This window comes from Pelmatolapia mariae, linkage group LG3_W (assembly GCF_036321145.2).
Source record: "Pelmatolapia mariae isolate MD_Pm_ZW linkage group LG3_W, Pm_UMD_F_2, whole genome shotgun sequence".
Taxonomy (NCBI): Eukaryota; Metazoa; Chordata; class Actinopteri; order Cichliformes; family Cichlidae; genus Pelmatolapia; species Pelmatolapia mariae.
In genome coordinates this window covers 30168958-30457315 of record NC_086229.1, presented here as the reverse complement: position 1 = coordinate 30457315, position 288358 = coordinate 30168958, and the positions used below count along the sequence as shown (strand labels likewise).

General features: G+C 42.0%; 2 protein-coding genes and 3 long non-coding RNA genes across 5 annotated transcripts; 2 read left to right on the top strand and 3 right to left on the bottom strand.

Annotated features, from left to right (window-relative positions):
• Window positions 1-30255: 30255 nt before the first annotated feature.
• On the bottom strand, window positions 30256-30844 carry LOC134624380 (uncharacterized). The gene is made up of 3 exons (XR_010093525.1): window positions 30776-30844; window positions 30515-30570; window positions 30256-30408 (listed from the first exon to the last, which is right to left on the bottom strand). It is a non-coding gene; the product is annotated as an uncharacterized LOC134624380 (long non-coding RNA).
• Window positions 30845-31016: 172 nt separating this feature from the next.
• Window positions 31017-31756, bottom strand: LOC134621903 (uncharacterized). The gene is made up of 3 exons (XR_010573590.1): window positions 31672-31756; window positions 31360-31495; window positions 31017-31085 (listed from the first exon to the last, which is right to left on the bottom strand). It is a non-coding gene; the product is annotated as an uncharacterized LOC134621903 (long non-coding RNA).
• A 39230-nt stretch (window positions 31757-70986) lies between these two features.
• LOC134624374 (interferon-induced protein 44-like) lies at window positions 70987-79588 on the top strand. The gene is made up of 8 exons (XM_063469355.1): window positions 70987-71052; window positions 71130-71171; window positions 71269-71302; window positions 71440-71635; window positions 74184-74336; window positions 74476-74647; window positions 79077-79177; window positions 79325-79588. The coding sequence occupies exons 2-8, from the start codon at window positions 71132-71134 to the stop codon at window positions 79499-79501; spliced, it is 873 nt and encodes a 290-aa protein (XP_063325425.1). The 5' UTR covers window positions 70987-71052; window positions 71130-71131; the 3' UTR covers window positions 79502-79588.
• A 3959-nt stretch (window positions 79589-83547) lies between these two features.
• LOC134621872 (NLR family CARD domain-containing protein 3-like) lies at window positions 83548-266435 on the bottom strand. Its single transcript, XM_063467975.2, has 8 exons — window positions 266185-266435; window positions 190949-190964; window positions 179927-179940; window positions 88903-90715; window positions 86586-86759; window positions 85049-85222; window positions 83797-83843; window positions 83548-83621 (listed from the first exon to the last, which is right to left on the bottom strand). The coding sequence occupies exons 1-8, from the start codon at window positions 266396-266398 to the stop codon at window positions 83548-83550; spliced, it is 2526 nt and encodes an 841-aa protein (XP_063324045.2). The 5' UTR covers window positions 266399-266435.
• Window positions 109152-110030, top strand: LOC134624379 (uncharacterized). Its single transcript, XR_010093524.1, has 3 exons — window positions 109152-109208; window positions 109416-109490; window positions 109886-110030. It is a non-coding gene; the product is annotated as an uncharacterized LOC134624379 (long non-coding RNA).
• Window positions 266436-288358: the final 21923 nt, after the last annotated feature.

The following is a 288358-nucleotide window of genomic DNA, read 5'->3' as shown; positions in this document are numbered from 1 at the left end:
GATTTAATGATGAAGACTCTGGGTTCTGTAGTTCACGTTTTACAGTCCTGAATGACTCACTGCACATCCAAATAATTTATTGAAGAGGAGTTTAGAATGCACTTTACATTTAGACTGTTGCTGTTTAATTTTTTACATTGTTACCATGTCATGAATAAGGTTCACCTGCTGGGGGTTTGATGGATCAGCTGGACAATACAGTCAAAGACAGACTTCATTCATCATATGCAAGAATCCTAGTTGGATTTGTTTTCATTCATATTTTTTAACCAAATATTGAAAACAATTCTGACAGACTGGATACCTGGTCAGGGTGTACATTACCTTGAACTCAAGCATCCCAGGACAGAGCCCTGCCCCACCATGAGCCTGGGTGGATACGTGGTTATAATATAAAATGACTGATACTGAATATGAATATTCCATGAAAATCAAATTATAATATGAATTCCTAGGTGTTTGTTATATCCAGCAAGAGATTGATTACATATGTCTGAATTGCTAACCCTAACCCTAGCTCAACAGACCACAATGCCCTGGACTGTCACTAACATTACATGCTGTGAACATAAGTAGCTTTGATCACAGTTTATGTTGTAAAAGAGAAGGAATATTGAAAAAAGATCAACATTGTGATATTATTTCTTCCAAACTGACCAGAAACATGCTTGTCAGACTCTCACAGCACAGGATCAGACTCACTGTGCATGACGGCTCGGGCCAATGATGTTTGTTAGATTGTCAGTTGTTTAGTGCTTCTGTACAGTTAGGGTCACCATCTCTATTTCAGTATAATTAATATGCAGAAAACACTAAAAGTTGATTGTCTTCCAATATTCTAGCATAATTAAAAAAAAACTTTGACTTTGTAAGTACACATTGTTACAGTCCTAATGCCAATATGATTCTTCATAAATCCTGCTTTGAAATACTGAACTTTAAAAATTACCTGATGAAAGATAATTTACAGTGGCAGTCTGTCAGGATAATTCTGACTATAAGATCACTGTATTAATCTGAATCCTTCTGCAATGTGCTGTGAATGAATGCTGATGCAACTCACTGTGGGAAAGCTGTTAATAAAATGAATCTGTGACACATGCAACACATTCACAGAGGAAGAGGACACAAAGGGAGGACACGCAGAGGCTGTGTTAAAGTCAGCAATCCAAATCTTTATTCAAAAACAGGCGGCGGGTACAAGACAAGCAGTCCATTGAACAGTCTACAGGGTCAAACATGCAGAGAATTCAAACAACAGTGAAAAATAACTGGACACTGAAAAACTTAAAGCAATGTGTGACGCAATAAAAGGAAGCAGCGCAGTATATTCACTGAATTATCATCAATCACAAAAGAGAAAAACAACAATTTCTAAGGATTATTTGCTTAATTGCGGGTAGAGTGTGGCTGGTAAAGATGGAAACATACAGAATGTAAACTGTGTGAGTTTGGTGAACTTTGTTAGTAACAAATGAGGTAAAAAAAAAATACAAAAAAACAAAACAGACAAAACACAGAAAGAGGCTCTCAGTATTCATTAATAATTAGAAAGCATCTAAACATTCTGGTCGTGGATTTTTACAGTTTTAGTTCCGCTCGCTGTCATTATTATAATCATCATGATCAATGGCGAGGTCCTGAGGTGGGCGGGGCTGTCTCTGGTGATGTCACCATGAAGGAACAGCATCTGGCACGTGTTGGTGAAACATCCCAGTACACTGGTTTAGTTTCCTCTCCAGCTGTTTGACATTTGACACTTCAACATTAAGGGGAAGAAGAAGAAACAGTGTTAGGTCAGGTGACCACATGGTTTCTAAAATAACTGACAGGAAGTAACCAGGCCGTTAGAAATGGATGGCATGTGTATAGAGTTACTGTAGTTAGGTAACTCTACTTACCAAAAGCAGCAGCACACAGATGACAGATCAGATGCTGAATGTTGCAGGAACATGCTCATGTGTGGTGATCATTCAGTGCTGCTCCTGCAGGTTAGACTGTCCAAGACTGATATCCTGCCCAGCAACACACATGCAAAGATTTAATTTGTATTACAGTCAAAGTTGGATGTTCATTTTTATCCTTTAAAAATGTTTGTGTATTTGAGAGCACTAACATTTAAGGATGACTCAGATCGTCTCTCTCTAAGAGTATCTCCTTTAAAGCGGAGACAAGTGTATCCACTGATCCACGTCACTTTACCTGGATGATGACTCCTCTCTCCCTCACTCAGAATCACTCCTAAAATAACCAAGCAAATAAATAATATTGAAGATTTACTTAAATCATTACAAAAACATCAAAAACTTCTCCCTTTGATTCCATTTCTCCATTCCTGCTGAACATCAGGCAACAAATGTCTCAATAAATCACAGTAAAATGTAAAGCACATATTTTCTCTGCTTTGTCCAACCTCTGCGGAGCCTCTGTCAAGAAAAACATACAGTGGGGCAAAAAAGTATTTAGTCAGCCACCGATTGTGCAAGTTCCCCCACTTAAAATGATGACAGAGGTCAGTAATTTGCACCAGAGGTACACTTCAACTGTGAGAGACAGAATGTGAAAAAAAATCCATCAATACACATGGTAGGATTTGTAAAGAATTTATCTGTAAATCAGACAATCTATTTAAAATTAATGTAAGTTTGCTACAGCTGTATATATGAACATGTGTTTCTGTGCTCACAGTCCACCTCTCAGGAACCTGCAGTTCATTTTAAATCTACTTTAAACAGACCTCACAAAAGGCTGATGTGGCTGGATCAGTAGTCTGATTTAAGTACGATACCTTTGGCCAGGGATTAATCTGGTACATCGCTTCACTGCAGTCTTACATATTTTCCCCACACCTGAATTAAAAAAATACTGACATATACAAATAACAGATTCAGCTGATGCAGCCTGACTCAATCCTAGATGTTCAGCACACACAGAGACACAGAGGGACTGTTTAAAGTTTAGTGTTAACCTGAGTCACTGATCATTTACAGTATTACAGAGTCTGGCAGTCTTTGCATGATGTCCACGTCACTGTAAGCTTCTAGCTGACTCTCAGGTGTGACAGGTGTGCCAGCAGGAAAGAGTAATAAGAACCTGCATCCTGAGGTTTGTCATGCAGGATTAAAGGAGCCAGGCTTTGTTCACACAGCTAGGATTGTATTTTACACTGACCCTGGGTCAGTATAAGTATCATACAGTTTAAACGAAGCACTGAAACTTGCACATATTTATAATAGATGCACTGAAGCTAATCGAGATAATTACTGTCAATCTGTGGCTGCGATTAATCACTTTACTGGAAACTTTATTAACTAGTAACTTCATCAGTCATGACAGAAGCTAATATTTCTGTGCTAACATCGTTTAAACAGTAACAGCTTTACTACAATATAAGCTAACGTTTACACCGTAACTTTAAGCTAGCACCATAAAGACGGTAAAACACGTAATAATATCTACAAATGCATCTTAAAGCTGTTATATTAGCACTCGGTGTATTACTAACATAACCACATTAACATTATTGACACTCGCTGACTTTTAATAGTCCTTCTATAAATGCTGTCCGTTTAAATGGCCTTACCTGTAACACTGCTGTATCCACCGGATTCCAGCCAGAGTGGATTCTGGAGTCTTCCACGCTCCTGTTACTGATCCTCCATCTGGATGGATGATAACAACCTTCTGAACAATCTAGCAGGAGATGGCCCATATCTATGGGACTGATTTCTGCTAATAACGCCCATTGTATGGACTGATAACAGCCGAAGCGGGTGAATAAAGTCACCCAGTCGCTAGCTGTGCCATTACCCAGCATACACCTCTCCCTCCATAAATGCAATAAACGATACAAAAGTAATGGCCTATAATTAATTTATCTGCTGTATCTGCTGTTTATCAGGTAGTTGTTTACATTATATAATATATTGTGTTCAGTACACGTCACTACAATGTGATTTCGGAAATATATAAATATACGGACAACAGGCTCTTCTGCGGCAATCTCTTGTCGTCAATAAACAACGTTTAGGGAGCTCTATAGTATTCAATGAGAGGACCCTGCACATCGATTCTCGACGCGAGGGGGGTACCCTGCGCGTCGATAAGTGAAGCAGAGGGAGCCTGACCATGCGTCACACATTTGACGAGTTGGGAGTGAGAACGTGTTGCTTTACCTGCTGTACTTAATATACTGAACTGTTTCAATCAGCTCTCTGGATACAAAATTAATATGAATAAGACTGAACTGTTTTTGATTAACGAGAGGGCTCGAAATCTGGATTTTGGTAAATGTTCCCTTTAAAATAGTCACAGATCACTTTGATTACCTTGGGATATGTGTCACAAAGCAATTTAACTGTTTAAGAAGAATCTCCTCCCCCCTGCTGGAACAGTGCAAGCACATGCTGTATCCTTATCTTTAGTAGGTGCTACTTCCAAAATTCTTATATGTTTTTCAAAGCCTCCCTGTCCTGACTCCAAAATCCTTTTTTAAATCTCTAGACTCACTAATCACTTCATTTATTTGAAATGGTAAACCTCCCAAATTGAAGAAATCTATTCTTCAAAGGCCCAAGTTGGTTGGAGGTTTGGGCCTCCCTAATTTCCGGTACTATTATTGGGCCGCTAATATCAGGTGTTTGTTGTATTGGAGACACTACCATCTCGTACCGTCACCACCAGTTTGGGTTGCCATGGAGTCATATTTAAGTGGGAAAATTTCTCTACCTGCGACTTTAGGTTCATCACTCCCTTTGGCATCGCCTCTACCCAGTAACAATAGAGTTGTCCAGCAGTCTCTTAGAATCTGGTCTCAGTTTAGGCAGAGTCTGGGTCTCCGGGCCTTCTCACTTCAAAGCCCAGTTGCAGCAAACCACCTATTCATTCCCTCAATGGCAGATAATGCTTTTCATATCTGGCATAGAAAGGGCCTAAAATCCTTTGCAGACTTATATGAAGATGGACAATTTGCAAGTTTCTCTGAAATATCCACCAAATTTGGCATTGCTGCAGCTCAGTTTTTTCATTTCTTACAGGCCAGACACTATGTGCAGAGTGTGACAGCAGAATTCCCCCAGATACCTCCATACAATCCAGTAGATGATTTTTTTAATGGTCAACCCAACCTCAAGGGGCATAATATCAGCCTTGTGCAGTTTAATTTACAATTTACAGGGCTCTTCAGTAGCTGCTATCAAATCTAAATGGGAACAGGACCTTACCTTTCATATTACGGATGAACTGTGGGACTCTATCCTTGGCCAGGTTCAATATATCAATGTGTGCTCGACATACACTTATTCAATTTAAGATAGTTCATCGGGGGCATTGGTCCAGGGACAGGCTGGCACACATATACCCAGGGGTGGACCCAGCCTGTATAAGGTGTGGGGGTGCTCCTGATACATTGTTTCATATGTACTGGTCCTGTCCTTTGTTGTCTGCCTTTTGGAAATCTGTTTTCCATACGCTGTCTGATGTCCTACAATTGAACCAGAGCCACTCTGTGCTATGTTTGGTGCGGTCCAGAATTTGAATCTGTCCAACTCCAGACTCAGAACAATAAACTTTTCATTACTGCTGGCCAGGCGAGCTATACTGCTGAAGTGGACTCTTCTCCCCCCTCACACGCACAATGTTTGTGTTTTGTTTTGGGGTTGTTGGTTTTTTTTTTTTTTTTTGGGGGGGGGGGGGGGTTTAGTTTTTGTTTTAGTTGGGCAGCAGGCTGCCAATTATTTGTTGTTTTAAGGGTCAGGGTGGGTACAAGATTGGAAATTTTGAAAATTCTGAAGCATTTTGTGTTATTGTATACATTGCATTGAAACCTTTGCTTAATAAAAAGACTTTTGAAAGAAAACCATGTTAATAAGATCTTGTTGTTTCCTGTGGATCCGACACAGAGAGTGGACTTCAGACAGAAACCGTGGAAGAGATTTTAGAGGCCGTGTGTGGCAACAGGAAGTTTCTGTATGTTTGCTGATCTTACATGTGGAAAACAACACGTGATGTTTGTGAAGTTCTACAATGATCATTGTTCTGACAGCATTTTGAGTGGGAACAGTTCAAACTGAGAGTAGTGGGAGTTATTTACTGATTGAAACAAGCTGAATGTTTCTGTGCACGATGAAGATCAGCAGCTCAGCTGATCAATGAATTGACATCTATCAGTCATTTCATGAGATGAAGTCATCAGCAGACATTTGTTCTAACTGTGTGATAAATGTCAGAACGTCAGGGCTCTGCTTTAGTCACTTCTTGATGATCATTGGCTCATTGTTGAATCCAGTGGCCCAGTCTGACCTCTGACCCTTTGCTGCAGGTCTTCTGTGTTATCTCCACTTTCATGTCTGATCTTCTGCTGTATCGTCCAAAATAAACATCTGAATCACTTCCAACACTTCAGCAGATCTTTAGTTTGGGCAGCACAGTTCAAAATAACACATATTGTACTATACTGCCCACTTCCTGATCTTATTGGATCTGTGTGTGAGGTTGGTGAAGGAAACACATGTTTACTGAGTGAATCGCTGCCATTAGGAACTAGTTTTTATATCACAACCTAGAAATCACACAGGACCATTTCTGCAAGGGAAAAGTCGTCATTGGAGGAAAATAATTGTATAGTTTGTGCGACTGTTGTTTGTAAATGAAGAATTGTCCCAACTACATGTGCTGCTGACCTTTGACCTTTTCTTTAGGTGCCCAGAGGAGTCTGTGGAAACATCCAGAACTGAGGCAGTGCTACAGATGTCTTCAAATAAAGTGGTGTATTATCCATGTTTTCTATGGATCACATCAATATCCTGATCTAACAAGCCCCCTTTTTGTGGATTTCAGAGCCTCTGACTTTTGCTGCGTCTGCGTCTCATTTCAAGCACAAGAGCAAGAAGTGGATGAAGAAATGGGGCGAGTGGGGTCAGTGTGGTGCATGTCAGCTGTGCTCATGCTTTCACAAAGAACATGTGTATTCATTGGCAGCATTCAGGTGCACTTTAGTCTTCATAATAATAAAGTATTGTGACTTTATTATTGTGAATCCTCACAGTCACTTTGTAGCTCTGCTTTGCTTTAAGAAAATGTTTTACCAGGATGTTACTTTCCTAAACGTGTTCTCCAAATGTTCCCAAAGACTTTGTTCTCAGTAGTTCTACATGATGAAACATTCACACTAAGTTTAATGGACATCCTGTTGGATCTGGAACAGCAGCAGAGCTCGTCATTAGACGAGTTAAACAGTCTGATGAAGGTCTCTACTCGTGTGCTACTGAAGCATTTGGATCGTCTCCTCAGAGCTTTCTGAGGGTCAGAGGTCAGAACAGTGACATCACTTCCTGTTTAAAGACATGATTTGCTGATAATGCATTCATAGCAGGCCTGGTTCCTGTGGTTCTTCTGGTTCTGCTCTTGGTTCTAGTTCGACTTCTTTTCCACTGCAAAAAGCAAAATGAAGCAAATGGTACGACCTCTGTCACATTCACCTGATATCTTTTATTTTTCATCACAACAAGGAGCCCAGCTGCTGCAGTCTGAGGCCAGATGTTTCCATTTTGGTTGATCTCAGCTGCTCCTTTATGAGAACTTTTGGTTTTATAAAGCTTCAGATGTTTCAGTGAGTGAAACAGGTGGACTACAGGCAGGCTAGCTTAGCAACCAGACTTATATCTGAAGTGTGATCACACTGAGGTTTGGCAACATCTGACTGAAATGATGAGATGAGGCTTGAGGTTTTGGGTTTCTGTTGTTTCCTCTGAGGGCTGTCTGCTTTGACCTCAGGGTCAGTTACCTTTGTCTGGAAATGGATTCAAAAACCTTCCCACAATGTTAACAAACTTACCTGTAAAATCACTGTTGTCTTTATTGTTGGTGTTGTGTTAACACACAGCTGAATGCTCCAGACCACCAAACTGCCAAACGTCTGCTTCATTACAGGTGAATCAGTATCAGTCAGTGTGACTTAGTACGAGTCAGTATGTTTGAGGTTCTGTGCTGACTGCAGCTGATTACAGACTTTAAACATCATCTGTTTGTGTTTCCTCTGCTTGTAGTTGTAACATGACCTGAGTGTGTGTGTTTGTATTTTCCAGATACACATCAAGCTGATACACATGTTGTCTACTCTGACGTGAGGATTCTCACTGCAGGTACAAATGAAGAAAATGAATTTTCTTAATTTTATTAGATCAGGTTTTTTTTCATAACAATAAATGTGCAGCACACCCGCGAGAAAAACAGCAGATTAAGGAAGAAGGTAGGAAATATAATATGTAGTCAGATTAATGGGGGCTGAATACAGATTCACACCACACTTGACACACACTCACATGAAGGGGTATAAATACTTTTTCAAGACACTGTACATAGAACACAAACATCTGGATGGGAGTCCAGCAGCTGAGTCAAGACCTGAAGGGGGGGTCGGTATGAGAAAGTGGACTGTTGGCAAGAGGCGATTCTCAGTTTAACAGGTTTAATGTCACAGCATGAGCACCGATGAGCGACTAAAGGATTACAACGACTGGGAGAAAGAAACTGTTCTGATGGAGCTCGTGTCAGGGTGGTGTCACAAACAGTTCACACCTGGGGTGGGAGGGGTTCCAGAGTCTGAGAGGCTGAAGTGGAAGGTGATTTCTGCTCTGGTGTCAGGGTTGCTGTGGGGTAAGACCACAGAGCTCTGAGTCAATCACTTCCTAAGTAACTGATGTGGAAGAACAGAAAGGAGGGTTGATCTGTTTCTGATCATTTACTGGAGGAAACTTCACAGACGTGTGGGACAGGTGGCTGCTCAGAGCAGGTGGAGGAGATGAAAGGACTCCTCTTTGACTTTATATGCAGTGAGTGAGAAGTTGGAGCTTCATGTGTGTGAGCTGCCTCTGGCAGTTTGAACCTACACATGACTGCAGGACACGTATGATGCTTCATACTCCTTTGTTGTTTTTCTGTGTGTGTTACAGAGCAGTCAGCTGATCCAGGTGTTGTTATTCATCACTGAGAGCAGGTAACATTTACACACAAATGTAAAGTTTTCAATTCAATTCAATTTTATTTATACAGCGCCAAAACACAACAATCACCTCAAGGTGCTTCATGCTGTAAGGTAGAGCCTAGAATAATACATACAGAGGAAAACCCAACAATCATATCTACGCTGACACACCTGTGTTTGATAACCTACCTGCTGCTCATTAACCTGACTCCTCCAGCCACTACTTAGAGCATCGGCTCAGTGTTTCTGTTTGTTGGATCATTACTACTTGCGTCCGTTGGCTCTTTTCTACTCTGGTATTCTCTTGGCCTTTGTTGTTACTGATTCTAATCGCCTGTTTCTTTGTATGCAGACTTCCTTGGACCTGTCCCTGATTCTGCTCTGAATCCCTGAGTGTGAGTTTGCAGTGTGGCGTGTACCAAAGAGGAGTGTGGAGGATGTCCCCTTCCCTTGGATTGTTGTAACGGTCTTTTTACTTGTTCCCACCAGTCAGCCTTGGACTGCCTTCAGATTACACAGAGTGCTGATGCATTCTGGTCAAACTCCAGTTTTGGCTTCTCTTCATTGGTTGCCAGTAAATTTTAGATCTCTTCACGGTGAAGCTCCCCAGTACATCTCTGACCTGTTTCAACCTCACGCTTCATCCTGAGCACTTAGGCCTTCAGGTCAGAGGTTACTGTTGGTCCCACATACTCGGTTCAAAACACGAGTGGATTGTGCTTTTCAGGCAGCGGCACCAAGGTCGTCTCCTCCACCGTGTTTACGCTGAATCCACTGAGTGTCTTTAAAAAGCAGCTGAAGGCATTTCTGTACAGACAAGCTGTTAATTAATTAATTGTTTCATATCATTATTTTATTTATACTTCTGGTTTTATTGTGAAGCAGTTTGTGATTTTTATCTTTGAGTGTGTGATCTACTGTAAACACATTTTACTTATTGTACTATAAGGTCATTAAGATCAGATGGGCTGACTGTGAGGAGCTGACATCATGTTTGTCTCTGAACAGGAGGCTGAGGACACCCTGGGCCTGATGGACCTTCATCCTTCCCTCTGCTCCTCTTCTTCATGCTGTCTGTGCTTTAATCTGTTTTAAATACAGCTGTTAGCTCTCACCTGTGCACACAGTAACATCTGCTCAGGAAGCAGGTTCAGTAACTCTGAGTTTCCTGTTGTCACCTGTGCAGGTTTCAGACTTGCACACAGACGCTGTGCTGCACTCTAACACACTCTCACACTGATGGAGGCTGCAGACTGTTTAGCACAGAGGTCCTCTGACTGCCAATCCACAGTCTCTGATTGGTGGGGACCCGCTGTACCCCTGAGCCACAGACAGAAGCAGTAGTGAGAGCTGAGGACACAGGTGTGAATGAGGGTCTGTGACCTCCTCAGAGAGCTGAGTCTGTGTGACAGAGCGTGGATGTGAGCCTGAGTCAGCAGGTTTCTGTAGTCACACAGCAGGAAACACTCACTGTGAGCTCAGCAGCATTAACATGCACTGAGAGCGACACACACAACTACTGTCTGTCCCCTCTGATGTCCACACAGACACACTTAGGCAGCAGCAGGTGCAGCAGGTGAGGTCAAACACAGAAGCACTGAGATGAGCCGACAGCGCCCTCTGCTGGTCTCAGTTTGAGCTGCTGCTGATCGTCCACAGACCATATTTGTTCATTCCTTTTTCCTCCTACATGCTCTCCTTCACACTCTTTACATGTTTGTACTAAACATCAGTTATGGCTTTCTGGATGTGTGCCATCTGTTGCCATGGTAACTGACCCTGTTCAAGTTATCCTTCTTACTGGGACCAAAAGGCTGCAGTTTCCTTCATCTGAGGATTAACAAACTCACTCAAACCTGCTTCCTGTAAGAGAAACTGTGTGTGTGTGTGTGTGTGTGTGTGTGTGTGCGTGTGCGTGTGTAATATTTTTTGCTTTTGTTTTTCAATGAAATTCTTTTTAATGTTTTCTAAATGTTTGATCGGATAAAACAAATAAAACTCTTTGTTTGTTTTGGGGAACTTTTGTGTCATCATTATCAGATCTGTCCTGTGTCAGTGGAAGAATCAGCACACCTGTCTGATTTTTCCCTCTGAGCTCTTTATTGTAAAGCATTTACAGATCTGAGCTCCATCAGTGTACATGTGGGTCCCACCTGCTGGTGTGCTGAGCACAGCCCTGCTGAGGGAACAAGTCCTGGTCCTGAGCCAAAGTCCAGTCTGAGGTCTGAGAGACTCTGTGTTCTCTGAACTGTTCAAATATCTCTGTGTGTAGTCACACTGAGAGTTTTTACAAATGATCATCAGACTGAATAAAATAATAATAAGACTGCAATAAAAACATTTCAGTCTCTAAAATCACACAATAATCATGATCAATACTGAAATCAGTCCTGATTTAAATTCTGATTATAATAATCATGATGATCATTTTACAGTGCTGATGCTGGACTCCTGCCTCACACAACCTCAGTGAGGAGTTAATAATAAACTTTAACTCCTGCAGGAGGAGAACGTGAGGATCATGAGTGGATCAGATGATCATGAAGGAGTCCACAGTTTTATGATTTAGCTGATGTCAGCACTGACAGCAGAACACAACATCATCTCCTTATGAAGTGGATTCAAAGACTGTTTGAATTTACAGATACAGCTTTAAAATACTATAAATATCAGATAATCATCAAACGAGCAAAACTGCAGATGCTGATCATCTAAATCCATCAGAGTTTATCACGACTGAACATCGAAGCTCTGAAGCTTCTAAACACATTTACACATCAGTGTGTTCAGCTCCAACTACACACTGTTTTTCTTTGATTTGAAGCTTCGGATTTATGGAAAAATGTGTGTTGGGATCAGCACGTTAGCCTGTGTGCACTCAGCTCCCTGTTTGTTGGAGAAACACACAGTTTACACAGGCAGAGGGTCAAAGGTCACGGGACAAACTAAGATCATTTAAAATATGAGGATTATTTTTAATGCTAATGAAAATCACATGCAGTCAGTGACTCAGTCTGGAGCTCATGGACTGTGATTCCCCGAAATCTGTGATTCAGTTCTGTCCACTGCTACTCATGCATGAGGGAGACCTGCCTGGAGCCAAGTGTCCTTCCACCCACTTGACCTCCGTCAGACTCTCAGCCAGGTTCCCCATAGCACTCCTTTTATTGTGATTACATGAATATGCATAGGCTCATTAACATATAACGTCTTACATAGGTATACATGTGAACAAAGAATACCTTGTCTGTGTCTGTGTGTGTGTGTGTGTGTGTGTGTGTGTGTGTGTGTGTGTGTGTGTGTGGTCAGAGTGTGACCCCATAAAGACTTCCCTAAACCTGCTGGTCTGGAAGTCCAGAAGTTCATCTAAACAAAAGGCACTTAGCCTAAAACAGACATAGCTACGTTTATCCTACCACAAAACAATAAGAGAAGGTACGACCTCTCCCGTGCTCCCAGGATGTGGGTGTGAATGCCAGAACACTCTGGAATGCACACAAAGCCTTTGCAGACTATTAAGGATCACACATCCTATCACTACACAATCGATTATACACCTCTAAGCATATATGGTTAAATATTTCTAAGCATCAATGACAATCAACATACAAATCTGACAGGTACACTGCTGGTGTTTCAGGGTCAGATGGTAATGTTTGCAGAACAATAAAGTTTTTCCAAAATTATTCACAGCCAACAGAAAAAATGAGTCCAGTGATCCTGTATTTTTGTGATTGATGCTCATTATTGAAGCACAGAGACTCAGATATTAAATCACTAACACTGCAATAATATTAAAACACATAAATAACTAATACTGTAATAACAGTGTGACCTCCAACATGAATGTTTACTGCTTCAGGTCACAGAGGTGGGCCTGATTAATAATGTATACTTTATTGATCCCCGTGGGGAAATTCTTCTCTGCATGTAACCCATTCACTCAGTGAAGCAGTGGGCAGCCACCAGTGCGGCGCCCGGGGAGCAGTGTGTGGGGACGGTACCTCGCTCACGGGTACCTCAGGTTAGCCGTTCAGGGGATTTGAACCCCCGACCTTCCGATCATGGGGCAACGCTTTACCTAATGAGCTATCCCTGCCCCTGATGGTCACTTTCTAAAATGATTTTCCATCTTTATCATTTTTCAGGGCTGAAAACCAGATTTATTAAAAACTGCAGCCAAATCAGTTTTAGTTCATCATGTTAATGCTGATGGTGGACCGATATTAATGTAATACTTACACAATATTAATAAACATAACTCACTCAAATTTGGATATTATATTATAGAGTACTGAATATGATATATAATATATTATAATAATACTGAATATTTCCTGATCAAACAGGAAGTATGTTGCAGGAAAGGAGACCCTGACAAGTACAGCATACTTACATGTAACACGGAGACGTTTACTTTGTTCTACAGTTACCATAAAAACACACACTACTGAAAATTACTGACAGTATCAGTATTTCTCTGTTACCTGTAACACCTGACTGACTCTGCAGCTATGCTACCTGTAAGTGTCTGCAGGTAAATATCACATAATCCTGTTAATTACAGCTGTGAGGTGTATTATAAAGAGTTTCCTGTCTGCAGGTCACAGTGAGGGTCTGATACTGTGACACACATGGAGACTCGCCTAGGGGTCACCATGGCAACGGGTGAATAAAGAGCAGAGCCTCCATTGGATGGTACCAGTGCAGCAAGAATGAAGGTGTAAGTAATGAGCATATTAATGTCGAGAGGCCTGATAAACAAAGTGACCAAAGACAAATAATCCCTGATGTTAATCCAGAATCACAGAGATTATTCTGCTGTTTACCAGCTGCTGTGATGAACACGCCTGTTTCTGATCAGTATGAATGTGAAAACTGTAAAACAGCTTCAACTTCAGGCCTTGGTCAGCTGCAGAGAGGTGATGAGAGGTGAGTCACATCAATGCTATCAGGACATATTCAGGGAAAACCTCATTTAAACATCAGCTTCTTCATCCTGCAGACGTCAGCTGACTAAGTGAGGTCAGAGTGGACTGACCTGCTTCAGTCTGTTTCAGATGTAACAAAGCTGGAAACAGTTTGTTGAAGCCTTTTAAAAGTGACCAGAATCAGCTGATGTACAGGAATAACACCACGATGAGGCTGAAGGTATAACATCCACCCACCAACAGGTGGGTGTTACAACCAGCTGTGAGGACAGCTGTGAGGCTGTGAGGACAGCTGTGAGGACAGCTGGCTGTAACACCCACACAGACACTAGGTGGCAGCAGAGTGTGAGCACAGACATCAGTGATGGAGGTGACGGTGCAGTGACAGGTGGAGCTGTGACTGACTCATGAACACATGATCAGATCTCAGGGACCTGAGTGAGATCGTGTCTGCGTCACAGAATTATAAAGACAGATGAACTTCAAAGCACCATCACAGCCTCCTTTGTTCCTGTGTGCTGGCTCAGTGTGTGACACGTTACCCAGGCAGCACCTACACCTGTTTAAACAGAACCATCATGGCTGATTAACATGTGGTACCTGACAGGTGGGTAGGTCATATTTTTATACTTGATCTCCTTAATTTGAAAGGTTATCAGAGACAGATACTTTATTGATAACACAGGGGAAATGTTTGTGTTACAGCAGCATAAAAAAGTTCAGTCTACATTAACACAGTTAAATAAAAGTGTCACAGACATGACAGAGACACAGAGAGGGAGCTTACATCAACAAGACACCAAGTACTAGAAACACAGATAAACTCAAGAGACACTGGAAAGAACTAAAGTCAAGACTAAACTGAACAAAGCTAAAGCTAAAGTCATCTTATTAATGTAAAGGAAAGATCATGAGTCCACACAAAACACAGATGGAGAAAAGGCTTTTCCACCAACTGTTTCCTGTTTACAATCAGAGCAGCTGATCATGCAGTTACCCACAGGTGAGTTGATCATCCCAGACTGTGGAGCTGAAGGACAGGAAGTAACAGGGGGACACGCTGCTGGCGGGGGCCGCCCGACCATGACACTAACAGGTCCCATGATGTAGAGATAATCAGTGTTAGGTGTCAGTAGTCATAATCTTATGCCTGACTGGTTTATGGTGACTCACTGAAACAGACTCTGACGTCATTCTGCAGCAAAGCCTCAAATATATCAGCAGCATTAAAAAGGAGATTTTACCCAGGCTTCGGTTTTTTGGAGATGTAATTGCCTTCTAAATGTATCCAAAAAGGTTGATTCTGTTCATGTGGACACAGTGGGAGAAACGTTTCATCACTCATCCAAGTGACTTCTTCAGATCTGTTTCAGACAAACATATAAAAACAATAAAGCAGCTAAAATGGTCGTGTGTGAGACCAACTTAAGACTGACTGTAGTGCATGTCTGAAAATGTCTCCTCATCACTAAAACCTGCAGATAGTCAGATTAACAGTATTTCGTCTCTACCTGCCATTCTGCAATTCATCTCATGTAAACAATAACGTGGCGCACAGCGTGACGTGGAAAAAGGCACACACCTTTGACGTTGTGTGATGAACTCTGTATTCCTCGTCCACACGTAAACGCAAAAGAGGAGTTTTAAAAAATCTCAGTTTTCGGTGATTCGAAACGCCGTTTACGTGGACGAAACAGCTGCGTTTTCAAAAATACCCGTGTAGGTGTGGACGTAGCGTAAAAGAGTTAGTAGTTTATTTTATTACTACCTGTCATTTATTGCAGATTACTTGTATTTGCTTAATTGTTTACTAAATGTTTGAGGTGTGAAATAAACCGCAATGGAGCAAAATATGGGCGTGTGTGGTTGGAGGATGTGTGCGTGCGTGTGTGTGCGCGTGCACGCGCGGGGGGAGGGGGGGGCGCGAACATTTTTCTTGTAAAACAAAGGGGGGCCTAGCAAAAAAGTTTGGGAGCCACTGCTCTAACGAAAGGTTTAATGCCTGACCCTTCATAGGTGATAATGTGAATGTGAACCCTGTTAGTGATCTAATGACAAATCCTGTTAAAGTAAAGCAACATATAAAATGAATGAAACATTAAGGAAAGTATCTTCAGACGTGGGAGTAATAAAGTACAACAGTACATCAGCACAGGTCAGGCGACCACAGCCTGTACACTCAGAAACACTACTGGAGCTCACAAATGAAATTATCGTAAGCAGTGATTTATTTTTTTCTGCCCTAAGCTGAGTCACTATAACTGATTTTAGCGTTCCCCACCTGCTGAATCCACTTTGAAGCAAACAAAATACAGCAATTTTTAAAATTCTCCTTCTTTTTCATGTTCTACATGACAGATTTAAGCTGACTACATTCATTACTATCAAATAAAAATGAAATAAAGTGTTTATTCCTTTGTACTATTATTGTATTACATTACTATAGCACAAGGTTCAGTTAGCTTCACACAGAAAAAGCTGCTAGAAACTTCCAAAGAACTACTTTTACTTTCTTACTTCAGTAAAAGTTGAAGTACTGACAACATTTCTTGTACTCAAGTATTTTTTAGCACACATATTTGTACTTCTACTCTACAAGTACAGATATTGTATTGCACTTGTACAGATACAGATACTTGTACTGCATTTTTGCTACCTCTGTTCATATGTGAGTATTTATTTTCGTTGTAGTTAACGATAGCTCTGTCATTAACGCTGTGTGTGGCAGGCAGAGTGAGGACCCAATGTACAGATGCAGAACTGAAGTTAACCACAGCTTTATTGCTGCAAAATAAAGAACTACAGAGTAGTCGACTTGTAGTCAAGACCACCCAAACCAAGACCGAGACCAAGACCAAGACCAAGACGAGACCGAGACCAAGACCGAGACCGAGACCAAGACCAAGACCGAGACCAAGACAAAAACTCTTTAAACTGCAGCCAGATGCTGCTTTGTTTACGGGTCTCAGGCATATTTATGTGTTTTTGCGATGCACTCGCACAGCCCTCCTCACAGCTGTCTACTGTCTCACTCACTTACTGAGAGGACAGACGCATGCTCCACTTGACTGTCATGTCTCTCACCCTCTCTGTTTTTCACATAATGATATTATCCTATATCCTTGCATGTGATTGGCCACAATATGGAGGAGCATAGCTGAGCCACCGTGTGAGAGCTGAGCAGCGAAAGGAAATTCAGTGAGGAGCCGGTGTTCTGACAAAACGTCCTACTTTGGCAAAGCGTCCTACCGTAAGTAGTTTATGCACATTTCTGCTGTCACAGAGTAATTCCAGCACAAATGTAAGTAGGTATGACGGTTTGCCACGTAACTGTGCCCATCAGAGTATGCTTGTAGCTCACATTCATAAAGCCAGGACGGGTTGCCACTTCATTTTACCCGTTAAAGTATGTTTGTAGGTGACATTCACAAAGGTAGTGTGGCAGCACGAGGTGGAAATAAAGTAATTACTCTTCACAGTTTTAAAACGACAACGCCACCCTGGGAATTTCACCCAGAGAATACTGGAGGTAACACTAATCACTACGAAGGCAGTTAGGTTTGTTATACTCAATACAGAGACGAGGTTCAATGATAAAATAAATTGACAATTTATTAATTAAAACAACATTTAAAAGCACAGTGATAAATATCAGTGTAAAAGTATGCAAAAAAAGGTATCCAGAGCCGAGGCTTACCAGTGGAGGGGTAGGGATGCCACACACAAACTCAAAAAAAAGAAAACACACCAAGACACAAGTGCAGCACACTCACACTAATAAATTAAACAAGGTAGGTGTGTACACTCAGAAGATCCCACCACCAAGGCACCCTAGTCTCCTCCACGTCAGCACTCCGCACCTGAATAAAAGAAACAAAGAAAATTTTAATACATTACAACAAAACTAATATACAGCGCTGGGGGGGATAACCCAACTGCAGGACCACACTGGTGATCTACAGCTAGAAAAAGGGCCTCCCACCAGTGGCGTAACAAAAATCCAAACTGCAAATCAAACAACAGTAAAACATACAATCTGGGTAAAACTCTAAAATATGGAGCAAACGGAATCGCCGTAGTGCTCCGACTTGCCGTCTGCACGGCTATAAGTCAATTATCCAGTCATTCAATCCGTATGCGCGCCGGCCGATCCGCGTGGCATGCATATAGCCGATGTCCACGCCGACGTCCACTTTAAAGGCTGGCAGCAGCAGCAGCAAAGAAACTTCGCAGCCGGAACAGACAGTAAAAGTAAAGTAAAACAAAGCAAAGGATCACAGCAAAGCAAGCAAAGCAGCAGCACTTCAGTTCACGTAGCTTGGCGCAAAACTCAGGCCCACACTTCCTGCAAAGCATAATAAATAATTACTATAAAAGAACGACAGGAGACAGAGAGCGTAACAGAAGTTGATTACGTACCAAGTAAGCCGTGTTATAAAACGTAAGCAGAATGGCTCAGAGGAGGCTTCTACAGCTACGACCTACAAACAATAGCTGTTTACCACCAAGCAAGGTAATATACACACTACAATGAGTAAACACCTACCAGCTGCGATGGAGGCTTCAGAAAAGTAACCCGCAACTAAGCTCAGCAACACCAACAGGAAGTCAGGTGACTAAAAAGGAGGTCACAGGTAAGCGATCCAGGGACACTCAAATGGCCACTATTTATACTAGCGCCCCCTAATGCGCCAGGCTGAGAGTGGGTTGGACTGAGGGATAACTTTCATCCTGCCACAATCTACCCCTCCTTTTTGCATCGTCGCCCCGACGATGGATTACAAAGACACCCAGGTTAATCCCAAGGCCTAAACAATGCAGAGACAGTATGTATTCTAAGCTCAGAAATAGAATTTGCAGCCCCTTGTGCCACCTCCCCTGTTGGTCTTGGGAGATGATGGATGTTTGAATGCTGGCCAGCCGTGGACCGGGTTGTTTTTCGCACAACCAGAGTTCTTGTATCAGAGCTCGTAGTGGGAACAGGAAGAGAGCTAGATGGAACTGGTGCTGCACTCGGAGTAGCTGTACAAGTGGCTGGAACGGCAGAAAGCCGGTCTTCGGGCGAGAGCAACAACTCAGAGCTACTTGGAATCACTACTGGGCTGTAAGATGGTGAAACATTTACTTGAGGAGCTCCTATGCTCAGGAATAACAGGTCACTGTCACTTGATGAGTCATGTTCTGGCTCTGCGGATGATATTTCTGGTCCATGTGGGCTACAGCACGGAGCAGACCCTTCTGATGGTGTAGGTGCCATTACCACAGCCTTCAGCAAGGTACGATGAACATGCTTCACACTGCTAGGATCATCTGCAGGTGCAATGGTATATACTGCCCCACCTCCTTTAGGTGCCTTCAGGATTCTATATACCGCTGGTTTCCATCGATCTTGGATTTTACATCTCCCTCTTCCACTCAAATCGCGCAGGAACACCAACTGCCCGTCGTTCAATGGCGCCTCTTTCACATTTTTATCATGGTGCCTCTTTCTGCGGTCGGCAGCCAATTGCAGTCGTTCCTTGGCTCCTTCATGTACAACCTGTAGCCGGGCTTGATGCTCCTGAATCCACTCGTGCACATCTCCACTGATGGGGTCCGGTACTCTGCCCAACAGAAAGTCCACTGGCAACCTGGGTTCTTGCCCAAACATCAATAAGAATGGAGTTTCCCCAGTAGCCTGATGGGGAGTGGTATTATAACAGTAGAGTAATTGGGGCAAACATACATTCCAGTCTCTTTTTCTGGATACTGGCAGGGTCCGCAACAAATTGTGCAAAGTCCTATTAAAACGTTCGCACTGACCATTTCCAGCCGGATGATAAGGAGTAGTATGGGACTTCTCAATACCATAAAACTTGCAGAGCTGCTGGATCAGGGAGCTTTCAAAGTTACGACCCTGATCGGAATGAATACGGGCAGGTACACCAAACTTCGAAAACCACTCAGTTACAAGAACCTGGGCCACTGTAGCAGCACATTGGTCACGAGTGGGGACAGCCAATGTATACTTGCTGAAAACATCAGTCATTACCAAGACGTTCTCCAGCCCATTCCGGGAGGGTTCGAGCAGAGTGTAATCAATGGCCAAGATTTCATTTGGTCGAGAGGCCAACAAATGTCCCATGAAACTTTGAGCTGCTGGTTGGGTGTCTTTTGCAACTTGGCAACGTTCACATCTCTGACACCAGCGAGCTACCTCAGCAGACATACCTGGCCAGTAGCACCGCGAGCGGAGAAGCGCTAGAGTCCTTTCCACACCTTGATGGCCGTGCTCCTGATGAACATGAGTCAGCACCTGCTCAATTAGCGCACTAGGCAGCAAAAGCTGAAGCACCACCTCGGCACCATCAGGGCGATGAACCTGACGATACAGAACTCCATCCCTTTCAATCAGACGATCCCATTGTCGTAGCAGCACCAGAGCAGGTGGGGAAAGCTGCTGTCGCTCCTCAAAGCTGGGTCGCTGCTTCCGTCTCCAGAACACCAGGATCTCCTTTATCACTGGGTCGACCTGTTGGAGGGTATGAAGATCAGGAGTAGTGAGATGGGGCAAAACTGTAATGGCAGCTTGGGATACCTCAGCTGGTCCCAGCCGCAAGGCTTGTTGAAGAGGTTCAGGCAAGGCCGTACCAGGAACCATGGCTTTAATTTCCTGAAGATCGGGTGGATGCTGGCGAGATAAAGCGTCTGCATTCGTATTACTCCTTCCTGACCTGTACTTTAAGTCGAAGTCAAACGAAGCGAGCTGAGCTGCCCAGCGCTGTTCAGTAGCCCCAAGTTTAGCAGAAGACAAGTGACTAAGAGGATTGTTGTCGGTGTAAACAATACACTTGTGGCCCAACAAGTACTCTCTAAACTTCTCAGTCATGGCCCACTTAAGTGCCAAAAACTCCAGCTTCATTGAGCTATAATTTAGCATATTGCGCTCAGTAGGCCTCAAACCCCGACTGGCATAGGCTATTGGCCTCACCTTACCTCCCTGCTCCTGGGAGAGCACTGCCCCTAGGCCGCCATGGCTGGCATCCACTTCTAAAATAAAAGGCAAAGAGAAATCTGCATAAGCAAGCACTGGTGCTGTTGTCAGTTTAGTCCTTAATGCCTCAAAACTTTGAGCACACTCTGCAGTCCAGTTCTCCACTACACCATGCTCTGACCTCTTCTTTGATTTTCTGCCTCCCCACTCTGCCACCAGTCTATGCAGAGGTGCCGCCAACTTAGCAAAACCCTCTACGAAACGGCGATAATAGCTGGCAAACCCAAGAAAGGAGCGTAGTTCCGAAACAGTCTTAGGAGGCTGCCAGTTAGCCACCACTTCCACCTTGCTAGGGTCGGTGGAGACGCCCTGATCGGAGATGACGTGGCCCAAGTAGCGAACCTCCCGCTGGAAAAAGGCACATTTGGCAAGCTTTGCTTTCAAGCCCTCCTGCTGAAGCCGACCTAGCACCACATCCAGCCGCTCAAGATGTTGCTGTACTGTTGATGAGAAGATTACAATGTCATCAAGATAGAGAAGCAGAGACTGGCACTGTTGATCACCGAAAAGGCGTTGCATTAGTCTCTGGAAGGTGCTAGGGGCATTACAGAGCCCAAATGGCATTCGGTTCCACTCAAATAAGCCGAAAGGAGTACAGAAGGCAGTCTTGGGCTTATCCTCTTCCGTAACTGGGACCTGATTGTAGCCACTTGCTAAATCCATGGTGGAAAACCAACGGGCACCAGTCAGCGCATCTAGGGATTCTTCAATGCGCGGCAGGGGGAATGCATCTTTCCTTGTCTTGTTGTTCAATTGCCGATAATCAACACACATGCGGGGGCTGCCATCCTTTTTCTTAACGAGCACGATGGGAGAAGCATAGGGGCTGCTACTCTCTCTAATCACCTTGGCCCCTAGTAACTGATTAATATGCTCTTTCACAACCTCATACTCTGAAGGGGGGATGCGCCTATAACGCTGCCGCACGGGGATATCATCTAAGAGCGGAATGTCATGGGAGATCAAGTTAGTGCAACCCAAATCAGTGTCATGAGCAGAAAAGACCGAGCTATATTTGTTAAGGAGAGACCTCACCTGTCCCTGTTCCTCTGCTGACAGTTTAGACAAATCAATTCCTTCCATCTGATCCTGCACAGTAGGAGTGGCAGTGTGAGATGCCATTGTGGCTATATTAGGGGGTATTTCTGTCACACCAGCAGGCAAACTGACCACATGAACATCTTCCAGGGTCCCTATAACGGTCCTGGGATGAAGCAAGACTGCCGTGGTCCCTACATTAACAACTGGTATGTATGCAGTACCTCTAACCACTCGAACCAATGCAGGGGACGCTAAAAGTCCAGCAGGCAAGTTAACATCATTAGGTTCAAATAACACGGTGGCACCTGAATATTGCTCAGAACAGGTGGCGGCCACTATTTTCATTACACCACCCGGAATGCAACATGCTCGCTTACCTCTCACTCTCACATGGCCAGACAAATCCAGTGGGGCTCTTATACTAACATCATGGCACTTTTGCAGCGCATGCACAAGGGGTTTAGGGGCCTCTGTGACAGAGCCCAAACTAAACAATGCTTCACCATGTTGCCCAAAAAGCTCGTGGTAACACTTCCGAATGACATTCATCCCCAATACACCCGGAACCGTGGAAGGTCCTGCACCTGGAGGATCTTTAACGATCAACACGCCACACTGTGGAAGAAACTTATCACAGAGCTCTACACTTAGCTCGATATAGCCAAGGTAGGGAATGGACAAACCATTAGCCGCTTTAAGCTGCAACCAATGACAAGCTTGGAGACGCTCTTGACCCCAGGACTCAAAATGCTGGCGGAAAAAGCTTTCAGTAATGGTAGAGACCATGGACCCCGTATCAACCAAACAAGGTACCTTTATACCGCCCATGTCCACATCTATATGCGGACAGGATGAAATCAATTTGGAGACTGCCTCTGGACCATTAGAAACAACCCTTGAGCCAATAGACACCCCACCCGAACTGTGGCTCGGCAATACGGAGGGTGCTAGTTTTCCGAAGCCGTATTTAAAGGAGAGTGCCTGCGATTATGCAGAGGAGCCTGCGAAGGAGACCGGGAACGAGGAACACGTTCCCCATCACACTCCCGAGCAAAATGTCCAGGTTGCTGACAACGTCGGCATATAATGGAATCGCTCCGTCCTGAGCGAGACATTCGATGGGGGCCCTGCAATTTAGCAATGCTCTGAGTGAGCTGATTAAGTTGCTCCTGCTGGCGCTTTAACAATTCCTTCATCTCACTCATCTCAGACAAATGGGTGGACTGGGCTATTCCTGAAGGACCGCTATGAACCCCATACTGAATGCCATAGACAGAAGGAAAAGAACTGCTTCTATGTCTAACACCACTAGGCAACCCTTCACGTTCCCACCTAATAGCTTCCCCTCTAATCTCCAGCAATGTCAGTGTTGGCTGCCTCCTTACTAGCTGCTTTAACTCCCGCCGCAAAGTACTGTCTAAGACCTGTTCAACAAATTGATCTCTTAATAAAACATCAGCATTGGGCATGCCATTGGGGGCACTTGATTTAACTTTTTCCATAAGACCCAAAAGAGCGAGAGAAAACTCTTGCAGTGTCTCACCTTCCTGCTGTTTTCTAGAGAAGAAAGCTTCCTGCAATGCTACATAGGAGTCTGAACAGCCATAAAGTTCTTGCAATATAGTGATTATCTTAGCGGGATCAGTCCTCTCTGCACTAGAGCGATATTTGATCTCCTCACGTGCTTCCCTTTCCAGGTGGTCAAACAGGAAAAATGCTTTATCAGCCACAGACAAATGACGTGCCCTAGCACAAGCTTCTATTTCTTCCAACCATTCATTCAACCCTATACCTGATTTTCCTCTAAACATAGGGCATTTTCTGTCACGGGGCACAAAAACTAGTCTCTCTGCTACAGAGACACTAGCAGTTGGGGGGTTAACAGATGATGCGGTTGAAGTAGAAGGTGTAGCACCAGTACCTGACTCAACAGCCCTCTCCTGACGCAGCCTCTCATTGTCTGCTTTCAGCTGCGCGATCACGTCCCTGAGTTCCTGTAACTCTTCCTCCATCTCTGTAACACAGCTGTGGAATCCCACACCAAAGTAGCTGCTGCTTTGCTTTTATCCTGTACAAAATAAAATTTAAAAAACAGTTTACGTTACACCAGATAATAAAAAAAAATTAAAAAGGAACACACGTCTCTGTTTTTAAAGAGTATATCCTGTCGACAAACGCCAAGTTTGTGGCAGCACGAGGTGGAAATAAAGTAATTACTCTTCACAGTTTTAAAACGACAACGCCACCCTGGGAATTTCACCCAGAGAATACTGGAGGTAACACTAATCACTACGAAGGCAGTTAGGTTTGTTATACTCAATACAGAGACGAGGTTCAATGATAAAATAAATTGACAATTTATTAATTAAAACAACATTTAAAAGCACAGTGATAAATATCAGTGTAAAAGTATGCAAAAAAAGGTATCCAGAGCCGAGGCTTACCAGTGGAGGGGCAGGGATGCCACACACAAACTCAAAAAAAAGAAAACACACCAAGACACAAGTGCAGCACACTCACACTAATAAATTAAACAAGGTAGGTGTGTACACTCAGAAGATCCCACCACCAAGGCACCCTAGTCTCCTCCACGTCAGCACTCCGCACCTGAATAAAAGAAACAAAGAAAATTTTAATACATTACAACAAAACTAATATACAGCGCTGGGGGGGATAACCCAACTGCAGGACCACACTGGTGATCTACAGCTAGAAAAAGGGCCTCCCACCAGTGGCGTAACAAAAATCCAAACTGCAAATCAAACAACAGTAAAACATACAATCTGGGTAAAACTCTAAAATATGGAGCAAACGGAATCGCCGTAGTGCTCCGACTTGCCGTCTGCACGGCTATAAGTCAATTATCCAGTCATTCAATCCGTATGCGCGCCGGCCGATCCGCGTGGCATGCATATAGCCGTTGTCCACGCCGACGTCCACTTTAAAGGCTGGCAGCAGCAGCAGCAAAGAAACTTCGCAGCCGGAACAGACAGTAAAAGTAAAGTAAAACAAAGCAAAGGATCACAGCAAAGCAAGCAAAGCAGCAGCACTTCAGTTCACGTAGCTTGGCGCAAAACTCAGGCCCACACTTCCTGCAAAGCATAATAAATAATTACTATAAAAGAACGACAGGAGACAGAGAGCGTAACAGAAGTTGATTACGTACCAAGTAAGCCGTGTTATAAAACGTAAGCAGAATGGCTCAGAGGAGGCTTCTACAGCTACGACCTACAAACAATAGCTGTTTACCACCAAGCAAGGTAATATACACACTACAATGAGTAAACACCTACCAGCTGCGATGGAGGCTTCAGAAAAGTAACCCGCAACTAAGCTCAGCAACACCAACAGGAAGTCAGGTGACTAAAAAGGAGGTCACAGGTAAGCGATCCAGGGACACTCAAATGGCCACTATTTATACTAGCGCCCCCTAATGCGCCAGGCTGAGAGTGGGTTGGACTGAGGGATAACTTTCATCCTGCCACAGTAGCATGGTTTGGCACGTAATTTTACCCGCTAGAGTATGTTTCTAGCTCTTATTAACAAAGGTGAGATGATTTGCCACTTAATTATAGCTGTTAAAGTATGCTTGTACATCACATTTACAAAGGTAGGACGGTTTGGCACTGAATTTCGTGTTGTGCGCATGCGTAGAAACAACGGGTAGGATGGTTTGTCAGGTAGGATGGATTCCCAGAACACCGGCTCTGATCTCAATGCAGACAAAACAAAGCTGTTGTTTTCCAAATCAAAGAAATGGGACCAAACGATTGAGTCAGTAATCACTCTTGAAGCTAATAAAATAGAGTTGGTTCACACGTATAAATATCTGTTTATCTGATGGCTCAAGGCTCACCTTCAAACCGCATGTAGAGGATCTCATGAAAAAACTAAAGTTAACACTGAGTTTTAGTTTCAAAATAAGTCGTGTTTTTCTTTGAATACAAAGAAGCAGCTTGTTGCTGACACAGTTTTACCTGAAAATATTCTATATGAATGATTCTGGTTACTGTCTTTGAACAGTTGATACCATGCTTCTCTGGGGTCCTGGGAGTCGGTCCACTCTGGCCCGCGGGCTCATCACTACAGTCCCCTGTGCTTTCAGTGGCTTCCATGGCTGCTGGGTGACCCCCTGTCATGGCTCCTGACACCCACTATCAGATAGTTACATGGAGAAACCTTTGAATACAAATCTGCTCACGCACACAGGTGTGGATACAGGTGTACACACAGGTGTGGATACAGGTGTACACACAGGTGTGGATACAGGTGTACACACAGGTGTGGATACGGGTGTACACACAGGTGTGGATACGGGTGTACACACAGGTGTGGATACGGGTGTACACACAGGTTGCTGTGGTCTCTCTAATGTGAAAAAAGAACAAAGAAGAAGAAAGAAACCTGTGACTGTTTCCAGCTGTTTCCAGCTGTGTGAAGATAAAAGCTGCACAGCTGTTTTTGCAGCCTCACACATCAACACATCTGGTTCAGCTCCAAGTCAGAAAAACACTGAAAACAGGAGTGAAGAGCTGCTGGTTGCACAACAATTCAATTCAATTCAATTTTATTTATATAGCGCCAAATCACAACAAAAGTCGCCTCAAGGCGCTTCATAGGTACAGAGAAAACCCCAACAATCATATGACCCCCTATGAGCAAGCACTTTGGCGACAGTGGGAAGGAAAAACTCCCTTTTAACAGGAAGAAACCTCCAGCAGAACCAGGCTCAGGGAGGGGTGGGGCCATCTGCTGCGACTGGTTGGGGTGAAAGAAGGAAAACAGGATAAAGACATGCTGTGGAAGAGAGACAGAGGTTAATAACAGATATGATTCGATGCAGAGAGGTCTATTAACACATACTGAGTGAGAAAGGTGAATGGAAAGGAAAAACTCAATGCATCATGGGAATCCCCGGCAGCCTACGTCTATTGCAGCATAACTAAGGGAGGATTCAGGTCACCTGGTCCAGTCCTAACTATATGCTTTAGCAAAAAGGAAAGTTTTAAGCCTAATCTTGAAAGTAGAGATAGTGTCTGTTTCCCGAATCCAAACTGGAAGCTGGTTCCACAGAAGAGGGGCCTGAAAACTGAAGGCTCTCCCTCCCATTCGACTTTTAAATACTCTAGGGACAGCAAGTAGGCCTGCAGAGCGAGAGTGAAGTGCTCTAATAGGGTGATATGGTACTACAAGGTCATTAAGATAAGATGGGGCCTGATTGTTTAAGACCTTGTATGTGAGGAGCAGGATTTAATTAATTAATTAATCAGTGTGAGACTGTTTTACTGATTCAAGCAGAGATTTATATAAATGAGCTTTTATGAGTTATTATATTATCTGATTAAGCTGTTTGCTCCCATTAAAGATAAATGTGCATGAATCTAACGTTGTGGATATTCATGAGTGTAACAGTTTAAACCTGTGTGTGACTTTGTGTCCTTGAACGGCCCTGACAGACTGCTGTAGTCCATAATATTCATTTTTCCTGCTGACTAAAATAAGCAGCTGAGCTCTGTGAGGGCAGAGCTGCTGCTAACAGGTGAGTCTGTTACCTGGACTGGACTGAGTGAGCTGCTGTGTCACAGCTTTATCAGTGACACACTCAGTGTGTGTGTGTGTGTGTGTGTGTGTGTGACATGTCATAGTGCTTGAAACACACAGGAAAATATAATAGATAATATTAAAGGTTGGTTTTATTTTTCTTTTGGTTTGTGGAACAAAAATCAGCAACAAAGAAACGCTGGTACGTGCTGCCTTTAGGTGCACCTGGTAAATTCAGGAATCTCTGCTCCAAACCACAGCAGGTTGTTTTAAAGGCTTTTCTGGGTTAATGTTTGTTTGTTGGCATAAACATGTCTGTGATCGCTGTGTTGTTCTTTTTGATGCAGTATTTCATGTAACTAAAATCACAACAATAAAGTAAGTTTAACAGTTCTAGTGCACATGCAGCATTTTAGATTAACTGAAGGCTTTTCAGGGAGTTTTTAGGACTTCCTGATAATAATGAATTACGGGAGTCCAGCCTGGAAGTAATACATGCATGAACTAGCTCCTCTGGACAGAGATCTCTGATGTGCTGCAAAAACTCAAAATCTTATCCAGTATATTTGTCTTATTTCTAGTCAAAATATCTTATTACACTTAAAATAAGACACAATCAGCTACAGAGCAACATTTTGTAACATATATGAACTTTTTTCAAGACAGTGAATCTTGAAACCAGAGAAAAACTAGAGAATTTTAACTTGTTCCATTGGCAGATTTTCTTCACTTATTTCAAGCTAAAATATTTATTAGAATTCAAATTTAGACTGAAATAAAGTGAATAATATTATTTTATTATTACATTGATGCAGCACATGGTTCAGTTAGCTTTGTATAAACATATGTGTTAGAAATGTTCTTCAATCAGCTCTTTTTACTCTCTTACATTTCACAGCCAGGACTTTTTTTACTTTTACTTGAGTAAAGAAGTTGAATTAGTACTTGGAGTATTTTTAACAGTAGTACTTCTACTTCAGTACAGACTGTGTGTACTTTTACCACCTGTGTCTGAGACCTCCTTCAGGGTCCACCTGAAGCTCTCAGTCTGCTGTGGAAAAAGGAAATCCAGGTGAGTTTCTCCTGATCACCTGAGGCCGTCATTACTGTGTGAACCCACACACCACTCCTCACTCCTCCCACCCGCTGCACACAGTCACTGAGTACAGACCGGCTGTAAAGGGAGAGGCAGCAAAACCAGACAAACAGGTGCAGGAAGAGGCGGAGCAACACCTGAAAAACAACAAGTTCAACGTCATTTTGCAGAAGTGAAAGTGTGAGAGAGCAGCAGCAGAGCTGCAGTCGAGTCCTGTTTGTCTCTAAAAGAAGATTCACTGGAGTCCATCAGGTTTCTCTCAGCAACAGTGGTGAGTGCAGCTGATCACACTTCCTGTTTCTACACAAATCTTCACTCTGTTCACTTCATCAGGGCTCTAGAGCGCCACCTCATTTCTCCATGGAGCGACTTAGGCTGCGTCCACACTACACCGGATAGATTTGAAAACAGCGCTCCGCGTCCACAGTAGCGTTTTCAGTCATTTTCACAGAGTTGTGCGTCCACGTTGTCACGGCCGAAAACGCTTACGTTTCAGTCCTGCGCATGCGTGAAACGCAAGACGATTCGACCTGTCTCATTTCTGTCTGATGTTTATTTACTTTCCGGCTGTTTCCGGCTGTTTGTCACGGCAAAAGGTGGAGGAAAAGCACCGAGTTTTTTAAATGGACTAACAATGAGGTGGAGTTGTTGGTGCGAGTAACACAAAAGTACAAAGTTGCAAAAGTGAGCGAGAATTAAAGAATTTGAAGAAAAGCTATGTGGAGCGTATGGAACGCCAGGACTGCCATAATGAATTACTTAAATACACCATTAAATAATTAATTAAATGTGGCAATAATTAATTAAAATTGGAATTAATTAATTAAATAAATAGTTATGACACATGTAATTAATTAATTATTGACACATTTAATTAATTATTTAATGATATATTTATTTATTTATTTCATTTTGGCAGTCCTACTGTGCGTCACAGTTTATGGAGTTAAAACTTGTTCTTGTTATTTTAAACAGGACGTCTCAGTTTAGACTCCACGTTTGTGTTTTTATAAACTGTTACTGTTTGATACTAATCTCACTTTCTTATGATTATAATTATTTTCTGCAGTAAAGGAAAAACATTAATATTCAGTTAACACAGCTCCACCTGTGGGTGGAGGGTCCCTGTGGGTTCTCCTGGTGTGACCTGAGTCCTAAATGCCTCTCGCTGTCCTGCCCCTCCCCTGTGGTCTCCACCCTCCGTGTGGGAGGTGTGGCGTTGCAGTGAACATGGAGCTGGTCAGCCCTGATTACCCTCAGAGCTACACCACCTGCTGCTTCTTCAGGTCGAGTGGGTGGAGTCAGGGGCACGACCTGAGTCTCGCTGAAACACACGGCTGTAAGGCCCCTCCCTCCTGTTCACGTGAGCCCAGCGTGGGTCCATCACACCTACAGACTTTTAAAGGTGGAAGTGGCCACGCCCCCAAACCAGTTCAGCAGTAAAGTGTGAGCAGACAGAGCTGTTACCAGGATGCAAACAGGATGTGCCCTTTCACAGTTAAAGCCTCAGAAATAAAAACATGACCCGATCTTACATTTTAAAAACACAATAAAGTTTAAAGACGACGATGAGCACGTGATTCACCTGTGACAGGTAAATATATACACCTGACAGGTGGTACTGACCTGGCTCTGCCCACGAGGGAAGACTCTGATGTGACCTCTGACCCTGAGTGCTCTCTGAAGCCCCTCCCACTGAGCGTCAGCCAATCCCAGCAGAGCACGAACCAGAGCAGCTGAGAACCAGACGTGAGCCTCACCTGTCCCGTCATCAATCACCAGCCTGATCGAAGAGCAGAGCGACATAGTTTGATCATGTGACTGTCACCTGACTGATCCAGGTGACTAGCATGTATCAGCAGGTGAGCTCAACAGGAAGCTGCTCTTACTTTGCTTTGGACTGAAACACTGACGAGGTCGAGTGACACTGAGAGCTGCTGCAGCCCTGAGAGAGAGAGAGCAACAGGTAAACACACACACACCTGAAATCGTGAGCAGTTTACTCCAAAACTACACTTTACTTACGTGCACTAACACTAACACACCACCAACACGCTAACAACACATGAAGCACTCTGAGTACTTTCACTGCACCCGAGAAACTACAACTAAACACATCCTGTACACACTGTGTGTATTTTATGCAGTACCTGTGTGTACACGCTGCCACACAGCGAGCGGCTCCACTGCAGTTGCAGGAACAGGAAACACACCACGTGACCTTTGACCTGTCCCACAGTGCACCTCTGCTTGCTGCTCAGAACCCACTCACCCAGGTGCATGATGGGAGCAGGAGGAGGAGGCTGGGCCGAGTTGATAGAAACAAAACAAACAAATAAACAACAGCACGACAAACACGTGAACCAGACTTTACCTGCCCTGTAAACTTACCTGGTGTCTCCCAGGGAGACCACAGTTATCGAGCTGACAGGTAAGTACGTGCAGTACACACTTCCTGTCCTGAAACACACACACAGGTAAACCACACAGGTACGTAACCATCAGCGTAATGGGGGGGCGTCAAGATCTCGGTCTAAATAAATAAATAAATCTGGGTACATTCCCAGATGATTAAACATGCAACTATTTTGCTGGTAATACCTGAAATGAGTAAAGAAAATCAACAGCCTATTTATGCAAGATAATTCATAACTTTATTGGGGGGTTACATTGGTGGGAAATGAGTCCAAATAAAGAGTCCAAACATTTATAAGCCTGTCTATGTGTGTCTCACCTGGACAGCCTCCTCTGGAAACCAGACAACAGCAGAGTGTTACCCGGCAACAGGCCAGGTGGGTAGGGGGTGTGGCTTAAGTCCAGGTACACCTGCAGACTCCTCCCAGCTTGGTCACAAAGAGTGAGACGCACACCTGCACACACACATTTAGCTAACAGTCAGACCTGAGACTCATCCCTGAAGCACTGATGCCTGCAGTTCCTCTGATGTCCAGCAGAGGCAGCAGTGAGTCGCCCCCATAGACCCCCATGTTAAAACTTCACAGCAGAAAGCAAAAGCCTGATACAAAAACCACCTGTGTGTTTGTACCTGAGTGTGTGTGTCCAGAGTGGGCAGTCCTGTTGTTCACACTGATCCTTTCAGACACCACACCCTGAAAACACACCAGCTCTGAACTGAAACACACACACACACACACCAGTAAGACTTTAAAGCAGGCTAAAGAGATCGTTTTTTATAGGATTACGTAGTGGAAGACAAATTGTTGAAGCCATGTTTCCGAAGTAACAAATACCCGACGGATGGCCTGGATTGCAGCCATTGGAAGACCAAATATAACGTTCCAGATCACTCCAGCTCACATGTTAGTCTGCTCCAAGGATTTCCACAAAGGTCAGTCTTCTGTTGTCGTTTTTACGTAATTTATCATAACATAATTGTTGATGTAGGTTACAAATAAGTCTTATATTGATTTGAACTGAATTCGTTGCGCTATGCTGTTTTTTTTCACTGTGGCTTTGCGAGCTAATGTTTGTTGTGTTTTGTAGGAAAACCAGCCTACAAAATGCTGGAATGTGATCCAGACTGGGCACCCTCTATCAACCTGGGTCATACCGAGTTTAAAGCTGCTACCACAGCCAGATTTGATCGGTTATGAGAGAGAGCGATATCAAAACAGCCACAAAAAGTCCCGCATATATGTGCCCAAGGGTTGTATTGAAGCAATCAAGTGATGAATAACTGTTTTCCAGTATGTTGTTTTGAAATGTTTTTTTTGGTTTTTTTGCATTGTTGATTTGTTTTTTACCGAAGCAGCTAATAAAGCATGATGGATTTTTACAATTTTGCCTCTTTCTTGTGAGATTCTATAATAGAATGAAACAATAATGCCAGTTATAAATAAAGACAATAAATTGAATGAATTACGAAACACTCATTTTAATTCTATTAGATCTGAAAATGTTGTGTAATACTACAACCTGAAACGACAAATAGATTGCGTTGGCCTGTACAGGAAATAAAGAAACAATACAACAGCTAAATAAATGGTAAATGTCCTGCATTTGTATAGCGCTTTACACTACATTCAGTCATTCACACACTGGTGATGCTACATTGTAGCCACAGCTGCCCTGGGGCGCACTGACAGATGCGAGGCTGCCGGACACTGGCGCCACCGGGCCCTCGGACCAGTGTTCTCTCTAAGCTGCGCACGTGCGCGATTGCGCACTGCTGGCACGGTCTCTGCGCACAGAAAATCTGCGTTGCGCACAAAAAAAAAACAAAAAAAAACTAACCTGAATTGAAATTAAAATTAAAACTTCAACAATCCTGTTTTGCAGTGTTAGTCAGTAAGTGACTGGCTGCTCCCGTATAGGATTAGAACGATGCCACCTTATCCCACAGTCCAGCCAATGATGCGATTCACATTCGTATATACGCAGCAAATCAACATCGTTGACAGGCTATGACAGCGTCCTTATGCGCCGACACCGGTGTTTTAGCTAGCAAAGCACCGTAGCTGATGTGGAGTGAAGCCACGTTAATGACAACGTGGACAACCATTGGAGATGTGAGCAGGACAGACGGAACAACTGACAGGAAAAGTGTGGACTTTATACCAGTTTTTAAATTGTGTTGATAGGCCACGTAAAACCAGAGTTATGATAAAAATATCTGCAATGTTTGGTTTTCTTCCTGAATACTATCGTTGTTTATTTTTACTGCGGGAAGAAACGGTAAAAACGGCGTTTTATAAGGAAAACGCTGGAAAGCCTGTGAGCAAAACCAAAACCAAAAAAACCCCACCCTTTCCTATTGGTCAAAAAAAGTACCATGTCGACCAATCAAAAAATGATATGGGAATGTGGCATCTAGTTGTTAAGAAACGGGGGGAAGTTTTAGGAGTGACGGCTGTGTTTTGAGATGTGAGAGATTTGAGACGTTTAGCGCAAATCTTGTGTAGTTAGTGTGTAGTTTAGTGTGTAGTGTAGTCAATATGTAGTAAATATGTAGGAGTGATTTCTTCCATTGGTGCACTAGTTTGCTTATTATCTCTTGATAATCTGAACCTTTCAAATCCAGATCGGTCCCAATAGTCAATCCTATATTTATCAGCATAGAAGAGACAAATTAGAGAGTAATATTATAATCAAGCAACGTGATACCACTGTTTGATTATGTGTCTGTATATGTTTCTTACCACAGTCCAGACATATGAATGTGAGGGTATAGCTACTCTAAATTCTCCATAGTCCTTAATGGTTGTATGTCTCTCTCGCGACCTGTCCAGGAAATCCGGCCCTGATGGCTGGGATAGAGTCCAGTCCTGCTGTTTGTATTTGAAAGTCATTTTGACTTAGACGGCTGATGAGAGTTGTTATGTCATCGCTTCTGTAAATCTGTTTCTCCCTTGATTGTTTGTTGAAGAATGAGTAAATGAATGGCTGAATCACCAATGAGCAGAGGTACAGATGAAGTCTTCATGCTGTCTAGAAGAAGATTAGACATCTCAGGTTCAGTTTTATTCATGTAGCACCAAATCCCAACACCAGTCACCCCAAGGTGCTTTATATTGTAAGGTAAAGACCCTACAATAAGTACAAACATGAATATGTTACTGATGTGTTACCAATAAGCAGGAAGTTCTAAGACATAAGTTTACCAGGTTTTTTTTCAGACCTTGATCGATTGCAGCAGTGACTTTACTTCAGTACTGTGATTTTACTGTAAACCCAACCAAGACACCTGCAAACAGGAAAAGAACATTTAGAGTAAAGACAGAAAGTTACAAGTATTCTCAGACAGGACTCACTGACATACTCACAGACCAACACCTCAGCAGCCCCTATTATGTTGACCAAGTTACTTTGAAAAGTTATTAGCTATAGTTACTTATTAGAGATGGACCGATCCGATATTACGTAGCGGTCCGATACTGAGCTAAATTACTGGATCGGATATCGTTGAGAAATGAAAGATGTAATCCGATCCATGAAATATCATGAAAGACCCTCACAAAACCTGCGACACGGTGAAATTCAGCTCATAACCTTAACATGTCGGAGCGTCACGTGATAGAGCGGCTGCGGCGTGTGAGACCTGTCAGCGGTCTGGTTGAGCATTTGGAGCCTCGCTACAAAACTGGAATCCATAAGATGAATAGAAATACTGCTGAAGCTGAATGATTCATTCATATATGTGTGTATGTATATACATATATATATATATATATATATATGTATATATATATATATATATATATATATATATATATATATATATATATATATATATATTTATATATATATGTGTATGTATATATATACATATATATATATATATGTGTATGTATATATATATATATATATGTATATGTATATATGTGTGTATATATATATATATATATATATATATACACACACATATATATATATATGTGTGATTTTTTTTTCTCCAATTCACCAGGTCTGTAAAGTTCAGTATGACTGTGGTACGTGATACAAAAGAATAAATACAGAAGAATAAAAACTTTATGTGAATAACTTTACTCTTCTTAAATATAACTCAGAAAACAAGTAAAAGTACAAATGTGTACAAGTTACAGACTTCCTCAGTAAGTTTACACTCTTTTGGAGGGATTTTAATTGTGTGTTAAAGGAGAAAGAGATTAGGAGGTAAAGTAGAGGATGCAGAGTCGATCATCACTGAGGCCGTCTCTCCTGCATGAAGTCCAGGTGCTGGTTTTTCAGTGTGTGCGTCTGATGGCCCAAAGCTGCCTCAGAGCTGTAACACCATCCATGGCTGCAGTATGGAACAGATGTGGGTGTGTCCTCATCTCCCAGAGGAGTCCAAATCGTCATCAAACAGCCTTACAGACTCAAAAAAATGTGAAAATAAAACAACCAGACTATCAGCAGTGATTTAAGTACTTTAAGACCTCTGTGAAAACCATTTACAGTATATATCACAGAATTTAAGACCTTTATAATCACAGAGCATACAGAGAAAAGTACTAAACTGAATCAATTTCAGCTTTTGTTTCTCATGATGTATATTGTATTAATAATTACATTTCATTATCTGTGTCTTTACCACACATTTGCCACACAGGTGTAGATACTGTAGGTTCAGTGAATGCTTACACTGCACTGATTAGATTATACTGGACATTAGGGCTGGGCGATATGGCCTAAAATTCATATCGCGATATAATTTGAGGCATGTGCGATAACGATATATATCACGATATATTCTTTTCTTCTGTATAACGTATTCTCCACACTATAAGGCACACTTAAAATCCTTTAATTTTCAAAAATCGAGAGTGTGCCTTATGTATGAATTCTGGTTGTGCTTACTGACCTTGAACCGATTTTGGCGTGTAGAAATCTGTTAAAAAATGTTTTAGTACAACTTTGGTAAGCCTGCTGATGGACTGCTTGATGGATTGTCAGAGCATTACGGCTGCCGTAGTGAGGAGTAATCTGGGTCCAAAACTCCGTCCCATTCAGGTCCCAAAGTCAAACGAACACTGAGAGTTAGAAACAGTCTAAATTCTTTCATCTTTAATTAAATAATCAGCGTTGCTGCTTTATCGGGTGTAACAATTAAGTTTAACATCCATGAAAACAGAATTTATTAAATTTAACGGAGTTAGAAGTTAACAGGAAGTTAGCTCGCTAGTTTATACCTAAACATTTCATACCATGTTCTGACTGAGAGATTTTTGAAACTAATTAAAACGTACAGCTCTGCTACCTCTTCCAACATAAATGAAGACAGAAAACTAAACAGCAGTGGCGTTTGCAGGGTTACCGAAGTTGGAATACCTGATATATAATGTTGTGCTACGTGATTGCTAGCGACACAGCTATGTTAGCATTACCACAGTGAAGCTGGAGGATGAACGGCAACTTTTAACGTGAGGGATTCTGGTGGTTAGAGACAAATGCAATCGCATAGCAGGATGCTATACACGGGCCAAACTTCAGTCAGGAGAACATAATTTACTGATGATAATGGTTGTAGCCGCTGTGATACTTTCTACCAAAACAGGCGCCGCTTGATGACATCATCAACATGCGCTATCGCGATAGAGCGATATAGTCAAAATCTCTATCGTTGGCCAAATCTATATCGTTTCTATCGTATATCGTTTATATCGCCCACCCCTACTGGACATTTAAAGCTAAGATTCAGCGCACTGTGTTAGAGGCTGGGATTTGATGAATTCATCATATATACAACCTTTGATCATCATTTATGTCCAGTTGGGAATGAATCTGTGCGCTCACATATTAAATGAACTGAAATCAGTAGTGTGATCTCCAGTCTTGATATAAGGAATGAGAGAACTGACAGCTGTGGTGATCAGCTGGGGTGATCAGCCTGTCTCAGTTGTTTTAACTCTAAGTATCACAAAGTAATGTGGTAACATCTGGACTGACAGTTTACTGCCAGTATTTTAATCGCTAGTTTAAAGGCTGTAGGTTGCAGCCATTGCTCTAACACCGTATAAATGTAACAGGGCTCAGTGCTGGTTCTAATAGTCTCAGCTGCTTCCAGTTTTATTTGTGAAGAGCACAGCAGCTTACAAAACACGTAGCTAGCTCGTACAGCTGCGACGTAAAACTTTCATAAGCTAAGATGAGCTTAAAATAACGGGACTACGTGCGGTGATGCTAGCGTTAGCCATGTTAGCACATTACCTTCACAGGTGGTCAGACTGCATAAACAGGCACTCAGTCAGAGGTTGGGCTCTCCGTTTGGGTTCAATATCGGCACATACACATATGACAAAATAAGCAGTTTCTCTCATTACATTTCAAACAGGACAGTGGTAACAACAGTAGGTTATGGACAATTTTAAATTTTAGATTTTAAATAGGCTATATGAATTTCAATGGGAGCAACAGGACGGTCAAATATCGCTGATTTTACTATAGAGCAGGATGGATTGTAGAGTAGCAAACATAGTCGAGAAACACGTTTTTCAACACAGCAGGTTACCTGGTGTAATGTGTTTTTTTTAGCTAAAAAGAAACATGGCCTGACTGCTACCTAACGATATAAAGAGTAACTGAAGGTTAAATGCAGCTAATATGTCCTGTTTTAAAGCAGGCGCTTCCACCTCCACTCCGCTGCGTCTCAGCCAATATCGCTCTGACAGCAACGGCGCTAGAGCCGGAGTAGGGGAGAGGCGAGCTGGAACAAACCATTTGTTTGGGGGGAGGGGTTATCTATACTTTTGTTGTTAAAATGTTCCATCTCAATTACGCACTGTATGCTTTTTATATTTTTAGTAGTGTGTCCCCAAAACAGAAAATATTGTCAAAAAAGTAAGAAATCTTTGGGGGTGCTTTGATTCATTTTGCAACAGGTGATGCTCTGCTGCAGAATCAGTTTGTTCTATCAAGACAATATTAAATGTTAACAGGTTGAAAACAATAATCATAGAGAAAGTATATACAGTGGTCCCTCATTTATTGCAGCAGGGGTTGTCAGAATAACTAGCCCCTCGCCACGCACTTTATACTCTTTTTTTCCCCACACACATGAACATTAGTCACAGTTCTCAGAAGTTGATACTCAAAGTGCCAACCTTTGTAGATTGCAAAATGTAAAAGTATTATTATGCCGCGTTTTGTCTTCGTCTGCCTGCCACTTTTGTACGCCCTTTTCCCTCGCGGTGCAGGTGTCTATTTACGAATGACGGTCATAGTTATGGGTGTTTTTGTGCTGTTTTTCCTATTGGACGTGATGGTTATCAAAACCAAACATGATCAATTTGACAAGCGCAGTAGACACGACACGGAGGAGATTTGTCAATTAGGCTGCAGAATGCAATGCTGTACTGTGCAATAAAAAAAATCAGCGAAAAAGCGAGGCAGTGACGGATGAGCAGGACCACTGTGTGCTGTTTATTAATAAACAAAATATATTCCTATATGACAACATGCATAAGAGCAGAAAGGTATTTGTGCATCAGTGGGAAAATAGCGGGGCAGTAGGCGGGCTTGCTAGCTTTTGCACGGCTTCAAAAATTTCAAAAGAGAAATGAATGAACTTACCAGGTTGCCAGCTTCACATATCTTCCTCCAAGCTCGGTCCTTTATATTCCTGTCTCGGTACAGAAAGCAGCTGGTGTAGTATAGCTCTGGGTTGTTTGCTACGGCGTTGATTAGCCTTTCCTCCATATTGAATGAAGTATGAAGGGCTTTGGCTGGACCTGCCCATTTGACCTAGGTCAGAGCCACGTCAACAGGCTCCTGATTGGTTGTCGCGGCGTGATTTGACGCTGGATATCAGATTTTTCCAACTTGAGCGGTAGTCGCGATATGCGCGAATGCACAAAATGCAACACCGCATATTTTTATTTGCGCGTTTGACGTGTTTTCGCGTCGTGTCAAACGCTTCTGAATTTTCGTGGGACCCGCAATCGCGCGTCATCATGCTTTTCCATTTACTTTACATGTAAACCTGATGCTCTGGCCGCCTCCATCGCGTTCGGTGTGAACACACTGTATAAATGTAACAGGCCTCAGTGCTGGTTCTAATAGTCTGAGCTGCTTCCAGATTTATTTGTGAAGAGCACAGCAGCTTACAAAACACGTAGCTAGCTCGTACAATTTTCATAAGCTAAGATGACCTTAAAATGACGGGGCTACGTGCGGTGATGCTAGCATTAGCCATGTTAGCACGTTACCTTCAACAGGTGGTCAGACTGAGTAAACAGGCATTCAGTCAGAGGTTGGGCTCTCCGTTTCGCTGCAGGGTCCCTTCATTCTTCACATATCCGTGTCGAGCCCAGTGTAAATCCCGAGGCTGAACGGCCTTTGTACAAGCACACACGCTTCTCAGCAGGGCGAAGCTATGAGCTAGAAAAATCCAGGCAGAAAGCCTGTGTCTGACCAACCAATCAGAGAGCTCCTTACATCCCACGGTGTGCCTAATTTGATTAGCCGCAGGATTTTTCAAATGAAGTTGTTAATCCAACTGCTAAACCAAATGTTAATCCCTAAGAAATGGATTTTGAAATGCAGTTTATTAAAGTGCAATTCGAAAAAGGTTTTTGAAATGCAGTTTATTAAAGTGCAATTTGAAAAAGGTTTTTGAAATGAAGTTTATTAACCCTTTAAGACCTACCATAGAACCAAGTCCACCAGAGCTTATATTATATTTTTACATGTTGTAGTGCCATTTTTGGGAGCATTTCAAGTTGATATACATCAATACATCCATTATAGCCTATATTTTAATAATATGTATGCATTAAGTGCATAGTACTTACATAAATTGCAAAAAAGTGCAATAAACTACACAAAAGTTGAAAATCGTTTTTATTTTTTAACATATATTTCTAGTTAGAGAAATTTAAGAGGCTTATCCCTCAAAACTGTAAAAAATACAAACACCAGTATAGACTCATAAGGCCCCGATGGTAAAAAAAAAACTACATTTCCGCAAAATGACGGCACTTCCGGTTTCGGGCAGGTCATGGCGGACATGAGATAGTTCACGCTGATGGACGTAGGAAGTGTTATGAACAGCTGATCGGATCGGCAAAGCGTGTTTCTGGAATATTATGTTTTTGTTGCTGCAAGCGCTTTTTATGCAGTTTTTGCAAAGCTATATGTGGAAGGAAACTGTGACCAAGCTGATGGCATAAGATGTAAGTACAACTCCTCCGGTTTCATATTGAAAAAAAAATATTGCGCTAGCTTACGTGGTTGCAGTGCTACCGGGATTTAAAAATAGTTACGCAAAATGGAGCGTGCCAGCTCCGACCGGCTTTAAAGGGTTAAAGTGCAATTCGAAAACGGTTTTTGAAATGAAGTTTATTAAAGTGGAATTCGAAAATGTTTTTTGAAATGAAGATTTAAAAAGCATGTTAAAAATCAGTTTATTAAATTGGAATTCAAAGATGAATTTACAAATGCAGATTTTATTCTACAATTCATTATTTAAGCACAGAATTCTTTATTTCGATGCACGTGGCTCTTGTGGTCCATACAATCATGGTTAGAAAGTAAATCAGACGACATGTATTATTTGGAGAAAAAAAAATTGGGGTTTCATGATCCTAGGATTATGTGATCTAATTGGTATTCAAAGTATTAAAACTCTGAATTTGAATGAAATTTTGATTTTCATGAATAGCACTGAGACCAATTTAAAAAATTAAGTCAATGAAAGTGGAATTCTTTTAAAAATATAAATTAATTTTATAGCATTTTGTAAACGTACACAAGGGGGGGCCATTTTTGGCCACGAACAAGCTGAGAGGGAGTTTTTAGCTCTCCCTGCACAAAAATAGCAATGCATTATAATCAATGTTGATGTGAATCAATTACATGCCCCAGACTCTACTATTAATAATATAAGAAATTTTAGTAGCAATGCAATTATATAAAATTGTGAGATTTGAGGTTGTCTTCCAGCTAGTGCAGTGGACAAACAAACTCGTGTGTAAAGGGTTAAAATTAAAAAAAAAAAAATAACTATTTTATATTTATGAAAAGAACTGAAGTTAGTTAAAAGCTTTATGCAGAAGAAATGGCAAAAAAAAAAAATTAAATAATAAAAATTACAGACCTAATCTGGTGGTGGCCACTTTTGGCCACGAAAAAGCTGAAAGGGTCGTGATTTTAACAAACCCAGAGGGTTAAATAATTAAATCTGTAATTATTCAAATTTGCCATTAATTAATGAAAATTGGAAATAAATAATTGATACATTTTAATGAAATTAATGAAACATTTAAATAAAAAAATTATTGGTGTATTTCTTTAATTCATGTTGGCACTCCCAACCCTCCATAATTGTGGCTGCGGCAGCTGCTCCATCATATACATTCCTGGCTATGGGAAAGTGGGAGGAGAAGTCAGTTTACAACAAATATGAACAACTGTGAACTGATGTGGAGCAGTCCAGTGGAAGAGTTTGAAGAAGGAGTTAAAGACCAGTGAAGTCTTTACCAGCAGTGAAAAATCATCATCTGCAGCTTAAACACTAACAGGCTCCGCAGCTCAGAAGGCATGCTCAGTGGTGACATCATCATACTCTCTGTCCAATCCCTGACCTCCTCCATCACGCTGGGTCATCTCCATGGAGACGGCTGGTTTGTTCTTCCTGCTCTGGCAGATGGACAGCAGCAGACCGGTGGAGATGCAGTACGGACAGAAGACCACTAGATGGCAGAAGAGTCTGAGCTCAGAGAGAGGAGGAGCTGAAGGACGAGGAAGCAGAGAGGAGGAGTCAGGAGTATAAAATCTTCTGCTTCTAAACATTGCTTTTGTTTCAGTGCACACACAGCTGGACACAATTTGTCACGTACTTTGAATTGTGTGTCATTGTTGCTGCAGAGTAGTTTGTGTTTAACAGACACTGTAATCACACATGAATTGTTTCATGCTTACACAGTAATAACCTATTATCTATGTGAAGCTCTGACCTTTGACCCTAAGTTTCCAAGTCAGATGATCCAAACTTGTGGATGTGGGGGTTCCACTGTTACTGTGGACCATCAGAGTTTTAGATCAGAGAAAAAAGAAACTCCCATCATGGATCAGGTCTCAGCAGGAGAGGAACCTGAGTGCAGTAGATACTACTGTGACTGCTGCAGATATCAGTGTGTATTGATCAGCTGAAGAGAGCACAGTGGTGCAGTGGTCAGCACTGTCCCCTCACAGCAAGGAGGTTGATTTTAGCCCCAGCTGGGTGATTTCTGTCTGGTATGTTCTAGAGATGGACCGATCCGATATTACGTATCAGTGTTGGTCTGATACTGACCTAAATTACTGGATCGGATATCAGAGAGAAATAAAAAATGTAATCCGATCCATGAAATATCACAAAAGCACCTCAGAAAACTCGCGACATGGCGTAACTCAGCTCATAACCGTAGCACATCGGAGCAGTATGCATCACGTGATAGAGCGGCTGTGGCGTGCGAGACCTGTCGGCGGTCTGGTTGAGAATTTGGAGCTTCGCTACAAACCCAGCATTTCATCTACGAGAAAGTTATCCCAGAGAGAAGTAAAGCAAGTGTGTAAGTTCATCTCTGAATGTTTGTCAAGCATTCCCACCTTAAGCTTAACAACCGATATATGGAGCGACTGCCTCTCTCCCCCTCTCTCTTCTGCTTCAATAATGAAACTGATCAATGGTCAGCTGATCGGCTTTTCTGTCGTGACTCCCGTTTGTCTTGTTTGTTTTTGGAACGAGGAAACCAGCGCCTGAACAACAGCAGCACATTTAAGCTTGATAAGCTGTTGTTAGAATTTATTTAATATTACTTTCTACACCAGGATCCTTTTCTAAGTAGCTGACGGCTGATAACTGTGCAGGGGCGGATCTAGCAAAGTTTAGCCAGGGGGGCCGATAGGGCATGAACAGGGAAAAGGGGGCACAAAGACATACTTTTCTTTCTTATTCTCATTTAAAATGTCTAGCTTTTAATAAATAATTGAATCTGAATCTTACAACCAAAGTTTTAATCTGATGTTAAATGTATAGAAGTCCAGTACTGTATATAGTAACTGTAGGAGCCATATAAGTTGTTCCTTTTTTGATTGAGTGGGTTGGTTTAAATCGATTCACTGTATTGGTGCACGGGTGTGGGGCATGTCTCATGGGTGTGTTAGGTAATAAATGTGGTTGCATTCACCTGTTCACTGCACCTGATGTTGACGAGCAGAAAGGTAGGGTGAGCATGAGGCAAAACCTTCTGTTGACGACAGCTTGAGCGCAGCTTGAATTATTTTGATGCATTTTTGACTGGAACTTGATGGTTTATGTATACTTATGCACTAAGTTATGCCATAGGCCAATGTTGTAATTTGGCATAGTAATTGGTGCAGTTCTTTGTGAGTTGCAGTTATTTGTTTGTGCAGTCTGTGCATTTGTTTAATAGTTAATCCCATGTGCTGATTTGTATATTGGACAGTTGCATGTGGAATAAAAGGAGCAAATGTACAAAAGTGTATTTTATGCATTTATTGTTGTGCGTCATCTGTGTCCTCATGTTTAGCCTGCCGCGGCCGTAGGTTGGAGGAGCCGCAATAACTTGTCATCAGAAGTGTTTGTAGGTTTTATTGGATTATTTATATATAGATGAGTTTTATTGGTGAGAGTTTTATAGTTTGCTGGTGCCTTTGTTCACGCAGCTGATTTGCTTTCTAGTTATTGTGCATCAGGCAGCTGAAGCCATTGGCTTGGGAGTACCGCCGCAGTTCGTGTTTAAGACAGTTTGTCTTCCTCACAGCTGACGGTATGGAGGTACATAAATACCCACCGCTAGTATGTACGGAAGACCAGGTTGAGTTAGTTAGGTTTAATAGGCAGATTATCAGGATTCTTCCTGTTAATTGTGTGTTTCCAAGGTTTTTTGACGTGAATATCATTAAGTTGATGTGTTGGAATGAAGCTGTGTGGCATAGGTGCAGTTCAGTGTCTGGATTTTGTAATGCTTTGAAGAAAAATGGAGACACACCAATTAGTGCAATGTGTTGATGTGGATGGAAAGAAAAGACCGCCGAAACCGACTGCTAAGGCTTTGGAGAATCAGATTGAAAGGTAAATCATCACTCAGTTGTTTCTTCTGCCTTGTCAGCACGCATAACAGCAGAGGCTGACATGGCTGCCCTTGTCCGACAGAGGTTGTTGAAAGAAAAGCATGATTTGGAAGAACAAGAAATACACCTTAAGAAAAGAAAGGAGCTGTTTGACTTAGAAACTGAAATAGCAGCCTCAGCAGCAAAGGTGAATGTTTTAAAAGCTTCTGAAATGTCCCGAGTCTCAAGTGCTGTTAATGGTAAATCCGATGGAATGAATTTGTATTTGGAACGAGAGCAGGGGAATCTAGGCGTTTTAAATCCCAATGCTCCAATGTTCAAACCTGTGTTACCAGAGTGACCCTATCAGGTTGTTGATGCAAGTGATCATCAAGCGCATGTATTGGATGTGAGGCCCAAGCTTTATGAGAGCTTTTGAGCACATGTTGGAGAGTCAAGCTCACAGTGCTAAGGATTGTTTATATTTTCTCGAGCATTACACTAGAGGCCATCCAAGAGAAATGGTCAGAAGCTGTCAGTATATGCCTGCTGAGTATGGATATGCTGAAGCTAAATCTTTGCTCCAGGACAGTGGTTCCCAAACTTTTTTGCTGGGCCCCCCTTTGTTTCACAAGAAAAATGTTGCGCCCCCCCGCGTGCACACGCACACGCGCACGCACACGCACACGCACGCACACATCCTCCAACCACACACACCCATATTTTGCTCCATTGCGGTTTATTTCACACCTCAAACATTTAGTAAACAATTAAGCAAATACAAGTAATCTGCAATAAATTACAGGTAGTAATAAAATAAACTACTAACTCTTTTACGCTTCGTCGGCACCTACACGGGTATTTTTGAAAACGCAGCGGTTTCGTCCACACGCAAACGGCGTTTCGAATCATCGAAAACAGAGATTTTTTTAAAACTCCTTTTTTACGTTTACGTGTGGACGAGGAATACAGAGTTCGTCACACAACGTCAAAGATGTGTGCCTTTTTTCACGTCATGCTGTGCGCCACGTTATTGTTTACATGAGATGAATTGCAGAATGGCAGATAGAGACAAAATACTGTTTCTGTTAATGTGACTATCTTCAGGTTTTACACGCTTACATACACACGCAGTTACTGTCCCTCCTTTTACAAAGGCAGAGGCGTCACGATGTGATTATTTTACGTGTAGTTGTTTTTTTTTTTCCTGTGTAATAATATTCAACATTGCTATCAATACATTTTTCAAAAAATGCCTCTCTGTGCAAAATAGGTTTAAAAACATAAACAGCTGTGGGATACTGTTTGTCCGTGATTTGAACCGAGGGAACAAATCGTGGCAGGATCAGCCTGATGTTATTTGTATCCTCCAAAATGTCAGGAGTAGTTAGTCATTACAAGAAGTGTTTGTGAACTAAAAATCACGAATGTGGGATAATGTTTGTCCGTGATTTAAACAGCCCAGCGCTGCTCCCGATGAAGGGAAAACCAATTCTGCAGGGGAGACCTACCTCGGCACTTGTGCAGGTGAAACCAAAGGGTAGATATGCTTCACCATATTTTGTAGTCTTTGGCTTAGAATTAAGTTGGTTTGGAAAAATATTCAGCGATGCTTCATCTCCTGCTTTGCGTTTCTGTAGGTGCCCGTGCTAGCAGTGTCCAAGCGTTTTGGTTTTTTTCCCCCCTTTTCATTCCGCGCCCCCCCTGCCATGGCTCTGCGCCCCCCCTAGGGGGCGGGCCCCACACTTTGGGAAGGTCTGCTCCAGGAGAACCTTGGCAATTCGCTAAAAATTGCTGCTGAGAGGCCATCCAAGAGAAATGGTCAGAAGAACATTGAAAGGGTCAGTAAATGGCCACCTATAAAATCTGATGATGTGAAGGCTTTGCAGGAATATGGGTTTTTATTAAGGCAATGTTGCAATGCAATGGGTGACGTTGAGTCCTTGCATGAGTTGGATGTCTCTGCTAATATGCAAGCAGTTATAAAAAAGTTGCCTTATAAACTCAGGGATAAATGGAGGAATGTTGTGTGCGATCTGCAGGAGAGGTTTCAACGTAAAGTGGTTTTTAGCGATGTTGTTGAGTTTGTTGAAAGGCAAGTGAAGATCGCAAGTGACCCATTGTTTGGAGACATACAGGATCCTCCAACAGCCATCAGAAAAGAGGCGAGGAATGGTAAGTCTCAGCTTTGCCTTAAGGCTAAGAGGAGTAGTTTTGCTACTACAGTGGCCAAGGTGGAAGGGAAGATTGAGCCAGTGTTGAGGCGAGAGAGTGGTTCAGTTGTGACTAAGGTTTGCTTGTTTTGTGGAGCAGGGCATATGTTGGATTTGTGTCCTTGGTTTGAAAGAAAGTTGCACTGTGAAAGATTAACTTTTTTGAAAGAGAATGGTGTGTGTTTTGGTGGTCTGCGCATTGGGCACAGAAGCAAGGACTGCAGGAAACGTCTCTCGTGTATAGTCTGCAATCAGAAACACCCCACACTCTTACATATCCACTCCAAGCAGAGGGAAAGTGTTTCAGTGCACACTAAAGGAGAGGGAGAATCAGCAGACAAGGTCCTTCATGTGCTGTGCAAAGCAGTGATGTTACTGGGGCGGGTGAGCAAATAGTGCTCTGTCCATAATACCAGTTAGAGTGAAGTCCAATAAAGGTAATCAGTCACTGGTAACCTATGCTTTTCTAGATCCTGGGAGTTCAGCTTCATTTTGTACTGAAGGGCTCATGAATAGGCTGAATCTTTCAGGAAGAAAAACTGGCATTCTGTTGCGGACAATGGGTCAGTAGTTATGTTGTTTCAGATTTGAAAGTAACTGGTTTGGATTTAGATCACCACTTTGACTTGCCTGAATTATTTACACAGAAAAGCATGCCTGTTCATCAATGTAATATTCCCCTACAGGAAGATCTCGACAGATGGCCACATTTGTGCCATATTAAGATACTGGAGATAAATTCTGGGATAGACCTGTTGATCAGGACCAATGTACCCAAAGCCTTAGAGCCATGGGATGTTGTTAGAAGTCAGGATGGAGGTCCCTATGCAGTAAAAACTATGCTGGGGAACATCAAATGAAGGCTGATTTTCCAGAATGTATTCAGGATGAGCAGTTTGCTTTCTCTAGAGAAGATCAGCAGTTTATGAAGTCAGTGATGGACTCGGTTAAGTTGGTTGATGATCATTACACCATTGGTTTACCTTTTAGGTGCAATCAGGTAAAAATGCCAAATAATAAGAAGGCTGTAGAACAGCAAACTATGAGCCTTAAACGGATGTTTATCAGGGATGGTTCATTTCATGTTGGGTAAAGCAAGAGTGGCTCCACTGAAACAAACTTCCATTCCTCGCATGGAGTTGACAGCTGCATTAGTTGCGAGTAGAATGGATAAGATGTGGAGAAAAGAGCTGCAAATGTATTTGCAGGAGTCAGTATTTTGGACTGATAGTACCTCGGTGTTGCAGTATATCAGAAATGAAACCTCAAGGTTTAATGTATTTGTAGAAAACCGGGTGACCGAGATACTTAAAGTGTCCAAACCGTCTCAGTGGAGACATGTTAATACATCATGCAATCCTGCTTCTAGGGGAGTTAAGGTGCAATCCTTTTTGAAGGATGATTCCTGGTTCACAGGGCCAAAGTTTCTCGTTGAACCTGTTGTCAGGCCTGCAGGTATCAGGCTGTTGTTCTCCTCTGGACAGAAATAAATTTTTGGAGTGGTACAAATAATTTGTGTGGCATCAAATTTGATGCAGAACAGCTGATTGTTCTGTAAATAGTTTGAAATGTTTATTTAAAAAAAATGCCTTGGCAGCATGAAATTAACCGGCCAGTGAACCCTGATTTTGGAAAGATCTCTTCAAATGATCCAGAGATTAAAATGGCCATTTTAGTTAATGCTGTTGATGCAAATGAATAAAAGAGTGCATCAATCAGGGACATCAAGAAGGCCTACAGAAAGCTAACTTTGCAGTCCAGTTCTACACCCCGACAGAAACCAAGATGACCCCCAAGCCCAGGACAAGTTTGCAGACTTGGGGGCAGCCTATGAGGTCCTCTCAGATGAGGAGAAAAGGAAACAGTATGACATAATACTGGACCTGGAGGTTACACTGGAAGAAGTGTACTCGGGGAACTTTGTGGGTGGTGAACGTGAGTTGAAAGAGGCAGTGGAAGGATGGAATCAGGCACAGATTCATGAGATGCTGCTGCAAAAAGGCATAAAGTGGATTTTTTAATCCTCGTGCTGGTTCCCATCATGGCGGTGTTTGGGAACGTCTCATGAGGTCTGTCAGGAAGGTGTTAAATTCTGTTTTGAAAGTGCAGAATTTGGACGAAGAAGGCCTTTGTACAGTTCTTTGTGAGGCAGAGGCTATTGTGAACAGTAGACCAATAACCAAAGCCTCTACTGATCCTAATGATTTGGAGACTTTGACTCCTAACCATCTGTTGCTGCTTAAGACCAAACCATTGATGCCACCAGAAGGGGACGTAGTGTTTCAGAGTGTTTCAGATGGGGGACGTATATGGACGACGTCGATGGAGGCAAGTACAGTACATGTCTGACCTGTTCTGGAAGCGCTAGGTTAAGGAGTACCTGCCCCAGCTTCAAGAGCGTCATAAGTGGCAGAGAATCGGACGGAACTTCATTCCTGGGGATGTGGTTATCGTTGTCGATGATGAAACTACTACTACTACTAATAATAATAACCAAAAACTGATACTAAAATGGCCTGTATTTGTATAGCGCTTTACTAGTCCCTAAGGACCCCAAAGCACTTTACATATCCAGTCATCCACCCATTCACACACTGGTGCTACATTGTAGCCACAGCCACCCTGGGGCGCACTGACAGAGGCGAGGCTGCCGGACACAGGCACCACCAGGCCCTCTGACCACCACCAGTAGGCAGTGGGTGAAGTGTCTTGCCCAAGGACACAACGACCGAGACTGTCCAAGCTGGGGCTCGAACCAGCAACCTTCTGATTACAAGGCAAACTCCCAACTCTTGAGCCACGATCACCCCGATGCAATCAGAACAAAGCACTGGGCCAAAACCCAGGATCATGACACCTAGTTCCTTTAGACGGTGTTGTGGAAAAGCCTCCTGATTAAGGAGCAGAGTGTGGTAACATCCAATATTTTTAAGTGCAGAAGTAATGAAGGAGGACTCTGTCTGTGGCTCTTCCTCCAGAGGACTTTTCTCCCTCCTCCTTCAATTATTAGTGTTTGTTCTTCATCCTCTACTCACCTGCAGGAACAGCCAGAGCAGACAGCAGCAGCACACACACACCTGCAACAGGACAGAGGTCACTAAAGGTCACTAAAGGTCAGAGGTCATGATGAGGACAGACAGGTGTAGGAACATCAGCTCACCTGCAGCAGTCAGCAGAAACAGGCCTGAAACTGAAGAACACACTGATCAGAGATCAAATGGTCACATGACCAAAGAGAAGCATTCAGACTGCAGTGATTGGTTACTGTTCCCACACATCAATAACCCACAGCGCCCTCCAGTGGTGGAAACACAGATAATACATGTGGAGAAACATGAAGGAGACTCACAGCAGAGGCAGACGCTCCGTCTCAGACAGCCGTCACCTCCACAGCTCCACAGGTCTGCTCCCCGACCTCCTACATCACACAGAGAAACATCAGCACAGGAGGAGTAATGGTGCACATCAAACTTATGTGATGGTTCGTGCTGACAGCGTGATGGTGTTTGTTAGACAGTAGGAAGTGCTGTGAACTTGTTGTTCCTGCAGACACATGAGTGGAAGGAAACCTGGGACCAGCTGAATGTGTGATGTGTAAACACAACTCCTCTGTGTTCAAACGCACAAATATTATTGTTCCAACTCCTCCTGCAGCAGGTTTTAAAAGAGTTGATGGGAGCGCGGCTGCTCTCGTCAGCTTTAAGCGATAAAGGAACAAGACTTTTACTTCTGTGCAGGTTTATCACCTTTTAGTTTACTGCAGAGGAACAGAACTCCACCCAGAACCAGAACCAGGAGAACCCCAGAGACCAGACCTGCTACAACTGGGACCAGGAGGGAGGGAGGAGGAGGAGGAGCAGCAGGAGGAGAAGAACAGGGAGGACACGTAAGAGCAGTTTTTAAGGGAGGAGCAAAGTTTGAGGAGGTTCTTGGAGGAGGACAGTGAGGATAGATGATTTTGGGAGGATCTGCAGGAGAGATGATGAAGATAGTTTAGTCAGCTTGTTATCAGGTCACAATGTTACATCAGCTTTTAAACAGGGAGTGATGTCAGTGTTCTGACCTCTGACCCTCAGAGAGCTCTGAGGAGACTTTCCACCCTCATCAGTAGAACATGAATCACACAGAGACAGAGACACAGCTGGAACATCTCACCTTTAGTGTCTGATTGGACACTGAAGGAGACTCTGTCACTCTGCTGTCCAGAGGAGTCCTCACACCAGAAAGTTTCACTGGGAGCAGAAAGATACACAACACAGTAGGAACCAAGAAGCCTCCCAAAGCCTGGAGCTGCTCCACAGTCCTCAGTGAGTCCTCCTCTGGTCCTCTTCACTGTCCATCCATCAGCTGTCTGTCCATCATCAACACAACTCAGGTACACATAAGAAGATCCACTGAAGACCTGCTGAAGGTTTGGACTGACAGACAGAGACACTGGAGGACACACACACACACACACACACACACACACACACACACACACACACACAGTAAATGTATTTGTGTTCTTGTTGGAGTCTCACTGATTGTTTTCACTCCCATCAACTCACCTGCAGAAACAGTCGGTGCAGACAGCAGCAGCACACACACACCTGTAACAGGAGGTCAGAGGTCACTAAAGGTCAGAGGTCACAAACAGGCAGACCACAGTCTGGACCCAGACCCTGTCACACATGGATCCAAACCAACAACCAAATCTGATTTTCCAACCTGCAGTCAGCTGATGTGACTAACGTGGACCTGAAGCTTGTAAGAGGTGACCTTCCACCACTGAGACGAGTTTCTCAGCTTTGACTCTGAGCATCGTCACCATGTTTGGCTCCACACACTAAAGCAGTTTTCTCCACAGTCGACATAATCACAGCTAAATATGGTTCCCAGCTCATCAGTGAGCTCCTCCACGTGTGTGTGAGGCTCTGAGTCAGCCAGGGTTAAAATCCTGGCAGCACAAGCTGGAGCTCAGTTTACTCACAGAGCAGAAACGTGCAAAAGCACAACTGTGGTTGAGATGTGTTACCAGTATCACTGAGACACAGTCAGTGTGTGAAACAGAAAAGAGGAAATTCAAGTTCTTTCTCTTTTTATTTATCTCCCTTTGAACATGCATCACATTGTATTATGTTAAAATGGAGCATTATGCATATGAACAGTCTTACATATATGTTTACTTCTATGTTGCATCTACATGTCTGTATCTGTGTGTTTATGTTTGATCCTCTGGACTTTAGCTTCAAGACATTGTCTCTGACACGACCTCTTTAAACTTTAGTTTAATACACCTGATTTACATGATCATTACACACACACACACACACACACACACACACACACACACACACACACACACACACGGTTACCAAGACTACGTGAAGTACCCTCAGAAGATCTACTAGATGATGTGAATGCAGGACCACACCTACTGCAACCAGCTCATCTACACCACAGCAGGAGAGATCAGTGAGATGCTACAAGCAGCAGTGGCCTCCATGGAGAAGGAGACTAGAGGCCAAGGTCAAAGTATCACGGAGGGAGGTTGAAGTGGTCTTGAGCAGCAGTTCTCCAGGGTTTATGATCAGCGTTCAAGTTTTTTCTTTGGACATATTTGGTTGTTTTCTCACTGGTTTCCAGTCGAGTGGAACAAGGAGGAAGTTACATGTAGTTAGTAGGATTAGCATCATATTCAGAACAGGGTGCTCTCTGTGCTGTGCTCTTTAAGGTGGATGGAAGAGTCAGCATTGAAAATCCACCCACGCACAGACCTGTACCTACCCCCATCACTCCCAAGACAGACTGTTTGAAAGGTGAGTGAAAAGAGGCAGCAGCAATACAGAGATGCTATTTCCTGAGGAGTTTGTACTTTTCCACATATTTTTTCACGTATTTACTTTAATAGTCCTATTTTCCCTTAAAGGAAATCACCTCCAGGAAGTCCTGTAGTCTTGTCTGTGAAACAGTGACATTTGTTCTAAAGACCAATCACATACATAACAGTGGCATAGTCAGGCTACCACACTGAATGTAGTCAAAGGGATGTTTTTTTTAATGAAACTAGTTTATGGTTTAATCACCAGGCGTTGTGTTTTACACCTTTTCATGTACACAGTGTCCCAGACCACTGAAATCAGTATTTTAAAATGCTTTTCCTGCTTGTTTAACCATAATTATTAGTGTGTAATCACTCTGGTGTACTGGCAAACTATTACAGTTTTTCTCAAACGCTAAAACACAAAAGCCAATCCTCTAAACCAAATGACCAGTTGTCTAAACACATTTACTAAATCTAGCCATCATTTACCAATATCATAAACACATGTCACATGAAGACACAATTCACAGAACACAATCCTCCGTTGTCATAAATCTAACCACATCTTTCCTTGCTAAAACACAAGTTGCAAAATAACTCTGCTCATATTCTCAAATTAAAGCTCATGTGATGCAACATGCTTGCCACAGTCAGCAATATTTGAACACAATGAACACACCTGGTGTCATTCATTACACACAACGACTCAAAATTGAAGACACTTGTTGCTAATGCTGTGACCACATGTATAAAAGCAAGTTCAGAGCGCACAGTTTGCTGAAGATTCCAAACAAACACAATGGATGAAGGCAGAGTCAGGGGAAGAGGAATTCAATGCAGAGAAGGGAGAAGAGCTGGCCCTGGAAAAAGAGGAGCAGGCTAACGAGGAAGAGGAGTTCAAATGAGAGGAGGAAGAGGAGCAGGTCAACGAGGAAGAGGAGGAGGCCAACATGGGAGAGGAGAAGGTCCAGGAGGGAGAGCAAGACAACCTCGCACCATCATTACAGACGAGATGCGAGCAACAGTCATTGACCATGTCATTGTCCATGGCATGACAATGGCCGAAGCAGCACTAAAAGTCTGTCCAAACCTGAGTAGGTTCATCGTGGCCACCATTATCAGGGCATTCAGACAACACAACAGGTATTGTACTCTATTGCTTTCTTTGTCACAATACAGTTTTACAAACCTGTGAAAGTAGTCTATTGGTTGGTAATGTCAACTTTGAGAGCATTGACGATATCAGCGTGGCCACAATAGACCGAGTTCTCCGGTGCCAAAAGACACGGATGAAACAGGTCTATAGGGTTTCCTTTGAGCACAACTCTGCGCGACACAAAGACCTACGTTACGAGTATGTGCAAGTAAACATCCATGTTCACAGTACAGTAAGTGGACATACTGTGTTGCTCAGTGGCCTACATTACTTCTGGACAATACTGTGCTACCTGATTGACTGTTGTTCTGAACACCTGTGCACTTTCACATTGTCACAGAGGATATTACAGTTGGACACGATGGCCGGACCTCATGAGTACCTCTTCCTGGATGAGGCTGGCTTCAACCTGCAGAAACGAAGGCAAAGAGGCCGTAACATCATTGGCCAAAGAGCCATCACTGAGGTCTCTGGCCAATGGGGGGGTAATATTACTCTTTGTGCGGCCATGGGTTCCGAGGGGCTTGTCCACCGGTATGCTGTCCTTGGGTCTTACAACACCCAACGTCTCCTCACCTTCCTAGAGGAGCTAAAAGACATCCTCCTGGACCGCCAACAACGCCATCCTGGGCCCGCACATCACATTTATGTGAATATTTGGGACAATGTCCGCTTCCACAGAACAAACCAAATCAGAGAGTGGTTCACCGCCAACAGTGACTATGGGCAGAAATCTGTGCCATCAGAAACTGAATTTAAATAAGTTAAATTTGAATTTGAATTGCTCGGATTGAATCTGAATTGTAACTTGAATAAAAGCTTTTGAAAACTGAATTTGAATTAGTCTAATTTGAAATTGAATTTACGGTTTGAAAATGATCATCACTAAATTGAAATTGAATTTTATATTTTGAAAATATAAAATTCTAAAATTTTAAAATTTCCCTGGAACACTCTCTCACAGTCTGTTCTCTAAACCTAAAAGAGGAATTATGGATTGGATCAACTGGTCCCTAAATGCAATTGACACCCTTTTCTCAACGAGACGTTTGGGCTTGGGTGAGCCAGAGTGCTGAAGATATCTACCTATTTGGAACCATGGTAACAGGGTTCTGGCTGATCAGAGCTGGCTTGGCCCTGACTTATCGAAGAATTAAGAAAGCGGAACCGGCTGTTCAAACCTCCACAAGGCTGCCCGCTGGGATTGAAACGATGGGACGAGGCGTGAGTTCTCAGAATGGGCTCATTGAGTGCAGCACGGATAAGATCTTGGAGAACCGCACGGCTGCTGTGAATATTCAGAATAAGATCTCTGAGTGCAGACTGATTACATCTTGGAGGGGCTAGCTCGGAATAACATCTCTGAGCAAATTGGATGACATCTCGGGGAGGCACACTGCTGTGAGTTCTCAGAATCGGGTCCTTGAGCACAAGAATGACAACATCACAGAACGCAAGTATGGCGAAGCTCGCGGCTCTCCAACGGGAGATTGAGAGACCAGTGTCGGACTGTAGAACTGCTTTGAAATTCATATGAGCTGTTCGCAGCTCATATGAAATTACATATGAAAATTTTACTTTCATATGTAAGTAAAAAGCAACATCACTTCATGCGGATACCCTCAGAGTTTAAGGTCGACTATTGTATTATTATATTTTAAAGGCTTTAAAACCAAGTAAATGCTGAAAGTACAAACATCACTAATGTCACATAACTTTGCCGACATGTGGCCAACAGTAATGTTTTAATGTTCCTCATTATTCAACATTTTCACATAAATAAGTGACATCATATTCAGTACTTACGTTTAACAGTTTGCTGCTCCGCTTCTGCCATCTGCGGCAAAATTATCCACAGTGACTGCCGCGCTATGAATTGTGGGATATGTTGGGCCACGAAGTCTACACCGCCACAGCCTTAAAATTCAGGGAAATGAAGGCCGCATTTCAGGGCCGCATTTCGAGCAGCCTTTGAATTGGGACAGCCTTCGGCGCGCCGCTGTGATGTAATCGGCCTTAAAATGCAGCCTTTAAGGCTGCAGACCCTGAATTGGGATACAGCCATGAAGTCAAATCAAACCTGTGTCCAAATTTAGGGGACCCTTCCTACCCGGTCCACTGAGAATGGGTCCTTTGACGGCAGGGTAGGATGGAAGTGAGTGGCTGTAAAATTGGACAGGCTTCTAAGCTCTTACTTACCGCCCTTGCTTCCATGTTTTCCTGGTCGCCAGCGCCACAGTGGAAAAACTTGGAAAATGGACCCAGAAATGTCACTCCATTGTCTCCTACAAAGTTACAAGTATTATACTCAAAGTAATATAGCATCCACCATCCTCCTGCTTGCATATTTCTGAAAACATCTTAATGTAATGGCTCCCCTTTGTCACAAACACATTCTCCAACCACACACCCATATTTCGTTTTCAAACTCCATTGCAGTTTATTTCACACCTCAACCCTTTTTCTAAACAATTAAACAAATAAAAATTAACTGCAATAAATTACAGGTTGCAATAAAATAAACTAATTACTCTTTTAAATAACAGAAAAACAAACCATCTTCATGGTGTAGTTATTTTACGTATAGTTGTCGTAGTGCTGAGAGTTTCCTCCAGAGTGAGACCTCTTTCACAGTTCAGAGGATCTACGGCAGCAGAAACCTTCATGGAGACTAAAAGTCTCAAACACACAACAACAACATCACACTGACTCCACTCTGACATCAATAATCAATAATCAAAGAACACACAGATCAAACTGATTGATCAGCCATCAGAGGAGTCGGATCAATGGAGCTGCTTCTGTTGCTGATGTCCCCTGTTTGATCCTGGACCTGAACTCTCCCTGCAGAGGAGACACAAGACAGTCAGACAGAGACACACACACACTACAAACCTTTGACTTTGAGCTGCACTGTTTTTCCTCTGATCCAGATGTTCTTGGTTTGGACTCCACAGCTGTATCTCGCACTGTCTCTCTCTGTGGGGTTTTTCAGGGTCAGACTGAGGTCTCCAGTTTTCAGCAGGTCTTCATTCATCTTCGTTCGGACACACACACACACACACACACACACACACACACACACACACACACACACACACACACACAATGAGGAGGTTACTTCCCCACGTCACAAACACAAGTGTGGACTCGCAGGACAGAAATCAGAAAAATTTTGTTTATACTGTGTGGTGAATGCTTCAATAATCAGATTTGTTCTGCTGGATTGTCATTAACAAACAGCATCAAGCACACAGGAACAAATAGATAATCTCATTGATTATTCATTCATATATTGATTCTCATCCACAGAGCACAGCACTTTGTTTTGTACATTGGCACTGTGGTTAATGAGGAAATCCTTCATTCCTCATTAGAAGCAGCAGCAAAAATCAGAGTTAACAACCATTTTAACTAGGGCGATCGTGGCTCAAGACTTGGGTGTTCGTCTTGTAATCGGAAGGTTGCCGGTTCGAGCCCCGGCTCGGACAGTCTCGGTCGTTGTGTCCTTGGGCAAGACACTTCACCTACCGCCTACTGGTGTTGGCCAGAGGGGCCGATGGCGCGATATGGCAGCCTCGCCTCTGTCAGTCTGCCCCAGGGCAGCTGTGGCTACAACTGTAGCTTGCCTCCACCAGTGTGTGAATGCGAGAGTGAATGAGTAGTGGTATTGTAAAGCGCTTTGAGGGGTCCCGAAAAGCGCTATATAAATGCAATCCATTATTATAACTAATGGTAGAGGTGCTGCAATCTAGGCTAAGATAAGATGGCCTTTATTAGTCCCACAGGTGGGAAATTTGTTTTGTTACAGCAAAAGTGCAAAGTTATGTAGCATGTAGCAGGCTACATCAGTCTGCTGCCCTGACATTACATTTAGCTGGGATATTTAAAAGACATTCAGTCCATGTCCCAGCAGTGTCTTCAGTCCGCCTGTTGGCAGTAAAAGAAGACTGTAAGTTCACCTCTGAGCCCTCACTCTGAACCACAGTTCTTGTATTAAATAAAGATTAAGAATAAAATGCTTTATTATTAGGAAATAGGGCAAAGCTGTTTTTAGCTCTCTAATAACCAAATCATCAATCACTCTAATCATTTTTAATCATTATCTAATCACTTCTAATCAAAGACCTTTTACCCTCTTAGCTGTAATGTAGAGCAGCGGTCCCCACCCTTTTCTGCATCACGGACCGGTTTATGCCAGACAATATTTTTATGAACTGGCCTTTAAGGTGTCGCGGATAAATACACCAAAATAAAACCAGTACCGAAAAAAAGAAGATTTATTCATAACACACGTGAAAAGACCCAGGAAAACCGAGTTAACGATAAAAATGATAACAAAATAGCGTTATAAACAGATAAAAACCCTGAAAACCATACATTTCACACCCGAGCCTCAACTACATTGTTGGTACTAAAGTTGCCCCTGTGAATGAACTAAAGATATTCAAACACAGTAGCGCCACCTTGTGGATAGAGTTATATCACTGACATATGTTGATCCACCACAGTTTCTTGGATTCTGTCTGCAGGTGGCGCAACAGCACAAATACAGCTTCAAACGTTCACAGCAATGAGAGTTTGAGCAGCATTATGTCTTCAAACACTTGTCTTGTCTTTAACTGTAACACATTCCAGTCAGCTCGTGATGTTGAGCTGAACAGACCAGCTTTTAGTTTCAGTGTCTAACATTAAGACATTTAAAGTACTAAACTCGTAAATGTAATCTTTGATGTCAAACATCAATTATATAAATGTGATCATGTCAGATATGTAGATTTAAAACATTTCTACTTTCAGCTTAACACACAGTACCTTGTAGTTGCCCTTTCAGCTGGTCGGTCTCAGTCTGCAGCTTTGCTTCTTGTTCTGAAAAATTGCAAAATAAAGGAAATCTCACTGACAGCACACAGTGATTCACATGTTTTTATCTGTAAGTAAGAAAGTGACTGTGACTCTCATTCTGTTCATGCTACACTGAGCGGTGGTCTCCTCGACGTCCCCTCATCCTCCACCTCACACACTGCACAGCCACAGAACCACACCTGCTACAGATGCTGTGTGCCCACAGACTGTATGCAAAAGATGGAAGTATCCACACCACTCATATGATAATTTGAGGTGATAAACTGTAGGGACTTGTACTCATATAGCACCTTTCTACTCAGCCCTCAAAGGATGGATGATGGCTGTAACCATGCTGCTGTAGCTCTGTTCATTAATCAGGTGACCCGTATGCCAAATGGCTACAGAGGCTTGGGTTTGATTCATGATTATGTAGCATAGTTCATAAATACATTATAACCCAACAGTTGATTAGAGGTTGTTGTCTTCTGTCTGCATGTGGCGCTACAGCACAAATACAGATTAAAATGATCACAGAAATTAGGCCAAATTTGCTAAAACAGCCTGTGAGTGTAATGGTGAAACAGCACTAATAGGTTTAGTTAGTTCTATGTGTGCTGCTCTGTTTACTGAACACTGTTGCAGTCAGTCCATTACCTCCACAAAGGAGGTTAAAATTTTGGATGTGTTCATGTGCATGTCTTTCTTTCAACAGAGTCAGATGATCATCATAGTTAATTAAGTGGTTGGAAGATTTAAAATTCTCAATTCTGCCAACTGAACATATACGAGATTTTAATGAGGATGAATAATTAGCCGGCATGGAGGAAACGGACCTTTATTTGGTGGAGTGGCAACAAGAAGCCAAAAGGCGGGTGGCCGGTCTATGAAGCCTCCATCATCAAGCTAGCAGGTGCCTTTTCTCATATAATATTACTTTATTCTCGCTTATTTGGCACGGAAGCGTAGAGCTGCCACCCAGGCAAAAGAGAAATATAAGTATATCACGTTATAACGTGAAAGGTTTATTGTTCTAACAATATACTATCATGTTTATACAATATACTTTTCATGTTTGAACATTGTACGAACAATGTACATAATTATCACGTTCGTACAATATTGTGCGAACGTGATAATTATGTATATTGTAATAACGTGATATTATATTATACAAACATGAAAAGCATAATGTTAGAACAATAAACATTTCATGTTATAACGTGATATAGCTCTATTTTTCTTTTGCCTGGGTGGCAGCTCCACGCTTCCATAATTTGGTAATCAAAATATGTAACTTAATTAATTATATTGTGACGTACTTTTGCCTTTTCTTATTATTCTGCCTTCTCAGAAAGGGAAAAAAATACAAATAAAACTGTTTTACACTTGTTATATACAATAACTGTCAAAACCTATTCACATTTAATTTGGCTTTCACAGAAATCCCACCTCTCCGTCTGGCTACAGAGTACTTACCAAAGTTAGAAACAAAGCACAGTTATGCTTTATTAATGTTCGCTAATTACAATGTTCCACATTTCCTTGCTTTTTAAGTCATTTTTAGGCTTTTTAGAGTTTTTGGTTTTTTTAGCAGTAATGTTTCTGCCTATTTATTTCAGCCCATGAAATCGAATGCAGATCTTCCTGATGTGAGATTTACATAAATGTAGGTAATTTTGTTTGTCATTGTCATTAATGTTGTTGCTGTTGTTGTTTTTGTGCAGTTTGCAATCATATAAACCTAGCAAGCATCAGTCAGCACAGTGACTAACCTAAACTGATTCTTGCTTTATTCACATATATTATATGTAATTATATATACCTGCACATTGTACCTAGGGTTGCAGCCACTTGGCCCCACCCCATTGTTGTGACAGCCCTGATTGTACTTATACTGCAGCTGAACAGGGAACATTCTGCCACATTAACATTTGTAATACATGAATTTGTTTCTTACAGATGTCAAAGTCTCAACCTCATGCTGCCCTCCCCCATCCTCCTAAAGTAAGTATTTGTTGTTGTAGTTTTTATACAGTGTCTGTGTCACATGCTAATCATAATTATTGAAATAACTGTTTTCTAACAGATTTTCCAAAACACTAGTTATGTTTGTTGTCATTCAGACTAATACTACTGCTTAGACATTGCTTAGTGGTCATGCATGTTTGACAAGCTTGTTATGATACCAAAACAGTAGGCCTGTCACAATAATCGATATATCGACTTAACACACAATACATGTACATGACCTCAATAATTGTTGATGATGCAATTTATCTGCCATTATATTTACAAAAATAAAATATAATAATAACAACACAATAACATTTCTATTTGTTAGAAAATTTACTATTTATTCAAGTTTTTATGGTATCTAATATTTTGATACCTAATTTCCATGATCTAAATATTTATTTATTTTATTTTATATTTTGTTGGTTTGTCAATTGAAAGTGTGTAGATCTTGCATTATTATGGTGTTATATTATGATTATACATTCAAAGACATAAAATGGTCTTAAAATGACAATGACATAACTTGTCGCAATTGTTTATTGGTCAATATACCGACCAACAAAAAGTTGTTATCGTAACAAGCCTTCAAAACAGACGGTTTTATGATTGATAAATTCAAAAAATGAATACATTTAATTTCTCTGAGATTCTCTGATATTCAGTTACAGTTCACAACACAGCTACCTGTACATGCAGTATTATACTGTAAATATAAATCTCTGCATTTAGCATCCGACTAGAAGAGTCACAGTTACTGCCTCTTTTTTTTTTTTTTTACAAATACCTGTACTATTACTAACACATTTACTGTTTTACTTTTAGCCTGTGGATACAAATGCAGATTTCCTTAATTTAAGTTGTGCATTTTAATTACATCATGTTATTTTTATTATTATTTATTTATTTATTTTATTTTACATTCAAATATGATTGCTAGTAGGTAAAGAATAGTTCAACCTATAATTGATATTCCCAATTAATTTCTCACCTCTGATTGAATGCCTTTGTTTGTTTGCCTTTTTTGACTATAACAAAACATTTTTGCAGGATATGTATGGTGAATTTATATGCATTGATACAGTCGTAGTGCTTGACACATGCACAGAGCAGTAGATGTACTAAAAAGGAAATAATTACAATCATGATGTTGATTGCTAATGTCAGTATATAGTGTAACGTTCTCAAGAACCAGACGTTTTGGTCTCAGTTTGTCCGTTTATTCCGTGACAGGCAACAGGCCGTTAACTCCGGGGAGAGTGCTCTCATACAACACCTCACTTCAGCCCCGCACAGTCACACACAACAACCACAAGGACCCCCCCGCCCCTTCCTGCACATCCAAACATGTAACTTAAAGAAACAACAGCGTGCAGAGAACCAACCTGACTGTAACATAACACTTAACCATCGTTACACTGCCCCCCCAGCAATAAGTTCCTCGTCCCCGAGGGAACAACACAGTCTCTGAGGCGGGGTGGTAGCCTACGTTCCCTCCTTGACCTCCTGAGCCCCTGGGGTGTACACGGAGCTTCGGGGCTTTGAGGAGGAGAGTCCGAGGGAGGGGAACACAGCTCCGGCCGGGGGTCCCTCTGTGCAGGGTCATGGGAGCTCTGTACATGTCCCTCAGGGAAGGAGGGGAGGGACTGCCCTCTATAGGGGGCCATCCGGTCTCTGTGCAGCGCCACTTTCCTCCCTCTAGGAGGCAACTGCACCCTGTAAACAACTTCCCCCACTCGCTCCAGGACGCTGCAGGGCCCCACCCAGCTGCTATCCAGTTTAGGACACCGTCCTTTCTTTCTCTTTGGGCTGTAGACCCACACCAGCTCCCCAGCACGGAAGTGCCTCCCCTTAGTGGTGATGTCATAATTCCTCTTTTGGCGCAGGCCTGCCTTCGCCAGCTGCTCCCGGGCGTAGGAATGTGCAGAATCCAGCCGGTCCTGCAGCCTCCTTGCGTAGTCCCGGCCTGGTGGTGCCTCTGGCGCGTCCGGGGGCTTCCCAAAAGCCAACTCTGCAGGAGTTCTCAGCTCTCTCCCTAACATGAGCAGGGCAGGTGTACATTGGGTGGAGTCTTGCACTGCCGACCTGTAGGCCATGAGGATAAGGGGAAGATGGTAGTCCCAGTCCTGTTGGTGTTCTGAAGTAAGGATGGCTAGCTGCTGGGCCAGCGTCCTGTTAAACCTTTCCACCAGTCCATCGCTTTGGGGGTGAAGTGGGGTGGTGCGGGTCTTCTTAATCCCAAGGCGTTCACACATGGCAGCAAATACCTTGGACTCAAAGTTACGCCCCTGGTCACTGTGGAGGGTCTCTGCTGTTCCAAAGCGGCTGAACATCCCCTCCACTAACACGTCAGCGACAGTCTCAGCCTCCTGATCTGGGATGGCATCTGCTTCCGGCCACTTGGTGAAATAGTCCATGGCCACAAGGACATAGCGGTTTCCTCTGTCTGTACGAGGAAATGGGCCCATGACGTCCACAGCTACTCGCTCCATTGGAGCTCCTGCTGGTTGCTGCTGAAGCTGAGTCCGGGATTGGTCCTGTGGCCCTTTGTGCGAGGAACATGCATCACAGCTGCGGCAAAAGTCTTCCACATCCCTCCGCTGCTGGCCCCAGTAGTAGCCCTGGCGGAGGCGGCGGAGGGTCTTGGAGACCCCAAAGTGGCCGGAGCCAGTGCTCCCATGGCAAGCTTCCAGCACAGCTGACCTCAGCGACCTTGGCACCACAACCTGCCACCTCTCCTCCCCTGTGGCAGGATCCTTCCAGGCACGTTCCAACACCCCCTCCTTCAGCCTGAGAGCTGTAAACTTGGCCCACAGCCCCCTGGTACAGATGGAAAACCCAGTGACCTCATCCCAAAGGGGTCGCTCCTCCTTCTCCAGCCACTGCAGGACTGGCAGCAGGTCAGTGTCTTGTTCCTGCCGTGCCCTCCACTCCACTGCATCCACCACCAGAAGAGCCCTGCAGGTGAGCTGTGCTGCTCCATCCATTGTTGTGAGTTCCCGCTCTGTCTCCTCTCGCTTCTCACAGTAACGGCAGCCAGCTGCAGCACATGGGCGGCGAGAGAGGGCGTCTGCGTTAGAATGGTGCGTCCCTGCTCTGTGCTCCACAGTGAAATTGAAGGCTTGGAGCTCTTCCAGCCAGCGAGCCACCTGTCCCTCTGGCTCCCTGAAAGACATCAGCCACTGGAGGGCGGCATGATCAGTTCTGATAACAAATGATGTGCCACACAGGTAGTACTTAAAGTGTCTCACCACGGCCAGCAGCTCTCGTCGTGTGACACAGTAGCGCCGCTCACTCCTGTTCAGGACCCGGCTGAAGTACGCCACCACCTTCTCACCTTCCGGCCCAACCTGCGACAACACAGCTCCCAGCCCCACATTGCTTGCGTCAGTGTCCAGGACAAAAGGCAGGGTGGGGTCAGGGGGGGCGAGGACTGGGGACTCTGTCAGTGATCTGCGGAGGGTGTTGAATGCCTGCTGACAGTCCTGGGTCCAGATGAAGTCACGGTCCTTCTGCAGCAGGTGGAAGAGTGGTGCAGCTATAGAGGAAAAGCCCTTCACAAACCTCCTGTAATAAGACGCCAGTCCTAGGAAGCTTTTGAGCTGTTTCTGGTCCGCTGGTGTGGGCCACTCAGTAATGGTGTGAATTTTCTCCTCCAAAGTGCCAATGCCCTCCTGACCCAGCTTGTGGCCCAGAAACTCCACCTCCCTCCTCATGAAGTGGCACTTGTCGGGGTGCAGTTTCAGGCCTGCAGCCGCCACCCTCCCCAACACTTGTCTCAGGGCATCCAGGGCAGCATCAAGGGAGCTCCCGTGTACTAGAAGGTCATCCAGGTAGACCAGACACCTTTGCCGTGGGACACCAGCCAGCACACTGTCCATCAGCCTCTCAAAGGTAGCAGGAGCGTTACAAAGACCAAAGCTCAGGACTTTGAACTGCCATAGTCCCCTGTTGGTGCAGAAGGCTGTCTTCGGTCTGGATTCAGGGGACAGTGGCACCTGCCAGTAGCCACTCCGCAGGTCCAGGGTGGAGAACCAGGAGGATCCGGCTACTAAATCGAGAGACTCGTCAATCCTGGGAAGGGGGTAAGAGTCCTTTTTTGTCACTTTGTTGAGTGGTCTGTAGTCCACACAGAAACGCGTCCTTGGGCTGTTTTTCTTAGGCACCATCACCACAGCGGAGGCCCACGGGCTATCAGATGGCTCTATGATGCCCGCCTTCATCATTTCACACAACTCTCTGTCAGCAGCCTCCTGATGAGCCAGGGGCAGGCGGCGGGGGCGCACTTTAATAGGCTGGGCATCCCCGGTCTCAATGACGTGCTCTACCAAGTGTGTCAAGCCAACATCACTTTCTTTCAGGGCAAAAATGTCACTAAACTCTCTCAGTACCTGCCATAGACTCTCTTGCTGCTGTGGAGTCAGCCCCTCGCAGTTCTTTGACCAAATGCTCCTCACTGCTGAGAGCCCCTCCTCCTCCCCCGCTTGCTGTTCTGCTGGCGGGTCCGCGGGGGTCTCCGAGGTGGAGGTGGATGCTGCGGCAGATGCTGGGCAGACCGGGGGAGGAATAAGCTGCACCTTCTTCCCATCAGGGAGTATGAGGAAGCCTTTGCCCAAGTCCAGTACACCACCAATGGCTCGCAAAAAATCCAGCCCAAGGATGCAGGCGTCCTGCACGTTAGCCACCCAGGCAGCATAAGGCACACCGAAGTCCCCCACCTTAAACTGGAACACTCCCCTCCCTCTAATTGGTGCCAGATCCCCGGTCACAGTCTTAAGTCGCACATTAGTCGGTTGCACAGCAGCTCCGGTTGGGACGACATCGGGTCGGACCAGTGTTGCATTGGACCCTGTGTCCAGAAGGGCCGTACAGGGCACCCCCGCAATCATCACTGGAACATGGCAAAAGTCGCCAACCTGGGTCCAGCCCACAGCGATGACCGCACTGGGTGGAAATGGCGGTGGTGTGGGGATGTCGCTCTCCCTGGCCCGTGTACTCCCACCTACACGGGCCCGTGGGCGTTTCCCTGAACCGCTGCAAGCTTGGGGCACTGCCTGATGAGGTGTCCGACTTGTCCACATCCCCAGCAGCTCTGTGGTCGGCGGCGTGGGCCAGCCCGAGGGGAAGGCGACTGCAGAGAAGCCGTCTGAACCAAACTGCACGGGCCCGCCGGCATCTCCATCCGCCCTGCAGGTGCTGACATAGCCCTCACCACATGCGTGTCATCAGCGCCCCCAGAGGATCCTGCAAGCATCTCCCTCTCCAACGCTAGCTCCAGGGCTGCACTGAGCGTGGCCGGTCGAGCAAGCTGAGTCTGCATACGGAGCTCTTTAGGGCTCAGGGCCTGCAGGAACTGGTCCCGAGCTAACTCCGCCTGCACTGATGGTGGCATGCTGTCATACGCCCTCCGGCAGAGACACTCGACTTCATGGGCCAAAATGCGAAGGGGCTCTCCTGGCAATCTGCGTCTGTTGTGGAACTCCGACCTCAGCAGCACCGGTTGGTTATACTGCCCGAAACGTCTCTGAAGTGCCCCAACCAGAGCATTATAATCTCCCCTTTGCTCCTCGGTCAGCAGCAGCAGGCATGCAGCTGCATCCTCACACAGGCACAAAGCCAATTGGAGAGCTTTATGTTCCTCAGACCAGCCAGCTGCAACAGCTAACAGCTCAAACTGTGGAATAAACACTTCCCATGGCATCTTGCCGCTGAACTTAGGCGTCTTTATGTTCGCGGCAGCTTGCTGGGCGCCGCCATGTTTGTTTACATCACGTGACGGCGCGCCAAGCGAGGTCGACTCCCCCCCACCGGAATCGCGGCCACGGTGCGAAAATGTCCCGAGCCTAGTCAAACCTGGAGAAAATCCAGCCTCAGCAGACAGCCGCAGCGCCGTTTCCCTCACTCTATGGGCAGGCGAGCGCGGACGAACCTCCCTCTCCTCCGTCTCCCTCTTAATCTTGTCCGGCAACATCCTCCGGTCTCGTGACGGTCAGCGTCGCCAGCAACAGGTTGCCGGGCGTTTCAGGCGGACGTTCTTCACTTCTGACACCAGTGTAACGTTCTCAAGAACCAGACGTTTTGGTCGCAGTTTGTCCGTTTATTCCGTGACAGGCAACAGGCCGTTAACTCCGGGGAGAGTGCTCTCATACAACACCTCACTTCAGCCCCCGCACAGTCACACACAACAACCACAAGGACCCCCCGCCCCTTCCTGCACATCCAAACATGTAACTTAAAGAAACAACAGCGTGCAGAGAACCAACCTGACTGTAACATAACACTTAACCATCGTTACAATATATTTTAGAGGAATGTTTTGTTTTTCACCCAAAATGAACTATATTGCTTGGGAAGAGATTTATTACCCTACCTGACTCTTATATATTGTTCTGTTTTTTGTTTGTTTGTTTGATTTTGTTATTTTCAGGTTCAATGGTGCGTGTTCTTCTAATGGCTGCCTTCCCACTGGAGGTTTTGATCCACAGCAATTTAAAAGGTAAACAGCTTTGAAAGTCAGTTCAAAAATATATGTGCTAAAATATATTTCAAAATATATAAATATATTTTAAAATGTATTTTAGCACATATATTTTTTGGCCATTTTTTGTATATTTTGAAATATATTTCAAAATGTATTTTAAAATATATTTTTTTACCGTATGGGATTTCATGAGTGAACTTGGCTTTAAGTGACTTACAGGTTTGTTTGAAAAATACGGTCTTATATCCAGGTTCTTCCTTTTTGCTGCCGTCCTCCTCTCCTCCTTGCAGGACCTCGCAGCGCAGGCTTCCTGCTACTAAAACTCACTGCGCTGCTGTGCTGACTAGCTAGCAGGTGTGTTCACTTCCATCTTCAATGAGTCCCTGGCGAAGTCCGTGGTCCCCACATCCACTATCATCCCTGTGCCCAAGAACAGCAAACCCTCATCCCTGAACGATTACGGGCCAGTTGCGCTGACCTCGGTAGTCATGAAGGTGTTTGAGAGGCTGCTGAAGAACATCATCTCTTCCTCCATCCCAGTCACCACAGATCCGCTCCAGTTCGCCTACCGACCCAACAGATCCACTGAGGACGCCATCGCCCACGTCCTGCACACCACCCTCAGCCACGTGGACAAGAAACAGGGTAACTATGTGAGAATGCTGTTTGTTGATTACAGTTCAGCGTTTAACACAATAGTGCCCAGCAGACTGTTCACAAAGCTGAGGGATCTGGGACGCAACAGCCGTCTGTGTGCGTGGGTGTTGGACTTCCTCACTGGCGGAACTCAGGTGGTGAGGGTGGGTAGATGCGTCTCTAACAGCATCACCATCAACACAGGAGCACCACAGGGATGTGTCCTCTCGCCACTGCTCTACTCCCTCTACACTTCAGACTGTGTGGCCACCCACAGCTCCAACACCATTGTGAAGATTGCTGATGACACAGTGGTGTTGGGTGCCATCTCCAACAACGATGAGGCGGCCTACATGGACGAAGTGAAGAATCTGGCATCATGGTGCCAGGACAACCACCTCCAGCTGAACGTCGGCAAGACCAAGGAGCTGGTAGTGGACTTCAGAATGAGTCAGCACAGAGACTACAAGCCCATTATCATCAATGGAGCTCCAGTGGAGAGGGTGCAGTCCTTCAAGTATCTCGGTGTCCACATCTCCTCAGACCTGACATGGTCTGCCCACATTCAGGTCCAGACCAAAAAGACTAGACATTCAATTAGGAACATTGTAACGTGATCAAACAATGAAATTACCTATAAACAAGGTCAATGAATGTGGCAATATGAATCATAATACGTAAATGTCCAGAAATATACAGTTAACAGTTGGTTTAACTAATAATGGATTGCATGCTTTGGGACAGACTGACAGAGGCGAGGCTGCCGTATCGCACCATCGGCCCCTCTGGCCATCGCCAGTAGGTGAAGTGTCTTGACCACGGACACAACGACCGAGAGTGTCCGAGCCAGTGCTCGAACCGGCAACCTTCTGATCACAAGGCGAACGGCCAACTCTTGAGCCACGATCGCCCTAACTAGCAATGATAACAATACTTATGTGATGTAACACAAGCTTATAGGGATCATGTTATATACTTTACCATAGCATTACATTTGAATTCAACAGTTCAATCTTTCAAATAACGGACAGATATTTGTGGAATCATGATACATTTGTGAATGTATTTTAACAATCTAAATATGCATATGTACAGACAGCTACATTTAATAATCATGACAATTATGTTTCATTACATTACAGTGATTTGACGTTAATTTACATTTGAAATGTGAAGTCAAGGTCTATTTACGTAACTTTAATGATATTCTAGAAGAACAGAACAAAAATCTTTTCTACGGTCGCAGCCATACCCGCGACCTTGTTGTTGTTAGTTCACATTCATTGGCCGATGCTTAGCGTCATTTTATTATGTGTCCCAACATCCAATAGCATATCACATTGTTTTCATGGCCACACCCTCACCCCAGGTGCAGAGGCCTATTTCTGTTCAGGAATGTTGTGAATACTTTGAGATTTATAGTAATTGCAATTCCTACCTCTACATTTATTTTATTTTTTTTAAATATAATTAGCACAGCGTGGCCGTGAACTGATTTAGATTGTGGCATGCAAAGGAATCTTAACTAAGAAGCTCAAAGAGAGAGATTGAGCTTGTTATTCAACCCCAAGCTGTTAGGGGAAGCTCTTTATTTAAACACTTTCCAGTGCTTCCATGTGCCTCAAGGTTCAACAACAGTAGAACAGAAGTCACTCATGGTACATGAGTGACATCCCGCTACAAAACAACAACTGTCAGTGACTCTGCACCACGGCACAAACACAACATTCAAGATAACAGTTAAAAGTAACTAACCATAAACAATTAAACAAGAACATCTAAACAGCAGCACATGTCCCAAGGCATGATGGGAGAGAACTAGCTGTTTCTGGATATATTTTTACGATCTAAATATGCTTATGTACAAAAAAATATATTTAAAAAACAAGTAAATTGTGTTTTACTATATTTACAGTGATGTTATGTTGTTTTACCTTTGACATGTAAGATCACAGTCTGCTTATGTAAATTGAATGATATCCTAGGAAGACAGTACAAAACTGTAAAAAATTACAGTAAAATACTTTGACATTACTATTTTTTCACCCGCTTGCTGCTACTACTGCACATTCACCCAATGTATATACTTCATATATAATGTTCTTCTTTCTACCCCCCCCCCCCATTTTTGCACATGTCGAGGAGCGTGTCAGGATACATTTCACTGTGTGTTATACTCGTATAACTATGCATGTGACAAATAAAGAACCTTGAACCTTGAAACTAAACAGAGCTCCCTGACAGGCACAGCCAATCACATTGGCCATATTTGTCACATGACATAGGACTCCAGTAGAGAACGTAATTTAACTCTTTCTGCACCGCTGGGTGGATGAGACGTTGACAGATCGTTTGTTTTTTTTCTATCGGGTTTGTTTTTCTTTACTTGAAGAGATCAAATTATTGGTGGGGACAATTCAGTAATCGCTGGATATTGGTGGGGACATGTCCCTTCCGTCCATGCCAAATCTACGCCCTTGGTGCACACGTCTAATGTCGCTCACAGTGGTCCACGGGATCGCTCAGGGAGTTTGTGTGTTCGCTCTGACACATGAAAAATTAGAGGGAACATTGAAGCCGGCCAAGGTCAAGAGCTGTTCACCCTCCGCTTGAACTTAGCTGAATTCCCCATTTCTGCCTCCTTTATTGACAACAGTGATTACACGAGTAAGCAGTTACACATTGTTCCATTAACACGTGACAGTCTTAAGCAGGCACGTGTGTGAGCAAAGTATACATCTGTCTGTGTCTGTGTGTGTGTGTGTGTTCCGCCATACCATACAAGGCTTATCAGTCGCCCCCATACAGGATGTGACCTTTCAACGAACTTAACATGTGTACGTGCCGAAAAGCAGAAGCGAACGTCTCGCTAAACTATAAAAACAGGAACTTACATCTTAGAAGAACAGACCCTTGTGGTTTCTAAATGTGTATAGCAACAAGACAGCTTCCTCCATCTTATGTATGGACAGAGTGCACACCGAAGCTTATAATATTTACTCTTTAAGTGTGCGTGTGTGTGGGAGGGTGGGTGGGGTGGGCTGCTTTTAACCATGTAAAGCACTTTGTGCTACATTTTTTGTATGAAAAGTGCTTTATAAATAAAGATTGATTGATTGATTATAAACCCTAATAAGGAGAAACATTTTATCAAAACACATACAAGCAATGGTTTTATATATCATATCACAAATGACAATCTCAAATTTTTACACTCACAATGATCTTCTGCATTTAACACAGAATTTATGGTGTTATACAAAACACGAGGGTTATGTCAATTAATAGCAATTAGTTGAGAAAAATAGGAGTTTTGGGCAGTCTTTACTGCCCTCTGATAAACTTTCCGGCGTGTCTTAAGAGCTTCCAGAGAGACGTGCAGCTTGTAATAATTCAGAACCTATTGTGTGGATACATGACTTTATATGATGGAAGTATATCAAACTCAACCAAATGAAAAACCACAGTTAAAATTTTATCATTTTCCATAAGTCACTAAGATAGTGACACAGCACATCTGTAATCAGTCTGACCACAGCACCTGGTCAGTCTGTAAGATTAAACATTTTCAGTAAACGTGAGAGTGGAAACATCAATATGTTGCTGTTTTTATGTTATCTATAAACAAGATGAAAATGAAAGTAACCTGTGAACCGGGGGGATTCTTAGAAGTCACGTGTTCTGTAAAAATGAAAGTAAAAACAGATTTGGAAGACTTTAAGACTGTGGATAGGTTCACATTCTGGCTTTGTCCAGCAAAGGTAGGTTCATTTTAATCCAAAGCAAAAATGAAATCATTTATTTAAACTTTGAATTAAGTAAATACTTCATGTTTCAGTTATGGGTTCTTCGTCTTCAAAAACAGCTCCTCCATCTCCACGTACGTTTATTCAAAAGCTATAATCATACGAGTTGTCATCCAATAAAAAATGTACTATACATTGACATTATTTTCTCTTTAAATTGTTTCTTGTCAGTTCTTGAAAACCCATGGAGGCAAATTAACTTTGGGTGAGTGAAGCTCATGGAAAAAAATACATTTTATTTACCGTATTCCTTCTATTTAGTCAGTGAACTATCCAGTTGTTGCATGTTAATTCATTTTTTCCATCTAAGGTGTGAGATAATATAATATTTCCTTTGAGCAGAAAGAACCCAACTGACCAGCATTTTGTGGAGAACTACAAACCTCAGGTTGAAGAACAAAAGCTTAGGATCCTCCTTTATGGTCCATTTGGAGCTGGAAAATCTAGTTTCATCAATTCTGTAAACACTGTCTTACAAAAGAGAGTACATCGTGAGGTTTTGGTGGAGAACATATCTGGTACCAGCTGCACCAAAGAGGTATGGACAGAGTACAACTATGCCAATAACAGTGAATATGTGACTCACTAAATAACTTGTAGCCAGAGCAGTGATCTGGCTGTATCCATGAATGTGCAAGTTGGTGAAGGCTTTTATCTATGTTTTACTGTCATGTATGCCAAGTTAACATTAGGGCTGGGTATCGCCACTGATTTCTAGAATCGATTCGATCCACGATTCGATTTGATTCAATTTAAATCTGGGAAATTTTGCCTCAGACAGTCAGAAATATTAGAATAGAATAGAATTAGAATAGAATAGAATTCAACTTTATTGTCATTGCACATGTCACAGGTACAGGGCAACGAAATGCAGTTTGCATCCATCCAGAAGTGCTTTAGTGATATAGATATATTACAATATATATTAGCAATAATATAGATGTGTAAGTATATTACAGAAATGGGTCTATTATGGTATGTTATAATGTACACGGTGTGAAGTATGTTATGAATATTCTATAACTATAAGTATGTACAGGCTGTAGTGAGTACAAGCTATGTACAGGCTATGAACAGGATATAAATGTGAAATAAAAACTATACAGAAATCTGAGATATACAGTTATACAGAAATGTGAACTATGCAAGTTATAAACAGTTGTAGGATTAAAAATTATCATATGTACAGAATGATATTCACACAGAACTATACAGTAGTGCAGTTAAGATAAGTGAGGTATGTGGATAATTGTGATAGTGATAAAGTGCTAGTGGTTGTGGGTGTGTGTATGTTCAGTCCATGAGTTTAACGTGGGTCAGATGTCAGGAGGCAGAGTTCAGGAGTCTGACAGCTGTGGGGAAGAAGCTGTTCCGGTACCTGGTGGTCTTAGTCCGGAGGCTCCTGTAGCGCCTCCCAGAGGGCAGGAGGGTGAAGAGTCCATGTGATGGGTGACTGGGGTCTCTGATGATTTTCCCAGCCCTTTTCAGACACCGCTTCCTGTAGATGTCCTTTATGGCAGGAAGTGGTGCTCCGGCGATGCGCTGGGCAGTTTTCACGACCCTCTGCAACGCCTTCCGGTCCGAGGCAGAGCAGTTCCCGTACCAGACAGATTATAATTCAGATCAGTGCATTTACATATTTTTGTATCTATAAAAAGGAAGCTGACACTCGCAAGACTTTATCAAAGGTGTGAGCGTCACAGCAGATGCTTTTGTGTCAAAGTAGCTGAAGATAAAACACAGAAAAACATGAAGGTGATTTTCCTGGCCTGGGATTTTATAAAAATATTCTGCAGTACATCAAAAACGAAAGAAAACCATTAATCAACATATGAACGTTACCTCTGACGTTACAGTGGTTTTATTAGAGACACGGCTAAGTGTTTTGCATTTTGCATAATTTTAAAAAGTTTAAATTTGTTCAGTATTGAACAGCAGAAATTAGGTTTTCTTTTTGGAAGAATGTAAAAGGGAAAAAAACAGCGGCCAACAGCGCTGTAAACAACAGTAGACTTGTGGGTATTATATTTAGACAGGAAACTGTTCTTGAAGTATACAGAGAGAGCAAGAGAGAGAGAGAGAGACACAGACAGAGAGAGAGAGAGAGACACAGACAGATAGAGAGAGAGAGCTGTGCATGAAGTGTGATTTTATCGTGGTGGAAGCAAAACAGCAAAAGTAAAAGGGAATTCATGACAATGTTTATGTGAAGCCAAATGTGAACCGTAGTTTGGATCTTCTTTTGCAGCTGGTTCAGTCAATATTGTTTGGAGAGAGATCAAACTAATAGCTTTAGAATCAGCGCAAAAAAGGCGTGACCCGCCGAAAACACCAGAGTCAGCGAGCTGTCGGCTTTCAGCCCCGACCCTGTCCTTGCCGTCAGGTGAGAAAGGCAACATCTCACTGATTCTGATCTGTCGGCAGGTCCGCGCTTTGTGTTTACGCCATAGTGCAGAATCCGTGTACCTGCTCTCATTTACTGTTTTAGCTGTTTGGTAGTTGTTGAAATTTTGTGAGGTTTAACCTGAGATTCTGGCGTTTCGGGGAAAATAAATTTATATTAAAAATCGATTCAGGATTTTAATGAATCGCTATCACGATCGATAAATAGATTATCAAAACCCACCCCTAGTTAACATGTGGTGGAGACCTGGCATTGTATAGTCTTATGTTCTGCCAAATGAATGCACCATGTTCAGATCCTATCAGTTACATTATTATTATTAGTTATATTACTAGATACAATAGCTATTATTGTCTAATTTCGTTAGCCTCTCCCCCATCACCAGCTTGTGTTACAAATGCCGCTTTCTCGTAGTAGTGGCACTCTATCAGTGCCAGATTCTCTATCAGATTCGCCCCTTGCTCACCACTTCTGGTTTCAAAAGGCCAAAATAGGAACTTACAAAATTTTCACCTTGAAGTTTCGGTATGGAATTCCACTAACCCAGGGGTGATGCTGTTTTGGCAACAACTTATGAAAATAACAAAATTCTTCTGAATTTATTATCATTATAGGACCTGTTTCTCAAAGCGTTTGAATGTGAAAATAAATAAATGTATTATTCTTCATATGTGATCCACAGTATAGAACCTACAGGATCCGGAATGGAAACACCTTTTACCCTTTTGTCCTAAATGACATGGCGGGGTTCAAAATCACCAGCAGAAGACAGAGAAGAATTCATGTGAAAGATGTCAAACAGGCACTGAAGGGTCGCATAAATGATGGTTACAAGGTAGAGTTATTTTTTAAATTCGGCAGTTTTAAAATTCTGACATTCAGTTAAAAGAAAAAGATCTTTATATTATTTTGGTAATTTTTCAGTAATTCATCATTTTACATTATTTGTTTTATATTTACACTTTATCTTTTAGTTCAACCCTGAAAATAAACTGTCAAAAGATGATAGATACTACAACAGAGCTCCAACTGAGAACGACAAAGTGCACGTTTTGGTTTGTGTTGTTGATGCCAACACTGTATCTCTGATGAATGATGCCACTGTGGAGGTAATGCAGGATGTCAGAGATGAAGCCAGTGATCTGGGTGAGCAAAAATCACTGTTTCTTCTTTTTACAATGGGAACTAACTGCCTTAAAAAATCTAATATAAGCCATCATTACTTGTTTTTGTTTATTGTCATTTCCGTGCAAACACCCATCAATAAAGAATAACACTTATTCACACTGTTAAGCTATTAGTCAGTTCTTAATTCCTTATTTTTAAAGCATTATTCTTTCTTAGTATATAATTTATAAATGCAAAATGTGATTGACAAAGTAATTAGATACAAATTTACATATATAATGACTAAGCTATGAGCTCATTGTATGTGAGTGTGTTAATAGAGGTTTAAGAAATACTTATTTTATAGTTAAGTATCTTGCTTGAGCTCATCAAAACAGAAGATTGTTTTTGCCTTATACTACGGTGGCCCTGAAGTGCAAACCACAAAAACAAATCACAAAACGCACAACAAATCTCTTAACGCAAAAACAAATTGAAAAGCGCAACAACAAATTCACTTAACGCAAAAACAAATTGAAAAGCGCAACAACAAATTGAAAAGCGCAACAACAAATTGAAAAGCGCAAAAACAAATTCACTTAACGCAAAAACAAATTGAAAAGCGCAAAAACAAATCACAAAACGCACAACAAATTGAAAAGCGCAAAAACAAATTGAAAAGCGCAAAAACAAATTGAAAAGCGCAACAACAAATTGAAAAGCGCAACAACAAATTGAAAAGCGCAACAACAAATTGAAAAGCGCAACAACAAATTCACTAAGCGCAAAAACAAATCACAGAACACACAACAAATTGAAAAGCGCAAAAACAAAAACCAAACCGGAAGAGGTAGGTACCAATGCTGCAACAACAGGCATCACTGATTGGGTGATGGATCCGGTAGCCTTTTGAACCGGAAGTTGTTCTGCCGAACGTGGTTATGAGAAAGAGCAGTCGACGGATCCCAATTCAGGGTCTGCAGCCCTAAAGTACGCAGCCTCAACGATCCTCAAGGGCCGCGTACTCAAAGACCACTAAGGCCGGAAGTGCGAGGCTTGTGAAATGGGACGGTCTAGCCTCCGTCGCGCTGCCCAGGTTGCCTAGCAACCATAACACCAACCGCTGGAAACGTTTCATACAGCTTTGACGGAAATGAAGGAGAACATATTTTGTTCGTGTGTTTGTTTCTACACGAGCTTTGTGTGATTTAATAAGTATCTGAGGCTGAGACCACAGGACTGTAAAATATGATTGCTGCCCTTCATATCTGTACTGAACAGTCATTTAAGATTAGCTAGTAAATAACAATTAGCTAATGTTGTTCATGAGACTAAAGTCAGTGTAAATATGATATGGCCAATATTATAGTTATTAATCATAAGTTATTACAGCAGTGAGTTTGAACTCTCAAATCAAATAACTTCTATTGTCACATCACATGTGCAGGTACACTGGTACAGCACATGTGAGTGAAATTCATGTTTACTGAGCTTCAGTAAAGATTCAAGTTGCAGTTATTTATATGTCCTATCACATTAAATCTTCACTCAAAGACAAGTATCTTTGACAGTGTATATGTAGATGTATTATATATAAGAGACAAATATTGTCCGTGTAATATGTTGGCATTACTAAATTTGGCTCAATGCTTACATATATGTGTAAAAAGAAAATGTACGAGCTGTGATAACTGTTGCTGATAAAATAAAGAGTAGACTGATATATTAAATATTCCTTTATTGGGTGAGAAAATCAGACCATGTCATAACTGCTTTAAGTCATACAGAATAGATATCAGAGCCTTAAACAGACTGACTTCTGCTAAATGGGTCAAACTGGGCAGAAAGTCTACAAACACATAACATCCTTATAGAATATGATGTAACACTATAGATCAACTTACCTCAGAATATATAAAGCATATAAACAATTACAGCAATATGATGCAACAAACACAGTAGTGCTACTAATCCAAAATACTCAAAGCTTCATAGAACTGAAACAAACATTTATTTTTAGCTCCATTCTGCTGCTGATACATACTTTAGGTTTCTGAATATTAAACTTGTTGCTGCCTTTCATAGTGTGTAACTTGAAGGCCCTGAGTACTTTCTCCCACACTGAAAACACTGGGATGATCAAATTATGTGAACATTACCTAATAATGATTCAGGACAGATAATTAGTTATGTTAAACTTTCCTAGCAGTCCTTCACAAACAGGGAACAGTCTGTCTATTCTCTCCATCTGTCAGCTGCTGCTGGCTCTTCCTCCTCCTCTTCCTCACACACTGCTGAGTTTGTCCTGGTGGATCATCAGGGGTGCAAAGCCTCACAGATGATGTGCAGCAGTGGGTCCCTCAGTCTGTCCTCACTCTGGACACTTGCAGTTGTCACACATGGAAATCAAATGTGTGATAAGCTGCAGGATTCAAACACAAGTGTAACTTATAAGCACATGTTCATACTTTTATTCCACAATCAGAGAGAAAGAAACAGAGAGAGAGTGCAGGACAGACAGACAGGTGACAGTCTCAGGTGTATACACTGCTACAAAACAGCACAGAGAAGGAGGATTTAGTGTTTGTGTTATTATGAGTGCTAAACAAGAAGAGTCCCAGATGGTCCAGTGGACGCATGTGTGACTCCTGTGATTAAAGCATCTTTCTTTCAGCTTAACGAGTGAACCGTCAGCTCGTTCAAGCACACGTTAAAGTCCATTTGGCTCGACACCACCGAACAGAGGCAGCAATATAACATAGCTAACATTAACAGTGCAGTGAATCCTGCTTGTGCCGTGATATTCAGGACTGCAAACCGAGCAGCATCACTGACTTTCAGCTTGTTGTGTTTGTGGATATATGACTGACTTTAATTATCCATAAAATCATCACATTCTCTGTAGGATTAAGGTCAACTATTGTATTATTATATTTTAAATGCTTTAAAACAAAGTAAACGTTGAAAGTACAAACATCGCTAATGGCAAATAACGACATCTGGCCAACAGTAATGTTTTAATGTTCCTCATTATTAAACATTTGCACATAAAAAAGTGACATCATATTCAGTACTTACGTTTAACAGTTTACTCTTCGGCCGCTACGCTTCTGCCGTCAGCGGCAAAATTATCCACAGTGACTGCCGCGCTATGAATTGTGGAATATGTTGGGCCACGAAGTCTACCCCGCCACAGCCTTAAAATTCAGGGAAATGAAGGCCGAATTTGAGGACCGCATTTCGAGCAGCCTTTGAATTGGAACAGCCTTCGGCGCGCCGCTGTGACGTAATCGGCCTTAAAATGCATCCTTTAAGGCTGCAGACCCTGAATTGGGATACAGCCAACATGTTTTGTCCAAGTTGTGGAAAAAAGTTGTTAGAGCAGTCACCAAACTTCCGAACAGAACAACTTCCGGTTCAAAAGGCTACCGGATCCATCATCCAATCAGTGATGCCTGTTGTTGCAGCATTGGTACCTACCTCTTCCGGTTTGGTTTTTGTTTTTGCGCTTTTCAATTTGTTGTGTGTTCTGTGATTTGTTTTTGCGCTTAGTGAATTTGTTGTTGCGCTTTTCAATTTGTTGTTGCGCTTTTCAATTTGTTGTTGCGCTTTTCAATTTGTTGTTGCGCTTTTCAATTTGTTTTTGCGCTTTTCAATTTGTTTTTGCGCTTTTCAATTTGTTGTGCGTTTTGTGATTTGTTTTTGCGCTTTTCAATTTGTTTTTGCGTTAAGTGAATTTGTTTTTGCGCTTTTCAATTTGTTTTTGCGTTAAGTGATTTGTTTTTGCGTTAAGTGATTTGTTTTTGCGCTTTTCAATTTGTTTTTGCGTTAAGAGATTTGTTTTTGCGCTTTTCAATTTGTTTTTGCGTTAAGAGATTTGTTTTTGCGCTTTTCAATTTGTTGTGCGTTTTGTGATTTGTTTTTGTGGTTTGCACTTCAGGGCCACCGTATTATACAGCATTTGTAAGTGAAAATGAAAGAATTGAACAAGTGTGAGCTATCTTCACAACAGCAAATGGCACAAAGACATACAGAACATACAAACAGGAAGCAAACATAACCCACCTGAGATTTGCAGAATGTAGGTAAGCTCAGAGTCTAAACCAGAGTTTGTAAGAGAGGGCTACACTGAGCAATTGGAGCCACAGTGTATCAGTTTCTTTGCTAAAACACCCACAGTTTCCCCTTGTATATCCTGTACATTATCTCAACTGTCAGTTCTATTCCGCCAACATCAGACTTATATGTGCTAACGTAGCAGCTCCAAGTACCTGGTCTTTGGATTCACAGTTATAATCACAGTTCACAAATCACAGTCACAGTCGTAATCACAGTCATTTAGAAGTTATCAAATTTTTCACGAGTCTTCCTCATAGACCACAGTCTTTTATGTACAACCAGAAGTGTTAGGAAGCACTTATCTCACATCACAATCCATTCACCCAACATTTGTGTTGTATTTGGTCAGGGATTCCACAAGTGGCAATTTTTACCAAAATTGACGAGGCTTTTCCTGAGATAAACGATTATGTGACAGATGTCTACAAGAGCAAATCTCTGCAGCAAAAGGTATATTATTTTAATACAGTTTTATACAGAAATGCAATATAATTAAACTGTCAAAATAATTATCATATTTTTTTGTAATTCTGTTAACAACCCTGATCTTTGATCAGTAATTTCTGAACTTTTTTATTTTTTTTAATTTTTATTTAGATTCAGCAGTTCAGCAAACGTGTGGGCACCCCTATTCACTCTATTTTTCCAGTGAAGAACTACCATTCAGAAACAGAACTGAATCCTGCCATTGATGCCATAATAATGAACGCCCTGAGAAACATCATTGAAATTGGAAATGACTCTCTCAACGAAAAGTTACAATCCCAGAGCTAGACATCCACTGCACTGAAAGTGTAGTTTTGGTTCAAGTGTTAAAACCATTACAATCATTGTATTTGGTAAATTGTGTGTGAGTGAAAAGCATGGTTTGATTAAAAGTCTGAAATCAAGAAATTTAATGTCTATATTTCTCTGAAAATTTACAAGATGTGTTTTAAGACTAGTAGAAAAATAATAATCCTCCAAATTTGTTTTTTAAATGTTTATTATTAAAATTGTTGTAGTTTCCTGTATTACCATAATACACACATGAGGAAATTAGGGAGATATGAACCCCTGGGTGAACAAAAATTCCTCTGAATGTAATCAAGAAAACAAATCAAGAAGCAACTAAACATTGAAACCTCTGAAACAGAAGGGGGGACTTATAAGATATGAGTCTAATCTCCTTGGTGCCATCAAAATGGGAATCAACATGAAAAAAATTAAAAGAACTAAAACTTCAAAAATCGTAGAACAAAAATCCTCAAACAATATATATTTTTTAACAATATACCAATATAGCTAAAGGCCAGAGGTATAATACATCATTTCATCATCACACTGTTTTTATTACAGTAAAATTCTGCTTAAGTAATACAAAACATTACAAAAATTCAAATAAGAGTTTTTTGTCCTAAAAGGAGTCAAACTTAACAGAACTAAACTAAACTTTTTTATAAAGCTCCACAGCAAACTGCTGAACCAAAATCAAACTTAAATGAACAAAAAAAAACTACCAAACAACCGAAACACAAACAGAATCTTAAATACTGGCTGATTAGATCAACTAAAACACATGGGGGGAGACAAAAATGGCAACAACAACAACAAAAAAAAACGTAAATAAGTGAGATCTCCATAAGTCTGGAAAACACACAAAGCTTCCATAAAAAGGGAAGCAATCTTACTCTGGCAGGAGTTCTGGCCTACAGGGAATGGGACTTACAGTGGCTTGCAAAAGTATTCGGCCCCCTTGAACTTTTCCACATTTTGTCACATTACAGCCACAAACATGAATCAATTTTATTGGAATTACACGTGAAAGACCAATAAAAAGTGGTGCATACGTGAGAAGTGGAACGAAAATCAGACATGATTCCAAACATTGGAGTCAGTTAAATTAGCATCAAAGCATTTTTGATTCTGGATCCAACTCAATGCAAGAAGGCAAATGTGACCCAGCCTGTGTAGAAGGTTAACAGACTACATCATCCATCATTTTAATGGGTCACCTTTGACAGTTTTATGGACAAAGTGAGTTCAAAGATCAACAGGTGCAAAGCCAGCTGCACAGTAAAAACAATGAATGCTCCCGACAGTTTGGTCAGTTCTGCTGTCAAAAGTAATCTATAAATTTTGGAAATGAGGGGTTTTTGAAAACTTTGGGTAGTTTAGGCTGTCAGAGAGTGTCAGGTGCATCTTCAGCCGGGCCAACTTTAATTAACCCCATGTTTGGTCTTGTCACCAAAGGCCATCCCAGTTATACTTGTTCGTTTGGCTCTCGGCGAAGGCGGTCGCACTTTTCTCCTCTCCTCTCCCTTAGCTTCCCTGCTTAGCCTCTTGTGTCCTTGTCTAGTCTCGTGTTTTTTTTTTATTACTTTTCCCTGGAACACTCTCTCACAGTCTGTTCTCTAAAACCTAAAAGAGAATTATGGATTGGATCAACTGGTCTCTGAATGCAATTGACACCCCTTTCTCAACGAGAAGTCTGGGCTCGGGTGAGCCTGAGTGCTGAAGATATCTACCTATTCGGAACCATGGTAACAGGGTTTTTGCTGATCGGAGCTGGCCTGGCCCTGGCTTATCGAAGAATTAAGGAAGCGGAAGCAGCTGTTCAAACCCCCACAAGGCTGCCTGCTGGGACTGAAACGATGGGACGAGGCGTGAGTTTCTCAAAATGGGCTCATTGAGTGCAGCACGGATAAGATCTTGGAGAACCGCACGGCTGCCGTGAATACTCAGAACAAGACCTCTGAGTGCAAACTGGATCACATCTGGAGGGGCTCGCTCAGAATAACACCTCTGAATGCAAATTGGATCACATCTTGGAGAAGCTCACTGCGGTTGTGAGTTCTCAGAATCGGCTCTTTGAGCACAAGTTTGATAACATCATGGAGAAGCTCACGGCTCTCCAATGGGAGATTGAGAGACCAGTGTCGGACTGTTGGAACAGCTTTGAAATTCATATGAGTTGTTCGCAGTAAAGTAAAACCACCATCACTTCTTGCGGATACCCCTTTGGCGCCAGCTGCGGTCGCAGGGCTGAAGCTGAACAAAAACACCCTGATAATGACTGTGTTTAGTCTGTTCCTTCCCATTCCATGCAAGGCCACCTGGGTTGGCTGGAAGACTGTTTACTTAGCCTAGCAGGGCGAAGGACACTGTCTCAGCTGAACTCTGGATACACACACACATACATATACACTGATATGCACACACTCCTCCCCCCTCCCTTTCCAAACGCCTTCGACGCTTATTCCCTTCCGATGCTGACGGTGGATCATGGAGACCAGCGCATAGGCTGCAGGCCCGGATGTACTGTCTACATTGGCTGTCTCTCACCCTTTACCCACCCCTGTTGCTTGTCATGTGTTTCTTTGGTGTATTACATTTTACATTTTTTATTAGACATTTTTAAATTTCAACGTGACTTTTAACTGGAGAAATATCGGATATATAAACGTCTGCAACAAACTGATTCCAGCTTCTACCTCATGATAGGAATGTTTTTGTGGCTCAAGATGACCTGATATCTTTCATGATGGATACATTTGACACGTGTTTCACATATTATAGACCAACAAGTTATTCATAGCAGTTTAAATACGGGGAGTCACTTTTGGGCACAGCAGACAAAACAGAGCCAATATTTCCTTCTTTATTTAAATGACGTGTGTCACAGATGTGACCTAGTAAAGTGTAACTGAACATTAGTAACGTTATTAACACTCTCATTGCGTGCTTTGGAGTTAGCCTCAGCTAAAGTAATATACTAGCAAAAAACTATTTCCAGACTCAACTTCCATCACACAGATGATGCTTGTGGCAAAAGAATAACGTTCAGAAGCCTTTTCATTATTAAATCTGTTTCTATTCATGAGGAAATCATATTCAAACTGATTAAATAGACATTTATCAGTAGTTAGCTGCTCTGCACCCGTCTCAGTGTGAAGTGAACTGGAGTCTGTCTGTACTGGATCTGGATTCATCGTCGTCCCTCCAACAGCGACACAGCGATCACCAATTGGTGATAACGACCTACTGAGGCTGCTAGCAGGTGCAGGAGGGCCAATCTGAGCCACAGTTATGGGGCTGATAACTGCTAATAACGCCCATTGATGGACTGTTAACTCAGACTGAGGACTTATTTTGAAAGCCGTTTCCTGGAGCAGGACCCTGAACAATTAGAAAAAGCTGGTTTTAAAACACTTCATGTCATCTGTGCCCATTAAACTGAAATCATGGAGTTCATCTTCTCACCAGCAGATGGCCACAAATTACCATCAATGAAGAGTTCAAGGAGATGTCAGTGACATCAGAGCTGTACGTATTGATCTGATCAATATGGAAGTTCATGTTTCTGTGATTGGATCCGTTTTTAAAAGCAGCTGTTTTTATACAATGAGAGAAACATGAGAGATGCTGAATGTACTATTACTATTGGATGTCCACTTATTCAGCCATGATGGAAACATCCCATTAAGAAAGAGAAATCAAACATTTGGATTCATTTTAATGAGCTCAGACTTGTTGAAAATGCAGAGGAACTGGTTGTGAACGCAACTTCAGATAACACAACATACAGATATTCACTGTGAAGCTTTGAGTGGAAAAAGACTGAAAAACAACATGTGGATCCTGGAATAATGGGAGCTTCCATCTTTAAAGGACTGAAGAGAAAGAAGTTTACAAGGAATCATTTAGAACAGTTTAAAACATCAACTGATTGAATCCATGAATCTGAAAATGTGTTTCTGGGTGAAAGAGACAGACATGTACAGACTGAACTATCTGTTCAACAGTCAGAGTGTTTCTCTAACAGGAGACACTCTTTACATTCAACTCAACACAGGGACACTGAGGCACCAGGAGAGACATAAAATCCGGGTGTCGATTGTGAGTTGACAGGAATCTGATGGAGAGAACAAACACAATCCAGGTGCAGTTATTGATCCATCATCTGTTCATTGATTGACACTTTGATGATGACTCCTGACATCAGAGATGTGAATGAGTGATGTGAAAGTTTGAAGATGGTTGAATGTGTGCTGCTTTGTTTTCATGAATCACATTAAAAACACACTTACACTTCCTCAGACCTGGTCTCAACCATCGGACTCCAGCAGGCTCCACCCTGAAAGGAGGAGGGGTCAGAGCAGCACAGTCTCTCTCAGCATCGACACATGGTTCTCATACACATACTATTAGACACTGATAAAGGAACAGCAGTTTCCCAAATACACTTCAGTCTATACGTGGATTTGAAAATGGTGAAACTGCTGATGATTTGGACTGGTCCTGGATCTGCCAGTACGCCACTATATTGAATTAAATAGGACCAATTTAAACTGTGACCTTCATTATCTTTATTTTCCTTGTCTTTGTTCTCATTCATGACCTTTAATATTTGTTTACTAATGTCATGACATGCATACCACACATCAAAGTGTCTAACAAACCTTGTACAGTTCAGCAACACTTATTCTCTTCCTTTTTTAGCTGAGTGAGTAGTAAATGCTAGGAAAGCCGCTTTGCTTCTGTCTAAAATTTTGGTAACCATGACATAGTGTCAGGGTCTGACCAGCTCTGCTGGGCCACCTGATCGTTTATGTTTGTGTTTATTTTGATGGAGCCGCACTTCCCTGGAGGCACGTCCACCAACACGGAAGTAGTTTCTGCACACCGCCGATTAATTAACACTCACCAGCTGCCATGAAGTATCCGCCATCAAACCCCGATGTATTTAACACTGTGACCAGGCTTCAGTCAGCACTGGATCATTAGACTAAGCTCGTTAGTAGTGTTTTGATAGTGTGCTCTTTCATACTCCCTTTCGGATTGCTTCTCACTCTTTTTGTCTTTCGCACCAGGAGGTGGAGAGGAGAACACAGGAGCTGATTCATGAGCGGGAAATTAACGCACGGAGTGTCGCCTGTTTTGCCATCGCCACACTCCACTTTGGGGAGCTGGGTGAATTGACCAAGGGAAGCCATGGCCGAAGGATTTCACACTGGACTGTTATTATTTCACACTGTAAATAAATTCACTGTCTCATTGCAAAAGGAGATCTGCGTTCGAGTCCGCTCCTTTCACACACCACGACCCATAGTCTGACAAAATCTACATTTAATGCCTAATCGACGATAAATTATCTCTCGTACATATTTTCTCTCTTATTGATATCAAACAAGAGAATAATAACTAAACATTTATTTTAACATGGCCCAGTAAAAACTTATTTTTGTTATTGTTACATTTGCATGAAAGAGTAAGGATGGGAGTGAAGGATACAGGAAATATTTCTAGCTCTTCCTCCTCTGTCAGACATTCTCTCCATACCTGAGAGTGTCCAGTCTCCAGCCTGGATCCTTCAGTCCAGCCGACAGCAGCTTCATTCCTGAGTTTCCTGAATGATTGTAGCTCAGGTCCAGCTCTCTCAGATGGGAAGGATTGGAGCTCAGAGCTGAAGCCAGAGAAGTACACCCTTTCCCTGTGATCATACAGCCTGACAGACTGCAGACACACAAAACAACCATCCATCTGTCAACAATCATTTTCTGTTTGTCAGATATAACAACAGCTAACTACTTCAGTCCAATCAAATTAATTTAACTTTATTCATAGGTAACACCTTAAAATGTTAGAGACTAACCCACAATCAGACAATCCAATGTGAGCAGGTTTTGGTGATGGTGGGAAGAAAGAAATTAATTTTACAGAAAAATACTGCCAATGAAAATAGGCTCCAGGAAGCTCAGCAAAGCCCTGACTTTCTATTTTTTTTTCCCCCAGACATAAATAGCCACAATAGTTGGCCATTTCTTTTATGAATAAAGCTGCTATAAAAGTTATCATTTTCTTCTTAAACATGCAATATAAATTAAAAAAAAGTCCTAGATCTCTAAACTGACCACTACATGAAATAATTCTTTTAACAGATAAACAAAAATGTGAATATGAAAAATCTTTTGTTTATATTTCTACCGAATTCAACCCAAAATTAAATAAAAGATTATTTGACAAATCTATACAGGTGATCACAGAAAAGTCTGAATCCTGACCTTAGAGTTTCCAGTTTACAATGTCGACCTTTCACTGAAACTGAGAGAAGATTCACTTTTGAATCATGCAGATCATTGTTACTTAGGTCCAGCCCTCTCAAATTAGAGAATTGGGAGTTGAGGACTGAGAATAGAGCTTCACAGCTTCTCTCTAAGGAGTTACAGTGGTCCAGTCTGAGAAATAAAAGATAAACAATTAAACTAACTCAACTTTTGTTAAGGTGCGGTGAGGAGTTACAAAATTCAGTAACATTCAGTCCTGATTTTTTTTTTCTTCAGAAATTTCCTAGTAAGATGTGAACACAACAGACGAATTACTGCAAAGCAAAATATTACTTTATCTGACCTCAGAGTATTCAGTTTACAGTTGAGACTCTTCAGTCCAATAGACAAAAGCCTCACTGCTGAATCATGCAGTTTATTGTTACCCAGATCCAATTCTTTTAAACTAGAAGACTGGGAACTCAGAATTGAAGACAGAGTTTCATAGCTTCTCTCTGAGAGGTTGCAAATATTCAATCTGAAAAAACAAAACAAAACACAAACATCAAAACAAATATTGGTGTCAAACTATAATCAAGTTATAGTGAAGATCTACTACTAATAGCAATATTCAATTTTGATTTATTTTTTATGTTTGTTTTTAAGAATCCCTATTATTTTGTGTTAAAGTTAGAAAAAAAAGGCTGTTTACTTTATTATGGACATGCATATTATGAAACAACAACAATTACATACAAATGAACTTTATTAGCCAAATCCTTTAATTGGTTGATTTTCTAAATGAATGAAAAGAAATTAAGACAAGATCTGACCTGAGCGTTTCCAGTCTACAATGTGGACTCTCCAATGCAGCAGAAAAAATCTTAAATCCTGAATCCTCCAGGCTGTTAATACTCAGGTTCAGCTCTCTCAGACTGGAGTACTGGGATCTCAGAACTGAGGACACGCCTTCACATCCTGTCTCTGAGAGGTTAGGAACACTAAGCCTGAAACAACAAATGCAGTTTGTAATGAAAAGAAATCTCTTTATACCTTTATGCACTGAATATATACAAGAAAAATACATATTTATGTACGCAATAAAATTCATAATTAACACAATAATCAAATCTTGTATATTTGCTTCCCCAGATGACAACTTTAGTGCATTTGGTATTTGTTCAGTAAAACCACAATTGCATTTTATATATTTAAATGGAAACCTGTTTGGGGCTGAGAGATTTGGTCAGAGATACTTTATCTGAGGCAATGTTTGAACTCTCAAAAACTATCTCTCAAAAACTAATGACATAAAAGCAAGTATTTAGTGAAATTAATTTTTGCTATGATCTAAAGAATCTGATTCTGTTCATGTAGGTGTAAGGTTTTCAGTGAGAGGAACATTTTGTGGTCTCTTCTTAGATCCATTAGCACTGAGCATGGCTGTTATAGATTGCAGCTTTCTCTCATATAATCTTTCAGTACTGCTCTGTCTCCGGTCATGGTGCGACTGCTCTCATATTGTTCACCTGCCACTGAGAGTGCACCTTGGATGGTTCTTGTATGGCCTTTCTTGCGTACTTCTTCAAGTGGTACAGGCTGTGAGTGTTCGTCTGGTAGTTTCCCAAGGCCTCAGGTATGAACAGCTTGCTGTACTTTTAGAGACCTTATTAGTTGCACCTTTCTGCAACTCCAATAGTTTGCTAACTTGCCTCTGTTCGAGACAAATTCATATACTGAGCAGCAGATATACCACTGACTAGATGTTCTTTGTTGTGGCAAATGTATCATATACAAATACCACCATGGGACCTTAAGCCACATTGCTATAAATACCCTAAACTCAATAGGTGGTACTCAATTGCAATGGGTAACAACCAAAAATGTGTCGAGTCAAATTGCTTCAAGTCAAACCTCGTAGATACTAGTGGGAAAGGGATATTATTATAGCAAAAATGTCTTGATGCACGTTCAGTTATCCAGGTAAGTAAATCCCCAAGCGCTGATTCTGTTCATGTGGATGTAGCATTGGCAGTGGGAGAAACGTTTAATCACTCATCCAAGTGACTTCTTCAGTATCAGCTGACTGCAGGTTTCCCCACTCTTATAAACAGTACATTTGCATAATGACTGAAATTAGCACCATTAATGAACAATGGGTTTGTGAGGTCTGTTCCTTGATCCTTAATATGCAATTTGTCATGACCATTGATCAACAACCACTGATCAAAGACCACTGATCACTGATTATGACCATTGATCAATGGCCATGAGTACCATTCACAGAGAGTTAGAGAATGGCTGCAATCACAGCATTGTAGGATGGTGACAGATAGGCCAGCTCCTCGATACAGAGATGGTCTTTCCCTTTTCATGTAAATTGCCTCTCTGACTCCCCGCTCAAACCAGCGTTCCTCTCTGTCCAGGATGTGTGGATGGTGAGTCAGACCTTAAATTCCGATCCATATACATTGGTTTATGGTAGACATCAACTTTTAAGCGTCTGCTATTATCCCGTGAACATTGATTATGTCATGTGGATACACTGGATACACTGGTCCGTGACTAATTCTGGACATCTACATGACGTCCAAACTAGGTCCATGAATTGGCCAGCCAAATGTGACCTAACTTGGAGGTCAATGTGATGTTCAACATTTGAACTTTGTACTGAGTAATGTTTTTAGATGTCCTAAGGATGTCTAGGAAAGGGAATTTAAATGATTAATAAATGTAATATGTTTTAATTTACAAATATTAACATTTTGTAATCAACATAATTTATATGACTATGCTGTTTTATTGTTTAAAGACTTAAAGTCTTAAAAACAATAAAACAGCACCTTTGTGTGCACCTTTCAGCAGCACATTTTAGCAGCATGGTGGTGCTGTGATTTACACTGTTGCTTCACAACAACAAAGTCCTTAGTTTGTTTCCACCAACATCTGACAAATGGTGGAATCCCTGGGGGCAAAGACCCTGGTTGGTTTCCATGTTCTCCCTGTGTTTGCATGGGTTCTCTCCCGGTACTTCGGCTTCCTTCCAGAGTCCAAAGATATTTAAGAACCAACCACAATAACCTCTATTTACATTTAGAAGCAACGAGTTAAAGGTCAGAATAAAAATTTTAAATGTGCAGATATACTTACAGAGCTTTATTGGAGGCTTTGACCACTGGCAGCAGCCTCAGAAGAGCCTCTTCTGAAGCAGAGTATTTCTTCAGGTCAAACACGTCCAGATCTTTTTCTGATGACAGTAAGATGAAGACCAGAGCTGACCACTGAGCAGGAGACAGTTTATATCTAGAGAGACGTCCTGATCTCAGGTACTCTTGGATCTCCTCCACTAGAGAACGATCATTCAGTTCATTCAGACAGTGGAACAGATTGATGTTTTTCTCTGAAGACATAGTCTCACTGAGCTTTTTCTTGATGTACTGGACTGTTTCCTGATTGGTCTGTGTGCTACTTCCTGTCTGTGTCAGCAGACCTCGCAGGAAAATCTGATTGGTCTGCAGTGAAAGACCCAGGAGGAAGCGGAGGAACAAGTCCAGGTGTCCATTTGGACTCTGTAAGGCCTTGTCCACAGCACTCTGGTAGAAGTCTTTCTCTGCAAATTCTTTTGTCACTGAAGATTCTGCTGTTTCAGACTTCTGGGAGGTCGTTTGTTGTTCTTCCAGCAGATTGACTCCAGAGTTGATGAAGGTCAGATGGACATGAAGAGCAGCCAGAAACTCCTGAACACTCAGATGGATGAAGCAGAACACCTTGTCCTGGTACAGTCCTCTCTCCTCTTTAAAGATCTGTGTGAACACTCCTGAGTACACAGAGGCTGCTCTAATATCGATGCCACACTCTGTCAGGTCTGATTCATAGAAGATCAGGTTTCCTTTCTGCAGCTGATCAAAAGCCAGTTTTCCCAGAGACTCCATCATCTTCCTGCTCTCTGGACTCCAGTGTGGATCTGTCTCAGCTCCTCCATCATACTTGACCTTCTTCACTTTGGCCTGAACCACCAGGAAGTGGATGTACATCTCAGTCAGGGTCTTGGGCAGCTGTCCTTCCTCTCTGGTTTTTAGCTCATCCTCCAGAACTGTAGCAGTGATCCAGCAGAAGACTGGGATGTGGCACATGATGTGGAGGCTTCGTGATGTCTTGATGTGGGAGATGATCCTGCTGGCCTGCTCCTCATCTCTAAATCTCTTCTTGATGTACTCCTCCTTCTGAGGGTCAGTGAATCCTCTGATCTCTGTCACCATGTCAACACAGTTAGGGGGAATTTGATTGGCTGCTGCAGGTCGTGTGGTTATCCAGAGGTGAGCAGAGGGAAGCAGTTTCCCCCTGATGAGGTTTATCAGCAGCACATCCACTGAGGTGGACTTTCTAGGGTCAGTTAAGATTGTAGTTTTGTGGAAGTCCAGAGGAAGTCGACACTCATCCAGACCATCAAAGATGAACACAACCTGGAAGTCTTCAAAGCTGCAGATTCCTGCTTCTTTGGTTTCAGTAAAGAAGTAATGAACAAGTTCCACCAAGCTGAACTTTTCCTCTTTCAGCACATTCAGCTCTCTGAAAGTGAATGGAAAGATGAACTGGATGTCCTGGTTGGCTTTGTCTTCAGCCCAGTCCAGGGTGTATTTCTGTGTTAAGACTGTTTTCCCAATGCCAGCCACTCCCTTTGTCAGCACTGTTCTGATTGGTTCATCCCTTCCAGGTAAGTCTTTAAAGATGTCTTCTTGTCTGATTGTTGTTTCTGGTCTGTCCGGTTTCCTGGATGCTGTTTCACTTTGTCTGACCTCATGTTCATCATTGACCTCTGCAGTCCCTCCCTCTGTGATGTAGAGCTCTGTGTAGATCTGATTCAGAAGGGTTGGGTTTCCTGCTTTAGCGATGCCCTCAAACACACACTGGAACTTCTTCCTTAGAGCAGATTTAAGTCTAGGCTGACAATTTTGAAGAGCCTCTGAATAAATAAAAATATATACAATAATAGTAAACACACTTGTTTCTTCTCGCTTTTTTCTCTGAGTTTTCCTCGGACTGATGTAGATCTAAAATTACAACAAAGACAAAATGTCATGGATTATAACAGCACCATTCTGCTATTAAGGTAAAGAGAAAATGCTTTCAGTCACATTATGACTAAACTGAAAAGCTTCAATTTTAGGGTATCTGCCCGGAGGAAAAGGACAAAAGGTACTTTTGTTATCATTCACTGTGAACTCTTGGTTTCTTACTCTTTACATTTTGGTCGGTGGTTCTTTGCACATTTTCTATCTTGGATTTGATTTTTTTTTAAATTTTTATTCTGACTCTACTACTTAAATCTCTGCCAAGATATGCTATGAGATTAGCTGGTTATGGTACCAGATTAATGTTTTTTAAATATTCTTTTATATTTTCATGTTATCATCTCTGTGTGTTTTAGTGATTGCACACAGGGCAGGAGGCATGATGATGACTGATATCTAGTAACATCATCTCCCTCACAATGTTTGTGTTTGGTTTCATATAGGCTTCTGACATTGATGAAAGATGGGCACAAATATCACTATGTGTGCTAAAGATCACTAATGAGGTTCCTGTTTTTCAAATCCTTTGGAATTGGAACAAAAAACTGGGGTGCAGGGCAGGAGAACACCCAACCCCCACTGCAGAGGCCAGGAAAGGAAGCCACAGGTACAAGCCTGAGGGAGGGAAACCCCAGGGTAAGCAATAGAGAGAGTAGTGGAAGACTACTGAGGGGAGTGCCAAAGGGCAGCCTCCCTTACTCTATAAACGTGTGTGTGAGGTATGCTCCTCAGATCAGCCTTTAGCATAGGAATGCATAGGATGCAGGGTACTGATCTCCAGATGCATCTGTAAGGAAAATGGGTAATAAAACGATTGTGTAAAACTTGGAAACATCTCTGCATGATCTCTACCAAGACAAAAGAATCGGAGAGACCGGCGTTGTCTCTCAACAGCCTCTTCTCCAAATTTTGGCACTAACTATTATCAAATTGAATTGTCAAGATGTCCCCTACTGCTACAACCACGTTTTCAAAAGAGCATATGAGGAGAATTCAATAATTCACATTAAATTCCAACTCTAAATTAGAAAAGGGGAATATACACCTTGTGACTCTCAGAAGAATGGAACAATTTTTCTTCGAGGGATTCTAAAGCACTCAAGAAGTCACACAAATGATGCTTACATTTTTAAGGCAATCAATTTTAACAACTAAATAAGACTTCTCAAGTCAATACAGCTAAGAAGTTCCAGTTTGATGAACAGCTGTTTAAAACTAATCTGTGTAGTCTGTTTTAAGTCAAACACATATGTGAAATAATTTCTTCATAGTCCTGCATGACCTTTTGGATTTTTTTTTATTTGTGAGCAGCACTGTATAACAAATCCAAATGCATGTTGTAGAATGAAGTTCTTGCCTTCTGTTTTTTGTTATATTGATCTCTAAGGTTTTACACTGTCACATCTCAACAAGCACTGAAAAGAGACCATTCTTACAGAAAAAAGCGACCTTACCTTGCTGAGCAGATGGATCAGAGTATAAATGCAGTTGAGAGAAAAGAGATTGATCTTTGATCTGAAGATGTCGGATCATTATCCTGGAGGCTTTGTCCCCTTTCTTCCTTACTGTATCGATGAAGCTGCGGGCCTTATCTGCTCTGACAGGGTTCCCTTCCAGTATCGAATCTTTCTCTAATTCATTTAAGACACCATCAGTTACCAGGGCCTCAAGGAGCTGTTTAAGGATTTCTGTTGAAACTCTCCAAACAAAGGCTGTTCGCACCCTGACAAGCTCCTCCTCTATAAGAAGAAGAAAGAGACATGAACATGTATCCCACTCAAACTTTGCTGTTTTAAAAGTAGAAACTCTGAATCTTAAAAATCTTCCATCATCTCATATTTAAATACTGAATTTTGAGGTCTGTTGGTTCAAAATTTTTAAAAATGCCAGTTGCTTTCTTTTCCAGGTTTCTTAGACTGGCAGTTATCATGCAATGGAAATGTGCCAAAGAAGGATTAAGACATTTTACAACACATTTCAACATGACCATAAAAACTGTTTGCTTTTGTTTGTTTTTTAAAGACAAGTACAGTGGTCCCTCGCTTATCACGGAAGTTGCGTTCTAAAAATAACCTGCGATAGGTGAAATCCATGAAGTAGCCAGCTTTATTTTTTACAATTATTATAAATGCTTTAAGGCTGTAAAACCCCTCACTACATACTTTATCCACTTTTCTCAGACAGGCATGAACATTTTCACACTTTCCTCTCTTGTTTAAACATAAAGTTCAAACCAGAGAATTCAACGTTAATGAATCAATGGTACAGAAGTAGAGGAAGCAAGAAGAATGAGTTGAGTAAAGTTTGATTTATCTGACTGTTTTTTTTCGCTTATGGTTCGCATCTTTCTCTGCCTTTTTGGTGCTACCGCAAGTGCCTTTAACGGTGCAAAACATTTTATTGACATTGTTGTGTTTGTTAGGGAGAAAACAAACAAAGATACAGAACAGCACTTCATAGTCATATTGCTAGGGATCAAAGATTTATGTAAATTTGACAAGCTGAACGCATTCTGTACTGTACAGGAGACACGGCACGAGATTGATTGACAATGGTCTACAGCGAATCAGGACGCAGAACACCTGATTGTTTTGTTTTGTTTTGCTAACAGTGCAGTAAACAAAACAAAACAAAACAAAGCATGCAAAATTGCACAAAGAAAAAAATCTGCACAACAGTGAGGCCATGAAAGGTTGAACCGCATTTAGCAAAGGACCACTGTATATACATAACGATGTGTAAATGCTTTGGCAATTTTTCCAAAAGACATTACAAAAAGGGAAAGAAATCTACCTAATATCTAGAGATGTCATCACACAAACCACTGGTCTCCTACCTGCTGATGAAGCTGCTTTGATTAGTGGTTCTTCTACAGGTTCTTTCATCATCTTTCTATAAAAACATGAGAAGATGATTTCACCAGAAGAAACAGTGAACACAGCCTATGTGACACCGTGACACATTGCCGTGAAAAAAGTTTGAAAGACTAGTCTAAAGATAGTTAAAAGTTAAGAAACAAGGATGGTGTTTTAGAGCTACTTGGAAAGGCTGCCATCACTCCAGCGCCATCTTGCATCTTTTAGACAGTTGTGTGGATAAACTTTATGAATATACCTGCACTCACACACACAGGCGTATAAACAGGTACTCACAGACGCACACTATCTTGGTCAGCTGCTACCTCTAAAAATGTCAAGTATCATTAATACTGTGTGTGGCTCAGTAACATTTAATAGTTATTATTTAATGTCACTCATGCTTATTCGTGTTGTTGCTGTGGTTTCCCTGTTTTGATGTTATTGGGTTTTTTTTCTGTTGTTGTTTTTTTCAGCAGGTGTTGAAGAACATTTTCTTTTCTTCCTCTTCCCCGCTTCTTTGATATTTTTCTGTGCCCTTCTGTTAAATATCTTCCCAACTTGTCTCTCTTTTTTTCTTTTCCGTCCCACTTTGTTGTCCATTGTGATTTTAATAACTCAAAATAAAACAATCCAAGCAAAAGCCATAATGGTCTACTTGGGAAAATAAATCGCACTTATCTTTTTTTTAACCTTCAGACAAGATTTCTGATTACTACACTGCCAGACAGTACAGGAAAAGAAATAAAACAATAAGCACCTGAAGAATTAGATGCTTTAACCAAACACAGCAACAAACTGGATCGAACCATCAAGCTCACCAGATGGACATAAAAGAAAATAAGTTATTATTCCTGGACTGCACCATGCTCATTAAAGCCTAAATGCCAAAGAAAACAACACACACAGACTAGTAACTACTCTTTGACTCACCATGCACTGGCATAAAGAAAAGAAAAGAAATGAAACAAGAGAGCACAGAAAATATGTAGTTATATAAACTGCACCTTCATTAAGTCAATACAGACACGGAAAAGGGACATCCCTTGTATTAGTTAGGTGATGTTAATGCTAGTTTATCCAGGGACATTTAGTTAAAACTGATTTTCTAAACCCTCTTATGATAACGATGAAAATCTGCACTTGAATCATATATTGATTATTTGATTTTAAGCTACAGTGGTGATGTACAGATGCAAAACTACAAAAACTGTTTATTTGTCCAGCAAATACATGTTACCACAGACACTTATAACAGAGTCCACAGACCCATGGCCACACATTTCAACCCCCACCCATGCCTTCACTCATGTGACCCGAATAATAAGGTCATGGGACTCAAGGTCAAAGACTCTAAGTACCACCTCAAAACCAACAACCCCACAGCAGGTTAAACTCCAGGGTTTTCTCGTCAGCTAGCTTTACAGATTGCTTTTTAAAAACGTAATTTAATTTCATGTTTCTAAACAACAAAGTGTATTTTAAGTTCTTTAAAGAGACAGTTTAGATAGGATCAAGGGAATGACATGTCTGCAGCTCATATAGAACAACAAATAGTTAAAACTATATATATATAGTTAAAATAGTTACTAAGAGCTCATCTTTCTGTAGCAGAAAACTGTTTTCCTTTAAAATTATTTAAACATTCTTCTGACCAGTCACTCTTTAAGGACACAGTCCTGGGTTCAGGTCCAGGTTTGAGTCTCTGATGGATCCTAAAAAAGTTCAGCTCTTCAGTAAAAACCTCATCACACATAAAGTGATAGATAGATACTTTAACAATGACATGAACTTACTTTTTATCCAATGTATTTTTTCGCCCCAAATCACGAAAGAAATTCTTCATCCGTTTGCTCTTAGATGAAACAGTGGGTGGAGGTCCAGGTTGGTTTCTGTGAATAATGATGGAGCAGTGATGTGAGTGCAGAGCTGTGACATGGAGAAGAGTCATGGACAGTTAGAGATGGTCATCTCACCTCTGAGCTTTGGTCTGGCTCTCATGTTCCCCACACAGAGTGCTTTTAGAGGGAGGGACTCCCTCCTCTCTGTCCTCACACTGATCCATGCTGCTCAATTCAGCTCACACACACTTTCTACCTTCACCTGCAGAGGAAACACAAATCATTCATGTGCACATCAACTGAAATCCTCCTTTCCATCATGTGTGCTGTCCAAATATCAGCTGCTTCTTTCCTGCTTCATCTCAGTGTCAGCTGAAAGAATGACAAACCCACTATGTATCAACATTTGATGGATGATGACACAGAAATGAGAAATGATATTGACTTAAATGTGTCCTAATGATAATGAGCTTTGATGAGTTTTGATGAGTTGTGACTGTGTGAGGTGTTACTATGATGTTGAAACACTGGGGCTCAGCCCAGCCCTGAAATCTTTGCTATTTTCACTTGCTAACAGCTGTTTAAAGTTATTGAGTGAATTTAACAGTAAAGTGAATGTAAATGTGAGACATTGTGTGCTCACAGCTAAAGGCTGCGATGAGCTGTGTTAGAGCGTCTTTCACACAATGATTCTTTAATAAACACTCAGAGCTCCATGTTGATGAAGCAGTTGCAAATGATGCTAAACAATGTTCTGTGTAAAGCTCATGATCTGGATGATTGATCTATAATGGATTACTTGTACATGTGTAATGTGTAAGGGCTAATGTCTCACGAGAACACCTTTACCGTTTCTACCCATAGTAAATGCCACTGTTTTATTCAGAAAAAAACATTGCGTGTATTTTTTTAATCATAATTCTGGCCTATTAACACAATTTAAAAACTGGTAGTTTGAAGTCCTCACTTTCGAATGGAGACTCTGGGTTGCTGCATCTTGTTGCTTTGTCTTAAATTGGTCATGGGACTTTGACTCTGCCACTTAATTAACCCACTGGGGTCAAGGGATGCGACCCCAGTGGGTTAATGAAGTGGCAGAGGATGGTGAAGGTGCTACAGCAGAAGTTAACCATGGTGATAGACTGGATGAACTGACAGATCTGGTGAAATAATTGATTCAGTCTCAAGCAACAAGAGATGGACAAAGAATCAGGAACACAGATGAAGACATAAGGACAGTTTATGAGGAGTTGCGTCAAGTGCAAACCCCTGAACTAGACCTGAGGTGCAGGGTTGATACATGCATGTTATTCTCAGGATTCATTTTTCAAAGAACAGAGAGACAGCTTAACCCTTTAAGACCTACCATAGAACCAAGTCCGCCAGAGCTTATATTATATTTTTACATGCTGTAGTGCCAATTTTGGGAGCATTTCAAGTTGATATACATCAATACAACCATTACAGCCCAAATTTTAATAATATGTATGCATTAAGTGCATAGTAATTACATAAATTGCAAAAAAGTGCAATAAACTACAAAAAAATTCAAAATCGTTTTTGTTTTTTTAACATATATTTCTAGTTAGAGAAATTTAAGAGGCTTATTCCTCAAAACTGTAAATACAAAAAAGTAGCACAAACTAGTTTCCCACCACAGGAAATTTATTTGAAGTGTCTTCATAGTTTTACTTTTGAAATACACCAATTTTTATATACTGCAGGAAAAACGAAAATAAATATTATAGTGCAAATTTGCAAAAAAGCAGCATATGCATCAAAATAAACTATTTCCAGCAGTGCAATTTGAGTTCTAAGCATCCCAGAAACGACACAGAAAGTCATAAAGTCAAAGATTACTTTTAAAAACACCAGTATAGGCTCTGAGGCCCTGACAGTAAAAAAAAAAATACATTTCCGCGAAAATGACATCACTTCCGGTTTCGGGCAGGTAATGGCGAACATGCGAAAGTTCACGCTGACGTCTATTCCAACGTAGGAAGTGTTATGAACAGCTGATCGGATCGGCAAAGCGTATTTCTGGAATATTATGTTTTTGTTGCTGCAAGCGCTTTTTATGCAGTTTTTGCAAAGCTATATGTGGAAGAAAACCGTGACCTAGGACAAGCTGATGGCATAAGATGTAAGTACAACTTCTCCGGTTTCATATGCAAAAAAAATTATTGCGCTAGCTTACGTGGTTGCAGTGATACAGGGATTTAAAAATAGATACGCAAATCGTAGCGGGGGCGCTACGCTCGGCTCTAAAGGGTTAAAGGTCAAAAAGCAGATAAAGAGAAGACGAAGAACCTTGGCCTAATTTTTTGTGCTAGGCTCAACAGGTTCTTTTTCCAGACCACTGTCTCATCAATCAGGATATAGGTCTACTATCTCTAGCAGCTACTCAGTCAAAAGAATAGAGGCTGTAGCTGAAGCTGCTGCAACTCAGAAGGTCTTGGCAGTGTTGGAGGAGCAAGAAAGGGAAGAAACAGAACTTCAAATGTTCGAGGCTGAGAACCTAGCCAGACAGCAAGAAATCGAACACACACATAGAAAACTTGCACGTCAGAAGAAGTAAAGAAGCTCAATCCTGCTAGAGCTCGAGTGAGGGTCTATGATGAAGCTAAAGAAAACATAGAAGCAACTGATTTGTTGTATGGTATTGAAATACCACCAGAGCTTCAAGTCACAACCCATTCTCTCAATGCATCAAATCCCCTATTCATTCCTTAATCCCTAGTGGTTACAAGTCAAGCTCCTTGTTCACAACAGTTACCTCAGTTTTAGAAGAATAGCTCAGATCTGGTTAATATGCTAGTAGAAGCTATGAGTGCAACACGGCTCCCAACATCAGGGCCTGCAGTGTTTACAGGAGAACTCTTGAAATTTATAGACTGGCAATTATACTTTGAAATATTAACATAAAGAAAAAACATTCCAGAGACTGAAAAACGATATTACCTAAGAAAGTACTTAGATAGCACAGCAAAGAAAGCCATGGAAGTATTTCTTCTACTGGGCAGAGAAACAACATATGACTTAGCCTGGAAGCTTTTATAGAACATTTCGGAGACCCATTGTTAATTGGGACAAGCTGCATGCATGGCCAAAGATATATTCTAAAGATGCTCGCGAGCTATGAGAATGTGCAGACTTTCTCAAGAGCTGTGAGGCTGCGATCCCCCACGTTAAGATTCTGGAGGTCTTGAATGACTGCACCGAGAGTCAAAGGATTCTGTTTAACTTTCCATTTTGGTTGGTTTCCAGCTAGAATTGTAAAGTGATGGAAGTCAAACAAGTGAAGGCTGAGTAACCACCATTCAAGGTGTTTTGTTGACTTCCTATGAAAGGAAGCAAATCTTGTTTGTAATCCCATTTCCTCAATACAAGCACTGAAGAGTGTTGAAAGTGAGAAACCAAGGCATCCATGAATCCAAATAGTTCAAGCAAAGACTCTGACCACAAGCACAACGCAAAGCAGTATTCCATCATGTGTTTCTGCAAAAGGATTGGATACATCCTAGACAAATGCCAAACTGTTCAGGATCGTGTTACTTTTGAACACACACAGAAGCTTTGCTTTGGATGTTTGAAGACTGGTCATCACTCAAGAAAATGTGATAACAAAAGAACATGTGAGAAATGCCAAAGGAGACATCTGACATGTTTGCATGTTAACAAGTTCAAAGACTGTCAAAAGCCAATGCACCAAAATGGAGGTAACATCTCAAAGGACAAGGCAGACACCACAGAAAGGGCTGCAACAGCAACTTCCAACAGAGTCATCCAAGAGGGTGTAAACACACAAACATCCTCTTTCTTGCCAATCTGAGTATCATCTACTAAGCAGTCAGATCAAGAACCGCTAGTTTATGCACTCTCAGACATGCAGAGCGATACAACCTTCATACTAGACGAAGTAGCCCAAGACTTCAAAAAAACACCCAAAAAGAATATCAGTCTGCGGATATCCACAATGTCTGCCTAGTCAAAGGTTGTACCATGTCAGAAACTGTCAGGTCTACAATTGATGGGATCAAACTCAAAGAAAAGGATTCCACTACCACCTGTTTTTGTCACGATCTGCGGGTGCAGACCGCATGGAGGGTGTTTGGATGACCTAGGTGCGGACACAGACGAAGGAGGCAAAACTTTTACTGAACTCAAAGTAAGCCTTTATTAGGGCCGGTAAAAATTAAAGCAAAAATAACCAAACATAAACTATGGCAATGACCTAAACAAAGATCCTAAACTGGGAAACAACTAAAGACTAAGAATTACTAAGACTGTGACTTTGAACTATAACTATGAGCTATGAACACAACATGAAAAGGCAAAGAACGGAATTCTGGACTGGTACATGAAAGACTATGTGACATGATCATGGGTCATGTTGACCCAGCATTCTTAGTTTTCGTGTGTTTTTGTATTTTGTTCTTTATTTATGCCATGGTTCCTAGATTGTTCTGTTAAGATGTTGCTTCTTTGATTTCCCCTCGTGACTTTACCCCCTGTGTGCCCCTCTGTGTATCTATGAGTCCTCGTTTCCCCTCCTTGTGTTTTATTGCATGTTTTCCCCAGCCCGCTATGTCTGTGCTCTCCCCGTGCTTTCTCTCTCCCTGTGTTAAACAGGAAACAGGAGAGGACGCAGACATGATATGAGCTAGGCAAACATTAACCACACAGACATGAAACATGACAGCTTAAGACATGAACTAACAAGATAAACTAAACACAGAAGGTGTTTAGTTTAGTTGGTCACAAAGTGACCAAATAAACAGAACTAAAGACTAAGCAAATTAGGAGCTTAAGATAACTAGATGAATCTAACAAAATAATGTCATGCTACAAAGAACCTCAATCCTATCCAAATAATAGAAGCCACAAGAACTAAACATATCTTCAGTAAAAACATAAGTCAACAATACAGAAAATAAACGCAAAATGCTAGTTCACAGACCCAGCCTGTGGCAGTTTTCACACAACAGTTTATCCCAGTAAACAGGGTCCACCAGACCTTCCCAAAGTGTGGGGCCCGCCCCCTAGGGGGGGCGCAGAGTCATTGCAGAGGGGACGCGGTATGAAAAAAAGGGGGGGGACAAAACGCTTGGACACTGCTAGCACGGGGCACCCACAGAAACGCAAAGCAGGAGATGAAGCATAGCCTAATATGTTTCCAAACCAACTTCATTCTAAGCCAGAGACTAGAAAATATGGTGAAGCATATGTTCCCTTTGGTTTCACCTGCACAAGTGCTGAGGTAGGTCTCCCCTGCAGAATTGGTTTTTACCTGTGTCGGGAGCAGCGCTGGGCTGTTCAAATCACGGACAAACAGTATCCCACAGGTGTTTATGTTTTTAAACCAATTTTGCACATTTTTTGAAAAATGCATTGATAGCAATGTTGAATATTATTACAGATGAAAAAAATAACTACAGTAAAATAATCACACCCCAACGCCTCTGCCTTTCTAAATGTAGGGACAGTAGCTGCGTGTGTGTATGTAAGCGTGTAAAACCTGAAGATAGTCAGATTAACAGTAACAGTATTTTGTCTCTATCTGCCATTCTGCAAATTCATCTCACGTAAACAATAACGTGGCGCACAGCGTGTCGTGAAAAAAGGCACATACCTTTGACGTTGCGTGACGAACTCTGTAATCCTCGTCCACACGTAAGCGGGGAAAAAAAGGACTTTTAAAAAAATCTCCTTTTTAAAAATCACCTAAACGCCGTTTAGGTGTGGACAAAACAGCTGCGTTTTCAAAAATACCCGTGTACACTGAAAAAAAGGCCATGTTGGATTTAATTGATTCAATAGTGGACACTGGTTGCACACAAATGTTTTGCTTTGGCAGAAACTTAAACAACTGAGTTAAAGCAACACAACTTATTCATAGTCAATAAACATGTGCATTTTGTGTTCATAAAACGTGATTGAAATATGTTTAGATTAAGTAAATTGAGCTCTTGGAATATTTTAATCCTTCACAATTTTGTCATTTTATTTCAACACTATTCAATAGCTTTTACCCCAGCACTACTTGATCAGTTAAATACTACATGTTGTCTTCATATTACATAATTTTCAACAAAGTCTAGAGTCTGGTTAACATAAAAGTTGAATGGATCTACAACAACTAACATCCTCCTATCTTTATCCTGGTTGCAGGGGCGCTGGGCTACTATAGGCAGGGTACACACTGGACAGCTCACCAGTCAATCACATAGAGACAAACAACCATTTGCATTCACAGTGAATTCCAAATCACCAATCAACCTAAGCTAAATCTAATAACTGTATGACTTTTAACTGTGGGAGGACACCAGAATACCCAGGGAGAAACCAGTGCAAACTAGCCATATTGTGGATTTGAACTCAGACCCTTTTTACTGTGAGACAACAGCGCTAACCACCATGTCACCAATCCAGGGTTGACAAAAGTAGGAAAGCTATGATTTCAAGGCTTGATGCAGAAGTTTCTGTACGCTTTTGTCCTTGACAGGTTAAACCACAATAAAAAGCAATAGCATACACGTTGTGTGTGTAGTGATCTGCCTCTTATAACTCTAGTGATTTTCCTGCAGTTTGAAATCTCAAGTGATCTTGTAAATTTCACGAGTCCAGCAATTAACCACTCCTACTAGATTGTATCATGTCATCTCAACAAGAACAAATTAAGTTGTTGAATTCCATACAGATCTTACATGATTTAATTACGTTCAAGATAGAAAGAAGAAAATTTAGTGTTCAATTTACAAGTTAGACTGGGTAACAACCACCCAATTTACTTCTTTCGGTATACCAAAAAAGTAGAGGTGGCTGTATGACTTGACTCAAACCACGATGTAAAGCGTGCGAGACTGAAATCCCGTGTAGTGTCGCGAGATTTAACATTGCTATATCATTGACTTACTTCACTCGAACATATGTACAATTTAATCTACCCGCTCTGCATATTATGTATTTTCTACACTATATAGTTACACTTAACTTTAAACCATGAGGCAATTGTGTTAAATACACGCAAGATGCTTACATAAATCCAAGAGCTGGCCAATCCCCTTTTTTCAGTGTAGGTGCGGACGTAGCGTGAAAGAGTTAGTAGTTTCTTTGCTCGCTTTGAAGTCCAAAACAGCACCACTGCACAGAAGACCCCACCCCCTCCTGGCGACCAGGTGTTGACTCTGTCCCCGGACAGCGTGAGGAGATCCCTCAGCAGGATCAATACACGTAAAGCTCCGGGTCCTGACAACATTCCTGGTCGTGTACTGAGAGACTGTGCGGTGGAACTCACTGATGTCTTCACAGACATCTTCAATATATCACTTATCCAGGCTGTCGTCCCCACATGTTTTAAAGCCACCACAATCATTCCGGTTCCAAAAAAGTCATCTCCCTCCTGCTTTAATGACTACCGTCCGGTTGCACTCACTCCCATCCTGATGAAGTGCTTCGAACGACTAGTCATGCAACACATCAAGACTGTCCTGCCCCCCTCCCTGGATCCCTTCCAGTTTGCGTATCGGCCCAACCGCTCAACCGATGATGCTATCTCCACTGCTCTCCACTCAGCACTCACACACCTGGACAAAAAAGACTCATATGTTTGAATGCTGTTCATTGATTTCAGTTCAGCATTCAACACTATAATCCCCCAACAGCTCACTCAAAAACTGGTCCAGTTGGGGCTTAACACCTCTCTGTGCAACTGGCTGTTGGATTTCCTCACCGGAACCCATACGGTAAAAAAATACATTTTTCCTGGCCAAAATATATTTAAAATATATGGTAAATATATTTTGTATTTGTGATGCTCCAAAAAAATATATTTTTGAAATTGAAAATATATTTCTTTCAAACCAAAATACATTTCAAAACATATTTTAGGGTGAATAAAATACATTTCCAACCTTTATTTAAAATGTATTTAGTGCAATAATGATGATAATGATAATAATACTAAAAGTAACATGTTTTATGCACAGCTGCAAAAAACAGTTGGATTCAAACGAAACAGAGTCAAAGGTCTATCACGAATTAGGTTGTTTATTCATTTGCTTACAGTATTTCACATTACACAATATCCCACTATAATGTAGCGTTCATTGACTTTGAAATTATCTGTCAGTGATACAGTAAACAAGATACAACAACTGCTATGTACACTTTAGTTGTTGACGATATTTACAATATAGTACTTAAAGGAACACACTCTACTTTTTTTGGAAATAGGCTCATTCTCCATCTCCGTCAGAGTTAAAAATGCAGCACGTTAATAGGACTCTGGAGCGTGATCTTATGGGATGGGGCGTAGCCAGGATTTTTGGTCGAGGCGCCATATTAGCAGGCCAAACAAATGCTTGCTGTGTGGCCGGTTGTAATGTTAGATTGCACTACCGGCAAAGGAATAAGCTTGAAAACAGGCTCTCTTTTCATTGTTTCCTCACCTGGAAGCATCATGAGGGAGCTTATGTGTTGGATGTTACCAAAAGAAGGCGTCTAGCCTGGATAGCAGCTGTGAGACGAGCTGATATTCAGTTCTCTACCATCCCCAGATATCTGTTGGTGTGCTCCAGTATTTTCATTCAGGTAAGTTCTAAATAAGTTCATATTATTCTTTATATCCTGTTAGTTTCATTTTCAATGCACTCTGAGATCATAGCACAAACTTAGATCAAACATGCAGAACTACCTTCTATTTATAGAGTTGCTAATTATTTGGCATTATTGCAGCAAACCAGCCTATGAAATGAATGAAACACATCCTGACTGGGTTCCAACACTACACATGGGGCACTACGAAATCCCTGCTTCAAACTACATGCTACATACCACCATGCCAATGAGATTACTTTTTCCATGTGAGGGTGAAAAGGTGAACCTCCTGGATAAGATGGCAAAGGTTTGCTGCGTTTTGGTGAACATGTGCCCCAGTGTGGTAGTAAAACCAGGGAAAAATGCTCTTGTTAAATACTTTTAAGTCTTGTGCTGTTTATGTATTGATACGTTTTCAAAAGAGACAGTAAATTACAGAATGCTAGTAGTGGGTGATATTATTTACATGCTGTCATTTTTTGTATGTGAACATTTTGTCATTTGTAAACTATACATAACATTGATTCTACATTTTAACTGATTTGATGTTCTACAAAGTGCTTTTAATTAAAAATAGGCAAACATTTCTTTGTTTCTTTATTCAACTTTTGAACAGTGGTACTTAGTAAGTACATATTCAGTAAATGCAAAGTATTTACATGGCCCCCTAAATTAAACATTATGGGTTATTCAGAACAGAACTATGCTTGGAAAAATATTGTCCCATCAGTTGATCCAACTCCTCCACAGTAGCAGGATGAACTTTTCTTTTTTGAGGACGGCTTCTTTTACCTGTCACAACGAATGGTCTGTTTATGTTTTGATCAAGAACCTTTTTTTGGGCAGCTGAAGAGGAGAAGTCTATCTTATGGCCAACCTCTGGCTGTATCTTGGTCATATTACCAGGCAAAACCCAGTATGCAGGTTCATCTGTAAAAGTCCTTGTGCCACAGATCAACACTGTTGCTTCTACATTAAAGAGAAGAGCAGCAACATGGGTGCAGGTCTCCACGACTCCGGCCATACAGGTGCAGTGGGCGGCTTCAACCTTCCCTGTGATGCTCACAATGACCTGTGGCTGCAATGCTGCAATTCAGTCTTTAAGAGTGCAGTACCTGAAACACACACAGACAAAGTTCATTTAAAGACAAGAGCTTTAATAAGCCAAGGCCGACACAAATGTGCTTTATCTACTTTCAAATCCATTCATCATAAATGTAACAAATAAAGTGTTTTTATGTATCCATCTATAGAACGCTGCATGTTATATTCTAAATCTGCCTGTTTCTTTTTAGAAACCTATCAGCAAAAAATGAACCTAAAGTATGTAATGCAAGGATGTAATCACTTTCAAGAGGGAGAAAACATAATGTTCGACTTTAAATGACAATTATGGACACCTAATATGATAAGGAGGTTCTGCAGGTCATTAATCAATGTATAAAACTAAAACAGAATGTATTTTAGTGACACAGGACACAAACAAGGAAGCAAGATGTGTAATTAGGATTATTTATAATAAATATGAATTAATTAGGGCAATTTCTTTAACCATAAAGAATAACTAAATCCTTCAGGACAATGTCACATCAATGCACTGAACTCACTATGTTATCCCTCTAACAGAGCCTCCACATGTTCTCACTGTAATTTCCCACTCATGAATGAATTTATGCTAGCACTAATCTGAATGTTCAGGGGGAATCAAACACATTTTACTCGCAGTACTCAAGCTGACTTACCTAATGACGAAGTACTCACAACGTGGAGGCTTAAAAATAGCCAAATCTTGTACCCAGTCCTTGGTGAATTGGATGTGCCTCCAGAGATTTATAATTGCAAAACTGGTCCGCCGTGTATGCGCTGACTCCACAGACAAGGTATGAGAGTAGATCATGCTAAGTCAATAGCGGTTTGGTCTTCAGGGTTTCTACTCCACGGCTATATTCCATACAGGTCCACATTTCACCAATCAAGTACCGTCTCTTTGCATCTGGACACAATCTGTCTCTATACTGTCCTTTTTCTTTTCAGCTACGTTTCAGAATGGTTCGTAGCAATCTTGTTTTGATTCGCGACCAGCCAAGATGGTGCTGCGCTCCCACAATGCATTGTGACATTACGTCAACGCCAAAGCCCTTTGCGTGCACGAGAGTATACGCATGCGCATTGCCATGGTGGTTTAAAAAATAAAGATATAATGAAAAGTAATTAATAAAAATTAAATATTTAAACATTCCCACAAATGTGCAATGAACGTGCAAAAACTCTCTTTATTAGTTGTTGCTGTTTCTTTCTTTCTTTCTTTCTTTTTTTTTTTGAAAAATAACGACGTCTCTGAGGCGCGAATTCCGACAGTGAGAGGAACGGCCGGATACAGGAGACGGGAAGAAACAAGCCGATTATGTTCGCGTTAATTAGGTGGTTGGAAGATGTAAAATTCTCAATTCTGCCAACTGAACATATACGAGATTTTAATGAGGATGAATAATTAGTGGAGGAAACGGACCTTTATTTGGTGGAGTGGCGACAAGGAGCCAAAAGGCGGGTGGCCGGTCTATGAAGCCTCCATCATCATCAAGCTAGCAGGTGCCTTTTCTCATATAATATTACTTTATTCTGGCTTATTTGGCACGGAAGCGTAGAGCTGCCACCCAGGCAAAAGAGAAATATAAGTATATCACGTTATAACGTGAAAGGTTTATCGTTCTAACAATATACTATCATGTTAGTACAATATACTTTTCATGTTTGAACAACATGTTTGAACAACATTGTACGAACAATGTGCATAATTATCACGTTCGTACAATATTGTGCGAAAGTGACAATTATGTATATTGTAATAACGTGATATTATATTATACAAACATGAAAAGCATAATGTTATAACAATAAACATTCAAGTTATAACGTGATATAGCTCTATTTTTCTTTTGCCTGGGTGGCAGCTCCACGCTTCCATAATTTGGTAATCAAAATATGTAACTTAATTAATTTTATTGTGATGTACTTTTGCCTTTTCTTATTATTCTACCTTCTCAGAAAGAGAAACATTACAAATAAAACTGTTTACACTTGTTATATACAATAACTATCAAAACCTATTCACATTTAATTTGGCTTTCACAGAAATCCCACCTCTCCTTCTGGCTACAGAGTACTTACCAAAGTTAGAAACAAAGCACAGTTATGCTTTATTAATGTTCGCTAATTACAGTGTTCCACATTTCCTTGCTTTTTAAGTCATTTTTAGGCTTTTTAGAGTTTTTGTTTTTTTAGTAGTAATGTTTCTGCCTATTTATTTCAGCCCATGAAATCGAACGCAGATCTTCCTGATGTGAGATTTACATAAATGTAAGTAATTTTGTTTGTCATTGTCATTAATGTTGTTGCTGTTGTTGTTTTTGTGCAGTTTGCAATCATATAAACCTAGCAAGCATCAGTCAGCACAGTGACTAACCTAAACAGATTCTTGCTTTATTCACATATATTATATGTAATTATATATACCTGCACATTGTGCAGCCACTTGGCCCCACCCCATTGTTGTGACAGCCCTGATTGTACTTATACACTGCATCTGAACAGGGAACAGTCTGCCACATTATTGTATTTTTAAGTGACTTGTTTGTAATACATGAATTTGTTTCTTACAGATGTCAAAGTCTCAACCTCATGCTGCCCTCCTCCATCCTCCTAAAGTAAGTATTTGTTGTTGTAGTTTTTATGCAGTGTCTGTGTCACATGCTAATCATAATTATTGAAATAACTGTTTTCTAACAGATTTTCCAAAACACTAGTTATGTTTGTTGTCATTCAGACTAATACTACTGCTTAGACATTGCTTAGTGGTCATGCATGTTTGACAAGCTTGTTATGATACCAAAACAGTACGCCTATCACAATAATCAATATATCGACTTAACACACAATACATGTACATGACCTCAATAATTGTTGATGATGCAAATTATCTGTCATTTATATTTACAAAAATAAAATATAATAATAACAACACAATAACATTAAATAACATTGTTTTCTATTTGTTAGAAAAATTACTATTTATTCAAGTTTTTATGGTATCTAATATTTTGATACCTAATTTCCATGATCTAAATATTTTTAGAATTAGATGTTGGTTTGTCAATTGAAAGTGTGTAGATCTTGCATTATTATGGTGTTATATTATGATTATACATTCAAAGACATAAAATGGTCTTAAAATGACAATGACATAACTTGTCCCAATTGTTTATGGGGCAATATACAAACCAACAAAAAGTTGTTATCGTAACAGGCCTTCAAAACAGACGGTTTTATGATTGATAAATTCAAAAAATAAATACATGTAATTTCTCCGAGATTCTCTAATATTCAGTTACAGTTCACAACACAGATACCTGTACATGCTGTATTATACTGTAAATATAAATCTCTACATTTAGCATCCCACTAGAAGAGTCACAGTAACTGCCTCTTTTTTTTTTTCTTTTTTTTTTCTTACAAATACCTGTACTATTACTAACACATTTACTGTTTTACTTTTAGCCTGTGGATACAAATGCAGATTTCCTTAATGTAGGTTGTGCATTTTAATTACATCATGTTATTTTTATTATTATTTATTTATTTATTTTATTTTACATTCAAATATGATTGCTAGTAGGTAAAGAATAGTTCACCTATAATTGATATTCCCAATTAATTTCTCACCTCTGATTGAATGCCTTTGTTTGTTTGCCTTTTTTGACTATAACAAAACATTTTTGCAGGATATATATGGTGAACTTATATGCATAGATACAGTCGTAGTGCTTGACACATGCACACACCAGTAGATGTACTAAAAAGGAAATAATTACAATCATGATGTTGATTGCTGATGTCAGTATATATGTTTTAGAGGAATGTTTTGTTTTTCACCTTAAATGAACTACTGTATATTGTTTCAGAAGAGATTTATTACCTGACTCTTATATATTCTTCTGTTTTTTGTTTGTTTTTGTTATTTTCAGGTTCAATGGTGCGTGTTCTTCTAATGGCCGCCTTCCCACTGGAGGTTTTGATCCACAGCAATTTAAAAGGTAAACAGCTTTGAAAGTCAGTTCAAATGGTTAGCTAATAGTATTCTAAAAAGCCTACAACTCTGTCACCAGTTTCTTTACCAAAAAGTACCCATAAAAGTATCTCTCAATAGCATATCATTGTAGCTCAAATGTTTAGTTGTACAAATATCAGATTTTTGGAAATCTAAAACTAGTCAAACACTCAAATGTTCATGCTTTTTATAGGAGGACAAAGCAAAACGGACATCGGCGCAGAGTGAAGAACTGCCCTTCATAAGGACACTATGACAGCCATATATAGTAAGTTAAGACTTTCTGTGTATCTAAAATTGCATACAGCACAAGTAACTTACTTTGCAACCATTACAATAGGTTGCAAAGTAAGTTACCAATACAAATAGGTGATGATGCATTGTAGTGGTTGGTCTCAGACAAAGAAGGTCAACAGATTTATGAATGCTGGAGGGTAAGGAGAGACGACCAAAAGGGGTGTTAGCATTACTGTAATGTGAACTGGATAGACTTTCCATCTAGGAAAAAAAAGAGGTAAAATTATGCGTAAAATATATCTGTATTAATATCTGTATCTATATAAACAGAAATATCTGTTTGCTAAATGAAGCTAGCTAACATAAATCATATTTTTATTTTAACTCTGATAAAAGTAATAGAACTGTGACTTTTGTTTGTTACAGTGGCGGTAAGGAAGAGGTTTCCCAATTTGTGCAGAAGGGCTTTGAGGATTGCAGTGAAAGCTGGGGGAACTGAGACTGCTGGAAAAGGAAAAGAAATTACATTTTAAGTATGTTGACTTATGTTCATACAATCACACACACATATACACACACATATGTGTGTGTATATGTGTATATATATGTATATATATATATATACACACACACACATATATGTGTATGTGTGTGTATATATATGTATATATATATATATACACACACACACATATATGTGTATGTGTGTGTTTCTTTTAGAATGTTTAAGTATGTAATGAGAATAAAATTATAAAATGAATATTCCTTGCTTGATTTATATGCATGTTTTAAACATCAAATAAAGATTTCTTTCAGCTGTTACATGTGAATGTGGTTTCTTAGAAATATATGAAGGGTTAATTTTATATATTTTTGAATGATTTTAAATAAGTTTAAATTGTATTTTGAAATATATTTTATAAATATATTTCAAAATATAAAAAAACAGCCAAAAAATATATGTGTTAAAACACATTTCAAAATATATTATAAATATATTTTTTAAATATATTTTAAAATACATTTTGAAATATATTTCAAAATATACAAAAAATGGCCAAAAAATATATGTGCTAAAATATATTTCAAAATATATAAATATATTTTAAAATATATTTTAGCACATATATTTTTTGGCCATTTTTTGTATATTTTGAAATATGTTTCAAAATGTATTTTAAAATATATTTTTTTACCGTATGGGAAGACCTCAAGCAGTACGGGTCGGCAGTAATACATCCAGCACCATCATTTTAAACACGGGGGCCCCTCAGGGATGTGTGCTGAGCCCCCTCCTCTTCACTCTGCTGACCCATGACTGCACTCCATCATACAGCTCCAACCTCTTCATCAAGTTTGCAGACGACACAACGGTGGTGGGTCTCATTAGCAACAGGGATGAGACCAACTACAGAAGTGAGGTGAGACGCCTGGCCACGTGGTGTGTTGACAACAATCTCTCTCTGAATGTGGAGAAGACGAAGGAGATTGTTGTGGACTTCAGGAGAATGCACACCCAACATGCTCCTCTGACCATTGACGGAGCGTCTGTGGAGAGAGTGAGCAGCACTAAGTTCTTGGGTGTGCACATCACAGAGGATCTCTCCTGGACGTACAACACCACAGCACTGGCCAAGAAATCACAGCAGCGTCTCTTCTTTCTCCGCAAACTAAGAAGAGCAGGAGCACCAGCCCCCATCATGTACACTTTCTACAGAGGCACCATAGAGAGCATCCTGTCGAGCTGCATCACTGTGTGGTTTGGAGCCTGCAATGCGTCCTGTCACAGAACCCTCCAACGCATAGTGAGAGCTGCAGAGAGGATCATTGGTGTCTCTCTCCCCTCCCTCCAGGACATTTACAGCACCCGTCTCACTAAAAAAGCCCTTTGCATAGCGGCTGATCCCACCCACCCAATGCAAAGCTTCTTCAAGCTGCTGCCGTCAGGGAGGCGACTGAGGAGTCTCCAAGCCAGGACCAGCAGACTGAAGGACAGCTTCATCCATCAGGCTGTCAGGAAGCTTAACTCCCTCCCGATTCTGCCCCCTCTCCCTTCTCTCCTCCACGGTCTCACTGAACTCTGTCACACACACACACACACACACACACACACACACTCTCTGACTCACTCACTGGCCTGCACCAGTTATTAGCCACCTGTGGAGCATTGGACTGCCATTACCTCATAAGACTTTGTTCTGTTACACTACCTCCTACCGTACATTACCAAATCTCCATTTGCACTATTTGCCTATTTGCACTACCCTGCCTGGTCTACACTGAATGTCATCTACCGTTACCGTTACCTGAATATTGTATATTGTATATTGTATAGCTTGTACTGTATTTATTCAAATTTTTACTTTTTAATTATTTTACTTGCATTTTTAATCTCTCTCTTATATTTAAATGTTCATTGCTACTTCTTCTAGGGTTTGAGAGTAACGGAATTTCTATTCTCTGTATGTCCTGTACATATGGCAGAATTGACAAATAAAGTTGACTTTGACTTTGACTTTGACTTTATTTTTACTACTACCTGTAATTTATTGCAGATTACTTTTATTTGCTTAATTGTTTGCTCAATTGTGTGGTTGGAGGATGTGTTTGTGCGTGTGCGTGAGAACATTTATGCAAACATTTTTCTTGTAAAACAAAGGAGGCCCTAGCAAAAAAAGTTTGGGAACCACTGGATTACACATTCCAACCTCTGAAATGGCAACATCTAGAGCAACTGTCAGAAAAGATTCCACCACAATTGGATTGCGAAGTAGGCCTTTCAAGTAGGCTTGTCAACGAGCCCTTCACCCAAGAGAGATCCTGTCTGGTGATGAGAATCATCCATATGCATAGCGAACTAATCTCGGCTGGACCATTGTTGGTTTCTCACATTCAGCAAGTGATGACAACGAAGCAATGTTATTAAAAGGTGCCACAGTTTGAACCAGATAACCGACTGGCATGCTGCATGCTATGCTACACAGTGTCTACCATCCATACAAACCCGGCAAGATCCGTGTGGTATTTGACTGTTCTGCACGCTACCAAGAAACCTCTCTAAATGACCATCTTTTGACAGGTCCAGACCTGACTAACACAGTAGCTTACGTGTTTTGTCAATTTAGAAACAGTCCAATGGCCTTAATGTGTGACATAAAAAAATGTTTCACCAGTTCCACGTTGCAAGGGAACATCAAGACTATCTCAGGTTCCTCTGGTGGGATGGAGGTGATTTGGAGTATTTTATACACACACACACACACACACACACACATATATATATATATATATATATATATATATATATACATATATATATATATATATATATATTTGTACGTTCACACTGCAGGTCTTAATGCTCAATTCCGATTTTTTTTATCAAATCCTATTCTTTTGTCTGCTTGTTCACAGTACAAATAAAATGTGACAGCAAATGCGCTCTAGTGTGAACCCTCAAAGCGGCCCGCATGCGCAAAAGAAGATGTCACACACAGCGCGCTCTGTTTAGACCCAGAGCAAACAGTACTGTTTGACTGATTAATATTAATTAATATAAAGACTTGTTTCGGACTTTGTTTCCCAATTTTGCTTTAAGTTATAAAGTTATTTTGTTTTTTACATATGGCCTAATAATGATCCTTATTGCTGTTTTAGAGAGGAGCAGTGCTTCATATACAGTATAAATAGAATGTTCACGTTTGTCCAATGTTGTCTTCCCAACAGTTTCACTAACATCTACACCGGATGGCAAGGAAGCCTTTGCGATGTCTAATTGGGCGCTTCTCCGGCGCTGATAATTGGCGTCTGACTTGTGTCAGTGACGTAAAAGATGGATTTGATGTGACTTGACCATTCAAACAGCAGTTGCTTTCTGAAACATCAGATTTGAAAATATCGGATTTGTGCCGTTCACACTGTCATACCATGATCGGATATGAGTTGCAAAGGGTCAAAAAAGTCAGATTTGATCCACTTTCGTCTGCAGTGTGAACGTAGCCTTAGTTACTCAGCATTACATTTAATCCTTATTATCTGCTCCTCTCACTTCACTTTACCTCTGACAACAAGAAAATTTAGCCAACAGTTTATAAACTTTGGTGAAATAAGGAAGAGGCATCAACACGGTCACCTATACTGTCCTCCAGCAGGACAGTATAGGTGAATAGTAGACTTAAAGTACACTAAGTCAAAGACAGAAACCTTACTTAAACACCAAATATTCACCGGCTGTACCTCCTGATCCAGGATTCAAAGACGATCAGCAGAGTTAACATGTTGGAGAATTGGGCTTTCCAGTTCTTTCAAACACAGCTGTACTCAGAGAAACAGATGCAGAGACAGAGAAACATCATTTGACTGAAGAAGAGTTCAGCTCTCTTCTTCAAACTCTGTAGAGACACAAGAGACAGGAGCATCAAGGGATGCTTTGAATGACCATGTTCCTGTTAAATACAGTTACAGTTTTAACAGGATGTTTTACTGAAACTGTTTGAAAACATATCTTTGTTATTGTTACTGCTACCTTATATGTACTTGTTGAATTTAAGGAATATTTTGGAAGAATCAGTTACATAGAAGCTTTTTCCGTATTGTGTGTTGTAGAATGTAACAGCTGAACTTTTTATTTGGGTCCTAACAAGTTGCACAGGAAGTCAGAATCAGGCCAATCAGATCTAAACCTACAAACCCACAGAGCCAAGAGCAAACCTTTCTCTGCATTTCTGCCTGTGTTAGAAGAGGATGTGGTTTCACCGAATATGTACACTTCCTGTGATCATAGTCCTGCAAATGTTTGTCCAACTTACGGGCCCATACAGGTGTTAAACAACAGAAAATGTGGTTGCTAAGCTGTTGCTAGTTGTGCTGATGTCACACAGACCAGGATGAGGTGGAGAATAAAACAGAGAAACCTCAGACTGTTCTCTTCTTCCTGCTCAGGTCAAAGTTTATCTTCTTGTTCATGTAACACCCAATAGATTTGATGTTTTCACTTCTGATCTTTCAAAGATTAGCTTTTTTTGCTCGAGTGGAAGAAAACTGAAGTGGTTCCTTCTGAGCTCCTGAAATTACATCTTGTCTTCTGTTTGTGTTCTGGTACTTTCTCAACTCCAGGGGCTCACCTAGGGGGAGGGGTGAAGGTGCCCCCATGTCTCTAACATCCTCTCAATGTTGGGATGGTGAATGAAGGAGTTTTGTGCAGTTCCAGCAGAGACACTAAAACACAGCAGTGATTGTGTCTAAAAAGACACACATGAACTAAATACAGTGAAGCTGCTGTTTGCTGAGTGTAATCAAATGTCTGAGGGAGCTCACTGCATAGGAACATTTACATCTTTCCTCTTTTATTTCACTGTGAAGGCTAAACCCTCTCTGAAATAAGCAGCATCATTTCAGCAAGAGGTTAACAGTCAAACATTTCAAACAGGAAGTGATCAGAAGTCTTCAAAAGTCTTTGAACCCTGAAATGCTGAGAGCAAATCTGCTGTTCCAGCTCAGCTGCTGATCATAGTTTCCAGCTGCACATTCATCACATCAGAGAAACAATCATTGTATAACTGGATTTCAGTCTACATGTAGTTTAGCTGCAAAATCAACTTTTAGACAACTGAAAACCATTGAAAAGAATTTTTACATTGCATCGTTTTTAAAACTGGCACTGGGGTTGGCTGGGTCTGGGGCAGGTTGTCCGCTTCCTTCTGGATCACTCCTAATTACGGGAGGGCACCTGTCCATCCACACTTCAGACTATGCTCCGGCATAGTCTCCACTACATAATGACATGAACATTTTTAATCGAACAGAAACATTAGCAAGAGGATCCTATAGAGTGTCCATGGTGCTTCTCTTGGGAGAGTAAATATATCTGGCACTACAAAACATCCTGACCATAATTGTTATTGCTAATACTGCTGAATAGCACAGGTTAAAAAAATTGTTACCTTCAAACATTCAAACATCTGGAAAATGTCCCACATTCTGAACCACAAACTCCATAATGTATTGAAAACACCAGTGTGTGAATGTGAGAGTGAATGAATAGTGGAATTGTAAAGCGCTTTGGGTGCCTAGAAAAGCGCTATATAAATGCAATCCATAATTATTATTAACTAAACAGTTATTTTTCTACAGATCATCAGGAAATTATTTACATTTTTTTGCTTCAAACTACAAACACCAGGACAATAAACATTTCTATAAACAGCAGCTGAAACTTCCAGAAACTAAAGACAAAACAGCTCGATGCTTCAACAATGAGATTAACTATGAACCTACTGTTTGTAGCCATCTTTTATACACAGGCTGAAGATAGTCTAGAGTGGAAATGATCATTTACACCTGCTTAGAGAGATTTAGTGTTAAAACACACATTCTCACAATCACTTAAAGGAGGAAGAGTGGTTAATGGTTGGTCCAATGCTCTGGTCATTGGTCCAGCTGTGAGTCCATTACCATGAACTATGGAGCAGCAGATTTGTGCTGTTTGTGCTGGAGCTAAGCTGCACACAGCTGATGTTAGCCAAGAAAACATTACACACTGAAAAACATTACCTTCATATGGAGCTTCACACAGAAATGATCATCATCAGTCACGAACAAAGTAAAGGAAGGTGAAAGCAAACTTTGAGCAGGACGGAAAGAACACGAGAGGCGTCCACAGACCAACATCACAGCAGTGGTGTGTGGTGACTTCTACACAAAGGCAAGCAGTGAAGATACCAACCCCACCCCCAACACACACCAAACAAAAATCTACCACTACTGAGCAATTTAACAAGATAAACTGGATCCAGTTAATGCTTATGCCCTCATTTTTGTACACTTATTTCAATTTTTCTTTTTTAATTTGGTGATCACTTTGACTGTGTTATAGCTTGTGGCATGGAATTTTGCAGAAAATCTTCTTTTCAGTCTTTTTTTTTTTTTTTTTAAATGTAATGTTTTTTACTCTTACATGTCATCCATACTCTGTTGATGCATTTTGCATGCTTTCGACACCTTTATGGGCAAAAATGTACATACAGAAAATCTTACTCTTGAAAGAGACTCACTGAAATGTCGCGAAAGCAGCCTTTAGCTACTCTGATATGTGCTGTGTGCTTGCAAGTTTAGGTCTGTTCAGTATAACTCATCAAGTGCTTCTCAAAAGGGACTCATAACTGGGCGAGCAAGGGGACGAGCCTGCCCAAATGGTGGCCGAGCTGGCAGCCACACAGCAGGAGCAGGTGGCGATGTCACACCGCCACACAGCACTGGAGGTCGAGGCACCTCCCCAGCCAGAGGTGGAGATCAACAGGGTGCACGAGGGACTTGCCAGCCTGAGCTGGATGAAGTTGAGGGATATACCCAGTCCGAAGTCAGTGTGCTGTATGGACAGGCTGTGCTTCCACCAGAGGACAGCGTGCTGTGTGGTCCTGCGCGCCAGCTGCCTGTGAGCTCTGGCTCACGACCAGGCCTGCTGCGCTCGATGCCTACCCAGCCGCCTTAAACCTCGCCTGCTCAAAGTCTGTGCTCTCTCTGCTGTTGTTGTGATAGTAACCATGAGTGCTAATAAACGATGCTGAAAAGCATGAGCATGAAAATACCATCGGGTCTGCTGCCGTATGTTTACAAATGTCTTTTAGAGCTTTGTTATAAAGTGCCATCAATTAAATATGGCATGTACATTTTAAATGAGCAGTCCTCATGTTTAAATTTAAGCTCTCTTCTTCCTCTCCTATCTCTTGTGAAGTTAACACTCTGTCCTTTCTCTCCTTGTGAAATACAGCAGATGGAACTTTAGTTGCAACACACTTTGAGACAAACTGCAAACAAATAGTTTGTATGTTTGCTGATGTTTGTCGATAGAATAGTTGATAGAAACACTGCATTTAAAATGACCTGCCACTTAAAAACATTATTCCCTTCATGCTTGCTCCTCTTCAGCATCTCCAGTTAGAAGCTGAAGCATTGCTTCACAGCATGAACCTCCTGTGACCTCCTCATACGGAGACCTTACACTGGGTTTATTCATTCTGCTTCCTCTACCCCCAACAAGAGCTCCAGTTTGACCCAGTTTGATCAATGTTTGATCAATCAATTTGATATGAATCCATGAATCTCAGTACAGTCAGTCCTATCTGGACATCGGGACGGAGATCAGGTAGTTTTAGTGATCAGTCTGTGGTGTGCAGTGGGTGCATTCTCACCTGCTCATTTGTCTGACTGTTGTGAACCAAACACAGATCAGTTCAGTGTTCTGACAGTGTGTGTTTGCACGCACAATTATTGTGTTGTTTTTACCTGCTCATCCATGTGCAGCCTTTCTCTCTTTGCTCATCTGACCCACTGTCACCTCCTCCTTTCTCCTGCCCAAGCTGAATGGATGTATGAATGTGAGAGTGAATGAATAGTTGTATTGTAAAGCGCTATATAAATGCAATCCATTATTATTATTATTATTACACCTCCTCTGTCACCACCTTCACTCTCCTCTGCACCTCCTCTGTCACCACCTTCATTCTCCTCTGCACCTCCCCTGCCACCTCCTTCACTCTTCTCTACACCTCCCCTGTCACCTCCTTCACTCTCCTCTGTCACCTCCTTCACTCTCCTCTACACCTCCTCTGTCACCACCTTCACTCTCCTCTGCACCTCCTCTGGGTGAATTCAGTGAAACTGACGTTGATCCTAGACAGCCTGCTACATCACTGGCAGCCTCTGGCTTTTCCTCACAGGAGGCTCAGCTGGCAATGAAACAACTAACTAACCAACTCCAGTCAACAAACCATCAGCTAACTTAACAACACAGGTATTTAACTCCTTTGGGTCGGACTTTTTTTCTTTATTACAAGCGATTGGTCTGGACCAACAATTAAATAGTGTCGCCTGTCCGCCTCTTTTCATGTCTGATGTCTCCACAGTTCAGTTTGCAAGCATTTAGTTAGCACCAGAAACTGTGCTAACAAACATACAGCAAATAGTGAAGGTTTGGTAGAGAAAGCCGGTTGGGTAATACCAAGTATTCAGGGAAGGAGGGGGGTTAAATCCACCATCTTTGGTTCAGTGATGAGTTTCATGTTTTCCCTCCCGTGTTTGTGTGCGTCCTCTCCGATACTCCAGCTTCCTCCCACAGTCCAAACACATGCAGTTAGTGGGGTCAGGTTAACTGTGAGTGGTTGTGTGTCTCTGTGATATTCCACCTTAATAAATGACTTCCTGTTAGCATTAAGTGCTTCTGTAGGACTGATGTCATTTTCATGGGTTGGATCATTTAAATGAAGCTGGACTCAGATGCAGTAAATAAGTTGATTGATCATTAATGAATAAAGCTGGTCAAATCCATCACGTGGACACATGTGATTGTGTAGTATTGATCCCAATGCTGGTATTAGTACTGGATCAATAACACTGGATGGATGCGTTCAGCATGGAGCCCCTGAGCTGTGTTACAGACAAACATGAAACTGACAGGTCTGTGTCATTCACAGTCTGTAACACTTCTAAACAACAGAGGCTGACCCAAGTGTCTCAGAGCCAGGCACGCTCACATCACAGCTCTCTAAAGAAGTTTCAAAATAAGAGCTGAAACATTCAGTGATCATGTGTTCAGACTCGTAATGATTACTCTCATAAATCCTGATCTTTGTATTTCCTGTGTGTTGCATCAATAACTGAGATTCATCGTATCACACAGCTGTGCTGCTGCTGCTGCTGGTGATGTCAGCACATCTGGAACAATACGAGGTATCTGCTACCAGACTGAGCAGGACGTGAGACCTGTGGACTGTTTAAAGCTGTCCCTCCACAGGTCACTCAGACCTGATCCACACCTCAGTGAGATTCTCTGACTTCCTCAGTAGAGACAGAAACCATTCAGATCTGGGACGATCAGCTGACTGATGATGTCACACAGACTGTGTTTTTCAGGAACAGTGATTCTGATGTGAGCCTGCTAGCTGACAGCAGACCTGATGAAACCACATGTTCACATCTGTGAGGACAGACTGGACTCTTTGACTGCACCTTGGTTCTCCTCAGAGGTCTGTACAGGAGCATGTCCACCCCCACTGAAGATCTCAGTCACTGTGAAACATAGAAAGCTGCTTGTGTGGCCTCTGCCTCACATGTAGATGCAGCTACAGGTTTCTCTGTCAGTCAGACTGAAACAGTGTCCTGATGCTGCATCATTCAGCTCTGTGCCCCAGTCAGCATCACTGTGTCTACCAGTGTCAGTGTTTCTTTTCCTGTAACACTCAGCACAGGCTCAGCTGGTATCCAGTGTTGGACTTTCAGCTGCTGTCATAGATCCTTTAACATAGATCAGCTCTGCTACATGTTGTTAGATCAGTGCAGCTGCCTGTCATGTCCTGATATTTCTCTGCGTCAGCAGCTTCTCCATCAGAGGTTCACATGGAGCTGATCCAGTATCTCCAGTAACTGTGTTCTGTGCCTCACTGGTTCATCCTTCTGTCTGTGTGACGTCAGTCAGATGTTAAACTCTGTAATCTTCACTGTGTCACAGAGTTCAGTGAGTCCCGTTATTCACAGGATCAATCAGATCATCAGAGAACAGCTGATCAGCAATCAGTGGTGCCAACAGCGCCTCCTGTGGTGAGAGGATGCAATAATGCGATGTAGCATTTTTACACTGAACACTTGCAGTCATGGAAACTGTCTGTTGGATCTGTGTGACGTTGCTTTCTTGTGTTGCTTTCTTGGTTCGAGTTCCTCACAAATGTCCAGATTATTCTTCTAATGAGGCGTCGACCATGTTTTCAGTTCTTTGGAAGAAAACATCGCCCTTTGCCATCCTTACTTTTCTTTGACTTCTTCAAATGCAGCTTAACTCCAGCTGGTATTTTCTTGGACTCTGCAGCTGTTTCTGGTCATCAGTTCATTCCTGCAAACCTCTGAACCTGAACAACAATGATGCTGCATTGCTGGCTGATCCCAAAAGCTTGATTCTGTTTATCTGGACATTTTCACGTTTGCTCACTGATCAGGTGACTTCTTCAGTCTCAGCTGACTGCAGCTTTACAACCTTACAAACAGCACATTTGCACAATGACTGAAACCAGCAGCACCTGATATATATGATACTAATATAATAAATATACATGTATAATCCATACTAATGATGAAGGAGCAGAGCTCACAGTGTTCATTCAGTGAACTACTCAGTTTATTTTGGGCCTCAGAAATGCTCACTCTGTTTGTACATCACTGTCAGCAATAGACTCATTCTGCTGTGGACAGGAACACATGTGACATCACTTCCTGTTTGTTTGTGACTGAAGAGGAAGAAGTTTACAAGGAATCATTTAGAAGAGTTTCAAACATCAACTGATTGAATCCATGAATCTGAAAACGTGTTTGTGAGTGAAAGAGACAGACATGTACAGACTGAACTATCTGTTCAACAGTCAGAGTGTTTCTCTAACAGGAGACACTCTTTACACTCCACTCAGCACAGGGACACTGAGGAACCACGAGACCAGGGACTGAACATAAATCCAGGATAAAGAGTTTGAGTGAATGTGGTGTTGAAGGTGTGGAGGTGGATCAGAGTGTCAGAGGAGACTCTGTAGAAGGACAGAGTGCCAGCAGGACAGTCCACATACACTGCTACTCTGTTAGAGACAGAGGAGGAGGAGGAGGAGGAGGATGTTTGTCTGTTATTGTGAAGGACAGAACGAGGACCATCATCAGAGCAGCTCAGACTCCAGGACTGATAATTGTGTCCAAACAAACAGTCAGCACTGCCTCCTTTCCTTCTGATGCTTCTGTAACTCACTGATATATAAATGTCTCCTCTCCACTCGACCTCCCAGTAACAGCGACCAGTCAGACCATTTCTACACAGCAGCTGAGGACAAACATCAAATCTGTCTGGATGATCAGGATATGACTGAACCTCCTCCACATGTGTCACCTTCCTGTTGTTGTCAGAAAGTTGGAGCTTTGTGTTCACTGTGTTTGTGTCGATTGTAAGTTGACAGGAATCTGATGGAGAGAACAAACACAATCCAGCTGCAGTTATTGATCCATCATCTGTTCATTGATTGACACTTTGATGATGACTCCTTACATGATGAAGATGGTTGAATGTGTGCTGCTTTGTTTTCATGAATCCCATTAAAAACACACTTACACTTCCTCAGACCTGGTCTCAACCATCGGACTCCAGCAGGCTCCACCCTGAAAGGAGGAGGGGTCAGAGCAGTCAGCATGCACACATGGACATTACATGGCTCTCACACACACTGTTACACACTGAGGATGGCTCAAAGCTCGGCTCCACTGTTTTATTCAAAGAAATCTACATTTATTTATCAGCACATTTAAAAACAGGTTGAGCCAAAGTGCTGCACAGAGTAGAGATAAAATAGGAAACATACACAGTAATTACTATAAAGACTCGTCAGAATTGAAAGCTACAGCGATCGATAAAGCTCACCTCTGTTTTTATGTCTAGTTCTGGTCAGAAGCTACTTATCTGCAGACCTGAGGGCTCTGCTTGGATTATTTTTGTTAAAGAGAGATAAGATGGAGCTAATCCATTCAGAGATTTAAAGACAAACAACAAGATCTGGAAGTGGATTCTACGACGTACTGGTAACCAGTGGAAAAAGCTGGAAAAAGCTGGTGATGGGTCGTCTAGCACAGAGCCACCGCTGGAACCAGACAATTCATGAGGGAGAGAACTGTGACAGCGCCGTTCCTTCACTTGACCTCAGTCGCTCTCGTCTGCTCCCTCGTAACACTGCTCTTTATTGAGGTTACATGAATATGCATAAGTTCATTAACATATGACGTCTTACACAGGTATGAACAAAGAGTACCAGTCTGTGCATAGTGTAGGTGTGTGTGTGTGTGACAGATGTGACCCTGTGACCCCAAAGCTGATGCTAGGAGTCCAGCGGTCCCCCTAACAAAGGGCTCTTACTTAACCAGATACAGAGTAGGTGTCCTCCTATACCATAAATGAGTAAGAGAAGGTACAACCTCTCTCATGACCCCAAGTTGTGTGTGCATGCCAGAGCACTCTGGAAGGGATACAGAGTCTTTACAGACTACTAAGGATCAAACCTCTATCATTATGCAATCGATTATAAAACTCTAAGCATATATGAGTAAATATTTCTAAGCATAAATGACAATCAGCAATATAAACTGTGAGATTATTCTGTTATCATATGTTACCTTATATATGTAATCAAGGTAGTTGAATTATGGTAACAGCTGTAGGCCATGTATTATTCTTTAGTTTAAACGGTGTGCTGTGTATGTAGTTTAGGCCTCATTATACTTTTGGGGTAAAAGAATATAATCATTTTGTAGTTATTAGATAAGTGCTCATCACCCTGTATATTTGATATGCTGTGAATGTCGTACACTGTGTTCTTGACATGCTTGATTGCTGAATCATAAAAAGTAAGGTTATATGCAGGAGACTCTGTGTCTGGGACAGGGGAGATAGACCACATTCCAGGCCCCCACCTATCTTCAGAGCAGAGGAAACAGGGAGCCAAGGTCAGGAGCCAGTCTTGCTAAGAATTAGAAAAACATGTGAGGATGTAGGTTTTACAACCTAGATGGGGGCCACTAGAGAGTATAAGAGGCTGTGAAATCCGTCACCATTTTGAGACTTGCTGTGACCCTCTGCAGGCAGGTCTCCCCATCATGATGGTTTTGTGCTCATAAGTGTTGAATTGTATGGAAATAAATAATGGTTGATTGAGCATTTATACACCGAGTATTGTCCTTCCTTTAGCCCAAAGATTAAAAGAATTGGGAGATTTTAACAAAACCTTACAGCTGGTTTTAATAACAGAATTTATTAGTTTCTCAAATGAGAAAGAGCTATCGAGAAACACTCCTAAATCTTTAGTTCTGAACTTTTCCAGTGGGCCAAGGTCAACATTATCTGCTAATGCTAAATATGCTGCCGTTATTAACTAATGCTAATTGACTTGAATTAGCATTATTCACTAATGTTAACACTGTGGTGGACCACTAGAGGGCTCCACTCACACCCAGTGTTAAGGAAGTGTGTTCCTGTGTTTTGTGGCGCGATATGTGCAGTTGATGTTGGAGAGGAATAAAGAAGGAGTGAGAACTGAGAGCTCTGTGTCGTTAATGCTTACCTTCACATTGAGAACTGAGAGCTCTGTGTCGTTAATGCTTACCTCCACATTGGTGACCCCTGATTCGAGCATACAACGGGCTGCAGATAACTCCGCTATGGATGCATCACCGGCCGCCGGACCTCCTCCTCCTGTTGCAGCTACGTTCGCTGTGGCGCTGAAACTGCTGGACTTTTGGCTCCATGACCCCCCCGTCATGGTTCGTACACATGGAGGCTCAGTTCGCCCTTCGCGGCATCTCGGCTGACGACGCGAGGTATCACGATGTGGTGGCCTCGCTCGACCCGCTGGCCACCCGTCGCGCGATGACGCTCCTCAGGACCCACCCGCCCAAGGGAAATACGCCGCACTTAAAGAGCTGCCTCTTTGGCGCTTTGCCCTCTCCGACGCTGAACGAGCCCAACAGCTCCTCAACTTTTCAGGCTTGGGTGGCGGTACCGTGCTCGAGCTCATGGAGAACATGCTATCGTTGCTCGGGCCGGATGACGGGGTATTCCTCTTCATCCACCTCTTCCTCTGCCAACTACCGGCCGCCGTGAGAGCTGTCCTCGCAATCTCCCCGCTTCTACCTGCGAAGGATTACAGGGAGTGCAGAATTATTAGGCAAATGAGTATTTTGTCCACATCATCCTCTTCATGCATGTTGTCTTACTCCAAGCTGTATAGGCTCGAAAGCCTACTACCAATTAAGCATATTAGGTGATGTGCATCTCTGTAATGAGAAGGGGTGTGGTCTAATGACATCAACACCCTATATCAGGTGTGCATAATTATTAGGCAACTTCCTTTCCTTTGGCAAAATGGGTCAACAAACAAACTAAAAACTACTTCCAAAAACATTCAGCTTTGATATTAATGAGTTTTTTGGGTTCATTGAGAACATGGTTGTTGTTCAATAATAAAATTATTCCTCAAAAATACAACTTGCCTAATAATTCTGCACTCCCTGTATATTATTGGGAAAAAACATATCTAAGTGATGTGGCAGGGAACAAAGGAAAGCACGTAAGAACTGACACTAAATTACACTTACTTACAAAGAAGAGAAAACTGACAAAGGCAAGCAAGTAAACTGAGTGGAATACAGAACAATCACATATTACAAAATAAATCAGGAAATTACTTCTGGGAGTCACTGAGTCAACATTTTCTAAGCAAGTGTCCTCAATTCCAGTTACAGAGTCAATTATAGTGTGGGAAGTAAAGATTAAAACAAACAGAAAGTTAACTGTCCCAGTTAGTAATAACTGACATATAAACATGCTAAGAATATTCAGTAATAATCAGGAAGCAGCCAAACTGGCATGATCAGAGGTTTTAGTTAGTTAATTGTCATCTTTCAATTCATCCTGATCAAATGATAAGATCGAGAGGTCCTGAGGCAGGAAAGTTTCTGGTGATATAACCATGAATTGCAAGAATAGTGACTGACATGTGTTGGTGAGACGTCACAGGACACTGTTGTAGTTTTCTTTCCACTGGTTTAACAAGCTGGATGAGGACAGAGAACACCAGGCTGCTCTGTCACTGATGGCTTTCCAGAAATGGAGGTGCTCGGCTATATTTTTTATTTCCTGGTGCAGGATGTGGAAGTCTTTAATGTGCAAATAATGTCCCCTGTCCCTGGCACCTACTGTGAGGGGTGTGGCACCTGCTGTGGTGGAGCCGTTGCAAGGCCTGGGTCGTGTAGCAGCAACCAGCTCCTCCAGAGATGCTGTCCTGGTGAGGGAGAAGTTCATGGCCCACTTCTATGTGGAGGGAGCTGTGTCTTGGCAGCCAAAAGAATAGCCTGTTTGAAGTCCGAGTGACTTCCCCAAAACGGCTCTTTTAAGAGCCACCCACAAATCTCTAAAGAGCGTTCCTGCCTTTTTAAATTTTTCTTAATAAATGGAGCTTCCCTCCAAAACAAACAAACCTCTCTTTATGCTCTTAAATAATTGCTCTTCACTATGTTCCTATATACAGTGGGATGCAAAAGTTTGGGCAACCTTGTTAATAGTCATTAATTTCCTGTATACATCGTTGGTTGTTACAATAAAAAATGTCAGTTACATATATCATATATGAGACACACACACTGACATACAATAAATATTTATTTAATTTCTTTTTTTGTGGTGCCTAACTTTATGCGCCTGTTTGATTTTGTTTAAACGATTATTGCACACTTTCTGTAAATCCAATAAACTTCATTTCACTTCTCAAATATCATTGTGTGTGTCTCCTCCTTTAGCACAAAAGCTGAGAAATGACATGAATGTTTATGGGATTATTGTGTGCAATAATCAGCATAAACTTCTTGTATGTGCAGATGATATGCTAGTACTTCTGACGCAGCCTGGGGAGTCTATTCCATTACAATATAGAGAACATTTTACATCACTCTCAGGGTACCATGTTAACTGGGACCAATCACAGGCAGTGCCTATGTCAGGACAGTGTCCTTATACTTTAATCTCTCCCTTATGTTCCCTCGTTCCATCTAGTCTGCCACGCCTTCATTCTAGTTTCCAGTTTTATTGTGAAGGTCGTGTTCCCATGTTTGGCGTGTCTTATTGTGCTTCTCCTGTGGCTTCTAGGTAATTTGTGTTAGCTGTGTTCCCCGTGTGTCCTCACTTCCCTCGTTATCCCTTTTGTATTAGTGTCTGTGTCTTCCTGTGCTTGTTCCCGAGAGTCTGCATTTGGGTCCTTTTAAGCCTACATACAGCCAATTGTCATGGTGCAGTCATCATCTTGATACAGCTGATATATAGTCTAATTATCTCTATAATCAGAGATAATTTGTATACCCAACTATCTCAGACCATTCACAGACCACCAAATATGGCCTGGAAGTCCCGAGGTCAAAATGGGAGACACACCCTCGGGTGGTGGAGAATGGCCGAGCTAAGATCCTGTTGGACTTTCAGATCAGCAAAAAGCATCTGCTGCTTCGAGGTTCTTTGAAGAACGAGCAAGTAGAGACACTACCAGAAGGAATCCCTCAGCAGATGCAATACTGGAAGTGAGATCCTACATTGATGAGCCCCTTTGCTGGAGGTGTAGACCCACTGAGCCGGTGGGTTTCTAAAATTAGAAATATCCTGTCTCAGAGTGATGCTGAAAAACTAGTTCATGCATTAATTACTTCCAGGCTGGACTGCTGTAATTCATTATTATCAGGATGTCCTTTTAAACTCGCTGAAAAGTCTTCTGCTAATCCAAAATGCTGCAGCAAGGGTACTGACAGGGACTAGAAAGAGAGCAGATTTCTCCTGCATTGGCTTCCCTTCACTGGCTTCCTGTTAAATCCAGAATTGAAAATCCTGCTCCTCACATACAAGGTCTTAAATAATCAGGCCCCATCTTATCTTAATGACCTTGTAGTACCATATCACCCTATTAGAGCACTTCGCTCTCGCTCTGCAGGCCTACTTGTTGTTCCTAAAGTATTTAAAAGTAGAATGGGAGGGAGAGCCTTCAGTTTTCAGGCCCCTCTTCTGTGGAACCAGCTTCCAGTTTGGATTCAGGAGACAGACACTATCTCTACTTTTAAAATTATGCTTAAAACTTTCCTTATTGCTAAAGCATATAGTTAGGGCTGGACCAGGTGACCCTGAATCCTCCCTTAGTTATGCTGCAATAGACGTAGGCTGCCGGGGATTCCCATGATGCATTGAATTTTTCCTTTCCAGTCACCTTTCTCACTCACTATGTGTTAATAGACCTCTCTGCATCGAATCATATCTGTTATTAATTTCTGTCTCTCTTCCACAGCATGTCTTTATCCTGTTTTCCTTCTCTCACCCCAACCAATCACAGCAGATGGCCCCGCCCCTCCCTGAGCCTGGTTCTGCCGGAGGTTTCTTCCTGTTAAAAGGGAGTTTTTCCTTCCCACCGACGCCAAAGTGCTTGCTCATAGGGGGTCATATGATTGTTGGGTTTTTCTCTGTATCTATTATTGTGCGATCTACTGTACAATATAAAGCGCCTTGAGGCAACTTTTGTTGTGATTTGGAGGTATATAAATAAAATTGAATTGAATTGAATTAAACTTACCCAGGTGATGACACGGAGACTGTGCATTGTGGCAACATCAATCCCCTCTGAGAGAATCTTCTCCAAAACAGGGCAGATAGTTACTGACAGAAAAAACCTTATCAGCTCCTCAAAGCTGAGACACTTGGTATTTCTAAATGCCAACCTTTACCTTAATTTAAGATCTGGGTGGTCATTTTTTTTTCTTTTTGTTTTCCATATTTTAATCTATATTTTATTGTGTTGTGGTTTGCAGTGTTTTGTGTTGTGTCACTTTAAATTTGTTATAAAGGAAAAAGCTGAAAATTGAAATAGTTAAAAGTTAAATTGTAAATAGTTGGGTTTTGTGTTTTATAATTTATTTTTTAGATTTTATGCGGAGTGAATAAATAAAAGCATATTTATATAATAAACATATATAAATAAAAACACATTTTTTACATTAGTAATTCATTTTGTGCATAATTTTATATTATTGTTGCTAGTCAATTAAAGCAACAAAACAACCCAAAGAGACGCTTGGGAGCCGAAAGAGCCGTCTCTTTTTAGTGAGCCGAGCCAAAAGCGCAGGTTCTCTAAAAAGAGCAGGAATTCTCATCACTAGCATTGAGAGTCAGTACTTATTTGGAACTACTGACACCACAGAATATCCATATAATATGTGATACTGTCTTGTATGAGTATATAACACAGCTAAGAATGCTTGCAACCAAAAATGACAGTTTGAAAAATTACAAGAAAGTCACAAGAAAATATTGTTTTAAATGAGATGACTTGAGACTTTTGCAAATTACTTTATGAGTGCAGTTTTGTGTGCACTTGTCTATCCTGTAGTCTATCATAAGTTTGATAATGATTAAAAGAGTACATGCTGAAGAAAAAAAAATTCACCAAATAACCACTCCAATGTATTGAAAATACAGTCCTTTGATATAACTACTGATTTTCCATATGTTTGATATTCTTTTAATTAATTTTTGATTTCTTGCTAATCTTCTGATATTAGGCTCTAATTCTAGAATAGAAAGGTGTATTCTCTGTACCAGAGTGGCCTTTGCCCTTGCCACTGGACTTTGAACAGAACCTTTGGCTTAATATCTTAAAGGTCTTCTGGAAAAACAGTGTTTCCCCAAAGGTTCAGTTCAAACTGTCAATGTCAAAATTAGGAACATAGCTAGAACATTTGCTGCGCCCAAATGTTATAACATCAGTAACTAAGGTATAAATGCCAACCCTGTCATTTTCCTGGTCTTTCCTGTTTTGTTTTGTTTTGTTTTCACTGTTATTCATGTGCATGTTCTCACGAAGACTCAGCTTGGATTTTTACTGTGAAGAATTTGACAAAGTCATTGCAGGCCATGGTTGAATGAAGTTCAGCTGCCACTGACACAGGAGGGTTTGTCAGCTTGTCAACTGTAGAAAATAAGACCCGAAAATTATGACTGTTTTTGGTGATGATGTCAGAGAAGTAGGACCTCCTTGACTCCTCAGTTGTACATTATAATTGTGAAGTTTCTCTTTATAGATGTCATAATAAATCTGGAGGTTTACTCCAGTCTATAAGTAATAGATCCATGAAGAAGTTTTTTAGCATCAATCTGGACAGACAGGATATTTTTAGTGTTTTTAATATTGATATTTTTAATTTTAGAGCTATTGTGCAAATACATGAAGGAATTCTCACTCCATGGGACTTGTTACCACTGATTTGAGCCCACTTCCTGTGTATATTCACAAACCTCAGTCTTCTCACTCTGTTGTTTCTATTCCTGGACTTTGAACGGAAACTTTGGCTTAATATCTAAAAGGTCTTCTGGAAAAACAGTGTTTCCCCAAAGGTTCAGTTCAAACTGTCAATGTCAAAATTAGGAACATAGCTAGAACATTTGCTGCGCCCATATGTTATAACATCAGTAACTATGGTACAAATGCCAACCCTGTCATTTTCCTGGTCTTTCCTGTTTTGTTTTGTTTTGTTTCACTGTTATTCATGTGCATGTTCTCACAAAGACTCTGCTGACACCTGCCCCTTAAACACAGCCAAAGCAATTATCTTCCGGCAAATTTGAATCAATGCTTGTCCTTGTTTAAACTTACTGATCTCAGAGATGGTAACTGCCAGCAGACCAGAATTTGTGTGCTACTTCCTTGTCGGAAGGGAAAGCTCACAGGTGAATCATGTGTTACAAAATCAGTTTTACCCCAGGTCTTTTATTCGTCGAGGATTTCAGAGATGGCACCGGAACTCAGTAGTCATTTTTACAAAAACTTTATTCATCTTCATTTAAGCATGCACTTCTAGAAGGGAAGACGAGGCCGGTGTCCCTCTGAAACAATCTTCACCCCTTTGTTAGTCACAGCCAGCTTTATAGAATCGGCCGCATCATAAATCCCCCCATGGTATGCTGCAAACTCTGTGTCTGTGTCTATGTGCACGAGCACGTGAGTGCCTGTGTGTGCGCGTACCCATATGCCTATGTGAGTGCACGAGACCACAGTTATCCAGTTACAAATGTTGAGACTCCCACTCAGGCATCCTCTGGAGAATTTCCACTCCACATTAACTCCTCTTTGTCTTAGTTTCACAGTCCAACTGGGGAGGGTCTCCTAGGCATGTACTCCTAAATTCCTGACACACTCAGGCCTTTATTCCATCCAGGGCAGTGTCAGTGTCTCTACAATAATTCTACATTCTAACACATTTCTAAACTCTAAAAAAAACTAAACATTCCTACACATGCAAGAACTTTTGTTTGCAGCAAAACTCCACTGCAGCTACAGAGCTAATTTGGCAGGGCAACCCTATTATATAATCTTCTAGGTTGCTTGGAGGACCCTGTTGGTGTCCTGTAGTGTGGTGAAAATATTAGGCAATACTTTACAATACAGCTGCACCTAAGGGTGTAATTCCCCTGGCATTAAAGTTTTTACTTGTACAATAAGTATATTTAAATAATTTATCATTTAAAGTAGTATGTTATTTCATGGATATTATTTGGAAAATCAAACAACAATTTTCCCATCTAGCATCACAACACATGGGAATTACACCTTTAGTCGCAGGCCATTCATAAAATCTTACCATAAATGAATATTTCTCGGACCCCAGCAGGCCCTCACTATACTCACACACTGTCAAAGTACAGCACTGGTGTAACAGAGCTGCAAACCAAGTACGATGCATTCTTGGTCCATCAAACATAGCCGAACATCACTTACACCTGTGCCTTAATTGTGGTTAACTTCTGCCGCCTACAGTTATCTATGAGCATTGCATGTGCATGTAGGACATCCTGATAATAATGAATTAAAGTAATCCAGTTTATAGGTAATAGATCCATGAACAAGCTTTTTAGCATCACTCTGGACAGACAAGATATTTTTAGTGTTTTTTATATTGACATTTTTAATTTTAGAGCTATTGTGCAAATACATGAAAGCATTTTCACTCCATGGGACTTGTTACCACTGATTTGAGCCCACTTCCAGTGTATATTCACAAACCTCAGTCTTCTCACTCTGTTGTTTTTATTCCTCAAGAATGGCTTCTTGACTGCCAGTGTTCCACTGAAAACTCTCAACTCTTTCAAGTCCACACACAGTCATTTTCTACCCTTTACCCCGTAAAATGCTGGTGGAATATTGCCATCACCCTGCCCTTTGACCTTGACGTCCAGGTCAGAGTTCAAGGTCAAGGTTAGAGTCAGTAGAGTACAGTAAATTGAGAAAGGTGTCCCTACGGACTGCTGGATAAGGAACAAATTACTGTACTTAATCCAGTAATTTAGATTATAGTTACATTGTTACTTGCATACAAAGGTTCTTCAGTCTTCTTAAAACTAATAGGCCTTTGGAAACAGCTCAAACTCTAAAGGTTAACCAAGATTAGAAAAGCTGCTAGAGCTTTCTTTTGCTATGCCCAAATGTGTAATGCAAGTAATTACAAATGCCAATCGGGTCATTTTCCCAGTCTTTCCAGTTTAGGTTTTGTTTTTTGTTTTTTTTGTTTTTATCTTGCTTTGATACATTTCCACAATGACTCTCCTGACGGCCACTGCTCAGCTGCAACCTGAACACTTACCTTTCAGTGTCTAATCATTTGGAGTGCTTGTCTTTATGTAAACCTACTGATATCATAGAACAGTGGTTCCCAAACTTTTTTTGCTGGGCCCCCCTTGTTTTACAAGAAAAATGTTCGCGCACACGCACGCACGAACACATCCTCCAACCACACACACCCATATTTTGCTCCATTGCGGTTTATTTCACACCTCAAACATTTAGTAAACAATTAAGCAAATATAAGTAATCTGCAATAAATTACAGGTAGTAAGAAAATAAACTACTAACTCTTTTACGCTATGTCCGCACCTACACGGGTATTTTTGAAAACGCAGCTGTTTCGTCCACACGGAAACGACGTTTCGAATCACCGAAAACGGAGATTTTTTAAAACTCCTTTTTTGCGTTTATGTCCCACAACGTCAAAGCAGATAGAGACAAATTACTGTTAATCTGACTATCTGCAGGTTTTACACGCTTACATACACACATGCGGTTACTGTCCCTCCATTTAGAAAGGCAGAAGCATCACGGTGTGATTATTTTACATGTGGTTGTTTTTTTTCCTGTGTAATAATGTTCAACATTGCTATCAATACATTTTTCAGAAAATCTCTCTGCAAAATGTGTTCAAAAACATAAACAACTGTTGGATGCTGTGTGTCCGTGATTTGAACCGGGGGAACAAATTGTGGCAGGATCAGCCTGATGTTATTTGTATCCCGCTGTAACTTTACTGTATAAAGTATAGTATAGTATGTATATCTCCAAAATGTCAGGAGTGGTTAGTCATTACAACAAGTGTTTGTGAACTAAAAGTCAAGAATGTGGGATACTGTTTGTCCGTGATTTGACGAGACCAGCGCTGCTCCCGACGAAGGGAAAACCAAGACCTACCTTGGCACTTGTGCAGGTGAAGCCAAAGGGAAGATATGCTTCACCATATTTTCTAGTCTTTGGCTTAGAATGAAGTTGGTTTGGAAACACATTCAGCGATGCTTCATCTCCTGCTTTGTGTTTGTGTAGTCGCCCGTGCTAGCAGTGTCCAAGCATTGTTTTGGGGTTTTTTCCCCTTTTCATGGCGCCCCCCCCTGCAATGGCTCTGCGCCCCCCCTAGGGGGCGGGCCCCACACTTTGGGAAGGTCTGCTGTAACTTGTGAATGCGTGTTCATTTCACACTCTGCTGTGACACTGGGTTGGTAAGGTAGCTACACCCCTCACAAAACTCATCTCAGAGACCAAAGATTAATTTAGGTGGTCTGTTTTTTAAACAAGTATCTCTTTAAGCGTAAACTGCCAGTAGCAACAGCACACATTCAGACAGAGTAGTGGATGGTGGTTTTAGTAGTGTATGTGTCACAGAGGGGCAAACACAAAAACATACAAAGGAGAGACAGAACTGAATCTTTATTTTGGGCCTGATGACAAAATAGAAAATAAGAAAAGGCGAAACAAAGTTGACACTAAAATAAAACCTAAACTGGAAAAAAGTAACACTAACTATGAAACTGCACAGGAACATGCAAAAACATAAGTGTGAAACAATCCAAACATGCAAACGAACAGTGGGAAGCAAAATCTCTGTGAGCTGACAAGAAGACAGACGACCCAACAGAGGACTTAAATACACAGAAGGCTACTGAGGGAAGTGGAAACACCTGGGGAGACACAGCTGACACAAATGATCATGATGCCGCTGGAAAAAGTAAGTAATCTGAGGCTGTGTCCCAATCCAGCGACCGCACGCTTCAGAGTACGCGCAGTTCGCGTACTACGCACGGCACGTACTAGGAAGTACGACAAGTGCAGAAGTGAGGAGAAGGGTCTGGCTGCAGCCAGGTGCTCTTGAAATTAGAGGAGATTTACACACAGTCGTAAATTCCCACAGTCTGCTCTTTGTGCTTGTAGTGTGTGTAGTTTTGTTTTATACAGTTGTCAGTCAGGCATCTAACTAAGAAAAAAATTACACTCCAAAAGACAAAAACAACCCAGGCTTAAGCCCAGTAACCCAGGCAAGAAATTTATACTAGGGGAAAATTCCCCCCCAGCCCGTGGATATTTAGGGTGGAAGATACTACATGTTCATATACAGCAACATTGTTGATTATCAGCTAGTAGGAGACACACACGCTCCACTTCTTAGGTGTATAAATGTCACAAACGAGGATAGACCTATCTCCATTCTAACTTTTTGAAAAGGTGTACTACACTTCAGCATCCAAATCCACCACTGATGATATTGAAATAGCATTGAAAGACGATCAAAACCAGTACATAATTGTAACCCAAAGGACCTGACACGACTCAGAAGCTCACAGTTTGGTTTTTATTTTGCTACAGTGGCTTTTCCCTGCACCCTTCAGCATTTTGCAGTGCTCACTGCTCCTGCAGCTCTCTCCTCCTCCTCTCCAGCCTAGCTGCTACTGAAATAGGGAAGGCATGACTAGATGATGCTCGTTGGCTGTGAAAACCAGCCTTCCCTAGCATCACTGTATATTTTGTAGCTTATTTAAATTTCCAGTACTGTTGCTTAACCCTGTAAGACCCAACCCATCAAAAAATGCCAGTTTACCTTTCTCAGCCTCGCTGTTCGTGGATTTTTTTGTGTGCAATTTTGCATGCTGCGTTTTTTTTTTAAAAAACAGTGCAGTGTCCTGATTGGCTGTAGACCATTGTCAGTTTTGTGCCGTGTCTCCTGTACAGTACAGAATGCGTTCAGCTTGTTAAGTTTGATAACATCATGGAGAAGCTCACGGCTCTCCAACGGGAGATTGAGAGAACAGTGTTGGAGTGTTAGAACAGCTTTGAAATTCATATGAGTTTGTTCGCACTAAAGTAAAAATCCACCATCACTTCTTGCGGATACCCCTTCGTCGCCAGCTGCGGTCTCAAGGCTGCAGCTGAACAAAAACACCCTGATAACGACTGTGTTTAGACTGTTCTTCCCATTCTATGCAAGGCCACCTGGTTTGGCTGGAAGACTGTTTACTTAGCCTGGCAGGGCGAAGGACACGGTCTCAGCTGAACTCTGGACACACACACACACACACACACACACACACACACACACACACACACACACACACACACACACACACAGACATACACATGCAGATGTACACTCATCCCCCCTCCAAACGCCTTCGATGCTTATTCCCCTCCGATGCTGACGGTGGATCAAGGAGACCAGTGCTTATGCTGCAGGCCCGGATGTACTGTCTACATTGGCTGTCTCTCACCCCTTACCCTGTTGCTTGTCATGTGTTTCTTTGGTGTATTAAGAGTTTTTTTTTCATGTGCTATGTGCAGAGGTGTTTTTTTCTGTTCTCAAACTGATCTCCCTGTTGGAGCTCAGTCGGGGGGGGAGTTATTTTTTCTCCTTATCTTTCCTCATGTTGTGCATTTTTCCATTGTTACAGGGAGTGCAGAATTATTAGGCAAATGAGTATTTTGTCCACATCATCCTCTTCATGCATGTTGTCTTACTCCAAGCTGTATAGGCTCGAAAGCCTACTACCAATTAAGCATATTAGGTGATGTGCATCTCTGTAATGAGAAGGGGTGTGGTCTAATGACATCAACACCCTATATCAGGTGTGCATAATTATTAGGCAACTTCCTTTCCTTTGGCAAAATGGGTCAAAAGAAGGACTTGACAGGCTCAGAAAAGTCACAAATAGTGAGATATCTTGCAGAGGGATGCAGCAGTCTTAAAATTGCAAAGCTTCTGAAGCGTGATCATCGAACAATCAAGTGTTTCATTCAAAATAGTCAACAGGGTCGCAAGATGCGTGTGGAAAAACCAAGGCGCAAAATAACTGCCCATGAACTGAGAAAAGTCAAGCGTGCAGCTGCCAAGATGCCACTTGCCACCAGTTTGGCCATATTTCAGAGCTGCAACATCACTGGAGTGCCCAAAAGCACAAGGTGTGCAATACTCAGAGACATGGCCAAGGTAAGAAAGGCTGAAAACGACCACCACTGAACAAGACACACAAGCTGAAACGTCAAGACTGGGCCAAGAAATATCTCAAGACTGATTTTTCTAAGGTTTTATGGACTGATGAAATGAGAGTGAGTCGTGATGGGCCAGATGGATGGGCCCGTGGCTGGATTGGTAAAGGGCAGAGAGCTCCAGTCCGATTCAGACGCCAGCAAGGTGGAGGTGGAGTACTGGTTTGGGCTGGTATCATCAAAGATGAGCTTGTGGGGCCTTTTCGGGTTGAGGATGGAGTCAAGCTCAACTCCCAGTCCTACTGCCAGTTTCTGGAAGACACCTTCTTCAAGCAGTGGTACAGGAAGAAGTCTGCATCCTTCAAGAAAAACATGATTTTCATGCAGGACAATGCTCCATCACACGCGTCCAAGTACTCCACAGCGTGGCTGGCAAGAAAGGGTATAAAAGAAGAAAAACTAATGACATGGCCTCCTTGTTCACCTGATCTGAACCCCATTGAGAACCTGTGGTCCATGATCAAATGTGAGATTTACAAGGAGGGAAAACAGTACACCTCTCTGAACAGTGTCTGGGAGGCTGTGGTTGCTGCTGCACGCAATGTTGATGGTGAACAGATCAAAACACTGACAGAATCCATGGATGGCAGGCTTTTGAGTGTCCTTGCAAAGAAAGGTGGCTATATTGGTCGCTGATTTGTTTTTGTTTTGTTTTTGAATGTCAGAAATGTATATTTGTGAATGTGGAGATGTTATATTGGTTTCACTGGTAAAAATAAATAATTGGAATGGGTATATATTTGGTTTTTGTTAAGTTGCCTAATAATTATGCACAGTGATAGTCACCTGCACACACAGATATCCCCCTAAAATAGCTAAAACTAAAAACAAACTAAAAACTACTTCCAAAAACATTCAGCTTTGATATTAATGAGTTTTTTTGGGTTCATTGAGAACATGGTTATTGTTCAATAATAAAATTATTCCTCAAAAATACAACTTGCCTAATAATTCTGCACTCCCTGTAGACAGCAATAGCTTGAATGTACTCCTCCAAAATGAGTCCACCAAGACAGTCTCCATACCAGTGGGATCTGTCATTGCTGAAGTGTTTGCGGTGGATACAGTCACCCCAGTCCAACCCTCTGACCTTGCCACTGAGAAAATAGATCCAAACCTCTTCGTTTTTGGAGACTCCCCTATCTCTGAGAAGTGGAAAAGTAGACTTCAGCAGAAGTTAGCTGAGAGGAGAAATGTCTTCTCAGTACATGAGTGGGACGTTGGCTTGGCTAAAGGGGTTGAACACCATATTCGTCTACATGACCCTAGACCATTCCGGGAGAGGTCAAGGAGACTAGCCCCAGCCGACATAGATGATGTGAGGCGACACATACAGCAGCTGTTGGCTGCTGGAATTATAACAGAGTCCCGTAGCCCATATGCCTCCCCAATTGTTGTTGTGCGGAAAAAGAATGGGGCTATAAGAATCTGTATTGATTACAGAACACTGAACAACCGCACTACACCTGATCAGTATACAATGCCACGCATTGATGATGCCTTGGACTCCTTGTCAGGCAGCCGATGGTTCTCAGTCCTAGATCTGCGTAGTGGCTACTATCAGATAGAAATGGCTGAGGAGGACAAGGAAAAGACGGCATTTATTTGCCCCCTGGGCTTCTATCAATTTGAGCACATGCCACAAGGGATCACGGGAGCACCTGCAACGTTCCAACGCTTAATGGAAAAGGCTGTTGGGGACATGCATCTTCTGGAAGCCCTTGTGTACTTGGACGACATTATTGTCTTTGGCAGAACGCTTGAAGAGCATGAGCAACGCCTCTTTAAGGTGTTGGACAGACTAGAGGAGTTTGGTTTGAAGATCTCCATTGACAAATGCCAATTCTGTCGTCCTCAAGTTAAGTATTTGGGCCACATTGTATCCACGAATGGAATAGCCACTGATCCAGAGAAGGTTGAGGAGGTGAAACACTGGAAAGTGCCCACTCACTTGAAACCTCTCAAGTCTTTCCTCGGATTTTGTAGTTACTATCGGAGGTTCATAGCTAACTACTCCGCCATTATCAGTCCTTTGTCAGAACTCACCAAGGGTTATGCACCCACTTGGAAAGACCCCAAAGCCAAGAAGAGTGTAGACCCAAACCAAACCTATTTTAAAACATCCGAACCGTTTGCTGAACGATGGACTCCAGCCTGCCAGTCTGCTTTTGAACAGATCCGTGAATGTCTGATCAATGCTCCAGTATTGGCATTCGCTGACACCACCAAGACCTACATGTTGCATGTGGACGCCAGCATGAATGGTTTAGGTGCTGTCTTGAACCAAGAACACCCTGAGGGCCTAAGGCCGGTAGCTTTTGCAAGTCGAAAGCTCAAAGACTCAGAACGTAACTATCCAGTTCATCAACTGGAATTCTTGGCATTAAAGTGGGCCGTCGTGGATAAATTTCACGACTACCTGTATGGTGCCAAATTCATTGTCAGGACTGACAATAACCCCTTAACGTATGTATTGACCTTGGCTAAGCTCAGTGCTGTAGGGCATCGCTGGCTCGCTGCCCTCGCCACGTATGATTTCACCATACAATACCGCCCTGGGCGCCACAACATTGATACTGACTTGCTGTCCCGACAGTATGCCCAAGAGGAAGTTGGAGAATGGACTTCCATCCCGCCTGCTGGCATTAAAGCTCTCTGTAAACGGGCCTGCATCAGGGAAGGAGCACTTGTACCTGACAGATGTGTGGATCAACTTGGTGCTCCTGCCTCTGCAGTACCAGAAGCCTATGCATTTCCTGTGAATCTCAGCGTAAACATTCTCGATCAGCTGAGTCCAAAAGACATTCAAACATCACAAGATATGGACCCTACAATTGGGCCATTGAAGAAAGCAATCAAGAGCAATAAAGGGTTTGCTCGCTCTAAAACTGACTCGCCAGAGACTGTGATGCTCCTCCGTGAAAGTCGCAAATTGGAGTTGAGTGATGGATTACTCTACAGAGTAAAAGAAAAAATGTGTGGAAAACAAAGCCGGCAGCTTGTCTTGCCAGCAAGATACAGGTCTATGGTGTTAAGGTCTCTGCATGATGAGTGTGGGCACATGGGAGCAGAGCGAACAACAGAACTGATTAAAGAGAGGTTTTACTGGCCTCGTATGGCAGCTGAGATTGAGCAGTACATTCACACTTGTGGGAGGTGCATCTCCAGGAAGACGCTCCCTCAGCGTGCCTCGCCCTTGAAGCAGATAACAAGCAATGGCCCTCTAGACTTGGTCTGCATTGATTTCTTACAGATAGAGCCTGATCGTAAGGGTGTTGCAAATGTGTTAGTTGTGACAGATCACTATACACGTTATGCACAGGCATTTCCTACCAAAGATCAAAGAGCCATTACCGTTGTAAGAGTCCTGTGGGAGAAGTACTTCGTGCACTACGGTCTACCTGCACGAATACACTCTGATCAGGGCAGAGACTTTGAGAGTCGACTGATCAAGGAGCTGTTGTCCATGTTGGGGATTCGGAAGTCACGAACATCTCCCTACCACCCGCAAGGTGATGCGCAACCGGAAAGATTCAACAGAACCCTTCTAGCAATGCTCGGTACCATGGACACTGCAAAGAAACAGTGCTGGAGCCAGCATATCACCCACCTGGTACACGCGTACAATTGTACACGGAGTGATGCCACAGGGTACTCACCTTATTATCTCATGTTCGGGAGAGAAGCTAGACTGCCCATCGACGTGTGCTTTGGAATCTCGCCAAATGGTGAAAGTGAGTCCTCCTACCAACAGTATGTTTCACAGATGAGAAAAGAGTTGCAGGACGCATACAAACTCGCATCAGATGCAGCTACAAAAAATCATCTGAAGAACAAAGCACACTATGACCAACGCGTGAGAGATTTGCCTTTGGAGAAGGGAGACAGGGTTCTCATTCAGAATGTTGGAATAAAAGGAAAGCATAAACTGCAGGATCGTTGGAAACCTACACCATATGTTGTAGTGGAGAAGTTGCCTAACCTGCCTGTTTACAGGGTAAAACCAGAACATGGTCCAGGTATAGTCAAAACTCTTCATCGAGACCACCTGTTGCCCATTGGTTATATGGTCAGGATGCCTAATCCATCGGATGACACAGGACACATTAGGAGACCCGTAACCAGAGCACATCGTGCCCAGAAAAGTCAAGCAGTTAAACTGCCTGATCCAGTTGAAGAAAGTGACACAGCATCATCAGATGAAATGTTTGAAGCTGTCCATAATCCTCAAAGTTTTGGCGTGCAAGAGGTCAGGAGACAACTGGCAACGCCACATCAGACTTCGGAAGAGGATGACACTTCTGAGGAGGAACATTTTGAAGCAGCAGAAAGCCGACCAGTAGGAGAAAGTGAAAGTGAAAACTCATCTGGAGATGATACACCTACTATGCTGGAATATGATGCTCAAGAGACAAATGAGTCTATGGGAGAGCAAGAAGAGGAACAGGAAACAAGTTCACCTTTTTCAAACAGAACCCAAAGTGACAGTTCTCATAGAAGTACAAGAAATGAGAGTGAACAGTTTTCCACATCCCGAAAATCCCTGAGAAAACCAAAACCACCCATGAGATTGACCTATGAAAAGCCAGGTCACCCATCTTGTGAGCCTGTTACCATTATGCACCATGGTATGGTCATTCAACTAAAATTAAACCCTCCAGACATCAGCGAACCAAAGGGACGTTCTAAGACATCGAAGAAGTTCTTAGGAAATGAGGAAAACCATCACCCTGTAAAGCTAAAGAGAAGTCAGAGGTGTGATGAGGACATCTACACGGTTAGAAGGGGGAGGGTGTAGCCCGGTCTGAAATTATTCAGGCTTACAGGGTAAATTAAAAAAAAGTCTACTGTTATAAAAAATGGTTAAAATATAAATAGTTGATAAAAGGTTTAAAAATCATATGCTTGGGTACCAATATATTTCATTTACAGTTAAGAGTCCAATAAATAAAAGGGTTTCATGATTTAGAGTTCATTTTCTGTGCAGAATCAATATGTTGGAGTGTAACCTAAGTTTGTTTACCCATCTAATGTCAGTTATCTTAATGTTGTATTGTCATTGGTTGTTGTGCTGACGAGCCAGTCAATGTCACTCTTCTCTGTTATGGGGGCGGGACGAGTGGTCAGGTTTGTGTGAATCTGTGGGAGCGGACACAGAAGCTAAGTCCGAAGAGAGAGATGTCGTAAGGCAAACGTGGTGTGGATTTTGCATCTAAGTGTATCATTGAGGTCGACTACCCGTGGTCCTGATATTACTTATTTGTGATCTGCAAAAGGTAAATGAGACTGTGTGCTTTGACATTTGTACTGTAACTATTCGTTATAGTGGTAAAATGGCGTGATATGTGATGCTAACTAGCGGCTTGCTAATTAGCGCAGCTTACCGCGTTATGTGCTGTGATACCATGCTGTATGTTTAGCCCTGTGATTTTTGGTCAAAGCATGCTAATACTAAATCGTTATGTGATAGCATTTGGTATTGTAGCTCAAGTGTTTTAATATGTTTAGAAGCCGAAGGACGCTCTGGAAGGCATGGGAGAGAGAGGTTTCTGCCCGGATGGACCCTGCTGTATTTCTTGCCCCTGACTGTCTTCACTACTGATGAACTAACTGCCCGTTTCTGATTGCCCCACTAACAAACTCATTGGACTCGTGAGTAATAACTGGGACTAAAGTTCACGTATTTTGTTTATTGGTCAGTTTGAGTGAAGCGGCCATCAGTTTTAGGCCTCACCGCACCCGAACTTCGAATCAGGCCTGCAACAAGCACTGTGCTACAGGTGCAGTGTGGACAGGTTAAAGTGTGTGTGTGGGCCCACTGTTACAAATTTGGTTTAAATTGAGTAAGTGTGTATTTGTAACCAAAGGTATTTTCAAAGGTTGAAATTCATCCCTTTTAAAGGTGTGAGCTGTTGTAACTGAAATAACAGTAGGCACCTAAGAAATAGCTATTTTGTTTTGATAATCTTTTATTGAAAACCCATGTAGTCACAGTTTACAGTATTTTTGTTTGTTTATTTGAATTCAATTCATTTTATAAAAGTAACTGTTTATTTTATTCATTTCTTTGCTGTCTAAATAAATACCCGGTGAGGGATTTAATTTGTGTAAAATACAGTTGTGGTGGTCCTTATTAATTCAATTAGTGGGTATCAAGTATCATGATTAGTAGCACTACGAACCCAGGCCCAGTCTCATTGTACTATATACTCTAGCTTTACCATAGCTACGTGGGACCTGGGTTACACACACAAGTTATATATGAAACACAAACAGATGAACCTTCTGATGTGAATCTGGAAAAGCTGCCTCAGATTAACAGGTGAGAGTGAAACAGATGTATAGGATGAACTGCTGCCTGCTGACAAACATGTGAATACTTCCGCTTTAAAATGCATTTCTTTGTTATTTTCTGTTTAAACCATGACACATGCCTGTGCTGTCACTTTGTTTTACCTGCTGAGAGAGAGAGACTGCTGCTACAACATTAAAGGTGTGTGACTGATGTACTGGCTGATATTTCAACATGTATGATGGATGATTAATGAAATAACTGCACATCACAAATGTCACAGAAACCTCTTTGTCTGATGTATCTGACAGAAAAACATATATCACTAGTATGTTAGATTTTTAAACCATTCATTAATTGTATAAGTTTGAAAAATCATGGTTCTTACTTTTGTGTTCTGAAAAGTCATTGTACAGTTTTTATGTGTGTAAAATTACAGGTGAAAAGTTACTTCTGTACTTTCAATGAAGACTTTGTGGTAGGACTTGACTTAAGCGGCCAAAGAAGTGCAGGAGACTGATGCTGTCGAGTGTAGCAAGTGATTTATTCACCATTTTGTGACCCAAAGAATATTTACAAAAAAATAAATAAGAAACTGAACTCCAAATTAACTCAGTTCAAATAAACATAACTGAACTCAAATCAACAGAAATTAAGGTCAAACTGCACACAGCTACACTGACCTGAACCTCTCTTCTCAAACACCTGAGTTCTTCTGCTTAAATAGTCCACTTAACCAAACAATTTCTCCTCTGGACTATTCAATTCAGTAAGTAAGATGAACATAATTATATTCAAACCTCTACTGCTACTGTTTACTAGCAACATAAAGTCTATGGTGTAATCAATACATATTACAACAATAAATCTATTTCTCCATAAACACTCTAAAATCTACTTTATTAAATTACAAGAATTCTTCCCTTTCTGCACTTGGTCTCTTCCTGTGACCTCAGATGAACCCAGAAGCTATAAAGCAGGAAGTAAAACTACATTTCCTCCTTTTGTTTCTGGAAGACAGGTAGGTAAGTTCTAAACAATACAAATTAACAGTTGAAATAAATAACATGTTAACTTAACAAACTTGTAGGAATTAATTTAAAACAAGATATTATATAATCTGTAAAAGGTGTTGGGAGTAGAGAAATTATTTCACTGCTATTGTTCATATTACCATGGCATTAATCACATAATCTCCAAGTAGGGGAGTGCATTTAGATGTTTGAACATATGGGCACCCAATTAAGCTTTTATTACAGATGCAGTTATAACCACTTTAACCTGTTGAGTTGGATTTATAATCCTAAATGTTTAATGTAGATTGCAGGGTGAAAGAGAAGGCCTAACGCAGAGTAACTCTGTGCCAAAATGAGACAGGAAGTTACATGTTTTTGGAGTTGCATGCTTTGCAGAAGGGAAACTGAAAGCAGAGTCAGATTGTAAGGGGTTTTGAGCAGGCTGTTTTATTATGCATCTATATCTTTGATTAAGCTTTAAGGGGTTGTATTACATTGAAACATTTGTTTTATACATTTTATATATAAGTTAAGATCGGTACACACAGGATGGCCTTAGCCTGGTTGCCTAAGTTGAGGTTAGACATACAGACACATATAGTTTCAGCTGTGTACGTGCGGGCCTTATGTCTCAAGAGGACTGAAGGTGTGAGGTGAGCCTGAGTGCAGAAGAGGTCATGACACACACACACACACACACACACACACACACACACACACACACACACACAGTAGTAGACTCATTTTAGTGGGTAAGAGGTTGAGATGTGTTTTGCTTAAGTTTGCAAAGTTTGGGTGCGTACGTGTCAGTCTGTTCCAGGAAGTGCACCAGATGTCACGGAGATAAGCGACACTGAAGCTGGGGGAAGCACCTGGGTCGAGCCGGAGACGTGATGTTCTTCTTAAACTATGTTAAAGTAGCTGAACATTTGTGGTTTAGATTGACACATGTCTGAGAGGAGGGGGCTGTACTCTTTTCCCCTATAAAACCTTTGTCTGATTATTGTAAGTTTAGTTCAATCACTGAGTCTGCACAGGGTTTGAACTCCGCATGTGTATTCAAATTAAAGGTCGTCTAATTGCACCCAGCTGGATCTGTGGTTATTATTTTTGGTCTTCCTCCTCAATTTCTGGACCCTAACAAAGTGCAAAACATAAACAAACCCGGGATAGTAGATGTTTGCCTATTGCAGACTACATATGAAATATGGTTAAATCAAAACAAGAATGTTAACTAAGAATATGGACAAGTGGTGTTCTCACCCACTTTGTCACAGACTTATTTAACCAAAATAAAAACACTTTGGCCAGATACGCTTGAAAATCATTTTGATGAAGGTTTAATATAACTCAGAACAAAAATCACAACAATAATGTAGCTTCTAACAGTTCTCTATCAGAACTCTGTTTAATCCTCAAATTCCACCAGACAGTTCTGATGTTTTACAGCATACACGCTCATACACAGGCTGCTGAGGCATTTCTAACCAACAACATGTTGCCCCATGTTCCTGTTTTTGTAAAAACACACACAGTCACATTCAGGTCTATAGTGGACGCTCAGAGGATCAGAGAGGCCTTCTTACCGAAAACGAGGAGCAGAAACATCAACAACATCTTTAAACCGTCCCGTTACCCCTGATCCTCACCGAACCACCGACAGCTCCCACACAGATCCGTTACTCTGCTGAAGGAGACGCAGAAAGTCTCCTCCCTGTTGGACAGGAAACACTGACAGGGGGCATTTCTCAGCACCAAGCTGCTGTTTTATTCTCTTTATTAACAAACACAATAAACGATGATGTCATTAATACATCTACATTAAGAAATGAGAGACCACAACAGAGGGAGAAATAACAACTCTTCACAGCTTTTTGGTTTTTGAATCTGCCCTGGTTTGAATGTAACACTCAGTTTTTTAAACGTTGCAAATAAAAGTTCGTATGAATCTTGGTTCTTTAAATACAGTTTCTTCTAAAAAAAAATTAGCATATTGTGATAAAGTTCATTTCCTGTAATGTACTGATAAACATTAGACCTTCATATATTTTAGATTCATTACACACAACTGAAGTAGTTCAAGCCTTTCATTGTTTTAATATTGATGATTTTGGCATACATAACTCATGACCCATACATAACCCAACATAACAGGGCTGTGACTTTAAAGCAAAGAAAATAAAGGAGCTCATCAGTGACTCAGACATGGAGCACATCCTCAAAGACATGTGCATGGTTGAAGATAATGATTATTCAAGTGTTTGAAGTTCAGACCTGATGAACTTGTTTCTTTACAGACTTTAATAAGAAGAGCTAACAGTGATTGATTATCTCAGTGTGCTGTGATAATGTTAGCAGAGCGCTCTGAGTTAAATCTTTCAGTCTGTCAGTATTCGTGACAGTCTGACGGTGTCAAAGCTGTGGTTCATGTTTCCACTACACAGAGTCAGAAGTCTGAGTCTCTGTTTGTCTCTGCGGTCACTTCTGCTGAGGCTAAAGCATCATTAACATGCACGTTTAAGCGCACGTTATGAAACACGCCTTGGTGGGATGAGCTGTTGTCACACAGTACGTGACAGTTGTGATAAGATCAGTTCAGCTCTGTGCTGCTGTCTTTGTTCTTCTCTGTTTGCACTTTAGATCATCTTCTGTTGTTTTGGTCTTTAATGAAACGCCCACGTTAAGCTGAACTGAACCATCGATCACAGCCTGCAAACGCATTGTTACACGGCCTGATGAGAGAGGATCATACTGCATCTGTATCTGGAACTTCTTCATTAATTTGTAGTTTGGACAGTTTCACCTGTCTTTTTGACCTTCAAAGAAACGCTATTAAACATCTGACACTGGTGCTGCGGTTGAATACATCAACCAACCTGAATCCCATAAATCACAATTCCTACTAGAAATATTTCATAAAAGTCAAACAATTATTCTGGGCCCATAAAAGGTCAAATGTGGGCTCTAGGGGTATGAAGTGACTAGAGGTGGGTGAGAAGGCATAAGATTAGAATTTATGATTAAAGATCATCTAAGCCATGTTTTTAGGTGTAAAATGTAGATAACTTTTGGAAACAGCAGATAATGAGCTTCTTTAAAATTGTCGTATTAAACTTAAGTAATGAGAGAGTGTGAAAGCAAAGTTATCAATCTGCCAGTCAGTCTGTATCTCCACCTCCACCTGTGGTCACGAGCCAATGAGAGATGCTAAACAGCTGCACTCAAACTACAGCACCAGCGTTCAGCTGAACCAGGTCTGTTTTAAAAATGAGACACTGAGTCTCAGCAGGACTACCTGTGGCATCAAAAGTTAAATAATAAAAACTAATGGCTCTCCTTCGATCTGCAAAGACTCATGCTTCTTCTATATAGCACAGCTACATGCTAACCACACAGTTCTCTAAGAGACGTCCTGTTTCCTATAACCAAGGCACAAATATCATATTAGACAAATAAAACCTGAGTAAATAACCAATGCAATTTTTAAAATGAGAATTTCATTTATATCTTTCTAAAGAGCTCAGTGAACACGAGGCTAGTACTGTAACAGGGTCATACCATTAAAAAACTTTGGTTTGTGAATATGTTTTAATTCTAAATGTTATCTAAGGAGCTTGGAAAGAGCATCTGGACTTTTTTAAGTTCCTTTAAGGTACTGTATCCCCCAAGAGGGACATGGACCCCCTAACGATCCTCTTCCTAATCACATGAGCCAAGGTGTGAAAATAGGTGTGGGTCACAGTCAGCCAAGGTTTCAGGTGAGCTCATTGTGAAACCTAGCCCCACCCTATCATGTGATTTCCTGAGGTCAGTTTACGTATGGCCAACATACCACAACGAATTTGGTGGCCCAGATCAGGTTTGCCAGAGGTGGCCCACACATGGGCCAGCAAAGGCCAGTTGCAGACACACTGGTGGCCAAGTGTGCTGACAATCAAGCCAAACACCAACATCATCAAATATACAGTTGAAACCAGATATTTACATACTCTTCAGATAAAAACACAAACACCTTTTTAATTGTAACATCAAATCAGACTAAATGTTGATTTTTTATAGATAAATATAAAAAACATATTTGTTGAATATAAGAGAGAAATTGTTTATATTTCTTAATTGCAAATGGACCCAAATTGTATTCAAAATTGAGCCACACTTATGGAGCTCCACAGTTCTTTTCCTGGTGTTTTGGTTGACATGTCTTGATGTTCCCATGTCACAGAAACAGGCTCTGTGTTTTACCTTATATGCATCCACAGGTGTGCCACCAATTTACTCACATGGACTCTACTAACCAATCAGAAGCTTCTTCAGCTCAGAATGGAATTGTCTGGAGTTTTCTTATTAATTAACAATAAACTTAGTGTATATGTACTCCTAAATTTGATGAAAGTGATTAAAATAGACAGCTCCCTCTTTTTATTCTGACATTTAACTAATTCAAAAGATATTTCAATATTTATTTATCCAAAACAAAACAAGTTTACTCTAAATTGATATTTAACAGTAAAAAAAAGTTTTTTATGTTTTCTCCCTAAAGTGTATGTAAATATCTGGTTTCAACTGTGAATATACTGCTGTGTATTGAAATCCCTCTTGTTTTGCATAGAAATATACTGAATAACATACAAAGCATAATATATAAAATAACATCTACCTGAGTTTTGTCTTTGAAAGAAGCTCCTTATGTCCATTCTTGTGTTCATCAGAGGGTAACAACTGAAAATATGAAATAAACACATGTAAGCTAAGACTCTCTAAAGAAACAGCGTTGTTGTTGTTCGGGTTTTTATTTCGTCATTTGTTGATTCACTCAAAGAGCAAGTACACCGTCATATTTACATTATATGTACAGTACGAATGATTTGCTTTGGTACCTGGTCAAACTTAAGCTCTCCTCTGTCTGCAGCAAACTCGCAGGCAGCAGCTTCTCCCCCCTCGCTCACATGTGTAAGTGCTGTGCCAGCTTGATGCCGGATCTGGGCCAGACCTGTTTTCTATGAGCCTGGGCCACATAAACCAAACCATAATCGAACCAGATGCGGCATGCCTCTGGCAGTGTCATAAACAGTGCCATCTATGTCAGGCCTGGCCCATATCTGGATGACTTACCAGACATCAGCCAGCAGTGCCGGCTTGACACCAGATCCGGCCCAGACCTGCGTGCTATGTGGGAAGTGAAATTATTTCACAGTTTAAACATTTAGTAATTATAGCAGCTCAGCCAGGAAGTATCAGACCGGTATCTATGGTTACAGAAGATAGCCATCAAGTCCCAAGGCACATGGTGTGAAAAGTCAGGTGAAAGGCGGAGCCCCAAACATCCTCTTAACATCAGCACAGACACTGTTCACCGGAAGTGTCATCAGAATAAGTTTTTTTTTCTTTGGGAAATGAGAAGACAAACTGCTGTAGTTTGAAAATAAATTATTAAAATAAATTAATAAAATAAATTATTTTCTTGATATAAAAATAGAAACTGCACAAAAAGCTCACATCCAACATTTCTGAGCTTGAAAGAAGAATGGCTCATGCAAATACCAAATTCCCATGGAAGACCCTCCCAGGGGTAACTTGTCGTTAGTAACCAATGACCTCTGACCTTTAGTGACCTCTGACCCTCAGTGACCTCTGACCTCCTGTTGCAGGTGTGTGTGTGCTGCTGCTGTCTGCACCGACTGTTTCTGCGGGTGAGTTGATGAAGTGAAAACAATCAGTGAGACTCCAACAACAATACAAATACATTTACTCTGTGTGTGTGTGTGTGTGTGTGTGTGTGTTTGTATATAATCTTTTTCGATTTGTTTCTCAATGAAATTTTTTTTAATGTTTTCTAAACGTTTGATCGGATAAAACGAATAAAACTCTTTTTTTGTTTTGTGAACGTTTGTGTCATCACTATCAGATCTGTCCTGTGTCAGTGGAAGAATCTGTATACCTGTCTATACCTTTTTCCCTCTGAGCTCTTTATTGTAAAGCATTTACAGATCTGAGCTCCATCAGTGTACATGTGGGTCCCACCTGCTGGTGTGCTGAGCACAGCCCTGCTGAGGGAACAAGTCCTGGTCCTGAGCCAAAGTCCAGTCTGAGGTCTGAGAGACTCTGTGTTCTCTGAACTGTTCAAATATCTCTGTGTGTAGTCACACTGAGAGTTTTTACAAATGATCATCAGACTGAATAAAATAATAATAAGACTGCAATAAAAACATTTCAGTCTCTTAAATCACACAATAATCGTGATCAATACTGAAATCAGTCCTGATTTACATTCTGATTATAATAATCATGATGATCATTTTACAGTGCTGATGCTGGACTCCTGCCTCACACAACCTCAGTGAGGAGTTAATAATAAACTTTAACTCCTGCAGGAGGAGAACGTGAGGATCATGGGTCAATCAGATGATCATAAAGGAGTCCACAGTTTTATGATTTAGCTGATGTCAGCACTGACAGCAGAACACAACATCATCTCCTTATGAAGTGGATTCAAAGACTGTTTGAATTCACAGATTCGGCTGTAAAATACTATAAATATCAGATAATCATCAAACGAGCAAAACTGCAGATGCTGATCATCTAAATCCATCAGTGTTCATCACGACTGAACATCGAAGCTCTGAAGCTTCTAAACACATTTACACATCAGTGTGTTCAGCTCCAACTACACACTGTTTTTCTTTGATTTGAAGCTTCAGATTTATGGAAAAACGTGTGTTGGGATCAGCATGTTAGCCTGCGTGCACTCAGCTCCCTGTTTGTTGGAGAAACACTTGGTTTACACAGGCAGAGGGTCAAAGGTCACGGGACAACTAAGATCATTTAAAATATGAGGATTATTTTTAATGCTAATGAAAATCACATGCAGTCAGTCACTCAGTCTGGAGCTCATGGACTGTGATTCCCCGAAATCTGTGATTCAGTTCTGTCCATGGCCTTCATGATACAATATGGTTTATTAACACATTTTACAAGGTCAAACACTTAGCCAAGCTAGCGTTTGACAAAGCCCTGGTGTATTGTTGTGAAGTTTGAAGATGATCCATAAATATACAAAGTTTCTACTGTCATTTGCTATGACCGTTGATCTGTTATTGGTATGTACCATGACAGAAAAATTGAACATTATATGTTGAAAACTGTGGACGTGGACTGTAGCAGAGTAGCAACAAGTAGACACAAGACTGCAGCGAAGCAACAAAAAAAAAACTTTAATCCAGCACGTAGACACAGCCCAAAAACAACAAAATAACATTCAGTGTGTAGACACAGCCCAGAAACAACAACATAACATTCAGTGTGTAGACACAGCCCAGAAACACCTCTAACAAGCTCCAAACCAGACCTACTTAAAAAACAACACCGAGATCCAAAGTCCAGAACAAGAAACCCCAAGATGGACACTAACAGAGCTCTGTGACCAAACCAAAGAAAAAGAAGGAAGAGCGAATACTTAGAAGTTTACACTTAACTTAACTGCCATATTTGGATTCAGCTCATAATGAACAAAGAGCACATTTTATCCCAGAACAGACGGGATTAACCCGACACAGGCTTAATCCTGAAGAAACAAACTACTGTACAACAGAGAACATGCTCCTCATCAGTAACAATCTCCAAGAAAACTGATTAATATGAACTCACTGCTAATGAGACCAGCTGAGGACCTGGTGGAAACAATCACAGACCTGTGACCAGTGAGTACAAATCCCCCCAAACACCAACAAATAGAAAGAAGACTAAAGGGAGGTGTGGCCTTCACAGGACCACTAAGACCTCATTGTACAGTCTTTTTGATGGGCTGCATATGGTAACAGGGATGTTAGCGTGACTCTGAGGGTGTCTCTGCTGATCAGAAGTCTGCATCTGTATCTCTGCTCCTCGGTGAGTCAGCTGTTCATTCATTCCAGCTCCAACAGACAGTCAAAGAGGAAAACTAAGACATTAAGACTGTGGCAAACTAAAATGTACTTTTAAATACAAACAGATGGATGAGACTGGACCCGGCCATCATAGGTGGAGTATACTCTGTCAGAACTACGGCCTGTTTAGAAGTGCTAATAAACATAATGATAGCTGCTGAGTGTGCATTAAAGACCCTACTGTAACACTGGCAGTAGAAATGTGTCACAGAGGAAACATTAAATCAGACACACAGGGGGAGTTTAAAGATAGACCAACTGAGATCTCAGTTATCAGTGGCACCATTAATGTTGCACTAGTGGCAGCAGGATTAGAGGAATCATGAAGTAGACCAGGAGTAAATGAGGCACACATGACACACAGTTAACCTCAAACTGCTGCCATCCCCCCACTCAGCCCGAGGACCTCGGGGCTTTAAACTTGGTTAGCAAATATCCAAAAGGAGGCGGCAGTCCACTGGTGACCATGGCAACACTCCTTAACAACGTCACACTTTATGGTCATCTGTTTGTGATGGTGTGTGGTTTGTGGCTCAGCGGAAGGGGAGGGGTGGAGAAGCAGCTCAATGGTGTGGTGTCAGAGGAGGCTGGTCATCACAGCTGGTGAGCGTCATCTAATCACACCTACATTAATACTAATATAGTACTGTTAGCCAACCTGACATGCTGGAAATAGCAACAAAATAAAATGTAAATAAAATAATACAAATAAATATAAAACAAATAGAATTAAATTACAACACAAAATGAGAGCATCAACACAATACAACATATAATTAAACTCATATAGCAGTAGTATTACAGAGTGCAGAGTGAATGTGCAGATAAAGCAGCAGAGTGAGTGTGAGAGGAAAACAGCTGTAATGAAAACAGCTGCTGTGTTAATAAAGTTTCATGTGTTTGAATGACAGCACAGAGGTCAGACTGATCCATGATTAGAATAGTTTGAGGGGTTATAATTAGATCACTCATTACATGTTTAAAGGCTTTTATTCTCTTGGCTGCAGACTTGCTGCTGTAATAAATATTAAATATAAAAAGTGAATTCAAACATAATCTGTGTACAGATGCTGGTTCTGTTCTGTCTCTGCCAGGGGTCTCCGCACCTGCTGGTTCTGTCCTGTGTGTGCCAGGGGCCCCGGTGCCCACTGGTTCTGAGACTGTTTTCGCTGGGGGGCCCGAGGAGCCCGTCCAGCCTTCTGCCTCGTCAGCTGGAGGGCCCGAGGAGCCCGTCCAGCCGCCAGCTGCAGCCTCATCATCCTCGCCAGCTGCAGCCTCACCATCCTCGCCAGCTGCAGCCTCACCATCCTCGCCAGCTGCAGCCTCACCCACGGTGCCGCCTGCAGCAGCAGCCTCACCCACGGCGCCGCCTGCAGCAGCCTCCTCATCAGCTGCATCAGCGTCGCCTGCAGCAGCAGCTGTTTCACCCACACTGTCGCCTGCAGCGCCACCATCTCCGGCTTCCATGCCGTCGCCTGCAGCGCCATTCTCGTCTGGTCCAGCCTCCAAGCCTTCAGCTTCGCCTGGTCCAGATTCAGCATCAGATTCAGCATCAGCTCCAGCGTCGCTTGGTCCAGCGGCAGCCTCTTCCGCCTCACCTAGTCCAGCCCAGGGGCGGAGCGGGGGGGTGGCTTACTGGGCTTAAGCCCGGGTTGTTTTGTCAGAAGCCCGGGGTCTTTTGGAGTGTAATTTTTTCATAGTTAGATGCCTGGCTGACAACTGTATAAAACAAAAACTACACACAATATTCGAAGCACATAGTGCACACTGTGGGAATTTACGACTGTGCGTGAATCCCCACTGATATTGGTATGATCCGAGCTCAGGCACTAAGCGACTGAGCGAGGGGGCGGGGCAGCTGCTGCCTGTGAGTGCGCTGTTGGAGAAACGGAGCCAGCCATACTAAGGAGAGCTTAAGTTTGACCAGGTACCAAAGCAAATCATTCGTACTGTACAAATAATGTAAATATGACGGTGTATCATGAAAGATTGATATCAAACTGATCACTTGACCCATTATTACGTTACTTGCTCTTCAAGTGAATCAACAAATGGCGAAATGAAAAGCCGAACAAATGCTATTTTTTTAGAGTCTTAGCTTACGTGTGTTTATGTCATATTTTCAGTTCTTACCCTCCCCGACTAAATCGGTGTCAGTTATGTACTGAAATATAAGAATGGAAGCTTCTGATTGGTTAGTAGAGTCCATGTGAGTAAATTGGTGGCACAGCTGTGGATGCATATAAGGCAAAACACAGAGCCTGTTTCTTTGATATGGGAAAATCAAGAGATGTCAACCAAAACACCAGGAAAAGAATTGTGGAGCTCCATAAGTGTGGCTCAGTTTGAATACAATTTGGTGCCGTTTGCAATTAAGAAATACAGATAGTTTCTCTCTTTATTCTTAAAGTTAACAAATATGTTTTATATATTTATCAATCTAAAAAAATAAACATTTAGTCTGATTTGATGTTACAATTAAAAGTGTTTGTGTTTTTATCTGAAGAGTTTGTAAATATCTGGTTTCAACTGTATATTTGATGATGTTGGTGTTTGGCTTGATTGTCAGCACAGAGAGGGAGAGAGAGGAACAGAGAGGGAGAGAGAGGAACAGAGAGGGAGAGAGAGGAGCAGAGGGGGGAGAGAGGAGCAGAGAGAGAGGAGAATGAGGACAGAACAGAGATGGAACAAGAGCAGGTGAGACAGACATGTTAGTCAAATGGTTGTTTACCAAAAGTATCACCATATCATAGGTACTCATGTATCTCGTACCTAGTGTTTCGTTTTAGGTTTGTTATTTTTCAAATTCTATATTTATTAAGTTATGCAGGCTTGTTTGCACAATAAGGCTAAATAATTATATAAACTTTTCTGAATCTAGATAGTGTACTCTGGTAGAATTAAAAAACAAGTGTAGTGCAGGTCTATGATGATTTTTAGTGCTACTATCATCTAGTTTTGATTCTGGTTCTGTCTTGGTTAAGTCCTAAGTAGTCCTTTTTTTGAACTGTTGTAGTCCTGGTTTAATTCCGGATCAGTTCTGGGTCTGGTTGAATTGGGGTTTAGTCCTCGTGTCTTGATACAGCCCTGATTTTGCTCTGCCTTGCTGCTTAATTAAAAAACTAGTTTAAGGTGTCCTGCATATTTGATATATATTTTTCCCTATATGAAGTCATTCTTTTTTGAACAAAACAGAGCCAATTAATCTTTCAGTCATTTCTAACCCCCCCCCCCCCAAAAAAAAAAAAAATAAAAAAATCCCACATGCATACTACCCTTTAGGGCTAAGCCCCGGGTGTTTCAAATGTCTGGCTCCGCCTCTGTTCCAGCCTCATCGATTGCTTCGCCATCGTCTGGTCCAGTCTCTGCTTCGGCCTCATCCTCACCTGGTCCCGCCTCCGCATCGGCTTCGGCGTCGCCTGCAGTGGCCTCCTCTTCGGCTTCATCAGCTTCATTTGGCCCAGCCTCTGCATCGGCTCCGCCTTCGCCTGGTCCAGCTCCGGCTCCACCCTCGCCTGGTCCAGCTCCGGCTCCAACCTCGCCTGGTCCAGCCTCCGCTTCGGTTCCACCCTCGCCTGGTCCAGCCTCTGCCTCAGCGTCGCCTGGTCCAGCCTCTGCATCCGCTTCAGCGTCGCCTGGTCCAGCCTCATCATCCGCTTTGACTTCGTCTGGCCCAGCTTCTGCCTCGTCTTGTCCAGCCTCCGCCTCGCCTGGTGCTGCGGGGGCCACGCCACCTTCAGGTCCCAAACTGCCGCCTCAACATCATCGGTCATTTGTCAGGCTGCTTGTTGGGCATCATCACCAAAGTGGCCGGCCTCTGGACTTCTGTTGCCGCCCCCTCCTCCCGCGTGGACGACCACCTGAACGCCGCCACTGCCTTCCGCGTGGCCGGCCTCCGGACTTGCTCTGTCGCCGCCATGCGCACGGTCGGCCCCCAGAACTGCTTTCTTGCCGCCGCCGTTGCCATCCACACGGTCGGCCTCCAGAACTGTTTCGGCGCCACTGTCTACTGCGTGGCCGGCCTCCGGACCTGCCCCGCTGCCGCTGCCTTTCACACGGTCGGCCTCCGGGACTGCACTGTTTTGGCCTCCTGAACTTGACCATCTGGGTCTTTCTGGGCTCCGTCCCTCCTTCCTGGACCCCCGCCGCCCGCCCTGGTTGGGTTGTTTTGTTTTTTGGACGGTTTTGTGTTTCTGTTGGGCTGTCTGGGGCCAGCCCTTGAGGGGGGGGGGGGGGGGGGGGGGGGGGGGGGGTACTGTCACGGTCCTGGGTCGGTTCGACCCAGCATTTTGTGTTTCTTATGTTTTGGTTTAGTTTTGCATTAGTTCTTCTCTGGTGATACTGTTTTGATTATAAATATATTCTGTTTCTTTAGCTATATGATGATGATGATGATTATTATTTCTGGTTTAGGTTTCGTTATCGTGCCCTCATGTTTAGTTTAGGTTGCCTGTGCTTAGTCTTCTCTGCCTGTCCCTCTGTCTGTCCATGATGCCTGCTTATGAGTCTGCGTCTGTGTCTCTGTCTGTCGTGTGCTTCCTGTTTTATTTTGTAGGTCTGTGTCCTATGTCAGTGCGTTCAGCTTTGTGCTCTCCCTGTCTCGTCAGTGTAATCAGCGTCAGCCGTGTCTCCCAGCTGTTTCCTCTTCGCTCCGTTCACCTCTTGTATTTAGTGTCTGTGTCTTCCCCTACTCGGTGTCGCGTCGTTAACGTCTTCTGCCCTCACTCCCTGTGTGTTCTGTTTACCGTCATGCCAGTCTAGTTGTTTTTCAGTATAGTTAGTTTTCTGTTCGGTAACCCCTGCAATAAAGCTGTTTGTTCGGAATTCACTTTCGCTTCCGTGAGTCCTGCATCTTGGGTCCTTCCTCTCTGCCTGCCTGCACACAGCCGAGACATGACAATTATATTATAGAGTACTAAATATGATATATAATATATTATAATAATACTGAATATTTCCTGATCAAACAGAAAGTATGTTGCAGGAAAGGAGACCCTGTTTACAGCCCTGACAAGTACAGCATACTTACATGTAACACGGAGACGTTTACTCTGTTCTACAGTTACCATAAAAACACACACTATTGAAAATATCAGTATTTCTCTGTTACCTGTAACACCTGACTGACTCCACAGGTGTGCTACCTGTAAGTGTCTGCAGATAAATATCACATAATCCTGTTAATTACAGGGAATCAGCTGTGAGGCGTATTATAAAGAGTTTCACAGTGAGGGTCTGATACTGTGACACACATGGAGACTCACCTAGGGGTCACCATGGCAACGGGTGAATAAAGAGCAGAGCCTCCACTGGATGGTACCAGTGCAGCAAGAATGAAGGTGTAAGTAATGAGCATATTAATGTCGAGAGGCCTGATAAACAAAGTGACCAAAGACAAATAATCCCTGATGTCTAATCCAGAATCACAGAGATTATTCTGCTGTTTACCAACTGCTGTGATGAACACGCCTGTTTATGATCAGTATGAATGTGAAAACTGTAAAACAGCTTGAACTTCAGGCCTTGGTCAGGTGCAGAGAGGTGATGAGAGGTGAGTCACATCAATGCTATCAGGACATATTCAGGGAAAACCTCATTTAAACATCAGCTTCTTCATCCTGCAGACGTCAGCTGACTAAGTGAGGTCAGAGTGGACTGACCTGCTTCAGTCTGTTTCAGATGTAACAAAGCTGGAAACAGTTTGTTGAACCCTTTTAAAAATGACCAGAATCAGCTGGTGTACAGAAATAACACCACGATGAGGCTGAAGCTATAACATCCACCCACCAACACACCCACCTGTTGCACAGCGTGTGCTGTAACACCCACACACAGACACTAGGTGGCAGCAGAGTGTGAGCACAGACATCAGTGATGGAGGTGATGGTGCAGTGACAGGTGGAGCTGTGACTGACTCATGAACACATGATCAGATCTCAGGGACCTGAGTGAGATTGTGTCTGCGTCACAGAATTATAAAGACAGATGAACTTAAAAGGACCATCAAAGCCTCCTTTGTTCCTGTGTGCTGGCTCAGTGTGTGACACGTTACCCAGGCAGCACCTACACCTGTTTAAACAGAACCATCATGGCTGATTAACATGTGGCAGGTACCTGACAGGTGGGTAGGTCATATTTTTATACTTGATCTCCTTAATTTGAAAGGTTATCAGAGACAGATACTTTATTGATAACACAGGGGAAATGTTTGTGTTACAGCAGCATAAAAAAATTCAGTCTACAATGAACACAGTTAAATAAAAGTGTCACAGACATGACAGAGACTCAGAGAGAGACCTAACATCAACAAGACACCAAGTACTAGAAACACAGATAAACTCAAGAGACACTGGAAAGAACTAAAGTCAAGACTAAACTGAGCTAAGCTAAAGTCATCTTATTAATGTAAAGGAAAGATAATGAGTTCACACAAAACACAGAAGGGATCGAGAAAAGGCACTTCTATATGAACTTAACTTGGAGCTTAATAAGAAGGCCTGATAATAAAGTTGATCACTTCAGTGTGGTTTGATAAAGGACATCAGCAGAATACAAAGCCTCAGCTGAACCATCTCAGTGTGTCAGTAAGTGTTGACGGACTGGCAATCTCACTGTCAAGGGATTTTATTATGTTTATGCTTAAGAGTACATTTTATTATCTAGATGTGTTTGTTCTTTTTGTATTCAGCTTTAATAAAGAAGTTACGTTGTGCAGAGTTCAACGAGAAGGCTGTACGCAGTACAGGCCTATCTTTATTTCTGAGACGCAGCACAGTTCTGCTTTTCCTTTCCTGTACAGTTCTGAGAAACGTGTTATGCTTGAGTATAAATAAAAGATGACAACCGTTGCAGGGGTGTGAGTCTCTCGGAGCTCTCACCCGTGTACACGAGAATCTGCAAACTTGTTTGAGTGTCACTTATTCTTCCCTGTGTTGCTTTACAGGAAAACTCCTGACATTTCTTGGTCCTTCGAACCGGATGGACACCACTTTGCGTGATCACACAGGAAAACCTCATCGAGTCCTGGCGTCGTGAGAAGCCCGCGCTGAAGTCTGTCGACAGCTCCTGTCTAGGTACAGGATAAAAGACCAGAGGCGTAAATTCGAGTTCTGGCCAGCGTTCTTAAAAGTGGTCCACGACGCTGGGGTTCGATGAGCGGACCTGATAACCGGAATTGAGTCAGCAAACAGGTGAATATTGACACTCTGCAACACGTTGCGTGAAATCGTATAGGCTCGCCCAGAAAGGGACTGGTAGCATGTAAAAGCTCGCCTGAAGAAGGCTAGTAGCATTGGTAAGAGCTCGTCTGAAATAGGACTGGTAGCTCCCCTGTTGGCTCACCTGAAGAAGGCTGGTAGCATTTTAAAATAAAACAGAGCTCGTCTGAAATAGGACTGGTAGCTCCCCTGTAGTGGGTAAAGTTAGCGCGCGCATAAAGGTATTTATTGTTTTATTTTAGTTGGTGGAATAAGTTGATTTTACAGCACAATAAGGAGGCTGAACTATTCCACTAATTTGTTTACTTTTGGTCACCCAAGTGCTGGTGAAGAGAGAAAAAGGTCGTGTTTCATCACATAAAGGTGACACCGCTTTCAAGAATAGCTTGAAAGTAGAAGGCCGTGTCAACTACCTCTCTCGATTCTCGTGCCAGCAAAGGTGCCGCAGTTGTGTAGTTATAAAGGATTAATATGGGTAATGAAGCTTCAAAACTCACTGCTGACGAGCAGTGTTTAGAGAAAAAATGTCCAGGCGCCGGACAAATCAGTGCTTTTAGATGGAGAAATCAATAGAAAACCTAAATGTCCCAATTGGGAAGGAAAATGCAGCCCCTAATGCATTAACACAGCTGAAGGAAGCTCTTTTGAAAGAAATAGGAGAAACAAAAAACAAAAGAAAGAAGATAAACAGAAAAACAGAACTTAACTGCCAGTTTAAGTATAACCAGAAGACGAGACACTGTGTAGTCCTGGCAATCCTTCTATTAATCGGCAAAGTGTCCCTGCAGCCGCAGCTGCAGCACCACACATTATACACTCACCCTTATCAGGAAGAACATAATAATTCCTAATACAGTGAAAAATTAGAGACCAGGTAGAAGTTTAAAAAGGCTGGATGCAGACCCGACTGAATACATATAAATACAAGAGGAATAAAGTGGAATAAACAAAAGGCCAAATTAAATTAGAGCTTATCTCTGATATATTCAAACTAATAATAACATGGATAACAACCTGTAAACTGATATTAACAATGAAACATAGTTGGCATGACGACCGTGCCTAGAATGAATAGAATGAATGAAAGCAGATAATTCACACAAACACATATTAAATAAAATAGAGAGATGCATAAGGTATATTAAGGCTGTGTCATTGTTCAGCCAAGGAAAGTGTGTGAAAAGCTAAATGTCTCCAGCTTGGGAAGGGGTGAAGCTGCAGATCACCCGGAGCCCGTGATGGATACATTATAAAACATAAAATAATCAACTAATGTATATTAGTAGTATAGTAGTATATTGTAATATACTATCATTGTTATAAAAAAGAAAGGAAAAACAAAACAACAATAACATTAATAATGACATACTATTAATAAGAAGAGGCACCTCAGTCAGTTATGATGTGAGGTGGATAATTGTTAAAAGTAGCCTGATTCAGGCTTCAGGTTTGCTCAAACTCAGTACAATGATATATGAGATGAAGAAAATAAGGAAAATACCTAAACTAATCAGGTGGATAGAAACACTTGACCTGATTGAAAACCTGTCATCCTAAATGAGACTTTGCTGAAATATAGAGCAAACCTATACTAACAACTAATAAGCTAAACCCTGTAGACAACAGCTAAAGCTACAGGTTTGAGAAGCTGAATTAAATATGTGGACACTACTAAGCTAATGAGGAAGTTACACATTTTTTTTTGTTTGTTTTTATTTAATTGTTTTTTGTAAGAGCAGAAGCTGCATGATATTAAAGCTCATACATGCAGCTGTCTGTGAGCTCAGTTTTTTTCCTTACACTTCTGCTTTGTTTCTGACAGCAGCTTTTTCTTTTTCTTTATGTGTCCTGACTCATGTATGTTTTTGTTTCTGTTTGATTATTTTGTTGTCTTGGAAACAAATTTGTGATCATGCCTCTGGATCACAGTGACACATAATGATTAGGCATATGATTTGCTAATGCCTAGTTTTAGAGCTGTGAGCTATGAGCTGTAAGCAATGCCAAGTTTTCTTTTCTAACTTAAAAGTTTGAACTGTGTGAGATGTGTGAGATGTATGAATTCTTTGGAAAATAGAATCTGTCTAAAATGCCTTAAGTAATAACGTAGTGTTGCTTCTATAAAGGAATAATACAGAAGAAGCACACTTTGATCATCAGAGTACCCAATGCAGTGACTTCAATTTTAATCTAAGCCAATTTGTCTTACCTGATGCACACGAGACAGCTCTCATATGTTGGAATCTTACAGTCCCAATCACACATTACAATCAAGAAGTGTGGTCAGTTGAACCCGAGCACACTTTTGGCCTGACCCGAAGAAGGTCATCCACACTGCTGTATGCAAAAATTAGATGAGGAGACAAAGCCACGTGTTGACATTCACAACAGTACACCACAAGCTGGTTTCAGTGACGTTTTTGTAGACGGCTCAGCGTCTAAAATTAGCCTAGGAAGAAACTGTGTAGGCTGTGCAGTAACTATAGCAGACAGAGTTGTAGAAGCGAAACCGTTGACATCCTCACACACGCAGGCCAAGATATAAATACATACACTGACAGACAGTATGTTTTTTCAGCTGTGCAACACTTTGAGATCTTCTAAAGACACTATTAGAAGTAACTATATTGTCAAAACAGTTAGCATTATGTGAATGTGCTGCACATCAGAAAGATGAATCAGAAATAATTAAAGGCAGTAACTTTGCAGATCAAGCAGCAAAGTTAGCCGCACAACAAACTGTAGATACATTAATGTCTGCATCCTCTATGCAAATACCACTTGATGTACTTAAAGATGAACAAAAGCTGCACCAACCACAGAACAAAAGAAATGGTTAAAGTGTGGAGCACGATTAGAATATGATCTGATGCCTTGTGAAGTTAAACCAATGCTTTCCAAATCCCTTGACAGAACAGCAGCATTAGTGACCCATGGGGTTACCCATGTGTCATCGGCAGGGAAGATACAGATGATTTACGGATGATACAGCTGATACACACTTTTATACTCCAAATTTTGAAACTTCAGCAAAAGAATTTGTGAGACCATGCATGATATGCCAGAAAAACAACTCACAGGGAAATTTAAGGCCTAAAAGAGGACATTTCCCCACACCACCTAATCTATTTCACACCATTCATATGGACCTTATCAAATTAAGTGAAAGTCAAGGCTCAAAATACGTTCTAGTGATTATAGACGTATTCTCAGAATGGCCAGAAATCTATCCAGTAAAAATAGCAGACGCCATCTCAGTAGCAAAATGTTTGTGGAATCATTTCATTCCAACATATGGCATCCCGATTCTGATAATGTCAGACAACGGGTCACATTTTGTTAATGAAGTAATCAGCAAGGTCTCTGAAGCACTAGGATTCAGCATCAAACACCACTGTGCTTACCACCTGACACAAAGAGACTGACACAAAGTTCTCAGAAACTCACACCTTTTGAAATCATTCACGGTAGACCATTTCCACTACCAATCACAAGTGAGCCCATAGATAAGTCAATAAGAGAAACTACACTAGCTGAATGGATGACTAAATTACTTGAAAATAAAGAGATTGTTCTAAACAACTAACAGCCGAGTGATTCTTCTCCAGTATTTTGCAGGTTGAAACCAGGTGATTGGATCCTGATCAAAGTATTCCAAAGGAAAAATTGGAGTTCACCAAGGTGGGAAGGTCCTTATCAAGTGCTACTCACCACACCAACTGACTGCAAGATAGCTGAGAGACCATCCTGGATTCATCAGAGCCACTGTAAGAAAGTGAGTGAGAGCATAAATTAACAGACGCCGACGCCCCTGCCCTCTGGTGATCCGAAAGTGGAGGGAGGGCTGATTGGGAAAAATTCCCGCCCTTGACCTTCTTGCCTTTGGTCTACTTATCAGAGGATTCAGGTGCGCTAGGTCATCATGAAGACGCTCATCCTCCTAGTGGCTAGTATTGCACTCCTGGTGAGTTTATTAACACTCACCCAAAAGAAAGAAGATGAACAGCACCACCTGCAGACAAGATGGATACATGATTTTTCACATCTTCGTGAAATGACACAAGACCACATTCACCCATGGATGAACAATGCATGATCATTCCCAGTCTTTCTCGAAAGCAATGGGAATTTGAGCTACACCCTATGCTTCCGCCAACGGATTGGATCCACGCCAATGGGAAAACCACCAACTGCAAAGCAACACAGATACATGCTCCTGGAGGACCAGTGAAGAACGACAACATCTTGAATGGCACCTATTGGGTGCAAGGAATGGCCTGGCTCTGTGGCCAACATGCCTATTCTATCCTTCCTAGGAATTGGACAGGTCAGTGCGCTCCCATTTTCATATCTGACCACACTTTCAAGATAACCGTGGACGCCACGTCAACAACAAGGAAAAGGCGAAGCACATGCTGCACATACATTCCAGATAATGTACACTCATCCAACATGACTGATGTTCTGAAAACACTCAGGCAACTCAGAGATGTACAACAACAAGACTATGTTGCAAACACAGAAGACTGGCTCACGAGGCTTTTAAGCGGCTCTTGGAAGTCCCTGTTGATTAAAGGACTTGTTTTGTTGGTGTTCTATTACTATTATTGTGTCTTTTCACTTCATGCTGTTGTGGAAGTTTTTCCACTTAAATAAAGCCTGCAGATGAGTGGTGAGCGGTAGCTAACATTCTTTAATCAAACACACAAAGACAACATACAACCAAGCTTGATGGAGAGCCTGCATGACCACGGGGCCTTGCTACCTCCCATAGTCCTGGAAGAGACAAAAGACTCTTCCTGTGGAGTGGTCTGCTCCCCCCCAACTTCCTTCTTACAGTATGGGTGTCAGACATGTTAAAATCACCAAGGCATTACAATAAACGTGATTAATACATAGGTGAAAGAAATTCCTATACAATCCCACCCTTTGATTCTCAAATCAAGAATCACATTAAAACCGGAATTTCTTTCCTGACATTCTGTATATTACAATCAACATTATTGTTCACTTAAAGGAGTTTCACACTGTGTATCCTCACTGTTCTGTTCTCCCACCACCCTTTGTTCATCTTTAATCTTCCCCACAATCTAAGCTTTCACATGCAAATGGCAACAACAATGATACAGAGGAAAGGTCTTCTCCAGAGTGTCAAAGTACTTTGCATGGCAAAGTGAAACAGCATTAGGTGGTGTCTGTAAAGGTTCTCAGTCATTAGGTGGTCATTCCCTGTCCCGGTCATGGCTCTTTGGGGCTGTGCCATTTACAGAGTCATAATTCCAACGCTGATCTCCCTCTGTGCTGTCACCTTTGGAGCTTGGCATGCTCTCTCCATCCCTCGATTTCCGTTCCAACGCGGCTGTAGATTTAAGGCAGAGCACGTCGTACACCTTAGTTGTCTTCCTCAACGTCAACGTAGAAATCTCTTTCATTTTATTTAAGATTTTGCTGTTCAAAATCTTCTCGTGACAATCCTTTGGAAGTCCAGTGGTGCAGCCCACTGTCGTTTTGTCTGCTGTCCTGCACATCGTCCGTGCTTCTCACTGTTGAAGCGTTCTCTCCCAGTCGTAGTCTGTATCTGCGTCAATCCTTCCATATCCCTCATGTCACGGTCTCTGCAATTTAAAATGAAAGCTTCCACGGAAAACCCTCTTTTGCCCTATGTCAGCTTAGCACAATTAGACATGCACAATGAAGATGTGCATTGTCTCTTAAAAATTCCCAGGGCTTCTACCCTGGAGTGGCTCCACTCCAGGCCCTGTTGTAAGAAAAAACATTAGCCAGTGGTGTGTCCTGCTGTAAATCATGTGATTGGATCATATGATTAGCCCTCTGCTGTGGAAAAATAGATGTTACCGCAGCACATCTGTATGCACACTTTCTCACAGTGACCTCTGCACTGTAAACAATACAAGGTCATGAATAACACACCGCTGGTAAATTCACAAAGACGCAGAGTGGCAATTAAAAGGTTAAGTCAGCACGGCCCAAAGCTCATGCAACCTGTTGCTGTCACCTTTCTGCTCCTGTAAAAAGAAACATACATACATACATCCACCCTTTTGTCAGGTCAAGGTGGAGGTGCAATCTTGCATACTGGTGTCAAGTCAGTCAAAGCTTTGTCAGTCCAGTCAGTCCCCATTTTTTATATGCTGACAGTAGAACCTCTCGTGACGCAATAAGTTTCTACTGCCAGCAATGACGTCATTTCAAAAAAGGAAAAAAAGAATTTAGACTGGATTACCTCGCTGAATCCTTTTTGGCAGGGACTTGTTTTCTGATTGTCCCAAATAAGTGGCTTTCTCCCGAGCCCATTTTAATTTTTTGGAGAAACTCACTTGCGATTGTTCAACATGTTGTGTAGCGCTTTCGATCCCGATATTGCAGGCCTGCTTGAAAAAGAGAAAATTGCCAAACAAAAAATCTCAGTGCACTGTTAAAAATCAAAAAATATGAAGGCCTTGTTTTAGGAGTGGTCTAAGCATACTCTCTTAGAATGATAGATCAAAACACAACTAATTGGCAGTTTCAAAGTGGTACCAAAGGAAAATGCAAAATCCCCAAAACTTTCATCCATCAGTCACACACCTCACACAACAATATTCTATTAGATAATGAGTTTTGTTTTCCCCCATGTACCCAGATGTGTGTTATAATAAGACCTCCTCCACACATCAGAAACAAGAAACTCAATAATCTTATTAGTCCCCACTCATCTGACCCTCCTGCAGCATTCTGTTCACCCCTGCAATGATTCAATCATCCTTCCCCAAAATAATACTAGTTCACTATGTATCACTTCTTAACCCACTAAGTGAACCGGACAAGATGATGGTAACAGCAATGCATGCTTAAAATGCTATTTGATCTTTATGAGCTTCATTGCATGTGTGTTTGTGTTAGTAGGATTAATGCATTTTTCTGTTTGTGTAATTTTTGTGTACCTCTCCTCTTCGCGGTGCTCCAGACACTTTTCAATTCTCCACGCAAGGCAGTCGGTTTTCTTCCCAGTTTCCTAAACCCAAATTTCATTCCCACACTAAAACAGCCATGTTCTCTCTGCTCCTTCCAGTGTGGTCTCAGCTCATCTCTCCCCCCTTGCAGCAGTCCAGTGAGTCAGTTGTCTTTCAGCTTTGTCCTGTTTTCCACGGTCTCATTTTGCCATTTTGCTCCTAAAGTGGCAAATGTCCAACTCAGTCAAGTCTTTTCAATGGTCCATTCACACACAGTGAAGTTGCAGCTCATTGGAAATGCACATCCATCCATCCAGTCATGATGATGCCATTTTTCTCCTTGCTGCCGCTGTCTTGCACAGCTGCTGCTGCTGCTGGACCTTTTCTTCACTGCTCAGGACACTGCTGTGAGCTCTTGATATCCATCGTTGTTCTGGAACTGCATTTCTTGTCTTCAGGGAGATATTCTTGGAGCTTGTGTTCTCAGGGTGACAAACACATGGAAGTTAAGCTGTAAAACAATTCAGCCAAAACTTGGCTTGAGTGTTTCTAATGATGTTAACCTATAATTTCTTCCGACTGCTGCACGTGGAAAATTGATCCGGGTCTGCTCTTCACCTGCAAGTGACACACTGAGACATTTTGATCATTGTTCTCACTGTTTAAAAAAACACGTCTCCCCTCTCTGGTTCTGAAGTCCCCTTTCTTAAAAGCCCAGAGAGATTGTAGTTGTTCTACATTGAAAAAAAAAAAACCCCACCAAACCCTCTTCCTATTTTTGCTTATTTTCATCAACAAGTCTGCTAAAAAAGACATTTTTGAGCTGGTGGCCTGCAGTACCACCACCTTCCGCTAGTTGGAAACAACTTTTACACACATTTCTACACTCCTCTCTTTTTTTTTTCCTTTTTTTTTCTACATCTTTTAACCCCATTTCTCATTGTTTTTTACACACACATCAACGTTTCCCACACAACCATTCTCTGCGATCTTACACACCACACAAGTACTCAGTTCTTACCATACAGTCACACACTGAGTTTTGTCTCTGGCCGCCCGGTGGAAGGCCTGCCGCTTTACTGGATCCAGTTTCCCTTTACATTCAGAGCGTCCTCTGCAATGGCCTTCTTCCCTTACCGGCAGAAAAGTGCTAAAATACCGTCACTCCACACACTGTATTGTGCAGACGTGATTATCAACGGTGGACTCAAACCACCGTTCCCTGTGATGGACCGGTGTTTCTGCAATTACTCTGGCAGACGACTGCTTTTCTTTTGCACAACACCGGAACCGAACACAAGCCTGGGGACTCGAACCCCAGGATTTTCCCCGACAGTGTACCCGAGCCGCTGTCCCTGTGACGTACTTGGACTGACCACAGGTCTGGGCCGGCTTCTCTCCAACAACATGTTCGAGCCACTGTCCTTGTGATGGGCCGTTCCCAACACAAGCCTGGGGCCTCAAACCACCAGGATTTTCCCTCCGGAGACTTGAACTCCGGAGTCGGCCAGCGTTCTCCCCTCTGCCAGACAAAAAACTCTCCATGACTGTATACAAAGTTAGCTACAACTCACCCATCTGCAGGAGTCCCCTCAAAATCGACGGTCTCTGTGGTGACTGAAACACACAGCTCCATGACTCCTCCATTTCCTGCGCTTCAACAGCTGGTAGGACAAAGGTACCTTTTCCCTCAGGGGTGATCAGCCCATCCACGGAACCGTTGTTCAGCGACCACACGGACCGCCCTGCTCACAGCGCCATTCTGTTGTGGAAGTTTTTCCACTTAAATAAAGCCTGCAGATGAGTGGTGAGTGGTAGCTAACATTCTTTAATCAAACACACAAAGACAACATACAACCAAGCTTGATGGAGAGCCTGCATGACCACGGGGCAGGGTCAGCAGAGTCTCTCTGAGAGTAGTGTGGCTCTCAGTTTAAATACTTTCTCCATGAACAAAAGGCAGTACACAGTTGTTTCACACCTTAAGGTTTACACTCCCTTGCTACCTCCCATAGTCCTGGAAGAGACAAAAGACTCTTCCTGTGGAGTGGTCTGCTCCCCCCCAACTTCCTTCTTACAGTATGGGTGTCAGACATGTTAAAATCACCAAGGCATTACAATAAACGTGATTAATACATAGGTGAAAGAAATTCCTATACAATGCGTCATGCCTTGTTTGGAGAACATGGTGTCAAAAATGGTAACTGCTTCAATTAATGCTTACACCACCCTACCACACAATGAAGAAGATTGTAATGAGATGTACATTTGGATATAACATACTCACAAAATGCTCACTATTTAATGATGTCTTGGCTAAAAATGTTTTACAAGTGGCCATAGACTGATACAGTGTTAGTGAGCTGCTATGTACATATATAGAAGAAAAGATCAAACAACAGGGGGGAATGTCAAGGGATTTCATTATGTTTATGCTTAAGAGTACATTTTATTATCTAAATGTGTTTGCTCTTTTTGTATTCAGCTTTAATAAAGAAGTTACGCTGTGCAGAGACACTCACAGACAAACACAAAGTGAGAGATGTGTCTGTTTGTCTCTGCGGTCACCTCTCAGAGCTGCTGAGGCTGAAGCAGGATTAAAAATAACTTTGTGTGCGCAGTCAAACAGAAAACATGAAAGCATTTTCACACCTTGGTAGGACTGAGCTGTACGTGGGAGTCGTGATAAGATCAGCTCAGCTCTGCTGTTTTTGTCCTCAGATGATCTGCTGTTTTCTTTGTCTTTAATGAAACGCCCACATTAAGCGATCGGCTCTCTGACTATTACACTATTTCTGTTTGTGTAGCTTTGTAACTTCTGTGTTTTTGGACTTATGTTGTAGTTGTAATGTCATCACCACCTGTTGTTGTGTTTGACTTTCAAACAGCTATTAAAGTTCACACAGCAGTTCTTTGGATGAATACACAAACTAACCTGAAACATTTTCTAATCACAATTTGTGCTAAAATAATTTCAGAAAAAAAGTCAAAGAACAGTTCTGGGCCTTAAAAAGGATCAAATGACACTCTGTGGTCAAACTAATTTAAACTTAAACAGACTTTGGGTCTGGACTTCTTTGAGTTGCTTGAAGACGTTTCACCTCTCATCCGAGAAGCTTCTTCAGTTCTAAGGGTCAAATGGTGGAGAGTCCCAGATTTAAACCCAGTGGGAGTATCTCCCCAAAGAGGGACAAAGGACCCCCTGATGATCCTCTAATCACATGAGCCAAGGTGTGAAAGCGGGTGTGGGTCCCAATCAGCCAAGGTTTCGGGTGAGCTCATTGTGAAACCTGGCCCCACCCTATCATGTGATTTCCTGAGGTCAGATGGCCCAGGATGTGAGTGGGCGTTAAGGCGTCTGGGGAGTGAACTCAAAACTGGATTGTAGATGGCCGACAGTTGGTGTCGTAAACCAAAAGATGGTCGCTCACAGTGGACGTAAATGGCTTTTTCACTCCTCTTTCAAACCATCTGTCCTCTCTGTCCAAAATGTGAACATTGGCATCCTCGAAAGAGTGACCTTTATCCTTAAGATGCAGATGGAGGTCTGGGCATTCCTCGCTGCACTGTACAGCAAAACAAACCATACTTTTCCTTCTTTCTCTGGAACGCTGTAAGATACGAGCTTCAAGCAAGGTGATAGGTAAGCACACTCAACAGACATGTTGTTCCCAGAAATGAGCAAATTATTTACAGCGACCTCCATCATATTTGAAATTTTAACAAAACTCAAAAAGCACATGGATTCAGTAACACAGCTCTCCCCCCTCCTCTGAATCAAGCAGAGACTGACTACATACAGGGCTATCAATTTACCTTTTGCTAGTTTAGTCAGTACCACTAGTTTGAGCTGAGGAATCTAAAACTCGACACAAATGACTGAGAATTACATAAAGCTCCCCACTCTTCATATTAACACATTTACACAACTCAATGGCTCTGGGAAAAATGCCTCCTTTTGATTTATCCTGCTGATGTCCAACATGACATCAGCAGCACTTTAGAAATCAGAAAATGCTGACCTACATGAAGACAGAAAACAAAGAAACAATGTAAGTATGCACAAATGCTTTAATTTGCTCAATGTTTGTTTTTCCGGCAACTTAATACAAATTGAGGATAGTAGTAAGTGCAGCAATGTTACTCTGACAATAGTGAATCATAGCAAATAAATCCCCCCCCCCCTTCTTTATTTGCTATTGTGTGATATATATGTGTGTATATATATATATATATATATATATATATATATATATATATATATGTATATAGATAGATAGATAGATAGATAGATAGATAGATAGATATATCACATGTCTGTGTGTGTGTGTATATATATATATATATATATATATATATATATATATATATATATATATATATATATATATATGACAGAGAGAGAGATTAATGTGGAAAAAGTCAATACTTCTGGGACAAAGTGCAGAGTATTACACCTGCTCATCCAAAAGCATGATAATGCGAGTTCTGAGGTTTGTGGAATTAGTTCTGCTTTAAATATTCTCCTCTTTCCTCTGACCAGTTACAGCTGACAGCTGTCCCTCCCTGAGACTCTGGTTTCTTCCTGTAAAAAACAGGTTTTTCCTTCCCGCTGTCACCAAGGCCTTGCTTATTAGGGGGGTTGTCTGAGTGTTCAGGTTCTGTTAACCAAAGGCTAGTATGACAAAATGTGCTTCTTTGAGCCCAAGACTGCCATTTGAATGCTCAGCCCAGATCAGTGTACAGGGCTCTAGAGTTCGACCAATTTGGTCGCAAATGTGACCAAAGTTTTCAATGGTGCGACTAGGGATGGGTATCGAAAACCGGTTCTTGTTGAGAACCGGTTCCCACTGTTTCAATTCCTTGGAATCGTTTGCCATTTTTGCAATCGATTCCCTTATCGATTCCAGTCGCCCCGAATGACGTCACCACGTTGCGGAGCGTCATTTACCTGGAAGGAAACATGGCGGCTCAAATGCTCAAAAGTTTGGTCATACTTTACGAGAACGGATGACAACAGGGCAACTTGCAATACTTGCAAAGTAGATATTTCATTTAAGGGAGGAAACACTACGAATATGCAGAAGCATTTGCTCACAAAACACGCGATAACCTTAAATGAATGTCGTGTTTTTAATTCCGCTCCGGACTCGTGAATCTCAACCCAGCAGCAGCGATAACGTTTGCACGTCCTCTCCCGTTAATGCGGCAGGTAAATAATCAACTAACAGTGCATATTATGTTAGCGCGATCTGCCTTATTACAAAACCTGCCATTACTGTGCATTTAGGTGACCATGATGAGAGAGACAGACAGAGTCTGGCTGGCGCTCGCTGGCAGTTGTCACTGCAGTCTACCGGTAGCGTCTCCTTTCAGGCCGGGATAGATGAATGTCACCGAGCAGTGACTAGTTTGTGGTAAAAGACTTGCAGATTTTCGGTAAGTGAATGTGTTTAATTGTAGGCAGGGACATTACTGGATATTCTTGTGTAATTGCTACAGAATAATTAATGTTATACTTTGTTATTGCTGCAGAAGAATATTTATTTTATTATTTTACAATTTTTTTTCCCCGGGGGCCCTGTGACACCCCATTGAAGAGCCATTGGCTGGATCTCTTAAGATCTCACTGTTGGGTTTGTAAGGCCATGCTACTCCTAAATTTTTATCTTGTTCAAAGAGAAGATATAAAACAAAGTTCTAAGCTAATCAACCTTAGTGTTCTCCTTTTTTTTAAAAAAAGAATCGATAAGAGAATCGATAAAGAATCAAATCGTTAAACAGAATCGAAAATAGAATCGGAATCGTTAAAATCTTATCAATACCCATCCGTAGGTGCGACTAAAAAAAATATTTGGTCGCAACTGTTCGGGTAACAAAAAAAAAAAAAAAAACTCTTCTGCAACTCTCCGTGTGATCAACAACAGACACACATTATGCCATTATGCTCCTATTATGCCCCTATCATGGACTAAGCCAATTAGAGATAGTCAGGGGCGAGACCTCTTTGATGGGCCGTGGTCCATTTGAAAGTGCAGTTGGAAGACGCCAACTGCACGCCAGATTCTCACGCCAGATTTTTCACGCCAGATTCTCAGATTAAAGCTCACAAAACTATTTCAACAACCACCAAACAGTAAATGATAGCAGGTACACGGATTCCACACAAAGACGTAAACACAGAGCGGACCCGACGCATCAGAATCAACTTTCTCTCTCTCTGCTTTCTCACCCGATGGCCCGTAGATGGACACACTGTCGGGGCTCACCGATTCTGATGCGTCGGGTCCGCTGTGTTTACGTCTTTTTGCACTGATTCTGAGCTGCAGGTTTTGTCACTCCAACCAAAATTCACTGAGCCAGCAGCAAAAGAAGCAGCAAACTACGCTTCACATTTGATAAATGTCGTCATGAATTCCCTCTGACTTTTGCTGTTTTTCTTCCACCACGATAAAAATCAATCTTCATGCACAGCTCTCTCTCTGTACTTCAAGAGCAGTTTCCCGTCTCAAATCTCTGTTTTCTGCATTATTCATTCACTTATTACCAGTGTTGGTCAAGATACTTGAAAAAAGTAATCAGTAACTAATTACTGATCACTTCCCGAAAAAAGTAATCCTGTTACTTTACTGATTACTTATTTTCAAAAGTAATTAATTACTTAGTTACTTAGTTACTTTTTAAAAACACGATTTACAACCTGAATAGGTGATGAAGCGATGGATCTTTCAGCCCAATTCTACTTTTTCTGAAGAAATTTGTTTAACATTTAAACCTATTTTCTGCACATTCCAGCACATAAAATAAAATATTTTTTTGTGTTTACACTCACTCTTTCAAATAGATGCAAGTAAAACACAGCAGAAAATAGATAAAATCAAACACTAGCGGTCCTGTTGCTCTATTTTCACCTGTAAAGCAGGAGTGGGGTAGGCGGAGGTTTACCCTGGTGCAGGTGTGCCGCAGCGGTCAGTTGAAGAATCCGTGAGTTTCTCTGTAAATTTCACATTACAGTCGTAGCGCACTCGGTGCTTGCTTGGAAGTTTAGGGGCTTTTTTCGCTGTAAAGAGAAGTTTTCTTCCCACGCACAACGGACACTAATGTTTTTGTCACTTTTTATGGAGTCAAACTCAAAGTAAGGTCAGTACTTCCAGTAAACGCTGCACGTTCATACTCTCTCCCCACGCGATATATTATCCATTGTTGATCTGCACACAGCTGTTGTCATGAACGTAGCACTGGCTTACGTCACTGAAAAAAGTTAATTGGATTACAGTAACGCGTTACTGCCCATCTCTGCTTATTACCCAGCAGTCTACCGTTGTTTACAGCGCTGTTGGCCGCTGTCTTTTTCTTTTCTTTTTCTTTTTTTCACTTAAATGACCTCGGACAAGAAAGCCTGATTTCTGCTGTTCAATACTGAAGAAAGTTAAACTTCTTAAAATTATGCAAAATTGCAGAATATTTTTAAGGTTAACTGCTATAAAAAGTCAGGCCAGAAAAATCTCCTTCATGTTTCTCTGTTTTATTCTCAGTTACTTTGACACAAAGGCGTCTGCTGTGATGTTCACAATTCTGATGAAGTCTCACATGTATCAGTACTGATAAATGATCAGAATTATAATATTTCTGACTGCCTGAGGCAAAATTGAATTGAATCAGGACTTTGAGAACCGGAATCGAATGGATTATAGAAATCAGTGATGATACCCAGCCCTAGTGAGCAGCCTAGGCCCGACAGATATGGATGTAGCTGTGGGTAATAAGAAAAGATGAAAAGAACGATTGATAACTTTTTCGTTAAGGCCTGATCTGTCTGAAATTCACAGCCAGTGCTCTGACACGGTGCCATCAATCTTTGAATGCTGAAAAAGCACAGTGTATCCAGAAAACACATTATATGCTGCAATAAATGCACTGCCCAAGTGTCCACTCTCCCCACTGCCTCTCAGCAGCAAACAGGTCGTCAGAGGAGCCAAGATGATGATTAAGTTTAACATTTTCTACAATATTGACAAAGAACTTTAAGCACAAGATTGTTAGTTAATAATTTAGAAATGAATATTGTCTGTATGGACTGCAACTTCCCCCCCAAAAAAGTGCATATGTAAAACTGCGGTGTTAAACGATGCGGTTGTGCTGGTGCGCCCATGTCAAAAAGTTAGTCTAGTGGCCTGGTGCATGTATTCACCCTTCCACTTGCACATGCCACTGGTTTGCTCAGACAGTGATGCTGTGAAAGTGTTAACAGGGAAGTGGTGAAGCTTACATTGTCTCTCCCTCTCAGACTTCAAATATTCAGTCACCATGAAGACCCCATCTACCGCTCTTCTCTTCGGTGAGTCAAACTGTCATGTAATCCTTTAGAATTGCTATTATTTGAGCTCCAACACACACTCACAGAGGAAAACACACACTTCCAGTAGATACACAAGCAGGATTCATTCATGACAGGACAGCGGGAGAAATGGGAATCCTAGTAGTTTGAAGTCTCTGTGGGTGCTTTTCATCTTTGCTTTGTGAGGTCGACTTTGTGATTAAGCACCTTGAGGCAGTTGTTGTTGTGATTTGACGTTATAAAAAGAAAACTGAACTGAATTGAATTGAATACCTGAAAGCTAAGATAAAGATCATATGTGCGTCCTCATTAGGATAGAGATTGGTGCTGCTGTCTGGAGCTGTAACCTCAGTTTATAATGCTAACTGCTTATTATGACACAATGAGTTTCAGATTACCTGACGGAGAAATGAGAGACATCAACCTTCACCTTTGCATGGCTGCTGTGACACCATGCGGCCATGTAATGACCCTAATATCAATGCAAAGCAAAGTCATTGCTTTCAGAAGGCATTGGAATTCTTTCAATGGAATAAGTAGGCAAGGAGTTATGGGAGTTACAGATGTTTAAAAAAAATATCTGGTGACACTAGCGAAAGGTTACTACCAAGGACTCACACCCTTGGCTCCAGATGAATGCAGCGCATTTATTCACAGTGAATAGCAAAACATCATTTCATAAGATCAGAGCAGTTGGAGGTAGGGCTGGGTATTGTCACTGAAATTTTGCCTCAGACACTCAGAAATATTATAATTCTGATCACTTATCAGTGCATATTGTGAGATTGTGAGAATTTAACAATATCCATATTTTATATCTATGAAAAGAAAGCTGACACTTGTAAGATGTCATAGGATGTGTAAACATCACAGCAGATGCCTTTATGTGGAAGTAACTGAGAATATATGAAGCAACATATGAAGGAGATTTTCCTGGCCTGGCTTTTTATAGCAGATAACCTTAAAATTTCTACAGTAGTTTAGAAACTGAAGAAATGAAGAAAACCATGAATCATCATATGAACATTTCTTGATGCTGAAGTGTTTAATTACAGACACAACCAAGAATTTTGTAATTTGGTGTCATTTTACATTACTACTAATAAGATGGCACCTGTTCAAGATGGCGGCCAACCAAACCGGTTTGAGAACCGGTTTGACCGGTTTCGTGCATGTGTATGCGCGTTCAGGTGTGCTGGGGGGGTCATGCGAGTTCATGTGTGGAAACACACAGGGGTTAGAGAGGTTATATGAGTTTATAGGTTTATATGAGTTCATGTGTTTTTGACTGGTTTTTAATTTAAACAAACCATAGGGTTTTTAATTAAACTATTTTTATCACTTTGGTATGTCTCAACATTCAGTTATGCAGACATATGTGTCCTTAAGAGCACTTCTTTGTTTTGCTGGCGGTGTGGAAGGCGTTTTGCTTCGCAGTGCACATTAACAAAGCGGGGATGCTTTTTATTTACATCTAGTCAAAAGTGGTACTAATTGTGTTTTAACCACACTAATTTTATCATTCTGACAATGTCCCAGCAGCACACAGCAATGCAACCATTTTATTTTAAAAACGGCACAAATGCGAATTTCTTCTGAATGGGTAATGTCAGCCGTTCACAAGCGTTTCATTTAATAAAACCACTAGTTTTAATTTAACTAATTTTACACATCTACTGGGGTTTCTTTCAAAGGTTGATGCGATCATTTTATTTAAAAATCGGGATTTCGGAATGTTGAACTAAGCGGGAGACAGAGCCAGCTAGTTTTTAACACAGTAAATGGTCACAAATAACATTCAGTCCCTTTAGAAAATAAATGCTATAAGCAGGCAGTATCGCTCTTTTCAAACTAATTGTGTTTTAATCACACTCATTTTGTGATTCTGATGTCACAGCATACAGTGATGCATGCCTTTTATTTTAAAAACGGCACAAGTGGGAATTTCTTCTGTATGGGTAATTTCAACCTGTTCACAAGCGTTTCATTTAATCAAACCACTAGTTTTTAATCTAATTAGTTTTACGCATGTACTGGGTTTCTTTCACGGATTGATGCAATCATTTTATTTAAAAATCGGGATTTCGGAATATTGATCCAAGAGGGAGAGAGGGCCAGCTAGTTTTTCAACACAGTAAATGGTCACAAATAACATTCAGCCCTTTAGAAAATAAATGCTATAAGCCTAATTCTAAAACACGCTGCACATGATGTCACCTTTTCACCCAAAGCAACCAGTATCGCTCTTTTCAAACTAATCCTGTTTTAATCACACTCATTTTGTGATTCTGATGTCACAGCATGCAGCGATGCATGCCTTTTATTTTAAAAACGGATCAAACGGGCATTTCTTCTGTAAGGGGTTTCATGGTTTCAGAGTAGTTTTTAACACAACAGATGGTCGCAAATAACATTCAGCCCTTTAGAAAATAAATGTTATAAGCAGGCAGTATCGGTCTTTTCAACAGCCGGTTAATTGTTTGAAATTTTTCAGGATTGCAAAAGCCCACTGCGGGTATCATTTAATTGTTGTGATTCCTTAGGAAAAGGTAAAAGCCGACAGGTGTACCGGTCGGGTGGGGACCCCGCCTATTGTCTGAAGTATCGGTTCATTTGTAATTCCTTAGGAAAAGGTAAAAGTCCCGCAGATGTACCAGTCATGCAAGTTCTCGCCTATTTTCTGAAGTAGCCAGCAACAGCGGACCCTTAGGCCTATCTTGGTCAGTTACACGGGAGCTCCCCAACTGCGTGCCCCACCCTCATTGTTTTAAACTTGTACAGCAAGGTGATGCCCTGCAGGTGTATCGCCCCCCAGACTTATCGGCAACCCAGCTACATGTTTTGGAAGCACCCGGTCCTATATGAAGAGTTCCTCAGAGCCTGAGACCCTCGCCATTTCGCGTCAGGACCAGCGCCAGTGCAGACCATTTTCTACCCACACAGAGCGTTTCTGACCAGCCGGCGTTGCTTATGCATAAGAGAAAAGCGACAATACAACGCGGTTCTCTGCTCCAAGACATCCGCGGTCCTTTCACACGGTAAGGATGTGTGTTATAGCCAGCGCTTCATAAATGTCTGTCTGGCAGCGTAGATTATTTAAACTGTTTTTAAAACGTGACTCATTTGTTGTCCAAAAAACATTTCCTCTAAATTTGCAAAGTTACTGATTTAAAAATATATATTTTCGAATTTTTAGTTGGATGTCAAACATATGATAGACTCTTGAGCATATTTGTATAGCAAAATTCACAGTGGTATAACCATAAAAGATTGTGCACCAATGCACTCTAATGCAAGCCTTTAAACTGTAAGCTGATAAGTGCATGAAGTATACCTCAATAGCTGAAAAGAGTCTGCATCCATAATTTGTGGATCTATTGATTTGTTTTTAATGTGGCACTTTTTTCAGGAACTGCAGATGATGAAATCCTCTTTATTTGAGAAAGTGTCCCTAAGCTACTGCGGCTCATACTTACTGAGTTCCCTAGCTACTTCTTTACTATGTCAGTAAACTTTTTGAACAAGGCAGGTATCATAGATTTAAAGACACATCTTAATTGAAGCAAAGGCAAAAGTTGGAATGAATTATATGTGGTTGTTCATATTAAAGCCATCAAAGAGTGAAAATCCAAAAAGCTGCTGCAATCCTTTGTATTAATGATCTCTCTTTCTCCCTCTCTCTCTGCGTTGTTGTTCTTGTGTGCGTGTGTGTGTGCGTGTGTGTGTGTGTGTGTGTGAGAGTGCGTGTGTGTGCGTGTGAGTGCGTGCGTGCTCGCAGAAGCAGACAGGAGCTTTTTTTTTTTTGAATGCATCTCCAATCAGCTTTTTTTTTTTTTTTTTTTTTTTTTGTAACAAGAAGTGTAACTCATACATTGCAATAAATGCATTCTGCTACATCTGCTAACGAGAGAACATGTTTTTTCATCATAAAGACTGTGATATGAAGCATTGTTAAGGTGTCACCTCAGTAATGCTGCTGAGGGAAACAAGTATTGACTCATTTCTTTTTAAATACATGACTTAAAAAAACTAAAATCTAATTTCAGGGGTTTATTGTAAGTTTACAGAATATAACAGCTGGAAAGACGATGAGTTTTACTTCTCACTGTCCGTGTTATGTTTTAGTATCCATTATCATGTATGCTACTTTGCTCTGTGGACTGTAAAATGTTTCATTGTATTCATGAAATAAACCAGACTTTCAATGCCTGAATCTTTTACCGTTTTTCTGCTTTTGTTCACCCCAAGTTGACAAAACCCGCAGACATCCTGAGTTTACTCACTAAAATGTGGAGCAATCTCAGTGTATTTAGCTGCTTTTACCCTAAACACAATCAGCTGACTGAGAGAAATGTCTGTAGTCCTCACTTTGGTCATTATGAATGTTGAAGGAGATTTGTTCCATAGACACCTTATTTCCTACACTTAATCCAACACTACTATGTTATATTTAAACCCAGATTCCTTTTATAGATTGCAGTGAAATTTGTTAAGCCATTGCTTAATGGGACAGATGTACAAGTTGCTCTTTACTAGCACTTTGTAGATAAGTTTGTTGCTGGACAATAAAGCTAGCAGTCTCACATTCTCTTTAGATTTTTGAAGTTTTGTGTGTAATGGTTTAGTCTCGCACACCTTACCCTTTTCTTCCCAGTATCACAACAGTATGACTCTCAAAGTGCGGCTCAGTAAACAAACAAGGACTCTGAATTCAGAACAGAAAGATACAGTTGGAAGATTAATGATTGCGTTTTTTTTTTTTGTTTGTTTGTTTGTTTGTTTTTTTATGATGCGTAGTAAACTACCCCCTCTTCTTCTTCTCTGTGTTGATGTTGTTCTTGTGTGTGCGTGAATGCCTTAGAAGTCAAAGTATACATTAGCCATACTTACAAAAAACATTTTTTAATTTCATTTAGAAGTGAGATTCTAAGTTGTAAGAAGAAATCTTATGCTCAGCCAGGAGTATGTTTCCCCACTTTTACAATGCTAAGATGTCAAATCCGTGATCCAACAGATGGTTTGTCGCATGCGGGCAAGAAGGGCAAGCCATCCCTTACTCACACAACCTCACACACTATAGATTTTTAAAGTTCTTTTGTACAACAGTTATAACTTCTACTTTTGATAAAGATCACTCCCTCGGCATATTTCACAACAAATAAAGTGTCTTTACTGGGATATTTATTGTCAAACTATGCAATTTTCCAAATGTGTGTGGAGTAAAATGTTGTGACCAAGAATCATTCAGGATTAACAACACAAACTGTTTTGATAGCAGAAACAGTCTGGCTTATAGTTCCCATACTTTACCACTAGTTTTACAAACACATTCTTCTTCATGTCTGTTTACATGGTTTTTATGAAACTGGTTTTCATTTGTACAACCAACGTCTAACTTTTCTTTGCTCCCCAGTATAAATGCAAGAATTTTGCAAGCTTTATTGAAACTGTCACAATTTAACACTCAACGCCATAAACAGAGAGAATCCATGTCTCTGTGGACACTGTTTCATACATCAACAGCTCTGAAAATCACTTTTAAAGTAATGTAGAACATGATCTCTCTCACTCTCAGTGTCTCTAAAAACCCAGCAAACTGACAATCACCTCTAAACAAGGGGGGGTTAGTTTATAGGTTTTCTTTTTGTTTGTTTGTTTGTTTGTTTTTGTTTTTTATCAGGCGCAACACCATGTAACGCATGGCTGTTAGACTCTTTTACCAGACCATGTTGCTAGCCCAACCACCAGGCTCAGGGTTTCTGACCTCTAACCCTGGCTGCCAAATGTGGCTCTGACCCTCTTGGGCCTTTTCACCACCGGACTAAGTTTGTAGTCTCACCTACTAATATTATTTTATTATAGCACAATATTCAGCTTGGTTAACTTACTACTTTGACTTTCTTACTTTGAGCACATTTCTGAGCCCATCAGTATTTCTGACACTAGCAGCTATACTTCTGCTTAAGTAAAAAAATGCCCGTACTATCGGTATATAAAGCTGTCTGTAATTCTTGAACAATTCATGCAAAAATTATACATTAAACCTGCACCACAGCTAACTCTTCTTAATAACCAATAACATGTGTATTTCTTAGATCTAGTGATACAGCCAAAACACTCTGCTTGCATAATGCTATATTCTCTCCCAGCGTACCCTTGTCTCACAACAGGGTGATTCCCAAAGTACGACTCAATAAACAGAGACTCTAAAACCAGAACAGAAAGATAAAGTTGGAAGATCAAATATTAAGGTTTGTGTTTTTATAGCATAAAGTAAATTGTCCCCTTGTCTTCTAGGCCTTGGCGTGCGTACCTTAGAAGTCAGATTATACATTAGTCATACTTCCAAAAACATTTTGAATTCCATTTATAACTGAGATGTCAAGCTGTTTTTCAGACATCTTATGCTCACCAGGAGCAAGTATCCCCAACTTCAAAACCTTAAAGTGTCAAATTCACAAACCCAACATGGGCTCATTCAACACAGGGGCCAGAAGTGCATGTCACCCTTTACTGACACACTGTAAATAAGTTCAATACAGGGCAACGTGGCTAACAGCCTTGGAAACGCTTTACATGAAATAAAACTTTTTAGAAAACCCTTTACAAGAATAAATGTGATGATGTGTTTTACCTGAATCAAATGTATTTGTTTGTTTACTTGAAATAAAACTTATTTTGGAAACCCTGTACATGAAGTAAAAAGTATCGTGTTGTAAGTTCTGGCTTTAATATTTCCAGCTGATAAGGAGACGTATTGCATTTCAAACACTTCATATCCTACCCGCCCTTTAAGATCATCCCACTTCCAGATCAAGCCCCACCTTCTGTTATTTTAAAACAATACCGCCGTCTCATTCCTCCAAAACTTTTTTTATCTCAAAACAGCGAGAAGGATGGACTGTGCACCCCTGCGTCACACTGAGGAAGAGGACAGTTCCTCGGACGAGGGCTCTTTAGTACCTGACACGCCCGGTTACTATCGCCCCTTGGAGAAGCAGCAGCAGCAGCAAGCCATCGAGCTTGATGGTCGGGCTTCTTCTTTATTCATCGATACCGTGAAAACAGCTGTGTATCACCTAGTCAACCTAGTAATCAACAAGTACCTCACTGACGAATGCAGTGGCTGTAAGTTCGATCACCCCAGCCAGAGACAGCATGAGTGTCTGCAAGTGTTGGAGGATGACTTTTACGCTGAAAATTATTATAGCATCCGAAAAAGACTCCTCACTCCTCGTTTCATTCCTTCCATTCAACGTCTGCTGATTGCCCGCAACATCAAAATGGACGATGTCAAAGTCCGCACGGTGGCGGAGACTCTCTTGCACGAACTAAAAACGGTAAAGAAAGTCTTTGACGCCATCGCCGAGGCATACGACAATCTGGTGGGGTTGGACGTGGTGAAAATCGGACAGCTACGGTTGGTCACAGAGTGTTACAAAGGAGGCTGCTAATGTTTTCTCTGAAACACTGATTCTTTCCAAAAAAAACCAAAAAACGTATTGAACCGTATCTTTCAAACAGCTACCCTGCTTATTTTTTTCAAACAAGCATCCAGATTTTTCTTTTTAAAATGTGTAACCTGCATTTTACCACATTTTTAAAAGCATGTATCCTTTTTTAAACATAAATTTAAAACATGTATCCTGATATATGGTCACCCTTCCAAGGCCCTGAGAAATTACCCAAATCACTATGGGGTAAGGATGGGGACTTACCCTCTGTACCCACGTAAACGGTGATGAATTGTGAAGCTACAGTTCTTTTCTGTAAAAAAGCATTTTTATTTTGTATATAAATAAAATGTTGATGTTATGCGACGGGATTGTGTGCTTCAATTTTACATATAATGTGCCAAATCACTACAATGGATGGCTCAAGACGATGCCGTCCAGAGTAAGGATCTTGTTAGACAGTGTTTCCAAGATTTTCAAGTCCCATTACAATAACCTCAGTTTTATCTGAACTTAGTAGCAGAAAATTAAAGCTCATTATCTATCTAAAACATCCCAACTGTTTAACCAATAAAAGTGGGTATCATCTGCATAGCTGTGAAAATGTATGCTATGCCTTCTAAAGCATGTATAATGTAAACAGAACTGGTATTAGCACAGAAGTCCTTGGAGCTTCATAATTAACCTCAGTGTGTGTGAAGAGGACTCTCCATTTAATGATAGCTGTAATAAAATGTTATGGTCAGCGGTATTAGATGCTGCAATTTGGTCTAGCAGGAAAGATTTCAACATTTCAATATGATCGAAGGCTGAAAACTGATTAGATTAATTTCTGATTACCTTTTCTGTGAACCTTAAGCTCCAAAACAGCCTTAAATTATCCTTTAATATGTTCGATGTTGCAAACTTGAAGAACCACAGAAAAGGTAATCAGAAATTAATCAACAGGGGTATTTGTTGTGAAATATGCCGAGGGAGTGATCTTTATCAAAAGTAGAAGTTATAACTGTTGTACAAAAGAACTTTAAAAATCTATAGTGTGTGAGGTTGTGTGAGTAAGGGATGGCTTGCCCTTCTTGCCCGCATGCGACAAACCATCTGTTGGATCACGGATTTGGCATTGTAAAAGTGGGGAAACATACTCCTGGCTGAGCATAAGATTTCTTCTTACAACTTAGAATCTCACTTCTAAATGAAATTAAAAAATGTTTTTTGTAAGTATGGCTAATGTATACTTTGACTTCTAAGGCATTCACGCACACACAAGAACAACATCAACACAGAGAAGAAGAAGAGGGGGTAGTTTACTACGCATCATAAAAAAACAAACAAACAAACAAACAAAAAAAAAAAACGCAATCATTAATCTTCCAACTGTATCTTTCTGTTCTGAATTCAGAGTCCTTGTTTGTTTACTGAGCCGCACTTTGAGAGTCATACTGTTGTGATACTGGGAAGAAAAGGGTAAGGTGTGCGAGACTAAACCATTACACACAAAACTTCAAAAATCTAAAGAGAATGTGAGACTGCTAGCTTTATTGTCCAGCAACAAACTTATCTACAAAGTGCTAGTAAAGAGCAACTTGTACATCTGTCCCATTAAGCAATGGCTTAACAAATTTCACTGCAATCTATAAAAGGAATCTGGGTTTAAATATAACATAGTAGTGTTGGATTAAGTGTAGGAAATAAGGTGTCTATGGAACAAATCTCCTTCAACATTCATAATGACCAAAGTGAGGACTACAGACATTTCTCTCAGTCAGCTGATTGTGTTTAGGGTAAAAGCAGCTAAATACACTGAGATTGCTCCACATTTTAGTGAGTAAACTCAGGATGTCTGCGGGTTTTGTCAACTTGGGGTGAACAAAAGCAGAAAAACGGTAAAAGATTCAGGCATTGAAAGTCTGGTTTATTTCATGAATACAATGAAACATTTTACAGTCCACAGAGCAAAGTAGCATACATGATAATGGATACTAAAACATAACACGGACAGTGAGAAGTAAAACTCATCGTCTTTCCAGCTGTTATATTCTGTAAACTTACAATAAACCCCTGAAATTAGATTTTAGTTTTTTTAAGTCATGTATTTAAAAAGAAATGAGTCAATACTTGTTTCCCTCAGCAGCATTACTGAGGTGACACCTTAACAATGCTTCATATCACAGTCTTTATGATGAAAAAACATGTTCTCTCGTTAGCAGATGTAGCAGAATGCATTTATTGCAATGTATGAGTTACACTTCTTGTTACAAAAAAAAAAAAAAAAAAAAAAAGCTGATTGGAGATGCATTCAAAAAAAAAAAAGCTCCTGTCTGCTTCTGCGAGCACGCACGCACTCACACGCACACACACGCACTCTCACACACACACACACACACACACACACACACGCACACACACACGCACACAAGAACAACAACGCAGAGAGAGAGGGAGAAAGAGAGATCATTAATACAAAGGATTGCAGCAGCTTTTTGGATTTTCACTCTTTGATGGCTTTAATATGAACAACCACATATAATTCATTCCAACTTTTGCCTTTGCTTCAATTAAGATGTGTCTTTAAATCTATGATACCTGCCTTGTTCAAAAAGTTTACTGACATAGTAAAGAAGTAGCTAGGGAACTCAGTAAGTATGAGCCGCAGTAGCTTAGGGACACTTTCTCAAATAAAGAGGATTTCATCATCTGCAGTTCCTGAAAAAAGTGCCACATTAAAAACAAATCAATAGATCCACAAATTATGGATGCAGACTCTTTTCAGCTATTGAGGTATACTTCATGCACTTATCAGCTTACAGTTTAAAGGCTTGCATTAGAGTGCATTGGTGCACAATCTTTTATGGTTATACCACTGTGAATTTTGCTATACAAATATGCTCAAGAGTCTATCATATGTTTGACATCCAACTAAAAATTCGAAAATATATATTTTTAAATCAGTAACTTTGCAAATTTAGAGGAAATGTTTTTTGGACAACAAATGAGTCACGTTTTAAAAACAGTTTAAATAATCTACGCTGCCAGACAGACATTTATGAAGCGCTGGCTATAACACACATCCTTACCGTGTGAAAGGACCGCGGATGTCTTGGAGCAGAGAACCGCGTTGTATTGTCGCTTTTCTCTTATGCATAAGCAACGCCGGCTGGTCAGAAACGCTCTGTGTGGGTAGAAAATGGTCTGCACTGGCGCTGGTCCTGACGCGAAATGGCGAGGGTCTCAGGCTCTGAGGAACTCTTCATATAGGACCGGGTGCTTCCAAAACATGTAGCTGGGTTGCCGATAAGTCTGGGGGGCGATACACCTGCAGGGCATCACCTTGCTGTACAAGTTTAAAACAATGAGGGTGGGGCACGCAGTTGGGGAGCTCCCGTGTAACTGACCAAGATAGGCCTAAGGGTCCGCTGTTGCTGGCTACTTCAGAAAATAGGCGAGAACTTGCATGACTGGTACATCTGCGGGACTTTTACCTTTTCCTAAGGAATTACAAATGAACCGATACTTCAGACAATAGGCGGGGTCCCCACCCGACCGGTACACCTGTCGGCTTTTACCTTTTCCTAAGGAATCACAACAATTAAATGATACCCGCAGTGGGCTTTTGCAATCCTGAAAAATTTCAAACAATTAACCGGCTGTTGAAAAGACCGATACTGCCTGCTTATAACATTTATTTTCTAAAGGGCTGAATGTTATTTGCGACCATCTGTTGTGTTAAAAACTACTCTGAAACCATGAAACCCCTTACAGAAGAAATGCCCGTTTGATCCGTTTTTAAAATAAAAGGCATGCATCGCTGCATGCTGTGACATCAGAATCACAAAATGAGTGTGATTAAAACAGGATTAGTTTGAAAAGAGCGATACTGGTTGCTTTGGGTGAAAAGGTGACATCATGTGCAGCGTGTTTTAGAATTAGGCTTATAGCATTTATTTTCTAAAGGGCTGAATGTTATTTGTGACCATTTACTGTGTTGAAAAACTAGCTGGCCCTCTCTCCCTCTTGGATCAATATTCCGAAATCCCGATTTTTAAATAAAATGATCGCATCAATCCGTGAAAGAAACCCAGTACATGCGTAAAACTAATTAGATTAAAAACTAGTGGTTTGATTAAATGAAACGCTTGTGAACAGGTTGAAATTACCCATACAGAAGAAATTCCCACTTGTGCCGTTTTTAAAATAAAAGGCATGCATCGCTGTATGCTGTGACATCAGAATCACAAAATGAGTGTGATTAAAACACAATTAGTTTGAAAAGAGCGATACTGCCTGCTTATAGCATTTATTTTCTAAAGGGACTGAATGTTATTTGTGACCATTTACTGTGTTAAAAACTAGCTGGCTCTGTCTCCCGCTTAGTTCAACATTCCGAAATCCCGATTTTTAAATAAAATGATCGCATCAACCTTTGAAAGAAACCCCAGTAGATGTGTAAAATTAGTTAAATTAAAACTAGTGGTTTTATTAAATGAAACGCTTGTGAACGGCTGACATTACCCATTCAGAAGAAATTCGCATTTGTGCCGTTTTTAAAATAAAATGGTTGCATTGCTGTGTGCTGCTGGGACATTGTCAGAATGATAAAATTAGTGTGGTTAAAACACAATTAGTACCACTTTTGACTAGATGTAAATAAAAAGCATCCCCGCTTTGTTAATGTGCACTGCGAAGCAAAACGCCTTCCACACCGCCAGCAAAACAAAGAAGTGCTCTTAAGGACACATATGTCTGCATAACTGAATGTTGAGACATACCAAAGTTATAAAAATAGTTTAATTAAAAACCCTATGGTTTGTTTAAATTAAAAACCAGTCAAAAACACATGAACTCATATAAACCTATAAACTCATATAACCTCTCTAACCCCTGTGTGTTTCCACACATGAACTCGCATGACCCCCCCAGCACACCTGAACGCGCATACACATGCACGAAACCGGTCAAACCGGTTCTCAAACCGGTTTGGTTGGCCGCCATCTTGAACAGGTGCCATCTTATTAGTAGTTACATTTACATTTCTTCAGTATTGAACAGCAGGGATGAGGCTTTCTTGTTGAAGTTAATTTAAAAAAACAAACAAACAAAAAAAAAGCCCATGGCTGACCATAACAATGGTAGGCTGATTTGTAATAAGCAAGCTAATAATGCAGAAAACAGAGATTTGAAGTACACTGAGAGAGAGAGAGGGAGAGAGAGAGAGAGAGAGGGAGAGTGAGAGAGAGAGAGAGAGAGAGAGAGAGAGAGAGAGAGAGAGAGATGTGCAGGAAGTGTGATTTTTACCATGGTGGAATCAAAACAACAAAAGTCAGAGGGAATTCATGATGATGTTTACCAAACGCGAAGTGTAGTTTTGATCTTCTTTTGCTGCTGGTTCAGTGAATTTTGGTCAGAGAGTACTGAAACCTGCAGCTTCAGAATCTGTGAGATGTCGACTTTTAGCCCCAACAGTGTATCTGTGTACGGGCTGTCGGGTGAACGATTGGCACTTTGTGTTTACATCTTTGTGTGGAATCCATTTACCTGCTCTCTTACCTTTGATTCTGGTGTATCAGGCAAAGTATATTTATATTTAAAAATCCGTCAGGATTTTATGAATCAATATGTCATTATTCAAGCTAAAATCGATTTGAATTGGAAAATTGATCATTGAAACCCAGCCCTAACTGGAAGGTCCAGTCTCCGCGAGACCCAGAAAATGTCAGTTTTCTGTCCAAATCACACTAGAGTCAATCTGTCCACTCAATGTCTCACAATCCTGCCCAAAGAGACAGACTGATAACTATAAATCCAAGCAACAACAAGAGCAGGAGTAGAGCATCACTAACTGCTTTCATTCAACCATCCACTGATGACTGATCCACTGCTGCTTCGTTATGAAGCTGCAGATGTGAGACTGCCAGGTGTGTGAGTCTAAAGACAGAATAGTCCTCAGGTCCTGATAATGTGCATGATAATGAACACACAAACTTAAACACAACAAAATGGCAGGTCAAAGTTCAAGGTCTCGGGGGACCATGCAGTCTGCTTTTAGAAACGTCAGCAACAGAATCTAAAGAGCTCACTGAAGCTGAGCCTGGTTCTGTAACTAAAGTGGAAACATTTAGTCACCACAGCCACAAACAGAGGTAGGAAGTAACAGTTTTTACTTTACTTAGGGGTTTTCAGGTTTCTGCACTGCATAATTATTTCTATGACTATTTTTTACTTTTACTCCCTACATGTTTAAACAAAGATCTGTATTTCCTTCTTACATTTTAAAAACTGGCTTGTTACTTTTGGTTTAAGACTTGAGAGGAGTTATTATTTCACATCACTGCGAGCTTTAATCCTCTACTGCATAGCGTTGCCCTGAGGCAACAAACCACACTTTCATGCCTTACACTGGCCCTTCAAAAAAAAAAAAAACTTTTTTTTTTTCAAATAATGCTACCAGGCACATCTCTTTTCAATAAAATGTTGAGTTAAAGGTGGTGTGACTTATATTGAGGGGGGGGGGGGGGGGGGGGGGGGGCAGGACCCCTTTCTGCAAGCTGCAGTACATGAGAGACATCTCCATTCGGAGGCAAGATAAAGATCACTATTTTACATGTTTATAGTGAAATAAATTTATATTAAAAAATACTTGTATGTGCATGAATATGTTAAGAAGCATATTTGATTGTTTTTGCTACTTTTTTAAATTTATTTATATAGTAAAACTGTTAATTTTCATTTGTTGCCTCAAGGCATCACTGCGCAGTTAGCCCAATGTTTTTTCAGGCAATATAGTGCATTTGCATATGTGTGTACAGATGTGTTTGTGTGCATTTATATGATCATAGTATATGTTTTTTACTTTACAATCTACTCATAATTACAGGACATGGATGTAAATACCTTTTATGCAAGGAAACCAAGGGAATGTGCACTTTCTGTCCTCAGGGAGTGACAGTGAAGTAGAGGAGTGGATGCCTGAATGAGGTTTGAGGGACACTTAGGAGCTCAGGGGTCAGGGGTCAGTTGGTAAAGTAACTGTGTCTGTGTGTGCGTTAGAGCCCACATAGTAAGCAGGTCTGGCCAGGATCTGGTATCAAGTCGGCACTTTGAGTAATCTGGGAGAGTAGAAAAAGCGCTATATAAAAATCAGTCCATTCACTGTCTGAACAGTTTCGGCATGTTACTTTTGCACTGTTTTGCATGTTTGCACATGTTGTTATTGCATGGCTTGATTAAGGTACACATTATGCTGACATCTGGGGCCAGAGCTGAAACCGTTCTGGGCCAGCAGTGTGTCTACAACTTGCCCGTGGCTGCATACCACCTACAGATGGCCCACATACCGCAATGAATAACGGCCCTCTGGTGGCCTAATAATATATCAATCATACAATCAAAGTCAACTTTATTTGTCAATTCTGCCATATGTACAGGACATACAGAGAATAGAAATTTCGTTACTCTCAAACCCTAGATGAAGTAACAATGAACATTTAAATATAAGAGAGTGATTAAAAATGCAAGTAAAATAATTAAAAAGTAAAATTTGAATAAATACAGTACAAGCTATACAATTTGACATATTATTAGGGACCCTAAAGCTCCCCCAAAATAGGGAGAAATATTTTTTTCCCCAAAAATTAAATAGTCATGCAGTAGAGGGTTCAAACTGATTTGAGCCTTATCAGAAACACATGAGAGGAAGTCCTGTTTGTTTATTAATCACCAGATGATGTCGCAGAAAAAGAGATGTAAGAGGTAAAACCATGCGCCATCGTCAGGGGTACTGATGGAGTGACTGTGGCGAATCTTTACAGCCAATTATTTAACCAAAAGGCAGACGAAGCCCTGTTTAACAACTCATTTAGAAGTACTTACATCTGCTGGTCATTCGATTTACAGCAGTTCGGCTGTGATAATACATGTGGGCTACATATCTGTTGTAGCCTTGGCTCAAAAGCTGCAACATAAATATGGGGACAAACACCAGAATTTCAATGAAAAGAGGTTTTATCTTAAATTACCTAATAAATAGCTAAAATAGCTTGTACCACCCAGGCAAAGACTAGTGAGCCTCAAAGAAAGCCTGCCTCAGGTACGTCTTTATCCACACCTGACTAGGCGTGGTCAATTAGCAACAGCTGAAAACTCTTGCACTGCCACTGCAAAGAGATTTGGGGCTGTAGAGGGCCGTAACACCTGTGGATATGTAAATGTAATGATGAGGTCCTGTATGATACAAATATAAACACCCACACACCTCTAACTAACTATCCTATTATCCTGAGACTGATTTTAACAATATTGGTATTATTGGGCAATAACATGTCACAACGCTCCTAACTGATGGTGGTTTTAGCTTTTTTTGGTGGCTCCATAATGTGCTTATGGTCTCTGTGCATGCTCGTGATGATCCTCACAATCACCGCATGCCAAAAACTAATTCCTCAAATCACATGACGAGGCTGTGCCATCATTTCAAAGAAACAGGCCTTTTATTTTCTTTGGTCTTTGGATATTCTAAAGAATGATAAGGGGCCTTGACATGGGCATTATTTAGACATGCTGTACTCACTGTACTCACAGAAGGTGATAGTTTATGATAGTCTCTTTTTATCACCATTTGTAAAGCAACACTTCTTTAAGCAGTACAGTACTCTTCAAACAAACTAAATAAAAGCACATGGTGCCTAAGTGTGTTCCAACATTACTTTTACACTTTACAACTTTATTTTGAACACCTGTAGGACTTGGTAACACTCAGAAACTGGGGTGTTCTTCGGGATTTTGATGTAGGTCACAGTTTCAGGACATACCTTCCTGTGTTTGCATGCACATGGAGCTTTGTGTTACCCAAGCCACCTTTAACTTTTACTATAGCTTGGTTTTGGCTTGTCTCAGTATCAGCCGTTTCCAGGAGATTGGTTTCAGGACCCATCCTATGCTTCCACATCAGCAAGGTGATGTTTCACACATCAACCACATCTTTGGCAACTGTGGTTCCAAAAATTCAGAATATACATATTTCACAGGAGTATTTTGAATTTGTCCCATGCCCCTTCATTCAACACTAATTGGCCTTGGGAGACCCTGCCAGGTGGTAACTTATCCCTTGCAACTAATAAATTCTTAACCACCTCTGACCTCCTGTTGCAGGTGTGTGTGTGCTGCTGCTGTCTGCACTGACTGTTTCTGCAGGTGAGTTGATGACGTGAAAACAATCAGTGAGACTCCAACAAGAACACAAATACATTTACTCTGTGTGTGTGTGTGTGTGTGTGTGTGTGTGTGTGTCCTCCAGTGTCTCTGTCTGTCAGTCCAAACCTTCAGCAGGTCTTCAGAGGATCTTCTTCAGTGTATCTGAGTTGTGTTGATGATGGACAGACAGCTGATGGATGGACAGTGAAGAGGACCAGAGGAGGACTCACTGAGGACTGTGGAGCAGCTGCAGGCTTTGGGAGGGTTCCTGGTTCCTCCTGTGTTCTGGATCGCTCCGTCTCCTCTGATGGAAGTTACTTCTGTGAGAACTCATCTGGACAGCAGAGCGATGAAGTGTCCATCAGTGTTTTAGGTAAAGACAGTCAGATTTTCCAGCTGTGTCTCTGTGTCTTTGCAGCTGTTGGATACATGTCTGTCAGTGAGCTGAGAGCGTGAGATCAGTGGATTTTGCGAGGTCTGACCTGCTTAGACTGTCGCTGTGACAGGAAGTCAGCAAGGTGCTCGTTCAAACAGGAAGCAGCTCGTCTCAGAGGAGCTCTTGACTCTGCTCTGTCTGTGTTTCTGTTGTCAGATAAAGGTGCGATTCTGGAGATTCCTGCACTTCCTGTGAGGACAGGAAGTAATGTCACTCTGCGTTGCAGAGAGAGGAGCGGTGACACAGCTGCTGCTTATTTCTCCTTTAATGGACGTCCTGTTGGATCTGGAACAGCAGCAGAGCTCGTCATCAAATGGGTTAAACAGTCTGATGAAGGTCTCTACTCTTGTGCTACTGAAGCATTTGGATCGTCTCCTCAGAGCTTTCTGAGGGTCAGAGGTCAGAAAAGTGACATCACCTCCTGTTTACTAACATGACTTGCTGTAAAATGACTGAACTCTCTTCATCACTTCTCCTGCAGGTCCTCCACAGCACAAGAGCTCAGACTCTTCTGTTGACACTGCTTCATCACCTCCTCAGGGTCTCACCTCCTTTCTCACTGCACTCATAGCAGGCCTGGTTCCTGTGGTTCTTCTGGTTCTGCTCTTGGCTCTAGTTCGACTTATTTTCCACTGCAAAAAGCAAAATGTAGCAAATGGTATGAACTCTGTCACATTGACTTTATATGTTTTATTTTTCATCACAACAAGGAACCCCGCTGCTGCAGTCTGAGGCCAGATGTTTCCATTTTGGTTGATCTCAGCTGCTCCTTTAAGAGTACTTTTGGTTTTATAATGCTTCAGATGTTTCAGTGGGTAAAACATCTGGACTGCAGGTCAGCTAATTTAGCATCCAGACATATTTCCCATGGAACCATGCTGCTGGAGTGCAATCACAGTGAGGTTTGACATTATATGCCTAAAACAGTAAAATATTTAATGTGCTGCCTGATGACTCTGAAGTCTGAGATTTTGCTCTTGGGTTGTTTGCTCTTTCTCCGAGCGTTACATGGTGAATGTGCGTTATTTGGATTTTAGTCCATGTTTATCTAATGCTGTGACCTTCTATTGGCCACATACTTTTTTTATTATGGCCTGCCATGTAAAGCTTTAGAACTTAAACTCTGTGTACTTCATTATTTATGTAACTGTAATAAGAACTACAACAACCTTCACCTTATTTGTGAGTAGTGAGTATTTCGGGTGAAAACATTAAGAGACCTTATCAAAACCTGTGCTGATAATGACCCACACTTCACACCTTGACTCATGTCATGAGGGACATGATCAATAGTGGGTCAACGACCCTTTTAAGGTTCAAGTCCCACTGGGGCTTAAGATGTGGGACTGTCCAACATTTAGTCTTAGACTTGAAGAAGCTGAAAATTCTTCAGGAAACTTAAAGTGCTGATGCTCTTATTTCACCTTAGACTACCATGACCTGAACGACTGAGGACCTTTACAAACACATGCTGATATGTTATGAGTGTGACTCATTTTTTTAATTGAGCTATATGACCTCTGTGTGTGATTCTGTGTGTGTGTTCCAGATACACATCATGCTGATCCATACGTTGTCTACTCTGATGTGAGGATTCTCACTGCAGGTACAGATGAACCATTAAAAATGAATTTAATTAAATCAAGTTTTGTTTCTTACAACAAATGTGCAGATAAAACAGCAGATCATAACAGAAAATATACAGTGTTATATAAGACGTTGCCTAGAAGTTTAATACTCCTTAAACTTTGTGTCATGTCACACAATCTTAAGTGTGTTACTGGGATTGTATGTGACAGCCAAACACAAAGTAGTGAAGAATGATGAAAGGGAAGGAAAGTCATATCCATGGTATTGAGAGTCAGTGTTGTGTGGGCTACTACTCTGGTTAATGCTCTTTAGGTGGACACTCATGTCTTTGTACTTACTGTAACACTAACACATCGATGCATCATGGCCCAGAGGACTAAAAGTCCCTACAGAGAAGGTGGTTCAGTTGTAGACATTCATAGAGGCTGAGAGTGGACATGTTCAGAAAAGGACGGTCATGTTTCCTGTTTCTAATCCACCAGCATCACCTCATCCATGTCTCTGTTCAGGTGCTGCTGACGTCACTTATGATCAGGTGGTCATCAGAAATCAGGGGAAGCCTGGCAGGAGGACAGGTAACCATGAAAACCACGCACTCAGGTACAACAGAAAATGATGTTATTATGAAAATATTAAAAGCTATATTTATATGGATTTCCACATGCTGACAGTGCACCTGTAAATCATCGTCTTCATAAATGTCTGACCTCGTTAGTGTCTTCACAGTGAACTGTACGGGTCAGTCTAATACCTACACAGTGCCTGAAGAGTCATTAAAATAACAATATAACCACTCGGGCTCCTTTAGTTCAATCATCTTTTATCTGACATAACTTCCCAAAACACATTAAAGTTTTCATGGATGAAAATAATAAAGTCTGTTACAAACAGCATCCACACCACGAGGTAGATCATTATCTCAGTATCAGAGCTTTTAATGTCCATGCCATAGAGAAGCAGACACAACCGCTAGTGCCCTGATGTTTGATCATTCACTGGAGAAAACAAAGCACATTCTGGGTACATTTTTAAGGCTTATATCGGTGTGAAAGATAGGCAGCTGTTCATATGTTTAGAGCAGATGAAAGACATGTTGTGCGTAATGCTTCCTGATTAAACACCGTTAGGTGTTGAAATGTCTCACCCTGAGCTGATATCATGTGCAGTGACTCATGAAGGTCATGTCCGCACTAATATGTTTTCGTTTGAAAGCGCATCTTTTTTTCTCCATTTTGACCCTCCGTCCACAGCGTTTTCGGACAAGGAAAACACAGCGTTTTGAAAAAAGCTCTCAAAAACGGATACATTTTAAAATGGTGTTTTCGCATCGCAGTGTGGACAGCGAACCCAAAGACTTTTTGAAAACGATGACACATTTTAGTCATGTGATGCAGTCATGTGGCCAATTAAACTAAGCTATTGGAGGGCATTATACAGCATTTGTTTTGTTTGCTCTCAATTTTGACAGCCCTATTAAAGATTAATATCAGTCTGTACATGCTCCACATAGCTTTTCTTCAAATTCTTTAAGTCTCACTCGCTTTTGCAACTTTGTACTTTTGTGTTACTCGCAGCAACAACTCCACCTCATTGTTAGTCCATTTAAAAAACTCGGTGCTTTTCAAAGAGATGTTTCAAAGAGCTGGAAAGTAAATAAACAGCAGACAGAAATGAGGCAGGTCGAATTGTCTTGAGTTCCACGCATGCGCAGTACTGGAACGTAAGTGTTTTCGGCCATTTCAGTGCGGAAGCGGAGCGTTTTCACACGAAAACGCTGTTTTAAATTTATCCTGGCTCTGTGGGTGTGAGCTGCCTCTGGCATGTTGAATAGGAGACTCGGCACATAGAGCAGATCAGTGGGAGCTCTGTCAGCAGGTAAAGTCATCTCAAGATGGCGCCGAGTATGGCAGCCTCGTCGCGAGCTCCCCCAAGCAACAGCTGTTTTTTGTGTTTAATTTTACTTTTTCTTTATTTTTTCACGAGTACCACATGTCTCCTTGTGTACGACCGACAGGTACCGGACTCCGCAGTACAACTACCGGGGTTCTCCGTGCACCGCGCGGACAGGTCACAGGAGCTTACTGGGAAAAGCAGAGGCGGTGGTGTGTGTTTCATGATCAACAACAGCTGGTGTGATTATGCGAACGTGCACCCGGTCAAATCCTTCTGCTCACCGGACCTGGAGTACCTGATGGTTAAGTGCCGGCCATTCTGGCTACCGAGGGAATTCACAGCAGTGATTATTACGGCTGTTTACATTCCCCCACAAGCCGACACTGACCGAGCACTCAGGGAACTGTACAGCGCGATCAGCAGTGAGGAAACCGCACACCCAGAGGCGGCGTTTATCACGACCGGGGACTTTAATAAGGGTAACCTGAAGAAAGTCTCACCAAAACTACACCAACACATCCATTTCAACACTCGTGGAGACCGGCTTCTTGACCACTGCTACACCTCTTTCCGGGATGCATACAAAGCCCTCCCCCGCGCTCCATTCGGCCAATCAGACCACCGCTCCATCCTGCTTCTACCCGCCTACAGGCAGAGGCTGAAACAGGAAGCTCCAACCCTGAGGGCGGTGCATCGTTGGTCGGACCAATCGGAGTCCACGCTGCGGGACTGTTTTGATCACGCGGACTGGGAAATGTTTCACGTGGCTGCTAAAGACATTGATGAGTACACAGACACAGTCTGCGGATTTATCAGGAAATGCGTGGAAGATGTCGTCCCATCCAGAACAGTTAAATCCTTCCCAAATCAAAAACCCTGGATTAACGGAGATGTTCGCACGGCGCTGGCGGCACGGAGCACCGCTTTTGCCTCCGCGAACACATCGGACTACAAACACGCACATTACCAACTCCGGAAGACGATCAAAGCAGCCAAACGTGAGTACAGGGACAGGGTGGAGCAACAGTTTGACAACCCTCGGAGTATGTGGCAGGGACTAAACACGATCACAGACTTTAGAGGCAAAACCAGCACACCGCAGACCACGGCCTCTCTGTGTGAGGATCTAAACGTATTCTACGCCAGATTCGACACAGCGAACACCATGAGACCGGACAGTGTGCGCACCGCGGATGACGTCAGTGCGCACACTGTGTCTGAGGAGGATGTGCGGAAGTGCTTCAGAAGAGTGAACGCACGCAAAGCTACTGGTCCGGACGGGATTCCCGGCCGCGTCCTCAAGTCATGCGCGGCCCAGCTGGCTGGAGTGTTTACAAACATCTTCAACCTTTCCCTCTCTCTGTCTGTAGTCCCAGCCTGCTTCAAAATGGCCACCATCGTCCCTGTACCCAAATCCTCCACCATCTCCTCATTGAACGACTGGCGACCTGTAGCCCTGACCCCCATCGTGAGCAAATGCTTCGAGAAGCTGGTCAGGGACTTCATCTGCTCTGCACTACCCGACTCACTGGACCCTCTACAGTTCGCATACCGCCACAACAGGTCCACTGATGATGCCATAGCCCTGACACTCCATACTGCCCTGTCACACCTGGAGAAGAGAGACACGTATGTGAGAATGCTGTTTGTAGACTACAGCTCAGCATTCAACACCATCGTTCCCTCGAAGCTGGACAGGAAACTGCAGGATCTAGGACTGAGCAGCTCCCTCTGCAGCTGGATCCTCAACTTCCTGTCTGACAGACGCCAAGTGGTCAGACTGGGCAGCATCACCTCATCCCCCGTCACACTGAACACTGGTGCTCCACAGGGGTGTGTACTGAGCCCTCTCCTGTACTCACTCTACACCTACGACTGCACGGCCACTAACAACTCCAACATCATTGTGAAGTTTGCGGACGACACTACAGTGGTGGGTCTTATCACCAACGGTGATGAGACGGCCTACAGGGAGGAGGTCAGCGCCCTGACCCACTGGTGTCAAGACAACCATCTCACCCTCAACGTCGCAAAGACAAAGGAGTTGATAGTGGACTTCCGGAGGTGCAGAGGAGTACACACCCCCATCACCATCAACGGCGCCGCTGTGGAGAGAGTGAGCAGCTTCCGCTTCCTTGGAGTACATCTGGCTGAGGATCTTACGTGGTCAGTACACATAAACAAAACAGTGAAGAAGGCGCAGCAGCGCCTCTTCTTTCTCAGGAGACTGAAAAGATTCGGCATGAGCCCCCGCATCCTCAGGACCTTCTATCGCTGTGCCATTGAGAGCATCCTCACAGGATGCATCACCACCTGGTATGGCAACAGCACCGCTTACAACCGCAAAGCTCTCCAGAGAGTAGTGCGGTGTGCTGAACGGATAATTGGAGGTGAGCTTCCCTCCCTCCAAGACATCTACAGGAAGCGGTGCCTGAGGAAAGCGGGGAGGATCATCAAGGACTCCAGTCACCCCAGCCACAAACTGTTCAGACTACTTCCATCAGGAAGGAGGTTCTGCAGCATCCGGTCCCGTACCAGCAGACTGAGAGACAGCTTTTTCCATCAGGCCATCAGACTGCTGAACACTTCATAGACACCTCACCTTCACTACTGGAACTTCAACATTATGCACTCCATACTGTACATCAATGCCACTGTTTTGCACATACCAACCTCTGTATATTTTATATATCTTATTTTATTGTCTACTTTATTTCATTTGTAAAACATGTATATACACACTATATACACACCCACACACACATACATGTATATACACACTATATACACACTCACACACACATACATGTAGAAAAACATATTTAGTACACACACTCAGTAATGTATACACCTTATATATTGTACATATATTTATTACTTCAGATTAGCCATTTTATATTTTTGCTTGTTTTACGCTATTGTATTTTGCACAACTCTGTTGCTTGCGAAGCTCGCACACAAGAATTTCACTCACATGTACTGTACCAGTGTACCTGCACATGTGACGTGACAATAAAAGTGATTTGATTTGATTTGAAGTCTTCACAGTGACTGTGGGTCAGTAACACCTGCTAACTGAGTCTACCTCACTACTGTCAGAAACACACCAGCACGCTACAGGCGAGTATGTGAAACAGTGTTGAAGACAGATGACACGTGTGACACTCTCATAGTTCTGTCTCTGTGTGTTACAGTGCAGGCAGCTGATTCAGGTGCTGTGAAGCCATCACTGAGAGCAGGTAACATTTCCACACAAATGTAAAAGTTCAGTTTAATTCAGCACTATTTGTACAGCACAAATCACAACGGTCACCTCAAAAAGCTTTACATAGTAAGATAAAGAAATGCATACAGAGAAAAACCCAACAATCATATGACCCTCTATGAGCAAGAAAAAACTCCCTTTTAACAGGAAGAAACCTCCGGCAGAGCCAGGCTCAGGGAGGGGCGGGGCCATCTGCTGTGATTGGTTGGGGTGAGAGAAGGAAGACAGGATAAAGACATGCTGTGGAAGAGAGACAGAGATTAATAACAGATATGATTCAGTGCAGAGAGGTATATTAACACATAGTGAGTGAAGAAGAAACACCCAGTGCATCATGGGAATCCCCTGGCAGCTTAACCCTTTAAAGCCGGTCGGAGCGGGCACGCTCCGTTTTGCGTAACTATTTTAAAATCCCTGTAGAACCGGAACCACGTAAGCTAGCGCAATAATTTTTTTTTGCATATGAAACCAGACGAGTTGTACTTACATCTTATGCCATCAGCTTTTCCTAGGTCATAGTTTCCTTCCACATAAAGCTTTGCAAAAATTGCATAAAAGCGCTTGCAGAAACAAAAACATAATATTCCAGAAACACGCTTTGCCGATCCGATCAGCTGTTCGTAACACTTCCTACATTGAAATAGACATCAGTGCGAACTATCGCATGTCCGCCATTACCTCCCCGAAACCGGAAGTGACATCATTTTCGCGGAAAATGTAGTTTTTTTTACTTGTAGGCCATATAAGCCTTTACTGGTGTTTTTATAAGTCATGTTTGACTTTATGCTTTTCTGAATAGTTTCTGGGATGCTTAGAACTCAAATTGCACTGCTTTAAATAGTTTATTTTTTATGCACATGTTTTCTCTGCAAATTTGCATTATAGGATTGTGTTTCGTTTTTTCTGCAGTATATAAAAATTGGGTGTATCTCAAAAATAAAACTAAGAAGACACTCAAACTAACTTTCCTGTTGTTGTAAACTATTGCAACTTTGTTGTATTTAAGGTTTTGAGGGATAAACCTCTTCAATTTCTCTAAGTAGAAATATATGTAAAAAAAAAAAAAAAAAAAAAAAAAAAAGATTTTCAGATTTTTTTGTAGTTTATTGCACTTTTTTTCAATTTATGTAGTTACTATGGACTTAATGCATACATATTATTAAAATGTGGGCTATAACAGTTATATTAATGTATAGCAACTTGAAATGCTCCCAAAAAGGGCTCCACAGCATGTAAAAATATAAAGTAAGCTCTGGCAAGGCAAGGCAAGGCAAGTTTATTTATATAGCACAATTCAACAACAAGGTGATTCAAAGTGCTTTACAGAGATATTAAAAACAAAAACAAATAAAAAGCATGATTTAAAATTGATTAAAAAAACAGTAGATAAAATCAGAACAGTAGATAAAATCAGTAGTTAAAATTTAAGTTTTGAAATTTAAGTTTAAAAGTGTGGATTTGGTGTTTTATTCAAATGCAGCCGAGAACAGGTGAGTCTTCAACCTGGATTTAAATAAACTGAGTGTTTCAGCTGATCTGAGGCTTTCTGGGAGTTTGTTCCAGATATATGGAGCATAAAAGCTGAATGCAGCTTCTCCATGTATGGTTCTGACTCTGGGAACTGATAAAAAAAACGGATCCAGATGACCTGAGGGATCTGGAAGGTTCATACTGGGTCAGGAGGTCACTAAATGTATTTTGGTCCTAAACCATTCAGAGCTTTATAGACCAGCATCAAAACTTTAAAGTCTATCCTCTGACGGACAGGCAGCCAGTGTAAAGACCTCAGAGCTGGACTGATGTGGTCCACTTTTTTGGTCTTAGTGAGGACTCGAGCAGCAGAGTTCTGAATGAGCTGTAGTTGTCTGACTGATTTTTTAGGTAGACCTGTAAAGATGCTGTTACAGTAATCAAGCCTGCTAAAGATGAATGCATGGACTAGTTTTTCCAGGTCCTGTTGAGACATCAGATCTTTTATCCTTGATATATTCTTGAGGTGATAGTAGGCTGATTTTGTTATTGTCTTAATGTGTTTTTCTAAGTTTAGGTCTGCATCCATCACTACACCCAAATTTCTGGCCTGGTTTGTGGTTTTTAGGTGTATAGATTGAAGTTCTCTGGTGACCTGTAATCGTTTTTCTTTGGCACCAAAGACTATTACTTCAGTTTTGTCTTTGTTTAGCTGGAGAAAATTGTGGCACAACCAGTCATTAATTTCCTCAATGTATTTACCAAGAGCCTGTACAGGGCCTCGGTCTCCTGGTGACATTGTGATATATATTTGTGCGTCATCTGCATAGCTGTGATAGTTTATTTTGTTGTTCTTTATAATCTGTGCCAGTGGGAGCATGTAAATGTTGAACAGAAGGGGTCCCAAGATGGAACCTTGGGGAACTCCACATGTGATACTTGTCTGCTCAGATGTGAAGTTACCTATTGATACAAAGTATTTCCTGTTTTCAAAGTATGTTTTGAACCAGTTTAGTACAGTTCCTGAAAGACCTGCCCAGTTCTCCAGTCGTTTGAGTAATATGTTGTGGTCAACTGTATCAAATGCTGCACTGAGATCCAGTAGAACTAAGACTGACATTTTTCCACTGTCTGTATTCAGACATATGTCATTAAACACTTTGGTCAGAGCGGTTTCAGTGCTGTGGTTCTGTCTAAAACCTGACTGGAAGGCGTCATAGCAGTTATTCTGTGTTTGAGCTGTTGAGAAACTGCTTTTTCAATGATTTTACTTAAAAATGGGAGATTTGAGATCGGCCGGTAGTTGTTTATTTGTGTCTTGTCATAATTGTCCTTTTCCGGTATAGGTTTAATTACAGCAGTTTTTAGTGGTTCTGGAAACACACCTGACATTAAAGAAAAGTTGACGATCTGTAACAGGTCTGACTCCAAAGTCTTTGAGACCTTTTTGAAAAAACTTGTTGGCAGGACATCTAAACAGCAAGAGGAGGAGTTTAGTTGACTTAGATGTCCTCCAGGTCTTTGCTGTTAATAGGGTGAAACTGTTTGATGGTGTTTAAACAGTTTTTTGGTGGACACAGTACATATCCTGGATCTGCTGTTGATGTACCAATTGCTTGTCTAATCTTTTGGATTTTTTCTGTGAAGAATTTGGCAAAGTCATTGCAGGCCATGGTCGAATGAAGTTCAGCTGCCACTGACACAGGAGGGTTTGTTAGCCTGTCAACTGTAGAAAATAAGACCCGAGCATTATGACTGCTTTTGGTGATGATGTCAGAGAAGTAGGACCTCCTTGCACTCCTCAGTTGTAAATTATAACTCTGAAGTTTCTCTTTATATGTCATAATGAACCAGGAGGTTTGTTTTTCTCCATCTGTGCTCAGCTTTCCTACACTCTCTTTTTTCATTTTTCACCAGTGTGGAGTTTCTCCATGGAGACTTTTTCCTTCCAGAGATAACCTTCACCTTAATGGGAGCAATAATGTCCATTACATTTAACATTTTAGCATTGAAGCTATTGACGAGCTCATTGACTGAACCTCTGGACAGGTCAGGTGTTAAGGGGAAGACCTGGTTAAAGATCTCACTACTGTTTTCAGTTATACACCGTTTTGTGATCACTGCTGTTGATATATTTATGTGGGCTGAAATTGGCGTTCTTGGTTCTATGCAGAGGTGGGTCGAGTATTCAAAAATTGTACTCAGGTAAGAGTAGCATTACTTTAAAATATTATTACTCAAGTAAAAGTGAAAAGTAGTCTTCAAAAAAGTTACTCGAGTAAAAGTAAAAAAGTACTTGGTGAAAAGACTACTCAAGTAGCAAGTAACTGTTTGAAATGTCCAATTTATTTTATAAATAAATGCTATCAGACAAACAAAAATAAATAAATATACAAATTTTAGTATTTTCAAAAGGAATATATGTAAAAAAAAAAAAACAACAAAATAAGGCACAACAATTCTAATTTCAAGATTTCAGATTTTCACAACATTTTTCAAACAAGCTTTTTTCACCAATACCTACAGTAATTAATATAAATATATAAACAGTGCAAACAATTTCCAGTGACAAGATATGCTGTAAACTTTATATTCATTTTTGCTCCAAATGGCACACCAGCCTCAGAGAAAACAGAACGAGGCATCCTCAATGTATGTACATACAAGGGAGCTCAGTTTACCATAAATTGTATGGGTGTGCATCTATTTCTGCATATTTAGCAAAAATGTGCCATTTCTTCACTCAGTGAGGTGGTGGTTAAGCTTCAGCAGCAGTTTGCTCTCAAGGTTCTTTCTGTGAAGCTGTAACTGCTTAGCAGAGAACAGGAGTCCTGCATGACTGAGAAGTCCTTCACAAGCTCCAGATGCAGGAAGAGCTGTATTGATTTTGATCAACAGCTTCTTGATGTGAGGAACGCCATGCAATAGATCCACACCTCCAGTGAATGGACATGAAAGGTACCTCTCCAGCCGTGCTTCTGGCTTTCCTGACCCCATGGATCCATCATCTTAGTCGGTTAGGCTGCTGTTTGCGCTGGCATCATCCAGTTCTGTGTCTAGGTGATGTCTGATGAAGTTAAGACCTGTGGAAAGATATATGGTTTTCAAAAGAATTAGGTCTGGTCATTATAGTGCTGTATACACTGCAAAGCTGCGGATGTTTGGCAAGAAGATTTGATCACACTGGAGATGTTTTTACTAACTCTTGTAGAAAAACAAAATCTTGTCATTCAATAAACAGTTTGCAATGAATTCCAGATTAAGTTTAAAATAAGAATGCGTGCAAGGCTAAGCAGTGCTAGCCAATAGATCCTCCTGTTTGGCTGTTACTCTGGGAAAAGACGAAGAAGCGGAAGTGTGACTGGAGCTGCAATGTAGCCTATATAATATTTATATTGTACGAACGTGATAATTCTGTATATTGTAATAACGTGATATTATATTGTTCAAACGTGAAAGGTATATTGTTAGAACAATATACTTTTCACTTTTCTATTTTTCTTTTGCCTGGGTGGCAGCTCTACGCTTCCGTACTACGCTTCCGTATCCAAGGCTTTTCAATGTGGCCTCACAAAATTATCATGACTACAACAACCATGAAAAGAGTTGGATGGACATTGCTGCTCAATCACAGCTGCCTGGTCAATGTTTTTCATAAGTAATTTAGCAAAGTTGACAGTGGTGGTGTGTGTGCCTGTGTGAGTGAGTGAAAGACAGAGAGAGGGAGAGCGAGAGACAGATTTTGTATGATAAGCTTCACGTTATGGACGCACAGTTTGAGCACTCAGGTCGCATCAGAGCATCAGGCCGTATAGTGTGAGACCCTGCATCGTGGCCTATGAACTTCTAACCTCTGCGATTTAATTGTACAGTTTGAGCAGGAGCTGAATAACGCGACTGAAATAAATCGCAGTGTTTCCCCAGCATAATGCAGACTGTTTAAACTAAACAAGCTGCTGTTTCACATAATAAACCCTGTCAGCCGCAGTATTGCCTTCTGTTTTAACAGTTAAAGCTGTAGAGACGAGCTGTTTGCATGTGCGTGGAACTCTAGCGTCATTAACCAGGCTAGCTGTTAGCTTATAGCTTACGCTAGCTAACCAGCGAGCAGTTAAAAGGACAGCTGAAGCTGCACAAAACACCCACAAACTTATCTCACTACAACATAGCGCCGAAAATATGACTCGCAGCTCGAGCTCGACACAGCTGCTGTAACATAAAACTGACATCCAGCTAACCACAGCTTAAATATATTTAGAGAAAACTTACCGTTTCCTCAGGTTACATGAGCTGAGTTTTTTCACGCTGAAAAGTTGTCACTGAAGACACCGACACTGAAGACATATGTTGCACACTTGACACTTCCAGGCGTGCATGAGTTAAGAATCGTTCTCTTTACTTGCTCATTTGCAACTGCAAATACAAAACACAAGCACTTCAGTTAGCGTAGCTGCACTCTGCAGGCTATCTGTGAAGTAAAACACACACAGGACAACTTTTCACATAACTACTGAACCTGTATTAACAAAGTACTCATTCACTCAGTATTTTCCTACCAATGTTCATATTACAATATTCTGCACACTCGCATGCTCATCCAACTAGTATTGTAGCACCTGGAGACTACCCTCTCGATCCCCTTTTTAATCATTTGCGATGTGATATGCCGTTTAACACCAGTTCAGGTACATCATGTAAATCACAAACTCCGACATTAGCGTTGTGTTCCATTAATGACAGTACCTTACTCTAATACATTTCTCATACATCAACATCATTCTGTTTATAAATCACATCACTTGTGCTCACCTGCAAATACAAAACACAAGCACTTCAGTTAGCGTAGCTGCACTCTGCAGGCTATCTGTGCAGTAAAACACACAGGACCCCAAAGCTGCCCGATTCAGTGCCTGCGTGAGCACCACCCATGGGAATCATCATTGACCAGAATATCCTAGCTGGATTGCCAGTGAGCACAGTATGTGTCAGAAATAGTAATAAAGAACTGAATGCATAACGTAACAATGATAAGAATGCATGAAATTATGGAGAGGAGGGGGGCAATATCTATTACAATACTTCCATCTGTGTCCACCCATTACATGAGTCCCACACATAGCTGTTTCGCTTTTAAGCGAAACATCCTTTGTATGTGACGCCAAGGGTGTTCATCCTCTTCAGCTCTAGCGTAGACAGCTGGCTCTGCCATGTTTTCATGGGTTGGCTTCTTTCCGTGTTTCCGCTACTTTGAAACGCTTGGGCCGCTCTGCCCCCCACAGTTTCAAACTGGTCATGTGACTGCATGGCCAAAGTTACCGGAAACTCCACTGGCGGCATGTTATCTAATGTGTTAAACTAATTATTTTTTAAAAAGTAACGAGTCGAATTTTGTAAATGTAGCGGAGTAAAAGTACAGTTTCTTCTTCACAAATTTACTCAAGTAAAAGTAAAAAGTATCGTCCAAAAAAGGTACTTTAAAAGTACATTTTTTTCAAAAACTTACTCAAGTAAATGTAACGGAGTAAATGTAACTCGTTACTACCCACCTCTGGTTCTATGGTAGGTCTTAAAGGGTTAACTAAGGGAGGATTCGGGGTCACCTGGTCCAGCCCTAACTTTTCTTCAAATTCTTTAAGTCTTTAGGCTTCAAACTTTCCTGTTTCATATGTTAGGCTGTCTAACACATAGCTAGAGGCACCTGGCAGACTGACTCAGCAGGGGATGTCTACACACGGTGTGAGTTGTGTGCGTCGCTAAAGAACTGTGAGTAGACGTGGAGCCCTGCCTGGAAAGGACAGTTTTAGTCTTTCATGCCAATTAGACATTTAGTAGATGTAGAAGTGCAATGTGTATTGACCTGTTCGCTATTGGTGTATTGGCAGTCAGTGTCATGTACAGTAAGGGTTTGGGAGTAGTGTATGAAACTTGTGCATGTAGATGTTCATATAGGAATTCCCATTTGTAGTTCTGGTGAGATTTGAAGAGAGCTGATGGATCATAATTCATGACTCAGATGTTTATTACATTCAGTATTCTGTATATGTTCTGTTCACAGACCACACCCACACCCCTCACCACTCTGTAAGCCTGCGGTTGCATTACTGTGTTGCTGTACTGAGCTGTTAAGCTAAGTGTCACAACCCGGCTCATAGGAAGTGACAAACAAATGGGAGACCACACACAGGTTTTTAAAGGCTGTAAGACATATTTAATGAAAATAAGGTAAAGTAACTTAAACACAATTTAAAGGACATAACAGCCATAACTGAAACTTCAAAATGAACAAGATGGGTGCCAGAGAGACAGAGACAGAGCAAGCCACCGCTGGTTCAGTCAAGGTGCCTTTATATACCCTGGGACTGGCCTACTCAGGTGTGCTGCATCAATAATTGGGTCAGCTCCACCTACCTGCAAGAAACAGGTAAAAGAAAAACAAAACACAAGGCCAGCCCACTGGCTGTCACACTCCCCCCCATAGAACAGTGTCTTACCCTGAGTTGACAAACACAATCATTTATATTATGAATTTGCAGCTAGAAGGACATGTAGAGATTACTGTCGAACATATGTACACCCATGCAACACCTTTTTAGCATGCTCAAAATCCTTTCATCTTCAGCACATCTCCAACCTCAGCAACCTTGGTACCTAGGAGCAATTTAAGAGGAAGGAATACGATACTGGAGAGGACATACTTCAAAGCATATGATGAGTGAAGCTGCTGGTTACAAAGGAGCATGGGACAAAGCATCTGCCAAGACATTATCTTTGCCCTTAATGTGCTGAATGTCCAAAGTGTAAGGCTGCAAAAAGAGAGCCCACCGCATGAGCCCCTGATTTGGGTTCTGTATTGAGTTCAAGAAAGTGAGAGGGTTATGGTCAGAAAATACCTCAATTGGCCGAGCAGAATCCAAATATACTCTGAAATGCTGCAAGGCCAAAATTAATGCCAAAGCTTCCTTTTCAATGACTGAATAATTCAGCTGATGGGAGTTGAACTTCTTGGAATAGAAACTAACTGGATGTTCAGTATCTTGCTTATCAGCTTGGACTAGAACAGCACCTGCCCCAATGTGGCTTGCATCCACATACAGCTTGAAGGGCTGATGCGGACGAGGTGCTAAAAGCACAGGTACAGAGCACAGTAAAGCTTTTACATCCCGAAAAGCTTGCTGGCATGCTGCAGACCAAATAAACTTTACTTTGGCCTTCAACAAATCAGTCAGAGGAGCAGCCACTGTTGAAAAGTTTCGACAAAAACAACAATAATAACCGACCAGACCCAAAAATCTCATGAGTTCTTTTTTGGTTACTGGAACAGGGAACTCTTTGATGGCCAACACCTTTGCATCAACCGGCCTCACATAACCTTGACCCACAACCTTACCTAGATAGGTCACAGTTGCTTTTGCAAATTCACATTTCGCCAGGTTGATAGTCAGATTTCCCCAAACTAGTCGTTCAAACAGAGTGTGAATACGATCCAGATGATCCTCCCAGGTGCTACTATATACCACCACGTCATCTAGGTAAACAGCACAGCCTTTCAGCCCATTAACAACCATATTCATGAGTCGCTGAAATGTAGCTGGAGCATTGCGTAAACCAAAACCCATGACTGTATATGAATAAAGACCAGATGGTATGATGAAAGCAGATATTTCCTGAGCTCTGGGAGTCAGTGGCACCTGCCAATATCCGTTCAACAGATCAAACTTGCTCACATATTTTGCTGCACCAACTTGGTCAATACAGTCGTCAATATGAGGCAAGGGATAGGAATCGGGTTTGGTCACTGCATTTACTTTACGAAAGTCTGTGCAACAACGTGGTGATTTATCAGCTTTTTCAACCAACAAACATGGGGAAGCCCAGCTTGATGACAACGGCACTGCAATGTTGTTTTCCAACATGTACTGAACTTCCTTCTCAATTATTTTCCTCTTTTCCTCAGAGACCCTGTAGAACCTCTGCCAGATTGGTTTTGCATCACCCACATCAATATCATGCTCTATCAAAGTTGTTTTAGAAGGTGTGTCTCTAAACAAGGTTGGATACTTTTTAATTAATGCAGACAGTTCTGCACATTTGTCAGCAGGCAAATGGCCCAACAGCACATCCAAATTCTGAAGAGTTTCGGAATTCTTCAGACGACCAAGCAATAAAGGATCATCAGGTGCTGCCACATCCTCCCCCCCACAAACTGACTGTGCTATTGTACAAGCAGTCAACCCTGGACTCGATGCGGAAGGAGAAATGAGAGAGCCTGACAGACCGACGGATAAAGGACGAACATGATATGGTTTCAACAAATTAACATGGCAAAGTTGATTTCTTTTCCGGCGATCCGGGGTAGCAATCAGATAATTCTGTTCAGACAGTTTCTGTACCACGGTGTAAGGCCCAGCAAACCGTGCCTGGAACGGTGACCCTGCAATCGGCAGTAAAGCCAAAACCTGGTCACCCGCACTAAACTGCTGCTCTTCAGAACGCCGGTCATAAAAATATTTCATCTTGAACTGAGCCTTTTCAAGGTTCCGTTTTGCCAACTGACCTGCCACATACAGTCTGTGCCGAAAACCATTAACATAATCTATCAAGTTCACTGGTGGTCCACCTGACAACCACTTATCACACAGCACTTTCAAGGGACCCCGAACTTTGTGGCCAAAGACCAAGTCATTTGGGCTAAACCCAGTACTCTCCTGGCACACTTCTCGCGCTGCCAACAGAAGCCACGGTAAACCTTCCTCCCAGTCACTCCTCATTGCGGTGCAATAGGCACGTAACAAGGACTTTAGTGTTTGATGGAAGCGCTCCAAAGCACCTTGGCTCTGTGGATGAAAAGGAGAGGCTTTATTATGTGTGATGTTCAACAGCTTCAGAACTTGTGCAAATAGATTTGACGAAAAGTTTGATCACTCTGAATAATCTTCGGTATGGCAAATATAGAAATAAACTGTGTCAAAGCCTTCACCACAGACTTGGTTGTGATGGTACGCAGCGGATATGCAGCAGGATAACGCGTAACCTGGCACATTACAGTTAACAGATACTCTGAACCAGATTTTGATCTAGGAAGAGTGCCCACGCAGTCAATGATCAAATGTTCGAATGGGTTACTCGCAGCAGGGATGGGACAAAGTGGAGCAGGTTTTATAGACTTCTTTGGCTTACCTACAATTTGGCAAGTATGGCAGGTCTTAATGTAAGCTGAAACATCACGCTTAAGACGTGGCCAAAAGAAGTAGCGCAAGATGTAATTATAAGTCTTCGTCACTCCCAAATGCCCAGATTTGTCATGAGAACACTTCAACACCTCGTCACGGTATTTAGTCGGAACCACAATCTGGACAACTGGACTTCCAACACAGTCCAACCCTTGCGGACTCCACTTACGGACCAGTACATCCTTCTGCAGAAAATAACCTGACGCCACACTTCTAGCATCATCACTAGGTTGCACTTTGCGAAACAGCTCAGTCAGTGAAGCATCAGCACGCTGTGCGTGAATTAACTCTTGCTGGGAAACTGACAAATGTTCAGGAACAATCAACACTCTTCTGCTTGAGTTACAGGCTCTGCATCACTTTTAGCTGCAGCCCTTGTAACAGCACAAGCTGCAAAGTCAGAAAAACCCTGTTCACACTCATGGGACTCATTCAGAACTCTAGATTTAACAGGCAAAGAACTGTCAGCCCAGACTTGATTTCCAGCCAAATCATTCCCCAAAATCACATGTACGCCCTCAAGTGGCAAAGCAGGAGGGACACCAAGGCAGATATCACCATCCACAAAACTGCATGACAGCCTGACCTTATGCAATGGGGCACAGATAGTGGTTAAACCCGTGCCTTGAACAAGTACACACTCACCAGTATCAGTAACCTGTGAAAATGGCAACACGGAGGCTAAGATAGAAGAATCCTTCGCTCCTGTGTCACGCAAAATCTTCACAGGAACTTTATGAACATCACCTGGGAGTGATACAAACCCATCTGACACAAAATCCTCAAACCCCGAATAGCTCTCTGAGTCAGACTTAGTCGAAACCGGCGTTTCCCGAGAGACTACTGAAATTTCCCGTGCAGGAATGGTAAGAGCCGCAGGCTTAACCTGTTTGCCTGAACGCGCCAACTTGCTTTTCAACAAGGGACTTTCTGCTTTCCAGTGACCATCGCCATGGCAGTAGTTGCAAGCTCGACCAAACTTACTGGGCTTCACACCACCATTTGCCTTCGCAGAATCCGATGACATAAACTTAGTTTGACCAAAAGCTCTAGCAGGAGCACCAACTGAAAAATGGTTTCTACCAACCTCCCCCTTATGTGCCAAGATATATTCATCTGCCAATTTAGCAGCGTCAGAAACCGTTGTCACTTCCCGTTCGGCAATGTAAGTGGCAATCTCAGGAGGAACACAATCTTTAAACTGCTCCAATACCATTAACTCACATAAATCCTGAAAAGTAGTCACTCCCAGTGCAGAACACCATCTGTCGAGGTGTTTAGTTAAATCCCTCGCAAACTCTACATGCGACTGCTTATCAGACTTTCTCCATGATCTGAAACGTTGACGGTAAGCTTCCGGTACCAACTCATACGCTTTCAGAACTGCATCTTTAACAGTAGCAAAACTCTGACAATCAACCGCACTGAGTGCTGAATAAGCTTCCTGAGCCTTTCCAGTCAAAACAGACTGTAACATAATCACACAGTCAGCTTCTGGCCATCCTCTCAATTCGGCAATGCGTTCAAAAAGGGAGAAAAAGGCATCTGGCTCTTTCTCATCAAATTTCGGCACCAAACGCAAATTACGCACAACATCAAAAGTTTCAAGTCCTTGTGGAGAAGACTCTTTAGCCTCAACACCACCTGATAACTTGCCCGCCTTGATTAGGTCTAGCCGATACTGCTCCAGCTCCATCTTTTCCTTTTCTAAAGAATGCCTCACACGTTCTTTCTCAATGCACAGCTTGTCTCTTTCCATTTGTAACAGTAACAACTCCTTTTGCTGCTCAAAAGACAAAGCAACGGCAGTTGAGACCACAGACTGATCAACCTCCGCCCCTAAAGTCTGCATTTTACCTGGCAACACGCCTTTCTTTACTAATGCAGCCATTAACACTCCTTTAATCTCATCTTTTAACCGTTTATCCCCAACATCGACATCATAATGTTCAGCAAGTTTCAAGAGTTGTTCTTTAGTACAACTATTCAAGAATACCTCCGATGGAGACTGAACAAAAGCATCAACTGTAGCCATAACAATTATTGTATTGATTCAGTATTGATTCTCGACATGCAATTGAAAACAGCACTTTCCCACTAACTGCCTAACCAAAATCTACTTAACTAAAGCCTAGACTTCATGCAGTTACTTACGGTGGGTACTTATGCACTGAAAACCGCCAGAAAGAGAAAGGCAACTGCACAAACAGCGACCCCCTCAATTCTGGGGACGTGCTCCCGAGACAACTGGTCTAACCGTGTTCACCGCAACAGAAATTCCATGAATGATTCTCAAGAGAGAAACACTCCTTCAACCTAACAGGGAAAACACTGGTTTTAACTTATGCATACTCAATGATCAATACAGCTCATACGCTCCAAAGTTGACACAAGACAGCACATCAACACTAGCTCCACTAAACCTAAGCCTATAGCAAAACATCAGTGTTAACATGACTGCCTCCACTGAATCAAAGTAAAGACGTATAACCTTTATCTGGGCGTCCTGTGTGTTCTGATCGACACCCCAAGGTGAACACCACTACTATTCAGCCAACGTCTATACAGTCCTGGGTTCAATCCAAATTAACAGTTCCAGTCATCCCAACCTTGGACACCCTAAAAAAGAACAGCTCCTTCCTCTGCTCCTCTGCCAGATGCTTCCTGTTGTTTTACTTCACTTATCTCTGGAATTAAACAACAAAACAAGTTTACATACTGTGTGTGCGTGTGTATGCAGGCAAACTATGTGTGTCTTGACCTCAGTGCATGACCTCACTCGACAAACAAAGACCTTTTAGAGGCATACTTCCCGACTTACTCTGAGTCATCTGTTACCAAGCAAACTCCAATGCAGCAGGTTGCTGAACACACACAGGCCTCTATTCAGTTTCTAGATTATATGTGGTGTATTGTATTGTAAGCATGTATGCAATTCTTCCATAACTCTAGGCCACTTTACTCAATAGATCGGCCAGACGTCGCGTTGCCCGAAGCTTCAGACCATCAATTAGCTGACCGAGCTTCAACTCTTTAATAAGCACAAAAATGCAATGTGTATAACATGATTACAGTTGCACCTGCAATGAAAGATTATCATGTGATTATGACAACACCTGAAATACAGACTTTAACCCTTTAAGACCTACCATAGAACCAAGTCCGCCAGAGCTTATATTATATTTTTACATGCTGTAGTGCCAATTTTGGGAGCATTTCAAGTTGATATACATCAATACAACCATTACAGCCCAAATTTTAATAATATGTATGCATTAAGTGCATAGTAATTACATAAATTGCAAAAAAGTGCAATAAACTACAAAAAAATTCAAAATCGTTTTTGTTTTTTTAACATATATTTCTAGTTAGAGAAATTTAAGAGGCTTATCCCTCAAAACTGTAAATACAAAAAAGTTGCACAAACTAGTTTCCCACCACAGGAAATTTATTTGAAGTGTCTTCATAGTTTTACTTTTGAAATACACCAATTTTTATATACAGCAGGAAAAACGAAAATAAATATTACAGTGCAAATTTGCAAAAAAGCAGCATATGCATCAAAATAAACTATTTCCAGCAGTGCAATTTGAGTTCTAAGCATCCCAGAAACGACACAGAAAGTCATAAAGTCAAAGATAACTTTTAAAAACACCAGTATAGGCTCTGAGGCCCTGACAGTAAAAAAAACCTACATTTCTGCGAAAATGACGTCACTTCCGGTTTCGGGCAGGTAATGGCGGACATGCGAAAGATCGCGCTGACGTCTATTCCAATGTAGGAAGGGTTATGAACAGGTGATCGGATCGGCAAAGCGTGTTTCTGGAATATTATGTTTTTTTTGCTGCAAGCGCTTTTTATGCAGTTTTTGCAAAGCTATATGTGGAAGGAAACTGTGACCTAGGACAAGCTGATGGCATAAGATGTAAGTACAACTTCTCCGGTTTCATATGCAAAAAAAATTATTGCGCTAGCTTACGTGGTTGCAGTGATACAGGGATTTAAAAATAGATACGCAAATCGTAGCGGGGGCGCTACGCTCGGCTCTAAAGGGTTAATGTAATATCCATAAAATGATAAAATGATGATTAATGTAATAGTAATGATAATGATTATGAATAGTAACAGTAAAATAATTTCTGATCTCCACAAACCCCTACTTGGTGCTCGCATAATGACGTGATGAAGTATTAAAAAAAAATTTAATATGAAGGCAATAGGCAGAGTGTTACAGGCATAGCCCTAAAGAAAGTAGCCTCATTGGCAGTGTAGCTGTAGTTGTGTCATGTGAGGGCTGTGTGCAGGCAGTGCAGACACTCTGAGGCAAAACGTGAACTCAAAACAGCTTTAATGCTAAACTCAAAAAGTAACAAAACTCAGAATCCAAAATAAACTTACACAAGCAGCCCGAACACACAGCATATATGATGGTGATCGTGACGCAAACAAAGGAAAACACAAGACTTAAATACACAGAGGGAGCAATCAGGGAATGGGAAACAGGAGGGAAACACAGCTGGGACAAATCAGGGCTGACGAGACAAAGGAAGCAAAACCACACACATTAACATGAGAGACTGACTTTCAAAGTAAAACAGGAAACACAGACTGAACTTACAGACATAGACTCACAAGCAGGCACTGCAACAGAGGGAACAGATGGGGTACCAGGGCAGACACAGACACTGACTGGACACAGAATAGAGGGAGTATGGAACCAAACCAAGAAGAATTGGGGAAAATAGAAATGCAAAACAGAAATCGAAACCTTCACAATAATAAACTAAGATGAAAACAAAAATAAAAGGTACAAAACTAAAACCACTGGGTCAACGACCCAGGTACCCAAACAAGTTGTAAGTAAGCTATTAAGACTCGACTGTACACTGTGTTCGTGTTTCCTCCGGAACAATAAGTTCGGTTGGAGCAGCCTTTCAACACCTCTCTCTGTCTCTCGCTAGCAAAGTTGACCTAAGCAACTAAAGCTAGTTTTCGGCTACGAGCCCGACACGGAACCGACGTTTTAGCCAGAGGTCCCTTTACTACGGTTCGGAGCTGCGGACCTGTTTTATATACGCGCGGAATACTTTTCTATACAAGATCGCTGCAAAAAGTGCAGCCTTACCTAATGCCCACCCTACTGTTACTCAATTATTTTAAGATTTAAACATCTAGTTGGTATTGGTATGGTGAGTAACCTTCAGTAATAGTAATAAATCACACCACAACAGTACATTCATGTAGTTGTAAAAAGCATGATGATATATTAAGTAATCCAAAGTATTCAGAATACGTAACGGAATATGTTACAAAATACATTTTGGGGCATGTATTCTGTAATCTGTAGTGGAATACATTTTTAAAAGTAACCTTCCCAACACTGGATATGGTACTATAAGATCATTAAGATAAGATGGGCTGACTGTTTGTGAGGAGCTGACATCATGTTTGTCTCTGAACAGGAAGCTGAGGACACCCTGGGCCTGATGGACCTTCATCCTTCCCTCTGCTCCTCTTCTTCATGGTGTCTGTGCTTTAATCTGTTTAAAATACAACTGTAAGCTCTCACCTGTGCATACAGTAACATCTGGTCAGGAAGCAGGTTCAGTAACTCTGAGTTTCCTGTTGTCACCAAGTCTAAAACCTGTGTAGGTTTCAGACTTGGACACATACGCTGTGCTGAACTCTAAAACACTCACACACTGATGGAGGCTGCAGACTGTCAGTGTTTAAGAGTGATGTCACATGTTCTGCGTTTTGTTTCGTATTCTTCCATATTCTGTTTTTTCCTGAATGACTTTCTTTATATTGTTTGAAATAAAAATTAAACATATGTAACCCGGGTTAAAAAGATGCAGAAATAGTAAAAGATAAGTAAAGTCTAAGAATATAAATACCAAAGAGTAGAATTCATTTGTTCATTTTGTTGTATATTAAAAAGATCAAAGTTCATGTAAAATGATTAAAAACATGTTTGCATTGTAAGTTATGTTTCTTTTATTGTGAATTACCTGTGAAAAGTGTCATTTCCGATATGGTCTGTGAAGGTAACACAGGGTGAAGAAGAAAAAAGAGAAAAAGAGAGGAGAGAGGGCGGTGGTGCGTGAGTTACACGGAGTATCCGGAGGAGTTAGCTTGTTTTTATGTGCTAGTAAGTGTGTTTTGACTTTTCGGAAAGATAAGTCACATTGTCGGTAAGCTAGTGACATAACATGTAAAGTTTCAGCGTGAGTCTGCTGGACTGTGTGTTTTGTTTCCAGCTGCTACGCACGCATTGAGAAAAAGTGAGGCTAACCCAGCCATTCGCTAATAACAGGGGTGTCCAAACTTTTTTCACTGAGGGCCACATACATAAAAATATAGGAGGGGCCACTTACTAGAAATTAGGTATATAACTTTAACTTTAGTGTATTAAAGTGAGAAAAATCACTTAAAAGTGGTCACATGTGTTATATTGTTGAATATAACTAAAGACAAAACTGCCTTCATCACATAAATGGATCTTTATTGATTTATTCAGAAAAAGCTTTGGTAGCTCACTCTCAGAACAGCAGCCTCAGATTTCTTCTTAGACAGAAGATTTACAGCACAGAGAAAAAACAATAAAAGAGAAAATGGGACGAGTACATTTCAAGCTTGTTATTTAAGTTATTGGGCTTAGCAACACACCTACTAACGTTTGTTTGAAACCGTTATCAACATTAACAGACTGAACTGGACTTAATAACAGGAGTGCATAATTTTAGTAAATTATTCTGGTGAGTATCAGCTGCGCTGGGTATGTAAATCGGGCCATCCAGCTGTGGTGCTGATCGCCACTCGTGGGAAAAAGCCGGACAAATGTCACTTGATCAAGGAGCAGATCTGCATCAGATGAGATCAGCTGACTTTGCGTGTGCGTGCGCTGTGCACAGCGGTGTGTACTCTGTGTGTTAACAAGAAAAACGCATATAAGAAAGTGGTGCGCAAAAGCAGGGTAGTGACAGAATCGATGCGCATTATTGATATTTGAAGCATGTGCAGGTACACATGCATGCTTATTAACACACGGGTACTGTGGAATATATTTTTTACTCACCTAAAGTGCTCGTGCTCTCGTCCACTTCCCGCAAAAACAATTAGCAGCTGTGCGGTGTCTGTGGCATCGGTGCTCTCATCGCATGCGATGGAGTAAAAATCAAAAGCACAGCTTTATCAGACAGTTGCAGTTTAATGTTGGCTGACAAGTGTTCAGTGCGTCGCACAACTGGATTTCTGGACATGCTGACGTTGTTGAAGTCCTGCACTTTTTCCGGGCACATTATTTCGGTGACTTTAACGAGGCCGTGTTTTATGAGGTCTCCATCTGAAAAAGGCTTGCCATGTTTTGCGATGAGTTGGGCGACCTCATAGCTGCTGTTGGAGCCTTTTCCTGGACAATTTGAGCACGAAACAAATACTGCCCTGCAGGAGAGCTACCCTTTGCTTTAATTTCTGCTCTCATTCAGCACCAATGTAGGATGCATAGGCCTGATGTTTGGTTTCATAATGACGTTGTACATTATACTCTTTCATAACCGCCACAGTTTCAGTGCAGATCAAACAGACACACTTCCCCTTGAATTCTTTGAAGAAATATTCATTCTCCCACCGTGTCTGAAATTTTCTGCACTCACTTTCTACCTTTCGCTTCTTTGGTTCTGCCATATTTAGTAACTTGGGGGTAAATTTCTCCCTTTTTGGTGGAGCAACTGCCTTGATCAACAGCAGCACCCCCTGGTGTTAAAACTAAGAACTGCAATACACTCAAGCAAAAGTTGAAGTGCGGGCCATATTCTATTCTCTTTATAAAATTACTTGTGGGCCAGTTAAACATGGACCGCAGGCCACAGTTGGCCCGCGGGCCGGAGTTTGGACACCCCTGGCTAATAAGGACTACTGTAGACTGGCGTTTCGCTAAAGCTGTGGAACGTAAAAAGCTGCAGAGGATCGTTACCAAACTGGATAGCGACAGACCCCAGATAGTCACACTGAGTGCCCGCGTCAGTCAGAGTACTTCTGGCAACGTGGGAAGCTAAAACAAGTAGCTTGTGGAGCACGTGGAGATCACAGACCTTCCTCATCTTTGGCTACTGCATTCAGAGTGGAGTGCTTCTGAAGGAGCTGAAGACAACCTGTTGCCTGGATTAATCTGGTGGGAGTTGCAGTTTTACAAGGTACTGAGTTTATTTATTTATTTTTGCTCGTTGAGTGAACTGTGACTCTGTAACTGTTTATAATCCTGCTGTCCTTCCTACTGCTGTCAGACTTTGCAGCTGACCAAACACACACATCCACACAAGTGCAATTCTTTTTTTCTGTCAATGTTGTATTTTACTCAGTTGTATATTGTATTTTATTCTATTTTGTATTGTATCTTATTCTATTCCAGTGTTTTTCTTAACTTTGTGCTATTGTAACTTTGCACTGTCCCCTTGCTGCTGTGACACAACAAATTGTCGCTCTTCTGTTTTGTTTGTGTTGGTGAGTAAGATGGATGGAAGAGGGCTTGTGGTGTTATTGTCACAGCTGGATGTCATAGCCAGCTATTGTTTCCTCTCCCTGTGCTCTCTGCATTGCCTGCTGTTTCCGACAGCAGCCCATGCAGGTCAAAACAGAGAGAAAACGATGTGTTTTCAAATGACAATGTATTAATGTGGACATGGCCACAATCTCAGATGGGATACTACGGGTACAATCCGAAGTAAAGTGTGTGTTCAGGCTGAGGCAGCAGTTACTGATGACTGACAGTGATCAGTGCTTTGCATAAGGACACATAAGGACCCCTCCCCCTGCACACGCTGTCATTATGAGTAATTCAGTGTTGCTGAACTTTGCTTCAAATCATGTCAAATGTCACAGAGAGAAGAAACAGTGTGTGACTTAAAACAGTGTCATGTAGATTTCATAGTGTACAACGTGGCTATCAAAGAGGAGGAACACGTATAAAAACCAGAGAGAATATGTTCTACTTCTTCTACTGTCAATGCCAAAAACTGGACTCATAATTTTTGTATTTTTTCTGCTCATTTTTGCTCTTTTGGATTATTACTTCCAACGCTTTGACTCCCTTCTTATTGGATCATATCAGCATGGATTGGAGATGAGTGTGTTGTTGGCTGTGGCGAGCCGGTTCTCTCCTTTCTCTCTCACTCCTCTCAGGATCAGCATTATCCAGAGTAGATTCATTTAAGTATAATCCCAGTGGTTTGATTATGTGATTATTATTTGGTTAGCATCTGCTAAACTGTTATAATGAAATATGTTCAAAAAGTCTAAATTGTGGACATTCCCTTTTAACTCTGTGTGAAATAGTAAAGGTAAAGTCTTCTGTGTTATTATAACATTACTCAAAGGTTTTTACAGGTTACTGTAACTCGCTGCATGGATTTAAGCATCTTTTCCATTTAGGACCTGCTCAGATCAACTCACCATGACTTGGACCGACTGGTTTTCCATTACAATTTAGTACCTCCTAACGTGTGTGGTCGTTGTCAAAGCAACGCGTCCAAGCATCCTGTGATGTAATTAATATGCAACACGAACTCTACAACAGAGGAAGATCACGCTATTGTTTTTGTATCCATTTTCCACATTGCTGGGTTTGAAAAGTGGCTGTTTTGATTTTTGTTTTCAGCCAACTGGCAGCATGCTATTGTACTACCTTGTGCCAGGTACAATGACCTAATCGAACACCCTGAAAACAGTGGCAAACCGTGCCGAGTCGATCCAATTACCCACTAATAGAAAAAGGGCTACAGAGAGTTGCTGATAATCGATGTGATTTTGTTTTTTGGGTTTGTAGATGACCTGTGTGAGGACTAGAAAAGTTGGGTTTACAAAACCTGTGTTGGTAAATGGGGACTGTAATTAATTTTAGATCACTGTAATAGTTAGCTGCACTAGATAGATAGATTCACATGACTGTAGAGTTGTTTGTGCGCTGTTAATGGAAGACTGTGAACCAGAGTAAGGTGAAAGAAACAATAGCTCTCACAGATAGATGCTGTCACAATAGTATGAAAGTAGGTAACAGGAAAGGGATAGACAGCTGACACAGGTGTGTGTTTGGTGTGTGTGTGAGAGAGAAAAGTTGGGAGAGAGGGAGGTTTCCACCCCTAGGTGTAGCTGCACCCAAAATGGAGTTTCAGAGTGCAGCTCTGCACATGCTGCATCCTATGTGAAAGTGTCATAATTGCAAACAGAACATAGTTTCTCATAAAAGACGCTGTCACACTTACTCTGCCTACACAAATACTGTTAAATACATTTTAAGAGCTGCTTTTAAAAGTCCAAAGGTATTCTTAGCTAATGTTAATGAGTTAATGGGTGGTAACGTACTGTACGTAGTGATGCCGTGAAAGTGAAAAAAAAAACAGGAAAGTGTTGAAGCTAAAGGCGTCTGTGCTGCTCAGACTGATGTTCAGTCTCCATCCAGACACCATGAAAACTGCATGTGTCGCTCTGCTCTTCGGTGAGTCAAACATTCGTTCTTTCATTTGGGCTCTAACTTCAGATTATCAGATGTCACAGACATCATCAGTGCTGGTCACATTTATTAGACCATCACACATGTAAGGTTAATGTCACAGCTGGACTAAAGGAACTGTTCTGCTAATTACATCTGCAACAGTATAAGTGAAAGCACTTTATGATGTTAATGATCATTTAAAGGCTAAAATAAAAGTACTGTTGTTATCAATTTTGAATTATTTGATACCTACAAAAACAATCAAACAAAAATATTAAAGCCACATTATTAGCTTTTATAAAATTAATACGACAAATTGAATTTTGGGCTTGCATGTACAGAAACATTAGTTGTAGTTTTTTGGTTGAATGTTAATTTCTGGCTTCTCAGTGAAATCCAGCGCGCTGTGTTTAGATTATTGTAATGCCCTGTTTGACAGATTGGACTAATCACCTCTTTCAAGCCTCTGCTGCATAAAATACAACAACCAGAGTACAAACAGCTCAGAACTCATTTTATACTCTTTACTTTGGGTCACATTCAGATCACTAAATGGACGGGATGACCAGCTGTCATCACCAACAAACACTTATGTGAGAAGTATTAATAAAACATTTTATTGAGCATCTTCAATACTTCTTCCCTGTGTTATTTCTCACTATTACACTCAAGTTATGGACATCTGTGCTTTCATGTCTTTTTCTGTGTGGGTTAGATCGTTTGTTCCCAACATCTGGTGAGAGTTTAATGACAACAGCACCTTTAGAAATATTTACTTAGCCAGTTGGTGACGTTTATTATTATCCTTACCTGCCGAGTGTGTATATATTATAATATTTTCCACACACACAATAGAACATATTTTTTTATTTAATTCTAATCAAAATCATCTTACCTTGACTTTCAATCATAGTAATATATGATTTTAGCATGCTTCCTCACATTTCTACCACATGAAGAACTGATTATTTAAGACCTTGCATGTGAGGAGCAGGATTTTGAATTCAATTCTGGATTTAACAGGAAGCCAGTGAAGGGAAGCCAAAACAGGGGAAATCTGCTCTCTCTTTCTAGTCCCTGTCAGTACTCTTGCTGCAGCATTTTGGATTAACTGAAGGCTTTTCAGGGAGTTTTAGGGTTTTTAGGGAGCTGGTTCTCTAAAAAGAGCCGCAATTCCCATCATTGCACAGCTGTAAAAGAAAAGGTATTAGTAACCAGGGAACTAATAGCAGATTTCTATGCAAGAAGTTTACCATCCGATTCTGTGAGAAACAAAGAACAAGAAACAACAAAGGGTTTGTTAAAACAACAAAGCATTTCAGTTTTGTCTGACACAGGAGTGGAGTCTATAATTAGGAGATATCTCTGAGCTGGCAGAGGGAGACTTCTGACAAAGTTTGCCAAAAACTCCTAGATTCATTTAGACTGTCAGTGGTTAAAGTAAAAAAAAAAAAATAGTCACATTTGGCCTGGTTTCTCTCATGTAGGAGACCGGCCAGTTCAGAACTGAACCAGTGGCTGTCTCGACCTTTCACTCTGACCTGGCAAAAATGGCCATGTTTGTCCACAAGGTAGATAAAACTCCCCTGGAAATATTCCCATGGTAAATTGATTGTCAATCAGTTTAATACGACCCCAATTAAAACTGAATAAATTATAGACAAAAGCTTGCTCACTGAAAAGCTTTACATTTATTTTTGTGACGATGTGGGGCTTGGAGCATGAGATTTTAGTGTTTCTCAAAGCAACTATGCAGTGATCACTCTGGTTGTTGGCAAAAACTGCCAGTGTGGAAAACTGTGCCTTAAGATCACCAGACACAGAAGAAAGCCAGTCCCAGTTAAAATCACTTACCAGAATGATTTCATTAAAATGCAGTTCAGATAAAAGTTGATCCACAAACGAAAATGCACTGGGAGAAGCAGACGGAGGCTGATTTCCAAACAGATTATTAATTAAGGCCAATATTTCAAATTGCTTAGATTCAGATCTAGAGAATAAGACTTGAGCAGCAAGACGCCACCACCACCTTTTCTGGGATGGTCTCAGCGCCAAATGTTAAATCCATCAATTGCCATGTCTTTATCCAGTATAGATTTGGATAGCCAAGTCTCAGAAAAAACAGTTCTATCAGCACCGGTGGAACAGCCCAGGTTTCAAACATATACATGTTAGGAAGCACACTTATATGAAGGACGTGTAATCTATGAAATATCAGCTATGTGTTAATAACTTAATATGTTAATAACAGTGCAGAAATTCAATTAAAGAAACTAATCGTTTGTTTCCTCAAAACAGCACAGATATGCGATTGGTTCAATCTATTTTGCATCAACAAACAAATGCACGACTCACGGACTTCTCACGCTCGCCTTCCATTCATGACATACTTGCAAAGGGCAAGTCTTTATTAGTGTTACATGAGCTTTGTTCACATAAAATGGAAACTTTTTACAGTGTAAACAGCAAGACTGACTCTGACACTGAGTGTGAACAGTGTCACTGATTCATACGGTGAGACGGTGAACTGAAGTATACCAAAGAGTTTGTTTCAGCTGAAAGATGACTTCATGAAGTCGTATAAATAGACAGGAAGTATTTCTATTTTAAAATGACACTTCCTGATTTTCAGTTATTGGAGAGATTACACTTCAGTCTTTACTGTTTCCATGGCATGACATAATGGAAAAGGCCAATCAAATATACAAATCCTGAGAAGGCTCTGGCAGTGGCCATTCTCAGAAACTGACGTATATAAACACAGTTTAAAAGCTGTCACAGTATTTTACAGAGGAAACCGTGGGGTGATGAGTAGAGTGCATTCACAGTTTGTCTTCTTTTCTTTAGTGCACCTAAGGTGGGGCCAGGTTTCACAATGGGTTCACCCGAAACTTTGCTGATTGTGATCCACACCCGCTTTCACACCTTGGCTGTGATTAGCTAGAGGATCAATAGGGGGTCAACACCTTCTTGGCTTGAAATCTGAGACTCTCCATCATTTGGTCTTAGAACTGAAGACATTTTTTTTAAAGATGAAACATCTTCAAGAAACTTAAAGAAGTTCAGGAGTTTTTCTTTTCTTGTTTCTTTTACTGTAGAAACAGATTCCAATCACTGCAGTCTGAATGGTTTTCTTCAAACTGATTCTTCTTCTGCTGAGCGCTGCAGGTCAGTCAATGTTTCTACACCTGCCTGTCCTCATGATGACCTCTGACCTTTAATGACCTCCTGTTACATGTGTGTCTGAGCTGCTGCTATCTGCACTAACTGTTCCCTGCAGGTAAGCTTCACACACAGTATTATGTGTCTTCTGAAAGTCACTGGTGCAGGTAATACTTATACCTGCACTATATTCGCTATTAGTTCTTGAGTGGCGCTCCATGTAGGGTTTCATGCCTCGATCCTGAATTTTAGAATTTGATTGTCTGCTAACCAAACAGTCCAGGTAAAGAGTAAAGACACCTGAGAAACCCTTCAGACCTCAAACCACCAGAAGTTATTTGATGAGTTAAGTACAGAGCTTTACCCTGAGTGTAAAGAATGGTTCATATCAGCTCAGTCAACATCTAACAGCTTCTAGGAACAAATCACTAACTAAGGCATAGGTGTAAGTGGGTGTGACTGGGTTTGGTTACAGTGTTTGCACTGAAATCAAGTGCAAGTGGAGATCAATTCCAGAGACAGAAGAGCAGAAAACATTTAAAAGGTGAAAAAGAATAAATCTCAGAGAGAAGAGCAGCTGAAATTTAAATCAGGAATGGTTATGAGCCAGTTAATGAAGTTTATGATGGTACCTGATGATGGTAGTTCACACTGAGTCTCCAGACAACCCATAATGCACCACTGTCTGTAGGAGGTTGTGTTTCTCTGCTGCTTTCTCCAGTCAAACATGGCATCTCATGTAGCTTATAACTGTTTCACCCTTAAGTCTATCTCTTGTTTCAGATCAGTGGTGCTCTGATATCGGGGCTGATGTAATTCACCATCAACAACCTGTTCTGATATCATCACTGTCTTCCTTCTCTCACCTCAACAGGTTGCAGCAGATGGCCCCGCCCCTCCCTGAGCCTGGTTCTGCTGGAGGTTTCTTCCTGTTACATGAGAGTTTTCCTTCCCACTGTCGCCAAAGTGCTTGCTCATAGGGGGGTCATATGATTGTTGTTTTGTTTTTTTTCCTCTGTATGTATTATTGTAGGGTCTACCTTACAATATAAAGCACCTTGAGGCGACTGTTTCTGAGCTGACAAGAAGAAGTTTAGTCCAAAGCATTGGGAGAGGTTTGTTCCCTCCTTACCTGATCTCTAGTCCAAATCCTTCCTCATACTCATGATCTTTCTCTCATGTCCTTCTCAGGAGTGCAGGCTGATGAAGATCATCCAGATTCCGCAGGTAAGCTGGGAAATCAAAGGGAAATAAAGAAACATATGACTTTAAATGTAACTGTTTTTTCAGAGATAATTTCCCTCTGTGTTCAGTGATCGCCAGGTTGGTGGGAGGAGCCAGTCGCTGTGCAGGAGCGCTAGAGATCCTGTACGAGGGACAGTGGAAACCAGCGTGGGTCTTTCCATCAAACCCGAAGACATCAGATATCATCTGCGAGCATCTGGACTGTGGCTCTGCTGTTTCTACAAGACACAGAGGCACAAACTCATCAACGCTGTTCATCGGTGGCGCCTGTGTTCAGGGTCTAAATCGTTTGAATTCTTTCTGTGCCGTTCCTTATGTTCGCTCTACCACCACCCTGGACATAACCTGCTCAGGTAAAACAGTTTATGAGATCATCTATGATGTAATATGTGATAATAATGTAACCTGCTAAAAGTGTGCAGCAGACTATCCAGCAGTCATGACAGAGCAGAGTTTCCCTGGTGCCTACAAGCACCACAGCTCTCTAGCTTGCTGGTTTCCAGCAGCAGTTTCTTTCTTTCAGAGCTCACCTTCAAGTAGTGCATGACCTGCTCTGGCTCCTGAGCCTCAGCTACCACAGTTTTGTTCTGTTCTTAGAAAACCATCAGGCCTCACTGTCACACATGTGTAACAAGTGCACATGAAGAATTCATGCACAAATGTACGATTCCTCAATATTTTATATTCTGTGGGCAAATTTAGAAGTGCCATGAATGCAAACAAATGATGAAGACCTGGCTGTGCCAGAAAATACACATCGTCAAACTAAATACTACCAGTACAACACCAACAATTATAATAATACTACTACTACTAATAATAATAATAATAATAAAGAAGAAGTGTCAGACAGAAATATGCATTTGGATCAGAGGAATACTATCTGCAGATACTATCTGTCAGTGCGCCCCAGGGTGGCTGTGGCTACAATGTAGCTGCCATCACCAGTGTGTGAATGTGTGGATGACTGGATGTGTAAAGCGCTATACAAATACAGGCCATTTTTGCTATTCCTCTTTGGTGCAGCTTACAACACCAAAATGAAGTTTGTTTGTTGTACACAAATATCCAGAGTTCTATGCATAAGTATTTCTTTCACTGTTTTCACTTCCTGTTGTTGCTCCGTTAATGTTAACACTTTACTGCCTGTGATTCTGTTCCTGTGTGAAACATGCCGACATTCCTTAAGTGATGTCACACTGTCTATTCTAAAGTCTCGGAGGACTCGTACTCTGTGTTTATCTCAAACTCCTACAATGTTTCTGAGCTGACAGGAAGTTTAGCCCAAAGAGGTTTGTTCCCTCCTCACCTGATCTCCAGTCCAAATCCTTCTTCATACTAATGATCTTTCTCTCATGTCCACCTCAGGAGCTCCCCATCGTTCAACAGGTAAAATGACAAATACCAGAGAAACACAGACTAAAGTCTGCCTTGAACCTTGTCGTGAGTAAATTCCTTCTGTGGTTAGAATTTGTCAGGTTGGTGGGAGGAGCTAGTCGCTGTGAGGGGACTTTGGAGCTTAATTATCTTTCTGAGTGGAGACCAGTGAACGACTATCGATGGGACCGGGAGGCAGCAGCTGCTGTCTGTAAACATCTGGACTGTGGCTCTGCTGTTTCTGTAGGAAGTAGAAAACGCTCTGTAACATCTATAACACCTCTACCATCTGTGTGGAGGATCAGTGGTGACTGCTTCTCTGGATCTGCTCTGAGGCATTGCATAAGAAAATGGATTTCCACCTCAGTACTGCATGTAACCTGCTCAGGTAAAACTATGTGTGATATCAGCTATTACACCATATGTTGTGTAATGTAACAGGCCACAACTCATGCATGTGTCTCTGATCTCTCTGTTCGATCCTATCTGATCTCTGCAGACTCTGTCAGGCTGCTGAACGGTTCCAGTCTATGTTCAGGCAGACTGCAGGTGAAGTCTAACCAGAGCTGGTCCTCAGTGTGTGAAGCTGACTTTGACCAGCAGGATGCAGAGGTGGTCTGTAGGGAGCTTGGCTGTGGACCCCCTTCAGTCCTCCAGGGGGCGCTCTACAGAGAAGTGGAGGCTCCAGTGTGGAACAAAGAGTTCCAGTGTGGAGGCCATGAGTCGGCTCTCCTGAACTGTAGAAGCTCAGGTTCAGCTAGAAGCAGCTGCTCACCTGGCAAAGCTGTTGGACTCACCTGTTTAGGTAGAAGAAGAGCTTCAGCTTTGATTTGGTTTGTTTGATTATTCTTTTAATGATGACTCTCTGCTGTCTGTTACAGCCTGATGATGTCAGGCTGTTGGTAGGAGACAGTTACTATGCAGGTACCCTGGAGCTGCAACATCTGGGAGATGTTTCCAGAAAACATCAGCTTTCTTCTTTTTCCAAGATGTTGCAGCTCCATGTATCTGACAGTGATTGCTGACATCACCAGACTAACAGAGAGTGGAGAGTTAAAAGTGCTCAAATGACTGTGAGACTAGGAGTTTAAAATCAAAACTTTGTAAGCATGCTTAGCTTCCTGCTGCGGTCCTTCCCAGGACAGACTACACATCAGACAGAGGAGACACTATTAGGACAATAACTATATGAACACAGTAAAGATGTTAGATGAAGTTTAAACCCGTGATTGTTGTAGTCTAGTTGATTTTCAAAGATGATTGTGTGGAACTGAATCAAACAGCCCAGTGCTGAGGAATGAGAGATTTTAGGGTTTTAATGGCACCTGCTGACCTCACGATACTGAGTGAGAGCTTCTGATCCCACGAAGAGTCTTTATCAGGGGTGTCAAACTCCAGTCCTTGAGGGCTGATGTCCTGAAACCTTTACATGTGTCCCTGCTGCAACACACCTGAGCTTCTGATCACACAAAGGGTCTTTACCTTACAATATAAAGTGAGGCAACTGTTGTTGTGATTTGGTGCTATATAAAAAACTGAATTTTGTTCAGCCATCCCAACACTATTGATGCTGTAACAGCATCGTCCTTTCATCATCTGTGTGTGTTTACAGATCCACTGGCTCAACCAATCATTATTTTGACCTCCATGGACGGGGTCTCCGAGGCCCAGCAGCAGGGCTTTCAGGTATCCAGGGGCTCCAGCTTCACTGTCAGCTGCTCCATCCAGCCACAGTACCCAGGAGGCTCCTTCCACCTCACCTTCACCTCCTCTGACACCAAGAACAACTACACGCAGCCAGCTGTCAATCACTCTGCCAACTTCCCATTTCCTGCTGCAGAGCCTGCCCAGCAAGGAAACTACAGCTGTGTTTATCAAGTCCATGTTTCATCTCACAAGTTGTCCTCTGAGAGCCACCTGCTGTCTGTCACAGTCTCAGGTAAGCAGAAGCAGTAGATGATGAGATCCACCATTACTCCGATTATATGCAGAATCTCACTTTGCTAATGAAAAAGACGAGGGTGGAATCAATATCAGATGACCCACATGGTGAGTGGCTTTGCTCTTTAGTCTCAAGCTCTGTTAGAGGAAGAAATGTTTCTCTGGAGGGCTGGGAGGCTGCACACTTCGGGGTAGGGCTAAATAAGTATATACTTCTGCCTACTCTCTTTCCAACAATTGCATGGAATGATATTATGAAATGTTGGTGAATGTATATGTTTGAAATAAAAATGAACTGAACTGAATATCTGCTGATACAAGCAGGAAACTCATGTTCCCATCAAACTGTCCAGTTTACAGGTGAATCCTTGATTTTCTCAGTCAGAGTTCATTTGTTTAATGAGTCCTGATCAAACTAAAGGATTTTAGGTGGAAACAATCAGGAGCCCTGGTAAAATGATCACTCACCCATCAGAAGAAGCAGAAACAGACTCCACTGCATCGTCGCTCTGTCACATGAAAATGACTTTTCTTTCATTTGAAGCAAACAGTGTTGTTTGGACCAATCACCCAAAAGGAGGTCCTGGCCACTTTCCACCACTGTTTTCTAACAGTGGTCACTGTTGGTCTTACCAACAGAGGCTGGAACTCTCTCCATGTCTTGTCTGCTGCCACCTGTGGCTCTTGCCAGTCTCACATAAAACCCAAACTTTCTGCCATCCTACACAAAGGCATGTGGCACAGGCCCCAGATGTTCAGCACCCAGGAAAGGAGCATCTTCAGGGAGCTCCAGCTTCTGTTCCTGTAGGATTTTTCCGAAAGCAGAAGCAGCAATAGTCCGTCTATCACTGTTTCGCCCAAAGGCTCCAAAGCCAGGGCATGTCCACATTAGCCAGAAGCACTATGGAGTATGTTCTGTCTCTGTACAGCATTTTTACTTCACTTTTATTTCATGTCTGACTTTCTGTTGGCGAGTGTTAAACGTGTTGCTGTACAACAGTGTTTGTCACATTACGTTCCTGTAAGCTACTCTTCTCTGGAACCTGATATCACAGATAAGAGTGAAATAGACACTCATGCAGAAGTTTTATTACCAGCAGGGGGACATAATATATTTGAAGCCAAGAAGTTGCGAGTGAGCAAGGAAGGTATGAAGCACATTCCAGTGTCCTTCAATGCCAGAAATGATTAAGCTTGGTGGCTAATGTGTATTTACATGTAAATGTCTTTTTTAATTTTTTCCTATTGGCTTGAAATATAATATCTCCCTCTGCTGATGCTGAATATACTGCAGCTTCTGCATCCAGTATCATGCTTTACTGTGATATTGGGTTGTAGGCCAGCACTACACAAATTTTGGACCCTTTGGCTTCCACTTGCAGAGCTGCTTCTAGTGTGAAAATCACTGGATACCAGACACGTTTGTAGCTGATGTTTGGCCTGTTTGGACCTTCAGAGATAAGTTATGCAGTGAGTCTGAGCTGTGTGCGGTCATGTCTCTGCAGCCTCACCGCAGACGGGAGGACGCTGGGCTGGTGGAGTGTGACCTCAGCGTTGGTGCAGTGAAGAGGGCGGCGCTCACAAAGCTCAGTACTCATTATATAGAGTATTTGTCATGTTCGCCCTCCAGTGTGCCAGGCATGAATTCCTGCCTGGTCCAGACTTCTGCTGCTGTGCTCATTAAAGTCTGTAACACTAAACCCACCTCTGCCTATGAGTCTTCCTATAAACCAACAGACAGTGCAACAGGTCTGAGGTGAAGCTCACACTGAGTTTAGTTCAAGCTAAAGACATATTTCTCTTATTGAAGTTCTGGTTTGGTCTTTATTGTCCAAACACCTGCACTAAGAACAAAGATAATTCTTCTCTGAGTCTCTGGATGTGTTCCAACACTCAGGGGCAGTCCTGGCCTGTTTGGTGCCCTGGGTGAACACTCCCTCTGGCACCCCCCCCCCCCCCCCCCCGGGACCCCCCCACACTCACACATAAAACATATTAAGGATTATACGTAAACATATTTTATTGTAAAAACTGTTGTCGGAACTAGAGCTGGGCGATATGACCCAAAATTCATATCTCGATATTTTTTAGCTGGATGGCGATATAAGATATATATCTCAATATTTTTTTTAAAGCCATAAAGTAAGAACAAAAAGAGAGTTCTTAGTCAAAGCTGTGTCCCAGATGTCACACAGGCACTTTTATTAACATACAGCATAGATGTACATGAAAAAAACTACTCAAAAATAAATTAAGAGCATTTATTAAATAATGATGCTCTATAAATAAAAGAAAACTATGTTGTTTTGTGCATAACAAAGAGCTCACAATTGTGCAGTCAAAATATAAACTAACAGACGCTGAGCATAATAACAAAGACAGATTTCACAGCTGCTCTGTTCCCAACTTCTACTGCGTGACTGACAGCCTGGAGTTTGAAATCCGCTTCGTAACCATGTCTCTGAACAGGTGCCATTTATGGTCTTTATACACACACAATACGGTAATATTACGTTGAAGCACAGTACGTATTACTCCGCGAGGCTCCTCGGTAGCCGTAATGCTCCGACAATCCATCAAGCGGTGCAGCTCCGTAGCTTACCAAAGTCGAACTAAAACATTTTTTGACAGATTGCTGAGCGCCGTGTATCACATAAAATCGGTTTGCGGTCATAAAGCACAACCAGAATTCATACAAAAGGCGCGCAGTCAACTTTTGAGAAAATGAAAGGATTTCAGGCCGTGCATGGCGTTAGCGTGGCTAGCTCGTTAGCGTGGTTAGCTCGTTAACACGTTGACAGCGTCCAGCCCCACGCACGGGGCGATGCGCAGTAACTCATTAACGGAGATTTGCCGTGTCCATCTTGTCGCTGCCTGCAGGTGAAGCGATGGGGGAGGAGGGGGAGTTGTGTTCAGTGAAGGAGAGGCGAGGTCGAGTAACGTTGCGTAAAGACAAAAGTGGACGAAAGAGAGGCAAACTTGCGGCTCCGCAACTATAATTATAACGTAACATAGACTATATCGATATAAAGGATATTGTCACATCTTATATCTCGTATAAAAATATATCGATATTTTTAAAAAACTCGATATATCGCCCAGCTCTAGTCGGAACCACACTGAATTTAAGCAGATAAACACACACACACACACACACACACATATATGTATATATATATATATATATATATATATATATATATATATATATATATACATATATATGTATATTATATATACGGTGGATTGCAAAATTTTTCGGGCCCCTTGAACTTTTCCACATTTTGTCACATTACAGCCACAAACATGAATCAATTTTATTGGAATTCCACATGAAAGACCAACACAAAGTGGTGTACACGTGAGAAGTGGAACAAAAATCATACATGAATCAAAACATTTTTCACAAGTAAATAACTGCAAAGTGGGGTGTGCGTAATTATTCAGCCCCCTGAGTCGATACTTTGTAGAACCACCTTTTGCTGCAATTACAGCTGCCAGTCTTTTAGGGTATGTCTCTACCAGCTTTGCACATATGGGCTGTATCCCAATTCAGGGTCTGCAGCCTTAAAGGCCGCATTTTAAGGCCGATTACGTCACCGCGACGCGACGAAGGCTGTCCCAATTCAAAGGCTGCTCGAAATGCAGCCCTCAAATGCGTCCTTCATTTCCCTGAATTTTAAGGATGTGGTGGTGTAGACTTCGTGGCCCAACATATCCCACAATTGCGCGGCGGTGGGTGTGGATAATTTTGCCGAAAAAAAACGGTGGCGGCCAAAGAGTAAACTTGGAAAAGTAAGTACTGAATATTATGTCACTTATTTATGTGCAAATGTTTAATAACGAAGAACATTAAAACATTACTGTTGGTCACATGTTGGCAAAGTTATGTGACATTAGTGATGTTTGTACTTTCAGCATCAGCTTGGTTTTGAAGCCTTTACTTTAAAATATACACCATCCAATAGTTGACCTTAATCCTACAGAGAATGTGATGATTTTATGGATAATTAAAGTCAGTCATATATCCACAAACACAACAAGCTGAAAGTCAGTGATGCTGCTCGGTTTGCAGTCCTGAACATCACGGCACACATCCAATTCACCAATGGTTGGGTACAAGATTTGGCTATTTTTAAGCCTCCATGTTGTGAGTTCATCGTCATTCAAACAAAGGTAAGCCAGCTTGAGCACTGCGAGTAAAATGCGTTTGATTTCCCGCCTCCAACCAAACATTCAGCTTGATTAGTGGAAGCATAAATTCATTCATGAGGGAGAAATTACAGTGAGAACATGTGGAGGCTCTGTTAGGTGGATAACAGTGAGTTCAGTGCACTGATGTGATATTGTCCTGAAGGATTTATGTGCTGCCCTCACGACACGTGACCATGTGAAGCTAGACAGCCAGCGAACAAAATAGACGAGATCTTCCACACAAGGCTTACTTTTCTTGCTTTTAATGAAGATCCTTTAAAGCCTTATCCTCTCTCAAGGCTTCTCCTTTCTATTTCTTATTTGTAACTGAAACATACAGAATATGAAAATAAATTGCTAGCTAATACACATCTTAATGACAAACTTAATGATTAGCCTAGCTTAACACGTGCGTTACATTAGCATCACAGTTAACTCCAGGTAAACACATATAAAAGTTATTTCTGAACACATTAATACTCACAAAGACGAACGTTTCCCAAGGTACAAGCGTGTAGAGCACTTTTAGCATGTACATGAGCTTATTCACTGTTTTAATACTGCCGAAGCACTTTTCACAACATTAACGGAGAAAATACGTCAAAGATAGGATAGGTGAATGATCAGAGCGCTCCCTCGCTTCCATTTCCGCACATACAATACAAAGATCGCTTGTGATAACGATGTCTCACTTTGAGCAAATTTCAAACACACACATCTTGACTGTTTTTAGCATGAATTACTTATAATATTTCTTAACTTTGAACTTTTTTATCACCTTAGTTACGTAACTTAATCAGATTATGCACTAACTACTGACTTTTGACCAAAAGGCATAACAATTTAGTTGTTCTCTATAGTTAAATAAATTGCAATGATTTATTCATATTTATTATAAATAATCCTAATTATATATCTTGCTTCCTGGTTTGTGTCCTGTGTAACTAAAATCCATTCTATTTTAGTTTTATACATTGATTAATGACCTGCAGAATCTCCTTATCATATTAGGTGTCCCTAATTGACACTTAAAGTCAAACTTTATGCTTATTTCATCTTGAAAGTGATTACATCCTTGCATTACATGCTTTAGGTTCATTTTTTGCAGGCAGGTTTCTGAAAGAGAACAGACAGATTTAGAATATAACATGCAGCGTTCTATAGATGGATACATAAAAACATGAAGAATTACATGTATGTGCTAACTTTCTAAACATGTTCATGGCTACATTTATGATAAATGGATTTGAAAGGAGATTAAACACATTTGTGTCAGCCTTGGCTCATAGTTCTTGTGTTTAAAATAACTTTGTCTTTGTGTGTTTCAGGTGCTGCACTCTCAAAGACTGAATGAACCAGCATTGCAGCCATGGGTCACTGTGAGCATCACAGGGACGGTTGAAGCCGCCCACTGCACCTGTATGGATGGAGTCGCAGAGACCTGCACCCATGTCACTATTCTTCTGTTTCAAGTAGACGCAACAGTGCGGATCCGTGGCACAAGGACTGTTACAGATGAACCTGCATGCTGGGTTTTGTTGGGTAATATGACCAAGATACAGTCAGAGGTTGGCCATAAGATAGACTTCTCATCTTCAGCTGCCCAAAAAAAGGCTCTTGATCAAACCATAAACAGACCATCTGTAGTGAAAGGTAAAAGAAGCCGTCCTCAAAAAAGAAAAATTCCACCTGTTACTGTGGAGGAGTTGTCATCGCTATTGGATACTTTGCTGGAACACAGTAAAGCTGTGGGTCGTGGGAATGACCCATAACTTTTTATTCTAGGGGGTCTAGATTAATGCCTGAAGTGCATTGCCATGTAAATAATTTGCATTTACTGAATATGTACTTACTAAGTGACATTGTTCAAAAGTTGAATAAAGAAACAAATCAATGTTTGCTTTTTAAAAAAAAAAATAAAACCACTTTATAGAACATCACATCAGTTACAATGTAGAATCAATGTCATTTATAGTTTACAAATGACAAAATGTTCACATAAAATCATGAGAGCATTTAAATAATATCACCCACTAGCATTCTGTAATTTACTGTCTCTTTTGAAAACTTATCACTACATATACAGCACAAGACTTTAAGAGTATTTAACAAGAGCATTATATCATGGCCTATTTAAAGGCATTTCAGCTCGTCTCACAGCTGCTATCCAGGCTAGACGCCTTCTTTGGTAACATCCGATATAAGAGCTCCCTCACGTTGCTTTCAGGTGTGGAAATAATGAAAAGAGAGCCCATTTTCAAGCTTAGTCCCTTGCTGGTTGTGCGATCTAACATTACAACCGACCACACAGCAAGTACGAACAATAGCTGATGTTATTCGTGTTCTTTCGCTCCTCTTAATCGTTAGCGCTTTGTTTGGCCTACACTAGTCCCTAAGGACCCCAAACGCTTTACACTACATTCAGTCATTCACTCATCCAAACACACATTGACACACTGGTGATGGCAAGCTACATTGTAGCCACAGCTGCCCTGGGGCGCACTGACAGAGGCGAGTTAAGTGGTGTGATATATGGAGATTATTATGCATGTTTTATTTTGCTTGTTTATTGGTGTGATTTAAGTCCACAAAGTCATGTAAGTTCTCTGTTGCCAAGACAGTGCATAACACTTTGGACAGTAGGGGGAAGCAGAGTGCTTTGGGAACTGACCCACATAGCAGACAGGTCTGGCCAAGATCTGGTGTCAAGCCGGCACTGCTGGCTGACTTCTGGCATGGTAAGTGGTATGTCATCCAGATATTGGCCAAGTCTGACAATGATAGCACTGTTTATGTGATGGCACGCCACATCTGGCTTGATTGTGGTTTGGTTTATGTGGCCCAGGCTCATAGAAAACAGGTCTGGCACGGATCCGGCATCAAGCTGGCACTTCTGACTGACTGGTATCATGGCAGGGTGTATGTCAACCAGATGTGGGCCAGGTCTGGCAATGATGGCATTGTTCATGTTCCTATTTCCCTATTTTAGTTAGAAGACCCAAATGCCATGTTGTAATACTACGTTGCTATGGTAGCCAACGTTTCAAATGCAGGTTTGACAGGTTTGTGAGTTTACACTTTATCCAAAACCTAGTGAGGGTTTACTCATGTTTACCACTGCATGGCTGTAGCTCAGAAGGTAGAACAGGTCACTTACTGTTTGGAAGGTTAGTGGTTCAATCCCTGGCTCCTCCAGTCTGCATGTCAAGAGTGTGAATGTGTATGAATGTAGATAGGAAGCACTCAGCTTAGAGGAAGTGTGTGAATGTGGCATGTTGTATAGAGCACTTTGAGTTATCTGGGAGAGTAGTAAAGTGCTGTATAACATTCACTGTCTGAACAGATTCTCGTCATGTTACTTTTGCACTATTATGTTCCAGCACATATTGTTATTATTACATGGCTTGATTACACATTAGGCTGACGTCTGGGGCCAGAGCTGAAACTGTTCTGGGCCAGCAGAGTGTAGGCCAGATCTGGGCCATACCAATTTTGCTATGTGGGGAGTCGGGTGGATAGCTGCCGTAAGCTTGCCATTCTGGCAAGACTGACCAGGCGAACAGCAGCGTGTCTCCTGTGTTCACTTTCTCTCTTGTTTTACAGGTCAGTAATGTGGTCAAAGACATAAATAAATGCACAGCTGGGCACTCTGATACTTAGTCTTTCATTACATAAGACAGGTCTGTGATATGTGATTTATTACACTGTCGCAATGTGAGCTACTTTAGCTCTGTGGAATGTAATAGCTAGGCTGTATGCCTGGGTAATGCTAGCAAGCTGTTGCAACTGCGCCTGTCTCCATATAATAATAAGAAGCGCCAATCTGGTTGGGTTTACCGTTCCTGATAAACTTGACAAATATTTTGTATAACGTGTCTGTAAAGTGTTCTGAGCCGGCCTGAAGTCATGTGTAAACTTGCGGTTTCAATGTTAGAATCTAACTGGTCTAAAAAAGACATATAAAGCGAGAGAGCTAATAAGAGTACCGTATTTTTCGGCCCATAAGGCGCACCGGATTATAAGGCACATTAAACGCCTTATAATTTTGGCTATGTAACTTTGCACTGTCCAATTTCTGCTGCAACAAAACAAATTTCCCACTTGTGGGACCAATAAAGGCTATCTTATATTATATTAATGACTAACCTCGTATTTATGTCTTTATGTCACGCTAACATAGCTGTGTCACTAGCAATCACATAGCATTATATACCAGCTAGCCCAACTTCAATAACACTACAAATGTCACTGCTGTGCAGGTTTATGTTTTCATTTATGTTGGTAGTGATAGCAGAGCTGTACGTTTTATCTTTTTCCAGAAATCGCTCAGTGCTGGCAAGGACAAGAAGTGCAGTAGTGATGGGATTTCCGGCTCTTTTTAGAGAACCTGCTCTTTCGGCTCGGATCACTAAAAAGATCCGGCTCTTTCGGCTCAACTGGCTCTTCAGGTTGTTTTGTTGCTTTAATTAATTCATTATTAACAAGAATATAAAATTAAGCACAAAAGGAATTACTAATGTAAAAAAAAAAGTGGTTTTATTTATATATGTTTATATATTCAATTCAATTCAATTTTATTTATATAGCGCCAAATCACAACAAAAGTTGCCTCAAGGCGCTTTATATTGTACAGTAGATAGCACAATAATAAATACAGAGAAAAACCCAACAATCATATGACCCCCTATGAGCAAGCACTTTGGCGACAGTGGGAAGGAAAAACTCCCTTTTAACAGGAAGAAACCTCCGGCAGAACCAGGCTCAGGGAGGGGCGGGGCCATCTGCTGCGACCGGTTGGGGTGAAAGAAGGAAAACAGGATGAAAGACATGCTGTGGAAAAGAGACAGAGATTAATAACAGATATGATTCGATGCAGAGAGGTCTATTAACACATAGTGAGTGAGAAAGGTGACTGGAAAGGAAAAACTCAGTGCATCATGGGAATCCCCGGCAGCCTACGTCTATTGCAGCATAACTAAGGGAGGATTCAGGGTCACCTGGTCCAGCCCTAACTATATGCTTTAGCAAAAAGGAAAGTTTGAAGCCTAATCTTGAAAGTAGAGATAGTGTCTGTCTCCTGAATCCAAACTGGAAGCTGGTTCCACAGAAGAGGGGCCTGAAAACTGAAGGCTCTGCCTCCCATTCTACTTTTAAATACTCTAGGGACAGCAAGTAAGCCTGCAGAGCGAGAGCGAAGTGCTCTAATAGGGTGATATGGTACTACAAGGTCATTAAGATAAGATGGGGCCTGATTATTTAAGACCTTGTATGTGAGGAATTCAATTCTGGATTTAACAGGAAGCCAATGAAGGGAAGCCAAAACAGGAGAAATCTGCTCTCTCTTTCTCGTCCCTGTCAGTACTCTTGCTGCAGCATTTTGGATTAGCTGAAGACTTTTCAGCAAGTTTTTAGGACATCCTGATAATAAAGAATTACAGTAGTCCAGCCTGGAAGTAATGAATGCATGAACTAGTTTTTCAGCATCACTCTGAGACAGGATATTTCTAATTTTAGAGATGTTGCGCAAATGGAAGAAAGCAGTCTTACATATTTGTTTAATATGTGCGTTGAAGGACATGTCCTGGTCAAAAATGACTTCAAGGTTCCTCACAGCATTACTGGAGGCCAAGGTAATGCCATCCAGAGTAAGAATCTGGTTAGATACCATATTTCTAAGATTTTCAGGGCCGAGTACAATAACCTCAGTTTTATCTGAATTAAGAAGCAGAAAGTTAGCGGCCATCCAGGTCTTTATGTCTTTAAGACATTCCTGCAGTTTAACTAATTGGTGTGTGTTACCTGGCTTCATGGATAGATAGAGCTGCGTGTCATCTGCATAGCAGTGAAAATTTATGCTATGTCTTCTAATGATGCTGCCTAGGGGAAGCATGTATAATGTAAATAGAATTGGTCCTAGCACTGAACCCTGTGGAACACCATAATTGACCTTAGTGTCTGAAGAGGACTCTTCATTTACATGTACAAATTGGAGTCTGTTAGATAGATATGATACAAACCACTGCAGTGCAGTACCTGTAATACCTACAGCATGTTCTAACCGCTCTAATAGGATATTATGGTCAACAGTATCAAACGCAGCACTAAGGTCTAGCAGGACAAGCACAGAGATGAGTCCACTGTCAGAGGCCATAAGAAGATCATTTGTAACCTTCACTAAAGCTGTTTCTGTGCTGTGATGAGCTCTGAAACCTGACCGAAACTCTTCAAATAAGCCATTCCTCTGCAGATGATCTATTAGCTGTTTGACAATTACTCTTTCAAGGATTTTTGATATGAAAGGAAGGTTGGAGATTGGCCTATAATTAGCTAAGACAGCTGGGTCTAGAGATGCTTTTTGAGTAAAGGTTTAACTACAGCCACCTTGAAGGCCTGTGGTACATAGCCGATTATTAGAGATAGGTTGATCATATTTAAGATTGAAGCATTAATTAATGGCAGGACTTCTTTGAGCAGTTTTGTAGGAACGGGGTCTAAAAGACACGTTGATGGTTTGGAGGAATTAATTATTGAAGTTAACTCAGAAAGATCAATTGGAGAAAAAGAGTCTAACTTAACACCGATGGTACTAAAAGTAGCTGTAGATGATATTACATCTGTGGGATGATTATTGGTAATTTTTTCTCTAATGATAAAAATTTTATTTGTGAAGAAGTTCATGAAGTCATTACTAGTTAACGTTAAAGGGATTGTTGGCTCAGTAGAGCTCTGACTTTTTGTCAGCCTGGCTACAGTGCTGAAGAGAAACCTTGGGTTGTTCTTATTTTCTTCAATCGGTGACAAATAGTAAGATGTTCTGGCTTTGCGGAGGGCTTTCTTATAAAGCAGCAAACTATTTCTCCAGGCTAAATGATGATCCTCTAAATTTGTGACACGCCATTTCCTCTCCAGCTTACGAGTTATCTGCTTTAGGCTACGTGTTTGAGAATTATACCACGGAGTCAGGTACTTCTGATTTGAGGCCTTAGTTTTCACAGGAGCTACAGTATCCAGAGTCGTACGTAGTGAGGAGGTCAAATTATTAACAAGATAATCGACCTCTGTTGGAGTAGCGTTCAGATAGCTGCTCTGCTCTATGTTGGTACAGGGCATTGAAGATGATAACAGTGGGTGGATTATATTCTTAAACTTAGTTACAGCACTTTCAGAAAGACATCTACTTTGATAAAGTCTACTCTCCACTGCATATATAAATATATGCGGTGGCCCCTTGAGACAAAACACATACAAACTCCAAAACCCATTTCTAGCGTTAACTGAACTTCCAAAACAGAGCTACCTAGATCACTTAAATTACACAATTGAAAGCATATATGTATTGTTTGTGTATTTATACACAAGCACTCATCTATATTAAAAAAGTTCATTTACCTGTTACTACCACACACCGGTCGTTGGTACTTGCTGGCTTGTGTAGCCTCTAGGTAACAAAAGCTCAACACTGCACCTAGCATCCTGGAGCACTTCTGTTTGGTTTTGTATGTGTTTTGGAGTTTTTACGTGCTTTGGAGTTGTTACATGTTTTGGAGTTTTTACGTACTTCTGGGTTTGTACATGCTTCAGAGTTTTTACGTGCTTCGGTGTTTTTACATGTTTGAGAGTTTTCTTGTTTTTTTTTTTGTCTGTCCCATTTGGTTCTTTAGCCGTCAGAATTGTTGTCTGAAGACCAACAAGGATACCCAATGGATTTACTTTGCCAAATGGATCATCACGGCCTTGCCGTATTGGTCCATTTGATCGACCTTTATTATTATTTATTTTATTTTATTTTCAGTTGTTACAGACCAGACAGACATGACTGAGGGATAGGAAAGGGAAAAGAAAGATGAAGGAAAAGAAAAACAGAAGGGAAGAGGGACAGTGAGAAAGGGCACTTACAAAGAGAAAGAAGAAAAAAAAATCTCCTGGATCACCTGTTGAGAGAAAAAGAAGAGAAAACAAGCAAAAAAAAAAAAACTGAGCAACATACTAAACACAACACCATCGCGTTAATCTAGCTAAGTGTAAACAGCAGTAAATACTAAATATTGAATGTTGTTGTGTAGCAAGCAGGACCGACAGCGCACAATGTGGTTTGAAGTAGTAGCCAATAGAGGTGTAGTTTATGTCTATGAACAGTGAACACCCGTGTGCACACCTGTGTGGATCAGCGCGCTTGTATTCAAAAGGTTTCCCCATGTAATGGTCTACTAGAGGATGTAGAGAGCCATAGCCCCGTCCCCCAGGGCATGAAGCAGCACATGGAGGAGATCCAGGCCCCAGACATCCAGAGGCCCCAGAGTGCGAGAGCCCAAGGAGGACCACCGGAGGGGCATCCGTGCCACCCTCCTGGGAAGAGCTGAGGAGACCCCCAGATGAGGGGTCACCCAGTAGAAGCAGAAGCCAGAGGGGGCTGCAGTGGCGTGCCCGCCGGCTCTGCCAGCAGCCAGCTGTGCCAGAGTGACCCGAGCCGCAGGCCCAGAGGCCGGAGGCCCGAGGGTGTTTGGGAGTTTTTACGTGTTTTTTCCTGTTTTGGAGTTTTTACGTGTTTTGGAGTTTGTGCGTGCTTTGTCTCTAGGGGCCACCATAAATAGACATTTATTTATTCACTCCACATAAATTGTAATAAATAAATCATATAATACAAAAACCAATTCTTCACATTTCAACTTTTTTTTTTTTTTTTGCCTCTCCCATTTGGTTCTTTAGCCGTCAGAATTGTTGTCTGAAGACCAACAAGGATAACAAATGGATTTATTTTGCCAAATGGATCATCATGGCATTGCCGTATTGGTCCATTTGATCAAACTTTGTTGTTATTATTTATTTTATTTTCAGTTGTTACAGATGGGACAGATATGACTGGGGGATAGGAAAGGGAGAAAGAGAGAGAGGAAGGAAAAGAAAAACAGAAGGGAAAAGGGACAGTGAGAAAGGGCACTTACAAAGACAAAGAGAAAAATAAAATCTCCTGGATCACCTGTTGAGAGAAAAAGAAGAGAAAACAAGCAAAAAAAACAAAAAAACAAAGCAACATACTAAACACAACACCATCACGTTAATCTAGCTAAGTGTGAACAGCAGTAAATACTAAATATTGAATGTTGTTGTGCAGCATGCCGGACAGACAGCGCACAATGTGCTTTGAAGTAGCAGCTAAGAAAGGTGTAGTTTATGTCTACGAACAGTGAACACCCGTGTGCACACCTGTGTTGATCAACGCGCTTGTATACAAAAGGTTTTCCCATGTAACGGTCTGCTAGAGGGTGTGGAGGCCCATAGCCCCGTCCCCCAGGGCATGAAGCAGGCATGGAGGAGATCCAGGCTCCAGACATCCAGAGGCCCCAGAGTGCGAGAGCCCAAGGAGTACCACCGGAGGGGCATCCGTGCCACCCTCTTGGGAAGGGCTGAGGAGATCCCCAGACGAGGGGTCACCCAGTAGCCACGGAGCAGAAGCCAGAGGGGGCTGCACCGGCGTGCCCGCCGGCTCTGCTGGCAGCCAGCTGTGCCAGAGCGAACCGAGTTGCAGGCCCCGAGGCCGGAGGCCCGAGGGCCCCCTTTGCCCCGGAAGAGGCCTGACCGAGCGACAGGCACCAAGCCCCGCCAAGTAGCCACCGGGAGTGAGCTGGTGCATACCTGAGCACCCAGCCCCAGACACCAAGAACCACCAATGCACCAACCCCTGAGGGCATCAGTTACCAGCAGGGAGTGTGGTGAGGGGAGATAGGCCTCCACACTTTGGAGGGCCTGGGAGTTCCCAGGGAGGTGGAGTCTAAGACCCGACCTGACATATAGACACAGACAAACAGGCACACACAGACACATAACGGAATAACGAAACACACTTTATTATATGTTAGCCTGTTGATTTATTCAATCCATGTGGGTAACTTTTTTGGAAATTTTACATTTTAGTTAATGAATATATTTATTTGCAAATAGGTTAAAAATATAATTTATTCAAATGGGTTTAAACTTTAAAAATGTTGAAATATATGTTAGAATGTAAAGTAATAATTGTTAAAGTATTTTCCTTTTGCTTTTTTAAACTTGTGAAAAAAATGTGTTTCATAAGTTTAAAACAGCATTTACATTTTGTATGGATCATTTTTACAAGTTTCCTGTTTTATTGTGAAGAGCTTTTGCATGAGGATGTGAATGTGGTTGTGATTGGTAGCTGAACTTAGATAACAAAGAGAGATAAAAGCATTTTTTTTATTAAAGTGAGGATGTATGGACTTCTTTTTGCAAACACACGACCCATTGCATTGTGGGAGCCCCTGATTCTCCCCCTTCAGCATTTTTATTACAGACCCCTCCTCCATCTCCACATCTGTGTAAATCGCAGGAAACAGCAAACATTAAAACTACAACCTTCCATTTCCTGAGGACTGCATTGCAGAAGTATAAAGAAGAGTTATTCTTTTGCTGCAAAATCAATCATCCTTATCAGATACAACAGCACAGTTTGTTTGAAATCATTGAGTTTTTCTACAGGAACCACTGAGCTCTCATTACCCTGCTCACCCAGGGGATTTGGGTGGAATGGTCACACCTAACCCTATCCCTAGCCCCATAGTTCTTGTGGTGAAGAAAGATGGGTCTATACAGTTCCGTGTGGACTACTGTGAGGTAAATGAGCTTCTAGCTTTCCTTGACAATGTGTAGAACAAACCTAATCATATGAACCCCTAGAAAGCTTAAAAAGTTTCAGGGCTGTGAACAAAATAATGCTGTAAACCTATGTAGATATTACATTAAACACATGTTTTACTTTACACATTGATTTGTTGTGAACAACAGAAATGTTACTAGAGGGAGAAATTTGTTGAAGCACACTTATTACTGATCACAGCTTGCTGTCTTTAACAGTCTCAATATTTTTCTTTCCTGTCTGTGGATTTCTCAAAACATCTGTTCATCACCATTATTAACAGTCTGGTATGATAAGTAGTTTTGTTTGGAATTGCACATGGCTCGTATGCATCGTTTCACAGAACAGCATCATCAAGTGATAGTAAATTAGCCAGCAAAATGGTCTTTGATGAAAAATGCCCTTAAATTTTTAAATTTCAATAAAAGTAAGACTGAAGGCGAGGTCATTGTGTTCAGGCCCACTGGTATATGTGCTGTCCCTCCCTTGACCCTGGGCCCCCTGGAGTCATATTTTGAAACTAACACTGATTAATCTTGGTGTCAAACTGGGATGTTTATTGGTGAGCCTGATTTTAAAAACTTTGATTTTCAGTCAGCAGTCTGATTCTGTCACTGAACAAAGAGTGACTGAACCATCCCAGACTGTAAACCCAGGATAGAGAAGTTGAGTAAATGTGATGGAGAAGGTGTGGAGGAGGATCAGAGTGTCGGAAGAGACTCTGTAGAAGGACAGAGTCCCAGCAGGACAGTCCACATAAACTGCTACTCTGTTAGAGATAGAGGAGGAGGAGATGGATGTTTCTTTATCATTGTGCCAGACAGAGTAACCGTCATCAGAGCAGGTCAAACTCCAGGACTGATCATTCCCTCCAAACCTGGAAGCCCTGCTGTTGCCTTTCCTTGGGATCCCTCTGTGAGTCACTGCTATGTTAACATTTCCTTCCCACTCAACTTCCCAGTAACAACGACCAGCCAGGCCATTTTTACACAGCACTTGGCAAAACATATCAAATCTCTCTGGGTGATCAGGATAAGGCTGCTGCTGCTGCTTCAGTACTTTCATCCTCCTGTTGTTGTTAAACAGTTTTAGGTTTTTGTGTGTGGTGTTCAGGTCCAATGTTAGCTCACAAGCAACTGGTGGAGGAAAGAGAAGAAAATGAAGAAACTGTTTATTGTTTTGTGTAACTGGTGACTTTAGCATACATTGATCTATGAGCAGAGTAGCTAATTAAAGGTTTCCAGAAAACATTTGAAGATGTTAATTGATACCTTAGTTATAGATCAGATCCACTGTCAAACCTATTAATTAAACCTTATTCTATTAAACTTCTGTTTTCTTGACAGTAAATAAAATCAGTTGCACAAGTCAAATATTCTGACTACCATTTATTTTCCAGAACACCCAGAAGATCTCATCCAAAAACTTTGAGAAAATACTGGAGATATAGCATGTGCCACTTACATTTCCTTAGACCAAGAGTTACCTTCCACTCTCCACCACTGTCCACCCTACAGGATGAAACACAAATGTTTATTTATCATGAATGAAACAGACTTATCTGGCCTTGTTGTTTTTATGCAATTGTAATTTTATGTCCATGATTATAATTTCAAGGGATTTTCTGGTTAAAGGTAAAATAGAGGGGGGTACCTGAGAATATCAAGCCTCCAATATGGATCCTCCAATCCTGCAAGCAGCAAATTCACTCCTGAGTCCTGCAGGCTGTTATTACGCAGATCCAGCTCTCTCAAATAGGAGGGGTTTGAGCTCAGTGCTGAAGCTAGAGAAGCACAACCTTCCTCTGTGATTAGACAACCTGATAGCCTGCGCGCGCGCGTACACACACACACACACACACACACACACACGCACACACATACACACACACACACACACACACACACACACACACACACACACACACAGTTGTTCGATACAGTAAAGGGTTTTGGCTGTTGTTCAGACAAGCATAGTTTGACAGACAACTGAGCACAGAGAGGTCACAACAGGCTAGTAACCAGTCATTTAAGCTGGCAACAACAACAGACATTCAAATAACCATTAATTACAACATGAAAAGACAGCAATTTTTAATAAGGGGCTTTAACTAGGCCCTGATTTCAGAAACTATTCCACTCAAACAAAAAAAAGTATCAGCAAAAAGAGACTTCAAACTGAGGCTACAACGGGCATGCAATTGGCCTTCTATAGCAATTTATGGCTACTGTCCATCTTCTAACTGGTATTTATAGTAGAATAACAACACCCTATGTAACAAAGCACACCATCTAATCTTATTTTGCAATAACAATGAAAAATGACTTCAGTGGGCTCCAGTCAGAAGACTCCAGTCGAGAGTAGAAAACCTTTGAAATTCTGGAAATTCATACAGCATTAATATGTACACTACAAATATGCAGCAAACATAATGCAGCGTCTTGGTGAAGAAAAGATTGTCACGTCAAACTTGCGCTAGTGACCTCAAAAGAGGCTCTGGTGTCAAAAAACTCAAAGTTAAGCTGCACTAATAGTTCCTTCTTTTTTTTTTTTTTTTTTCTTTCTTTTTTTTTTAATCTGACCTGAGAGATTCCAGCCTGCAGTGTGGACTCTTTACTCCAGCAGCCAACAGCTTCACCCCAGAATCCTTTAGGTTGTTGTTACTCAGGTCCAGTTCTCTCAGCCTACATGACTGAGAGCTGAGAACTGAGGACAGAGCTTCACAACTGTTCTCTGTCAAATTACAGTCACACAGCCTGCAAGACAATCCATTACTTTCAATATCCATTTACTAGTAAATTAAGGAATTTTTTTCCTAAAAATAACATTATTAATTGACTCACAGAGCTTTGTTTGTGGCTTTGACCATTGGCAGCAGCCTCAGAAGAGCCTCCTCTGATGCAGAGTATTTCTTCAGGTCAAACACATCCAGATCTTTTTCTGATGACAGTAAGATGAAGACCAGAGCTGACCACTGAGCAGAAGACAGTTTATCTGTGGACAGACGTCCTAAAACCAGAGAGTTTTGGATGTCCTTCATTAAAGAACGATCATTCAGTTCAATCAGACAGTGGAACAGATTGATGCTTTTCTCTGTAGACAGATTTCCTCCGATCTTCTTGGTGATAAATTCAACAGTTTTATGTCTGGTTGATGGGTTACTTCCTGTCTGTGTCAGAAGGCCTTGTAGGAGAGTCTGATTGGTCTGCAGTGAAAGACCCAGGAGAAAGCGGAGAAACAAGTCCAGGTGTCCATTTGGACTCTCCAAGGCCTTATCCACAGCACTCTGGTAAAGATGTTTCAGCTTAGGTATGTCTTTAAATACATTGATATTGTTGAAATTTGCTTGTTGATCTTCCAGCAGGTTGACTCCAGAGTTGATGAAGGTCAGATGGACATGAAGAGCAGCCAGAAACTCCTGAACACTCAGATGGATGAAGCAGAACACCTTGTCCTGGTACAGTCCTCTCTCCTCTCTAAAAATCTGTGTGAACACTCCTGAGTACACTGAGGCTGCTCTGATATCGATGCCACACTCTGTCAGGTCTGATTCATAGAAGATCAGGTTTCCTTTCTGCAACTGATCAAAAGCCAATTTTCCCAGAGACTCAATCATCACCCTGCTCTTCTTAATCCAAATTGGATCTCTTTCACGTTTTCCATCATATTTGACAATTGCCATTTTAGTTTGAACCACCAGGAAGTGGATGTACATCTCAGTCAGGGTCTTGGGCAGCCGTCCTCCCTCTCTGGTTTTCAGCACATCCTCCAGAACTGTAGCAGTGATCCAGCAGAAGACTGGGATGTGGCACATGATGTGGAGGTTTCGTGATGTCTTGATGTGGGAGATGATCCTGCTGGCCTGTTTCTTATCTGTGAATCTCTTCCTGAAGTACTCCTCCTTTTGTGGGTCAGTGAACCCTCTGGCCTCTGTCACCATGCCAGCACAGTCAGGAGGGATCTGATTGGCTGCTGCAGGTCGTGTGGTTATCCAGAGGCGAGCAGAGGGAAGCAGTTTCCCCCTGATGAGGTTTATCAGCAGCACATCCACTGAGGTGGACTTTCTAGGGTCAGTTAGGATTGTAGTTTTGTGGAAGTCCAGAGGAAGTCGACACTCATCCAGACCATCAAAGATGAACACAACCTGGAAGTCTTCAAAGCTGCAGATTCCTGCTTCTTTGGTTTCAGTAAAGAAGTGATGAACAAGTTCCACCAAGCTGAACTTTTCCTCTTTCAGCACATTCAGCTCTCTGAAAGTGAATGGAAATATGAACTGGATGTCCTGGTTGGCTTTGTCTTCAGCCCAGTCCAGGCTGTATTTCTGTGTTAAGACTGTTTTCCCAATGCCAGCCACTCCCTTTGTCAGCACTGTTCTGATTGGTTCATCTCTTCCAGGTGAGGCTTTAAAGATGTCTTCTTGTCTGATTGGTGTTTCTGGTCTGTGTGGTTTCCTATTTGCTGTTTCAATCTGTCTGACCTCATGTTCATCATTGACCTCTGCAGTCCCTCCCTCTGTGATGTAGAGCTCTGTGTAGATCTGATTCAGAAGGGTTGGGTTTCCTGCTTTAGCGATCCCCTCAAACACACACTGGAACTTCTTCTTCAACTTGGATTTTAGTTTACGTTTGCCAACTTCAGCATGAGTTCCTGCATGAAGAGCAATGATGTATGCATATATTTATATGTGTATATTTACAATGTAAATATTTAATTTAATAAACCCAAACAGACATAGCTGTTTGAGATACACCTGTCTGCTTCATTCCCATGTGATAGCAATCTTGATATCCAAATATTTGTGAGTGAAAGAATTTGAGTTTTTTTTTCTTTCATTTATAAAATCCTATTGTAAATATAGACAAACTTTAAGCTACACAATAAAACAAAAAGTCTTACTGCTTTGAAGACAGTGAGCCAGCTCCTCCTCATTCATTCTCCTCAGAAAGTGTAGTGTGATCTTCAGAAATGCCTCCCTGCTGCTTCTCTTCTCTTTATCCTCATACATCACTGTCTCATCATCATCCAGCCTCTGACTCAGAAACCTCTGGAACTCCTTTAGCTCATTTTTCATAAATGTGACAATTTTTTTCTCAAGGAGCTGGAATAGAGAGATATAAACTTTATGTTGAACATGAACTACCACTACCACTGAACTATGAATCTACCACTGTGCCACACTTTTAGTGCTATGACTGTTTACTATATGATTCTTGATTTAGTGTAGCAGTTGTGTGTTTCTTTTTACACACCATAAACACGGAGTCCAGGTGATTTTTGTGCTCAGATTGATCTGATGTGTCCTGGTTAATTCTGCAAATGAAAGATGTACAGAGAAGTAATTCTGTTGTCATGAATTCTCGTAATGATCATTTCTTTATAAATCATTAGTTCAATAGTAAGTTTTTTTTGTTAGTTTTTTAAAACTATTTTTAAACATTTAAAGAAATACACATTTCAACAAAAAACAAAACTCAGTGAGGCATTAAAAAAAATCATCAATCGTCCAGTTAAGTAAATCCCAAAAGGTTGATTCTGTTCATCTGGACGTAGCGTTTTCAGTGGGAGAAACCTTTTGTCACTCATCCAGGTGACTTCTTCAGTCTCAGCTGAAGTTTCAGTAGAGTGAGCTCTACGAAAGCCAGATTGGAATTTATCTTGAACAGCTTAAGCTGCTTAGCCACAACCTTTTCTAAAATCTTAGCATTGAATGGTAATTTTGAGAGAGGAGGAGTTTAAGAGCTGACACATAGATATAGACAAACAGGCACACACACAGACACAAACATGTACATTTCTATGTGTTTCCATGTTTGATGATGCATGATTATTTGAATATGTGTGCATGAGGGTGGGAGTACACATGCTCACACTCCCCAATGAACTCTATACTCCCGGTGTTCTGGGAATCCATCTTACCTAAAAAAAGATCCTACCCAATGTTTCGGCGCAGACGCAGCGCATGCACACAACACCAAACCCAAATTAACTTATTTTTCTCTCACCCAGGTTATGGTTCTTACAGTTATGGTTAGGGTTATAGTTAGAGGGTAGGGTTAGGTTTAGTCACAAGTCACCAGCAAATTATAATACGGAATATTGTGAGAGTAGGATGGTTTCTCACAACACTGGGTCCAGGCACCAGCACTCTTGAAGGGGCAATCTTCCCCCAGACCCAGGAGATGGTTCACTTTACTCTTGGGTGGAGATGAGCAGACTGCCCCCGGACAGTCCCAGACGGCCAGCTCCTCCTCCCAGCCCTCGCCCCAGACAGTGAACAGAGAACATGGTTGTGAAGACCCCAAACCTTACTCCACCCACTGATATGTGGTGTTGATGCATGCTGTTTAAGGTCCATTTAAAACAGGGGAGGGGCATAGTGCCAACAACCCTCTGCCAGGGGTAGTTGGCGCCATGATATTGTTTACGTGATTATCAATCCAGGTCCAAAGTTGCTCTACTTTTTTAAATAGCTTGCCGTTATCTTTAGCCAAGTCGAAGATACGACTTTCAGCCTCTGTCAGACTCGTTTGGATTGCAGCTTCAGAGTTCTGGAGTTCTGTTGTGTTGGATTTAATCAGCGTGACATCAGCTGCAACACTGTACAGTGTCACCCTGATCTTCGCAATCTCAGCAAACAGGCCATTTTTTTATCTATTTTCCAACCTTCTTGGCTATCAAGGGTTAGCTTCTCCGAAAGCAACAGTTGACAGGAGCAACTGCACACTTCGTTCTTTTTGACTGGGTGCCATTTTTTGTCCCAGATTTATTTTAAATCTTTCCAGTTTGGTTAGAATCCTCACCAGGGTTGAGTGGTATAGTAGTAGGAGTTGTTTCAAAGCTTAATTGTCATTATATTATCGACGAGGGTTCAGAGCCATTTCCGGCATCTTGCCATATGATTTCTCAATAGTACAATATTATAACCCCTTTAAATGTTTACCTGTGATAAGCTGGGTCGTGTCCACAATAAGTAGGTTGATGCACAGAGTGGTCACTCTTCAAAGTTGTAAAGCTGGCTTCGGGAGAGTTCTCTGCCTGTGGATAAATCCTTGTAGAAATAAAATAGTGTTTCATTTGAAACTTATCTCCATAACATTTTCTGTGACAAGATAAAACCAAAATTATGAGTTAAACAAAGCTCAAAATCTTAGTAGAATTTTACTTTCCAGTATTAAAATTATTCATTTTGATGTAGCCAAACTTTGATATTAGGATTTTAGACCAAAGAGTAGATACAAAAAAAGGTGCTACAGTCTGCCTTAGCAAAATGGTCTGATGTAAATAAGTGAGAATAATTAACAGACCTAGAAGAAAACATCACCATTGGACTCACAATATTCATTCTCTTGAAGTTACACTTTAAATTAAAAACATGAAGCTGTAATCCTAGGGATTGTTGTGAGGTGTATTGTCAGTGAGACTGTTGTAATGCAATTGTATTGGTGTATTCATTTGGTAAATGAATGCATTTGCCTGAGTCTTATAATCTTACCAATCTGCTTTTAAATGGTGTCCAGCGTAAGTAGGTTCATACATTGACTCATCACTCTCCATGGGAACAGAGCTCAGTTCAGCAGAGTCTGGTCTCTGCTGCTGGATCCTAACAGCATGGAACATGATCATTGCTAACAGCATCATCTCACCTCATTTAAACTCAACTTTGCTTATTTTATCAGTTTTTTAGTAAGGGTAACATCCACATGCACAACAGTGCCATTTTCAAGAAATGGATTTCATTGAGTACTTTTTATCTTACCTTTGATCTGCCTTTAAATGTTCAACATCAAAATAAATGGGTTCATTTATGGATCGGTCACTCTTGATGGAAAAACAGTTTGTGTCAGACGATCCTGGTCTCTGATGATTCCTGATAGAACTGCCCAATAATTGAATAATTAACACTGTTGAATTCAAAGTTTTTGACATATGAAAAGGACAAAAACCATATAGTGAGACTTCTTTAGGATATTTTAGTATAATCAATGGATACTCTCTACAAGACTAAACTAAATAGAGTCATAATAAATGTATTAAAGTTCCGGATCAAAACTATTTCTAATATAAATGTTGGAAGGCAAAAAATAACTTTCTGAGCTTTATTTTGTTTTATCAAAAATCTTTTCTTTTATATTGAAATAAATATTTTGCCTATGTCGTGAATCTGTCCTTCTGTTGGCTAGAATTTCAAATTCTTGTTTATTTTTTTAGTCGTAATTTTTGCTTTTTGTTGGGTAATTAAATTATTCACTTCAATGTAATAATTAAAATGTTCTTAATGTTAATAAAAACAACAGACATACCTACTATATTGACACTGAGGTTAATAAACCTCAAGAATGTTTTTCCCAGCGTTGTGTTCTCTAAATAAAGTCATAATGACACTAAAGCTGTAACTATTTGAAAACCTTACCTCTTCACAGACTTTGACTGCTCTGCATACTTTTGTTCAGACATCATTTGTAGCTTCTTAACGGACACAGAGCTGTTAATATAATAAAGAAAATAACATCATTCACGAAATAATGTACGTTTTTTTTAATAATGGATTGCATTTATATAGCACTTTTCGAGACCTTCAAAGCGCTTTACAATTCCACTATTCATTCACTCTCACATTCACACACTGGTGGAGGCAAGCTACAGTTGTAGCCACAGCTGCCCTGAGGCAGACTGACAGAAGCGAGGCTGCCATATCGCGCCATCAGCCCCTCTGGCCAACACCAGTAGGCTGTAGGTGAAGTGTCTTGCCCAAGGACACAACGACCGAGACTGTGTCATCCAGGGAAGGATCGACTTTATTTTGAAGTTTTACTCTGTTCCAATGTGGAGTGTTTTTATTTTTTTGTATTGCATGTTTTGGTTATATTTTTGTGAAGTGTCTGTGAAGGTTCTCAGTCATCCAGGTCATCGTAGTCAAAGGAGTTTGCAAAGAAAAGCGTCTGGACTTCTTTAAGTTGCTTGAAGACGTTTCAACTCTCATCCGAGAAGCTTCTTCAGTTCTAAGGTCAAATGGCCGAGAGTCCCAGATTTAAACCCAGTGGGAGTATCCCCCCAAAGAGGGACAAAGGACCCCCTGGTGATCCTCTAATCACATGAGCCAAGGTGTGAAAACAGGTGTGGGACCTAATCAGCCAGGGTTTCGGGTGAGCTCATTGTGAAACCTGGCCCCACCTTGTCATGTGAATTCCTGAGGTCAGATGGCCCAGGATGTGAGTGGGCGTTAAGGCGTCTGGGGAGGGAACTCAAAACTGGATTATAGATGGCAGACAGTTGGTGTCGTAAACCACCGCCTCTGTTGGTGTTGGTGTAGGTTGGCGGGCGGTGATTTACAGAGTGCTCAGTGACACATAAGAGGCTCGGGGAGGCTTGAGAGACCGAGGCAGGAAGATACAGCGCCAGCGACCAGGGATGCGGAGCGAGCGGTCCGACTGCTGCAGCAACAAGAGGCCAGATTACGTGTCTGCGGGGAATTAGAGGCGGCAAGGCGGGCTGGTGCCGATTGGCTGTTACAAAGAAGCGGCGGGCAGAGTTAAGAGCTCTGCCCACCCGGGGTAAGTCTTTTGACTTGTCCCCTTTAATGAATGATTGCTGCCTAAAAGAGTAGTGACTGCCGCCGCCTTTCTTTCTTTAGCGCACCGGGACGCAGAACGTGGAGAGGAAGGCGAGGACGCCGCCGGGTTTCCCTTCTGCACCGCTTCACTGGATTTTTTAATTCTTAGTGACCTCTATACCGTGGCGGACGCCACTGGACTTTTACTGTTGTGTTTTATTGATTTTTATTGTGTTGCCCCCTGGCCAGGGCTGTTTCAATTCATTTTATATTTTTAACTGTTAAATTATATGTTAGCCTTACAGTTTTTAATTCGTGTGCTTCCCCTTGGCTGCTCCACTGCTCCGTCCGTTTTGAGGAGGGTTTCCCTCTCTTTAATAACATTTGTGCTAAAAATCACCTTCGCTCTGTTACAACTGTCCGAGCCGGGGCTCGAACCAGCGACTTTCTGATTACAAGACGAACTACCAACTCTTGAGCCACGATCACCCCGGTCTAAGAAGGTTGGAAAGAAAAAAGCGTTTGGACTGTTTTAAGTTGCTTGAAGACGTTCTCATCCGAGAAGCTTCTCCAGTTCTAGGCTCAAACGGTGTCCGAGTCCCAGATTTAAGCCCTTAAAGAAGTCTGGACACTTTTTTTCTTTCCAAGCTACTTAGACTACGATTACCTGGATGACTGAAAGCCTTCAAAGAGACATTTTTTTTTTTTTTAGTTTTGGAAATGCTGCATTAATGTAGCTTAAATATAAACTGCACTGTGGAGGTAAGCATCAACGACACAGAGCTCTCAGTTCTCACTCCTTCTTTATTCGTCTCTCTATTAACTGCTCATATCCGCCACAAAACAGAGGAACACACTTCCTCAACACTGGGTGTGAGTGGAGCCCTCTAGTGGTCCACCACACATGCCCCCCCCCGAACACCAAGCAGAACTAGTCCAGGACCCGGGGCTTAAGCAAACGGCCGGAACGGCTGAACCGGGGGGGTGGGGAACTGACAGAGGGCAACCCAGCCCGGAAGTGAGGCTGGCACTGGCGGTCAGAAAAAGCTGCAGGCGACTCGGACTCCGTTGATTGTGGGTCGCTCCTGGGGGAAAAAACAGAATCCATCAGCCCGGTGGCAGGTGGGCGGCCGCGGCGAGGGGCCTGGGCCGGAACCACCTGATCCTCATGCATAACATGTGCAGGCTTAAGTCTGTCAACCGAGACAACCTCCTGCCGACCGCCAAAGTCCAAAATGAAATGTTTGTTGCCTGGTTTAAGAACCCTGTATGGCCCGTCATATGGGGGACGCAGCTGAGTCCTATGGGCATCGCGCCTGACGAAAACAAAACGAGCAGAGTCCAACGAACTCGGAACAAAAGTGTCAGGCAGGCAGTGGTGCACAGGACCAGGAACAGGAAATGAGTCTCGTGGGGGGCGAAAAGGCAACAAAGAGGCATCAAAACATGGGGGAGGGCTCTCAGGCAAGAATTCCCCGGGGATCTGGAGGGGCTGGCCGAGAACCAGTTCAGCCGGGGAAACCCCGAGGTCTTCTTTAACCGCGCTACGCAATCCCAGCAAAACCCACGGAAGACGGTCGACCCAGTCGCCACCTGTCAAGGAAGCCCGGAGCGCAGCCTTAAGAGACCAGTGAAACCGTTCGCACATCCTGTTAGCTTGCGGGTGGTATGCTGTGGTGCGGTGGACCTTGACCCCCAGGCCGTCAGCCATGGCAGACCAAAGCTCAGAAACAAACTGGGGGCCCCTGTCCGAGGTAATGTCAGCAGGGGGACCGAAACGTGAAACCCACGTCGACAAAAATGCTCTGGCCACCGTCGCCGCTGTCGTGGACGCCAGGGGTACCACCTCCGGCCACCTGGTCGTGCGGTCCACCACAGTCAAAAGGTGCGTGAAACCCTGTGACTGCGGCAAGGGACCAACCAGGTCCACATGAACGTGATCGAAACGCCTACCGGGGATACGGAAAGGTTCGAGGGGTGCCTGTGTGTGCCGGTGGATTTTCGAGCGTTGGCATGGGATACAAACCGCCGCCCATTCTTTCACCGTCTTGCGAAGGCCCGGCCAAACGAACCTGGCGCTGACCAGCTTGACCGAGGCCCGGACGCCGGGATGAGAGAGGGCATGCACCGAGTCAAAAACACGACCGGTGGAAACGTCGCAAAGAAGGTGCGGACCGCCGTCCCACACCGGGGTGTCCTCCAGCACGAGGCCTGTTTTCGTTGACTGAAGGGCCAGGATGTCTGGGTCAGCACGTTGCTCGGCGGCCATGGCAGCATAGTCGATGCCGACATACACCGGAGAAACCAACACACGTGACAGACAGTCAGCGACGTGATTGGACTTACCAGCCACGTGCTGAATGTCTGTGCTAAACTCTGAAATGGCCGCCAACTGGCGCTGCTGGCGTGTGCTCCATGGGTCAGAGACCTTGGACATCGCAAACGTCAAAGGTTTGTGGTCAACGTATGCAGTAAAGTTGCGACCCTCGAGGAAAAAACGAAAATGTCGTGTGGCGAGGTGCAGGGCCAGCAACTCCCTGTCAAAAACACTGTACTTGCGTTCGGCATCCCGGAGTGTACGACTGAAAAAGGCGAGCGGTTGCCAGAGACCTGAAACCCGCTGTTCCAACACCCCACCCACTGCCACGTTGGACGCGTCGGTGGTCAACGTGATCTCCGCCGACGGAAGCGGGTGTGCCAGCACGGCGGCGTCAGCCAGCGCAGACTTGGCTGCGGAAAACGCATGGATGCATTCCGGCAGCCAGTCAACCGGATCTTTGGCTGTTTTACCTTTTAAGGCAGCATAGAGTGGCTGTAGCAGGTGGGCAGCTCTGGGGAGAAAGCGGTTGTAAAAATTTATCATCCCCAAGAACTCCTGCAATGCTTTAACCGACGTGGGGCGCGGAAAAGCTGAAACGGCCTGGACTCTGTCGGGCAACGGAACCACACCTCCAGCGGAAATGCGGTGCCCGAGGAAATCCAGAACAGGCAACCCAAACTGGCACTTGGAAGGGTTGATGATCAGGCCGTGCGCTGCCAAACGCTGGAAAAGCTAGCGCAGATGGGACTCGTGCTGGCTCGCTGAGCAGCTGGCCACCAATATATCGTCCAGATAAACAAAAACGAACGGCAGCCCACGCAAAACTGAGTCCATCAGCCGCTGAAAGGTCTGGGCGGCACCTTTCAGGCCAAACGGCATGCGCAAAAACTCGAACAAGCCGAAGGGGGTAATGACAGCGGTCTTAGGAATGTCTTCGGTGCGCACGGGAACTTGGTGATACCCCCGCACCAAGTCAATTTTAGAAAAAATCGACGTTCCGGCGAGATTGGCAGAAAAATCCTGAATGTGGGGGATGGGGTAACGGTCATTCTCCGTGGCATTATTTAAACGGCGGAAATCTCCGCATGGCCGCCACCGACCGTCCGATTTGGGCACCATGTGAAGCGGAGAGGCCCATGCACTGTTCGAACGCTGTACAATGCCAAGGCGCTCCATGGCTGCAAACTCTTCCCGAGCGACGGACAGTTTCGCGGGGTCGAGGCGGCGCGCGCGCGCGAACACCGGGGGCCCGACCGTGGGAATATAATGCTCAACCCCATGCTTCGTTACCGTGCCAGAGAAATCAGGGACAGACAGTGATGGAAACTCTGAAAGCAAACGCTGAAAAGCATCCCCGGAGGTCACTACATTAGCCCGAATCAGGGGCTCGGCAACTCGAGTAAAACAGGGTAGCGAAGAAAACGAGAGAGCATCAATTAAACATCTGTTAGCAACATCGACAAGCAGTCCATGAGCGCACAGAAAATCAGCACCTAAAATAGGTACAGAGCTAGCGGCAACAACAAAGTTCCACTGGAAATCCCGGCCATGAAAACAAACAGTCACCAACCTTTCCCCAAACGTTTTGATGGGAGAGCCATTAGCTGCCAGGAGCTGCGGCCCACAGTTCGCTGCTAGTCTGTCGGCAGCGGTAGGGGGAAGGAGGCTCTTCTGGGAGCCGGAGTCCACGAGAAAACGTCTCCCGGAGCGCGAGTCCTCTATGAAGAGCAGCCTTTCTGTATTGCCAGCGGTCGCGGCTGCTACGGCGTGCTGGCGGGTCCGTTTCCCTGGGCCGTGAAAGCGCAAGGCGGCAGGCAGCGACGCGCTCTGTCGCCAAAACGCTGATGGTAGAAACAGATGCTCTTTCCGCGGTGCCGGCGTGTAGCAATCCCTGCCGTCAGCAAGGGGGCGGATGCCCCGGGGGAGGCAGGTGGAGGCGTGGAAGGCGCCGCCGGCGAGTCCGTAGACAGGGCGTGAATGTTGAAAGTGCGGCTAGCCAGGAGAATGCGATCCGCTTCTTCAGCCAGGGAGCGATAATCCTTCGCAGGCAGAAGCGGGGAGTTTGCGAGGACAGCTCTCACGGCGGCCGGTAGCTGGCGGAGGAAGAGGTGGGCGAAGAGGAATCCCCCGTCATCCGGCCCGAGCAACGATAGCATGTCCTCCATGAGCTCGAGCGCGGTACCGCCACCCAAGCCTGACAGGTTGAGGAGCTTTTCGGCTCGTTCAGCGTCGGAGAGGGCATAGCGCCGAAGAAGCAGCTCTTTAAGGGTATTATGCCCAAATATCAAAGAGAAATTAAAAATGCATGCTGTGGAAGAGTTCGGGTCTTAGGAGGTTAATACAAAGATTACCAAAGATGTCACCATAACAACTTGAACTGTTAAATACGTGAAGGAAGAAGCCAGAGCTTGCTTAAAGAATCTTCTTGGTGTTTCTTTTCTATGTGTTTAATAGTTTACATACAGCATTTGGGAACAGATAAGAAGCTGATTATTAGTTTTCTGAAGAATTCGTGTCCGTATATAGAAAATGGAAAGATCGGAAGTCTATGTACGAAATATAATTTGGTAGTATTGCAGCTGACTCACAACAGAACTAAAACATAACCTTTGCAGCCAATGTGAATTAAGATTATAAAAGTTATCAGAAACACAACATCAGTCAAAAGACACTCCACAAAAAAGAAGGAAAATATTTCTGCAACATTTTATTTTTAATCTGGCCTGAAGTTAACACGGCATTCCACTGTGAAGACCACCTGTCAAATATGGTGCTGCTGTAATTAGGCTGCTTAGTGAGTGCTGAGCTGTGACATGGAGAAGAGTCATGGACAGTTAGAGATGGTCATCTCACCTCTGAGCTTTGGTCTGGCTCTCATGTTCCCCACACAGAGTGCTTTTAGAGGGAGGGACTCCCTCCTCTCTGTCCTCACACTGATCCATAGCCAGTGTTGGGAAGGTTACTTTTAAAATGTATTCCACTACAGAATACTGAATACATGCCCCAAAATGTATTCTGTAACGTATTCCGTTACGTTACTCAATGAGAGTAACGTATTCTGAATACTTTGGATTACTTAATATATTATCATGCTGTTTACAACTACGTGAATGTACTATTGCTGTGATTTATTACTGTTACTGAAGGTCCGCGGCTCCGAACCTTAGTAAAGGGACCTCTGGCTAATACAGTGGGCCCCGTGTCGGGCTGGTAGCCGAAAAATAGCTTTACTTTGTTGTCTGGGTCAACTTTGCTTGCCAGAGACAGAGAGAGGCGTTGAAAGGCTTCTCCAACGGAACTTATTTTTTCCGGAGGAAAACACGAACACAGTGTACAGTCGAGTCTTAATAGCTTACTTACAAATGGGCTCGTCAGGCACTCTTCTTGGCTGCAGTGGTTATTATTATATTTACATGCTTCCAGCTCCCGTTTCTGCTCGATGACAGCTCGGACTTTTCCTTTCTCTCCCTCCCTCGCTCACAGACACATAACGTGTATGGCAGTCCATTCTCCCTGCAGCACGGACTACACTGCCCATGATGCTACATTCTTTAGAGCTATGCCTGTAGCATTCTGCCTTTTAGCTTAGCACAACAACAACAACAAAAAAGCGCTCTCTCACCCAGGAAACACGCAGAGAGAGAGCACGTCACCCTGTAACCATGGCAACCGTAACGCTGCCGCCTGGAACAACAGAACACAGCTGTCAAACAAACCCAAACAGTCCTGACCCGCGACAATATGAAACAGGAAAGTACCGCCGTGTAATCCATTTATTTCAACAAAGTAACTGTATTCTGAATACCACCTTTTTAAACGGTAACTGTAACGGAATACAGTTACTCATATTTTGTATTCTGAATACGTAACGGCGGTACATGTATTCCGTTACTCCCCAACACTGATCCATAGCAGAGCCCACACCTTCACACAGACACAGCAACACACTCAGTCAACACAACACTTATGGACAGATTATTTTAAACTCCAAGAGTGTTACTAATGCCATCTTTATTGGAATAGATAAAGAAAATTCTCTTTGTACGAGAAAGACAATTTTAATCTCATCGCACCCTTAATGTTTTTTTGCATTTCCCTCAATAAACAAATGTTTTCTTGAATCTCATCAAATGAAATAACACCAAATATGTTTTTAACAGTTTAGAGACTGATGAAGAGAAATGACTCACCAGGTGAATTCAGCTCCACATTCAGTCACACCGTCGTTTTACCTTCACCTGCACGATACGCTGCTCATTCCCCTTCTGAGGAATCTTCACAGTGAAACATGAGAAACAAAGTTGAACTACCCCACCCATGGGACACAAAGGTGACGTTGTCATGTCATGTAAAGTTAATCGATTATAAATACCTGAATTAATGAATTTTCTTTTATGGCTAAATAATAGAAAATGTAACCACATTAAACTAACACAAAGACAAGCAGGTTAAACTACAGGACAGTACTGTAAACCAAAACACAGCATAATGGGGCTTGTTTCCTTCCTCGTAATGAATAATGAAAATCAGCTGACCTCCTGCAGCACAAAGGTCATGATCATGGTGCTCTTATTGTGTTATGTTTAAAGTAATTGCACTCTGTGCTTTTTGATTATGTTATTAGCACAAAGTTGAATTATTTTATGGTTTAGTAAAAAGATTATTGATCTCTGAACATTGAACGCTGAGACTGAAGGACTGAAAGAATGAGAAACGTGATTGGAGACTAAGTAGAATTTTGAAGTTTCTTTGCAGATTAAATATTTCAATTAATATTAGACTTTCTTCAGCAAACATCCTTATTCAGTATCACATGAATGATGATGTTTGCCACACTGAAAGACTGTGCAAAGACCTCTTACTGTAACATGTTTATGATCTTTTATAAGCTGTAAATCCCAAAATAATGAATCTGTTCCTGGATGCTCCTCAGGAAACTGATTCAAAACATGCTTCACTAAAAACAAAAAGTTCACTGCCAGTGAAGATGTGTTGAAATTGAATCAGGTGGATTTTTTTTGTTGTTTTTAAACAACCACTTAAAGCAGGAACAAGAAAGAATCCATTGTCACAAGAGTCATGTGATCAAATCACACTGAATTTACCTGTTGAAGATGGACTGAAAACCTGGGCTGTTTCAGTTAACAGTTTTTGCTGTTAAATGATGCTGATATTGATATTTTGGTGGCTATTTAATTCTGTTTTTGCTGTTAGTTATTCATCCTCATGTTCTGGGGAAACAAAACAGTTTTCATTTTATGAGGCGTTTTAAATAGTTAATCTTGAAAGCACAAATGCAATCATGCAAATTCACACAGACACAAAACCGAGCTAAACACAGGCCAGTATCGCTATTTGTCATCTTTTTACAAAGCCAGTATCAGCCCATACTTATGTTTTGATGAAAATATTGACACCCTAAACTTACGCACGTGTAAAACAGTTGTAGGGTCACCACCTCCACGTCAAAGTACTCAGCAGGCTGGATCATAAAAGGTCTCAGGTACCTCCACAGGTACAGAGGTTTACATCTTGTAAAAACGTTACTAAAATGTGACATAAACAGGAGTCTAACTGCAGTGGAAGCAAAGTAGAATTTTTAAATCCAAGAAATCTGAACCCCAAAGAAACATCTGAGGAAGTGCTGCAGAATTAGATGAGCAATAAGACAAAAAAGAATTCATTCACAAACTAAACCACTAAAGACACCAAAAAGAGAAAATCTGTAATGGTTTAATTATTTGACAACTCCTCGTTTGGTTTTTGTAATGTTCAAAAACAATTTTAGAGATTCCACCTGAACATAACAATAAGACTCAACAAAATAACACAATATATTTCTACTAGCTCAACTATTATGAGAGCTGTTTAATAGCAACACCCATTCACACCAAAATGACTTAAGATTAGGTTTACCTTTGGATGGTGGAAATAAGAGAAAGTGAAATTATTCATCCAACTATGAGACTGACCAGAGAGGATAAGCATGTAACTCACACACTTCAAAGTTTTTAAGTGTGTTAGCTCTTATGCTCTTCAATTCCAGGCGCTGTCTCAAGGAAGTGTGATAACTGAGCTGCACTAACAGTCACATGATGACCCTTGAACTCATTAAAGTCATTAAACATCAACTCTAAAAGTCTTTATGTGTCAGATTATAACTCTGACCAGAGCTTGTGCTCTGAGAGTCAGCACACATTTCCTTTCCAGTAAAAGAGACTCACTTTGATTCTAGGAGGAAACACAAATCCAGCCTCATTGGGTCACTCCAGTGTACCAGCTGTTCTCCTTTATCCCACTGGTCATCCTGCTGAAGGCACGTGGTTAACTTAAGAGTTAACCACTGTAACCACTGTGTTCACTAGAGCATTCGTATTTTAATATTTTGTCTTTTTTTTATTTACAGAAGGAAGTCACTAAAAATATTAAGTAGTCTTTTGTTTGCACTGGTAATGTGCAGCACATGTTTAGCTCTGTTTATAAAAACTCACACTCCCCATCAGCTCTAACATAATAACCACACAAATAATATTATGAATACTACAATTAAATAAATTCAATTCAATTTTATTTATAGCTCCAAATCACAACAACATTTGCCTCGAGGTGCTTTATATTGTACAGTAGACCCTACAATAATAGATACAGAGGAAAACCTAACAATCATATGACCCCCTATGAGCGAACACTGTGGCGACAGTGGGAAGGAAAAACTTCCTTTTAACAGGAAGAAACCTCCGGCAGAACCAGGCTCAGGGAGGGGCGGGGCCATCTGCAGCGTTGGGGTGAGAGAAGGAAAACAGGATAAAGACATGCTGTGGAAGAGAGACAGAGATTAATAACAGATATGATTCGATGCAGAGAGGTCTATGAACACACAGTGAGTGAGAAAGGTGACTGGAAAGGAAAAACTCAATGCATCATGGGAATCCCCAGCAGCCTACGTCTATTGCAGCATAACTAAGGGAGGATTCAGGGTCACCTGGTCCAGCCCTAACTATATGCTTTAGCAAAAAGGAAAGTTTGAAGCCTAATCTTGAAAGTAGAGATAGTGTCTGTCTCCTGAATCCAAACTGGAAGCTGGTTCCACAGAAGAGGGGCCTGAAAACTGAAGGCTCTCCCTCCCATTCTACTTTTAAATACTCTAGGAACAACAAGTAAGCCTGCAAAGCGAGAGCGAAGTGCTCTAATAGGGTGATATGGTCAGTGTTGGGGAGTAACAGAATACATGTACCAGCGTTACGTATTTAACTCTTTAAGACCTACCATAGAACCAAGTCCGCCGGAGCTTACTTTATATTTTTACAACTGTTATAGCCCAAATTCTAATAATATGTATGCATTAAGTACATAGTAACTACATGAATTGCAAAAAAAAAAAAATAATAAATTAAATGTGTAAATAAATTTACACAGGCAGCCAGAACACACAGCATATATGATGGTGATCGTGACACAAACAAAGGAAAACACAGGACTTAAATACACAGAGGAGCAATCAGGGAATTGGAAACAGGAGGGAAACACAGCTGGGGCAAATCAGGGCTGACGAGATAAAGGAAGCAAAACCAGAACCATTAACATGAGACACTGACTTTCAAAGTAAAACAGGAAACACCGACTGAACTTAAAGACACAGACTCACAAGCAGGCACTGCAACAGAGGGAACAGATGTGGTACCAGGGCAGATACAGACACTGACTGGACACAGAATAGAGGGAGTATGGAACCAAACCAAGAAGAATTGGGGAAAATAGAAATGCAAAACAGAAATCAAAACCTTCACAATAATAAACTAAGATGAAAACACAAATAAAAGGTACAAAACTGAAACCACTGGGTCAACGACCCAGGTACCCAAACAATGGTAAATAAATGGTAAATGGCCTGTATTTGTATAGCGCTTTACTAGTCCCTAAGGACTAAGCTTTACACATCCAGTCATCCACCCATTCACACACACATTCACACACTAGTGATGGCAAGCTACATTGTAGCCACAGCCACCCTGGGGCGCACTGACAGAGGCGAAACAAGTTACAAGTAAGCGAAACAATAAGTTCGGTTGGAGCAGCCTTTCAACGCCTCTCTCTGTCTCTCGCTAGCAAAGTTGACCCAGACAACAAAGTAAAGCTAGTTTTCAGCTACGAGCCCGACACTGAACCGACGTTTTAGCCAGAGGTCCCTTTACTACTGTTCGGCGCCGCGAACCTGTTTTATATTCGCGCGGAATAGTTTTCTATACGAGATCACAGCAAAAAAGTGCAGTCTTACCTAATGTCCACCTACTGTTACTCATTTATATTAAGATTTAAATATCTAGTTGGTATTGGTATGGCGAGTAGCCTTCAGTAATCACACAGCAATAGTACATTCATGCAGTTGTAAAAAGCATGATAATATTTTTTAATAATTAATAATTAAGTAATCCAAAGTATTCAGAATACGTTACTCTCACGGAGTAAAGTAACGGAATACGTTACAAAATGCATTTTGGCGCATGTATTCTGTAATCTGTAGTGGAATACATTTTTAAAAGTAACCTTCCCAACACTGGATATGGTACTACAAGATCATTAAGATAAAATGGGCTGACTGTTTGTGAGGAGCTGACATCATGTTTGTCTCTGAACAGGAAGCTGAGGACACACTGGGCCTGATGGACCTTCAGCCTTCCCTCTGCTCCTCTTCTTCATGCTGTCTGTGCTTTAATCTGTTTAAAATACAGCTGTTAGCTCTCACCTGTGCACACAGTAACATCTGGTCAGGAAGCAGGTTCAGTAACTCTGAGTTTCCTGTTGTCACCAAGTCTAAAACCTGTGTAGGTTTCAGACTTGGACACAGACGCTGTGCTGAACTCTAAAACACTCACACACTGATGGAGGCTGCAGACTGTCAGTGTTTAAGAGTGATGTCACATGTTCTGGGTTTTGTTTCGTATTCTTCCATATTCTGTTTTTTCCTGAATGACTTTCTTTATATTGTTTGAAATAAAATTAAACATAGATTAAAAATTATAACTTTAAATGTTTGGATATGTCCATCATCTGTTGCCATGGTAACTGACTGAGCATCAGATATGTCTATAACAGAAAAGCCAGAATTTCCTTCATCTGAGGATGTATAAACTCAGAGTTTTCACAGACCTTCTTCATGGAACAGAACCTGTGTGTTTAGTAATGTTTTAGGGCAGACCCTCAGTGTGGTGGACTGCTGTGGACCGAAGGTCCTCAGAGATACACATCCTGTTTTATTGAAAGAATCAGCATCACAGTCTGATCTTTATCTCTAAGCTCTTTATTGTAAAACATTTACAGACCTGAGCTCCATCAGCGCACCTGTTGATCCAACCTGCAGGTGTGTTGAGCTGCTGAGTAAACAAGTCCTGGTCCTGAGCTCAAACCCACTCTGAGGTCTGAGAGACTCTTTGTTCTCTGAAGTGTTCACATGTGTCTGTGTGGAGTTTTTAAATGAATCTCAAACCCAGAAACAGCTGTGAGACAGCATCACTCACAAATCTCAGCTGCTGCAGCGTGACATCTTTATGAGTGACGTTAAAAACAGATCAACCACAAAATCCAGATGTGATGGTGAAGAGCTGGTCCCTTCATCATAATGATTTGCTTTGTGAGAATACCTCAGATTTAGGACCCGTCATCATAAATAAAATGAGTCATGCACAGAAAATTCAGAGTTGCGTTTGCAACACAAAACAACACAGCGGACATTTCAGCTGCACTAACTGCAGGAGGGAAACAGTGCATGCGTCAGCCCAGAGGTCATCAATCGGGCTCACTGACCAATCACAGCTGACTAAAGCTTCGTCAGTGACGAAACTGAGAATGTATGAGAATAATAAGTGGATCAGATTATGGGTCCAGTTTATGATTTGAGCACCGATAACATATAAAACCCAAAATCATCCCTTCATGAAATGGATGCTTGACATACACACATAAAAATATGACAGCATTGAGCTGAAAGAAGAAAGAAACACTGATCATGTGAATCCATAAAAGCTGCTGCTGCTGCTCATCACAGCACACATCATGTGTTCAGCTCTGACACCATCCTTTAGCACCACTCGTACCTGTGCATGTACCCCGACCACCAGCAGAGAACTAGAAAGGATGGAGGTCTCTCTGATCTTTGCAGATCATCGAGTGATGACCTGCAGTTAACACTGGGGCAACGATTCTTGAGCTCTATCAATAATTAGCACGTCCAAATCTGAGGCCTCGACCACGGCCACGAGCTCTGGGTGCTGACAAAAAGCCCAGAGCTCTGAGCTGCTGTGTTATGCTGTGTTATACACAACTATTATCAAGCTTTTGTCTCAGTAATTATCATTCATGTTTCTCTGTTTCCTGAATACTGTGAGCATCATCACTGCTGTGAAGCTGGTCACACTTCATGGAGATGCATGGGCGATCGTGGCTCAAGAATTGGGAGTTCGCCTTGTAATCGGAAGGTTGCCAGTTCGAGCCCCGGCTTGGACAGTCTTGGTCGTTGTGTCCTTGGCCAAGGCCGTTGCCTACTGGTGGTGGACAGAGGTCCTGATGGAGCCAGTGTCCGGCAGCCTCGCCTCTGTCAGTACACCCCAGGGTGGCTGTGGCTACAATGTAGCGTGCCATCGCCAGTGTGTGAATGGGTGGATGACTGGATGTGTAAAGCGCTATATAAATACAGGACATTCACCATTTTACCATTTCGTTTCCCAACAGGACTCAGGAGCTGCTCATAGACACACTAAACCAAAAGCTTATTACTGTGTTTAATTGGTCGGCCAGCTCTCCTTACCCTGAACCCCTCAGAAAATCTGTTATTATTAAGATGAAGATGAGAAACACTGAATGAGCTGAAGGTCACAGTCAAACCAACCTGAGCCTCAGTGACTCCTCAGCAGGAGCTGATCTCCTCCATGCTACGCTGCACTGATGCAGTAACTCATGGTACTGGAGCCCAAGTACTGAGAGTGTAAATGAACAGAGTTTCAGAAGGTGAACGTTTCTGAATGTAAACAATGTTTTTATTGATCCAACTCATTCTTCACACTTCCTGGCTGCCTCAGCATTAATGGTGCTGAATGATCCAAACTACATTCTTGACATCAGGTTCATGTTATGTCCACAAAGAACTCCAGTGGAAGAGATTAAAACACGGAAGCTACAGTTTTATTGTTTAATGTGAAGTTGAAGCAGACAGTAAAGTGGAGCAGCACACACAGTGATCATGTCTTTGAATAAATCCTCACAGTGAGGTAACTCTAATCATCTTATTTCTAATAATGCATTGTTGTGGAAATCTGATACACTGATCTACACAAACAGGTTTTGTGTTTGCAGAGGGTCAAACAACCAAACATCACAACAGCAACAATCACAGTGTCATTTATAGAAACATGTCATCCTTCCAGGTCAGCTTTACACAGAGGAGGACGGAATGTTAAAGTTTTCATTTCACCTCACAGTTCAACACTTTGATACTAAAATATATAAATATATAAATATGTGCAGTAAGTTTGTTCGACTGAACCGTTGCAACACATTCAGATTACAGTTCATGTCACACTGATAGGAACAACACACTCAGACCACAGGCTTCAGCACACAGATATAAACAAGTACATGCATGAGCATAATATTCGTCTCTGCTGTTTATTAAAAGCTGATCTTCTCTGAAACTCTGATGGTTCCTGACAGTCAGCAGCTTTGACCTTTGACCCACAAGAAGTTTTCATAATTTTAAATAGATCAGCTCAGAGTGTGTTTGAGGTTCTGTATAATCAGCCTGCAGCAGTAATGTCTGTTACAGGATTACTTGAGGATCATTTATGTTAGTATTATGTTGGGTCAGCTGCTTCTAATAAATGAATCCAGCTCAGGGTTCACTGATGTGTTTGTTTTAGTTCGGATCGACATGAGGAGGCTGAAGGAGGTCCTCATGATGGAGACTCAGGTGGAGCTCAGGGTTTATCAGAGGAGAGCTGCTGCGGTGGACACGCTGTTGTCATGGAGATGTGTCTTTAGTAGTCTACGGGGGCTGCAGACATTTTTAAATGTGTTTTGTAACAACAACACACACATACAAACAGCACGTGGTGACCCATAGTGTCTTCTACTTATGCTCCATCTTATTGTGTTAAACATGCACTCGAGTTTGTTTATTTACATCATACTTTTAGGAAGGATTTGTAGTGTAATACTGTAACATTCACATCATGTCCGTCACCTCCACACTGAACAATTCACACCAACTTTAACAACAGATGAAAAACAAGAGGAACAGAGAGGAGGAGGGAGGAAGAGGGCATGACTCAGAGGAAGGAGGCAGGAAGAGGACATGACTCAGAGGAAGGAGGCAGGAAGAGGACATGACTCAGAGGAAGGAGGCAGGAAGAGGGCATGACTCAGAGGAAGCTCGATCAATGGTGGATTCCTCTGGTTGCTTGTTTTTTCTCCTGAGGAGCAGACAAACAGATTGAGTCTCAGCTCAGAGTCCTGATCAACTTATTTCTACATCAGACACTTGAACATATCATGTGACTCTGAACATGTTTTTTTTCTAAAAGATTGTAAATATTGATCATCAGGACTGTAAGAACCAATCAGTGACAGTGATCAGAGCTGCCAGGCTTCATGAACATGGAGTGATTCTGTCCTAGTGGTAAAAGTGTGTTACTGCGACTCGGAGCTCATTACATGACATCACTGAGACAAACTGCATTTTCCCCAAACAAACAACAGGAAACAGTTTTTAAAGAAAGATGTGAAAAACTTTAGGAATCAGAATTTGATCCAGTTGTGTTTGTAAAGCAGATCATTGGATTAACAACAGGAGCCAGTTTATATAACTTTGTCTGAAGGAACCAGGAGAAGAATCTGTGTGATGCAGCTTTGACACTTATGAAACAGCATTGCTACTGGCTTTGCTGGTTCACAGTAACATCATGTAAAATCTAATGGTGGAGAATGAAGGTCCACTGTCCTGGCAAGTTATCGTCTAAATAAGGTGGTCAGAGATGATGTATTTGTGGGGTCAGGGCGTGGCCAATAACCAGACACGGGGCTGCTGATCTTTTTACATATGGAAGTCATAGGAGCCCAACTCCTGCAAACTGCACAGGACTCTGAGTGGGTTTATGATGTGTTTACTGACCTGTATCAGATGTGTCCCCCATCTTCAACCTTAATGTCAGACTTTCTATCTGAGGAAAGAACAGAGCACATCAGGATCACACTGAAAGACAGATAACAGTGATTTCATTCTCACTTATTTTGGACAAGCAGATGTTACTCTTACCTCTGACACTGAGAGTCACTGATTTCTGTAGCAGCTTGTATCCATACTTGTTGTAGACGGTGCAGGTGTAGACTCCACTGTCAGTGAGGTGGAGGTCTTTCAGGGTCAGACTGAGGTCTTTAGTAGTCACTGGATCTTCATTCATCTCTGTGCGGCTACTGTAAACCTGCTCCTGGTCGTCTTCATCTGAGAGGTTGTTTCCACTCTCATACACATGGACCATCTTTTCTTCAGGGTGAGTGAGTCTCCACTCTGCTTTGATGTCACGTGGAAGGTCACCTGTGATTTTAAAAGGCAGCAGGACAGACCTCTCTCCCTCCATCACCTCCACCATCTCTGTCTGGTATCCTGAGAGGAGAACAGACAGACAGACCATCATCATCCATCATCTCCTCTGCTGTGTAACCAGCAGCTATTTACTCCTGTTTTAAGTTATTGTGGACAAACAGCTGTTACACTCACCTCTGACACTGAGTGCCACTACTTTCTGTAGCAGGATGCTGCCATCTTTGTTGTAGACGGTGCAGGTGTAGCCACCACGGTCACTAAGTTGGAGGCCTTTCAGGGTCAAGCTGAGGTCTTTATTTTTCAGAGGCTCTTCATTCATCTCTGTGCGGCCTTTATAATCCTCGTCCATTAAGAGAGACTGGTTTTGGCTATTCTGATACACATGGACGATGATATTTTGATGTTTCCACTCTACTTTGATGTCCTCAAGGAGGTCTTCTGTGATTTTAAAGGGCAGCAGGACAGACGCCTCTCCCTGTGTCACTTCCACCATCTCCAGTGGATAGTCTGAGATGAAAACAGAGGTCAAAATTAGGTGTGCAGACATCAGTGAGTGAGCGTGATCCTCCATCATCTCTAACCCTAACCCTTTACTCCTGTTTTTAGTTAATGTGGGCAAACAGCTGTTACTCTCACCTCTGACACTGAGAGTCACTACTTTCTGTAGCAGCATGTGTCCATCCTTGTTATACACGGTGCAGGTGTAGACTCCACTGTCAGTGAGGCGGAGGTCTTTCAGGGTCAGACTGAGGTCTTTAGTTGTCAGTGGATCTTCAGTTATCTCTGCACGACCTCTGTATACATGGTCCCATGAGGGAGACTCATTTTTACTCCTTTGATACACGTAGACCATTCGGTCTTCAGGGTTAATGAGTCTCCACTCAACTTTGACATCCTGAGGAAGGTGATCTGTGACTTTAAAAGGCAGCAGGATAGACTTCTCTCCTTGTGTCGCATTCACCATTTCCACCGGGTACACTGAGATCAGAACAGAGTAGAACATGAGGTGCACAGAGAAACACAATGAGACATCAATGAAAGCCATTCATAGTTCTTACTGTCATAGTTTATTAACTGTCAGGCTGGGCAAGCACACACCCTGCAAGCTCACTGTAAGTACTGCAGTCTGAATTGTTTTTAAATGTCTATAATGGCAGGCATCAATGAAAGAGTCTCAAATAAAAAGAGTTGGACAACCCCAGACCATGAGATGAAAGAAGCTGACTGCACTAGGGTGGTAGTCAGAGGCTGTGGTCCTGGTGTTCCAATACCTCAGCATAACTCAGGCTATGGAACCAGTCCCCTGGAGAGGGGCTGCACTCTGTTCCACTCTGGAGTTGTCCTCCAATAAGAGGCGATGGGCAGGAGTGGGTATAATTGTACCCACCCAGTTAACTGCCTTTTTTGGAGGGTTTACCCAGGCAAATGAGAGGATTGCCTCACTGTGCCTTTAGGTTGGGAAATGGGTCATGACTGTCATTTGTGCCTATGTCCCAAATGACGGTTCAGAGTACCCACACTTGGGGTGTAGTGGGGTGCTGGAAAGTGTCTCATCCAGGGACTCCATTTTTCTGCTGCTGGGGCATCTCAACACCCACATTACCTGGAGGTGTGTGATTGAGACAAACGGCCTAACAGATCTGAATGCAAGTGAAGTTCTGTTATTGGACTTGCTAACCACAGCTTGTCCGTATTCAAGCATAAGTGTGTTCATAAGTAGACATGGCATCAGGTCACTCTAGATCACACGTCAAGGATTGATTTTGTAATTTTATCAACAGATCTGTGGCTGTGCGTCTTAGACACTTGGTTAAAGAGAGGTGCTGAGTAAGCTGATCATCACCTGGTGGTTAGCTGGATCACCATCTTCAGGCTTAAGAAGGAAACTTATTGGGCTTGGTTAGCTTGTGAGAATTCAGATGCAGCTGACAGAAACTGGCAGGATTAGTGGTTCTGGCAAACAATGACATTTAACACTTCCAAGTCCAAAACCATGGCTCTCAGCTGGAAAAGGGTTGAGTGCCCACTCTGAGTCAGAGAAGAGTTACTATCCCAAGTGGAGCAATTCAAATATGTCAGAATCTTTATCATGAGTGAGAGGAAGGTGGAGGGCAAGCTTGTTAGCTAGATTGGGGTGAAGTCTGGAGTGAAACAGACACGTGCTGAAAAGCAAGCTGACCGTAAACTTGAAGCTGTGGATTTACTGGTTAATCGATATTCCTACCCTCCTCTGGGTGGTGACCAAAAGAATGAGGTCACGGATACAAGTGGCAGAAATTTGTTTTCTTTGAAGGGTCTTTGGGTTCTCCTTTAGAATTAGGATGAGGAGCTCGGTCATTTGAGAGGGACTCTTCAATATCGAAAGGAACCAGTTGATGTGGTTTGGACATCTGACGAGGATGCCTCCTGGGTGAGGTGTCTGAGCATATCCCAGCAGGAGGAGGCCCCTAGGCAGACCCAAGACACGCGGGAGAGATCATATCTCTCGGCTGGCCTGGGATCGCCTTGGTGTTCCGACGGATAAGCTACAAAACTTCACCACTTGATGGATTCTTGTAGAATTGTGGCTTCCTTAGTGAGGAGCCTCGCAGAGTAATATTAACTGTACTTCAACATAATATTACCATATTGTGTGTGTATAAGGAGCCCAAAATCACCTGCTAAGAGATATGCTTACAAAGCAGATTTCAACATCAAGACAATAAGTTACGCTCTAGAACATGGGAATAGAGCAGCTGTGAGAGAATTCAGTATCAATGAATCAATGGTACGGAAGTGGAGGAAGCAAGAAGATGGCGTGCTCCAATAAAGAAGACCAAATTAAGTCTTAGAGGGAAGAAGTTGCGACAGCCACAGTTAGAGGACATAATTGAACAGTGGGTTATTGAACAAAGAACAGCAGGTAGAAGCATCTCTACGGTCTCTATTCGACTCAAGGCAACAACAGTAGTGCGTGACATAGATCAACGTCTTTCAAGGAAGACCTTCTTGGTGCTTCTGTTTTATGAAAAGGCAAAATCTCTCAATCTGCACAAGAACTACCATCTCGAAACAATTGCTTACGGATTACAAAGAAAAGCTGGCCATTTTTCGCACCTACTGCAAGAATAAGATCACTAAAAAGACGATCTGGCCAGAACACATCACCAACATGGATGAGGTCGCCTCACCTTTGAAATCCCCATTTACTGTACTGTCAAGAAAACAGGGACCAGTACGGTGTCTATACTCACCACAAGATAGGAGAAGTCATCCTTCACTGTAGTTCGCGGTTGCCATTCTAATGGCCAAAATTACCACCCATGGTCATTTTCAAGAGGAAATCTTTGCCAAAAGAAAAGTTCCCCGCATTCTTCAAGACTAACCCAAAGGGCTGGATGGACGGGCGAGTTACACCAATGGATCACGGATGCTTGGGCTAAGACATCAGTCTCAAGTGGCGTTGGGGTGCTGGAGCCTATCCCAGCTGTCAGAGGGCGAGAGGCGGGGTACACCCTGGACAGGTCACCAGTCTGTCACAGGGCTTAGCACCAACCGACCAACTCAGATAAAGATGAGTGTGAGCTGGGCATGCTTGATGCCAAAATCGCCCAACTGTTAAACTCCGACACTGAAGATGAAGAATTTGAAGGATTTGTGGAAGCGGAATGAACTGAAAAAGTTAGTGTATTGTTCAGTATTTTATGCAATGTTAACAATGTTGAGAGATACTCTGACTGAGTTGAATTAAGTTTGACAGTGACTGTTTTGTATTGCTTAATGCACCTTATGATCTGCAAAATACGGTAACTTCAACGGGGATATTAGTATTCTTTTTTTTTTTTTTTTTTTTTTTTTTTTTTAACCTGTCCCGTTTGGTTCTTTTGCCATCAGAATTATTGTCTAAAGGCGAAGAAAGATGCCCAACGGATTTACTTTACCAAATGGACCATCCCAGCCTTGCCGTAATGGTCCATTTGATTCAACTTTTTATTGTTTATTTTATTTTCACTTGCTGAATACGGGACAGACTTGACTGGAGGAGAGAATGTGGAGAAAGAAAGAGGGAAAGAAAAAAAACCTGAGAAGAGGGACGGGGAAAAAGGGCAAAAAACAAAAACCAACAGAATAAGCAGACAAAAAATACATATATCGATCACCTGGATCACCTGTTGAGAAAGAAAAAAGAAAGCAAGCAGAAGAAAACGAGAGTAATAAACAAGATCACAATGATATATGGGAATATGACAGTAAATACTAAATATTAAACATTATTGTGCAGCACGTGAGATCGACAGCGCACAGTGTGCTTTGAGGTAGGAGCCAAAAAGGGTGTAATTTGTGTGTGTGATCACCCGTGTGTACACCTGTGAGCATGAACGCGCTTGTTTTAAAAGGTTCCTTCATGTAATGATCTGCTAGAGGGTGTGGGGGGCCACTGCCCCGACCTCCAGGGCATGAAGCAGGTATGGAGGAGATCAAGACTCCAGACATCCAGAGGCCCCCAGAACACAAGAGACCAAGGAAGACCAACAGAGGGGCAGCTGCGCCACTATCCCAGAAAGAGCTGAGGAGAGTCCCAGATGAGGGGTCACTCAGCAGCCGCGGAGCAGAAGCCAGGGGGGGTTGCAGTGACGTGCCCGTGAGCTCCGCCGGCAGCCAGCTGTGCCTGAGTGGCCGAGCCCCGGGCCGTGAGGCCGAGGGCACCCCATCCCCAAAGTGGCCCGAGCGAGCCCCAGGCTCCAGGCCCCAATAAGCAGCCGCCAAGGAGTGAGCCGGTGGGTACCTGGGCGCCCACCCCCGGAGACAGAGAACCACCAACGCACCGATGTCTGAGGGCGTCCGCCACCGGCAGGGGAAGTGGTGGGGGGAGATGGGCCTCCAAACCTTGGAGGTCCTGAGATGTCCCCAGAGAGGTGGCGTCTGATACCCAACCTGACATATAGACACAGACAAACAGGCACACACAGATACAAACATCTATTCCCACCCTCATGCTCTCATATACAATTGCTCAACACTCACCCAACGTGGAGACAGACATAGAGAGACGCTGTACACACAATCACACTCCCCAAGCGTACTCTAAGCCCCGAGTCTAGGTACCCTTGCCCCTGGAGGGGGAAACTGCACCCAGACTCAGGTGGTGTAACCCTTTTCCCTGCGGTGGGGAGAAGCAGACCGCCCTGACTCCGCAGCAGCAGGGAGGCCCCATACACCAGACCCCAGTCGGACGGCCAACTCCTCCTCCTAGCCCCCCTGCTCCAGCAGGCCGCAGAGAACGGGGGTGTAGGAAGACTCCAAATATTAGATATTAGTATTCTGAGTCTGATCCGTGATGCTGCACAAACAGCTGCTTTACTTTTTGCTACTTTCTGCACTCTGACACATTTATTCTCACCTCTGACTGTGATCGACACGACTTTCTGTAGCAGGATTTCTTCACCCTCACTGTAGACAGTGCAGGTGTAGGTACCATCATCAGTGTGTTGCAGGTTTCCATTTGTCAGTGGCTCTTGATTCACCTCCTGATCGTGAGACTGGTTTTGGCCATTCTGACGCACATGGACTTTCTTGTCTTCGTGTTTCCACTCCACGGTGACATCCTGAAGCTTCAGGACTTCAGTTGTAAATGGCAGAATGACAGACTGCATCCCTTTAACTACTTCCACCACCTCGGGAACTAAGAGGAGAACAGAGGTTTACAGACAAACAGACATCAGTGAGGTTGATCCTCCATCATCTCCTCTGCTGTGTAACCAGCAGCTCCTGTTTTCAGTGTTTCTCTGACTTGGAGCTGAACTGCTTGTGTGCTGATGTGTGAGGCTGCACAAACAGATGTACAGCTTTTATTCTCACATGGCTGGAAACAGCTGGACACACTCAAAGGTTTACACATCTGGGATTAACACTGTGGACAAACAGCTGTTACACTCACCTCTGACACTAAGAGTCACTACTTTCTGTAGCAGGATGTCTGCATTTCTGTCATAGACAGTGCAGGTGTAGACTCCACGATCACTAAGTTGGGGGTCTTTCAGTTTCAGACTGAAGTCTTTAATTCTCAGAGGGTCTTCATTCATCTCTGTGCGGTCTCTGTGATTCTGGTCCTTTAATAGAGACTGATTACCACCATTCTTATACACATGGACCATCGTGTTTTGATGTCTCCACTCCACTTTGACGTCCAGAGGAACATTTTTTTCTTCTGTGATCTGAAAGGACAGCTGGACAGACTCCTCCCCCTGTTTCACCTCAACCATCTCCACTGGATAGACTGAGAGAAGAACAGAGCAGAACATGACATCAGTGAGTGAGATCCTCCATCATCTCCTCTGCTGTGTAACCATCAGTTTTCAGTGTGTCTCTGACTTGGAGCTGAACTGCGTGTGTGCAGCATTCACTCTGACACAGCTGGAAACAGCTGGACAGACTCATGTTTCCCCTGAATGGGAGTGGGAGCTGGTTTTGATGAGGATCTGTGATTCTACATGAGCAGCTTCTTTTATTTACCAGCTGCTGTGGAGTCAAATCATCATGTTAGTTCATTTGTATAATGAGTTAATATGACCTGGTGTGTATAAAACGTATAGCACTGATCAGGTGGGTAAGGCATGTGGGAGTGCATTCAAACATTGTTAGCTCTATAACTCCATCTGAGCTGGAGGAATACATTTTGAGGTCTTCTGCAGCCTGTGATTAAGGGCTTGACTGGCCTGGAACTAAAGGGAACTTTATTGTATTTTATATGAAATTATAGTTCAATCATATTGACCTACAGATGGTCACCAGTAGATGCACTAGAATGGGGGGTAACAGCTATCCTGTGAGTAGTTTAAGTATTGGGTCCTCCTCTTTGTGCTGTTTCCTTGAGAGAGCAGCATCAGTCTCCAGGGTACCAACACTTGTTTCTATTATAACCAAGTCTCTGTCTATATCACTGTGACTGTGGGTGTCATGTTCATGTTGTGATGGGGAGACGATTGCTGTTGCTTTTATTTATTGAGGAACACACACACAGTCATATACACTTATATACCTTTTCTGCTCTTCATCATTTTATATCTATGATACATGAAGACACCAAAGCCAGCAGCCAGGAGAACCACAGGAACCTGGACAGCTGAGAGAACTATGGGCCAGACTGCAGGAGGTTCTGTAGCACAAACACAAATTTTACTGAAATTATAACAGTATTCATGAGGACGGTGATCTCTGTCTGCAACACTGACCTGTGACTTTCAGTTGGATATCAATCTGGCTCTGATTTCCTCTAAATACTCGGGTGTTGCAGGTATAGTTTCCACTGTCAGAGACTGTGGGGTTCCTCAGAGTGAGGCTGAGGTCTCCAGTCTGCAGAGCGTCAGCTCTCATTGATGTTCGGTTGGTGTAACGAACGTTCTGATCTTTAAAATCATCACCACTCTGCAGACGCACGTGGACTGTTGGGTCCTTGAGCTCCTCACGGTCCCACACTGCTGCTAAGAAGTCACTGGAAACATCAGCTGGTAACTGACAGGGCAGCAGGACAGACTCCACCCCATCATACACCTTCACCTCCATACCTGAGGCATGCTGGGAAACTGAGGAGAAAAATATAAAGCAGGTGGGTGCTGTGATTTTGCAACTAGCTGAGAGACTCGGGACCCAAATGCTTCACACCACCAGGTAAAGTTTCAAAGTGTTTCCTGATGGTTCACAGATGAACTAAACAGGTAAAGAGGAGCCGACTGAGTCAACAGAAGTGACCGACTCAGTAGAAGCAGACGTCCTCGGCACATGTGCAAATGTGTCAGCCTGTCTGAGTCTAAGCTGTCCCTCTGATGGACTCCACCTACTCCACCCTGCCTGTGCTGTCTTCTTTATCTCTGTTCTGATGGTTAACCTCAGGTATTTCTGCTCCTTCATGACCACCTCCCCACCCGTCTCTCTCTCTCATCCACACACATGTATTTTGTCTTGCTTCTACTAACTTTCATTCCTATTCTCTCCACAGCATACCTCCACCTCTCCATGCTCTCCTCCACCTGCTCCCTACTCTCTCTACAGATCACAGTGTCGTCTGCAAACATCAGAGTCCACACAGACTCCTGCCCGACCTCATCTGTCATTCTGTCCATCACCTCTGCAGAGAAGAAGGAGCTCAGAGCAGATAACTGATATGATCCCACCCCACCTTAAAACCACCTGTCGCTCCTCCCACACACCTCTCTCTGTCCTCGTAGATGTCCTGCACCACCCACACAGACTTCCTCATGCAGTACCACAGTTCCTCTCTCAGAAGTTAATCATCTGCTTCTCTGGTCCACAAAGTAAAAGTGAGTGATGGGTGCGCATTGCTGCATTACAGTGATCCAAAACACACTGCCAAGGCAACGAAGGATTGGCTCAAAAAGAAGCATATTAAGGTCTTGGAGTGGCAGAGTCAGTCTCCAGACCTTAATCCCACAGAAAATCTGTGGAGGGAGCTGAAGGCTCAAGTGGTCAAACATCAGCCATGAAACATTATTGACTTGGAGAGGATCTGCAAAGAGAAGTGGGAAAAAATCCCCCCATGGATGTGTGCAAAACTTGTTGTCAGCTACAAGACACATCTGAGCCAAACTTGCCAGCACAAGTTTTGCCGCTAAGTACTTGTTGCCTCTTCAAAAAATAACAATGAAATAAGTGAACCTTACACAGGAGTATCGTTGCAACTTGTTTACTGAACCTTCTTTTCAGCACATGTTCAGAGCATCAGTGTCCGTTTCACTGCCTCCTACAGGACACTCACTTCTTCCACTTTCTTACAACATTAATGTAATGTAATAATATACTGCCTCTCCTGGCATTACCATTGTAACAACACACTCATTCTATCTGTTTCTTGATATGAATAACAGGAACTTAGGATGTATGTATCTCTATATATAATAACTATTATGCATGCCAATAATATTTATATAAACAACTAATTTCTAGCGATACCACATCTCCTCCCCCCTTAAGTCAACAACTCCCTTGACTAATAAATAACTGCTTATCTAAAGAATGCTTAACAAGCAATCAACATATAACTAGGGTAGCCATACAACTCTACATATGTTTTAATGGGTTTTGGGTTTGTTTTTGGTTTTTGCTAACTAGGAAGGAATGTCCTTCCTGTGAGATCAAAGCGCATTGTTGGTCTATTTCTGGAAGATCTCACTCTATCTAACAAAGTCCTTTAAAGTCTCTGGTGGACATCTCTCTCTCTGAGAACGTCACAACACTAGTGCCACTGAGGAGTTTCCTGGAGCGGGAGTCTCCGGAGCATGAGGCAACTGCGATGATGGCGGTTGCGGCGATGTGTCTAACTCTGATGGCAAGCAGCGCTCAGGAACTGCTTCTGTGTCATGAAATGGCTCCACCTCCCTGTCCAGTGTACTGGGAACAGTGTCAGCCACTCTTGCTCTCACCTGATCCACGTGCCGCTTCACAGTTTGACCTGATCCAATGGTAACAATGTAAGACACTGGACCCGATGCTCTCACAATGACTGCGGGAATCCACTTTGGGCCAAAGGACTAGTTTCTGATGAACACCTTGTCTCCAAGTGTGAAACTTCTTAGTCTTTTCTTGGTGTCATGATTTTCTTTCTGTTTCAGTTGTTTGTGCTTTGTTTTCACATCAGGCATGAGCAAGTCCAAAACTGATCTGAGCTTCCGTGACATCATCAAGTCTGCAGGTTATAAACCAGTAGTGGCATGCAGTGTGATGTGATAACTGAACAGGAATCTGGACAGTCTGGTTTGCAAGGTATCACCTTTGACTTTCTTCATCCCCTCCTTAAAGGTCTGGACCGCCCTCTCAGCCAGCCCATTTGAAGAAGGGTGGAAAGGTGCTGACCTCACATGGTCAATTCCATTCTGCTTCATGAATGACTCAAATTCAGCACTTGTGAAACATGTTCCATTGTCTGAAACTAGCATTTTAGGTAGTCCAAACACACTGAAACTCTGTCGCAGTTTCTCTATAGTCACCTGTGATGTAGAGAATTTCACAGGGTAAACGTCCATCCACTTGGAATGAGCATCCACAATGATTAGAAACATCTTCCCAAGGAAAGGCCCCGCATAGTCCACATGGATCCTGGACCATGGTGACTTCGGCCACTCCCACGGGTGTAATGGTGCTGTGGGTGGTGACTTGTGGTGTTTATGACATTCCTCACATGCCTGCACTTCTCTTTCAATGGTCTCATCCATCCCTGGCCACCCTACATAAGACCTTGCCAAGCCTTTCATCTTCGATCTGCCTGTATGAGTCTGGTGCCGGCAAACGGCTGAGTGCATCCGCGTTTTCATGGTGTTTTCCTGGCTTGTACCTGATGTTGTACTCGTAAGCACTCAATGTCACGGCCCATCTTTGTACTCTTGGTGAGCCCATCTGAGGTATAGGCTTCTTTTCATTGAACAGTGAGATCGGAGGTTTATGATCTGTGTAAATCGTGAAAACTCGGCCATACAAGTATTTGTGAGATTTCTCGATGCCAAATATCACAGCTAAGCCTTCTTTGTCAAACTGAGAATACTTTTTCTCAGCAGGAGAGAGTGTGCGTGACATGAACCCCAAAGGTCTCTCGCTACCATCCTCCATCTTATGTGACAATACGGTGCCTACGCCGTATGGGGATGCATCACATGAGAGAACCAACTCACGGTCAGCAGAATAATGAACTAACACCTCTGCTGAGTTCAACAGGTTCTTGGATTTCTGGAATGCTTCCTCTTGTCTCTTTTGCCATGTCCAGCGTACCTCATGTCTCAAACGTTCATGTAGGGGTGCCAACAGGGTTGCCAGGTTTGGAAGGAACTTGTTGTAGTCATTTAGCAACCCTAAGTATCCTTTTGATTCAGTGACATTTGTGGGGGTAGGTGCGTCCATGATTGCTTTAACTTTCTTTTCCACTGGGTGGAGCCCCTGGGCATCCACTATGTGCCCCTTTCTCTTGCATGAAGGCACACTTGCACCTCTTTAACCTCAACCCGGCCTCCTCCAACCGGGTCAGCACCTCATCCAGGTTCTGTAGATGGCTTACCTCATCCACCCCAGTCACCAAGATGTCATCTAAATACACGGCTACCTGAGGTATCCCCTTCAAAAGGCTTTCCGTGGTCCTCTGGAATATTGCTGGAGCAGAGGCCACTCCAAAAGGCAGTCTGTTATACGTGAACAGCCCCCTGGATGTGTTTACTGTGATATACTTTTTCGATTCGTCATCCAAGAGGATTTGCTGGTAAGCGTGGCTCATGTCTACTTTTGAGAACTGCTTACCCCCAGATAGTGTGGCAAACAGGTCCTCCATTCTGGGTATTGGATACCGCTCCAGTGAAGCCACTGTATTTACAGTAAGCTTGTAATCCGCACACAGTCTTATGGTCCCTGTGGGCTTCAGAAGTGGCATTACTGGTGCTGCCCATTCAGCATATTTCACTGGCGAGATGATGCCTTCTTTTATTTCCTCATTGACTTTTGCTCGCATAGCAAAGGGGACAGAACATGGACGCAAGAAGCGTGCGGTGGCAACACTTTTCACATGAATAGCAGCTTTCATACCTTTCAGGGTGCCCAACTCCTTTTTGAATACATCCTCATGTTTACTTAACACTTGCTGTAGTGTTTTTTCAGTTGCTTTGACCTGGTGCAGCTTTCTATTGTTACGATGGTTTTTCACTTCACTCCAGTCCAATTTAATTTCCTCGAGCCAAGCTCGACCTAGCAAGCTGGGGTCATCCCCTTCGACCACCGGGGGCAGATATTTTTCCTGCTGCTTATATTTGACCTTATCACCTTAACAGGATCCCCTGTATAAGTTCCAAGTTTGATTTTGATGGGCTGTAGGCTGGAGGGCTTGGTGTCTTTGCTTGTTTCTCTGAATGTCGCTTCGTTCATGACTGTTAGGCAACATCCAGTGTCTATTTCAAAGTTCACCTTTTTCCCATCAGTTTGCATATCCACAGCGTAGGGATCTACTTTTCTCAAGTGTACCACGCTGCCACGCCCTAACTTGAAGAGTTTTCTTTTGTGCCCTTGACACAGTTCAAAGTGAAAGAGTCATCTTCAGAGCTATCAGTTTTGCTGTTATCTGCTTTCTCACCCACATTGTGAGTGCTGTAGTGTGAACTCTGCTTTTTGTCTTTCTTTACATATGTTGATCCGTACTATTTCTGGTCCAGTTTAGTCTTGCTTCCACAAGCTCTGGCTATGTGTCCCACTTCACCACAAGCATGACATTTTCCTTGATTGTACGTACAGTCTGCCGCTGTGTGCTTGGTTCCTTTGCAACAATAACAGTCTTTGCTTTCTCCATTAAAGGTACGACTCTCCGGTTGTCCTTTGGTGAGGCTGAAAAATTTTGTTGTCGCCCCTGAGGTCTGCAGATCCTGTGCACTTTTATTTGTAGTCTCCATGGCTACTGCAATTGGCAGGGCCTTGTCAAAAGTAAGGTCTATTTCTGACAAGAGATGCCTCTGAGTGCAGTCATCCCTAATTCCGAAGACGATCCTATCTCTCAACATCTGTTGTAACGTGTTGCCATAGTTACAATCCTTTGCGAGATGATGCAGCTGCGCAACATATTCCATGATGGTTTCATTCAGCTTTATTCGAATTTATACCTTTGCAAAATTTCACTGGGCTTCGGATCAAAGTGATTTTTCATCAGAAGCACCAGCTCTTGGAAGGCTTTGTCTTTGGGCTTTCCCGGGCTGAGAAGGTTTCGCATCAAGCTGTACGTCGCTGCTCCGACGACACTTATTAATATCGCTCTATATTTTTCTGCATCGTCGATCCCGTTAGCTGTGACAAACTGCTCGAGTATTTCCGTATACTTATCCCAAGTCTGATTCTTTGATTGAACGCTAGCATGCCAATTATACTTCGAGGTTACTGCCTTCTATTTTCAGCTGAAAACCTTTGCGTTCTTTGAAAAGCTAGCCAAAGCTGTTGCCGACTCCATCACTTTTTCTTCTTTTGAATTTTGTTTGAATTGGTTGTTTATTGTTCATGTATATAGGACTACTTTGTGTGGTAACACCCAAATTTCTCATTCGTGGGATAACAAAGGTTCTATTTAGATTTTTAGATTTCTGTAGCTCACATTGTTATCAAACGTTATTAGAAATTCTTGATTCCTTCTCCGTCTCAAGCACAAATTGTGTTTTTTTCCCTTTGAGCCTGCGTCTAAGTGTCAGTTTCCTGCTTCACCCTGAAATACTGATGCTTTAAACAGATGGATGGACTGAAACTAAAATGATGCTTCATTATTTGTAGTGTTTGCCCTGCATGAGAGCTGCAGAGAGGTAGGTTCACTCAGCAGACTGCACACATCACATCAGCCTAGCTTTAAACATGAGGATGCATTCAAACAGGATCAGAACAACTTTCTTACCAGGTATGAGGAGCAGCAGAATAACCATCATCTTCGGTTACAAGTCCTGCTGGAGCTGATCCTCACCCACACTGAACCTGCAGCTCTGTGAGCAGCCCGTGACTCTGCAGATACTCCCACAGACTGCTGCATAGGTGTCACTTTACTTTCACTTTCCATTCCACAGCTGGGGCATTTCCATATAATCAATCAGAAATAAAACAGGGGGCGGGAATCGTGGCTCATGTTTTTTTCTGTGTCCTGTGACACTTTTATTCTGGTTTTATAGATAATTTATGTGGATTTCAGGCGTGAGGTCACAGCTCAGACACTCCCTTCTTCTGTGCCTACAGCCTGTCTCCATTAGCAGTCATCATAATTTTACCATCTCTGTGAAGGTCTGCAGATTTCTTTATTAAATCATAAGATTCTTGAATTCATCAAATCTCTCTGTGCCTGGGTCCTCGTCACAAAACATGATGATGGGTCTGTCTAGCACAGGCCCACTGCTGGAATGAGACAATTTTACTACAACAGCAAAAGCAAGACGCAAGTCCCCAGAGCTCTTTGTGTTACTCGTGCAGGAGGGAGAGAACCGTGACAGCGCCGTTCCTTCGCTTGACCCCAGTCGCTCTCATCTGCTCCCTCGTAACACTGCTCTTTTATTGAGGTTACATGAATATGCATAGATCCATTAACATATGATGTCTTACATAAGGTGATGAGACATTCTTTCACTGTACAAATGATTATATATTTCTAAGCATAAATGATTATATATTTCTAAGCATAAATGATTATATATTTCTAAGCATAAATGACAATCAATAATATAAACCTAACACATGACTTTCGTACATTTTAACACAATTTAATCCCCACAGTTGTGAAAGAAAAGCAAAACACTAAAGTCTGTAACAAAACCATCAAATCTGATAAAGCTTATTTAGATGCTGCAAACGAAGAATGGATTGGACTTAAAAAATACATATCCTAACCTTAATTACTGGGGGGAAATGATGAATGATGATCATAGTGAGTAGTAAACTTAGTGAATTTTTTGGACAGAGATTCACCTTTAATGTGTATGTATAATATAATACAGATATATAAAAATACACTCCAAAAATAGAGTCCTTGAAATGTACAAATGTACAAAATATTAATAAAAACATTATAAAAATGGAGGCAACTTTGCCTATGGTACAATGTATCAAAAGAGCTTTACTGCAGATACTACTATGGCTCTGCAGATTTTTTATTTTATTTTAACCTATGTCGCCTCACCTTGAAGTTGGAAAATCTGTCTATCACTTTTTGGTGGTCAAGTCTCTCAAGCAGTTTACCAGTTTCTGTTTTGCCTGTCACGTTTCCCTCTCTGTTTTCTTACCTGGTTCTTCCTGACCTTGTACTTTCTCATCACGTTCCCCTCTTTCCTCTCTCCCTCTTTGGACTGACAATCATACACAAATAGATTGTATTCAATTGGATGAAAAATTACATTAATATGAAAAGAAAAAATACTATTAAGATCACTAATGAAAAAAAGTCCTCTCTCAGTGTACTTTCAACCAAAAGGCACATAACCAAACCACATCTAATACATCTAATAAAAGATATAAATATTGAAACACTGATCCAACATTATACTTTATTGACGGATCATTTGATTTTACACTTTTACCTGAATGTGGCTCCTGGGTTTGATATTGGCACATGTACATATGACAAAATAAGCAGCTTCTCTCATTCCATTTCAAACAGGACAGTGGTAACAACAGTAGGCTACGGACAATTTTAAGTTTTAGATTTTAAATATGCTATATACATTTCACAGGAAAATGAAATGTAGCTGATTTTACTACAGAGTAGGACGGATTGTAGGGTAGCAAACATCGTCGGAAAACACATTTCCAACACTGCAGGTTACCTGGGTGTAATGTTTTTCAGCTAAAAAGAAACATGGTCTGACTCCTACCTAAATTTATAAAGAGTAACTGAAGGTTATATGCAGGTAATATGTCCTGTTTTAAGCCAGGCACTTACACCTCTGCTCCGCTGCGTCTCAGCCACCATTGATCTGGCAGAAAGGGCGCTGAAGCACCCCCAAAAATGGGCTAAAATCACCCCCAACCTCAACCTCTTAGATGGCTCCATTTAAAAAAAAGATCACAAGCAGGCACACTAGGATCAGGCTTGACTCTCCAAGTCATCAGCCTGTGAACCCTGGGAGAACATCACTATCAGTGCAGCACCTGTAGTGGATTTTTGTATGATATGTATAACTATGTAATTATATACTCTATATATCTATGTGCACTGAACATATATATTTTAACTTTCATGTAGAGTCTTGAGCACAAGACATTTTTGCTTCATCGAGGTTTATTAAGTTGGTACACTAACAGGGCAGTTAATGCTGTTGAGAGTTCGCCTGAATAACTCACTCTCCAGCTCTGGTAACTAACCTCCTCCAATACACACTCAACGTCTTTCATGCAGCACAACCAAAACAGTAACATCGTAACAGAGATCCTGAACACATCACAATAAAATATCATACGATATAGACACACACACACACACACACACACACACACACACACACACACACACACACACACACACGCACACACAATAAATGTTACATGGTAGCAGAGATACTGAAAACAACATAATGAGATCACTATAAACCTACACTGGAGTGTTTATTTTTATGTAGTTAGGCCAAGTATTATTCACATTAATATCATAAGATTATCACAAAAACTATGCTATTTGCTGTACTAATGTGTGACCTTTGACCATGTTGTGACCTATTGTCAGAGGGTAAAGCAAAGGGTTAACCTATTGGTGTCACTTTGGACCGGGCCCTCAGCCAGCGCCAGGTGTGAACTCTGGCCGGTATTTGACCCTGCACCTGCTGTTCCTGGGTGCATGGGAAAGTTACCCAGCAGCAGGGGGCGGGGATACTGGTCCCTATATTAGGGGACCAGAGGACAGCCCCAGAGCTCTTTTCCTCCTGCTGCTGCTACCTGTCCGTCTCTGTGTTGCTCTGCTGTCTGTGCTTAAGGCTGTACACCCCGGGGTTTTGCTTTGCTTGCTTTCTGCTATGTAATTCTATTGCTAAATGTCTGTATGTATTTTTCCTGCTGTTCATATGATTCAGTGTATTAAACTCTGTTCCAAGAATTCTACTCTTTTACAGAGCATCTTTTTGAGTGTCTTGGTTTTAATTGGATCTAAAAGGGTTGGATCTCCACATCGTTGGTGGGAGAAGGTTATCAGGATGGCTTCAAAATTTGCGACCACACACCCCTCCAACCCCTCCAACCAGACCTTTATGGCAGCGTCACCAGCTGGAAGCCAATCCTCTCCCAAGGACACCTGAAGCACTCTTAAGTCATGACAGCTAAATCCTGAACTCCAGGTCCAGGCAGACCACAGCGACCTCCCTGAACAGGGTCCAGTAACCATCACAGTGGCAGACATCCAAGAAAGGGTCTCCAGTATGAAGAGTTGGACAGCACCAAGGCCCGACATGGTTCACGCCTACTGGCTGAAGAAGCTGACTGCACTCCACGAGCATCTGGCAGCACAAATGAACCAGCTGCTAGTTAACGAGAGACACCTGGAATGGATAACCGAAGGTCGGACAGTCCTGATCCCCAAGGACCCCAAGAAGGGACCGGTCCCATCCAACTACCGACCAATAACCTGCCTCAGTACTACATCATATCGGCTAAGATGAACAGGTCAATACATGAGCGGGGCACAGAAAGGGATTGGCAAGAATACCAGAGGCGCAAAACACCAGCTGCTGGTAGACAGAACAGTCAACCAAGACTGCAAGACCAGACTGACCAACCTGTGAACAGCCTGGATTGATTACAAGAAGGCCTATGACTCAATGCCGCACAGCTGGATACTGGAATGCCTAGAATTGTACAAGATCAACAGGACCCTAAGAGCCTTCATCGGGAACTCAATGGGGATGTGGCGTACAACACTAAAGGCCAACTCCAAGCCCATAGCACAAGTCACCATCAAGTGCGGGATCTACCAAGGAGATGCTCTGTCCCCACTGCTGTTCTGCATGTTCTCTGCTGTTCTGTTCTGCATAGGCCTGAACCCCCTTATCATTAACAAGACTAGCTACGGATACCGACTACGAAACGGAGCGGTTGTCAGCCACCTCCTGTACATGGATGACATCAAGCTGTATGCCAAGAGTGAACGAGACATCGATTCACTGATCCACACTACCAGGCTATACAGCAATGACATTGGAATGTCATTCGGACTGGAGAAGTGTAGTCGGATGGTAACAAAGAGAGGTAAGGTAGTCAGAACTGAGGGGATTGAACTACCAGAAGGCAACATTGCAGACATAGAGGACAGTTACAAGTACCTGGGGATCCCACAGGCGAATGGGAACCATGAAGAGGCCGCTAGGAAAGCTGCAACTACCAAGTACCTGCAGAGGGTCAGGCAAGTCCCAAGGAGTCGGCTGAATGGTAAGAACAAGATCCAGGCCATCAACACCTACGCCCTGCCCGTGATCAAGTACCCTGCTGGGGTAATAGGCTGGCCAAAGGAGGAGATAGAAGCCACTGACATAAAGACAAGAAAGCTCCTGACCATGCATGGAGGGTTTCACCCCAAGTCCAGCACCCTGAGGCTGCACGCTAAGCGGAAGGAAGGGGGCCGGGGACTGGTGAGTGTCAGCACCACAGTCCAGGATGAGACAAGAAACATCCACGAATACATCACGAAGATGGCTCCAACTGACAGCGTGCTCAGTAAATACCTCAGGTAGCAGAAACCCAAGAAAGGGAAGGAAGGCGAGGAACCATCATGGAAGGACAGGCCCCTGCACGGTATGTACCACCGGCAGATAGAGGAGGTGGCTGATATCCAGAAATCCTACCAGTGGCTGGACAAAGCTGGACTGAAAGACAGCACGGAGGCACTAATCATGGCAGCACAAGAACAAGCTCTGAGTACAAGATCCATAGAGGCTGGGGTCTATCACACCAGGCAAGACCCCAGGTGCAGGCTGTGTAAAGATGCCCCTGAGACAATCCAGCACATAACAGCAGGGTGCAAGATGCTAGCAGGCAAGGCATACATGGAACGCCATAACCAAGTGGCCGGCATAGTGTACAGGAACATCTGTGCCGAGTATAACCTGGAAGTCCCGAGGTCAAAATGGGAGATGCCCCCAAGGGTGATGGAGAATGACCGAGCTAAGATCCTGTGGGACTTCCAGATACAGACGGACAAAATGGTGGTCGTTAACCAACCGGACATAGTGGTGGTAGACAAACAGAAGAAGACGGCCGTAGTGATCGATGTAGCCGTCCCGAATGACAGCAATATCAGGAAGAAGGAACACGAGAAGCTGGAGAAATACCAAGGGCTCAGAGAAGAGCTCAAGAGGATGTGGAGGGTGAAGGTAACGGTGGTCCCCATGGTAATCGGAGCACTAGGTGCGGTGACTCCCAAGCTAGGCGAGTGGCTCCAGCAGATCCCAGGAACAACATCGGACATCTCTGTCCAGAAGAGCGCAGTCCTGGGAACAGCTAAGATACTGCGCAGGACCCTCAAGCTCCCAGGCCTCTGGTAGAGGACCCGAGCTTGAAGGATAAACCGCCCGCAGGGGCGAGATGGGTGGTTTTTTTTTTTTTTCTTATATATATATATAAAACCCCAACTGATGCAGTGAGTGGCTTTTCATTTCTTAAGCAGGTCAGCTGATCACCTGAATACATGAATGTTTTGTTCCATGTGAGGATTTCTGCTTTTCTGGTGATCCAGGCTATTCCAAGATGCCATCACCAGGCTTCATCTCACTCGAACTGTGAAAGTGTGGGTCAGGGAGATTCACCACTACAGACCCGAACCCCACAGAGAACATTTGGAAGAAGACTTGATGCACAGCTTACCGAAACGATGCTACAGCTAATGCTAAAGGCAGTCAATGAAATAAAACACTAATACACTTTATTTTTGTTGCACACAGCAGTGGACACATTTCATGGTGAATGTCGCTCACACCTGCACAACCACCCACAGCACTCTGTGCAGCACCCTGAGCTGACGAACGTAAGCTATCATCAGTGGACACCAGGGTTTACCATGGCAACTGGATTGAGTCAGTGACCATGGTTACCTTGAATGACGCTGTAACTTGACAGGATCCACATGTGGATCAAACCTTGAAGAAATGTGATGGAGCTGTGATGTTAGACACTGTAACGCTGATCTGCAGGGTTCAAAGTTCAAACCATCGTTTGCTGACTGTATTTCATCATGCCAGCATGAATCTGTCTGAAACATTCAGACTGGTTTGAGAAACCACTTTAAATGGTAAATGGCCTGTATTTGTATAGCGCTTTACTTTAAACTGCAGCTCACCCACTTATCGGTGCTCATTAATGATTCTCATTAATGTGTGACAACTGCATTAACATCCACAGAGCTCCCACTGTCACTCAGACCAAGCTGTGGGTCAGTCTCATCTCACAGTTTGGAAACGTGCACAGTCTTTGTGTGTCCTCCAATCACACTGAGAAAACACACAGTGATGTAATGAATGAGCTTTGTTGTTGGGGGTGGGACTGCACACACAGGTGGTGAGATGCTGTCCTCCAGCCGTGAGGTCAGCTACAAAAACTCAGTGTTGTCCTTAATAAAGCTGTTTTTGACCCTGCCCACTGACAAACGGCACACATCCTTAAAGCTAACTTGTAAAAAGAGGCCACGCTCATCCTGCTTCAGAGATTATGGGATATGTGCTCAGTCCTCTTCAACCTGCTGACTCACACTGTTTTTAGATTAGCTGCTGTGACAGAACTTAAAACATCAGGCAGAGATAATTCATATTATCACTGAGGTTATCAGCCAATGCTGAGCCTTTCTGCTTTGAGTGTGTGTGTGTGTTACTGGACAACTGCACACCTGTACAGGTGCAGGAAGAAGACATGAGTTTGCTTTTAAGCCCATTCTGTTGAAATGACTGACTGAGTGTAAGATGGTTCACAGGGATTCTACATACAGCCTGTGGACTGATGTGCAGACACTCACATACATGTTGTAGCTGCTCACAGTCACCAGGGGGCGATGTTTTTAACACCTCTCCCTCTGCATGGTGGCCTGTGCTCAACCAGTCAACCTACACAACCGTCCCAAGGAGCTTTTGCCTGTTTGGAGCACATACATGTTAGCGGTGTAATCCTCTGCATCGGCTCAGTGTTGGAAAACACCTCCACAAATAAATCTTCATCTTCAGCACACATGAAGCACTAACTCATTTATTCATTCAGGACCGGCTGGTATGAAGTGAACCAAACTGAAGTAATTCCAGTTTTCTGGGTGTGCCCACATTCATTGCTGAATCACTGACACACACTACTGCAGTGCTGTTTACATCTGTAACCAGGTCACATGATTACAAAGATGATTCCCAAGGTTTTCTAACTAAATATATTTAGACCCGTCAAACACCACTGATTATTTAAAAACAGCTGCCGCAGGAAAAAGTAACATTTTTTCTTCTTTTTGATTTCATATCCGAGAGTCCTGTCGGCATATGTCCACACCCACATCCACCCTCATCCTCAGACTTTTACAGAAGCACCAGCTGTGAGCTGCTGGCAAAACACAGCCAAAACAATGAACCTCATCTTCATCATGTTAAAAATAACATCCAGCACAGTCTGCATTTACACAACACCTCCCAGCACTGATTGTATGACAGCCCCCCTTTAAGGGGTCTGGAGCCCACATACCCATCACACACCACAGATTCACAGCTCCCTGTGGGCACAGGCCTCCCTAACTGAGACACAATTGCTGTTGTTTGTCACACAGCTCACAAGGAGCATTTTACAAGAACTACCTTTGATAAAAATGAGCGTTTTGATGTTTTATGTTCATTTATGCTTTGATTTTTTTTTTTTTTTTCTATGAGAGAAACCAAAGAAAATGTGTCTGTGCTTGAAGAATAAAAATGAAGATGTCAGAGTCATTTACTGTTCACAGCCTGAGGCTCTGTGTGAAACCTTTAATGGCCACTGACCCACTGTGACTGTGACTTTCCACAGTAATGAATAACACAGTCAAACACACCAGTAAGCTTTCTGCTTAAATGTGTAACAGGCTATGAACAAAAGAGACGTGATACTCAGCACACAAACATTCACATTTTACATACTTCATGTTCCCCCCAACCAAACATACTGAACACAGAAACAAAGCATTGATCGACCTCGATCTATATCTGGATCAACCCACCCGCCTCTAAATCAGACCCGACCAACACAGACTGAAAGTTCATCAGTTCCCATCATAAGTCACGGCTCGCCATCCCGACACCTTTTAAGGAAAAAGACGAAGTAGGAAAAGAAACGGAAACAGTTTCAGGAGCATCATGTAGAGACGTGCAGGATACAAATGCAAACTGAGAGTCGCAGCGCTGTGCAGGACCAAAATCTGACGCTGCAGAGCAAATGGACATATATT

Coding starts and splice junctions, on each gene's coding strand:
- LOC134624374 (XM_063469355.1), top strand. CDS start 71,132: ATGGGTTCTTCGTCTTCAAAAACAGCTCCTCCATCTCCAC. Junction 71,172..71,268: donor AACAGCTCCTCCATCTCCAC/GTACGTTTATTC, acceptor GTTTCTTGTCAG/TTCTTGAAAACCCATGGAGG. Junction 71,303..71,439: donor TGGAGGCAAATTAACTTTGG/GTGAGTGAAGCT, acceptor TCCTTTGAGCAG/AAAGAACCCAACTGACCAGC.
- LOC134621872 (XM_063467975.2), bottom strand. CDS start 266,398: ATGGTCCATGTGTATGAGAGTGGAAACAACCTCTCAGATGAAGACGAC. Junction 86,760..88,902: donor AAAGCCTCCAATAAAGCTCT/GTAAGTATATCT, acceptor TTGTTGTTTCAG/GCTTAGTGTTCCTAACCTCT. Junction 85,223..86,585: donor TGTAGACTGGAAACGCTCAG/GTCAGATCTTGT, acceptor GTGTGTCTGCAG/TCTGTCAGGCTGTATGATCA.